The 288,358-nt window shown below is 44.1% G+C and overlaps 2 protein-coding genes and 1 long non-coding RNA gene across 11 annotated transcripts; 2 read left to right on the forward strand and 1 right to left on the reverse strand.

Moving 5' to 3' along the window:
* Window positions 1-2,978: 2,978 nt before the first annotated feature.
* On the reverse strand, window positions 2,979-109,368 carry LOC310682270. Its single transcript, XR_014513832.1, has 3 exons — window positions 109,350-109,368; window positions 24,025-24,161; window positions 2,979-3,086 (listed from the first exon to the last, which is right to left on the reverse strand). It is a non-coding gene; the product is annotated as an uncharacterized lncRNA (long non-coding RNA).
* On the forward strand, window positions 25,129-158,878 carry ASAP1 (ArfGAP with SH3 domain, ankyrin repeat and PH domain 1). Of its 6 annotated transcripts, none has more exons than XM_083450476.1 (30): window positions 25,133-25,554; window positions 50,628-50,714; window positions 79,361-79,490; window positions 98,447-98,519; window positions 100,573-100,718; window positions 102,364-102,438; window positions 102,775-102,824; window positions 104,827-104,956; window positions 105,500-105,585; window positions 106,680-106,755; window positions 107,910-107,996; window positions 114,466-114,566; window positions 115,229-115,298; window positions 124,465-124,552; window positions 124,888-124,936; window positions 129,728-129,891; window positions 130,088-130,221; window positions 130,876-130,967; window positions 132,885-133,071; window positions 133,661-133,746; window positions 135,131-135,246; window positions 136,098-136,165; window positions 136,688-136,795; window positions 139,827-140,058; window positions 143,322-143,492; window positions 148,288-148,354; window positions 149,444-149,502; window positions 150,340-150,845; window positions 154,600-154,722; window positions 156,032-158,878. In XM_083450476.1, the coding sequence occupies exons 2-30, from the start codon at window positions 50,656-50,658 to the stop codon at window positions 156,104-156,106; spliced, it is 3,408 nt and encodes a 1,135-aa protein (XP_083306602.1). In that variant the 5' UTR covers window positions 25,133-25,554; window positions 50,628-50,655; the 3' UTR covers window positions 156,107-158,878. The 6 variants fall into 6 exon arrangements, with proteins under 6 accessions (XP_083306605.1, XP_083306602.1, XP_083306606.1 ...); XM_083450477.1 differs by lacking the exon at window positions 25,133-25,554 and adding an exon at window positions 50,456-50,523; XM_083450479.1 differs by lacking the exon at window positions 143,322-143,492 and having other exon boundaries at window positions 25,129-25,554.
* A 23,419-nt stretch (window positions 158,879-182,297) lies between these two features.
* On the forward strand, window positions 182,298-238,433 carry CYRIB (CYFIP related Rac1 interactor B). 4 transcript variants are annotated; one of them, XM_083450687.1, is made up of 13 exons: window positions 182,298-182,569; window positions 214,156-214,232; window positions 217,387-217,420; window positions 228,429-228,511; window positions 230,796-230,917; window positions 232,221-232,326; window positions 232,742-232,878; window positions 233,973-234,050; window positions 234,166-234,282; window positions 234,863-234,942; window positions 236,642-236,768; window positions 237,202-237,272; window positions 237,580-238,433. In XM_083450687.1, exons 4-13 carry the CDS (start codon window positions 228,439-228,441, stop codon window positions 237,641-237,643), a joined length of 975 nt encoding a protein of 324 aa, XP_083306813.1. In that variant the 5' UTR covers window positions 182,298-182,569; window positions 214,156-214,232; window positions 217,387-217,420; window positions 228,429-228,438; the 3' UTR covers window positions 237,644-238,433. The 4 variants fall into 4 exon arrangements, with proteins under 4 accessions (XP_083306813.1, XP_083306814.1, XP_083306815.1 ...); XM_083450688.1 differs by lacking the exon at window positions 182,298-182,569 and adding an exon at window positions 182,961-183,166; XM_083450689.1 differs by lacking the exon at window positions 182,298-182,569 and adding an exon at window positions 190,652-190,766.
* The last annotated feature ends 49,925 nt before the right edge of the window (window positions 238,434-288,358 follow it).

The raw sequence follows: 288,358 nt of genomic DNA on the forward strand, positions 1-288,358 counted from the left end.
CATTTTGGCTAATCTACTTTATTTACATATGAACACACACGGAGCACTGCAACATGGCTCCCTCTCTCTCTAGCATCAGACAGCAAAGAGAAAAAGAACAAAGGACAATAGTCCCACTTCACGGAACACCGTAACATAAACATCCTGTCTCCATCACTTTCCACTCTGTGGAGTCAAAACATACACCATCATGTGGTAGACAACAATCCCATGACTGCAATCATGGAGCAGGAATTCTAACAGCTTCCAAGAGGCAGCTGTACTTGCAGACAATGGTAGCACTCCCACGAAGAACAGTTACCTCCAAGAGCCTTCCTCTGCAGCACATAACCTCAAGACATTGGCAAATGCGCAGCTTCTTTCTCCTCCTCCTCCTTTCCCACATCTCAGATGCAACTTGCTACAGAATGACAGGATTCATTGATACCTTCCCACTTGCCACTGAAAGCTGCCAAGAAAGAAGCAGCCTGTCTATGTTGCACTGGTGCTGAAGAAAAGAGTCTCCATATCAATGCAGTATAGGTCTAGACCAGGGGTCTGCAACCCGCGGCTCCAGAGCCGCATGTGGCTCTTTTACACCTTTGCCGCGGCTCCAGGGCGGATACTAGCGAGGGGAGGAGGCGCATTGTGCGCCCTCTGTGGCGGGCGCTGTACTGGCTGTGACATTGCATGGGGGCGGTGCGTGCATTAGTCACGCACCTTCCCGACGTCACCTTCCTGCCCGCCCACTACATTGTAAGGGGCATGTACGCTGGTCACTGTTTTGAAGGGGAGTGGAGAACACACACAAAAAGGTAACTTGTTAATTTAACGTTTATTTCTAAGAGGAGTAATTCTGAGGGGTCAAACAAAGAAATAATAAAAAGTGACAAAAAAGTTATTTTTATAATGACGAGTTTTGCGGCTCCCAGTTTTTCCCCCCTTCGGAAACGGGTCCAAGTGGCTCTTTTTGTCTTAAAGGTTGCAGACCCCTGGTCTAGACAAATGGGAACTTCAACAAAATGTTACGGGGTGCAAGCTGGTCACACCCTGTTCCAGGGTGTCCCATCGCATCATCAGGATTTCTGATCCACCCGGCGCCCCAGAAGACCCTTAGCTTCCTATGTCCACTGATAAGGGTTTGGTTTTAGTTCACTTTCCCCCACCCCCACCATACTTCTGCAAAGCTTAGGGTCCCCCCAAGCATATCAATGGCTCCCCCATACAGTGGGACCTCGGGTTAAGAACTTAATTCGTTCTGGAGGTCTGTTCTTAACCTGAAACTGTTCTTAACCTGAAGTACCACTTTAGCTAATGGGGCCTCCCGCTACCACCGTGCAATTTCTTTTCTGATCCTGAAGCAAAGTTCTTAACCCGAGGTACTATTTCTGGGTTGGCGGAGTCTGTAACCTGAAGCGTCTGTAACCTGGAGTGTCTGTAACCCAAGGTACCACTGTATTTCTCAGTAGCCCTGTTTTAGTTACATAGCCATTGGCACTCAGCACTTGAGTTTTCTATTAGAGGGAGTTACATATTACAAGCATATTTCTCCCCCATTCCTTTTCCTGCGTGGAGATAACTCAGATTTCCAACTGGGATCTAACCCAGCTGGAGGCAAAAAGAAAGGAATGGCAACATCAGCATCCAAAGTAGCTGCAACAGCAGACTGTTGGGTCAAAGTTCAGTTCCCAGGACCATCCTGTTGTTTGCTCTGTACAGCAAGGGATTCTGATTCTTTGAAAAATGTTTTCAAGCCCTCTGGAAACACCCGAGAGATGCTTTGTATCAACCGAACCTCCCTAGATGCGCCTTTCCTGGACTTCCTCCTTGCATATCTTCCTAATGGCTTTTAAAATATAAATGTATCGATGCGTTCACAGCCCTGCGCCTTAGATCAGTTTAGCCGAATGCCAATTCTTTGTGGCACAAAATCTCTACCGCTGTGATCCTGGGATTGCTTCCCCGCTGATCTGCAAAGGAGTAGCTAATGATGTTGGCTCTCTTCCTGGCTTGGCCTGAAGACGGAAAGAGCAGATGGGCGGGAGGAGAAAATAGCTCGATGGCAGAAGCAGACGTTGGCCACGATCCAAGGCAGACTTGAGCACGCTTAAGCCCACTGAAATCGACGGGCTTATGCGTGCTTAACTCTGCCTTGGATTGCGGCCATTGCAATTAGCCGGGAGGTGGGACTGAAACATTTGAGGTTCAACTCCTTGGAAGGCCACGGTGCCAAGCTACACATTAAGAAGGATCAGCTGATGCAATCGTCTGGGAAGTTGAGTCCTAGCTCTGGATTCGCAGTAGTTTCTTAAGGGCCTAAGAACCTAGGTGAGGCACAAAGCAAAATTAAAACCAGCCAACTCTGCCTGCAGGTATACAGTCTAAAAATACACGCAGCTCCAAGATGAAGCTTAGTTCTGCAAAGCACCTGAAAACAAGGGAATCTTGTCTCAAAACAACATAGAGACTGGCTACATTCACAGCAGAGTTTATTCCATTTCCCCTATTATGGTCTGCATTGCATTTGAGCTTTCACAGCAGGTAAAAGCCATTTCTAAAGCTATTTAGTTGCTTTAAATTGTTTTTGATGTTGCATTTCAAATTGTTTTTAATCTTGTGTTTTAATGTTGTAACACACACACACACACACCCTGGGTCCTTAGGGTGAAGGTTGGGTTCTTCATCTGACGAAGAATGCAAGTTTAGCACTCGTTTCTATGGTATTGGCTTCGGGGGGTGGGGGGAATCTTTCAAATAATGTGGAAATTGCGCTATATTCCACTGGAGTTCCATGGTATTCTACTATAGTTCCAGAAGTGGTTGTAACATGGTGCAGAAACTCGAATATAGTGTCATGAAACACCATGAAATGGAATAAACTGAAGGCAGCTTGCATTCAACGGGTACCGATAGGCAGAGCTTGTAATAAATGATGGACAGGCAAGGAGAAGAGGCAGAGCAAAACTTGGTGAACCTTGTGCCTCCTGCTCCTCCCTGCCATGACTCCAGGAAGTTGCTCCTTCTCCTCCTCCTTGCTGCTATTGGCCTGCTTGCCAGGCAGAGAGAGCCAATCAGCAAGCTGGCGGCGGGAGCTATGTTTGTTCCTTCTGTCTACTATCTCATGGCTTTCTGTTTGAGAGCAAGAAGCAGAGGAGATCAAGCAGGTTTCGATGGTGAAGAGAAGCAGATCAAGGGGCCCCTTCCAGGCTGTGTCAGTGTTTTGCAGGAGGGATTCCAGTGCATAGCAGGAAATATTAGGTTTCATGCCACAAAAGTGAATTAAATTGCTTTGTCCACCCAAGCAGAACAAATCCACTTTGAAAGAGAACCTTACTTTGTGCAGGTAGTAGAGCGACAGGAAAATGCATTGCAAATGTGAGGAATGAATGAACGGTTAATGGCAGGAAATAGACAATGAGCTTTTTAGGAAGAAAGCATTAAGAAGAGTTAAGTGAAACTTGGTGAAACTAAGAATGTTTTGGTGCACCATGTTAGGAAAGCATTCTTTAAGAAACAGATAAACGTTCCTGGAAGCTCTACCTCTCTATCAAATCAGAACCAGGGAAGGCGGTGAAGGTCCTGTGTGAGTGCCTGGAGGCGGTTGGAAGATGGATGGTGGCTAACAGATTGAGGTTGCATCCTGACAAGACAGAAGTACTGTTTTGGGGGGACAGGGGGAGGGCTGGTGTGGGGGACTTCCTGGTCCTGAATGGGGTACCTATGCCCCTGAAGGACCAGGTGCACAGCCTGGGAGTCATTTTGGACTAACAGCTGTCCATGAGGCGCAGGTTAATTCTGTGTCCAGGGGGGCTGTCTACCAGCTCCACCTGGTACGCAGGCTGAGATCTTACCTGCCCACGGACTGTCTTGCCAGAGTGGTGCATGCTCTAGTTATCTCCCGCTTGGACTACTGCAATGTGCTTTACATGGGGCTACCTTTGAAGGTGACCCAGAAACTGTAATTAATCCAGAATGCGGCAGCTAGACTGGTGCCTGGGACTGGCCGCTGGGACCACATAACCCCGGCCCTGAGAGATCTGCATTTGCTCCTAGTACATTTCCGAGCACAATTCAAAGTGTTGGTGCTGACCTTTAAAGCCCTAAACTGCCTCCGTCCTGTATACCTGAAGGAGCATCTCCAGCCCCATTGTTCAGCCCGGACACTGAGATCCAGTGCCGAGGGCCTTCTGGCGGTTCCCTCATTGCGAGAAGTGAGGTTCTAGGGAATTAGACAGAGGGCCTTCTCGGTAGTGGCGCCCGCCCTGTGGAACACCTTCCCATCAGATGTCAATGAAATAAGCAGCTATCTTATCTTTAAAAGACATCTGAAGGCAGCCCTGTTTAGGGAAGTTCTTAATATTTAATGCTGTATTGTTTTTAACACTCAGTTGGGAGCCACCCAGAGTGGCTGGGGATACTCAGCCAGATTGGGGGGGGGGGTATAAATAAATTATAAGGTTGGAAGTAAGACATTGTGTGCTGCTGATACTGTGTTTTGCTGTGTCAGGGTTGTTAATGACTGGACTGAGATTATACCGTGCTGGAGAGATGGAGAAGGAATGTAAATAGCTTGTATATAATAGTAACAGAAGTGCTTGTGCAACCAGTCAAGCAATAAAGAAGCTCTTGACTGTGAATCTGAGTATGACTCCTGTTCTTGTCCTCAGCCTCCAGGGAAAGCTCTGCTGCAAACAGTAAGGTTTTACCGACGTGCCACCACACAAGCAGAAAAGCGCAACAGAAGTGCGTGGGCAGTAACCTCTAATACACCAGTCAGAATGGGCTCAATTGGGATCACTTGTCTGGCATAAAGAACCTTAGGAGTGTGTGTAGGAAATCCATTTATTCCTTCCATTCCATCAGTAGTATCAAAACTCAACAAACACCACTGGTAGGCCCTCTCTGCTAAACCATTTTCTAGACCATCTGCTATCAACCAATCTATTTGAAAGTACTTGTTATGTACTGAGTTGAATAGGATCCAGAATGCAGCAGTCTGATTGGTCCCAGAACAATAGGATCCAGAAGGCAGCAGTCTGATTGGCCCCAGAACAATAGGATCCAGAAGGCAGCAGTCTGATTGGTCCCAGAACAATAGGATCCAGAATGCAGCAGTCTGATTGGTCCCAGAACAATAGGATCCAGAATGCAGCAGTCTGATTGGTCCACAGGAGCCACCTAATCCAACTCCAGGTGGAAGTGAATCCACAACCTGATTGGCCTACAGGAGAATCCTGGAATTAGCCAATCACGTGGGGCGCATTGTGTAAATAATGCATATAAAGCAGACGTTTCGGGGGCATTCCTCACTACTATGAGCTGAATAAAGAGCATGAAATCCACACTCAACTCCGAGTATATTTCAGTACTTACATTTGACTTAATAATAATTGCTTTTAAAAGAGTTTTGTTCTGTTGGTTGATGTTCAGCTGCCTAGAACTCCTTTGGGAGAAAGGATGGGATGTAAAAAAAAATATTTTTAAAGCATCTTTAATCAATGGAAATCTGTGCTGCAACTGCGATGGGAATATTGTGTACCATTCTGCTCACCTCACCACAAAAAGGATATTGTAGAGTTAGAAAAGAATTCAGCAAAAGGGCGAGCAAAATGACCAAGCAAGTGGATATGGCTGTATGCGCAGCATTTGGGATGTTTTAGTTTGGAGAACAGGCAAGTAACAGGCAACGTGATAAAAGTTTATAAAATATATAGAGAAAGGGGATAGAGCCTGTCAGGGAACTGCCATCAGTGTCCGAGGGAGAGAGCAAGCTCCGAAGGGATCCCAGAGAGCGTCCCGGGAGTGGGAGAGGCAGCCCATCTTCTGGGGGAGAGAATCAGCGTAGCTCCAGTGGAGAAGGGGGGGAGATGGGGGAATCGGCGAGGCGATCCCATGACTCCTTGCCGGGGACCAGCGGGGAGAGAAGGGGTCCTCCGCTGCCTACGCCCTCCTTGCGCAGAAGGCTTCCGCGCAGGGAGAGTAGGCAGAGACTGGGCATCAAAGAACTTATTTGCTGGAAGAAGTTTAAGAAACGCCCACTGACGGATTCTGCCAGCGATTGAGACAGTCACGGGAGAGTGGCTGCCCGGACAGGAAAGGTTCACTCAGGCAACGCAGCCAGACGTTGGGACAAGCTTACGCATGAGCAACCCCTAGAACCACCACAGAGCCGATAGACAAAAGTTTTTCTCCTTCGTAACTCTAAAACTCTAGAACAATGATGCTGAATGTTGGAAGATACAGGACAGGCGAAATAAAGTATTTCTTAACATGGATCATAGTTAAACTATGGAACTATGGAGGGGGAAATAAATAAATAAATAAATAAATAAATAAATTTATACCCCGCCCTTCCCGGTTCAGGAAGCCAGGCTCAGGGTGGATAACAACAAATTTAAAATACTTAATTGATGCTATTAAAAAAACAGCATAAAATACGATACAAAACATAGATAACAATAAAATCAAAAATCAATTTAGGGGGGAAATCCATCCAAAAAACATTAGATGATCACCAGGGCTAGCTGGCTAAATCAGTCCCACTTGGGCCAGTGAGGAGACCAGGGGAGAATTAGCTGTGGGATCCCAGAGTGGGTAATCTTAATAAAAAGGGGAGGGAGACGGAAGGAAGGGGAACAAAAGATCAGGCAAGGTTCAAATTGAAAGCCAGGTGGAATACCGTAGTTCTGTCTTACAGGCCCTGCAGAAGGAAGTTAAATCCTGCAGGGCCCTGGTCTCATTGCTTTTTGTTTGTTACTACGATATGTATTTTTGTGCTTTTTATATTGTAAACCAGCCTGCGATCCTCGGATGAAGAGCAGTATAGATATTTAATAAGTAATCATCATCATCACTTCCTCTCACAGTGATGGAAACCAAGCTAGGACTCAGCAAATGAAATGTTTTCACTGTGTTTTAAGTGCAATATACAATGTCACACTAGAGGGCAATGGTGAGCCTTATGGAAAATTCAATGTATTTTTTTAAAAACATTTTCAGAACCCTTTTTTATATGTGTGTGGATTTCACCCTAGATAGCTTTAAAAGAGGATTAGACAAATCCATGGAAGAGAAGGCTATATACTCTGCCTCTAGAATTGGCAGCAGCAATGCTTCTGCAGCTGCTGGAAACGGCAGGAGGGGAGAGGGGTCTTGGGTTCGAGTTCTGCAAGCTGGTTTTCCATAGGCATTTGGCTGGCCACTGTGAGAACAGGATGCTGGACTAGATGGGACACTGGCCTGATCCAGCAGGCTCTGCTTGTGTTATTAAATGTTAAATACTCATCAAATGGCACTGTGGGTTAAACCACAGAGCCTAGGACTTGCCAATCAGAAGGTCGGCGGTTCAAATCCCCACGACGGGGTGAGCTCCCGTTGCTCGGTCCCAGCTCCTGCCAACCTAGCAGTTCGAAAGCGCGTCAAAGTGCAAGTAGATAAATAGGTACCACTCTGGCGGGAAGGTAAACAGCGTTTCCGTGCGCTGCTCTGGTTCGCCAGAAGCGGCTTAGTCATGCTGGCCACATGACCAGGAAGCTGTACGCCGGCTCCCTCGGCCAATAAAGCGAGATGAGCATTGTAACCCCAGAGTCGGTCACGACTGGACCTAACAGTTAGGGGTCCCTTTACCTTTACCTTTTTACCCAAGCTTTTATCAAGCAAATCAGTATGAATGTAGGATGAATGTTCATGGCTTAATAGCTGAGGTCCAGCACGTAGGGCCTTCTGGCGGTTCCCACACTGCGAGCAGCAAAGCTACAGGGAACCAGGCAGAGGGCCTTCTCGGTAGTGGCACCCGCCCTGCGGAACGCCCTCCCATCAGATGCCAAAGAGATAAACAACTACCTGACGTTTAGAAGACATCTGAAGGCAGCCCTGTTCAGGGAGGTTTTTAATGTGTGACATTTTAATGTATTTCTAATCTTTGTTGGAAGCCACCCAGAGTGGCTGGGGAGACCCAGCCAGATGGGTGGGGTACATATAATAAATTATTATTATTATATTATAATAGGCTCCCTGCAAACAAATCAGAACAAATGCTGAGCAGAGTCAGTCCTAATCTAACTTCCGCAGCAGCTTTGTGCAAGCAAATCAGGATGGATGCTCAATAAGTAGGTCAAGATGAGGAGCCCTAGATTGCGTTACACATCATGGAGGTAAATGGAGACAAAGCTGTTCTTTTTCAGCTTTGCGTTTTTGATCAAATTTACTTCTGCTCTGAATACGTAAAGAAAACGAGAAGAAATGAAAAATCGTGCTGGAACGCAGAGCACTAGAAGCCAGTAAACAGACACCAGGCAAATGAGGAGAAATGAGAAAGAATAGAAGGAGGAGGAGGAGGATTATTTTTAAAAAAAATCTATCTTGGACAAATTTAATTTTAGAAAAAGAGCAGTCATCCTTGAAGAAATGGCAGAAAGGCACGCCGAGAGGCAGGCAATAACAGATGGAGAAAGAAGTGAGGCTCTTACAACGCAATGTTCAGGCTTCGTGGATGGGTTTCTTAATGCAGTCAGGAGAACGCCTCCATGTTGCAATATTCCGTGGGGATTAGTCATCGCTGCAAAGATGACTTTGTCAACGGGATCCGAGTCAAGTGTAATATTCTGCCCGTAGCTTCAGCAGAGAAGTGTCTCCGTCCCTGTGTAACATGAGGCATTAACGTAATCTCTTCTTTAAAGTCAATTCACAAGGTCCAAACATTCCCCTCAGTGAGGACATTAAAAACCACCTAGACCTGAGGGCACCAACATCTAACAACTCCCATCCTCCTTGGCCATCAGCCATCATGGCTGGGGGTGATGGGAATTGTAGTTCAGTTACAGCCAGAGGACACCACTTTGGCTACAACCAGAGATTATAACCATGTCTTGCTAATAAATATGCAACTGTAAAAGAGCACCCTATGGAACATTGAAACCTTTTTCTTAAAAAAAAGAAAAGAAAAGAAGAATTTAATTCTTACGGGGAATGCACAACTTCATTAAACGTAATAAATGTTTTACTATGTTTTTATGTATGTTGGAAGCCTCCCAGAGTGGTTGGGGCAACCCAGTCAGATAGTCAGGGTATAAATAACATTGTTGTTGTTGTTGTTGTTAAATAGGATGTCCCCACTTTCATCTGAGAAATGTTGGAGGGTATGGGTGATGATGAGAGGACTCCAGTAACACCTGGAAGGCAAGAGATTGCCGATCCCTGAAGAAGAAGAAGAATAAATAATAAATTTTATTTATATCCCGCCCTCCCCAGCCAAAGCCGGGCTCAGGGTGGCTAACAACACTAAAATAGTGCAACATTATAAAAACATTATAAAAATTAATTAAAATCAAACTTGATGGCAACCATAAACTAAAGTCTTGTAAAGATTGCCAAAGGAGGGAGTCAGGCTGCGCCCTGACCAAAGGCCTGATGGAACAGCTCTGTCTTGCAGGCCCTGCGGAAAGATGTCAAGTCCCGCAGGGCCCTAGTCTCTTGTGACAGAGCGTTCCACCAGATCGGAGCCGCAGCCGAAAAAGCCCTGGCTCTAGTTGAGGCCAGCCTAACCTCTCTGTGGCCTGGGACCTTCAAGATGTTTTTATTTGAAGACCGTAAGTTCCTCTGTGGGGAATACCAGGAGAGGCGGTCCTCTAGGTACGAAGAGGAAGAAGAAGAAGAAGAAGAAGAAGAAGAAGAAGAAGAAGAAGAAGAAGAGGAGGAGGAGGAGGAGGAGGAGGAGGAGGAGGAGGAGGAGGAGGAGGAGGAGTTTGGATTTGATACAGTTGTACCTCGGTTTACATATGCTTCAGGTTACAGACTCCACTAACCCAGAAACAGTACCTCGGGTTAAGAACCTTGCTTCAGGATGAGAACAGAAATAGCATGGTGGTGGCGCGGCAGCAGCGGGAGGCCCCTTTAGATAAGTGGTGCTTCAGGTTAAGAACAGTTTCAGGTTAAGAACAGAGCTCCAGAATGAATTAAGCTCTTAACCCGAGGTACCACTGTATCCCACTTTCTCACTACCCGAAGGAGTCTCAAAGCGGCTAACAATCTCCTTTCCCTTCCTCCCCCACAACAAACACTCTGTGAGGTGAGTGGGGCTGAGAGACTTCAGAGAAGTGTGACTGGCCCAAGGTCACCCAGCAGCTGCATGTGGAGGAGCAGAGACACGGACCTGGTTCACCAGATTATGAGTCTACCGCTCTTAACCACTACACCACACTGGCTCTCAATAGTATCAATTCTGACTGACTGCGGCTCTCTCAGACCTCTGGCAGAAATCTGCCCCAGTCTGGCTGCTTAAGATATTGGAGATGGTGCATTCTGAACGCAGAACCTTCTGCACCCAAACCATGAACTCTGCTATTCAGGTCCTGCTCCCTAACTGGAAAGGTGTAGCAGTGGCGTAGCGTGGGTTGTCAGCACCCGGGGCAAGGCAAGTAATTTGCGCCCCCTAACCCGTGGATTTGCGCCCCCTAACCCTAACCCCCAGATGTTGCGCTCGGTGCGGCCGGCCCCCCCTGCACCCCCCACGCTATGCCACTGAGGTGTAGCACAGAGGTCAGCAAACTTTTTCAGCAGGGGGCCGGTCCACTGCCCCTCAGACCATGTGGGGGGCGGACTATTTTTTTTGGGGGGGGGGGGAATGAACGAATTCCTATGCCCCACAAATAACCCAGAGATGCATTTTAAATAAAAGGACACATTCTACTCATGTAAAAACACGGTGATTCCCAGACCATCCGTGGGCTGGATTTAGGAGGTGATTGGACTGGATTCGTCCCTCGGGCCTTAGTTTGCCTACCCATGGTGTAGCATTTTTTGGATTAAGACTGCGATTCTGCAAGGAGTCACCCATTGGTGTTGTTATGAGTCCTCCTAAATCCATCTCCTAATCTAATAATCCTGACAAGTCCATTTTTATTATCAGTAGATCTCTAGGCACCGTTGGCTTTTTACATTCCATTAAACACAACATTTTGGGACTCAGAAGTGTTTGAAATTTGCTGATGTTTCTTCCATTTGAAGAAAAAAGTCCCCTCTTACTCTGCGTATATTGTACGTTTATGTAACCGTGCCAGAAACACATGTTTTCCATTATTTCTGCTCATCTCAACAGATTTGTCTTCAATACCAAACTTTTAAAGAACACTGCAGTTTTTAAAAACGGCAACAGCACATCTTTGCTCTGCAGACGTTGCTAGCTACCGATTCTGACATCTCTCATAGATTACAGTTCAAATAAGAAAATTGGGTCACCGTCCCCAAAACTGGAGTGTCACATCAGCCTTTGCAATACAGATGTGTCTTTTTTTTTTAAGATAAATGTAAACAGATGATCTGTGTTAAAAAAATGGAAGCATCCCCATACTCCCGCATATAATTTTCCATTTGTTGCTCTTGTGTTCCAAGCCCAGCTCATGTGAAGGAATGTCAGTGAACAAATGAAGGCCAGGATTCTGGCATCAATCCTGCCTCCCCTTGGCTCCTTGTTCTCTCTTGATACTTTTGTTTTTCAAGCCCTTTCTTCCCTGCAGGGCTCAGGACGTCTCAGGGGGAGGAAAATAGCTGGGATTTTTTACAGCACTGGGTCTTTTCCAGCAAGGCAGTCTTGCCAAAGGGGGCCAATTCTAAAGAGGCCAATTTCAGACAGGCAGTCAAAGGCAGGAGAGAAAGAGGCAACAGGACTGCATGCCCACAGAAGGAAATCAAAGAAGAACCTGCAAGGACAAGAAAGGGGAACTGACCAGGAAGCGAGGAAGTGCTTTATTGCACAGGCTGAGGTCTGGTCTACAAATACAGCAAAATGTTAAGTTGTGGGTGAACACATCAGACCACACAGCGATTCTTCAAACAGCTCTTGTTTATTCACAGGCCAGAACAGAACTGAACTGAAGGGTTCAGCCAGCCTGCTTATACAGAGCTCCACTACAACGCAACAGTAACAACTTTCAGCCAATCACTGAACGTCACTTTCAATTCCTTATTTGCATATGTGGACCTGAGTGAAAACTGTCTACAGTATCCCCCTGCTGGCCCAGGGTGAGAACTTCAGTACATAACACAAAACAAGGTGGTAAAATGCATGAGAGTCTTGATCTCCGGGTCGTGGATTTGAACCCCATGTTGGACGAAATATTCCTGCACTGCAGGGAGTTGGATGAAATGATCCTCGTGGTCCCTTACAACTGCGCAATTCTATGATTCTGATGTAGGTCCATGAATAAACATAGTTTAGAGATCCCAGGCCCTAAGGAAGTCAGATTATCCTACACCAGGGCCAGGGCTTTCTCAGTGATGGCTCCGACCAGGTGGAATGCTCTGTCCCATGAGACCAGGGCCCTGCAGGATGTAACTGTTACGATATGGATGCAATGCAGCTGCAAACTGCTAGCTTGAAAACATCACATGATGGAATGTTGGGACTGTTCTGTGGGAAACAGAGGGACAGTCATTTCACAGGGCAATGCACCGGAATTAGCTCAGAGTGTAATATGAGCTCTTCCTCTTGCTCTTGTACAGGACGTACAGGAGGTGATTGCTGTAGCTTGAAGAGAGCTGTCTGCTGGAGCTTGAAGAGAGCAGTCATGTTTTCTGTAATGCTTCAAAGACAGAAATAAAAGCATGAAAATACGTTTCTGTCTATCTCCTTTTCCCTGCCGGGAGTGCAGGAGGGAGGGGGGGTGTTCTTCCCACGCTGAGAAGAATCGTGGCTAAGCCACTTGACTTAGCCACTTCTGGTGAACCAGAGCAGCACACGGAAACACCGTTGACCTTCCCGCTGGAGTGGTACCTATTTAGCTACTTGCACTTTGACATGCTTTCAAACTGCTAGGTGGGCAGGAGCAGGGACCGAGCAATGGGAGCTCACCCCATCGCGGGGATTTGAACCACCGACCTTCTGATCAGCAAGTCCTAGACTCTGTGGTTTAACCCACAGCACCACCCGCATCCCTTTAATTTATATATTTGAGACCTTAAATTCTTATAACAATTCTATGAAAATGGACTGAACCAACACGAGCTGAAGACAAGTGTCGCATTTTTGCATGGTCCCCGATCTCCATAGGGTGGGGTACAAATCTAATTACAGTCCTACCTCTTGTTACGTTTGCTTCATGTTACGTTTTTTCAGGTTGTGTCCCATGGCAACCCGGAAGTATCAGAAAGGGTTACTTCCGGGTTTCGCTGCTTGCGCATGCACAGTAGCACCAAATCATGCTTCACACATGCACACAAGTGCCAAATCATGCTGCGCACCTGCACAGATATGGCGCTTCAGGTTGTGGGCTTTTCATGTTGCGAACAGGCCTCCTAAATGGATCCCATTTGCAACTAGAGGTACCACTGTATCGTCTAGAGGTACCACTGTATCGTCATCCTACGAAAGAGAGGACCAATGCGGAAGGCAAAGGGCCGGGCTACAGATATTTCCCTCCTGATGTCCTAGATCTCGGTTTGCAAGGTGCTTGCTTGCAACCACTACTGGGATGCCTGAGGAAAGCATCCCAGCTAGCTTGTAGGGGCTGCTGTCAAGGGATGTCCCCCAATGCAAAAAGTTCATGTCTTGTTGTTTTCGTTTAGTCATTTAGTCGTGTCCGACTCTTCGTGACTCCATGGACCAGCGCACGCCAGGCACTCCTGTCTTCCACTGCCTCCCACAGCTTGGTCAAACTCATGCTGGTAGCTTCAATAACACTGTCCAACTATCTCGTCCTCTGTCGTCCCCTTCTCCTTGTGCCCTCAATCTTTCCCAGCATCAGGATCTTTTCCAGGGAGTCTTCTCTTCTCATGAGGTGGCCAAAGTATTGGAGCCTCAGCTTCAGGATCTGTCCTTCCAGTGAGCACTCAGAGCTGATTTCCTTCAGAATGGATAGGTTTGATCTTCTTGCAGTCCATGGGACTCTCAAGAGTCTCCTCCAGCACCATAATTCAAAAGCATCAATTCTTCGGCGATCAGCCTTCTTTATGGTCCAGCTCTCACTTCCATACATCACTACTGGGAAAACCATAGCTTTTACTATACGGACCTTTGTTGGCAAGGTGATGTCTCTACTTTTTAAGATGCTGCCCTGTGAGCTACAGCAAACCAAATGATATTGAGCTTGGTGGACCAACGGTCTGATTCGGTCTAGGGCAACTGCCTGTGTTCTGCCAGACCTATGCATGGCTACCTGGGTCAAAATGCCCCAGATGACCTGAAGCTCTGGCTTTCCACGTCTGTCTGTGCCGGTGCTCCTCCTGGCTGAGTCTCCTGCTCCAGTGTCACTGCTAATTAGAAATGATGTTCCTCTCCTTCCTCCTTGCTCCAGGCATGTGCCCTGTCACGGACAGAGTTATGTCATCCTCAGCATAACACCCAGCAGTGTTTGCAACTTTCAAGGGGCACCAGCTGCTGGCATGGGCCGTGCCGCTCAGCATGACCGCGGCACCAGCTGCTGAGCAGAAGCATCTGTGCAAGATGCAGCGCAGAGACGGGGGCCACATGCTGACCCCAAACTCATTCCATTTCAGGTGGGAGGCAGACATGAGTGGAAACCTCTCAACAAACCAGAGCGCTGCATGTGCAAAAGGAGACGTAAAAAGTCATGTGCAGAAACCTCTCGAGGCAACTCCTCCGGTTCTTTCTGTTGTGATTCATTACGGTTTGTTTGTTTTTAGAGGCATTTTCCTGGTCATGCCATCTTATTGACGTATTCAGAAGTCTATAATAACTTTTCCGCTGCCTACCCGAACTGGAAAAAATCTTTTCTCTCCTTAGCTTGTTTGCATTTTGGCTCAATTCATTATCTCATTGGTTAGTACAGCGGATGCTCGGGTTGCGAACCCGATCCGTGCGGGATGCACATTCGCAACCCGCAGCATTCGCAACCCGCGTCTGCGCAGGCGTGGGTTGCGATTTGGCGCTTCTGCACAAGCACAAAGTGTGATTTGTAATTACAGTGGTGCCCCGCAAGACGAAGGCCTCGCAAGGCGGAAAACCCACTAGACGAAAGGGTTTTCCGTTTTGGAGGTTCTTCGCAGGACGAATTTCTCTATGGGCTTGCTTCGCAAGATGAAAATGTCTTGCGATTCCTGGGTTGTTGTTTTTTTCGCTCCCCACCCCCTTTTTCTAAGGCACTAAGCTGCTAATAGCCTTTTAGCAGCTAATCCGCTAATCGCTTAAGCCTTTAATAGCCGCTAATAGCCGCTAAACCGCTAATAGCGCTAATCCGCTAATAGGGTTGCTTCGCAAGACGAAAAAACCGCTAGACGAAGAGACTCGCGGAACAGATAACAAAACTGCATAGAAAAATGCATATATTTGGAGAAATTAGCACGAAAATGCCCACGAATTCCCATTTTGTTGTTTTTCCTTTTCAATTTAGGAATTCCTTTTCATTTTTAGAAATGAACTTAAGACAGGGAAAGTGAGAAATGGAGAAACTGAAAGTGGTGGATTTCTCCGTCTTTATTCCATTCTAGGGTTCCACAGAAGTGCCCAAGAGAGCTGCGAAATCGTTTGCAAATCAACAGTCCTTGCACATTGCAAATTTATCTATTACCCCCCCAAAAAATGTTTAAAGTCTGTCTCATGTTTCCAGGCTCCTCCATGAATGTCTGTTGTGTATCTTGCCAGCATTGGCTGCAGCTGCTCCCAGTTCTGGAGAGAGGGGCAGGAAGGGTGTTTCCATGCGCAGGAGCAGAGAGCCTATGGAGCGCATGAAGGCGCTGAGTCCAAAAACGGGCATGAGAGGAGCCAGGTGTCTCCTGCTGATAACAACAGCCTTCCCCCCCCCCCAGGTAATATTTAGTGGTGCAGAGTGCATGCTTTGGGTGTGCATTCCTTCCAGAACTGCAAGCAGCAAGAGGGACATTCATAATACGATGGTACCTTGTGCTAAGCTAAGTACAGTGGTACCTCGCAAGACGAAATTAATTCGTTCTGCAAGTTTTTTCGTCTTGTGAATTTTTCGTCTTGCGAAGCACAGTTTCCCATAGGAATGCATTGACAGTTTTAAGAAAAAGGCGCAAGACATTTCCATAGGGAAATTTGTCTTGCAAAGCAACTCAAAAAACGAAAAACTCTTTCGTCTTGCGAGCTTTTCGGCTTGCGAAGCATTCGTCTTGCGAGGTACCACTGTACCACTGTACAGTGGTACCTCGGGTTAAGTACTTAATTTGTCCCAGAGGTCCGTTCTTAATCTGAAACTGTTCTTAACCTGAAGCACCACTTTAGCTAATGGGACCTCCCACTGCCGCCTCGCTGCCAGAGCACGATTTCTGTTCTCATCCTGAAGCAAAGTTCTTAACCCAAGGTACTATTTCTGGGTTATCAGAGTCTGTAGCCTGAAGCATATGAAACCTGAAGTGTATGTAAGTACCACTGTAGAAAGGTTTCTTTTTAAAAAAATATTACGGGCCACTTTTCCTTGTTTTAGGTGAGGGAATCCAGAGCGCTGCAAACAAATGCAAAGTGTTGAGTACATAAAGCCAAGTTGGTTTGTTTGTTAATGCATCAATTAAGAATGCAACAGGAGCAGAATTAAATCAACCCGCTCAAAGGCTGCTAGGAAAAGATGAATTTTCAAGGGATGTCCTTTTGCTTTGTTTCTGTTCCTAAAACAGTACATCTGTTTGCAGCCTGGGGCTCCTTGTGAAGGAAGGGCAGGACAGAAATACAATAAGTAAATAAATAAATAAATTTGGGCCGCCATGCATGAGTGGGGGGGGGGCAACCTCCATGAAATCCAAATCATTTCGAGATCTTATCAGCTGGAAGGACTCGTACGTTTGCATCATTTGTAAACGATGTAGGATTCGTCTTTTCCTTGCCTGAAAACATGGCTTGCCTTGGTGCAGAATTTCTGCAGCGGGGGGGGGGGATTTAGCAGCGAGCACACAGAAGCCTGCCTCTGTGTTTTGTTTTGTTTTTACTGCGAAACGTTGCACAGGACCAGACTGCTAATCGGGTTCACAAATGCACAGTGCTGCCTTTAAAGGCACCCTTGTTAAGTGCCATTTCCGTTGTGCTTTTCTGAATGAGCCCTGGGCAGGGGGGGGAAAAACCAAACCACTGGCACATTCATTGCCCTGATACCGGAACTCCGACAGAGTTTGGTGTGTATAAGGGACCCCCCTCCCACCCTTTGCTTTCGTTCTGGGAAAAGGAGAACCAGCAGGGATAAGGCCCCCAGGAAACCTCCTTGATTGCTCATTTGGAAGAAAGTAGCGAGAAGGGGCTCAGCGCTGAAAGACAGCCTGCAAAGCGACATTGTTCGGAACCCAGCAAGGAGCCCTTAAGCCCCTTAAGTGCCGAATATTGCGACTGAAAACTCTGTTTATGCAATAACGGGGCTGTCAGTGTTTACGCTGCCTCTCCCTATGGGGTTTTTTAGTCGATTCTGTGAGAGTTTGCCAACCACCCTAGCGCGTTGTTGTGAAACCCAGCATCTAGAGTCACATGGCACATTTGGAATTTGGCTTTTCATCGCTGTGTAGGTTAGAGTGGGGGGAAGAGTGTGCAGAAATCGAGAAGCTGGTGGGAACATCTGTCAAGCGAGGGCGTCCATCTCTGCTTAGTCTCTGTGCTCCAAGGGAAGATTATGCATGCTATCTTATTGCAGTGCATAGCAATTTTCCTTTTACATGGGATTTAAATGTGTGTGTGTGTGTTAAGGATTGAGAGGGAAAAGGAGAGAGAGAAAGAGCAGGCTGAAATTGCCAGTACAAGAACATCCTGATAGAAAGTTCAGCCCTAAAATGCAGTAAACAACTAGGTCATGCTCTCTTCAGATTTTGCAACGTAAAGGCGACCTTGGTCTGGCCGTGCATCTTCATGCAGAAGCAAAGAAAGGGCAGAATTGGGTGCCAAATTCAACATCCAGAAATACTGCCCAGCATCTCTGCTTCCCAGTAGCTGACCAGATGCTCCCGGAAATACCATAAGTGGCAGGAAGGATGGAGATAGCAGTCCCCAGCATGCATGGGCCGCTGTCAAGTACGGAAGTTCCCCTCTCCCTTCTCACCAATAAGAACTAACGAGCATTTGGTAGATCTATAGCCCTTTTATTACAGCATTATGTTGCAAGCACAAACAGGCAAACCTCTGCAAGGATATCAGTTGCCTACTCTGACTCCTACCCCTGACTTCCTCAACAAGAAGTGCGCCAGCGGGAAGTCATCGTCGTCCCCCCATCTCCTTTTTTCTCTGACACACTTGGACCTCTGAGTTCAGGGGGAGGGAGGGAGTTCCCCCCCACACTCTCAACTGATGTATTGCCCAGCTGCTCCCTCCCTTCTGGTTGCTTAGCTACTATCTCATAGCTGTCTAGCTCCTCTCTCAACTGAGCAGCTTCTGTGTCTGCTTATCTCTCTGATTCTGGAAATGCTGGAAATGGGGGGGGTGGGAATACTCCCCCTCCTCTTCTGTTAGGAGCTGATCTCCCTGCGATTGCATTCCTCAGTCTTCCGATCCAGACCAGCCCCTGACAGCCTCAGAGGTATATATAGTATATAGTATAGAGGTTCCCCTTTTTTTATTTAATTGCTGTGTCCAGAGGAGGAGAATAAAGACAGAGAGGAGCCTGGAGGCTAAAACTTATGAGGAAAGAGCATGGGAACGATTGTGGAATATGAATATAAAATTTACAGAATGTTATGGTCTAAGTGAAAATGATATGAAAATGATATATCAATATCTAACATCAAGTAAATGGGCAAAACTGTATAAATCTAAATCAAATCAGTGTTGGGAATGTAAAGAGAAAGAAGGTTCTTTTTGTAATATTTGGTGGTCTTGTAGTAAGGTTAAAGCTTACTGGGAAATGATATATAATGAATTGAAAAGGATGTTTAAAATAACATTTCTTATAAAAAGCCAGAAGCTTATCTTTTGGGAATTATAGGGACAGAACTACCAAACCTGTACAGAAACTTATTCATGTATGCCAACACAGTGGCAAGAATGTTACTCGCCCCAAAATTGAAAGAAGTAGAAGTCCCAGAAAAGGAAGAATGAATACAAAAACTTACAGAATATGCAGAAATGGCAAAACTTACCGGAAGAATAAGAAATCAAGATAACAAACTTTTTATAAAAGAATAGAAATGGTTTGTTGAATATTTACAGATAAATTGTAAACAGGTAAGAACATTGGCAGGATTATTGTAATAACCTGCAGTTTCATAAGAGTGTATATTTAAAGTAGACGAATAAACGAACAAATGAAGTTTATTTGGACATGCAGAAGATATTAAAAATAAATTTACAGAACCGCAGAAAGAGGGGGAAGGAAGTCGAGTTTTGAAATGTTAAAAAGATTGTAAAATTAGTGAAATGTATAAACCTGAAAATCATAAATAAAGAATTTCCCCCAAAAACCACACAATAACTTATGAGGAAAGTTTGAGGGCATTTGTAGCCTCAGGGAAAAGGAAATAAAGAGGTGAGATGAGAGGCATCTTCAAATGTTTAAGAGACTGTCACACAGATGGGGCTGTAGTTCAGTGGCTTAACAGCTGTCCTGCATGCAGAAGGCCCAGCTTTGATCCTGGTGATGGGAGAAAGGCTTTGTACTGGCTTTCAGGCAATGGTTTGTTCCATTTGTAGCATAGCGTGGGTTGAAAGTACCCAGGGCTGTGCAGAGGAATGGGGTGGGAGGGAGGGAGGGAGTTAAACAGGCCTAACAGCATCTGTGTCACTCAGGAAACTGGAGCCACAGAGATAAGAAAAGAAGGGACATTCCATTGTCCGGAGACAAATGGCCTCGGTCCAGTATACCTGAAGGAGTGTCTCCACCTCCATCGTTCTGCCCAGACACTGAGGTCCAGCTCTGAGGGCCTTCTGGCGGTTCCATCTCTGCGAGAAGCCAAGTTACAGGGAACCAGGCAGAGGGCCTTCTCGGTAGTGGCACCCGCCCTGTGGAATGCCGTCCCACCAGATGTCAAAGAGAAAAACAACTACCAAACTTTTAGAAGACATCCCCTATTTAGGGAAGCTTTTCATGTTTAATAGGTTATTGTATTTTAGTGTTTTGTTGGAAGCTGCCCAGAGTGGCTGGGGAAACCCAGCCAGATGGGCGGGGTATAAATAATAAATTATTATAATAATTGTTAGATTATTATTATCACTTCCTGGTTCACATGGAGAAGCCATTTTCAATGGAGACCAACAATGGAAGTGCTCAGCAGTATTGGGGCAGCATCAAATGTTGAAATTTGGTGCCCCTAACAATTTTGCGCCCGGGGCAACTTCCCTTGTGGGCCCCCCATGCTACATCACTGCTCCAGCACTAGGAATCTTCAGAAAGGAGTTCTTGCATTATGTGTATTTTAATGAATTGAATCAAGTGGGAGGTTATGAGTCATGGGGTTGGGGGGAGTGTGTGCATAAACGCAACAGTGCTTCATTTATTTTCTGGTCGCTATTTTGTTAACAAAGCTAATATTGTTTTACAGATTGCTAATGCTGTTGTGCTTTGTGAATCCCACAACACGGTTGTGCTGTTTTGCTTATTTTCCTAGTCATTTTGTTAACAGTGTTTTATGGACTGCCATTGTTTTAATGGTGATCTGTTAATGTTCTGCACCATTTGTTGCATCTGTGATGCCCTGTTCTTGCTGTTTATTGTTTAGAAGATGCTTTGCGATTCGTGTGAGAGGAAAGCGGACTGTGATCCATTAAATCACATCAATCCTGGCAACTCCAGGTAAGGATAGGAGAAAACTCAGCTTGAGATTCTAGAGAGCTTCTTCCAGCAATGTAGGCTATGCTGAACTTGATTGACCAATTGTCTGACTCAATATAAAACAGCAGCCAATGTTCCTGGAAAATGATGAAGTAGATTCGTGCTGTGTTGCTTCAGAGGAGAGGACCTGAACCAGCAGGTTTAAATTACAAGAAAGGGAGTTTCGAATGAGCACGAGGGAGAACTTCCTGACGATATCTGTAATGTATGCATGATTATTTAAATAAGGGCCTTTTCAGAGAACCAGCTATGGCCTGGGCAAGCAGCTCCTGTAGAGCTTGCTCAGAGGTGTGGCCTGGCTGGAGGAGTTTGGTTTCTACTGTACACAGGCTCCAAGCAGGAAACTCTCAATCTCAGGGTCACGGGTTCGAAACCCACATTGGGCATAAAGATTCCAGCATTGCAGGGGGTTGGACTAGATGGCCCTCATGGTCCCTCTTGAACTCTACAGTTCTACAGTCGGGAACGAAGCATGATTTTCCATCAGCTCATAAGCATGTTCATACATAAACAGCAGAAGACAAGATGGTATGTGGCGTTTGCCCTCCTAGTTGTGTGTGACATCGTACTGGGTTCATAAGGAAAGGGTTAACGAATTGTAAAAGGACTAACCAATGGGAACCCAAGGGGCGGAGTTAACTGTGTACAGTGGTACCTCGGGATGTGAATGGGATCCATTCCGGAGCCCCGTTCGCATCTTGAATGGAACGTAAGACGCGACGGCACATCTGCACGTGCGCAGGTCACGTTTTGCCGCTTCTGCGCATGCACGTGACATCATTTTGAGCATCTGCACATGCACGAGTGGCGAGACCTGGAAGTAACACGCTCCGTTACTTCCGGGTTGCCACGGAGCGCAACCTGAAGGCGCTCAACCTGAAGCACATTCAGCTCAAAATATGACTGTATAAGGTTTAAGCAGAGAGGAGTTTGGGGGGGAGTTAGAGTTAGGGTGGGACGCGGGTGGCGCTGTGGGTTAAACCACAGAGCCTAGGACTTGCCAATCAGAAGTTTGGTGGTTCGAATCCCCAGGATGGGGTGAGCTCCCGTTGCTCGATCCCTGCTCCTGCCTAGCAGTTCGAAAGCACATCAAAGTGCAAGTAGATAAATAGGTACCGCTCTGGTGGGAAGGTAAACGTTGTTTCCATGCGCTGTTCTGGTTCACCAGAAGCGCCTTGGTCATGCTGGCCACATGTCCCAGAAGCTGTACACCGGCTCCCTCGGCCAATAAAGCGAGATGAGCGCCGCAACCCCAGAGTCGGCCACGACTGGACCTAATGGTCAAGGGTCCCTTTACCTTCACCTAGAGTTAGGGTGGTTGAGAAGACAGTCTGGAGTTAGAAGAGACAGAGAGGATAAGTCTGTGAGTTGGGCAAATCTGATGTGAGAGAGTGAGAGAATTTGTTAAGAGGAGTCAGTCAAACAGTTGAGATAATCAGTCAGAAGGTATTAGGAAGGTATAGTCCGGTAAAGAAACTAAAGTTAAGATACTGTCAGGAATATTATCTGAGAAACCATAAACTTGTTAATGTTTGTAAAATAAACTTGGGGGGGGGTTGTTCACTTTTAACAACTGTCTGGACTCAGTGTTTTACCAGAGAGTAACGGGTTGGTGGCAGCGGGGAAGCAAGCACAATGGTGGCACAGGGATCAATAGACCGTCAAACGTCCGGGGACCCTGTGTGATAGCCACAGTATGGAACATCTGGCTATGGGAAAAACCACCTTGGAAACTCATTCATTTGAAGTTTTTAAGCAGAGCCCTGCTTAAAACCCTATCACCAATTTTCTGCATCGGTGAGGGGTTGAGCTAGATGACCCTGAAATACTTTCAAAATTTACAGTCCTATAATAGACCTATCCATTCCACATTTCAAGTAACCTATGCTAGTGGGCAAATTTAAAAAAAGTCTGAAACTGAAACAAGAACATTAAATAAATATCAGTATGTCTCATTAACTTGTTGGCACAGGATAATAAGAAAGAATGTACACATCAGGCCAATTTAAAAACCATTAAGATTCTTAATTTTAAGATTCTCCTTCTGTGCTGAAAGCAAAGCAACATTGCGAGTGAAATCCTTGTGTATTTGTGGCTGCTAAACTTTTTGCGCGCACACACATCCCACATGAATAAAGCAGGCATCTAAATGCTTGAGGATTAGATACATTTCATTCCGAGTCACTATGTCGAAATTCCTGCTGTCTCCTTTGGCTCTCGCCTTTTCCGCTTCTGTTCCCGAACTATTATGCTGCGCTGTTCTGCACAGTTGGACAGCTGCTACAGTCTGGTGACATTGGTGAGGGCATGTGCGCCTTTGCAAAGCAGGGGAGCCTCGGAGCATGTCCTGTACGAGCCGCAGAACAAACGGCCAGTTTGTCCTCCCTTCCAAATGGCACGCAGAGCTATTTTTTTTAAGCTTGAGACAAAATACCCAAAACATAACGGCACCTTCCCACTACCCTCGCACCGGGTCTTAGTGCTCTGGATTTTAGTAGTGCAATGAACTATAAGGGGAGCCCATGGCCCTTCTGAGTCCAGCATCCTGTTCTCACAGTGGCCAGCCTGTGGGAAACCTGCAATCAGGATATGAACACAACACGCCTCTCCCCTCCTGTGGTTTCCAGCAGCTGGTATTCAGAACCATTGCTGTCTCCAGCTGCAGCAGCAGAGCAGAGCCATCACGGCTAACAGTCATCAATAGTCCTGTCCTTCGTGCATTTCGTAGAATCACAGAATTGCAGAGTTGGAAGGGACCCTGAGGGTCATCTAGTCCAACCCCCTGCAATGCAGGGATCTCGGCTAAAGCATCCAGCTCAGATGGGCATCCAACCTCTGCTTAAAAACCTCCAAGGAAGGAGAGACCACAACGCCCCAAGTGTTGACAGTTCCACTGTTTAGCAAATCTTACTGCCGAGAAAGTTTTTCCTGATGATGAGTCAGAATCTCCTTTATTAAACTGTTTTGGAAATGGTAGTAAGGGAATGGGGTCTCCTAACAACTCTCAGCACCCAACAATCTGCAGTTGGCACTGTAGTCTAAACCACAGAGCTTAGGACTTGCCGATCAGAAGGTTAGCGGTTCAAATCCCTTCGACGGAGTGAGCTTCCGTTGCTCGGTCCCTGCTCCTGCCAACCTAGCAGTTCGAAAGCACGTCAAAGTGCAAGTAGATAAATAGGTACCACTCTGGCGGGAAGGTAAACGGTGTTTCCGTGCGCTGCTCTGGTTCGCCAGAAGTGGCTTAGTCATGCTGGCCACATGACCCGGAAGCTGTACGCTGGCTTCCTGGCCAGTAAAGCAAGATGAGCGCCGCAACCCTAGAGTCGTCCTTTACCTTTACCTTTATGCCTGTTTGAAGTGCTTTTTGGTTCAGGAAATGGCCTTAGTAGGGAACAGTTAGTCAAATGTGTCAACTTCAAGGGGTCTACTCTGAGTATAACTACCACCCCGTGAGTTGCACCCAGCTAAGTTCTATACCTTGGTTCTCAAACTTAATCCATTCTGGGAGTCTGTTAGAAAATCAAGGCGCGGCTTCCAATTGGCTGCAGGAGCTTCCTGCACTCAATTGGAAGCCGTGTTGGACGTTTGTCTTCCAAAAAACGTTTGCAAACCACAACACTTACTTCCAGGTTTACAGCGTTCGGGAGCTGGTTTGCTCAACAACTAAGCCATTCAGGAACCAAGGTACCACTGTACAGAGAGGGTAGACCCATTGAAATGCATGGACCCAAGTTAGTCATGTTCATTCATTTCTGTGGGTTGGGCTCTGAGTAGAACTAACATTGGCCACAACCCAATATCTTCTTTTAAGTGATCTTTCTGTTTTCTTTATGGAATTATTGCAACCGGATCTCCCTTACCAAACACAGAGGGCCAGGAGGATAATAAAATAAATCAACAGGTGACACGCAGAAATTAACCTTTGAGAAAATGACATGTAGGAGCACGTGAAGAAGAGGAGGAATGGTGGCGGAGGGGAGCTACTCTGTGCAATGGAAACAAAGCAAAAAGGAGCCATTGGCTGGGGGGGGGGACACTTAGCTAATAAGTATCCTAGCATTCCTTTCCTGCTACAAATCAAAGCTGCATTGCAGGACTGCTTGGCTGGTGGAAAATATTAACCGGCAGAAAATCGCCACGCTTTTAACTAAAATGTTGCCAGGCACAGATTAAGGAACAATGGGGAGGAAGGAGGCTTTCTAACCCCGCCAGATGCTAGTAAATTCTGAAAGGAACGAAGAAAGGGGAGGAAAAAAAACCTAACCACCATTCTGGAGTAATGTCATACCTCAGAGACACACGCAAGCACATGGTGGAACGTTAAGAGAGATCCGGTTACAACAAAGTATGTCCAATTGAGTTTTGCATTCCGCCCAGAGCAGGGAAGGGTTAACAGGAGAGGTTGCATGTTCACTTAGCAGTGGAGATTATGGAATGTTTATCCAGCATTCAGATTTCCTGTTTAAGTGTTTGGATTTCCTGAAATCTCTTCTATCAGCCCAAGGGGTGTCCAGTGAGTGGCCTCCCCACCCCCAGCCCCTTTCAGCTCACATGGTAGACTTTCCTTCCTGCTGGCTTACCAATTGTATTTGTGTCTCCTTACCGGCCAGGACTTTTATGGATGCAAGTCAAAAACTCTTAGGCTCCCAGGAAACATCTGTGGATCCCTGGATTTTGGATTTTCTTTCAGTCTGAACCAAGAAATCAAATATTAACCCCCAATTCCTGGGAGTTATCACTGGAGCAGCGTGGACCATTTTTTCCCTGTTCAGCTGCCCGTGGGAAAATAATTTTTAACCTTTAATATGGAATGATGGCCTACATTTTGGCGGGCACTTCTGGAATGGGAGATCACTGTGGACAAGTCTTGGTGAGTTATCAACACCGTCTTTAGGGATGCTTAGTCGAGAGACGGGAGCCCAGCTCGTGTCTCTGCTCTTTATGTATGGTTGTCTTAAATTTCAAATCACAGCGAAAGTGCTTGTTTTTGCTATGTTGTTTGTCTCATGTTTTAATTGTCTGCAAATGCTTGCATTTCCTTGCGCAAAATAAATGGTGCTAAGCAATTAACTTCTGCAACGTCAGGAAGGATCACTCTGCAAATTTCTATGCTCGGCCCAGAAATCCTTACTCGCATTAACTTTTAAGAACTGCTCTTGTGAGCAAATTTTTTACGGAGCTGGGCTTGCAAAGAAGCCACATGCTCAAATCCATTGTCTTGATACTGGCAGAAAGTTAAGTTTTCACATTGAGTCTTACCCACCAGCAAAAAAAAAAACAAACCAACCCAAAAAAATCTAAAACAAAAACACACACAACCTTCTTCAAATAACTATATCATTATGGATGGATGTGATTTGCATTCCTCACAGGCCTGTTGCAAATCAACTCCAGTTCAGTTTTAAAATTTCTTCGCAGTGTGCATGCCCCATTTATTTTTGTTGTCTTTTCAAATATTTCAGCACTAAAAGGGGAGATTTGGATCAAATGTAAGAAGGGGCCACGAAGGGGCCAGAGTTAGCCACAGACATCCCTGCTGAAAAATTAGACAGTAATAAAAGTGTGAATATAAAAATTAGTTCTTTGGCTAACAGCTGAAAATTGTATCTGAATGTTCGGGTGGGAGTGCTCTTTGCATGTAGTGTGTGTGTGTTTTACTAGGATCATTATGAAAAAGATTGGATGGTCTCCCTCTGTGCTGAAAGGTGGTTCTTAGGTCCAATCCTGTGAATATATCATCTATTGTTACCTGCAACAAGATCAGACCCTAATTATGCAATATTTCACACCATAGAATTATTTTTTAAATGATATTTTCAACAGTAATCCTGGGAATAATCCTTTTTTTAATTTCTATTTTTATGGAATTTCCATTGTCTGTGGATCAAAAGGGACCATCTGGTAAAGGGTGGGTTATAAATTTTGCAAATAAATAGATGCAAAGCATGTGGTGCCAAGAATGTGCATTTGGTTTAGAGATAACTTTCTTCCACTGACTACCAAGTAATGCTCTCCAAATTAAGGCCACAATCCTAGGCAGCCTTAAGAGGGCAGATTTCACACGCGTCGCTTATAGAGTAACCATATGCATTTTTGACTCAGAAGCAAAAGGTCCAGTGAAGTTCATGGGGATTACTGCAGTCATAACTGCAGTACTTCTGTTTCTGGGGTCTCCCCTGTTTGTTGGCATGCTTCTGTGAAAGACAGAAATGTAGTTTTAGATGAGCCAGCATCAAATTTGGAAAGGGAGGCAGAGCCAAGATTGCATTTGAAAGTTGTGCTATTTGTGTGCCCTGTAAACAGATGTGTTCTTCCAGAAATACATTTCACACACATACCCACCAGTGTGAATCCTTGAGAATGATTGGGGGGGGGGTCCCTCCCTGGACAGCAGTGTGGTGAAGAAGCCCTGATCAGGGACAGTGGTTCTTATTTCCATCTCCTTCCACCATCTCAGTTTAGAGACAAAGCGATCAGCAGAGGTGGTAGTGAGACCAGAATGGGTCTAAGGTTTTGTGTGTGTGTTTTTACAGTGGTACCTCGGGTTAAGTACTTAATTCATTCCGAATGTCCATTTTTAACCTGAAACTGTTCTTAACCTGAAGCACCACTTTAGCTAATGGGGCCTCCTCCTGCCGCCACGCCGCCAGGGCACGATTTCTGTTCTCATCCTGAAGCAAAGTTCTTAACCTGAAGCACTATTTCTGGGTTAGCAGAGTCTGTAACTTGAAGCATATGTAACCCAAGGTACCACTGTAATGCCTTTTTACAACTTTTGTACACACACATCATACCATATCCTTCATTTATCCCTTTTCCTAGGACTTCCCAGTCCAACTTTCCATGGCATTCTAAGCAAACCTTGGTCAGCTGCATATCCTGATATTCCACCCGTTTTTTCTCTCAAATCTTCTTTTATTTGATATTATCTGCTGCTTAACTCCTACATGTAGGTTAAACTGAATAGTGTACCCTCTAAGATATTCTCCAAAGCACTACGTTTTCGTTTCACAGTCATAGATAACTAGTTCTGTGTATTCTTTTGTAGGTACCTCTTATCTTTCCATTTTTTCACATATACCGTTCTAGCTGCAGCTGCCGCATATAGAAAGAGTTTGAATGCCTTCTTTGAAATATTATCACTCATTATCCCTAGTGGGAAGGCTTCAGGTCTTTTGGGAAATGCAACAAATCAGGCCATTGGTCCATCTAACTCAGTATTGTTGACACTGACTGGCAACAACAGGTCTCTGGGGTTTCAGACTGGCGCTACCCAGAGATGTTGGGGATTGAACCTTCAGCAGATGCTACTAGTCATGATGGCTGGGTGCTCTCTCTGTGTGAAGGTTGAACAGAGCTTCAAAATCCCATCCTTGGCAGCAAAATTTAGGAATGAGGCTGCAAAGTCTTGTTTTGAGCAAGGCTCGTTATGAAGTTAGCTGGCTTTCCCCATCTTACCCTGCTTAACGAAGATTCAGGCAGCAACTTGGGAAGTAAGTTTAAAGATATAATTTACTTACAACCTTGCATTGGTTCGCAGCAACAGTAGCAGTTAAAAACTATGCAGGCAAAATATTTATATTTATGGTATAGCCAGAATCAGGCAGCAACTTGGGAAGTAAGTTTAAAAAATATAATCTACTTACTTACTTACGAACCTAGCAGTTCGAAAGCACATCAAAGTGCAAGTAGATAAATAGGTACCGCTCCGGCGGGAAGGTAAACGGCGTTTCCGTGCACTGCTCTGGTTCACCAGAAGTGGCTTAGTCATGCTGGCCACATGACCCTGAAGCTGTATGCCGGCTCCCTTGGCCAATAAAGTAAGATGAGCGCCGTAACCCCAGAGTCGGTCATGACTGGACCTAATGGTCAGGGGTCCCTTTACCTTTACCTTTAAAGAGATATTCAAAAAATAAGTGTTGCAATTTGAATTCGGTCGCAGCATTTGAGCAAGCTCTGTAAATAATTAAAGATATAAGGGTAAGAATAGACATATCTACACAGATGTACATTATCAGTTTATTATTAATATGTTGATAATTCAAGGCAATAGATTTATTAGAGTGAAAGGAAATTGGAAAGGACGGGAAGTCAAACTACGTAACAAACTTATGATTTGAAGACTTACATGTCTGTAATGGTTCTAGGGGTTGCTCGTGCGTAAGTTGCCGCCACTCCTGGCTAGGTTACCTGATTGGACCCTTTCTGTCTGGACAGCCTCAAGTTCCGTGGCTGCCTCAGTCGCAGGCAGAATCTGTCACTGGGCGTTTCTTAAACCTTTTCCAGCATAAAAGCTGTTTGATGCCCAGTCTTCTCCTACTCTCCCTGCGCAGAAGTCTTCTGCACAGGGAGGGTGTGGGCAGCGGAGTACCCGTACTCTCTCCGCTGGTCTCCGGCGCAGAGTCCTGGAGCCACCTCTCCGATTCCCCCATCTGCCCCCCTTCTCCACTGGTGTTACACTGATTTCCTTCCCCAGCGGATGGGCTGCCTCTCTCCCTACTGGGACCCTCTCCGGCATCCCTCTGGAGCCTTCTCTCCGCCTCCAGCTCCGATGGCAGTTCCCTGACAATTTTTTTTAATTTTATCTTGATAATTTGGATATATGGATACAGTGGATGCTTCGGTTGCGAACGCGATCCGTGCGTAATGCATATTCGCAACCCGCAGCATTCGCAACCCGCATCGGCGCATCTGCAAAGCGTGATTTAGCGCTTCTGTGCATGCGCAGCCGCCGAAACCCAGAAGTAACCCGTTCCGGTACTTCCAGGTTTCGGTGGGTGCGTAACCCGAAAAAGCGCAACCTGAAGCAGCTGTAACCCGAGGTATGACTGTAATGATTTGTCTTGGATGTATGGATGCAATTATGACAAATAAAGCATAAAGGGGGGGGGGGCACATGGCCAACTTCGCTTAGTGCAGCAGTGTAACCTGGCAGGCCTAAGCAGGCCATGGATGCTGCATGCCATATATTTGATTGAACCAGCCTGTTCCTCGGCAGAAGGTTTCTAGGGTGTGTGTGTTTTTTCCCCTGGGAGGGAGTTTACTAAGTGCTACCATCTCCATGTGTTAGCCCTGACCCCATATCGCCCACACTAATTTTTCAGGAGGGACAAGTGGATGATTCTCCGATGTCCTAAAAAAATAGCTTTAACAAAGCGGGTCATCTGAATGCGGTTGCTTGCTGTGGGTTTGGCATAATGGGAAAGCGGTGAAAAAAGAGCTTGGCTTGCAGTATAAGCTGTTTTCCTTTCCCCAAAACTTGTGACTGTGCCATTTTCGTAGCAGGAAGGGAGGAGAGAGAGCAGCCAGCACTGTAGATATGGAAAACGCAGGCTCATTTTTGAAATGGGGCTACTGGAGCATAAGCTGACACAGGGAACTTTGTTTCTGTGTTCAGCCCTGGTAAAACTCTGCAGAATGTCCATTCCTCGTGCCTCAGCAAGAGCCAATTTACACAATATGCTCCATAGCTTCTCCGGTGTAAATAGGAATGTCCTATTTAATAATAATAACAGGTAAAGGGACCCCTAACTATTAGGTCCACTCGTGGCCGACTCTGGGGTTGCGCCACTCATCTGGCTTTCAAACTGCTAGGTTGGCAGGAGCAGGGACCAAACAATGGGAGCTCGCCCTGTTGCGGGGATTCGAACCGCCGACCTTCTGATCAGCAAGTCCTAGGCTCTGTGGTTTAACCCACAGTGCCACCCACGTCCCTAATGATAATAATAGCAGTGTTTTATTCTACGGGTACTCAAGGATATGCAATATTGACACCTCTCTTTTCTTGCTGTTAAAAAGTGTGGCACTTAATGTAACAACTCCATGTTTTCTAGAGAAACACACACACTGAGTAATAGCAACTTTATTATTTGTAGTCCACTCATCGGACTGGGTTCCCCAGCCACTCTGGGCAGCTTCCAACATACACGTATAAAAACATAATAAAACATTAAACTAAAAAAAAAACCTTCCCTATACAGGGTTGCCTTCAGATACCTTCTAAAGGTTGTATAGTTACTTATCTCCTTGGCTCGCGGGTTGCATAACTCCATACCCTGCAACGTTTCTCCGATAAAAATAAGGACGTCCTACATAAGGAAGTCCTAGGCTCTGTGGTTTAACCCACAGTGCCACCCGCATCCCCGTGATATTCCTTGGACAACCATTATTTGCTAGCAAAAGATGGCCCTCTCGAGGAATCAGAGGGTCATTCTGGAGGGATGCTGAATATCTGGGGTTCTTCAGAGTCTCTTTGATCTGGAAGTCTGGCAAGAGTAGCCTTTGTACAGGGACAACGCCGAGTGCTTCTGGTTTCGATTAGGCTGAATGCACTGTGGGAATAAGCTTTCTGGTGGTATTTTGGTATTTCCTCTCCAAGTCACACCGTACGCGAGGAAATGCGGCAGAACAGAGTTTGCTCTTTTTCACCCCCCTTGTCACATTTGTGTTCTTTACTGTATGAGTGCAATGAATCCTTGCAGGTAATTCAGCGGTGGAGGTGAGATTAAGTCAGGGCTGGGCAGATATTTGAGATTTCAAGCTTGTGGAATCTCTTCTTGAGAGGCCTGCTTCAAATTTTTCAGACAGCCATCTTGCAAAGGAATGTGGATGTGGGCGGGGAGAAAATCATTAGTCTCCCGCATCAAATTTTAGGGCCATGGGAATATGCATGCCTTTGACAAGTCTCTCTGTCTCTCTCATATGAACTCAAAATGAAAACCCCAAAGTTTAAAAAGCAAACACCAAATTTGGACTAACAAACAACATTTCAGGGGATGAGTGTTGCTCGTTTTCCCTCTTCATCGTCCCCGCCCCCGCTGCTGTTTCTCTTGATTTTGCTCAGCTCTGGAGATCTAATGCCTAGTTTTGGAGATTGGCAAGGCCTTCTTTTTCTCTTTTCTGGCGTTAATTCCAGAAACAAGAGACAGGAAGCATGCATGACTCGCCCCACATAGGAAAATGCAGTGCTGATGCTGTAGCCATGAATAGTTTCCCTATGGCGAGGCCACCAGAGAAGGCTTCCCTCCAAATGTGCGTATTCATTATCATTTGTGGTCATCTCACTTTCAACACTATTTGTACCTGCAAATGTTTTGAGGATGCCGTATTTCTTCATTTTCCATTGATGCATATCCTGTAACTTCCTGATGAAATCTGCTCAGTTCTCATGCCATAAGTGTTCAGGGGGTTGTTTTGGTTCTGGTTTTGTTTTTTGTCCTGCTGTTGTCACTCGATAGCTGCTTTAGAAAGCAGTGATGTGGTAGCATTGCAGGAGCATTGCAGAAAATCTCCTAGGGAGCAACTGGAGTCGAAAGGTTGGAAGCTAAGCAGAGCCCTCCTCCCAAAAAAATCAGGCCTTTTTATTTTTCGCCTTTCACTGGACAGCTAGTTTGTTTAAAACATTTTGAAAGCACTTGATATTTTTTTAAAACCTCTAAGCAGTGTGCGACGTGAAGGCTCATGCTGAGGAGGGCAACCAAGATGATCAAGGGTCTGGAAGCCAAGCCTTATGAGGAACGGTTGAAGGAGCTGGGTATGTTTGGCCTGGAAAAGAGGAAACTGAGAGGAGATAGCCATCTCCAAATATCTCAAGGGCTGCCACATGGAAGATGGAGCTAGCTTGTTTTCTCCTACTCTGGAGGGTAGGACTCGAACCAATGACTTCAAGTTGCAAGAAAGGAGATTCCGACTAAACATCAGGAAGAACTTTCTGACAGCAAGAGCTGTTCAACAGCGGAACGGACTCCCTCCGGAGGTTGTGGACTCTCCTTCCTTGGAGGTTTTTAAGCAGAAATTGAGTCTGTCATGGGTGCTTTAGGGGGTTGGACTAGATGACCCTCAGCGCCCCTTCCAACTCTACAATTCTATGATTCTAAGGCAGCTTTCCAGGTTTCCAGGTTTTTAAACAGAGGTTGGCTGACCATCTTTCAGGGATGCTTTAGCTGAGATTCCTGCATTGCCGAGAGTTGGACTCTTGGGGTCCCTTCCATCTCCACAACTCTATGATTCTATGATCCGTGGCTCTTACCTGGATGCAGAGAGGGGTGTGTAGAAATCTCTGGCTTTTCTGTTGTCTACTGTAAAAGGTCAGACAGATATCTGTGGTTCCACCTACTTATGTCTCTGGCCTCAGTGGCATTTGTCCCAACCGCTGTAGATTTCTTATAAGGCACTGTGGCCTCCAGGAGAGCTCTTCTTACGTAAGTGACTATTTACAAGTCTTCTGTAAAGGAATGCCCTTGTTTTTCTAGGAACAGGATGCAACATAAGCTGGCTCCTCCGCCGTATTATTGGAGTGCTACCACTGGCAACTGGAAGGGGGGAAAACACATTTCTGTTGCTCTTTGCTAAAGGAGATTTATTGTAACTGCGACACATGCACATACCACCAGTAGGAATTGAATTGGGAGCTAACCGCCAGTCTTTCCCAAGATGTGGGAAAGTCACTCCCAAGAAGTTGACTTTTAAGTGTTTGCAGACTGAGCAGCTCCCTGGACAGGAAAAGCTTTTCTTTGTGTTGGCAAAATGCAGATGCAGGAAACCAAGCGCATTCCACAGCAACCTCCTGGCAAAAAGATGCTCCTCTTATATCATTTGGACCAAATCTTCAGTCTGCGCACCCGAAAAGAGCTTGGCTGTTGTTCTCGATCGCTGTGGAATCTTTGTTCGGTCCTTGGTTTGAAGAGTGGATTGAGGAATGCTAAAGAGGCTGCTAAAGAGGCAATGACAAACCTAAACAACATCTTAAAAAGCAGAGACATCACCTTGCCAACAAAGGTCCGTATAGTAAAAGCTATGGTTTTGCCAGTAGTGATGTATGGAAGTGAGAGCTGGACCATAAAGAAGGCTGATCACCAAAGAATTGATATTTTTGAATTATGGTGCTGGAGGAGACTCTTGAGAGTCCCATGGACTGCAAAAAGATCACACCTATCCATTGTGAACGAAATCAGCCCTGAGTGCTCACTGGAAGGACAGATCGTGAAGCTGAGGCTCCAATACTTTGGCCACCTCATGAGAAGAGAAGACTCCCTGGAAAAGACCCTGATGTTGGGAAAGATGGAGGGCACAAGGAGAAGGGGGCGACAGAGGACGAGATGGTTGGACAGTGTTCTCGAAGCTACCAGCATGAGTTTGACCAAACTGTGGGAGGCAGTGGAAGACAGGAGTGCCTGGCGTGCTCTGGTCCATGGGGTCACGAAGAGTCGGGCACGACTAAACGACTAAACAACAACAACAAAAAGAGGGTGGTCGAGGGACAGGGTGAATAAACAAACAGGAACAGAGGGCTTGAAAAGTCAAGGAACGTGAGTAAAGGCCCCTGGAGGCTGCTGTTGTTGTCACCTGCCTGTCTCAAGAAACAATGGAGTGTGCCTCCAGGGGTGAAGTCAAAACTGCTGCATTAGCAGCAGTGAAGTGACCTCTCCAGGGCACAAGGCTGGTGTGATGGCCTGAGACTCAGGCTCGGATCACAACCAGAGGAGTCTCAGTCTGCACCAGATCCTTTGCCTCAGACACCATCTGAACCAAGCCTGGGGCCTGATCCTGAAGAGTCCCAGTCTGCACAGGTTTCCCCTGCAACAAACACCACCTGGGCTGAGTCAGGGGCCAGATCCTGCCCTGGCTCCAGAAGCGGGGATTACCTTGCTGCCTTCAGCTGGGCCATCACTTAGAGCTGCTCCACTACCGGTTGGGTCAGGGGAGGCTGAGGCAGCCCCTGGGTCTAATAACCAACTGACATCTCCTGAGCTGCAGAGACTGAGGTCTGAGAGAAGGAGAGACCTGAGTATTCACAGGAGGAGTGCTCTCCTTTGGGCGAAACAGGGAGGTGAGTCACCGGGGGATCAGGACCGGTGGCTACCCCAACAAAGATAAAAGGCTGTCGGACCCCGCCCCAGGTTGTGGAAGCAACATTGCTGTATGCTAGAACCTGCCTAAGATCCTTTATCTGTCCTTGCCTGGTTTCCTGCCTCATGTCCTGCCTTGGACCTTTCAGACTGACTCTGGATTGTGGTCTGGTCCTGGACCGTGTTTCACAGGTTACCCCCAGGCCCAGCACACCTGGGCAGTGTGCATGGAGGTCCTGGGCTACTCAGACGACAAGACTCTCGGCCTTACTGGTGTGGTCCAAAGGAAAGCAGAGCAAGACTTTTGGCACCAGCTTGGCTGCAGGAGTTGACAGAAGGGGGCACACAAGGCACCGTCCAACTGTCTGAGATACTCTGCTCTGGATTTGTGAAGGGTTTCCTCCTTAGCCTTTTTTTCTCCCAATGATATCCCACAAGGCAGTGGAGGTTTAGGGTCAGAGTTTTCCTTCTCCTAGAATGGACTACTTTCCCTGGTTGACAAGCCACATCTGCCCCTCATGGTACGTAGAGAAACTGCCTTCTTGACCGTTGGAAACACTGTTGGTCTTGTCCGCTCAATCCACCAGAGCCTGTCTTCACATGCAAGAAAAGTTCCCTGGAGTTACGAAAATAATAATAATAATAATAATAATAATAATAATAATAATAATATAATAATAATAATAATAATAATAATAATAATAATAATAATAATAATGAATAAATTTATTATTTATACCCCACCCATCTGGCTGGGTTTCCCCAGCCACTCTGGGCGGCTCCCAACAGAATATTAAAATGCAATAACCTGTTAAACATTAAAAGCTTCCCTAAACAGGGCTGCCTTCAGACGTCTTCTAAAAGTCTGGTAGTTGTTGTTCTCTTTTACATCTGAAGGGAGGGCGTTTCACAGGGCAGGTGCCACTACCGAGAAGGCCCTCTGCCTGGTTCCCTGTAACTTGGCTTCTCGCAGTGAGGGAACCGCCAGAAGGCCCTCGGCACTGGACCTCAGTGTCCAGGAGAACGGTGGGGGTGGAGATGCTCTTTCAGGTATACTGGTCCGAGGCCTTTTAGGGCTTTAAAGGTCAGCACCAACACTTTGAATTGTGCTCGGAAACGTACTGGGAGCCAATGTAGGTTTTTCAAGACCGGTGTTATGTGGTCTCGGCAGCCGCTCCCCGTCACCAGTCTAGCTGCCACATTCTGGATTAGTTGTAGTTTCCGGGTCACTTTCAAAGGTAGCCCCACGTAGAGCACATTGCAGTAGTCCAAGCGAGAGATAACTAGAGCATGCACCACTCTGGCAAGACAGTCTGTGGGCAGGTAGGGTCTCAGCCTACGTACCAGATGGAGCTGGTAAACATAGGAAGCTCCTTATATCACAACAGGCTCCGTGTCCATCTAGGCCAGCATTGTCTACTCTGACCGGCAGCTGTTCTCCATGGTCTCAGGCAGAAACAGAGACTGTGAGAGTGGGGCGACCTTACACTCCCTCCCACCCTAATACTTATAACTGGAGATGCCAGGGATTGAATTTGCAATCTTCTGAATCTTCCGAGAGATATTATTTAAAGACAGTCACATTTTTGTGTGTATGCATTGCATGTATGGATGTGGCTTGGTTTTGTTTTCTCCCTCAGTTACTCTGGAATAACTTATTTGATGCAGAAACTCTCTTGGGGTCATAACATTCCAGCCCTTCTGCCAATCCAGCAACATGCATCCGCCCAGTGAAGAAAATTCTCCGTTCTCTTGTTGCTTGACTTCTTTACAATTTGTTAAGATATAGCATTTGGAAAGGCGCTTCAGAGTGGTCCCCACACAAAAAAATTGAGATTGACAAAATGAGCCTGAAAAATAAATGAATGAATGACACCGTAGACATCCTTCTGTTTTAAGTACAGTTGCACCTTGGATCCCGAACGTCTTGCAAGTCGAACGTTTTGGCTCCCGCACGCCGCAAACGGGAAGTGAGTGTTCCAGTTCGCAAACATTCTTTGGAACCTGAAATATACTCGGAGTCGAGAGTGGATTTCATGCTCTTTATTCAGCTCATAGTGTTGAGGAGGAATGAAAGTTCCCCCAGAATGTCTGCTTTATATACATTATTTACACAGTGGGCCCCATGTGATTGGCTAATTCCGGGATTCTCCTGTAGGCCAATCAGGTTACGGATTCACTTCCACCTGGAGCTGGATTGGGTGGCTTCTGTGGATCAATCAGACTGCTGCATTCTGGATCCTATTGTTCTAGGAACCACCAGACTGCTGCATTCTGAATCCTATTATTCTAGGACCAATCAGACTGCTGCATTCTGAATCCTATTGTTGTAGGACCAATCAGACTGTGCATTTTGGATCCTATTCAACTCAGTACATAACAGAACCCAAACGTCCGACGGGGCTTCCACACCTTCTGATTGGCTGCAGGCGCTTCCTGCAGCCAATCGGAAGCTGTGCCTTGGTTTTGAAACGTTTTGAAAGTCGAACGGATTTCCGGAACAGATTCCGTTTGACTTCTGAAGTACCACTGTACATAGGAAGTTCAGGCCGTCAAAACACAGGCAGACTGTCCAGGGGACCTGGGCAAAGGTATCACAGCCACATTTTGATTTGGTTTTTGAACTGCTTGCAAGTAGAAAACCGGTGCCTCAGCAAAAACCAAAACACCACCCCGCAATATTTTAGTCCAGCCCGATTATTCACTACGCAACTTTCCTGCTTACATAACAACACCAGCCCAAATGAGAGAGGGAATAGCCATCTGAGGAACTCCAGGGAAGCATGCCTGGCTGCACAGTTTATGAGATGCATATCTCCGTTACGTTTCCTCTCAATAATTGAATGGGTCAGCAGGTGCTCTGCTTATCTCTGCCAAAAGACGGTAACCCGATCCGCAGCGGAGCATAGCAAACACATAACTCGGACGGGGCAGTGGCGACGAATAGCAAAGGGATCTACAACCATCAGCCAACCAAGTGATTTATCATGACATATGGAGGTGATGATTAATCCTGCCCCAGGCCGAGTTATCTGGAAGTTATTTATTTGAATACCTGCACTTAACGGCAGAGTAATCAAAAGAGCGAAACATCCGGCACGGTGGCTGAGTGATAGAGCTATGAATCAGGAGGGCTTCGGGCGTAATCTTTGCCTCCGCCATGAACTTACTCAGCAAGTGGTTCTCTCTTAGCCTCTGTTTCCACATCTGTAGCATGGGGATAATTACTTATTATTATTATTATTATTATTAAAGATTTTCTTGTTTTACAGAAGTAAGTGTGTTGTCTCTCGTATTTTTTCCATGTAACATTTTTACAAATCCGTTTCATTTGTTGAGACATTAGGGGGAGGAAAAAAAAGGGGTGGAGGGAGGGAAGATGGGTGGGGGTGTGGTCAGGTGGCGATGTTTCTATTATGCTTAATGTATGTAGGGTTTGGTGTCAGCGTTGCTTGTGGTGTTCACTTGTGTTCCTTTGGTTGGGGTTGGCCTAGGGTGTGGTTGTTTGTTTGTGATTGGCTATGGTGATCTTTGTTGTCGTGTGTGAGTGGGGTGGGTGGGTGTTTTGGATCAGGTTAGCCATATTGATTTGTATGCTGTTGGTGGATTATTGTCATTGTCTTGTTGGGCTGTGTATGTGATAAAGGGGAGCCATAGCGGGGTGAAGGCGTCTTCTTCTGTTTGTCCCTGTGTCAGTTTCAGTTTATTGGTTATTTTTTCTAGTAAGTCTGTTTCCCATAATATTTGGTACCATTGGTCCATGCTTACTCCTGACAGGTCTCTCCAGTGTCTGGTTATGGTGTTGATAATTATACAGTGGTGCCCCGCAAGACGAATGCCTCGCAAGACGGAAAACCCGCTAGACGAAAGGGTTTTCCGTTTTGGAGGTGCTTCGCAGGACGAATTTCTCTATGGGCTTGCTTCGCAAGACGAAAATGTCTTGTGATTCCTGGGGGGTTTTTTTCGCTCCCCACCCCCTTTTTCTAAGGCACTAACTAAGCTGCTAATAGCCTTTCAGGTTAAGAATGGACCTCCAGAACAAATTAAGTTCTTAATCCGAGGTACTGTAAAGGTTAAGGGACCCCTGACTATTAGGTCCAGTCATGACTGACTCTGGGATTGCAGCACTCATCTCTCTCTATAGGCTGAGGGAGCTGGCGAACAGCTTCTGGGTCATGTGGCCAGCATGACTAAGCCGCTTCTGGCAAACCAAAGCAGCGCACGGAAACGCCGTTTACCTTCCCGCTGGAGCGGTACCTATTTATCTACTTGCATTTTGACGTGCTTTCGAACTGCTAGGTTGGCAGGAGCAGGGACCAAGCAACGGGAGCTCACCCCGTCGCAGGGATTTGAACCGCCGACCTTCTGATCGGCAAGTCCTAGACTCTGTGGTTTAACCCACAGCGCCGTATTACAAAAACTCCTGCAGGTCTCCACCATCTTCACCTGACAAAGAGAAACAGCCCAAACCAGCAGCCCTTGGAACTTCCTACTGCTCAGAGGAACTGGGAAGCATGAGAGAATGCATTATATATAATGCATGTTGTATATAATAAAACGTATTTTATTACAAGTATCGGATCCCTTGACAAGTTAATATAAACATATTATATATTAATATGGCAGTTAATGTAGATCAGCTGAGAACAGGATTGCCAACTTTTCCATCAGCCTCTTTAGCCGTGCATTTGAGACTATCGTTTCCTGCTAATAACTGTTGCAGATCAAGCCATGGTGTGCAGCTACAGAGGCCAGCTGAAATGTTTCCAGCCCCTAATTGAAAATAGACAGTCACAATTCCAAATGCAACAGGATATTATTATTATTATTATTATTTCTTTTCTTATTATTTTGCCACAATTAATTTTGATGAGCTGGAACATGTGCAGAGAACATGATGATCAAGCGTCTGGAAGCCAAGCCTGGTTGAAGGAGCTGGGCATGTTTGGCCTGGAAAAGAGAAAACTGAGAGGAGATATGAGAGCCATCTTCAAATATCTCAAGGGCTGCCACATGGAAGATGGAACTAGCTTGTTTTCTCCTGCTCTGGAGGGTAGGACTCGAACCCATGACTTCAAGTTGCAAGAAAGGAGATTCCGACTAAACATCAGGAAGAACTTTCTGACAGTAAGAGCTGTTCAACAGCGGAACGGACTGCCTTCCTTGGAGGTTGTGGACTCTCCTTCCTTGGAGGTTTTTAAGCAGAGATTGAATCTGTCATGGGTGCTTTAGCTGAGATTCCTGCATTGAAGGGGGTTGGACTAGATGACCCTCAGCGCCCCTTCCAACTCTACAATTCTATGATTCTAAGGCAGCTTCCCAGGTTTCCATGTAATGGAAGCTAGTGTCCAATGACATTAGGGGAGGCAATGTTCTCCTTTTCTGCCATAATAAAATGGTTGTTGTTGTTGTTTAATCGTTTAGTCGTGTCCGACTCTTCGTGACCCCATGGACCAGAACATGCCAGGCACTCCTGTCTTCCACTGCCTCCCACAATTTGGTCAAACTCATGCTGGTAGCTTCGAGAACAGTATCCAACCATCTCGTCCTCTGTCGTCCCTTCTCCTTGTGCCCTCCATCTTTCCCAACATCAGGGTCTTTTCCAGGGAGTCTTCTCTTCTCATGAGGTGGCCAAAGTCTTGGAGCCTCGGCTTCACGATCTGTCCTTCCGGTGAGGACTCAGGGCTGATTTCCTTCAGAATGGATAGGTGTGATCTTCTTGCAATCCATGGGACTCTCAAGAGTCTCCTCCAGCACCATAATTCAAAAGCATCAATTCTTCGGCGATCAGCCTTCTTTATGGTCCAGCTCTCACTTCCATACATCACTACTGGGAAAACCATAGCATGAACTATACGGACCTTTGTTGGCAAGGTGATGTCTCTGCTTGGTTAGCCAACCGAAATGTTCTCAGTAAAGATAGCCAATTAACAAACTGGCTCCCATGTTCTGCACCAGCTAAAATTTCTGACAGTTTTCCAGTGGTGAACCCACAGTGAACTCACTGCAGTAATCTAGGATGGATGCAAACCGTGGCCAATAATTATGGGATTGTAAATATTTATATATTGGCCAGACATAAAATTTCTGAGTCAATTTCTCTGCAAGGCATAACCATAAAATACAGCAAATTTGGGACTTACAGCCAGGGATGATTGTATGTTTCTTTCTTTGCATCCAGGAGGACCTGTCAAGATGAGCGAACAGCAAAGGGGTTCAAAGTTTGCTTCCCAAATTGCATGAGACAAGTGTCCTCTTTCTCTCTGTTATGCTTGTGTCAAGTAATTATTGCCAAAAGAGGGGATAACGTAATGTTGGGGGGAATAGATGTGACGCCGGAGAACTTCATATACTGCTTTGACTCAGGAAATGTGATCATCATTTTAGTCTGCATTGCGGGGTTCAAAACTGTTGTACATAATCCAAGGCAGTGCCCATTAGTGTCAGTTGCTAGGGATTTGTACAACCTGATCATCCCTGTCTCAGTAGCACACATCAGAAAGTCAATGATGATGATGATGATAATAATAATAATAATAATAATAATAATAATAATAATAATAATTTATTTATACCCCATCCCTTCTGGCTGGGTTTCCCCAGCCACTCTGGGTGGCTCCCAACAGAATATTAAAAACACAACAAAACATCAAGCATTAAAAACTTCCCTAAACAGGTTTGCCTTCAGATGTCTTCTAAAAGTCAGATAGCTGCTTATTTCCTTGACATCTGATGGGAGGGTGTTCCACACGGCAGACGCCACCACCGAGAAGGCCCTCTGCCTGGTTCCCTGTAACCTCATTTATCACAGGGAGGGAACCACCAGAAGGCCCTCGGTGCTGGATCTCAGTGTCTGGGCTGAACAACACTGGCATCATCCAAATTATTTAATTTGGGTACTAGAGGAGGAGCACAACTTATAGAGCAAGAAGATTATAAAGTGAATTCATTCCCTTCCATTCATTCTCTCTCTGTCTCAAGACTTTGAAGACTTCCCTGAAGGAATTGGCGGGCTCTTAGGGCTGCAGGAATATGCCCTCCTGCGATTTAACCCCCTTCCAGATGTACCATATTTACTCGAGTCTAAAGTGCCATCGAATCTAATGAGCACCTCAATTTTCAGAACCTTGAAATAATAAGAATAAAAGCATTTGCTGGCTAATGTAAATGTGCCATCGAATCTAATGCGCACCTTAATTTCCGCTATGTAATTTGGCCAAAAAGGGTGAGTGTTATATTCGAGTAAATACGGTACTTTTCCTTGTGCATACACAATCCGTACTGTTTGCACCTGTAAAAGTTTCAAGGTAGACAAACTGGTTCATTTCCAGCTGGTCCATGTTCCAGACACACTGACCTATTGTGCCACAATACATAAATTAATGAAGCGGACTCTCAAGGAAAAACTCTCAAGGAATATGTGGACTCTCAAGGAAAAACTCACCACTGAATGTCTCTATTACTGTGTCAATCACACGTCGCAAAATATACCTGGAGGGGTGGGAACTACCCTGAAGGGGCCCATAGCCTATATTGCCTATTCTGACTGGTAGTGCTCTCCAAGGTCTCAAGCAAAAGTTTGTCCCATTTCCTGTTATTTGGCCATTATAGGTGGAGACAGGGATAGGGAAGACATTTGATTCCGTTCACATTTAAGTGCAGATTTATCAAACTCACCCTTTCCAGAACAATATGAGAAGTGAAACTCCACCACATCCTTCAAAGTCTGCATTTCCCCCAATTTTACAATGGTTCTCCGTAATGTGTATGAAAACGCATGGATTTGTGCTTTAAAATGCATGCGCGAGTGAAAATCGCTTTGCAAAAAAATGTGTATATCTGACAAAATTGCACACAAGCCTAAGGATAAACTTGACACAAAATAAAGTCCTAAACTGATTTGGAAACGTGGAAAACTGTAGTAGTAGTAGTAATAATAATAATAATAATAATAATAATAATAATAATAATAATAATAAAATAAATAAATGATGATGATGATGATGTAGTATTTATACCCCACCCATCTGGCTGGGTTTCCCCAGCCACTCTGGGTGGCTTCCAACTGAATATTAAAAACAATACAGCACCAGACATTAAAAACTTCCCTAAATAGGGCCGCCTTCAGTTGTCTTTTAAAAGTAAAATAATTGTGTATTGCCTTGAAATCTGCTGGGAGGGCGTTCCATGGGGGGGGGCGCCACTACCGAGAAGGCCCTCTGCCTGCTTCCCTGTAACCTCACTTCTCGCAGGGAAGGAACCGCCAGAAGGCCCTCGGCGCTGGACCTCAGTGTCCGGGCTGGATGATGGGGGTGGAGATGCTTCTTCAGGTATACAGGACCGAGGCCGTTTAGGGCTTTAAATTTAAGGAGAGAGAAATGAGAAAATGGGAGAAGTTATCCCATTCCTAACTGGAGAGGACAAAGATTGAACCCAGCACATTCTGCTTGCAGATCATGTGCTATTCCTCTAAGTCGCACCTCCCCTTCCCCTTCTCCCGTTCATCTCTGGGGACCATCTTACATATTTTTTTACCACTTACCCCACCACTCAGAGCACCAGATGCTAGCCACAAATTGCATCTCCATAATTGATATTTTCTTTTCATCTCTGAAAATTCCCCACTCCTATGCTCCGACATCTTCAGAGTATAAAATGATGTTTCCACACACACCCGACAATTGTTGAAAACGGCAGTGTGCAAACCAGCCGCACTCCAACTTTTATAGACGGAATTGTTTGCTTACATAGAAAGCAGTACTGTAATTACTCGGGGCTTGCATTATATATCAAGGTCAAAACTCTGTGATTCAAGCCATTGTTTAGGGACAAAAGGGAGTTGTTTTTCTGGCACAGTGGCAGACAGTACTGTAGCAACAAAGTTAACATGGACCCGATACCGTTTTTTCTGTCTTGGCTAACTCCGGTTCAGCGTTGCCAAGAAAGCAGGCTGCTCAGTATTAGAGAGGACAGTAACGAAAGCATTTCCTCTATCTCAGATACTCAAGCTCTGAGGGCGATTGCTTACGTGGCCAAAAGCCCACTTTCTGCACACAAGAGCAAGTTTGGGGGGACCCTGGGATTTGCAGAAGTACAACTGTTTTAAAGGAAGGGGAAACTGAAAGCAGAGGACCCCCCAACAACAGCTGAATGAGGAGTGAGGCTGTGTATAATGGTTTGAAAGGCATCTAGATTGTTTGCACTCTCCTCAGTTCAGACTGAGGTTGGTTTGGAGGAAAACACATCCAAAGACATAAGGAACAATAGGATGAATACAGGCCACCATTCATTTCAAATTTTTTTTAAAAAAATCTGTAAAACACAGTTTCAATGAAACAGTAATAAGCAACATCAAAACAGGGACTGAGGGGCTCATCAACAAAGGTCTGTATAGTTAAAGCTATGGTTTTCCCAGTAGTGATGTATGGAAGTGAGAGCTGGACCATAAAGAAGGCTGATCGCCGAAGAATTGATGCTTTTGAATTATGGTGCTGGAGGAGACTCTGGAGAGTCCCATGGACTGCAAGAAGATCAAACCTCTCCATTCTTAAGGAATTCAGCCCTGAGTGCTCACTGGAAGGACATATCCTGAAGCTGAGGCTCCAAGACTTTGGCCACCTCATGAGAAGAGAAGACTCCCTGGAGAAGACCCTGATGTCGGGAAAGATGGAGGGCACAAGGAGAAGGGGACGACAGAGGATGAGATGGTTGGACAGTGTTCTCGAAGCTACCAGCATGAGTTTGACCAAACTGCGGGAGGCAGTGGAAGACAGGAGTGCCTGGCGTGCTCTGGTCCATGGGGTCACGAAGAGTCGGACGAAGAAGAGAAGAAGAGTTTGGATTTGATATCCCGCCTTTCACTCCCTTTAAGGAGTCTCAAAGCGGCTAACATTCTCCTTTCCCTTCCTCCCCCACAACAAACACTCTGTGAGGTGAGTGGGGCTGAGAGACTTCAGAGAAGTGTGACTGGCCCAAGGTCACCCAGCAGCTGCATGTGGAGGAGCAGAGACGCGAACCCGGTTCACCAGATTACGAGTCTACCGCTCTTAACCACTACACCACACTGACACGACTAAACGACTAAACAACAACAACAAACAGGGACTGGGAATTTGTGACCCTCCAAATGCTGATAGACTACAATTCCCATCATTCTCAGCATTTGGCCACGGTGGCTGGGGCTGATGGAATTTAGAGTCTTAACAACATCAGGATTGGGCATAGACTCCTTACCCCATACAGTGGTACCTCAGGTTACAGACGCTTCAGGTTACAGACGCTTCAGGTTACAGACTCTGCTAACCCAGAAATAGTACCTCAGGTTAAGAAATTTGCTTTAGGATGAGAACAGAAATCATGTGGCAGCAGCAGGAGCTAAAGTGGTACCTCAGCTTAAGAACAGTTTCAGGTTAAGAACGGACCTCCAGAACGAATTAAGTTCTTAACCCTAGATACCACTGTATCTGAGAAAGTTCATACAATCTCTGCAAATGAACCCAACAGTTAATAACACACCTGGCCCCCTCCAGGCACACTTTATATTGTTTATTCGTTATTTAAAGTGTTTGACGTTTTACTATGCTTTTTTATGTGCTGTAATGCATATGGGTGCTTAAACCCAGCCAGATGTGTGGGGTATAAATATTATTATTATTATTATTATTATTATTACTACTACTACTACTACTACTACTTAGCTCAGTTGGTTAGAGCATGGTGCTGATGACACCAATGTTGTTCAGATGTTCTGGTGTGTATGCGTGTGTCTTGCTCCCATGCTACAGTGCAAGGATGCCCCAAGGTTACTAAGTTTCTTCTCCAATAACACCCAGAAGGCAAGAGATTGCTGATCCCTGAAGAAGAAGAAGAGTTTGGACTTGATATCCCACCTTTGACTCTCCTTAAGGAGACTCAAAGCGGCCAACAATCTCCTTTTCCCTTCCTCGCCCACAGCAAACACTCTGTGAGGTGAATGAGGCTGAGAGACTTCAGAGAAGTGTGACTGGCCCAAGGTCACCCAGCAGCAGCATGTGGAGGAGTGAGGACGCGAACCCAGTTCACCAGATTACAAGTCTACTGCTCTTAACCACTACCCGCTCTTAACCACTACCCAGGAAAGCATCACAGAAGAACTAATAAGGCAGAATGATGCTTGGACGATCCAGTATAAATCCACCAAACACACAACACGCTGCACGACAAATCCACCCAAAGCCACCAGTCTAGAGGGGACCCTGAATATTCCACACAGGGACGTTGTTATGTACTGAGCTGAATAGGATCCAAACTGCAGCAGTCTGATTGGTCCTAGAACAATAGGATTCAGAATGCAGCAGTCTGATTGGTCCTAGAACAATGCAGCAGTATGATTGGTTGGCAAGAACCACCCAATCATGCTCTAGATAGAAGTGAATCCACAACCTGATTGGCTTACAGTAGAATTCCGGAATTAGACAATCATGTGCAGCCCATTGTGTAAATAATGTATATAAAGCAGATACTTTGAGGGGACATTCATTCATTCCTCCTCACCACTATGAGCTGAATAAAGAGCATGAAATCACTTTGCGACTCTGAGTATATTTCAGAAGTTTTGTCATTGTAGCTGAATGAAGAGGAATAAAACACTCGAATAAGGCCTTGGACCAGATGTCTAGGCAGTTACAGATTATGAAGATGTCAAAGAATAGGCGATTGATGCAACCAGTTCTACTTAAGATAGCAGCCTCTGAACTCATGGTAACCTCTGGTTTGCTCACATGCTCAAGGGGTGAATCAGAGGACAAGGTAATCAAAAAAAGAGTCGGCGACTTGACAGTCCTACTGTAAGGGGAAGAAAGAATTTGCCTGTTTGAGGGATGGTGTGCAGAAACCTTCACAAAAAATCCCTTCGGCATCACTCAGATTCCTTCCGGTGAGGAATTTCCTTTCTGAAGGAAGGAAAAACTGAGAGCAGAGGACCTCCAACAACAGCTGAATGAGGAGTGGAGCTGTTTATAATGGTCTGAAAGGCAGCTAGATTGTTTGCATCCTCCTCAATTCAGATTGAGGTGGGTTTGGAGGAAAATGCAGCAGTCTGATTGGCCCTAGAACAATAGGATCCAGAATGCAGCGGTCTGATTGGTCTGCAGGAGCCACCCAATCCAACTGCAGGCGGAAGTGAATCCGCAACCTGATTGGCCTACAGGAGAATCCCAGAATTAGCCAATCGCGTGGGGCCCATTGTGTAAATAATGTATATAAAGCAGACATTTCGGGGGAACTTCCATTCCTCCTCACTACTATGAGCTGAATAAAGAGCATGAAAGTCACACACGACTCCAAGTATATTTCAGAAAATTTAATTAAAATGATATATATAGAACATCCAAAGACAAGACTGGAACATGACGGGCAAGGCTACCAATAGCTGTTATATTCCTTCTATTACCAGAGCAATCTGTTGGCCAGCATAAACAGCAGCCAGGGCTGATGGGTTCTGTAGTCCAGCAACATCTGGAGGGCCCCACGTTTCCCCAGCCCTGCTACAAGTGGGTGATTCATCTAGAAGTCAGAGCTCCAGGATAACAGCCTCCGAGTTTTGATTGCGTAACTGAGCACTTAAATCATGCGCCCTATATTTTGAGAAGAAAGCTGCAAGCCAATTAAAAGCTTCTGAACTGACGGAACGCCTTGCCTGACAGCCAATTAATTGCTTACTCATCCAATTAAAATAATTATAAGAACGGCATCGATGCAGAGGATGTCTAGAGATTAGCGGATGAAGATAATGGTTTTCTCCTTTATCGGCAGAACGCAGAGAAGGCATCTGTTCGGTGGAACACCTGAGATCCATTGCCTGAACAAAGAGATGTCAGTGGATTGCTTTTAATAACAGTAATAATTCCTTTAGCACCGAACACCTTTTCCCCGGGGATTTCATTAAAACTGTGTTTTAAAATCCACATTTTACAATCTATGATTTAACCAACTAAGGCTTTTAGTGCTGAATTAAAGTGAAAGTCTCCACCCTTTCCCTTGAAACATACAATTATGATAATCAACGAAGATGCAGAAATATGTTCAAGTATCCTATTAGCACTGTAACCTTTCTGCAAAGAACTCAGCATGAGAGAACTTGACTTATCCCTTTTTATATGTACAACAACCCTGTAAAGCAAAGATTGGGAGTCTGAGGGTCTCTGTGTTCTCACATACTCCAGTTAATTCGTTGGTTCCTGGTGCGCTGCAGAAGTTTGTCATTACAACTGAACCAGAAAACTGCTGGGCTTGATTGAACGCCAGCCGCAAATATAGTTTGGAAGACTAGGGCAAACCATAGTTTCCAGTTCAGATGTACCATCAAAGCCAGAAGTAGCAAGTTCATCAGATCATGCCAGGAGAGAGTAGAACTTATTGAGTATAGGGATGACATGAGCACAGGACTCGTTCTTGTTGTACCAAATTATGGTCTCACATTATCAACTCTGTGGCTACCACTGCTTCCAATCTATCATCTGTAAACCCACTTCAAACCATAATTCCAGTTTCAGGATTGGGAAACAAAACACTGACACCAGAACTGGCAAACTGTGGTTTGCTGGTCCTCAGTCATCTATGTTTCAGTAACTTTCGGGTTAGACTACTGCAATGTACTCAACTGATCTTGGGACTGATTTTGAAGACCATCTGAAAGCTTTAATTAGTGGCACAATGCAGCTGGCAGACTTTTGACCAGAGCCAGACGATCAGATAGCATTACAGTGATTTTGTTTCCACTTTGCCGACCACTAAATTGTTTCTGGGCTTTGTTCAAGGTATTAGTTTTGGCTTCTAAATCCATTAACAGCCTGGGACAAGAGTATCTCAAAAATTGTCTTCCTTCAAAGGAGTTTTCTCTGGCAGGTTTGTTTATCATTTGAGGTCCTGCATCAGGTCCCTTCAACTTTCAGAAATATGGTGTGTCCTCAGGGCCTTTTTAGTCATGGCACCCATGCTGCGTAATAGTCTGCTAAAGGAGGCCTCCTGCTCACTGCTCACTTTGGACAGGCTGCAAAGACTGTTGTATTTTTAAGGCTACTTTCATTGCTTCCAAGGCACCAATCCTACACACCATTTCCTGGGACTAATCTCCATTGAACACAATGGGACTTACTTTTGAATAAACATACATGCGACACTTTTAGATTTGTCATTGATTTTATGGGTATCTGATTTTTAGCATTCTGCATTGACTTGTTTTTTTTCATTTTAAAGCACTTTAAAGAAAGGTGGAGTATAAATTTGTCAGGCAGAGTCAGTAAATACTGCTGCAATCATATCTGCTTACCTGGGAGTAAGGTCACTCAATAGGAACCATTGGACTCAGTAGGACTAAGTCTTCATTGAACACAGAAAGGCACGCAAAGGATTACACTGTACATCAGACATGGCCAAACTTGGCCCTCCAGCTGTTTTGGGACTACAACTCCCATCATCCCTAGCTAACAGGACCAGTGGTCAGGGATGATGGGAATTGTTGTCCCAAAACAGCTGGAGGGCCGCGTTTGGCCATTATGCTGTACATAAATGTGATTAGAAAAAAACAAAGGGAAAAAGGGAAATGACACACTTGAGAGGAGACAGAGGGAGAGAGGAATGAGAGAACCTTCCATGTGGTCCTGCTGAGTCTTTAAAACAAGGATGGAGAACCTGAGGCCCTCCAGATATTTGTTGGACTACAACTCCCATCATCCCTGACATTGGCCATGTCAGCTTTGGCTGATGGGAGTTGTAGTTCAACAAACATCTGGAAGCCCACAAAGATTATCCACCGCTGCTCTGCAACATCATGGCTTCTTTTAGAAATCCTGAGCTTCCTTTACAGAATTACAGTTCCAGGGGAGTCAGAATGAGTGTCCAACTAGGCAGTCACTAGGAGCTAAAAGCTGTGTGTACACATTTAGCAGCATAAAACTGAGCCAGGTTGTTCTTTCTCTCTGTTGAGAGTCGTAGAATCGTAGAGGTGGAAGAGACCCTGAGGATCATCTGGTCCAACTCCCTGCAAGGCAATAATCTTTTGCCCAATGTTTCTGAGCACAATTCAAAGTGTTGGTGCTGACCTTTAAAGCCCTAAACGGCCTCGGTTCAGTATACCTGAAGGAGCGTCTCCACCCCCATCTTTCTGCCCGGACACTGAAGTCCAGCACTGAGAGCCTTCTGGCGGTTCCCTCGCTGTGAGAAGTAAGGTTACAGGGAACCAGGCAGAGGGCCTTCTCGGTAGTGGCACACGCCCTGTGGAATGCCCTCCCACCAGATGTCAAAGAGAAAAACAACTACCAGACTTTTAGAAGACATCTGAAGGCAGCCCTCTTTAGGGAAGCTTTTTAATGTTTAACAGACTACTGTATTTTAATACTTTGTTGGAAGCCGCCCAGAGTGGCTGGGGAAACACAGCCAGATGGGCGGGGTATAAATAAATAAATAATAATTATTATTATTATTATTATTATTATTATTATTATTATTATGTGGGGCTCGAACCCATGACTTCGAGATTGAAAGGTGTACACACTACCAACCGACCTATCCCTCAGGGGTTGAAGGTGCTTTGACAGTGGAAGCATCAAAACATAGCATTTCATCATAAACGCCAAGGTAGATACAGGACAGATATGGATTGTGGCCAATGTCCTGGCTACCCTGTTTACCAACTCAGTGGTGGGAGCACACAGGATGCAGAATAAACAGGAGTGTGTACGCAGCTTCACTCCGTAGTAATTCCCCAACCCTCCCGCTTCTGGGCATCATTTCTCTTCATACATTCTTAAGTGTGAAGCGGTCATAATTGAAGCGATTGCTACCATGTTGAGAAGAAAATTGCTGTGTCAACTACAATAGAACAAGTCTAATTGTTTGCTTCAGAGTAACTTTTATGTCAAACTGCTTGGCAGCGATTTCTGTTGCGGTTGCATTCCTGGCGCTTTCGGTCCTGTTCCTGCTTGTTCATTTATAAAAGGGGAGATTTGACAAGGGTACGCTGTATGTGTGCTTGTTTGTTTGCTCTTCTTTATATCTTCAGTTTCCTTGTAATTACTTTGCCCCTCTTATTTTATTCCCCCCCCCCTTATTTGTGTAGGTAACGTTCTTGTGGTGACAGATGAGACATGAGATCTTCAGCCTCCCGGCTTTCCAGCTTTTCCTCTAGGGATTCATTATGGAACCGGTAAGAAAACAAGGGGGTGGGAAAAGCCAAGCTGATTCAGTTTTCTTCCTTTTTTTAACATCCCACTAGACTTGTAAAAGTGCTTTGCAGTCCTAACAAGTATCCCTAAATCACTGCAAATTTGTTAATTATCACGCCCATTTTACAGACAGCAAGCTGAGGCATAGTGACTGGCTTGCAAACACAACCCCACACCCCTATGATGTGTTTTGCAGTCCAGTATGAATGAGCCAAGGAGATAAATAACTATACAACGTTTAGAAGACATCTGAAAGCAGCCCTGTATAGGGGAGTGGTTTTTTTTAATGTTAAATGTCTTACTGTGTTTTTATATATGTTGGAAGCCACCTAGAGTGGCTGGTGCAACTCAGTCAGATGAATGGGGCATAAATATTCAAATCATTACCATCATCACCATCATCGTTATCACCAACATAATTGAATAGGACATCCCTATTTTCATCAGATAAATGTTGGAGGGCACGAGTTTAATTCGCTGGTGTAAGAATGCCCCATTCATTAAACCTTTGCAAATTGTACACATTCCTTATCCGAACACAGTCAATGTGAAACATTCTTGAGAATGTCACAAGACGGAGGTTTGTCAAGCCTGTTCCCTCCTCCCCTTCCAACCTTGGAGAATGCAGAACGGCCCACCATAGCCTTAATAAGCTTTTGTGTTCATTCTCTGAATGGCGTGTGCCCACCCTGAGTCCTAATTTAAAGTCCGTTGTGTACTTTGTGAAAGTCACTTGAGCAACAACCCGCTTAATGTGGGCGTCGCAAACTGACGCCCCCTAACAAACAAAAAAGAACTGTAGGGTTGCGATGGGACTTCCTCTGGATTCAAGAGTGAAGTTAGGATGTTTAATAATAGCATCAAAGCCACAAACCTTTAACCTGTTGCCATATGGAACGGTAAAAAGAAACAACATACCACAGAGTTAGCATACCCCCCCAACTCCCTGTTTTGACAGGACGTTCTGGAATTACAGAAGCCATCCCAGTACGTTTCCGAGCACAATTCAAAGTGTTGGCGCTGACCTTTAAAGCCCTAAATGGCCTCAGCCCAGTATACCTGAAGGAGCGTCTCCACCCCCATCATTCAGCCCGGACAGTGAGGTCCAGAGCCGAGGGCCTTCTGGCGGTTCCCTCATTGCGAGAAGCCAAGTTACAGGGAACCAGGCAGAGGGCCTTCTCAGTGGTGGCGCCCATCCTGTGGAAATCCCTCCCATCAGATATCAAGGAAATAAACAACTACCTGACTTTTAGAAGACATCTGAAAGCAGCCCTGTTTAGGGAAGTTTTTAATGTTTGATCTTTTATCGTCTTTCTAATATTCTGTTGGGAGCCGCCCAGAGTGGTTGGTGAAACCCAGCCAGATGTGCGGGGTATAAATAATAAGTTGTTGTTGTTGTTGTTGTTGTCCTGGTTTCTGATTTGATCCCAGAATGCTCCAGAATGAATCAGCACTTGCAGATGACTCTGGAGCTTGTAATGGTGTCACATGCTCACGTGAGCCAGCTGACTTGAGTGAGAGCGTGGCACTGAAAGACACACTTTTTTGGTGCTGCACTCTCGCGTCCCGATTTTCATCTGTGGAATTTTGGAAGGTATGGATTTGACTCTCTGCTGGGCTGGGCAGCCAGAGAAAAATGTACCTCTAGCCAACTCATGCTGGTAGCTTCGAGAACACTGTCCAACCATCTCATCCCCTTCTCCTTGTGCCCTCCATCTTTCCCAACATCAGGGTCTTTTCCAGGGAGTCTTCTCTTCTCATGAGGTGGCCAAAGTCTTGGAGCCTCAGCTTCACAATCTGTCCTTCCAGTGAGCACTCAGGGCTGATTTCCTTCAGAATGGAGAGGTTTGATCTTCTTGCAGTCCATGGGACTCTCAAGAGTCTCCTCCAGCACCATAATTCAAAAGCATCAATTCTTCGGTGATCGGCCTTATTTATGGTCCTGCTCTCACTTCCATACATCACTACTGGGAAAACCATTCCATTATGGTTATGATTATACACAGCCCATCTGACTGGGTTGCCCCAGGCACTCTAGGTGGCTTCGAACATATGTATATATAAAACACAATAAAACATTAAACATTGGAGGTAGGATGTATATCTGTCATGGATGCTTTATCTAAGATTCCTGCATTGCAGGAGGTTGGACTAGATGACCATTGGGTCCCTTCCATGTCTATGGTTCTATGATTCTATGATTAAAGAACTTCCTTATGCAGGGCTGCCTTCGAGTGTCTTCTAAAGGTTGTGTAGTTACTTATCTCCTTGCCTCAAGGCTCATGTAAGTCCATACCCCCCCCCCCCGACATTCTCCAGTGAAAACAGGGACGTCCTAAGGACATTCTGGGATCAAATCAGAAACTGGGATGGCTTCTGTAAATATGGGACTGTCCCTGGAAAATAGGGGCACTTGGAGGGTCTGGATGTTGAAGCAGCTCACTCTACTAATGGGAGATGTGGCCTGGCATAGCTAGCCCAAACCATGATTTGCAAACCCAGTTCATTCTATGAGTTTTATTCTGGTCCGCTAGCTGATCACAAATTCTCTTCTTTGGCAATCACTCGTAGCCGAGTCAGATTGTCTTCCATAAACACGGTTTTAACAATGAGTCTGTAAGTGACTGTAGAGGCCAATTCTGGATCCACACATCGTTCCACAGTGGGGACATTGGTTTCCGGGCGGGAGGTGATCATGGTGTGGATTTGCCAAACGTGTCTTCCTCCTAGCACGTTTCTCCCTTGTGTCCTGAGTTCGAGTGTCTTCAAAGCTCATGACACCTTTGGTAAACATTGTTCTCCTATTGGAGCACTCACAGCCCAGTTTTCCCCAGTTGTTGGTGTTTATACTACATTTTTAAAAGATTTACCTTGAGAGAGTCTTTAAACCTCTTTTGTTGACCACCAGCATTACGCTTTCCATTGTTAAGTTCGGAATAGAGTAGTTGCTTTGGAAGACGATCATCAGGCATCTGCACAACATGACCAGTCCAACGAAGTTGATGTTGAAGAATCATTGCTTCGACACTGGTGATCTTTGCTTCTTCCAGTACACTGGCATTAGTTCGACCTTCCCAAGTGATGCGTAAAATGGTCAGTCCAAATTATTGTCTATCAGTGCAGACACCCCTCCAAAAGTATCCCTTTTGTCTGAGCTAAGCCATCGCATCTGGTCTCCAAGAAGTGACTCCTCCCAGTGGCGTAGCGTGGGGGATGCAGGGGGGCCGGCCACACCGGGCGCAACATCGGGGGGGGCGCTCGCACTCGCAGCTCTCTGCCCCTACCTGGCTCACTCACTCTCTCTCACTGCAGTGCTGGCTGTGCGAATCCGATCCGAGCCGCCGGGTCGCCGCCCACTGTGGAGGGGAGGGTGCCAGGCATGCGGTGCGGTGCGGAGAGAGAGAGAGGGACTATCTGGGGGAGGGACAGTGCAGTGGGGGGGGTGCAAATTACTTGCCTTGCCCCGGGTTAGGGGGCGCAAATTACTTGCCTTGCCCCAGGTGCTGACAACCCACGCTACGCCACTGACTCCTCCCATTGAGGTCCTGAAGCAGCAATCTTTTATATCAAAGCAAACAAACAAGGCCATTAATTGGCGTTTCATTGCTTGGGGTGTATGATCTGGATACTTTCCCAGATACAGATGGGCGATAAATGAGACTGAAAATATTGAAATATTTGCAATATGGCTTGATGAGCTGTCTTGGTTGTTTTTCCTGCACAATCCGCATATACCAGCTGCTTTTCAGCCTGCCAATTATTGCAATATCCTTTGTGGCTTCGTGTGTTGAACAGTAATACATTACTAGCTCTCTCTCTCTCTCTTTAATTAAAATGAGTGAGCTGCCCAGGCTCCGGAGAATGTTACTTAAGATATTCATTAACTAATCCCCCGTGTTAACATAGGTACTCTTGATAGTTCCTCCAAAAACCTTGGTTCGGATATTCATAGAAGCAGGTATGGGGAGCCTTTTGTCTGAACTACGGCTCCCGTCATTCCTGGCCATTGGCCATACTTGCTAGGGCTGATGGGAATTGTAGTTCAGCAAACACCCGCAGGGCCAAAGGCTCCCCATACCTGGTAGAAGGAAGGAATCCATAGAATCATAGAAGGGACCCCAAGTTTTATCCAGCTCCCTGCAATGCAGGAATATGGAACTGTCCCGAATGGGGATCGAACCTGCAACCTTGGCGTTATCAGCACCACGCTCTAACCAACTGAGTTATCTCCACCATATTGCATATAGTTGCTTCGTGTGTGTGTGTGTGTTTTCTTGCATGAGCAGAATAGCAGCACTCGATGCAACCCATAATCTGGCAACACTGCCTGTTCGTCCTCCCCACTTTTCCTCTTATCAACAAGGGTTATTTTGTGCATTACAGTCTCACCATGCATCATGAAAGTTGCTATTATTGTTGCTCCCTCTATTACTGCTTATTATTATTATTATTATTATTATTATTATTATTCCCTTTCCACTGCCCAAGGCCCTTGGGGACAAGGAGCCACGATCAACGGCTGAAAACTTGCCCTGCACCGTTCCATCTTTTCCTTCCCCAAGCACATTCCCTCTCCCCCGATGTTCCGGCATTTGTTTCCGATTTGCTGTGCTCTCGGTTTCCTTTCCGGATACCGAGGTCCCAAAGAACCAGCCTTACTGCTGATTGTTCTCCCCGCAAGGCTGGCATGCCACAATGCGTTTGTCAGCGGGGCTGGCTCTGGCATGACAACATCAAAACACAAAGGCAAAACTGAATCAGCAGATCAGTCAGCTTTATCACATGCAGCTCGGAGCTTGGCTTCCTCTCCTGGATTGCTTGTTGTTGTTAGGTTTCTTGTTGCTGTTTTTTGTCGTCGGTGGAGAGCAGTCCATGGAACAACACATACTGTCAGAAATTTCTTCCTAATACAGTGGTACCTCAGGTTAAGAACTTAATTTGTTCCAGAGGTCCGTTCTTAACCTGAAACTGTTCTTAACCTGAAGCACCACTTTAGCTAATGGGGCCTCCCGCTGCCACCAGAGCACGATTTCTGTTCTCATCCTGAAGCAAAGTTCTTAACCCTATTTCTGGGTTAGCGGAGTCTGTAACCTGAAGCGTATGTAACCTGAAGCGTATGTAACCTGAGGTACCATTGTAATAATATTAAGGTAAAGGTAAAGGTACCCCTGCCCGTAATAATATTAATGTATTATTATTTATACCCCAGCCACTCTGGGCGGCTCCCAACAGAATATTAAAAACACCACAAAACATCAAACATTAAAAACTTCCCTAAATAGGGCTGCCTTCAGGTGTCTTTTAAAAGTCAGGTAGTTGTTTATTTCCTTGACATCTGATGGGAGGGCATTCCACAGGGCAGGCACCAATACCAAGAAGACCCTCTGCCTGGTTCCCTGTAACCTCACTTCTCGCAGTGAGGGAACTTGCCAGAAGGCCCTTGGAGCTGGACCTCAGTGTCTGGGCTGGATGATGGGGGTGGAGATGCTCCTTCAGGTATACTGGGCTAAGGCAGTTTAGGGCTTTAAAGGTCAGCATCAACACTTTGAATTGTGCTCAGAAATGTACTGGGAGCCAAAGTAGGTCTTTCAGGACTGGTATTATGTGGTCTTGGCGGCCACTCCCAGTCACCAGTCTAGCTGCCGCATTTTGTTGTTGTTTTTTTATAATATTTTTTATTAAGGTTTTTACATAAAAGGAAAAAACAAAGAAGAAATACAAAAATACAAAAGTACAAAAAAAACAAACAAACAAGGACATCAACACAAAAAAAACAACAAATAAAAACAATTCCATTTTCATAATATTCCTTGCGTTTACTTATTTCCCAGACTTCCCCACACCTCCCCTCACTGTATTCCAGTTAATATCGCATTCTGGATTAGTTGTAGTTTCTGGGTCACCTTCAAAGGTAGCCCCATGTACAGCGCATTGCAGTAGTCCAAGCGGGAGATAACTAGAGCATGCACCACTCTGGCAAGACAGTCTGTGGGCAGGTAAGGTCTCGGTCAGTGTACCAGATGGAGCTGATAAACAGCCGCCCTGGACACAGAATTAACTTACGCCTCCATGGACAGCTGTGAGTCCAAAATGAATCCTAGGCTGCACACCTGGTCCTTCAGGGTCACAGTTACCCCATTCAGGACCAGGGAGACCCCCACACCCGCCCATACCCTGTCCCCACAAAACAGTACTTCTGTCTTGTCAGGATTCAACCTCAATCTGTTAGATATGTAATGATGGCTCAGTCTGCCTCCTTGCACCTTTGCTCCTTGCAGACTTTGCCCTTCCTCGGCCCTCTGACTCAGAGACTTCTAGTGCCTCTGATCACCCCTAGCAGCTGTTTAGCAAGGAGTCTCCGTCCCCACCCTCAAACTGGCATTTCAAAGAGTTAGCATTAGCGAAATGTCATGTATCGTGGGGAAAAACAATGGTCTCCTTCTGCAGACCTCCTCCTTTGCGTTCACGTTAAATGGGCCTTTCATTCACGGCCCCGCTTTACGACTCGAACACTCCCAATTTGGCACTTGGCAGTTTCCGAAATAGCATGCCCGTTTCCCTGCATCTGATTGTTACGTCCCAAACCGCCCGCCCCCCCCCCCACTCCCTGTTCCACCACCTCGGCTCACCCCACCACCACCACTTCCCCGTCCCCTGCAGATCAGTGCTTTAAATATCAAATCAGCTGGTGGGTGTATCTAAAATAGGCACACGCCGAGAAAAAGAAAGTTGGGGGTGTTGTTTCTGTGGCTCATGCTAAAGCACGGCTGGAGACTATTTCTTACCAATACATGGCAGGTGCAGAGAGCGCTCAGCCAACCTCAGGGGCTGCATCACAACGGGGGTGTCATGCATTAGTGCAGGGGTGGGTCGCGTGCTGCCCAAGGGCTGTGCATGGGTTAATTTCAAGCAGTTAGGAGGGACAGGAGGAGAGAAGGAAGGGAGGAAGGTGGAAATGTTTTTTTTGGGGGGGAGGAAGCCAAAACTGGTGGAAGGGTGGAAAGATGCGTGGAGGAAAGCCCTCTGAAAGGGACCAGCTCACAGCTCTGGGCAAGAATAATCTGTCCTTTACCCCTGGCATCCCTTGGGTAGAAAAGAAGAGGAGGGGGGGGAAAGAAGAGGCTGGCTGAAAGAGCAGGGTGCCAGGGAAAAATAAAGGTAAAGGGACCCCTGACCATTAGGTCCAGTCGTGGCCGACTCTGGGGTTGTGGCGCTCATCTCGCTTAATTGGCCAAGGGAGCCGGCATACAGCTCCCAGGTCATGTGGCCGGCATGACTAAGCCGCTTCTAGTGAACCAGAGCTGCGCACGGAAACGCTGTTTACCTTCCCACCAGAGCGGTACCTACTTATCTACTTGCACTTTGACGTGCTTTCGAACTGCTAGGTTGGCAGGAGCAGGGACCAAGCAACAGGAGCTCACCCCGTCGCAGGGATTCAAACCGCTGACCTTCTGATCGGCAAGTCCTCGGCTCTGTGGTTTAACCCACAGCGCCACCCGCGTCCCGGCAGGAAAAAATACCAAGCCCTATTTGGTTTTGGATTTTTCCTGACCTACTGTCAGCATGTGTAAACCCTCCAAGTCTCCCTATTTTCCAGGGACAGTTCCCGATTTACAGAAACCGTCTTGGTTTCTGATTTGATCCCAGAATGTCCTGCTTTCTTAGGGCGCCCCTGTTTTCATCAGAGAAATGTTGGAGAGGGGGTTATGGAGTTATCCGACCCCCGAGCCACCTGAAGGCAGCCCTATACAGGGAAGTGGGGTTTTTTTAATGTATTATTATCTTTTTATATATGTTGGAAGCTGCCCAGTGTGGCTGGGGCAACCCAGTCAGATGGGCGGAGAATAATAATAATAATAATAATAATAATAATAATAATAATAATAGAATAAGATGTCCCTGTTTTCATTGGAGAAATGTTGGAGGGCACGCATGCAGCCCCTGACACACTGCCCTCAAGGAAATGTGGCCCTTGGCAGAGAAATCATTCCGGAGAAGAAGACATCACATGGCGCCAGAGGTGTAGTCTAGGGTCGTGGAGGGCCAAAGACCCATTAATTCGTTCCAGAGATCTGTTTGTAACCCAAAACCGTTCTTCACATGAGGCACGCTTTCGCTAATGGCGCCTCCTGCCGCTGCTGCACCACCGGCGCACGACTTCTGCTCGCACCCCGGGGCAAAGTTTGCAACCGGGAGCATCTACTTCCAGGTTAGCGGAGCTCGTAACCTGAAGCATTCATAAGGTACGAGGTTCCACTGTAAAGCTCTACAAATTTGAGCCACCCCCTCCCCCCCAAAAAAAAACTCAACAATTTTGGGAATATGGCAACCCTACTCTAGGATAGCAGGGACCCAATTGCATTCAGGAGAAATTGTGTTGCTAGCTCATTCCAAAATACTAGGGCCTCAATAGGATTGGCTGCTGTATCCAGAACCGGCCCTCTCATTAGACAGAGTGAGGAAATTGCCTCAGGCAGCAGCTACCAGAGGCCAGCAACCCCACCCATTTCCTCCTAAGCCCCTGACCATTCCCTGCTGCTAGAGATTAGCGCAGTGTGTGGCATGTAGCCTGCCATATACCCCTTAAACTAGGCTACCTGCTGACCTCAGGTGCAATGGAGGTATTCCATTGCCCGTGGCAAAGTAGAATTCAGCTGCCAGTCCATTTGGCTTCTGAGCACGGAATGGGGAGGAGCCATCTTGCCCTTTGCCTCAGGCAGCAAAATGTATTGGGCTGGCCCTGGCTCTATCAGCTGGAAAATTATGTTGCTGGAATCTGAATTTCAAGCAGCTGTCGATGCACTGTGTGTACGCTGCCTTGAGAGCAGCTATTTCAAGAGCTGCATTTTTTAACGTTCCATAAACAAAGAAATAAATGGGACCTCCCTGCACGCCGGCTGCTTGTCAAAATAATGGGCATTATTTAGAAGGCAAAGAAGAATCATATGAGGTGAAGAGAAAGGAGCCCTTGACTTGTCTAGAAGCCTCCTACATTTTATGCTCCAAAGGAAACGCTTGCAAAGATATCCCTAGAATACCCAAATGTCAAAAGTCTGTGCAAGAAGTCATTTTGCAACGTATTTCTTCAAAGTAAATCAACGCTGATGTCAATATTTGGTTTTGGCTTGAATAGTTAGCATTGGGTTGGCTTTTGCTCAGCAAGTAAGTTGCGGGTTTGAAAAAAGCCAACATGCTGTATTAATTTACCATTTTTTAAATTTTATTTTGGTCATTGCACAAGGCTCAGCTCATTGGACAGGCTGGCACACAGAAAGTGAAGCGTCGTATTGTTTAGGAGAGAGTAGTCTTCCACAATTCTTCAAAGGAAGGCTCAAGCAGTATGTGGACCGAGAACTCCCAGAAGTGCAAGCTGGATTTAGAAGAGGCAGAGGAACCAGAGACCAAATTGCAAACATGCGCTGGATTATGGAGAAAGCTAGAGAGTTCCAGAAAGACATCTACTTCTGCTTCATTGACTATGCAAAAGCCTTTGACTGTGTCGACCACAGCAAACTATGGCAAGTTCTTAAAGAAATGGGAGTGCCTGATCACCTCATCTGTCTCCTGAGAAATCTCTATGTGGGACAAGAAGCTACAGTTAGAACTGGCTATGGAACAACTGATTGGTTCAAAATTGGGAAAGGAGTACGACAAGGCTGTATTTTGTCTCCCTGCTTATTTAACTTATATGCAGAATTCATCATGCGAAAGGCTGGGCTGGATGAATCCCTAGCCGGAATTAAGATTGCTGGAAGAAATATCAACAACCTCAGATATGCAGATGACACAACCTTGATGGCAGAAAGTGAGGAGGAATTAAAAAACCTTTTATTGAGGGTGAAAGAGGAGAGCACAAAATATGGTCTGAAGCTCAACATCAAAAAAACGAAGATCATGGCCACTGGTCCCATCACCTCCTGGCAAATAGAAGGGGAGGAAATGGAGGCAGTGAGAGATTTTACTTTCTTGGGCTCCATGATCACTGCAGATGGTGGCAGCAGCCACGAAATTAAGAGACGTCTGCTTCTTGGGAGGAAAGCAATGGCAAACCTAGATAGCATTTTAAAAAGTAGAGACATCACCTTGCCAACAAAGGTCCGCATAGTAAAAGCTATGGTTTTCCCAGTAGTGATGTATGGAAGTGAGAGCTGGACCATAAAGAAGGCTGATCGCCGAAGAATTGACGCTTTTGAATTATGGTGCTGGAGGAGACTCTTGAGAGTCCCATGGACTGCAAGAAGATCAAACGCATCTATTCTGAAGGAAATCAGCCCTGAGTGCTCACTGGAAGGACAGATCGTGAAGCTGAGGCTCCAATACTTTGGCCACCTCATGAGAAGAGAAGACTCACTGGAAAAGACCCTGATGCTGGGAAAGATGGAGGGCACAAGGAGAAGAGGACGACAGAGGACAAGATGGTTAGACAGTGTTCTCGAAGCTACAAACATGAATCTGACCAAACTGCGGGTGGCAGTGGAAGACAGAAGTGCCTGGCGTGCTCTGGTCCATGGGGTCACGAAGAGTCGGACACGACTGAACGACTAAACAACAACAACAAGTCTTCCACATGAGCGGAACTGGCAAAGAAGTCTTTGGTAACTCACAGAGAATGTGCCTCTCCTCTTGTGTCAGGGTTCAGCCCTGCCAAGACCTGGAACCTGACGCCTCCTTAAAGGGGGAACTGAAGAAACACACAAGCTCCACTGATCTCCAAATTGCCAGGGACCCCAAAGAGCAGTTGGATCTGACTGTTGCTGATGCAGTCCGGACTGTGGTCCCCATATGAGCTGCCGGCTCAGATCTCAGACCTACGTCATCTCCCTCTGGACCACGGGATCAGAGGGTGGCCAGCCAGGCAGGAGTTTCAGGGCTGCCACTGAAGTGTCCATGATGTGGGAATGTTAAGGATTGTAGGAAAGGATATACAGTGGTACCTCAGGTTACAGAGGCTTCAGGTTACAGATGCTTCAGGTTACAGACTCCGCTAACCCAGAAATAGTACCTCAGGTTAAGAACTTTGCTTCAGGATGAGAACAGAAATCGCACGGCGGCAGTGGGAGGCCCCATTAGCTAAAGTGGTACCTTAGTTTAAGAACAGTTTCAGGTTAAGAACGGACCTCCAGAATGAATTAAGTTCTTAACCCGAGGTATCACTGTATTGAATAAATATTACCCTTTATTCACTCACGCTAGTGAGTGATGTAGCAGAACAAATTCCCCTCAAGATAGCTGGAAGCTAGTTTGCAGATTCTTTTGAATCTCTTAGTTAAGATTATTTCCTGGTGGCCCCTTTGATCCCTCTTAAAAGAATAAAGACACGAGAGGCTTTCTGAGTAAAGTAACAAAAGGTTTACTCACATTTCACGATAAGAGCCCTGAAAGGCAGGCTTTTCTTAGTAGTTACATAACAAACAGTAAAGGTAAAGGGACCCCTGACCATTAGGTTCAGTCATGGCCGACTCTGGGGTTGCGGCGCTCATCTCGCTTTATTGGCCGAGGGAGCTGGCGTACAGCTTCCAGGTCATGTGGCCAGCATGACTAAGCCACTTCTGGAGAACCAGAGCAGTGCACGGAAACGCCGTTTATCTTCCCACCAGAGCGGTACTATTTATCTACTTGCACTTTGATGTGCTTTCGAACTGCTAGGTGGGTAGGAGCAGGGACAGAGCAACAGGAACTCACCCTGTCATGGGGATTTGAACCACCAACCTTCTGATCGGCAACCCCAAGAGGCTCTGTGGTTTAGACCACAGTGCCACCCACACCCCATAGTAAACATAATAAACAGAGTGTGAGTTAATCCCATATGGAGACTGAACTCATGTGCGGCTGGCTGAGGGCCAGCAGACAGCAAAATTACATTAGATAACAAAATGGCTGCAGAAGAGCAGCATGGCAGCAAGAGAGCAGCAACAATAGAAAGACAAAACTAAACTAGACAAGAGACTGAGAAAATGGCTACGTGACTCGGCATCCCAGGTCACATGCAGGGGCAGAATGCTGCAGACCAGTGGGAAAGGAAATTACGTTGACTGGATGTCCCGCTGGCTGTGCCCACTCTAGGAAAATAAGGAATGTTGCATTTGACTGTACCAATGGATTACATACCACACATGAAACTACTCCAGAGAAGGGGAAGAGCATGGAAGCACCTCTCTGGATCAGAGCCTGGCTGAGTGCCGGAAATGAGGGGAACCTCCAACTTTTATAGACGTTCCGAATCTGAGATGCTTTGTTACTGAAGCAACAACCCTATCTCCAGTTTTCCTGAATGGGGGGCATGGACACCACGACTCGCAAAGGCAAAATCAACGAAGCCATCCAAATTTGCATGATTATGTGGGCTGAAGAACTGCAGTTCCCTGGGGCTGGATTTTTTTAATCTTTGCTAGAAACCTATTAGTCTTGCAAACGTGGGAAGGAGAGGGGGGGGGGTTGCACAGCTCAGGTGACTAGAGGAGGGAAAAGACAAAGATGAAGAGGTATATTGCAGTTCACCTTGTGTGATACCAAACATTAAGTACCCCGTTTTTCAAGACAGATCTATACCCAGTTCTTCAACAGGGCAAACGTAGCAAAGGGTTGGGGCACAGCACATTTGCATGTCAAGTATTTAGCCATGCCAGTTAAAGAAATCAACCCCTTTTTCACCTTCATTTGCAAATAAAATATTTTCATGGATTAGAGGGGCTATCTACGGGAGGAAGCCACAGCAGGACTTGATATAGTTTCATGCAGAAATTCCCTGAATCTCAGGGTCGTGGGTTCGAGACTCACATTGGTCATAAGATACCTGCATTGCAGGGGGTTGGACCAGATGATGATGATGATGATGATGATGATGATGATAATTTATTTATTTATACCCCGCCCATCTGGCTGGGTTTCCACTCTGGACGGCTCCCAACAGAATATTAAAAACACTACAAAACATCAAACATTAAAAACTTCCCTAAACAGGGCTGCCTTCAGATGTCTTCTAAAAGTCAGGTAGTTGTTCTTCTCTTTGACATCTGCTGGGAGGGCGTTCCACAGGGCAGGCGCCACTACTGAGAAGGCCCTCTGCCTAGTTCCCTGTAACTTGGCTTCTCACAGTGAGGGAACCGCCAGAAGGCCCTTGGCGCTGGACCTCAGTGTCCACGAAGAATGATGGGGGTGGCAGTGGCGTAGCGTGGGGGGTGCAGGGGGGGGGCCAGCCGCACCGGGCGCAACATCGGGGGGGGGGCTCGCACTCGCAGCTCTCTGCCCCTACCTGGCTCACTCACTCTCTCTCACTGCAGTGCTGGCTGTGCGAATCCGATCCGAGCCACCGGGTCGCCGCCCACTGTGGAGGGGGGGTGCCAGGCGTGCGGTGCGGAGAGAGAGCGAGGGACTATCTGGGGGAGGGACAGTGCAGCAGGGGGGGTGCAAATTACTTGCCTTGCCCCGGGTGCTGACAACCCACGCTACGCCACTGGGGGGTGGAGATGCTCCTTCAGATATACTGGCCGAGGCCGCTTAGGGCTTTAAAGGTCAGCACCAACACTTTGAATTGTGCTCAGAAACGTACTGGGAGCCAATGTAGGTCTTTCAAGATGACCCTTGGGGTTGCTTCCAACTCTACAATTATTCTATGATCTGCAGTTAAAGGGGACTGGACAGCAGGTAGTGGGAGAGACCTCTACCTGAGTGTTTCCCTCAGTCAGAGTTGACAACCCTGGGTTTAAAAAAACCAATGGCTTGGTATAAGGCAGGCTCCTTTGTTTCCCTGGGAGAGGAATATGGAGAGCAAAGCAATAAGGTCTCCAGTGTATAGCTGATTAATTGATTAATCAATTAAACACAGGAAACTGCATCGCACTGAATTAGACCATTACTCCATCTAGTTTTACATTGTGAACACTTGACTGGCACATGCTCTCCAGGGTTTCAGGCAGAGAGAGGACATCTGCAGCCGGACCTGGAGATGCCGGGGTTTGAATCGGAGGCTTTCTGCATTCTCCCACAGAGCTGCAGTTCTTCTTGTAGCTGATGTTCAAGATTCGCTGGATTTTCAAGCAGAATTAAAGCCTATGCATGAAAAATGGGATGGGAGGCAAATTTCGTTCACTTTGCCTATTAATCTGAACCTACGTAATTCACATTTTCTCAAACCATAGGTGGAACACAGGGGTATTTTGTTTTTTTGCAAATTCACACGTCTCTGAATTTCACAATGCAGTTCACCAACCATAATAATATGTACAAAAATGCATATATTGGTGGAAATAACATCCAAAAATGCATTATATTAAGGGAAATTGCTTGTAAATTGTGGCGGCGTGGCGGCAGTGGGAGGCCCCATTAGCTAAAGTAGTACCTCAGGTTAAGAACAGTTTCAGGTTAAGAACGGACCTCCGGAATGAATTAAGTTCTTAACCAGAGGTACCACTGTATAGCATTTAAATGCTGGTGGATTTTCAAGGCAACTTAAAATAACTAAATCACAAACTGTTACAGAAACATGGCGAACTGAATTTAAGGCTGGTAAAAATGAGAAACAGAGAGAAATTGAACCAGACAGATTCATCCATCTCTAGATGGAAGAAAAGTGCAATTACCCAAAACAGGTTTCATCTCGTCATGGCAACAGGGGAACGTCCTGCTGGGCTATTGATTGCTTGACCTGCATGAAATGAAATGGATGGTCCCAGCTGGGTCCAAATGAGCAAGTGAATTACAGTCCCTTCTCATCAGCCTAAGATTGACATTAATGAATATGACCACCTAGTGCTAATTTCTTCTGTCTTCTACTCTCAGAGTGAAGATGTGCAATAGGGTCAAACGGACATTTCAAGAAGAACTGTCCCCCAAATATATCTCAATATCTCCCACAAGCTGCTTGCCTTTTTTATTTCCATTGCATAGGACCAACCAAGAGCCCTCTAGGAGTCTGATAAGCACTCATTTTCTGAGTACATCAGGAACAGGAACTCTGGATATTGTTGGACTACAACTCCCATCAGTGTCATAGCAGGGGTGCTGCAATCTCCTGGGTGACATGGACCCCGTTATGGAGTTGAATGTAGATGTGTACTCTGTCTGTTCACCTCCGCCCCGGCCCCAGGTGCTGGCAACCCACGCTATGCCACTGAGTCTCCCATCAGCCAGCATAGCCAGTGGACAAGAATGGTGGGGAGCTGTAGTCCAGCAACATCTGAACGACCACAGGTTCCCCAACACTCTCTGGATGATAACCTTGGTTGAAAAACAGATGTATGCATGTGTGCTAGCTTTTAGTGAAGGTGCACATTGAAGCCAAGGTCTATTTTGGCCCAAGGAGGGAGGGATGGCAAAAAAAGTAATTAAAATAAGTAAAACAACAAAAACAAATCTATTAAAATACGTAGAATAAAAGCAGCAAATCACTATTAAAGCTCTTTCCTTAAAAACAAACGAAAAGTTCCCAAAGTCCTGTTGGAATAAAACAGTCTTAATCCACCAGTGGAAGGACAGCAAGGAGGGAGACAGTCTAGCTTCTTTAGAGAGGGAGTTCTAAATTCTGGGGCAGCCACCAAGAAGGCCCTCTCCTGTGTCCCTACCAAGGGTACCTGTGAGGGTGCTGGAACTGAGAGAAGAGCCTCCCTTCAAGATCTCAGATCCCAGGCAGGTTCATATGAGAGAATATGGTCCTTCAGGCAACCTGGGCCTAGAATTTAATACATCCTCTCTCACACACACAAGAAACCCCGTTGGTGGATGCAAACGCTTGCAAAATGTGTTTCTATAACTGCACACAGCAGCTTTGCTTCAAAATTCTGCCCCAGACAAAGTGCTTTGAGAGTTACTACCTGAAGCTTATGTGAGAAGGCAAATAGAGGTTTGAAAAGCAAGCATCAAAGTGAGTATCTTCTGTTACCACTCAACACAAAATTTATATGCAAATGCATGCATGCAGTCAAATACATTAGGTGTGCAGTGAATCATTTCTAGCCCACCTCACTCTAAGGGCAAGTTACAACACAGAAATAAAATGTGCAATGAAATCACTCCCTGTCCTAATTTTAGTTACTCTGAAATTAGCTCTGCTCATTTCACTGGAAGCTACTACCATGAAAGTTCCTGAGAACTATGTTTTTTTGCACAGATGATAGAGCCAGAATCTGTGGACTCCAACTCCCATCAGCTCCAGCCAGCATGGCCAATGCTTAGGGATGATGGGAGTTGTAGTCCAACAACATCTGGAGGGCAGTAGATTCCCCACATCTGGACTAAAATCAGTGACAGTCACCAAGTAACCTGCGGGATCAACAGCTGAATATTGGGAAGAAGCACAGATAAGGAGAGCTCCTCAGGTCACGTGCAGCGTCATAAGCTGAGAATTTGGTAGAATGCTAAGAGGTTAGAGGAGATAGATTTGTTCCCCTCTGCAGGCTCTGCATTTTGGCCAGGAGCCTGATTGCCTACCTGCCGTACACCTGATGTCCTATATGAAGTCAGGTGTAAGACAGGTAAAGACACGACTAGAATGAAGTGGTTTTTGCAGGCACCACTGACCTGCTGACCCGTCCTGTATACATTGCGACCATCAGCTGATTGTTGGGGCTTGCAACGTGTGATAAGCTGATATTCAGGACTCCTAACTGTTCAAAAGTCAGTGGGTGGGTGTGCATGACTAGAGAGATTTCACAGACACTAAGAACACATGGTTTGAGTGACTAATCTCTGAAATATTTTGAACGTGGCCACCCATGACTTATCTGCAGTATTGCACAACTGAAATAGTTGAACCTCCTAAAGTCTTTTCCATTGGTCGACGCTATTTCTTGTTTCCTAGAAAACATTAATGAGAGCCTTTGGCTTCCCTAAATTGCCAAAGTACACTCCAGAGTTACTTAGAAAAATAATTAGGAACTATGTTGTTTCCTAAGAACTTCTGAAGACGGTTGCTAGATTTGACCAAATGCCTGTCTAGTCTAGAATCCTGGTTTTCACACCAGCTGGCCAGATGTCTATGGGATGTCTCAAAGCTCTCTTATACTGTTGTTCCCCAGCATAAGGTATTTAGTGTCCCGTCTGAAAATCCTCTATATCTGTGTATGTACTCCCATATATTCTGCAACCAGTGGGGAGCAACAAGCCATGTCTATCTGGTCATTTCTTGTGAAAGACTGGGTTTTCCCCAAACCAGCTTCAATCCAAAATAAGGAATAGAACACCCTAGCTGTGTTTAAGTTGGAAATGTGCAAACAGCCTGTGTGTGATGTAGTTGTTGGGGAAATATAGTAGCGGACAACTCTGCAGGTTGAACTAGTGAAAGGACACGGGTGGCGCTGTGGTCTAAACCACTGAGCCTCTTGGGCTTGCCAATCGGAAGATCGGCTGTTCAAATCCCTGCAACAGGGTGAGCTCTGTCCCAGCTCCTGACACCTAGCAGTTTGAAAGCACGCCAGTGCAAGTAGACAAATAGGTACCACTGTGGCAGGAAGGTAAATGGCGTTTCCATGCACTCTGGTTTCCATCACGGTGTTCCGTTGCACCAGAAGCAGTTTAGTCCTTCTGGCCGCATGACCTGGAAAGCTGTATGTGGACAAACGCTGGCTCCCTCGGCCTGAAAGCGAGATGAGCGCTGCAACCCCATAGTCACCTTTGACTGGACTTAACTGTCCGGGGTCCTTTGCCTTTTACCTTTACTTAGGTTGGGCTAGTATTGTAAGTCAGAGCATCAGGATAATTTTTCCAGAAGATTTAAATAGAATCTAGGTGAGAGGATTTTAAGCTTCTTGACTTACTGGTCCCCAACAGCACAAAAGAGCCTGCGGGACTTGCAACTTCATGAAACTCTTAATCTTAGGATTGTGGGTTCTAGCCCAACGGTGCGCAAAAAAGATTCCTGCATTTCAGAGGGTTGGACTAGCTGACTGTTGTGGTCCCTTGCAACTTCTCAGCTCTATGACTCTGTGTATTGTATGTCTTTCAGGTATATAGGAACCATATACCTTTCAGGTATATGGGAACCAAAGATTGGCATGAACGTCAAGTGTGTTCCATGCACAGTCTTCCTCCTGCAGCTTCATCCTGTGCACTTAGCACCACCCACAGAATTTTAGCTGAAACTCTGCTCTCCCACCTCCCGCAGCTGACTTTTATGTCCAGTATCAGAATCCCACCCTTCCAGAAGTCAGGGAGGAAATACAGGTGTTTTTGGGTCCTAGCTTCCTCCCTATTTTCTAACTTCCACAAGGTGGATTCTTCTTGCTGTCTCTCTCTCTCTCTTTCTGTCCATCAGCTTTATATCCCACATTTCTTCCAAGGAGCTCAAGGTACCAAACATGGTTCTCTTCCTCTCCATTTTATCCACACAACAACAACCCTGTGAGGTAGGTTAAGCTGAGAGGCTATCACTGGCTCAAGGTCATGGCTGTGCAGGGATTTGAACTCTGGTCTCCCAGGTCCTAAGGGACGTGGGTGGCGCTGTGGGTTAAACCACAAAGCCTAGGACTTGCCAATCAGAAGGTCGGCGGTTTGAATCCCTGTGATGGGGTGAGCTCCCGTTGCTCAGACCCTGCTCCTGCCAACCTAGCAGTTCGAAAGCACGTCAAAGTGCAAGTAGATAAATAGGTACCACTCCGGCGGGAAGGGAAACGGCGTTTCCGTGTGCTGCTCTGGATTGCCAGAAGCGGCTTAGTCATGCTGGCCACATGACCCGGAAGCTGTACGCCAGCTCCCTTGGCCAGTAAAGCGAGATGAGCGCCGCAACCCCAGAGTCAGCCATGACTGGACCTAATGGTCAGGGGTCCCTTTACCTTTACCTTTACCTTTACCTTTACTCCCAGGTCCTAGCCTAGCTCTCTCCCCAATATGCCACACAGGTTCTTCTGAACTAGTCGCTAGAAGAACCAGTAAGAAGCAGTGCCTTGCGGAAGTACTTAATGTGGATAACTGAAATGGAAGCTTCCACACACCCCTCTATTTTCTTTAAGTTGCAAAAATACGGTGGACAGAATGCAAAGCCCCATTCCTTTGCGTGTTGACTATTTATTGAGCTCCTTTTACAGCCGTGTGTTTCTGCCGGCTGCTGCTGGCACTTACAATGCGTGGAAAACCTCTCTTCAGTTATCACACTTGATTCCCACCCTATGTTTAGGTCCATTTAAACCAATGGGGGAAATGAAATGAGATCGAAATCTTTACTGCTCTGCTCAGGGAGGCCAAGAAACAATGATATATATTTGCATTCATGTGTGCGAGACCTATCAGGCACATCTGAAGCTTGCATCTGAAATACAGAATGCTAACAAAGGCTCAGCCTGCATCGTATTTAGCAGGCATTGTTGCGCTGAGTTCTTGCAACTCGGAGGAAGCTGTGGTGAGAGGGCAGTAGTGATTTCTGTAGCATCTAACTGGTTCAAAAATAAATGTGTCACTTTCTGTTTTTTTGATGGAAAGTTAATAAATGATGTCAGCACTACCCCACAGCAGGTTTCAGAGCTTGTCCTGGTGACTGTGTCGCATTTTGCATTTTAAAAGTTCAAAGGACTTGGCGTGCATTTATATCAATAGCTCTCTTTCATTCCTTATGATATAACCCCGCAAGGTAAAGGTAAAGGGACCCCTGACCATTAGGTCCAGTTGTGGCTGACTCTGGGGTTGCTGTCCTCATCTTGCTTTATTGGCCGAGGGAGCCAGCATATAGCTTCCGGGTCATGTGGCCAGCATGACTAAGCCGCTTCTGGCAAACCAGAGCAGCGCATGGAAACGCCATTCACCTTCCCGCGGTACCTATTTATCTACTTGCACTTTGAGGTCCTTTCGAACTGCTAGGTTGGCAGGAGCTGGGACCGAACAACAGGAGCTCACCCTGTCACGGGGATTCGAACCGCTAACCTTCTGATCGGCAAGTCCTAGGCTCTGTGGTTTAACCCACAGCGCCACCCGCATAACCCAGCAAGGTAGGGCAGTATTATCACCACTGGATTGAAGACTGGGAGAAGATAGGGTGGGATTCTGGCCACATCCGCATCAGAGTTGGCCCTTCCATAAGGCAGAGTAAGGCAGCTGCCTCAGGCGGCACATTCTTAGGGGCAGGCAATGGCTAGAAATGTGTGCTATGCACTCTGCCCTGCAGCCCCTAAGCTAGCTTGCTGCACCTGGGTGCAGTGGAGAACTCTGTTCCACCACAAGCATGGAAGCATGATTGAACTACCAGTCTAGCCAGATTTTGTGCAGAAAACAGGCTTGTCCTTTGCCTCAGGCACCAAATTGGCTCAGGACACTCCTGATCAACCCTCGTAAGTACTCTGATACCACTTTAACAGTCTTGGCTTCCCCCAGAGAATCCTGGGAACTGTAGTTTGTTAAGCATGATGACCTCACAGCCCCAGGAGACTCCATGGTTGTTAAAGTGGAATAAGAGTGCCTTAAGTTTATGGTGTGGCTGCAACCTGAGAGAGAACGGCTTATGATGGGATGATGGGAACTTATTTATTACATTTATAACCCACCTTTTGCCTCCGAGGAGCTGAAGGTGACATACATACTTCTCCTCCTCATTTTATGCACACAGCAACCTTATGATGTAGGTTGGGCAGAGTGAGGATTTGAATCCTCTTCTAGTAAATGAAATTCTTCTAGGAAACCCTTTTTTTTGTACGTGGTCTTGAGAAATGTATGAAATTTTTTTTGCAGGCAATGTCCCCTACTAGAATGCATTTTTGTAGGTTTTGTTGTTGTTTAGTTTAGTCGTTTACTCGTGCCCGACTCTTCGTGACCCCATGGACCAGAGCACGTCAGGCCCTCCTGTCTTCCACTCCTCCCACAGTTTGGTCAAACTCATGTTCGTAGCTTCGAGAACACTGTCCAGCCATCTCGTCCTCTGTTGTCCCCTTCTCCTTGTGCCTTCCATCTTTCCCAACATTAAGGTCTTTTCCAGGGAGACTTCTCTTCTCATGAGGTGGCCCAAGTATTGGAGCCTCAGCTTCATGATCTGTCCTTCCATTGAGCACTCAGGGCTGATTTCCTTCAGAATGGATAGGTTTTATCTTCTTGCAGTCCATGGGACTCTCAAGAGTCTCCTCCAGCACCCTAATTCAAAAGCATCAATTCTTCGGTGATCAGCCTTCTTTATGGTCCCACTCTCACTTCCATACATCGCTACTGGGAAAACCATAGCATCCTATTCCTTCCATCTCTACCTGTGGCCCTCCTGATGTTGCTGGACTCCAACTCCCATCAGCCAGATCCTGCAGAGCCAGTGTGGTCATGGATGATGGCAGCTGGACTCCAACTGCATTTGGAGGGCAGCAGTTTTGCCATCCCTATATTAGAGGGGAGTGACGCTGCCTTGGTTTTATGTGAGAAAGTCAAGGTACAAACTAGTAAACATATCGCAGGATATATGCTGTGTGTTCCCAAAGGCAAAGGACAGGAGCAGGTTGAAACAGGAAGAACAGAAGGGAAAGAAGCCTTGGGAACTAGACTGTTCACAACCACACTGTGCATTGAAAGTACATTGGGGGAAGCCATGTGCATTCAGCACATGGTATATATGCAGCCAGAATCCTGAGTTAGGTAGGGCACTGAGAATTTTAGGTTAAACTACACTTCCCATGATTCTTTGGAGGAAGTCACGTACTCTAAATTGGTTTTAAATGTATGGTGTGAATGTGAAACTCTCAATATTTAAGGAATTCCAAACCCATTTTTAGCAAACCCATGGGCCCAGCCCACCAAACACTGCTGCTATGTGCTCTCGCGTCATGACTTGTGCTTTGACATCTGCTAAACATCTGTGCTGCTTGCAATGCGAACGTCATACTCCGTGACACTGTGCTGGCAAAACGATGACTATGATCCATCCCTAAATATTTACTTGCCGAAGTGGAAATGTTTAGGATTGGACCAGGAAAGAGGTTGGAAGACATTTCTTAGGGTGCAAAGGGAACTGCCCTTGTATTGAGTTCAGCACTGTCTACACAAAGTGGCCATGGCTCTCCAGGCAGGGCCGGCCCACCTGTGAGACAAGGTTGGGCAACAGCCTTGGGGACATCAGATCCGGCCTCTGAGGAAGACGTTGCCTGCTGCAGCTACTTCTGTGGTGGCAGCAACAGCTGCAGCCAGGTCTGCCTCTTCCTTGGCAGCCCCATTCCATGTGGCCTCTTAGCGAATAGGAAGTGCTGCTGGTCTCCTTTCACTCTTGTTCCTGTTGTAGCTCTTATCTTTCTTTGCTCCTGATCTTCACTCACCCCTTCTTCCCTGATCGGTGGGAGGAGCTATTGTGTGGTTTGCTTCAGATGTCAAAAAGTATTGGGCCAGTTCTGTCTCCAGGATTTCAGACAGCAATCTTCTTCTCCATGCTTACAAGGATATGCAAGGGACCTTCTTCATGAAACGCAGGTTCTCTGCCACTGAACAAGGCAAATAAGGATAGCTGGTGAGCCTTGTTGTTGTTGTTTAGTCGTGTCCGACTCTTCGTTACCCCATGGACCAGAGCATGCCAGGCACTCCTGTCTTCCACTGCCTCCCGCAGTTTGGTCAAACTCATGCTGGTAGCTTCAAGAACACTGTCCAACCACTTCGTCCTCTGTCGTTCCCTTCTCCTTGTGCCCTCCATCTTTCCCAACACCAGGGTCTTTTCCAGGGAGTCTTCTCTTCTCATGAGGTGGCCAAAGTACTGGAGCCTCAGCTTCACGATCTGTCCTTCCAGTGAGCACTCAGGGCTGATTTCCTTAAGAATGGATCGGTTTGATCTTCTTGCAGTCCATGAGAAGAGAAGACTCCCTGGAAAAGACCCTGATGTTGGGAAAGATGGAGGGCACAAGGAGAAGGGGACACAGAGGACGACATGGTTGGACAGTGTTCTTGAAGCTACCAGCATGAGTCTGACCAAACTGCGGGAGGCAGTGGAAGACAGGAGTGCCTGGCGTGCTCTGGTCCATGGGGTCAAGAAGAGTCAGACACGACTAAATGACTAAACAACAAAAAATCTGCCTCTTACGGAGCAGAAATGTACTGGGGTTTCCTCCCTCCTTGGTTTATTCAGTCTGGAACAGGTGAGGCATACAGAAATTGCACATAACAAAAGGCAATATTTAACTGGCCCGTTGAAGAAGAAGAAAAACACCTGAGGCCTTTTAAGGATGTACTGTGGGTGGAAGGACTGAAGGATAAAGGCACCCCTATCCCATTTCCATTCTGCCACTGCATTATCTCCTAAGGTAAATCTGTGAATTGACTGTGAAGAAGGGAATGGGGAAAAGGAGAAAGCCTCTTTAGCAGGGGCAACTTATAATGCTATAAAATGGCAGGCAGGCAAAGGGTTAAATACCCTTCCCCTCCTCTGCCGCTTCTAGTTGCCTCCTCCTGGTGCTGTTTTTCCTGTTTCAAAGGGTCATGAGGCGACTGTTGCACATGCTTGCATACATGATATGCTCTGACCCTAACGTACCGTGAACAGGGAACAAAAGGCAAAACTGGGTGTTGCAGATTTATTAATTATTTCCTCCTCGTGTTATTTGTTTGCGGCATTTGTACCCCACCCTTTCACCAAAAAAAAAAACCAAAGGCAAGGCTCTCAGGGCAGCTTACGAAGATCACCTGCAAGGCAGGCCCTGTCCTTAGGATTCACAATCTGGAAAAGGCATGACATGGGGGGGGGGCAGAAAGGGTGGGAGGAGAACAAGGTCAGTCACAAATCCTTAAAGTTACAGGGGTACGTTGGGTTACAGACGCTTCAGGTTACAGATGCTCCAGGTTACAGACACTTCAGGTTACAGACTCCGCTAACCCAGAAATATTACCTTGGGTTAAGAACTTTGCTTCAGGATGAGAACAGAAATCACACAGCAGCGGCGCAGCGGCAGCTGGAGGCCCCAATAGCTAAAGTGGTACCTCAGGTTAAGAACAGTTTCAGGTTAAGAACAGACCTCCAGAACGAATTAAGTTCTTAACCCGAGGTACCACTGTACAATCAATATTGATGGTGGTTTTGGATGTCCTGCCCTCCAGAAGAGCAGTCTCTCCCCTGAAATACTCTCCCATCCCTGAGATCAGATCCAGGAGCACAGCTGATGACAACATCCAGGGCTGGAGAACAGGGCAGTTCTATTTGCAGTGGAGTTCTGTTCCTCATGCAGCTTCCTTCCTTCCTATATAGCATTTGCTGCTGAAAACGGCAGTGTCTAGTTTCCCCTGCTCTACTCTCTGCAGCGAATCATGAAACTTGCAACATACCGTGAAACTGGCCAGGTGATATGATATCATCACCTCGCCTTACTAGCAGCAGCCAGTGACGTGGACGGGAGTGCAGAGAAACTCGCAGTGCGGTGATGTCACTTTCCAGAAGGTGACTTACACTAGATGCTATGTGGGATCAGCGAAATGGAATAGGGAGGAGAGATCGTGGTTTCTGCAGAAGCCACGTGTCTGCTGCAACACCTGCATGTCTCCCGCTAGGGATGGGTGACTCTGTCGATTTTAGTTTCTCATTTTCCCAATCTGAAATTCTCAGTTACCCATGTTTTCACATCTGTCTGCTTTAAAAGAATGAAAAGAGGCCATCACAAAAATACACTAGTATTTTAGTGTGACTTTCTCTGAACACACAAGTTTGAATGCAATTTTGCCCCATCAACACAATTTTGTAGATCAGCGTTCCCCAATACAAAATGTTGCATCCCTTAATATGTGCATTGTTCTGCACACTTTAGGATATGCTTTCTGCACACGTTGCAAAATTTGGAGAATTGTGAACTTTTAAAGTTTAAGTTTGCATATTGTTTCGAAAGGGCAAATTAGGTAGAGGGGAACCTTTAAATGTAAACTGACTTGGGTTTTTCACCTTCCCTTTCCGCCTACTGCCTGTGAATCAGCCTAGATCCAGTATGGGGAACCTGTGGGGTGTCTGATGTTGTTAGACTCTTGCTCCCATCAATCCCAGCCAGGATGGTCCTGCTGTTGTGCAGGAATGTCTGGAGGGCATGCAAGGCTGTGATGCTGGAGCCATAAATGCACGTCTTGGCACCTCATCGGGCAACCGGTGGACACTTCCTTCTTTTCAAACTGGTGCACCAGCAACATTGCACCTAATGACATCCTCAGATTTTCTCAGGTTGGATTGCACAGGCTTGGGGGCACCATAAAAAGCTTCCCAGTCAGCACTTCCCCACAGCAAAGAGCTACTGCAGCCGAGGCTTATCTTGGCTTGATTTTCTTTTTACCCAGATCCTTTAAATCCTTGTTGTTCGGCTTAGCGAGGCTGGGTGCCTTCAGACCCCGCCCCCCAACAATAAGGGATTGGAACAAATCTGCAAAGCAAATGTGGGTCAACCTGCTTAAAAAAAAAGTCTGGTGTGACAAAGGAAAAGGAAACCTCTTGGCATTTCATGATATGCCAGTGGTTGCTTTGACATTGGACCGATATGGCTGTTACACACACGAAAAGTGTGTACACGCACACACTGTGAGTGCTGGCGTTTCTTCTCTGCTTTCTCTTTTAAAAATATTCAATCAAGATTAAGGCAAGTAATCAGCACTTTCACAAAGGCTACCTTCTCTGGTAGCAGCAAAACAAGTCACAAGGAGATACTTCAAACAGCAACAGCAAGTTCTTACCTCCTCTTTCTGACTTCTGACCCTTAAGGGGGATTCCAGGCCTTGTTTCACCTCAGATGTTTCCTCCCCTCCCATTTAAGTACCTGCATATTTAAAGGATATGCATTTAAGCATGCACCTAACGTGTGGACAGGGGTCAGGTGCACGTAGTCATCTGCTCCCAGACGACACTGGAATTCCCTCCATGGAGATGTCAAACTGGCTCCCTCCTTGTTGTCCCTCCGTTGGCAGGTGAATACCTTCTTGTCCCAACAAGGCTTTGGTGGAACTGGGTGCTTTTAATAAAAGGGTTGGTGCCATGCTGTTTTCAATGATTATATGTACGGTTTTAACAGTTTATCTGTTTCATAGATTTATATAGCAATAGATTTTATACACGTGCCCATTCAGCCGCTCCCATGGGTGGAACTGGGACTCCCGCAGGTGCCGAGCATTTGCAAGAACTCAACCGTTTAGCGTGGAAGCAGCTACACTTTGGAACTCCCTGCCTGTTGAGGTCCGTCAGGCTCCTTCACTTCAGTTTTCGGCACCTGTGAAAAACATCCCCGTTTTTAGGCGAGCGTCCCCAGGCACTTAGAAAGCTGGGGTTAACTTTAATCTGCTTTAGTGGTTGTTGTTTTTTAAGTGTGTTTTTAAAGTACGGTTGTGAATGTTTCTCGATGTCATCGCCTTATCCTTTTGTAAACGGCTTGGAGGCAATTTTTTAATTTTTTTTTTTAAAAACACACCAATCAGGCAGTGTATAATTTGATAAAATATAGAGAAAGAGTTTCGACTCCATCAAAGTTTAATTGCTTTTTCCCTATGTTTTTAGCAATTTTCATTTTTATCCGTAAGCCGCTTTGATCCCCTGTCAGGGTAGAAAGTCGGGCTAAATAAATAACTTTATTATTATTATTATTATTATTAGAGGCTGCCTGCGTGTCTCTGCATGGAACATTAGCCTCCGCCGCAAGCTGCCTCAGCTGCGCGCGCTCACCCCACGGAAAGGCGCGCGCGTGCATGCGCGCGAAAGAGAGAGAGAGAGGAGAGCCATTGCGTACGCCTAGGCGCGTGCGCAGGGCTACTTCCTTGTTTTCCTCACGTGACAAGCCTCCTCTTGAGAGAGAGAGAGAGAGAGAGAGAGAGAGAGAGAGTGAGAGAGAGGCGGGTGGTTGGTGGTAGGCGGAGCAAGCGCGGGAGGCGAGAGGCGGGAGAAGGGGGGGGAGCAGCGTAAAGGGCGATTGGTCCGTTCGACGTGTGATTGAAAAGCGGGCTGCGGTGGGTCGGACCGGTCGGGCGAGCGGCGCGTGCCTCTTTTCCCCCTCCCTCCCTCCCTCTCACACACTCACAACCGTCAGGCGCGAGGGCGTGTGCGCGCGCACTCTCCCCTCCTCCTCCTCCTCCTCCTCCTCCGTCCTTCCTTCACTCCCTCCTTCTCTCGCGCGCGCTCCCGCCCCGGGAGGAGGAGGAGGAGGGAGGAGGCGGCTGCAGGAGCCTGCGCGAGAGCGAGCTGCGAGGAGGGAGGAGGAGGAGGAGGACGCGCGTCCAGCAGGCAGGCAGGCAGTCCAGGCTGGCGGGCGGAGAGCGGCTCGGCTCCCTCCTCTCGTCTCGTCTTCCCGGGGACTTGGACCTGGACCCCCTCAGCCGCCGCTGCCCTCCGCCTTCCTCCTCCTCATCGCCGCCGCCGCCTCTCCTCCGCCTCCCCGCGCCGACCCTTCCCTCCTCCTCCCGCCCCCCAACTCCGGCTTGGGGAGGGGGGGCTCTCCGCCGAGAAGGGAGGGGGCCGCCTGCGCAAGTTAGTAGCCCTCTGAGGAGAAATGTGGGGGGGGGGCTGAGGGAGGAGGAGGAAGGGGTTTTCCTCCTCTCTTTTTATCATTAGTATATTTTTTGGCGGGGAATGACCTTCCCCCCCTCCACTCACGCCACAACCCCCCCCCCCACTTCACTCTTGAGGGGAAGCTTTGTGGTTGTGGGTTTTTGTGTTTGTGCGTTAGGTTCACTGAAGGCGCTTTTCTGCCCACTTTCCATCTATTTTGGGGTGTGTGTGGTGGGGGTTTTTTTGGGGGGGAGGGAAATCAGACCTGGGATGAGGGAACAGCCCCTTTTTTTCCTGAGGGAGATGTCAAGAGGATGGCTCTACCCCACCCCACCCCCTACACCAAAAAAGAGAGAAGATGATAATGAATAGGGACTTGGGGAGAAGCTTTCCTGGGGTGGGTGGTGGTTGCTTTTTTTAATGGGGGGGGGGACTGTGCTTTCCCTCACCGGCTTTCCTGCTAGGAAAAAGAAAGATCTGGTCAGGAATTTCGATTTCTGAAAGGCAGTAAGAAGAAGAGAGGGTGTTACAACAGAGAAGGCTCGGATGCTGTGGTTCAAAAGGCTCTCTGAGGTTCCAGAAGATGCACCCTCTTATTTATATTTTAAAAAAGGAATGGGCAAAACAGTTGAAGAGGATCCCTTATGAAGTGTAACAAGAGTACGCCGGTGTTTGCAGCTTGGAAGCCCACTCTTTTGGGATCTGGTATGGAGATGGTTGGTGGTCTAACCTTGGGATCGCCAGTCTGCACCCCTCTCCTCCCTCACCCCCAAGCGGGCACTAATGTAGCCTTTAGGATAATCTTGAGGATGAGTCAACTGGATACCCTGTTTTCTTAAGTGGGAGAATCGAAGGAAGACTCAAACTGCGGAGGAAAAGAAGAGGAACCAAGGAGATGGGATCTGTGAGGCAGGGTTCCCCATGGAAATGCTCTGTAAGGAACTGAGGTGGAGGGACACCCATCCTTTCTTCCTTCAAAATAAGACATCTTCGAAAGAAGTGAGCCTACTGATGATGGGGGCAGAGACAGTCTGATGAAGGCATCTCCTGTCTTCCCCCTCTACAGAAGCAGGCTGTGAACTCTATTCCCAAAAGGGTGCCGTGCAGTCAGAAGAGACACTAGGTGCAGAAAGGGGTGGTGGTGCGGATTACTTACACGCCTCCCTCAGCTAAAGCTTCTTTGCCTTGTCTTGTGTTTAATACTCAGTCTCTCCTTGTCTCTTCTTTCCTTGTCTGTGTTCATCTGTTTCTGCTGGGCAGGATCATGCCGGACCAGATCACTGTGTCGGAGTTTATTGCTGAGACCACAGAGGATTACAATTCCCCAACCACATCCAGCTTTACTACCCGGCTACAGAACTGCAGGAATACTGTCACGCTGCTGGAAGAGGTAAATAAACACTTGTCACCTTTGCTTTCTGTGTATGGTTGCATGGGGAAGCCAGTTGACATGCATACCGCCCTGCTTTCTTCATGACTATAGCGTGGATGCTCTTGGGTGATGATTGCACACAGTGCTCATGTCTATGAATTCCAAGGGTTTCGGTGTTAAATGAGGTTGAATATTGTCTCTTCTGCGTCTTGTTATCCCGTGTTGCTTTCCTGATGTCAATAGTGTTGACTGCAGCAGGATTGTTTGATGACATGATTTATGCAGAGCAAACGGTTAGACAGAATGAATGAAGCTTGATGTGTCTTTGGCACAGATGAAGCAATGGATAATTGGTGGCAAGGACAAGCTGTAGAGGAGATCTCTTTGAAATGGGAGATTGGTGACAAACATTTTGGGCTATGGTGTTGAAAGGGGAGGAATGGAATGCAAAATGATGCAGTGATGCCGTCTCTTGGATGGTAGAGCAGCTCTGCACAGCCTGATTCATGTCATCCATCTCAATATTAGCAGTTGCATGTCATTTTCAGTCTAAATCAGACAACATACCTATATAGTTCCTAATATTTTTGAATATTGTACTTGATGTGGGATGCATCGTTATTTAAAAATCTGACATTGAATTTTGTTTGCGTGGTGATTAAAAAGCTTGTGGAGATCACAGCAAGGTTAAAATTTGATTTTCCTACCATGGTCCACATGGCATCTTAAACTAAGTCTTGAGTTTCCAGTTACTTTATTTTTCAAAAGGTGTTGTTCACATTCTAATGGTTTTGTGCATATTGTAACAGGCAAGATAAACTAGCTTTATTGAAATTGCAGAAGAGCTTTCTTTCACACATGCACAATAAAATTGTACTGATCAAGTTTGTGCTCTGGGGGACCCAAAATGCCATTCCAAAAGATTAGTTATAATTACTTCCTTGTTGAAAGTAATCTTGTATATTAACAGCCTGAGTGCTACTAAGTAATTGGATAATAGAATTGGAGGATAAGACCAGTTGTTTGTGAATATCTTGTTTTTGAAGTGACATTGATTCAAGCTTGCAGATTTGCCACACTGTTGGTTTGTAGTTGCCCCTGCAAGAGTACTCTCAAGTAAAATTTCTCCCAGTGCTGTATGTAGTTAGTCAGACATTGCTGTCAGCTGTTCATGTGACTTCAGAGAGCACTGAGATGGGATGCTACTGCATCTGGTTGTGGAAACAATGGTGACCTCTTCTGTCTAAAGTGTTGCTGGCCCTTGGAGGAAGTCAGAAAGCTATCTATAAGCTCATATGGCAGTGCCTAGTGCTAGGCAGTTTAGGACTGTCTGCTTTCATATCAGACTGTGTGCCTATACTTCAGGCTTTCTTGTTCTTTAAAGAGTTGATAAACATATAGACAGAAGGAAGTCAGAGTTTTGCTTGCAGCCTGACAATCACTGCTGGTATCTCCCTCTGGCTTTCAGATCCAAGAAAGGGACAGGGAAATGTGGTATGTGCAACTCACAAATAAGCACAAAAAATATATTTTCAGGGTCCAGGTGAAGAGATGGGAGGGATCTTGACAACTGAGTGCTGTGCTGAGCAGTCACTAATTTCACTTTGGCGTTCATTTTGAACAGACATATAACTTTGAAATACTAGTACTGGAGCTTCTAAAACAATATGTTGGTAAAAGAAAACTGGCAATACAGTCTCTCTGTGTTATATGTAGTCTGACTGCATAAACTGGTAATCCGTTGAAAACTTGTGTTCAGTTTAAGTTTTTCCTAGGCCATTATGCTGAGTGGAGGAAGCAGGCCTCTTCTGTCTAAAGTGTTGCTGGCCCTTGGAGGAAGTCAGAAAGCTATCTATAAGCTCATATGTGTCAGAATGTGGTTCAAAAATATGTATTTTTTTCAGTGCTGCAGTCCTTAACACACTTAGTGAGGAACAAGTTGGGTCCACTATGCCCAGCATGTATTCAGATGTTGGAGAATTTTCAAAACAATGAATCCAGGGAAGTGTTTTTAGTGGGGAAACTGCTGTAAGTGAGAATGTTCAAAAAGGCTGTTAATCCACAGTAGGAGGACTAGGCCAGTAGGGATCAGCCTGTTTTTGTTCGGTACCCTTCCAAAAGTAATTTAATCCCTTTCCTTTCTTTAGTAAGTCATTGAATCAGTGAGAATGTGACAAAATATCATTTTTATTTTGTTTCCACATTCCTTTATTCTGGCCAACAAGACATCACAGAGATGAATTCCTCATTTTCATGTCATAACAAATGGAACAAATTCATGAGGGGGAAAGGAAGTGATGGAATTCATTGGCTTTATTGATTATAGTTTCCTCCTCTTTTTCCAAGTAGCAAGCCAGATTGCTGATTATTCAGGCTCTATGCTCGCTTCCTTATGACTTTATATAATGCTAAGTATAATGCATCTTGCCTTGCTGGAGGAAGCAATCCTTGGAATGGTCTTTTAAAGACTTTATTCAGTGAAAAGGCTGGACAATATATTTCTGTCAAATGGCTGCAGCAGTCGAAATCCCCCCTGGCAGGTTTTTAGAAGAGAGCCTGTTAATAAAGTACTAGCATCTTTCAGAAAAGAAACATCAGAGATCGAGTTCCTGAAGAGCTCTTGTATAGCCAACTGGAAGCATACTTGAAAAAGCCTGAATCCAGTGTTCAGTCTTTTTATAAAGCGGAAAGAAAGTAACACACAATCAGGTCAGGAAAAGGTCAAATTTGTAGAATAATCAGAGGTATTTTTTTGTCATTGCTCATATCATCAACTTTTTATTTTATGGAATGCTGATGAGCTGTGAATGCTTATGGGTATAGCATAAAGTAAATACAGTATAAAATAGTAAAGGGAGGTAATTTTGCAAACGTGTCTACCTTCTGCTTATCAAAGAGGAAGAACAGCCATTAACTGGTATTCTGTTGCACTGTTGGAGTATCAAATACCTGCTCCAGAAGGAATGGAGAACCTCAGCCTTGGGGACCAATGAGCCCTTGGAGCATCTCTGTCTACCCCTTGGAACACTCTCTGAGCCATACCTCTCACTGGCCCTGCTTTGCCCCCTCTGGAATATGTCCCTGAACTGTGATAATGTTTCATGCTTTCCTGGAAGGAGGGTAGAGAGGGAAATGTGAATGTGAACAACTTTTTTTACTGTACCAAAGGTAAAATTCCTATTTATTGCTCTGCTTATTTATTACCTCTGTTGTGCGATCCGAGGAAGGAAGTGTGACCGTTGGGCTGAAAAAGATTCCCTACCTCTGTGCTGCAGTTTTTGAATAGAAGTAATTTTAAGTCTGGATGGCAGGGAAATGTTTTATTACGTGGAAGTTTTGCCTTCAAGATTTGATCCCATCATCTTAAATAGTTAATAGAGTATAATGTTTGAACAAATGGCAGTTCTATTGGCATGACAGTGTAGTTCTGGGATGAATGTCAGCATAGACAGTTCTCAAATGAGAATCTGTATGCCGTTTCTCCAGGTTCTTCCTTGAATTACTTTGTCAGTACTGGCTGGTTGAAGGACTCCTCTGCTACTATGGATATGCAGTTAATTGTGCAAGGATTGTTAAAGTTATGAACTGATTTCCAGCAAAGTGGTTTTATAGTCTATTTTCCCTTGATGCTCAAGCCTGAGGGTTGTCTTTCTGTGTGCACATCTGCTGATAAAACAGACGTCCAAGGACTGCTCCTTACTAACCAGAATATATTGCACATAAGACCACTAATAGAGGATAGACTATTTGGGGGAACTTTTTTTGTGTGTGAAGGGAAAATCACCTGACTGAACTTAGATGTGGGGTAGGGCAGATCCATCAGGAGTTCATTTAGAAAGGATAAAAGGAATTGCAATTTAAGTTGACTTTGGGAAGGTAACTACGTACTATTAGCTTGGATAAAATAAAAGCCTACTCCACGCAGTATCTAATCACAGCTGTTCGACAGTGGAATATACTCCCAAAAGAGGTGGTGGACTCTCCTTCCTTGGAGGTTTTTAAGCAGCGGTTGGATGGCCATCTGTCATGGATGCTCTAGCTGAGATTCCTGCATTGCAGCGGGTTGGACTAGATGACCCTTGGGTCCCTTCCAACTCTTAAGATTCTGTGAAAGCCTCTATGAAACCTGTATTTATTCTAAGTGCACTTTCAACACATAGGGAAGTTCATACAGGATAAGTCATTCTTTGAGAAATGAGTCCAAGCCATTTAATACTTTAAAGAGTATAATTGGAACCTTGAATTGAGCCTGGGAGCCAAGGCAGACACTACAGTTGAGCTGGGATCACTGAAATGTGCTTCCTGTAGTTAGTCAGTAGGGCTTGACAAGCATCTGCATTTTATACCAGCTGAATCTCCTCCAGGGGCAGCCTCATGTAGAGTTTAGGAAAATAATCCATTCCAAGGTGTGTCCCATGTATGAATGGTGGTAGACTGATCCTGATAGTTGAGGAGATGCAGTAGACAATTTATCAAATGTAAGTGATAAAAAATATTCCTTGCTGCTGCAGGCTGAATTTCTGACTGTGGAAAAGCTTAACCCCATCAAATTTAGGTTATTTTCTTCATCTTTAGAGATCCCCTTTTTTCCACTGAGTGCATTTTCTGTTGCATTTTCTAACTTATATATGCTTCTTTAATAGGTGCAGAAATACTTTAAAAAAACAACAACCTGTAGAATCTTACTAAATTTGCAAATGTCTAAGGCAAGCTGCAGGCAGTATTAATCTACCTGGGTTCTATTATTTTTACCAATAAAGGAAGGTTACATGATAATCTTTACTAAAGCTAAAATAATAAGATTATTTCTGTATTTTATGTCCTTGCTGATTTGTTTCAGTAATATTCAACAAAGGTTTTATTGATCTTCTTGTATTGCATTTTTTTCTTGCTTAAAATATATTTTGGAATTTGATAGAGGCACACAGCCACACTCTACACATTAGTTCTCTTCTGTTCATTCATCTAGTTTAATTATTTTGCTACAAGCCTATACCACTCAAAACATAAAATGTAATGGCCCCTTTATTTTTCACTTACCACTAGATACAGTGGTACCTTGGGTTACATACGCTTCAGGTTACATACGCTTCAGGTTACAGACTCCGCTAACCCAGAAATAGTGCTTCAGGTTAAGAACTTTGCTTCAGGATGAGAACAGAAATTGTGCTCCGGCGGCAGCAGGAGGCCCCATTAGCTAAAGTGGTGCTTCAGGTTAAGAACAGTTTCAGGTTAAGAACGGACCTCCGGAACGAATTAAGTACTTAACCCGAGGTACCACTGTATACATTTATGATTTGTAAGTGTCTGTAAAGTGCACTACTGCAGTCAGTGAAATAGAATAAGAGAGTTCTAGTTAAAACAGCTCTGAGCATATTGTTCTTCCTAGCAATCTATTATCAGATTATTTAATTTGACAGTTATAAAATATTCTGGCTATTGCTTCTAGAGCACACCAAAACCTAGTTAGTCCATTATTTCACACAGTGGCCAGCCAGGTGCCTCTGGAAAGTCTGCTTATAGGTCTAAGGGCTGTAGCCCTCTTCTGCTATTGTTCCATAGCCACTCTGTTCTTCTGCCAGTCCGCTTCATCGAATGGCTGTGGGTTCCAATACAGGGAGAAATGCAGGGTTCTAATAGAGGGAGAAAAACATTTTGCTAAACCATTTTGTTGCCTGTTCTCCCAGCTGAGATATATATTTATGGAGCTATTCACAATCCCCATTAACCACCTTAAATATTTGGATGTTATCATCAAGCTTGAGCACCTCACTTTTCATGCCTAACTGTACATTAATTAAGAACAAACTAAACAGCACTGGTCCCAGTACAACTAATTGGTGGGCTCCACTGATCCTATCTGTGCCAAGTGTTGTTCCATCAGCACAACATCCAAAGGATAATATATAGTTTATATGTGTAAGATCTTCAGCATGTTTTAAAGCACAAAGGCAGGAATAGGCCTGGAAACAATGCCTTATGAGGATCGGCTAAGGGAGCTGGGCATGTTTAGCCTGGAGAAGAGGAGGTTAAGGGGTGATATGATAGCCATGTTCAAATATATTAAAGGATGTCACATAGAGGAGGGAGAAAGGTTGTTTTCTGCTGCTCCAGAGAAGCTGACACGGAGCAATGGATACAAACTACAAGAAAGAAGATTCCACCTAAACATTAGGAAGAACTTCCTGACAGTAAGAGCTGTTCGACAGTGGAATTTGCTGCCAAGGAGTGTGGTGGAGTCTCCTTCTTTGGAGGTCTTTAAGCAGAGGCTTGACAACCATATGTCAGGAGTGCTCTGATGGTGTTTCCTGCTTGGCAGGGGGTTGGACTCGATGACCCTTGTGGTCTCTTCCAACTCTATGATTCTATGATTCTATGATTCTATGAATATTGCTTCTTTGTATCTTCTATAATAGCTGAGTGCATAACATTTAAGCGTTTTGGTAAAGGAAATCCTATCTCTGAATTTCTGCATGTCCTTTAAGCAGCAAGGTGGGACAAAAGAATGCAAAGGGGACATTTCCTACACAACAGCTGACTTTTAGAAACTGATATAGGGAGCAATCCTATGCATGTGAAGCTGCTATAAAGCAACCTGGTGTAAAGTTACACCAGATGCAAACTCTGTTCTGCAGCAAGGCTACTGCTCTGCTGAAGCCTAACAGAAGGAAAACAAGCCTGTAAAATAGTATTCTGCGCCGGGTTGCCAGGTCACATGACCAAGCTGAATGGACTTGGGATCTAGCCAAGTCCCCCTCTCTGATCACGCACCTGCTGCCGCTGCCACCCCTTTAAGGGAGCATACACCAGCCTCTGTTCAGCCAGGATAAGCAAGATACTGTATGCTGGTGTATCTTTGGCTGAGCCAAGGTTGGGGACTTAACATTGGCTGAGCCACAGAACTTTCAGCTGAATTGGGAGTTCTGCTGCATTCTTACCTTTGTAGAAGCTGTGTTGGGTCATCTTCAGCTAGGCTTGTTCATCTATATGTATCATAACATTGTATTTAATAACACTTTCCACCAATTAGCCAGGAAGTGACATTAAGCTAACTGGCTTGTATTTCTCTGGATCCCTTGTTAAATTGGCTGCTTTCCAGTTCCTTGGAGACTGATGTTAGAAGATCAGTAATTTCATATTTCAGTTCTTTAAACTCTTGGGTGGATACCATCTGGCTCTAGTGACTTGTTAACTGTCATTTTGTTGATAGGTCCTGGAATTTCCAATCTCTGTCACCACAATTTGTCTCAGTTGTTCAGAATCTGTTCTTCAATATGTCCTGTTGGGCACAGGTATAAAGTATATGTGTAGAATTATATATATTACCTTTCTCTATAACACCGTGCAGGTAAGTCAGTCCTTCTGTTCAGTAGAGAGAGTACAGGGTGGCTTTCCTTAAAAGACTTTCACCACACTAGAGGTAAGCCCAGGAACATAGGTTTAAATATTCACCATGTTCTGCAGCAAACTGCTGGCATGAACTTAATACAGTATGCAGTGTGGAGTGCTGAGGGAGTAGGAAACACAGATGCAAGCTCTTAGTTACAATTTCATCTAATGACATGAGTAAAAAAAGTTACCAAAAGTTGCGGGGCTCTGCTGTGTTAATGGAGTGGTCCTGTGTCTCATTTCTTTGATTCAGCTGGATAGAGCAGCTGTTGCCAGGTTGATGAATGGAGGTGCTTGGCTTCTTGACAGAGCTGTTGCTGGATGTATTTTAAAAATAGTTACGTTAAGAGGAAGATCAACTTTTGAAACAACAGTGTTAAGCCAATGTAATGTAGTGGTTAGAGCATTGGGCTAAGGCCTGGGAGGTTGGGGTCGGTCACTGTCTGTTAGCCTAACCCTAACCTATGGTACAGGGTTGTTGTGAGGATAAGTAGGGGAGAAGGAGAACTATGTCTACCATCTTGAGCTTGTGAAAAGATAGGTGAGATATAAATGTAATAGGTTTATAACAAAACATGGTTTACCAAACCTTATACCACAATTTAAAGTACATTTGAATGTAGATTAACTTGCAGTCCATTGGAGTTCATTAAAATACAGTGAGTTTAGAACAAAAACTGTTGTGATGCAGTGTGTGGGGTTGGCCTTGAAAAGAGTCGGGAAACTCTTACTGGCCCAAAATGTCATTGTCATGGTTGACAGGAGCTGGCAAAACTCCAGTTTTGCACTATCTCCTTTGGTTGTCTTTCTGGGCCCAGTTTATTGAAGTGTGTGTTCTTAACTTTTAAGCTTCAAATGGCCTGAGGCCTTGGGGGCTTGAAAATCGCATTCTCCTCTGTGTTCTCTCCTGTAGGCATTGTTCAGTATCTGCGGCCCTGCTCCATGTTCCCTTGCTTGCTGGAGCTCAGCCACTGGCAGCAAGAGATGGAGTTGTTTCAGTCTTCCCATAGGGGCCTAAGAAAATGTGGAAATTTCAGAAGGCTTTTGGTGGTGGATAAGTGTTGATTCAGATTTTTGCTGGTTTCTTGTTTTTTCTTTCATCTGCTCTGGACATGGTTTATTGCTCTTATGTTTGGATTTTTTTGGAATGTTTCAGTTATATGATTAGTTGCCTTTTGTTTCTTACAAAAGGAAAGTGGGGTTATTAACTCAAGTATATTTCAGAACAGAGCCCTTGATTAGTAAATATATTGAGGGCTACAGTTAAGAAGAAAATGCTTATAGGGATAAAAATATTTTCAAAATCATTTATTGAGCATTTGACAGCATTCATTTCATGGTATTCAATTTAAAGTTTTTCATTTTGCTTCTGTGGATTACCTAGTGCCAACTGAAAAGTGAAAGAAAGGGGAAGAGTTAAACTGCTTATGCATGCTTGAGAATTCAGTGTCAGTATAATGCCTCCCCAAACTTACTTTGTATTTATGATACAACAATCTCTGCATTCCATATTCTAACATAGGGAAGCATTTTTCTTTGTTGGACTGCGTGCAAGCTGTGGAGTCAAAATTGGGATCCCCCCCCCCACTCCTTCCTTGCTCAGTGGGCTGTCAGGAAAGGAGATTACTCTCACCAGATACTTAAACTGATTGGTGGCAGAAGGCTTTCCTCATTGGAGACTGCTGCTCCCTCCATTGATCCATCTATGTTGGCTGCCCCTCCTGCCCCCACACCTGCAAGACATTAAGTCGAGGGCCAACATGTAACCCACCCCATTCTAAAAAGTGACATCTTCTGCAATCATAGCAATAAAATAAACGCTCGGTAGTGAGTTGAATGAATATTTTTATGGCAATGAACAAGGTTGTTAGATTTAAGAGTAATGCATTGTGTGTGTACTAGAACATGTGCAGTAAGGTTAATGCAATACCACTGGAGTGCTTCAGCACAAGTTACTCAGGTGTAATTAATGCTTTTGAATATATATCAGTAGTAAGTGTCATTGTGTTGTACGCATTGAAACTAAATGCAGAATAAGAATATGAACGTCAATACTTCATAGGTTTAGTGATTTTTTTCAGGGGGTTTCCCCCCTGCTAATGGATGTGTTAATGTTGGAGACCTATTGTGCAGTAAGGTAAAGGTAAAGGACCCCTGGATGATTAAGTCCAGTCAAAGGCAACTATGGGGTGTGGTGCTCGTCTTGCTTCAGGCCAAGGGAGCCAGTGTTTGTCCACAGACAGCTTTCTGAGTCATGTGTCCAGCATGACTAAACTGCTTCTGGCACAACAAAACACTGTGACGGAAACCAGAGCGCATGAAAATGCCATTTATCTGCCTGCCGCAGTGGTACCTATTTATCTACTTGTACTGGTGTGCTTTCAAACTGCTAGGTTGGCAGAAGCTGCGACAGAGCAATGGGAGCTCACCCCATCGTGCGGATTCAAACCGCTGACCTTCCAATCATCAAGCTCCCATTCTTAGTAATCTGAGTGAATAGCAAAACTGACACAATTTGATTGGGAGAAAGCAGTAAAACAATAGTCTGCCTGTAATTAGAGATGGACTGAGCAGCCAAATTCATCCCTGTTTAAATTTGGTAGTGCTCAGTCATAGGCCCATCACATATTGTGTGGACTTTTTTGAAAGAGTGCTCCCTCACCAAACCTGCATTTAAATTGTGCACATTTAGTATGTAAAAGACAAACAAAACAAAAAAAAAAATTGTGAATGTTTACATAAACTATTTTTTTTTATGTACATTTTTCTACACAGTGAGAATGCATCACAGAATCTAGATAAGCATGTAATCCGATTGGGAGTGGTGTTCTAGTCTGCAGGCAAGTTCAGCAGCATTAGATTGGGTCAGTCTTCTGAAAAAAAGCAGGCTAAATGAATTCCTCTTCCATTTGAATCTGTAATCAGTGTTGTGAAAGTGGACAGTCTTCTGGTGTCATTTGTAAGAGATGCTGGCAGAATAAAGGTATTAGAAGCCTGTCCCAGGCCCTCAGATGTTCCAACTGCCACTCTGCTGATTAATTATGCTGTGGTCTTGGAAACAAGATAGAGAATCCAACAAGGATGGATTTCCAGCACTGCTGCTGTACATTGATTTTGAGGATCATTCTGGATTAAGATTCTCTTTGATTTTTGCTTCTTACAATAATCTAGTTTATGTTTGACTCCTCATAGTAATTCCATGATGGTTATGTAGCACAGGGCATGTTGTGTTATTTCACAAGATGGAAACTCCACATTGATCTTACTCAAGAATAATAGCATTCGTGATTATTCAGTGACTGACTCTATAGTGCTATTCCTGTAGATAGAGCTTGCTTTATAGCAGACCCATAGTAGAAATGGCTATTTTTATACTGAAGAATCACTGATCCTTAAATACAACTTATTACATTCAGTTATTTATTTTTCTGATTATAACTTCTGGTTTCAAAAACTAATAACCAGAAAGTTGTATTTTGGGAATCAGTTTGATGTGAGGTGGCTTTTTTTAAAGTCTGTAGATGTAGAAGAGAAAGTAAGCAACACCTGAATATATCTCTTTCAATATAGCTCTCCAGCCCAAACCTCTAATGTTTCCATCTGGTTGAGCCAGTGATTTGAGGTAACGGGAACATAAAGAAACTAGCGTATGAATTGCATGAAACTCAGCTAGAGTTTGCATCTTCTACTACTGTACTCTCCCAGTAGCAGCCTTTCATTATTCCACCGCTTGTGGTCAAGTATGAGCTGAACAGTCAGCTACTGTTGGAGAGGGAAAAGACCTTGTTTCAAAATGAAGTTGAGTTTAACTGCACTTTTAAAGGAAAGTGATTCATAAGGGCAACAAATAGATAGAAGGGGGAAATGCTAAGTCATGTTATAGTTAAAAATAAATCCCAGAGGATGCTTGAACTTCCATTTTCAAGCTGAATACATTGCCACATGCCAAGTAATCCGTTTCACTAAAGTACAAACCCCAGATGACCTTTTTTGAGAACAACTCCTGTTTTCACCCACGCCACCCACATCTGGAATTTTACTGTCCTTTTGAGTCTGGGTTCCACCCAAACTGCTTTAGTAAGCTTTCCCACGCTAAACTTGCAATCTTACACACACTTACCTGGGACTGTATTGAGTAAATTTACTTAAGATCAGGCTGTATAGTTCTTTTAAGAACATTGAAGGTGATGTCACGAATGGATCATATTTATTTATTTATTTTGGTCCTGGTGTTACTTCTGGTCAAACAAATATTGTAAAAACCTGTTAATTGGAGACAAAAATAAATTGATTTTTAATTCATTTCATTTCAAGAGGAATTATGCTTTCGTCATACTACACAACAGTTGCGGTTCTGAGGGGAAAGACTAATTTTTCTCCGTGTTGCCTGCCTTTTTAGGCTGATGCAGACTTAATGTGGTAGATCTCTTAAAAATGGTTATGGGGTTATGGAATCATGTGCACATTTACCAATTGCTTCTCTGTTAAGCATGGACTCCTACTACTACCAGACTCTACAGCTGTTACACAACCAGCACTAACCAATGTTTATCTTAACCAGCATTTGAAACTGGGGTGCTGTCTTCAGGAGTTTTAAATAGTTACAGCTAGTGGGTGAAGACTTCATAGCTTTATTTTGTTTATTAGTCTCTGCCTTGTTTTGAATGTTTTGTGCTTTGTATACAAGCATGCTCCTCCCTTCCCTTCATCAGTGTGACCACAAGAAGGAAATTGGGCCTTCTTTTTCTATCTGCAAGGAAGCATCTATTAATATTTTCAGCCAACAACAGATAGTTTTGTTTAAACAAGAACGAATGGTGGTTGGTTTAAGTTATGGTTTGTCCAAGTAAGAAACAACATTCTGGCTTGTTTGGGCAAGTGTTTGTCATTTCATCCAAAGTGGGACATACTGCATTTGAAAACGAAAGCAAATGCTTCCATTCTCCTTGCAAGCACACTGGAGGAGGAGGAGGAGGAGAGAAGGCTCCTCATAAATGTTGATGGCTAAAATATTTTGTTTTAACCCAAATAAGCAATACTCTTACCTCATATTGGAAAAGTTGTGAATTTTTGAACATTTGAAATTACTTCATGTACTGGACCCAGGAGTGCAGTCTGTGAGTTTGCTGAACAAATTGTTCCTATGCATTTTGCTTGGCTCAGAATCTTCCAATCCAGTATCGAGTGAAATAAACTGATGAATGTTTTAACAATGTAAGTGTACAATGAAGAAATAAACTATCTCATAAATAAATTGAGAAACTTGTTTCAGTATAGGCAGCTGGCAGTGGGGTACAACATTGCAGGGGGTTGGACTAAATGACCCTTGTGGTCTCTTCCAACTGTGATTCTATGAACATAGCTATTGTGGTTGGTATTCATTGATAGCCTTATTAATAAGGACTGTTGCTGCCATGTGATTCCAGAGTTGCAAGAGATGTGGTAATGGGGGGAAGAATCATACTCTTCCCACACCAATAACTCGTGGAAGCTCTACCTATGAACAAGGTAGTAGGGGGGGAAGTAGCAAGTATGGACAGTTTATTTCCCCCTTTCCCCTCTTATTTCAACTTAATGGTAATAACTTCACAGTAACTGGCCCCCACACACGAGGTTAATGAGTGAAGAAAGAAGAGCAGGGAAGACTTGGGCAGCCCACAATATTTCGACATACACCACCACATCTTCTAAGTTCCTGCTTCTCTCTAATGAGGCAGCAAGTGGCTTGAGCCCAACCATACACGGAGCTTATACTTGGCATGAATGGCTAGCATAAGCAGATGCATAAGCAGATCGTGAGTCACTGCCCTAGGGGAGTAGCAGAAAGTCCAGAATTAATATGCCTGTGGTCTGTTGTGGTGCTATGCACATGAAACAATAGCTGCTGTACCTGCATCAGTGTGCAATAAGAATAATTGCATTAAAAAACATAAGTGGACCTATAACCGGTATATTATTGTTAATTTTTGAATTACATTGACGTTTTAATGAAATGTGATGCTGTATATTTGAATTGTCAAGATTAATATATGCTAATGTCGGCATGAGTTAATGGAGAATAACCTGATTTTAGATTCTCAAATAGGCATTTAAAGAGAATTAAGAGAAGTTGCCCTTTAAAACTTGATAATTCCTTTTGTAACAGGTAGCAATAAGTTTTCCTTCTTTTTATTCACAATTGCAAAGAAAATGATTCATTTAGTTCTGTGATTATCAAAAATCCATAGGCAAAATGCAGCTGAAAGCATTTTCATGTGTTTGGGGGTGGGAGTTGGGGAGTAATCTACTATTTTTGGTGTACTTTGGTGTACTGTTATGTGTTTTCTTACACTGTTAGGTACTATTCCTTAGCTGCAAACACACTTCTTTGCTTTTTGGCTAAAAGTTTTATACTTCAAATTCTGGATATTCCATATGATGTTGAATTTGAAGCCTGCTGCAGTGGCCATGTACGGACATCATGTTGACCATAGTTATAATTAGGGAAATCAGCCTGTGAATGGACTGTGCGCTGGTGTACACAGCTCATGTCGTTCCTGTTTCACTTCTCCTTTGCTAGAGTGGGGAAGCAAGCAGTGAAGTGGCTGGCTAAGTGTTGCATGTGAACCACTGCTTGTGCTCCCCCCCCCCCACCAACCACACTGTGAGGGGTAAGCAGAGAACAAACTTTAGCTGCTCTGTGCTACGTAGCTGATGTTTAGAAATACGTATTAAACCAGGGTTTAGTAATTTCTATGTGAGCAGTGCAAAACCTTAGCCCTGAGATAAAAGGGGGGGATTAATTCCACTTGCTGCTTCTATCTGGCCATTAACTCCATCTTCTTATTCTCTTTGGCTCTATGTTGTGTTCAGTTTGCTAGATAAGGTTGTAACTAAGAAAAGTGATGCTTTGTTCTAGAGCGAAGGAAATCAGCCATTCTTGCAGAGACAGTGGTAATCATGTATTTAAAATCAGTGGTTTGGGGGAAATAAAACTTTTAATTACTAAGTACTCTGCTATTACAGAAAATGTGATTGATGCAAGCTAAAGGGAGACTAATCCATCAAATGTTTGCATAGGATTTTTATTTGCAAATATAACACAGAAAGTGAGGGGGAAACCCACATCCCCAGCTGACATTAACAATAAAAACGTTATTTCAGTAATAAGATAAGCAGTCCATATGTCCAAATAGGTATCTAAACAAGACTGCTGTTTATAAGTCATGTGTACAAATGTAGAAAGGGCAGTGAGAACTTCAGACCACTGGCTACTAGATGGTGAATGTTTGTCATTCCAGCCTTGCAATATCTTCTTCTTTGGCGATCACTCGTAGCCGAGTAAGATTGTCTTCCATAAACACAGTTTTAACAATGAGTCCGTAAGTGATTGTGGTGGAGGCCACAACGTTCTTCCACAGTGGATCCAAACGTTCTTCCACAGTGGAAGGGCAGAAGTTGATCGTGGTGTGGATTTGCCAAGCGTGCCTTCCTCTTAGCACTTTTCTCCCTTGTGTCCTGAGTTTGAGTGTCTTCAAAGCCCATGACACCTTTGGTAAAGGCTGTTCTCCAACTGGAACACTCGCAGGCCAGTGTTTCTCAGTTGTCAGTGTTTATGCTACATTTTTTTAGATTTGCCTTGAGAAAGTCTTTAAACCTCTTTTGTTGGCCACCAGCATTACACTTTCCATTTTTAAGTTCGGAATAGAGTAGTCGCTTTGAAAGACTATCATCAGGCATCCGCACAACATGACCAGTCCAACAAAGTTGATGTTGAAGAGTCATTGCTTCAACACTGGTGATCTTTGCTTCTTCCATTACACTGATATTAGTTCGCCTATCTTCCCAAATGATGTGTAAAAATTTTCAGAGACACTGTTAATGGAATATTTCGAGGAGTTGGAGATGGTGTTTATAAGTGCTCCATGTTTCACAAGCATATAGTAAGGTTGGTAGTACAATAGTTTTGTAAACAAGCATTTTGGTTTCCCTGCGAATGTCCCAGTCCTCGAACACTCTGCGCTTCAATTGGGAGAAAGCAGCACTCGCAGAGCTCAGGCGATGCTGGATTTTGGCATCAATGTTGGGACTTGTGTAAAGATAACTGCAACAAGACAAGATATCTGTCTTAAGGGGATTGAATATAGCCAGAATCTTCCTGCCATTGTGTTTTTAGGGTCTCTTTCAGAAATTACTAGGACTTGAACCCAAATATCAATAGTACTCTTGCTATAGCTACTTCACCAGCTCCTAGTAAATACTTTTAGAAATAGATTATAGTTTGTTCTCTTTCTGTCTTTGCTGCATATATATGCATATGTAGTGATAGACAGGAGAGAGCATATCAATCATTTCTGTTTCATATTTTGCTGAGGTACTTTTGGGCTTGAGATGTAGAGATTGTCACCTGAGCGCCTGATGTCATTTGACACACACACATTGGCTTGTATTCAGTGTTAGTCATTCTCGGAATAAACCCATACATATTAATGGACATGACCAACTTTGGTCCATTAGATTTAATATGCCTACTCTGAGTAAAATATAGGTGGATACAGCACAATCTCTATGCCACTTCTGCATTGTTCATCCGTAATCCTCTTCCATCACAGTTCTGTATTTTTCATGTGGATTAAAAAAAAGAAGGAAAGAATATTTGTATTTATATACATACTTTAATATTTATTTTATAATGCATTTCCCCTCAAAATAAGCATTTAAAAAGTATTTATACAGTTCCTGAGCTGTACTGTCAGAACATTTGAGAAGTGTAAGAGCTGGTGGATGGATACACACATTGGTTAGAAGGGGCAGATCAGGTCAGCTTTTTATCAGAATTCACAAATATCAAATTCCTCAAACATCCTACCCTACTTTAGTCACACAGTACAATCTGTGCTAACCCTTACAACGATGTATAATGGGATTATCTTCCACAGGAATGGTATCTCCTCATGTGGTGAACAGGGAAAAAATGATTTGCTGTATACCAGCTGAGACACAACTCTCTATAAAAAGGAAAATGTGCTTCAAAAAGAAATCAAAGCTTCCTTCTGGGTCCTGGAAATTCCCCTATGTTGTCAGTTTAACAAACCTCATTGCTAAATCAGTTGTTTCAGGCATCTTGTAGAGCCATCTTTTTTTTTACCCAGACTCTCCCTGACCCATAAAGTCAGGCTCTGTTTTTATTTGTTTGAATGCCTGTTTTTTATGTACTTTTAGACAACTGGTTTTTACATTATTATTTTTTTAAAAAATAAAAATCACTAACAAGGAAAGTTTTCAGTTTTTCTTGTGGAAATGATGTAGTCAGGCTTTTTTTTTTTTTTTTAGTTTAGTTTATTTTTCTGCCAGTTCACAAGTTTATTGTTCTAGCCAAAGGCCATGACAAACTTGTAGCAATAATATCAATAAAATAACACAGAAATGAGAGTCAGAAATGGTTTAAATGGTGGTATGACTGATGCTTTTAAAATGTTTTAAGGAGTGAAACCGGGTTGCATTCTGGCTCCCACTCCTTTTAACTTTTATATTGATGATTTGGTGCCAATGCAAACTCCCCCTCCCTAGTAATTAGGAACAGAAAGATCTTAATTTAGATGTATGCAGATGATTTAATGCAACTCTCTCTTTCCCAGTTGAGCCTCAAAAATCTCTTGGGAGTTTAATTTAAAATGCAATACAGTGGTACCTTGGTTTACAACCAGAATCCGTTCTGGAGGTCCGGTTGTAAACCAAAACAGGTTGTAACCCAAGGCAAGCTTTCATCAATGAGGCCTCTCCCCAAAAATGGGTTGTAATCCAAAAAAAAGGACACACACTTCCGGATTTGATGTGGTTGTAATCCAAAGCAGTTGCAAACCAAGGTACCACTGTACATTTCACTGCACAGCAGTTTCCATATTGAAAACCACATTTTGGGGTGCATGGTGAGTGCAAAGCAAAATGGTTACATGAACGCACAGCTCTCATCTAAGCCTCCAGAAAATCCCTACATGTTTCTCTTTCGCCCCCATACCAACCCAAGAATTGCATGGCCACCAGAACAGGGAATGCCCAAGATCGAGTGTTGACCTTTATCAGACCAAAGGGCCCCTTGCAGGTGGTAATGACAAGCAATCTCTCTCCTCTGTCTCTCTGTCTGTCTCCCTCTCTCTCTGTTGTCAGTATTTCAGACTTAAACTCAATAAAGAAATATGTGAAAGAAGGAAGGAAAACACATTTTGGCAATTTTCATTAGTATATTTTAGTTTTTCTTCCTGAGGGAGGGGAGGCAGATAATTTCAGGCACCTTTTATAAATCTAATTACTGATATGGTTAATTCTGATTGTAATTGTTTTGTATTTTTAATATATAATTTTAGCAGTGTGTGTTAACACTGCCCTGGGATCCTTCAGAATGAAGGGCATTTTAAAAGTCAAACAAACAAACAACCAAGTTGGCAGACCTCATTTAATTTCCATTCTATAAGTATCGAGTGCACAATCATAATCCATATCTATGGTCAGTAACATTCAGCCACCATTAAGATGCCTTTTTCATTCTTGCTTACTTTTACCACTGGTAGAAATGAACTGAAAGTGTTAAGTCACTTCACCTCAGACACCAGACACCCAGCAGATGGTAACATTTGTGAATTGTTGTTGATCTGAGCAGGATTAGTTTGGTGACCCTAGGGGTGAAAGGCTGTCTATCCCATTACTATATCCTAAGACATCAGATACCCTATTTTGTTTCAAGAACCAGCAAAAATGGAAGAATCCTTGAGAGAAACCAAAGCTACTTTGATAAATACCTGTTCTATATTGTTTTGTATGCATTGATACTCTTCCATAAATAATAATTTTGCTTTCTGTCTTTCATGCTGCTAAATTGTGATTTTAAAAACAGATTATTTATCATTCATAGGGCTTTACGAAATAGATGCCATAATTTATTTGCCACTTAATATTTTTAAACTTATTATATGTACATTTTTTCTAGTACGTATTGGAATTTAGTGTTTTATATTTGTTTATCCTATGCTAAAGCTGCACATTTCTCCCAAGCACATTTACTATGGTGTAAATCCCACAGAACACGGTGGTGTTTACTTCCAGGTAGACATGCCTAGTATTCTGTAGGATGAAATACAGAAGAAAAATATTTATGTATGACCTGACCCTTACGTTTGTTTTGCTTGTTACTCTGCTTTTGTAGAGCTACCTTTTAGTAGCTGAAGTCCCAGAAATGCATGACACTTAAAATATGACACTTAAATCTGTGGAATTTCAACTGAGATAATAGTGAAACTACTATAAACTTCAGTATATTTGTTTGATTTCAAGCTGACCATATAGCACTACTCCCTAGGTCTGCCAAACTATTTTCAAGATGCTTTTTGCCTCAGGAGCTCTTTAGTTCAGAGTTCTTTAATTGACTTGAAGTGACTGAGTGACTGAAGACCTCCCTAGAGGGTAATAACAATGCCTCTACTGTACAGTGCTGGCAGCTCCTGACATTACTCGGTATTTGCTTACAAGAGCCTCATGTTCAGGTTTTCAGATGTACAATTCAAAATAGAAGTACCTTGCCTTTGACATGGTCTTTCTTTTTCTGTCTCTAGGCGTTAGATCAGGATCGAACTGCACTACAAAAAGTTAAAAAATCTGTAAAATCTATATATAATTCTGGGCAAGGTAAGCTTCATTTTTCTTAATCATAATAAAGAGTTACTCAACAGTGTTAATATTTCTTGCCATTTTGCTCTTTTTAAGAGTCAAGATATGGCTGTCAAATGCCTATGGATAAAAAATCCTAGCGATTTAAAGGAGCTTTATATATATTTATATATATATTCTGAACTAGAGTTTCCCAGTTCCATTTAACACAGCTTTAATTGTTTTGCAGGTTGAAGTAACAACGCACGTTGGTATATATAATTTTTTGTGAGATTTCAAAAAACACAAACACCCCAAAACAACATAATCTGTTGCTCAGAACAATATTTGGCTTTCAAAACAAACACAGTGTCATAAAGATTATTCTGTTTCCTCTTGGCTGTATTGTGATTGATATTTCTTAGTTCATTGGCGGACTGTTGAGTTTTGTATTTTGAGAGTACTTTTTCTTTCTGTACTCGTGATTTTAGACTTCCGTCACTTCCTGTCTGCCCCCCCCTTACTTTTTCCTGTCCTAAAAAATGCCTGTGAATGAGGCGAGTGTGATTTATGATTCCATTAATCAGTTGAGCATTATTTATTTTGACTAGGTCCTTGTCAGTGCAAAGTGAATGGGAAATAGATGACTTTCCTAGAATATATTTAATAAAAGTATGACCTGCAAACAAAATAACTGCTAAATGAAGTATTTATATCAAGTGGTCTCTTTTAAACGTAATGTGTGCCTATGCCATCTTCACATATTTTGGTCTATAGCAGGGGTCAGTAAACTTACCGCGCCTCAGGCCGGTGTCTCCAGCGCTGATTGTGCAGCAGACCGGAGGGCGGTGGAGCTCTTGCCCATACGGGTGCGCACATGCTATTTCCGGTGCACTTCCGGGTCAGAGAAGGACAGGAAATAGCTTGTGCGCATGTGCACGGGCCTCCTCCGACCCAGGTGTGCACCGGAAATAACTTGTGCATGCGCAAATAATGCTTGCACATGCGCACAAGCTATTTCCGGTGCTCCTCCGACCTGGAAGTTGGCAGCTGCGCAGCGCAGCGCCAGTAAGAGCGGGCAGCAGGAGTTGCCACAGGCCGGATAAACAAGTCCCTTGGGACTTATCCAGCCCGCGGGCTTTAGTTTGAGGATCCCTGGTCTATAGTCATCTTAAAAAAGAAAGAAAGAAAGTTCACAACATTCTGATGTGTCTCAGTTGCTGTTCCTTTTCCTCATGACTCAGAATTTTAATGAGCAAATTGAGCGTGTGTATTTGGAACACCAGAAATTAAAATTAAAAATTAAATACTATAAAAACTACAAGAGTGGGGCAATATGTGTACATCCCACCAAGCCCACCCTTTTTTCTCTGATAAGTAATGGTGCTGCCACTATGACACACTTGTGCCATTATCAGTATGTTAAGAGCTTAAAGAAGTGCCTACCCATCACCGTGTGTTACAGTTTAATTGCCACTTATGACAGTCCAAAGGCGGATTTGATTGGTGTTTTTGTGTTTATGTTTTGTATCTTAAAGTCATGCTGTCAACTGTTCCAGGCATAGCCAAGAAGCTCACCACTCTTCCTGTTAACCATCAGTCACTGGCCACAAATACCAAACTTCCGCCACATTCTGGCTAAAGCCATTTAGCCACAGGGGGGTGTTCACATTTTTATTGTGGTATCAAAACACAGTAGTTGCAGACATCTTTGGGTGACCTGACTATATAAATACACTGTGTTGGTTAGTCCAGTCACATTAAAACCATTATGACAAGCAATTCCTGTGGTTGTAGCAGTGGTGTGGCTTTTACACGAAATTCTTACTTCTTAGCCGTTTTTCAAATTCTTGTTCTGAAATTATCTAGGTGGACACTAGCACTTGTTTCAGGACCAAAGGACTGACTAACAGGAAAATAAGCATCTCTCTCACTGAAATATTATTCAGAGTGGTAATCTTGCTATCCAAACTTTAATAATGCTACAAGCAAGAGGCCAATTCAAAGTTGTTCTTCTTAATGCTATTGTTAGTATTAATATTGTTTCTCATTTGTAGGAAAAAAACACATTTCTGTATTTTTTCCCTCTCAGAACATGTTCAAAATGAAGAGAACTATGCACAAGTACTAGATAAATTTGGGAGTAATTTCTTAAGTAGAGATAATCCAGATCTGGGCACTGCTTTTGTAAAGTTTTCTACATTGACTAAAGAATTATCAACACTCCTGAAAAATCTGGTAAGGAGTTTCTAATGTTTTGTTTCTTCATAATATTTACATTTTAAACAAGTATTTGCTTTGCTTTCATTTATGTAACAAATTGTCCGCTCTAGAAAAACTTTTCAAATTTTCTGTAGGCAGCAGCATGTGTTTGGTTCTAGCTGCAGATAAAGACAGGGAGAATATCTCATTTAATTGATACTACACCATATTTTTGAATTATGGTGAATTATGGTGCTGGAGGAGACTCTTGAGAGTCCCACGGACTGCAAGAAGATCAAACCTATCCATTTTGAAGGAAATCAGCCCTGAGTGTTCGCTGGAAGGACAGAGCCTGAAGCTGAGGCTCCAATACTTTGGCCACCTCATGAGAAGAGAAGACTCCCTGGAAAAAACCCTGATGTTGGGAAAGATGGAGGGCACAAGGAGAAGGGGACGACAGAGGACCAGATGGTTGGACAGTGTTCTTGAAGCTACCAACATGAGTTTGACCAAACTGCGGGAGGCAGTGGAAGACAGGAGTGCCTGGCATGCTCTGGTCCATGGGGTCATGAAGAGTCGGACATGACTAAATGACTAAACAACAACAACAACGCACCATATTTTTAGGCGTAAGATTTTCCTAGCTCTGCAAATGACAAGGAAGGTTTTAAACGTTTGCTGCAGGGGTGGCATTCAGTGCAGTCTGTGCTTGAACGGAACAGTAAAGGAGCTACTTAATTAAACCATTAAGAGCTCATAGAGCAATACAATGTCGTCATTGTATGTTTCTGATTTATTCAAACTGCTTTGTAACACTAAAGAAATAGTCAGAAACCTTAAAAGGTCTTACTTCATTTTTAGTGCTTTTTAAAAACACATTTAACAGGGAATTATTTACAATATTAGAGTGGATTGTGATGATTGCTCATGGAACAGAGCTCAGCTGCCTCCCCTCCACCCCCAAAAAAGCTGTTCCTGCTTATTGGAGAAATGTTTGAGAATCACATGGGCTATTGAATAGAAGCTATGGCTTGAGTGTAGAGTTGACAGAAATCATGGACATGCCTATGGTTCTAGCCCATTGTAAATGATTTTTAAAGGACACCTCAGTATGCTATTTTTTTGGGAGCATATTGCAGAATGGAGAGCTGAAAGGTGTCTTGTGTTTTGTTTCTCTTTTTTTGTCTTTGCAAAGCTTAGATCTGTTCACACTTTACTCTCCTAATGAGAGAACAATATGGTTTATGCTTCATCATTAGCCAAGCCTCAGGCTTATGTGCTTTATACCTCTTCTTCAAGAATAACCTTTAAATAGATCTGTTTGGATGGTACCTGACATTCCTTCCAACCCGCAGTGTAAAAAGAGAACCTGTTCTTCCTCTAAAAAGGAAAACTTTCTTGTTCTAAAAGAGAGAGAACAAGAAAGAGAGAGAGAGCTGTAAAGCTCAAAACGCTTTGAGCCATTTTCAAGATTTTTTCCCTGGTTTCATGCATTGGTATAGTTTCCCTTTGAGGACCCTGATGATACGAAGCTTGATAAAGGGCTTATTTCAAACAATAATCTAAATTTTTGCAATAGGTGTAAATGCCACATTAGTAGAAACAAGACATTAATGGATATTTGTAGCTCACTTTAAGCTCATACTTTAAAAAATTGAATAACACTGCTTTTTCTTCTTAGCTTCAAGGATTGAGCCACAATGTCATCTTCACATTGGATTCCCTCTTAAAAGGAGATTTGAAAGGTGTCAAAGGGGTAAGTTTTTTACTTGAGAACTATAATAGTATTGCTGACTTTGTTGCATGGGCTTTTGCTGCTTTCCCATCAGTGTTCTTGTGGTGACATCATATCTGCATAAAATTCTGTAGAATCAGCTGTAATTGCATGCTTTACATTTCATGCTCCTTCTTCGAAGCTTGAGATATATGTGCCTTAAGATCCATGGGAAAGAAATTCTTAAAGTTATAAAAAGAGAAGCCTTTCTTTCTTTTAAAAAAAGTAAATTATAATCTTGAAAGAATATCTTAAGTATATACATTTTAACATAGCAGTGTCATAAACTTATTTTAAGTGCATTTTCTCTTTCCTAAGGATCTTAAAAAGCCTTTTGACAAAGCCTGGAAGGATTATGAGACCAAATTGTAAGTATTGTTCACTCTGGGTAAACATTTGCTTTAAGTGTGTGACCTAATAATTTCTTTCAAGCCGTCAGCTTTTCTGGGGATGTCTGTCACTTTCTTCACTGTCAGTGGATGATATTGAATTATTTAATAGCTACATAGTAAACTTACACATTTCAGTGATACTCGGGAATATGTTCTTGTGGACTGACAAACCTGGTTTAGTATAGTTTATTCTTCGTTTAGTGAATATGCATGCGATAACAAATACTACAAGAATGCCACTGGCCTCATTCACACTATGGCTTAGCATTATGTGTGCGCCACACCTCTCTCTTCTTCTTGTAGTGTAAGCATAAGGAAATAGGATGAATTTGCTTCTGCTTTCAGCTTACAATGATTTGTTATGCCTGAATCAGGAAAACTGCACTTTAAGCTATGGCTTGTCCATACCAGCAAGGTTTGTAAACTATCGTTTGAAGCTGGCTTATTCAGGCAAGCCTTAGTTAAAGCTTTGGTTCATCCATAAAGACAAACTGCAGTTAGTTGAAAAAGGAAGGATGTCCCTTCCTTCCTTCCTTCCTTCCTTCCTTCCTTTTTCAATTATTTTGCTGCACTGGAGTAGTGTGGGGAACTGCTAAGCGTGAGATTCATTCAGATAGCATTATGTCAGAATTCAGCCACTTGTAGATGAAAGTGCCTTTTTAAGGGGGCCCATTTGTTAGCAAGGACAGGAGTGATACCTTACCCAGTAGGGATAGGGGCAAGCAGATCACCCACTGGCAATTTGGTATAAATGCAGTCCTCTCTAAACACAACTTCAAGTGATCCTTGGTGGGAAATACCATTGCCACATTCATTGAATGTTGAGTTAAGACTAGGGAGACCCAAACTCAAAATTCTTGTTCTGTTACAAAAATGCTTAGATGATGCTAGGCCAGACACACACACACTCAAGCTATCCTATTTCACAGGATTATTGTGATGATTTGTAATTTTCTTTGGAGGGGAGGAATTAAATATGGTGTCAACTCTTTATGGGAACATAAATATGTAATCAAATAAATCCAACAATAGATATATAATTTTATTTGTAATTAGCATAATTGTTAACAGATTTGATATTTCATGCCCTATGCTACTGCCTGAAAAGATTACGATGGAAGATTATAGTCAGGAACTTCATATAACCCAGTTTCATTTGGTTTTGGTGGATTTCAGTTGGACTCCAATATATGTTTTGTGCATTTGCTTTGTGTATTTGTAATACTTGGAAAAGAAATGATACAGCAGCAATCTCTAGTTCTGAGGAACAATTCATAAATTTGCAAAAGTAGCAGCTGATCTAACAACTTACACTTGAAGGAATTCAGCAATGCAGAGACTTGTAGGTCTTTGATAGACTTTGGTGAGTTGCTGGCTGCATCCATGCAGTATTGCTGTAAAACTGGAGAAATGGATCAATATGTTGAACAAAATTCTATGTTTGAAACTGAGTGCTAAACATATAAAGGTGGAATGTGGATAGAAATAAACTATAAAGAATAGCAGAAGTAGTTGAAGGAGGATGTTATGGCAAAGTTTGGTCTCAGTTTTTCACTTTCTGGTTCATTCTGTATGCTTCTTGTTTACTTTGGTTCCCATCCCATGACTCATGTAACAGAAATAATAATGAAGCAAAAAGAAAATGAAAAAGATGTGTTTGTTAACACTTTTGAAAGGTGGAGTCATATACAGAGGTATAAGAAAATAGGATTTGCAGCCATTCAAGATCACCTCTATAATATTAGTGACAGTTGTGCTAAGTGAATTGAACACTGGTTAAATTTCCTTTCTACATGCTTCAGACAGCTGTCTGATTTATTTTTGTTTTTTAAAGTGCAGCATGTACTTCATCCGTTTTGAGTGTTAATTCCTGCCTCTCACTTTTTGAAAAAAGAAAAGAGTATTTAAAAATTGAAAGACTGTTCAGGAAAAATAAGAAGTGGCAATGTTTATTGAATGTATGCTTTTGAAATTTCAGCACAAAAATCGAAAAGGAAAAAAGAGAACATGCAAAACAGCATGGGATGATACGAACTGAGATAACTGGAGCTGAGATAGCAGAAGAAATGGAGAAAGAAAGAAGGCTATTTCAGCTCCAGATGTGTGAAGTAAGTAACAAATTGTTTGAAATGTTTTTATCCAAATTTCTACTGAAATATTCTAAAAGTCCTGTTACAAAATGTTGCTTGGTAAGAAATAGTACATTGGACAACTCAGTGGCATAGCAAATTTTCTTTTCCTATTAATCTGAATGTCACATAAAGCTTCATCTAGCCAATTCTATGTTGACTTTCAGGGCTAATTCACACTTAAGGCACTATTCAGTTTTAAGAATGGGTTAGAAATTGTGGAAAGGAAGAGGGAACCAACAGCTTCAAACAATTTGGGGGGTGGGGACCATCTGTTTCTCATGGTGTTTGTTTTTAATTACTTCTAAATAAATTTTAAGTTTCCTATGCCATACTGATCTACTTTGTATACACTAAAATCTTAATCACTGTATTGGTGGAGTGGTTTCAGATGTCAACTGCAAGGCAACCTCCAAGATAATTGCTGAATTTGTTAAACAGATCTGAAATAGTACTGTATTTGAGCACAGCTGAAGCCCCAATATATAATTATCTACTGAGCTTTGGTTTTTGTTTCTACAGTATCTCATTAAGGTTAATGAAATCAAGACAAAAAAAGGTGTGGACCTTCTACAGAATCTTATTAAGTATTATCACGCACAGTGCAAGTAAGTATAATTATTTAGCTAAAACTGATCTTGCTTTTCTGACTTGCTTTGGTATTTTCTGCTGCTATTTTATAGTAGATTTGCAAGATTTTATTTTTCTCCTTAATAAATAAAATTATTTCTACTGCAGTTCAAGCCACCCTTTGTAATAAGTGTGCTCAGTTCTTACTATTACCACGTGGAAGTCCAAATTTTATTACCCTTTCAACTGGGATATAAATTAGTTTTTAAATTTGGCCTGTCAGCAGAACATTTGGCATCTCTGTGCATGGAATTTTTCCAGAAAGAGGGAAAGGGCAGCTTAGGAAAAAGTCTGGCTTTGTAACAGGGTGTGTGTGTGTGTGTGTGTGTGTGTGTGTGTGTTTTACCTCTTTTGGCATTTAGAAACCAATATTCGTTACAACCTGACTTTCAGAAGGTTGTGAGCTGACGCGTAGAACTATCTGAGGTCTTTTCAGTGGATGTTTTGCCTCAAGATTCCAGTCCTTTGACATGTGTTTACTCCCATGTGGTGATGGGAGCAACAGAGCTTTGCATGAATGCAGAAGCCCTCAAGTTCCTCAGTTGATTGCTGATTTTTAAAGGGCTGAAAATTGGCCAGTAGGTGAAACTATTCAGCAAGATTCAATCTTTGTTGTATTCCTGCGTGAACATATTTACAGTAGGTTGTATCGAATGCTGCATATGTTCTGCTTGTGCAATGCGACTGCCCCTTTCCTCTAAAATACCTGCCTCAAAATCTGTTTCAGAGGTTCCTCCAACCCCAGAACAGATTTTTTTTTTTTGGGGGGGGGGGCTGCAGAGGAGAGGAGGAAGTTTCATTGTGCAAATAGAAGTCTACATGAGTGGAACAGCAGTGTTGAATACAGTCCAGTGGGCTCACACATCTGTTATGCTTCTTAATGACCAAAATCAGTGCATCCCTGAATAAAGTGTCTGCTTATATTTGTGAGAAGACTGTAAATGTCAAGTTCTGAAGGAATTCATTATTACAGCTAAATGATATGCAGATGGGGAGAAATGGTCAATAGACGTCAGAAGGGCAGTGGGAAAAGTACTGATTTGCTGATAATCATAAGCATTTTCCATTGTAGTTTCTTCCAGGATGGCTTGAAGACGGCTGATAAACTAAAACAATATATTGAAAAACTGGCTGCTGATTTATATAATGTAAGTCATTCATAAGACAGGAATGTTGCCTGTTTGGATTACTGTTTTTTAAATATTTTTGCTAAAGAAATGGAAAAGCATTTCAGTTTTAGGCACCTTAGTATACAAAATAGTTTTTACAAATCTAGTTTGAGGCAGCAACCTTTCAAACATTTAAATTAGGCTAGTTATTATGTACCCTAATTAGAGTTTTGTGATTATGCAATCTATATTTTTTCCTAATAAAAACTATGTAATAAATTGGTTAATGATTTCAGTATGAAGTCCAGTAAAATAATTTCCCCTTTGTACCATTATGAGCCAATTCTCACAATATTTGAAAAATAATATTCTGACTAATGGTTTGAAAAAGCACCATCTTCTAGTAGCTTGGCTCAGTAAGTTTCAATATAGTATAGAAATGAATAAATCTTAACACATGCATATAGGCAAGAGCAATGCAAACACAGACTTTTACTTGGAATTTAAAATAGAGTGTCTTGAACCTTTCCCAAAAAGCTGGACTAGGATATATTAATATGTATAATAGGCATATTATATATGCTATTCTAGTATAGTGTCCAGATCAAGGGAAGTAATAGTCCCACTGTATTTTGCCTTAGTCAGACCACACTTGGAATACTGTGTCCAATTCTGGGCACCGCAGTTTAAGAAGGATGTTGACAAACTGGAACATGTGCAGAAGAGGGCAACCAAAATGATCATAGGTATGAAAACTAAGCCTAATGAGGAGTGCATGAAGGAGTTTGGTGTGTTTAACCTGGAAAAGAAGAGACTGAGAGGAGATATTATAGCCATCTTCAAATATATTAAGGGCTGTCACATGAAGGAGGGAGCAAGCTTGTTTTCTCCTTCTCTGGAGGGTAGGACTTGAACCAATGGCTTCAGGTTGCAAGAAAGGAGATTCCGACTAAACATTCAGAAAAGCTTTCTGACAGTAAGGGCTGTTTGGCAGTGGCACAGACTCCTACGAGAGATGGTGGACTCTCCTTCCTTGGCGGTTTCTAAGCAGAGGTTGGATGGCCATCTGTCATGGATGCTTTAGCTAAGATTCCTGCATTGCAGGGGGTTGGACTAGATGACCCTTGGGGTCCCTTCCAACTCTACAATCCTATTTTAAAAAAATGAAGTGGTGTTTGGTCATTTTACTCTAGATAAAGCAGACACAAGATGAAGAGAAGAAACAGCTCACTGCACTCAGAGACTTGATAAAATCTTCGTTACAGCTTGACCAGAAGGAGGTAAGGATCTTAAGCAAACTATTAGTTATGGGCTGAACTTATCTGAGTTTATTAAAAGTGCACAGTTACATGTACATTAAAGTACATAATGCCAGTGTTTGGATGTCCAAACTAACACTCGCTCTTTGTTTAGCCAAGTAATACATGAATGAGCTTAGCTTCCTCCTGGGCTCATGTGCCTTCCCTCCTTTTCTCCTCCCAATCATGCAAGCAAAGGTGTTCAAAAGCTTTTGCTTTTTATTAAGCCCTGTTTGTTTCATCTACATAAGGGGAAATGGTCTATTGCTATAGCTTTTTTTAAAACAAGAAGAAAAGGGGAAGGAAAACCTTACTTATAGTAGGTCCCATACCTTTCAGAAAAATTATTGTAGACCCAAAAGCTTTCAGAAAATTATACTTTCGGGGCATGGGGTTTTTTATAAACAGTTCTCACATCCAAGCAAAACTGGTGATAATTGTTTCTAAAATGTGCCCTTGAAGACTTTTTTACAAAGCATGTTGAGCCTACAATACCTGGAGTGCTCATCCCCTCCCCTCACAACATTTTTATTGCCTGATCAATTGTGCTGTCTCAGTTTTGTGGTGGTTTCAAAGCAAGCCAATTTTAACCCATGTTTTATGATGCTGGCTAACTATGCTTCATGTTAAAAACTTAATCCCTGGTTTGGATGAAATTCAAGCTGAGTTAGCCAAAGTGAAAGCTTCCAAAGTAGTCCTTCTTGGCTGCAGAGGAGGAGAGGGAGGAATGTGTGGGCCCAAAAAGAGGATTAGACTCATTCACATAGCACTAAATTACTCAGCACTGAATGCAGCTAATGTTCTCTCTCAATAAGTGCATGTAGTTCACAGTTGGTATGATGTGGATTTATGATAAGGATCTGCCATGTCTGTTACCCAGTGGATCTTTTTCTGTGTCTGGTGCTTGCTTTGCTTATTAAGTACTGCTCAAAAATAATGTTCAATTCGGTGGAGATTCAGTTTTCAGTAGTGGCACTGTTTCAGATACTTAATATTCAGAACACATACTTAATACTCAGAAGCCAGAAATACCCACTGATGAAATCATACAGATTAACTAGTCCAGGAACTTTAGAAAGGCTGTTTCATACAAGAGGCCAGTGGTTCCCCAACTTTCACACAGACCCCCGCCCCCTCGGACTACTTGAAAATTGCTGAGGGTCTTGGTAGACCACTCAATGATTTTCTGTCTGTTGTAGCACTTGTAGTGCACTATCCTGGATGCTGTATACTTTTTAAAATTGTAATCTATTGCTTCTTTTACTACTTATATATTGTATTTTCTTGTATTACAATGTAAGAACTAAAAGAAGCCAGCAAAATTTAATACAATACAGTGGTACCTTGGTTCTCGAACTGAATGCATTCCAAAAGTCCTTTCGACTTCTAAAAACATTCAAAAACCAAGGCGCAACTTCCAATTGGCTTCAGGAGTTTCTTGCACTCAAGTGGAAGCCGCAGAAGCAGCGTCAGATGTTCAGCTTCCCAAAAAAGTTCGCAAATCGGAACACTCACGTCCAGGCTTGCGGCGTTCAGGAGCCAAAATGTTTGAGTCACAAGCCGTTTGAGAACCAAGGTATGAATGTAGTTGCGCCGTCTTTCATCTTCAACTACAAATCGCCAGATACACTGCAAACTACATGATGAAGCTTGCAGACCAGTGGTGAACCATAGACTCCAGTTTGGGAACTCCTATACTAGGCCATATGACCAAGATGTTCAGAAGTGTACCACCAGCTTTGTTAACCAGAAAATCATCCTACACAAATGCCATTTTTAACTGCACATTTTAAAGGCAGCCAAAATGTATTTTGGGTTCTATGCACAAAAAAGTATACTAATTATTCTTGAAGCAGATGGTCTGTTTAATTAACCATAAAGATTACATCTTTGTGAGAAGTTAACAAATGTCCACCTCTCATGTTGAGAAAACTTAAACTTGTATACTTGACATTGCAATTTCATTTTCTCTTATTCTTACCATGTAAAGGAACCTCTGTCCCACAGGCTCATCTCAGGGGGTCCAATTTGACTCTCAAGGTTGTTTTCCCCAAACCACACCCACCTGCCCTTAGCTGACATCAGTCATGTCATCAGTTGGTGGGCATGAGGATGGAGTTAAAATTCTGCATTGGCTGAACTGGGATCACATGCATGCATCTAAGGGACGCGGGTGGCACTGTGGTCTAAATCACTGAGCCTAGGGCTTGCCAATCAGAAGGTCAGCGGTTCGAATCCCCGTAACTGGGTGAACTCCCATTGTTCAGTCCAGCTCCTGCCCACCTAGCAATTCGAAAGCCTGCCAAAGTGCAAGTAGATAAATAGGTACCGCTCCTGCAGGAAGGTAAACGACGTTTCCATGCACTGCTCTGGTTCGCCAGAAGCAGCTTAGTCATGCTGGCCACATGACCCGGAAGCTGTCTGTGGACAAACTCCCTCGGCCTATAGAGCGAGATGAGCACGCAACCCCAGAGTCCATGTCTGGACCTAACGGTCAGGGGTCCCTTTACCTTTACCTAAGGTATCAAGATTTAACCCCGCTCATAAACTGATGATCAAGGATTAAATCTTGTTCAGTTTCCAGGATTTTATGCAAACATTTTGCAGATTCAGGAAAGGGTTTACATGGAAACCCCTGCTAAAAGGAAGGTTTATTCCTTTTGTTTAAGCAGGGGGTTCCAACGCACACCCCTTTCTTATTCAGGAGGGTATTTGCATTGGAATCGTGCTTAAAATGTGAAGAGTTGTCAAATGGCTCTGTTTGGAACAGACATGTGCAGCCCAAACAAATATTTAACCTCCCTCTTGACAGCTGCCAAGCAGGGGTTAAATTCTGTTAAATTCTTCAGGAGGATGGGAGAAAGCTGTGCTTTGCCAACCCTATGATTGGTGCTTCCAGATGGCTCTTTGGGTGCATTGAAACCCAGCATGTGGGATTTTGACAACTGAGTGGTTCTGGTTATCTTCAAATTTGGACTATGAGGCTGAGCCTGATGAGGATCTGGCCCATAGAACTAAATAGTTTCCCCATCCTAACACGGACTGAACTAAGTAAATAACTGTTAGTTTAAGTTGATTAATAGTCCACAGACCTTTAAATGACAAAACAAAACCTTCACAGATATTTGATTCCATACATTTGAGTGGAAACAACCCCTAAAATACAGAAAGACCTTCCAACAGAATGATTAAAAGTTAAATATTATGATGGGAAGTAGTCCATCGATATCTGGAGGGCCTCAGGTCCCTATCCTTCCCCTAGGCACGTACTATAGCGTTGGCAGCTTTATTGTGAATCCTAGTAACATGTATACACACTTTAAAGAACACTAAATTTATTTAGTTCATAGTTAATTAAAATTAGCAACATAAGGGTGAGATTGTGAACCTGTTCGTTGCTAGGATTATACACCAGATACTACAGTAGTGTTACAAGTGACCTGTAATAATTGATTGGCATCTGTATGTCAGGCAGATTCTTAAAGTATACTTAAACTGGCTTATTTCTTCATAAAAGAGCAGTTAAATGAATAATTGAAAAGAATTATAAATGAATATAATGGATACATTCACATCTGTATTCTGAGTTTCTTAGTAGGATGAATAGGAGGGGTAACCTCAAGATTTTGCTCTGTTTTGTGTGCGTAATTAAAATCTGTTTAGATTTTCAGCAGTGGTTGCAACTTTCATGAGAACAAATCTCAGTAAGATATACTTGTTTATAAAAGTATATCATTAGAATGCAGCTATAAAATAAAAAACCAATCTTGTGATATTTTGTTCAGTGACAGCATTATTGATTGTGCTTCTAAATTATTAGCATCATTCTACATTTAATTCTATGTGCTTTCTGCAAACAAAAGAGCAAAATATCAAGCTGGTGAAATATACAAAACATTTCTTGGAAGTATGTTTTCCACACGTATAATTCTCTCTAATTTCATATTAAAATTTGGCATTTAAAAACTATAAAACAATGGCTTAGTTGGAACCTTGTAATCACATTCAAGTACATTTGGAGCCCAGGGAGAAATTTTAATGTAATGCTTTGGGGCAGAGGAGTTGGGCTTCTCTGTAGAAACACAAACAGTAAGGGCCATGTTAAAGGAAGTAGGAAAATTGTAGAAGAAAGACTTTATGTAACCTTAGGGACACTTCACAGTACACTGATGTGTGTGATTCCTAATTGACGTGTCTCAAAATGGAAAGCCTTTTAGTGAGCAAGAAAATTCTGAGTTATAAAATGGCTCACATGAAAAAGGTTCCTCAGCCTAGGTGTCTCTTTCTCTCACAGTAGTATTCTGCTGTTTTTCGTTTATTTGTTGTTTTTAAAAAAGTCAGGGCTTCATAACAAACATTTGTGTGTATTTTGCCCCTTAATTATTCTTTAAGTAGTCAACAAAATGACTTTACTCGTGAGATGTTTGTAAAAAATACCCAGTAATACTGAGGCCAGATTTTGCGGAAACTTGGAGAGGCAGTGATCAATTTTAAAGAAACATTTGTTTATCATTTAGCTAGCATTCTTATTTTTTTTAGTGATTAAAGGTGTGCATTTTTAAGGACAGACCTTGTTGGGTGTTTTTCCCTTAAAAATGAATATTTTTTTTTATAGACAGTGTTCCATTATGGCTTTGAAATTATGGCATTTATACAGTAATCAGAATAATGGATATTGTCCTGTCAATTTGTAAAGAGTTAATTTTGATGCCGGTATTAGGTATGGTCTTTTTTAAAAAGAAAAAGAAACCCCCAAAGCTTTAATCCTAGATTTCTAGTGGATCTTCCTTTGTTGCTTTGCCAGAGTTGTTCATGCCCCTTTTGTAAAAACTCTTTCATCCTATCCCATAAAGCTATTCTTTTCCACCATAAGGACAAAACTGCTATATACGTTATATTACCCTTTGGAGATTGCATGCCAGCAGTGGGTGTGGCCACCCCACATCCTCACATGCACGCACAGACACATCTCAACTGCACCATGGAATCCTGGTTATATGATTGGCGCAAGGTCACCCAGTGAACTCCGTGGCCGAGTAGGGATTTGAAAATCTCCCAGGTCCTAGTCTCTAATCACTATACTGGTTCTCAAACATGTGGCCCCCTGGAACTGAACTTCCATCATCCCTGATCATTGACCATGCTGGATGGAGCTGATGGGAGTTGGAATTCAGCAACATCTATTCAGATCCATTTTTAGGTTTGTTTGGTGTTTTTTAAAAAAAAGCTTTTGGTTGTATGAACAGGTTGCCTTCTGAGACCACCTCAACCCAGTATTGCTCAGTTTTTATAGAAGGCCATAACTGCCCATAAGGAGAACATCAACTGATTGGTAATTCACTTGCAAGCTATATTTTAGAACCTAGTTGTTCACCAAAAGTAAGAATTTGTAAATTAATTCAGATGCTACTTTCCGCTTGATATTAAGGAGCTTAACCCAGGAAGAGCATGGCATATTAATATCAATCAAAACTTGAAGATGTGGAACCTCTTCGGCTTTGAGCCTTGCTCTGCTAATGGAATTGCAGGTATTAAAACTTGAGGAAGAGAGGTGGTAAAATATAGGCTGAATATTAGTAGAAATAATCTTTGTTTCAGATTTACCAGCAGCTTTATAAAAATGCTTTAGCTGCAGAATGGTTATCCTCCGTTGCTTACCAAGCCAGTCCTTTTTCCTTTTTTGTGAGGAGCTGTGAAACATTTGTCCATTACCCAGCAAGCATTAGCTATGAAACATCTAAACACAGCTATTTCTTACAGATGCCTATCTGTGCCTTTTCTACAGACTGAAATGTTGGAATAAAGAGACTACAAAATGCACATGAATATACTCCTTTTAACAAATGCTGTCTTAAAATATTCTACTTTTTTCTTCCTATGTTGCCTTTGCCTTTCCTGATCGAAGTCTAGGAGAGTAAGTCAACGCTTTAATGAATCATTGCTTATTGTAGTGAATTTGTACAGCTTTTAGTAGCTGCATTCATTCATCAGCGGCATATGTATATCTATATATGCATACAGGCATGCACACACTTGTATACATTGGATTTCATTCCACCCCTTCTAAACCATCAGCTAAACCAATTAATATAATTTGGTAAAGCAAGTTAAATAATGAAAATATCTGTATTGCAAATACACTTTGGGTATATAACTTACTTGATTCTTCTATGTGCAATGTTTTGCTAAACATTTTTATTTTTCTGCAAAAACCTTCTGGATTTATTTTTTTAAGTAACACCTTCATCACCTTGTGAAAACATACCATTATCCTTTACATGCTAAAGAAACTGTCTGTGTAAAAAGTTGGGACTGTTGTTCAAAGCAAGATAACTGCGTTTTTGTATAGTGGTTCTATAAATGGAGGGATTGAAATGGTATTAAGAAAAGAGGGCTTGAAAACTAATAAGGAAAAGGAGAAGTATTATTTGTTCCTTTATGTTCTCTCTAGGATTCACAGAGTAGGCAAGGAGGATATAGTATGCATCAGCTTCAGGGAAATAAGGAATACGGCAGTGAGAAGAAGGGTTATCTTTTAAAGAAGAGTGATGGGTAAGTACTTAAGAGCACAGTATTTGATAAGTGGAATCAGCCAGTGCTGTAAAATGCATGGTGAGTTCTTGCATGAAAAAGGCCCCTGCTGCACAGGCATAAGCCTTCTATTTTAGCTTATGATATTGTGAAACATTACATTATAATAATACCTCCGCGAACATCCGCCTCGTCTAGCATCCATTCCGGCGAACATCCACGGCAAACCCGGAAGTACCAGAACGGGTTACTTCCGGGTTTGCCGCATGCGCAGAAGCGCTAAATCGTGCTTTGCGCATGCACAGACGCTGCACTTTGCTCTGTGTCCTTTTCGGCTAGCAGCCGGGGCTCCAGAACATCCCGGCCGCAAAACAAGGTACGACTGTACTGGAAAACTGGCTTAAGCTGACATCTTCTGAAGTGCCCGAAAGTCTTATAATTGTCCAGGGAATGACCTATTAATTCATTTACCATTCATAAAGGAATGGAACTGGGTGATCTTCACAATATTTTGCATACCATATCCGTGCTGCTGCTATCATGTGAAAATTATTGATGTTGTTTTTGTCTTAAGGTACTAGGAAAATTAAAGGATCAAGCTTTAAATACAACCAGTAGTTGCAATAATATTCCTAAACCTTTTTTTTCCCTTTTTTCCTATGCCACATTCCTTCCATATTTAGCCTACGGAAAGTTTGGCAAAGAAGAAAATGCACTGTCAAAAATGGTATTCTGACCATATCGCATGCAACCGTAAGTAGTCTTTTATACTGCACCTTTTATATTCAATTATACCCCAACTGCATTCTGCTCCAGTTAATGTAACTTTGATATAGTTACAGATCGTGTGTGTGTGTGTGTGTGTGTGTGTGTGTTTGTTTGTTTGTTTGTATTAAACACACATAAAAAGGCTTGCACATAGATCTAAACTATGGTCTTGTATAGTTTAGTCCCTAAAATGTAATTAGCATTACATTGAAATTTACACAAATTTTAAATTGAATATTCCACTCTGTTGGGTCTCTCTCAAAACCGCTAAAAACACACAAAGTAATGAGACATTTTTATTTTGTTGTACTTTTTACGTTAAGGATGGTGTTTTTAAGTTTCCCAGCCTTCTATGAGCTGGTAGCTTGCCTCTCATTGAGTACACCTTGAAATTATATACTTTTGGTAAGTCTGCTCTCTAGTTTTGGTAAAACTCTTGAAACAGCTGCTTCTTTTATGTCACTTTTCTCAAGTTAAAGAGGGTTTTATACTACCCAAATTCTGTCCTCCAATCTAAGTAATTAAAGGTTTGGAGTGAAGCTTCTCCCTTACTCAAATAGCATGGATCTTAACGGTGGTGGATTTTCTTCTTCATGTTGCTTTTCGCTGACAAATAGGAACTTTTTGATCAGTCATCTGTACCTCTTGCCATTTAATTAGTGGTTACCCTCCACCACTCATGCTACTATTTCATTCTGCATCTTTAGTTTTGGTATAGCTTTGTGCATTAATAGCAAATGTGAAGCTCCATCTGAATGTACGCCTGAGTCCATTACTGATGGTACCATATCTGGTTAAACACTGTGGCCTTTTAATTAGCTGTAGTCAGACACAGGTGGCTACAGATGAGCAAGTTTCTCATGATGGCTGCTTAATTGGAAATGCTGACTTCACAGGGTGAGCTGTTAGTCTGGTTGAATTTGCAACATAGTAAAGTCTAGTGTAACCACATCACTGATCACCCACCTTAAATGTGCTGAGGCAGTGCTTTGGCGATAGCAGATGAAATGAACAGCTCGTTCTGGCAGATGATAATGAACAGCTCATTATGTGACAGAAGACATCCCATGGAATTTTTTTTAATTCCCATCACAGGGTTGTTACTCATCTTTATCCATAATAAATAAATAAGCCAGCTTTTCTTCAAGGAGCCTTTTCCTTTATGGTACAGTGTTCAATAAGAAAAGTGATTTCTTTATATGCCTTGCCTTAAATGGGTTCTAGTCATTGTACCAAATGTCAAATGCGAACATGGTTGTTTTCACAACATGTTCATACAGCAGCAGATTTTTTTAAGTCTACAAATCAAGTATGTAGAATTTGTACACGCACGTCCCGCTTTATGAACTCTCACTATGCAGAAATTCACTTATCAGAACACAAGGAATTGGTACCCAAACCTCACTATATCCTATGCACATTCAGATATCCAAATAGAAAGCATTTTTCCTTGTTTGCCTTTTTCTGGTTATCCGAGGGATGGAGGGGGAGGAATCGAACAGCATTTTTTCAGGGGTTTCTGGGTTTTTTGTGTGTTTTGGGGTCAAAGTTCCATGGTCAGAAACACATTAGAACTTTTCCCATAGGAATTAATGGAAATCATTGACTCATAATGTGAATGCTCACCCATTGAATGATTTCCAGGGAACACACGGTGCTTGTAAAGCGGGATCTGTATGTACATTTGACTTAACATGATTTTATTTTGCTGATGGGATTACATGACAAATTTGCAGAACTTTCAAACTGATAGGAAAATATAAAATATATAATTAATTTAAAATTTTGCTTTGCTCCAAAGAGATGTTTACTTTCACCAGAGTTAGATTGTGGCTTGATTCAGGTTTAATGCCAAACCATGACTTGTTATTACAAGAATGAGCCTTATCCTCTTACGTTGCCCCTCACCTCACACGCTTCACTTTTCATCAACCCCTTGGAGAAACCATAGTTTGTCATTGAATCCAAACTGGCAAACAATTGTTTGTGCGAGTTCTGCGAACCAAGTTGGAAAACCAAATTGTAGTTCACTAATCCAGAGGTTAGTTGGATACTAGTAAGTTAATAATAAAGTTAGTAACCTAGCAGGTGCATTTTATGCTAGAAAGTTTTGGTTTGTCATTGCTTCTGAACAAGCCCTTGGTCTTTTTAAATCTCTGAGATCATGTTTTACATTTGTTAGCAAGATAACTGGCAGATGATTTTTGGTTGAATCATCCTTTGCCTCCCCCATTTTTTTCTTTCGAATAGAGAAATCTAAGTGGCCTTTGGAATTAGAAAAGATATTCAGAAGTAAGTTTTTTTGTTGTTCGTTTTTATATTCCTTGAGTAGTCATGTTTCATGATCATGGAAATTAAGATTTTATAAACTTAAAGGCTGTATAATATAGCCATGGATGAGAGATCAAGTGCACCCCTCAGGCACACATTCTGTTCTTCCGCTCACTCAAATTCCCCTCCCTTTTTCAGTGCTAACTATGGTTGTGTCTGCATTCCTGGATGCCAAGCAGAGTTAATTTTCAGCCAGAGTTCGTAGTTCTGCAACAACACGTGAAAGCGGCTTTTAAACGTAAAATTCAAGTTATCTGTGCGTAGCATTAAACTTGATGCATATCTAACACTTGTCATAATTAGCACTGAAAAAGGAAAGTGGGAAATGTGAGCAGGAGATGGAAGGATCGATATACATTTGTGAGTGGAGGAGATAAAAGTTATAGATGTTTTTTAAGAGAGTGGGTCATCTGTAGTGATTTCTGAGGTATTGGCCCTTCTTCCAGAATCAGCTGTAAGATGTGGCTTTTACCATCTTGGAGTTAGACCCAAAGGGTTGGATCCAGACACACTCAGAAGAATTCCACTCTTCCTGGAGGAAGAAGTGGCAACTTTTCCCAATTCCTCTTTTCTCTTGAAGCCCCTGGTGCCCTCAGGAAAGCTGCTGAGAGGGCCGTAGAAATATTATTGAGCTCAGCCTTACTGTCATTTAAACGTGCTCCCAGCAGCATGACTCAATAAATTTCTATATTGCCTGTAAGTGGTATATCAATCAGGATATATCAAGGCAAAAGTTTGGATTTTTATTGATTGATTGATCAGTGATGGACTCTTGCTGGCTAGGCATAGGGGTGTGAGAAGTCCAGAACCTGTAAATGCCTGTCTCTTCCTAATTAAGTAATACAGGGCACACTCTTATTTGGTCTACTTTATGATTCCCCATGCTCTACATCAAGCCCTGACACACCTCTGTATCTCAGGTTGCCATGCATGAGTAGAAGTTTGGATACTTTAATAATGCTTTACAGTATTTTCATACATGAGACATCTCTTGTCTTACTTTACACTTGGTTGTTATTAATACATCAGAGAGGCATTCATTATGCAGATGAAGATCTTTGTTAATGTAGTCTTGACATTGTTAGAACTGTTGTAATAAAAACTCTTTTTTAAAGTGGTCATTTATGAAACAGGCTTCTCGGGTGTTTGCCCAGTGCAGGACTGGATGTTTTGGTGTAGACGTCTGTAAATGAAATTTTGGACAGTGCCGTATTTATTTTAAAATTCTTGAAAATAGGGTTATTGGTAGCCTGAAGTGGAAAGGTTTTCTGATAATTTTCCAGTAAACAGTACAACACATTCCTTGTTTCTCTTCCCCTCCTGCTGCCTTTAAATATCACTTAGATGACTACTTTATCCTATCTTTTTCTCTGTGCTTATGAGATGAATGCCAATATCTCATCCCTCTAGTCTTACATAACTTGACTTTCATGATTTGAATTCAAAGGGTAAGGGGGAAAGATGTTAAATATTATAAAGCCTGGCAGATTAGAGGCCATGAAAAGGGAGGTAAAATTGTAGTGGGCAGATTTTTCTGGCAAATATAAAAATAGCAAGTGGTCATTTAAATACCAAAGATAAACATTCTATTCTTTTCCCATAGCAATAATTGTTTTCTTTGCCATTTAAACTCACTGATGATATTGCTTTTAAGATTTTAAAACCAAACAATAAAGCACAATATTCATAGTTGCCAGCTATTTAAATTTTGGTTTCATACTTGCCAGGAGATGAAATTGAAGTGACATATGTCTGTTTTGCTCTTTTCTAGCACAACTAAGCATTGAAATAACTTTCTGGTAGTTAGTCTTTTTGGGAGTAAGTGACCAAACAATGACTTTTCATGAATGAAAGTGATGGTTAGTATCTCAGTACCTGTGGGGTGTGTGTGTGTGTACACATACATACATACATATCCATTGGATGGTGAAGTATGCTCTGATAGAGAAAGCTTATGCTGTAATGCATTTGTTGGTAGTTTAAGTTATCATGGGTTTACTTTGTCATTGTTAGATACAGAGCTAGATGCTAGGTGTAGAGCTGCTTAAGAAAACCTAACATTGTAAGTAGCTTGAACCACCCAAGACAATACATTTAACTCAGTTTTAAACTATGCCCTGGCTTACATCCAGTGACTCTAGCTGTTGTTGGTTTGGATAGCTTCTGAAGCTACCTATGGAGAGCTGCTTCCTCCTTAACTCACTCACCCTTTGCCGTCTCGTATTCCTAGAAGTAGAGGAAGTGATTCTTCTATTTAGATCTCCTCTGTGAACAGTTTATGGCACCAGGACCTCCTGATGGCAAGAGAAAGAAAACGTTTTAACCTGTTTTTCACATAGTATAACCTTTCACAATTTCCAACATAGAAATAGCTTACAGCTGTTCAAATATGAGCAGTGGGTGGTAATCAGTAAAGTTTTGCTTAACATAGACCCATTGAAATAAATGAACTAGGCTTATTAATGGTCATTAATTTCAGTGGGTCTGCTCTGAACAAAACTTAGTTGACTACCACACAGTATATTTTGGTGTTTTTACAGATCGGAGGTATTAGAATTTTTCATTTTCTTCTGATCATGCGTGTCATACAACCCCAGCTTCTCCGGGCCCTGTGCTGTGGTGCAGGCGAGGGAGTTCCTAGCCAAGGTTGAGTGTATTCCTCTGCTCACCCACTGCTCCCTTTAGACCAAGGTGTCCCAACTTTTCCCAGCTCTGTAAGTGTAATGTTTGTATGACACTTCTTGATGCTCTTTTCCATGCAGTGTGTCTCCTTTTTCTGAGAAGATGGCACCTTGAGTGGAAAGCCAAAAGCAAGTCCACATAGCATGGGCTATGTCAAGTGCGATCAACAAATTCAAGGAAGTTAAGGGGGTTTAATCCCTATATACCAGGCACGTCCAACTTTAACCTGAACCCAAAAAAAGGGGGTAGATCACTGCCAGTTTATAACTCTGTGAGTAGATTGCAGTGTCTTGGGAGTTGGCCACCCCTGCTATATACAGGTAGAGCCTACTTTCAAACCATCTGGTCTTCAGTGAATTAACCACCATCCAATCCGAGTCCTCGACACATCCAGTTTAACAAGTTAATCCCGCCAGAAGTATCCAAAGCAGCTTACAAACAGAAGATAAAAATTCCTTATAAAACAAAAACAACATTAAAAAAATAGATAACGGATGATAATAATATAGTGCTGTGATATGGATTTCCACAAAATAATATGTGTAAAGCACCCAGGGAGATATTCTCCTTGAAAGGCTGAATTAAGTGTCATGATTTTTAAGCCTGTCTGGTTAAAGCATAATTTATTTTATTGTTTGCTTTTGTTGGTTTTCTTCAGCAATTCATTTTTCATTTTTGTAAATTGAGGCTGTTGTAAATTTTATATTCGTATAGGAGGGGTAAAATAGAAACCAGCATAGGCTTTGTTAGGAACTTGACTGTACTATACCACCCTAATTTTCTTCGTTGACAAGGTCTTATATCTGTTGACATCACTGAGGCTACAATCCTATACTCAGCTTCGGAATAAGTCCCACTGAAAACGGCATGAACTTCTGCGCTGCCGTGTATAAGATGGTGCTACAAGCTGGTCCAACGTGATATTTTCTTTTAAAAGCCCAGAGCAATACCATAAAGAAAAAATGCTATTTGTACAAATCTTTCCGACCGTGTTTATATGTAACATTTTTTGCTTTGAAACAGCAGTGTCCTTTCTCCCCAGCTGCATATATCCATTATTTCCATTTTCTTTGGACTTGTCTGCTGGCAGTAATTCATTGAAACATCTGTGGAAAATACCCTCTGCAGACTTGACAAGAAAGCATTTGAACATACATTGTTCAAGAGCCAGAGGACAGTAAACTGAAGAGGAAATAACGTCCATGCAGTTCTGCGTGCAGATACCTGAGTCCTGAGATAAACCTACACACACAGCTAGTGAGGGTGGACGTTAGCATGTGTAAGGTTTCGTACATCTACGTTAAGAAGAAGGGGACTTTGGATATGTCTTTGACTATTCTATTCATACAGACTGTTTGCATGGATGTATTTCACAACTACTCTCCAGGCAGAATCTCTTATTCTGTCACACGCAAGAGATCTGTGCCTGGTCAGAACAGCATTGAGAAATATCTAGATCCACAGCCCTTCATCACCTTGCGCAGGGAGGTCTCTGAGAACCTCAGAATTTTTTCCTTATCTATACCCTGAAATGGGACGCGAGTGGCACTGTGGGTTAAACCACAGAGCCTAGGACTTACCGAACAGAAGGTCGGCAGTTCGAATCCCCGCTACGGGGTGAGCTCCCATTGCTTGGTCCCTGCTCCTGCCAACCTAGCAGTTCGAAAGCACGTCAAAGTGCAAGTAGATAAATAGGTACCACTCCGGCAGGAAGGTAAACAGCGTTTCCGTGCACTGCTCTGGTTCACCAGAAGCAGCTTAGTCATGCTGGCCACATGACCCGGAAGCTGTTCGCCGGCTCCCTCGGCCAATAAAGCGAGATGGGCACCGCAACCCCAGAGTCGGTCACGACTGGACCTAATGGTCAGGGGTCCCTTTACCATTTACCTTTATGCCCTGAAATAATATCTCTCATATCCCATGGTAGATCCTCCATTCTCCCAAGCATCTCCATTATGTGATTAGCCATACTTCTGCATGCTTCAGCCCTCTGATTTTACACCATCAAATTCCCGTTCCAGACAGATCAGTCCCTATAAAGATCAGGCAAATTTTTGGGGCTGTGTTTTTTTATATTAGTAATATTTATAAGCCGTGAAAGATCACAAAATACCAGTGTCATACAACATTTCTATTTTCAATAAATAAATAAATAAATCTTAAATCAGATGCTACCCACGAGTTAAACTCATCCTTCTGGCATCCAGTGAAATTTGTTACATCGTTGGAGCCTGCCTTAACTTCAGTGGGTGGTGTAATCAGCAGGATAGGTGGTACTGTTCTGAAGGACCCAGTCTAAGTTACCATGGAGTGAACCTCCGTCAAACGTGGCACAACATAGAGGGCTTTTGCAGAAGATTACAGGCAATGACTAGATGACATGCAACTCTATGCATCGCGCCAGACCCGGAAGTTACTTTTAAAATGGCATAAATGGCCCTGGAAAAGCCCAGAAAGTGGGGGGGGGGGGGGAGGCACTCAAACTGCACCTAATGGTCCCGCAAACCTTTGCAAGTGCAGTTAGTTGCAGGAACCCTTGCACTAGCCTTTGAGACCTACGGAGAGTTAGAGCAATGAGGTTTGGAGGGAGCAATTGTGATGTTTGCAGACTTTCCCAGTCATCTTTCAAACATACACAGTTTCACTGACGCTCGCGGTGGCTCAGAGCATAACCCCCGCATCAGTGGGGAGTTGCCTGTATAGCGAATGGGCAGATACAGAGAGAGGACTCCTCCGATATCTTAGTCCCAAATTGTATAGGGCTTTGTGCACTAACGATAAAACCATAAATTTGGCCCATGGCATATTAGCAGTGAGTGTGGTTCCCTCAGCACTGGTGATAACATGTTGAAGGAAGGAAGCCTTAGCCGCAAGTCAGATAACGCTTTGCAGTAACTGCAGCTTCTGGACCAAACATTACAGTTCCATGTGGTCACGTTCCAGTAACCCTAATTGTGAGATTGCACATGCGTGGACCACTGCAGCTATTAATATTTCTGTCCAGGAAAGGCTGAAGCTGATATTCTTACGTTAGGACAGAACAAAGAGAGAAAATGAGTGTCCTGTTAATCCCCAAATATTTAGGCATCACCCAGAGACTTTGACCTAGCCTGTGAAATGCTTCCAGTCAAAAGCATTTTTAAAAGGTTATTTTTGTGTTGATCAGTGTTGCATTATGTAATAGAAACTTTATATTCAGAGGGTCTAGAATCTGCACAGTCACACAAGTCTGTATTTGGGAACACCAGCTGCCATTGTAGATATTTTTTTAAAAAACACCCTAAAACTGCATGAATTTGAGATAGAAATTATCATATTTTTGATCAAGTATGGGAAAGTAGAGAAGGAGTGAAAAGAAGGCATATAAATTGCTCCAGGGAAACATTTGCTGGGCATGTGAGACAGGATTGCAGTAGTTGTATTCCTTCGGATTTACAAATCTTTGCTAGACATTGCCCCCTTGTGTTCGAACTTGCTTGCCAAACCAGTAGATGCATATAGTGTAGCTTCTGAATTCGGTTCTAAAAACAGAATTGAAGAACTGTTTGATCACTGCATTGATGCTTGATGGTAGATGTTTCTCCTATACAGTCTTAAACAAAATACGTCATATGCACTACTTTGTATACTACATGCTGCATGCAAATGTGTTTTGCAGAATTTCTAGGGCTCCCTTTTCATCCCCAGGGAGGCAGCAGTTTGGAGAAAAGGGGCTCTTCTCTTTCCCTGCCCATCTCTTTTGCACTCCAAACAACCTTTCCCGAGGCAGGTTTTTTTTAGGGCTGGGGGAGGCTACCAGCACTTGATTACACTTATTTGCATGTCACATGATAGTTAGGTACAAGCTGAATGAGACTGAAAACTAAAGCATTCCATAAGGGATTAACATAGCCAGAAAGTCATAACAAATTGATTACTCGGAGTTTTGAATCAAAATAGGTTTTCTTCTGATAAATTTTCTTTTAAAGAAGTTTGAATGAGATGGTAAATATTCAGTTCTTCAGTTCCATAATATGCTTATATTTCAGCATGTAGATGAGTTGCTGCACACAAGGAACATAAAAATGCATGGAAGAAAATGGAACATCTGTATATTGTCTCTGAATCAAGAATGCTATAAATAACTTTTCTTTTTCAGTCAAACAGGCAACCTGCTAAATTGAATTTGCTAACCTGCCAGGTGAAACCAAATGCAGAGGACAAGAAATCATTTGACCTGATATCACGTATGTTATCTGTAAAGTTAATTAGCCTATGTATTGTAGATTTATATGAATTGGGTTCTCATGCATAGTTATTCTAAGTTGCATATTTGCTTCAAAATCAGCCCCTCCAGATACTTCGTATAAATGAGCTAACTTGTATATTTCTTAATGTGATCAAAACACTGTCTTTTGAAGTAGATATTTTTAAGGGCTGACGATTCATTTCAGCGTATGTCCTTGGTTGCGAAATAGGCTTGGCTAACTTAAGGCATGAAAGCTTCGATAATCTAATGTAAAGCCCAATGTAAAATTCATTTCATATGTTCATTAATTTTCTTTACCTGTTTGTGTTCCAGATAACAGAACATACCATTTTCAGGCAGAGGACGAGCAAGACTATGTTGCGTAAGAATATTTTTGTTCCTTGAGTCAGTGCAAAATGTTTGCTTGCAAAACTGGTTTTAAACTGGACGTAATTGCTTACTACGTTCACCTCTCCCAGCAGAAAACCAATGGGAACTGCTTGCCAACCACATTTGCCATTTTCCTTTTACGCCTTGTACCAAAGGAAGCTAAGGACCCAGCCCATTGCATCACACTCAATTTCCAGTTCTACCAGAACTGGTTTCCAGGGGAGAGTTGCCACTGACACCTGCCAATCCCCTTAAGAATATATTGTATTGAATTTTATAGCCCTTTCCCCTCAGGTGATTCTACTGATGCTTTCCTGCATAGCCCGATAGTATTAAATCGTATTATTGCTTGTGCATAATTTTAATGATTTTTTTTATAAAGAAAATGATGTTCAAGGCTCTCTGTTAATTGCCTTGTGCTTCTACCAAGCCCTTCGTGACCATTTCAGTTATTTATATAAATTAAATAAATAAATAAAAGTAAATACAGTTGTAGAACATACTATTCCGTTTATTGCCAATAGTACCAGCGATGAAATCGTTGGTGGAAAGATTTGTCTAAGTCCCGTTCCCTCCCTTTCTGAGCTGTTCTCTTGGGTGGAATCTACACACATATAAAAAAAGTTTTGAAAATGCTTTTTTTTTTAATAAAAAAAAAAGGTTTTTAAAAATGCATTGAATTTTCCATAAGGCTCACCATTGCCATCTAGAGTCACATTGTATATTGCGCTTAAAACACACTTAAAATGTTTTATTTGCACCTGTATAGCTAAGTCCCTAGTCTTTGTTCTAGCTCTTCAGATTGTTGCTTATCTCATGCCATTGATCCAGCACCAGTGCTTGCAGAAGCCAGTTTTTAGGATGCTGATTTGCAGCCAGTGTGTGTGTGGGTTATAGACTGCTATAAACTGGCTGACGTCATTGCCCTTCAGAGTTTAGCACTTGGTATCCGTACTGTCAAAGGGAACTTTTCCTCTCATTCTTTATAGCCTACTATGTTGGCAAAAACCTGAATTTCATTACTGAGGCGCACACATTTATTCTCCTGTTACTCTGGCAGTTATATATACTCCATAAAGGATGAATCATATAATTTAAAAATACTTTCAGTAGATCGGTTTTTTGTATATTTCATAAGGGGGGTGGGAAATCATATTCTTCCCCAGCCCAATGTGAAATGAGTCATGCCCCTCCTGTGGCCTGCAGACATGATTTGATTCATTGGCAGTTCACTTCTGGGAGGAGAATCTGTCCATTTTTATCCCTGCTTTCCTTCCTTGTATCATGGGCAGTTGTTACTGTTTAGTCGTTTAGTTGTGTCCGACTCTTCGTGACCCCATGGACCAGAGCACGCCAGGGACTCCTGTCTTCCACTGCCTCCCGCAGTTTGGTCAGACTCATGTTGGTAGCTTCAAGAACACTGTCCAACCATCTTGTCCTCTGTCGTCCCCTTCTCCTTGTGCCCTCCATCAGGGTCTTTTCCAGGGAGTCTTCTCTTCTCATGAGGTGGCCAAAGTATTGGAGCCCCAGCTTCATGATCTCTCCTTCCAGTGAGCACTCAGGGCTGATTTCCTTGAGAATGGATAGGTTTGTTATTCTTGCAGTCCATGGGACTCTCAAGAGTCTCCTCCAGCACCATAATTCAAAAGCATCAATTCTTTGGCGATCAGCCTTCTTTATGGTCCAGCTCTCACTTCTATACATCACTCCTGGGAAAACCATGGCTTTAACTATACGGACCTTTCTTGGTGACATCATGGGCAGTAGAACCTTCCAAAGCAGGTACTTACAGGAGCAGTGTTGAGTTAACGCTTTGCCTTTACTGTTACCTGCTTTCCCCCCCAGGCTAGAACTAGTAAAAGGGACTTCATAAGGTGTAAATCCACCATGTGGTTCCTATTCTCTGCCATCTGTCATGTTGGGTTGCTGCAACAGACAGCCTGGGCCTGAAACAGCTTTCTTCTAGTCATACAGAGAGAAAATGCCATAGCTTGTGCTTGCCTGAGCCCGCCTACCCTTTGTCCATATATAGTTTTGCATGGAAACAGTTTTTTGTGTTATGTGGTCCCTCTGAAACAGGAAGCTTGGGCTACACTTCCTCTTTCCATACTTCTAGGCTAATGTGCAGGGGAGGGGGAGGACGCTGCAGGGAGGAGGTACGGGGCATAACCTGCTAGTTAGAATTTGCATCAAGGAAGAAGCAGAAAAAGATTGTTCAGCTCCCCATGAAAACTCAAGCTAGTGTAATTTCACATTAGCTATAACACAATCCAACAGAACAAAGTACAGTGGTGCCTTGCAAGACGAAAAGAATCCGTTCCGTGAGTCTCTTCGTCTAGCGGTTTTTTCGTCTTGCGAAGCAAGCCCATTAGCGGATTAGCGCTATTAGCAGTTTAGCGGCTATTAGCGGCTATTAAAGGCTTAAGGGATTAGCGGATTAGCTACTAAAAGGCTATTAGCAGCTTAGTGCCTTAGAAAAAGGGGGTGGGGAGCGGGAAAAAATCGCAGCAACTCGCAAGACATTTTCGTCTTGCGAAGCAAGCCCATAGGAAATTCGTTTTGCGAAGCACCTCCAAAACGGAAAACCCTTTCGTCTAGCGGGATTTCCGTCTTGCGAGGCATTCGTCTTGCGGGGCACCACTGTAATGGCCATTCGACTGCAGCTGCTGTGGACGTTTGCCGCTCAGAACAGTGTTTAACACTTCCGATGCTACATTGGCTGTTTTAGACTTGCCAAATAAAATGAAGGTGCATGGTGAATTTAACAGCAATAAATGAATGAAAACTAATCACACGTTTCTGTCTCAGATATTTAACACATTACAGAGAATTGCAGTGCTGTTTGTTCAGCTCTGTTTTGTTCCAGACAATTACTTATAAATGAAACCAAACGGCATCATGTACCTTTTGTGAGATTTTGTTTATCTGGTTTGCAATATGCTTGATTATTATTTGGAAATGAGTTGTTCAGTTTTTTAAACATTTCATGATATACCTCATAAATATGGCAGCTAAAATGTGCCTATTAAAACAAGGTTAGATTTGTAATTTGGGGATGGACTGGTTACTGACCAGGGGTCAGCAAACTTTTTCAGCAGGGGGCCTGTCCACTGTCCCTCAGACCTCATGGGGGGCTGGACTATATTTTGGAAAGGAAAAAAAAAATGAACGGATTCCTATGCCCCACAAATAACACAGAGATGCATTTAAATAAAAGCACACATTCTACTCATGTAAAAATACAAGGCAAGCCCCACAAATAATCCAGAGATGCATTTTAAATAAAAGGACACATTATATTCATTTAAAAACACACTGATTCCCAGGCCGGATTTAGAAGGCGATTGGGCTGGATCCGGCCCCCAGGCCTTAGTTTGACTACCCATGGGTTACTCAGTTGGAGAAATGTGGCAAGTCTGTTTTAGCAGACTTTGCTAAGGTCGGTGTCCACTAATTCTTGCTTGCTCTTCTTAAGTATGTTTCAAATTTTGTACACTTTTGTTTAGTACTCCTTTTCATGTATCCCAGTACGTTAGTTCTTTCTGTTTCCTATTCTTTCCCATTTCAACAGTTCTTTCTGGCAGTCTCTTGTCCTAGCCTGGCCCAAGCCCAGATGTCTCTGGCAAATGTACTTTTCTATTAAGCTAGCAGATCCCACCTATATAAGTACAGTGGTGCCTCGCAAGACGAAAAGAATCCGTTCCGCGAGTCTTTTCGTCTTGCGGTTTTTTCATCTTGCGAAGCAAGCCCATTGACGGATTAGCGCTATTAGCGCTATTGGCACTTTAAGGGCTAAAAACGGCTTTTTAAGCCGTGGGGGATTAGCGGTTTTGCTGCTAAAATGCTTTTAGCAGCTTAGCGATTCAGAAAAAGGGGTTTTGGAGCAAAAAAAACCCTCAAAATTTTTCGTCAATTTTCGTCTTGCGAAGCAAACCCATAGGGAAATTCGTCTTGCGAAGCGCCTCTGCAGACGGAAAACCCTTTCGTCTTGCGGGTTTTCCGTCTTGCAAGGCATTCGTCTTGCGGGGCACCACTGTTAATATATTTATTCATAGTAATTAAAATATAACACCGTTAAGTATGGTTGCTTACCATGCAATCCAAACCCTGATCCACTGTGCTTGATGGGGCACCTTAGCACACCTGCACAGGTGGGGGGAGGCAAAAGCTTCTGGTTATAGCCAAAAGAACCCCCCAAAAGGGGCATGGGTTGGCAAAGGATCTACTGGATCCTGAGCCGGCCCTTCTGCCAATAACATGATGGTCTGATCTGGGCTTCCCTGCTGCACCAGCCTCAGAGCTGGCACAGTTTAATTAACATTAAAGTTAGCTATCTCTTTAACCTTAACAAGTTAATGAACTGATTTATTCCCAACGACTGTTATTTGGATCATAAAATCTTAGTTACAAGCATTCCTGCTACTTCAAGATTGCGTCTCCTGACACACCATATGCTTAGCAACCGGAAGATCTGAGTTTTTAACATATTCCATAACTGCAGTACTTTAGTGGTTAATATTCTGCTGCACAATGTTGTCAGGCTTCTTATTTAGTCCTTACTAAATATATATCCCCCACATTTTCTACTACTTTTCCTACATGTTTTATTTCTAACCTGTTCCATTTATTGTGTTGTCCTTTTCTACTGTTCAGATTACTGTTTAACATCAGCATGTGCTATAACCTTTCTGTTCTTTCCTGCCTTGTCTTTTAAAGTTGTCTTTTAAAGATTTTTACATTGGGAAAAGACTTTAAAAAACAACCTCTTTGTATTTTAAATTAGATGGATATCAGTATTGACCAACAGCAAAGAAGAAGCTTTAAATATGGCATTCCGTGGAGAACAAAGTGCAGGGGAAAATAGTTTAGAGGATCTTACAAAAGCCATTATTGATGACATACAGAGATTTCCTGGAAATGATGTCTGCTGTGATTGTGGATCGCCAGGTATTTTTTACGTGCATTAAATATATTTTTCCTAATGTGGAAACTGTCTGCCCAAATGTTTTATTTCTAGGGATTTATTCGTCACCCAGATTCAAAGTTTAACAGATGTATAAAATATCAATAGCTGTCCTGCTGTTATAAGAAGAAAAACACTTTTTAAAATGCTGTTTGTTTTTTCTTCTGTTTTTTTGTTCAGATCCAACATGGCTTTCAACGAACCTGGGTATTTTAACCTGTATAGAGTGCTCTGGAATACATAGAGAAATGGGTGTTCATATTTCTCGAATCCAGTCTATAGAGCTAGACAAATTAGGAACATCTGAACTCTTGGTAAGCAACATAAAATTCACCAGGCTTAGAATTAACGTATCTGGGCAGTTACTGCTAAGCATAATGTTACAAAGATGTGGAAATGGCAGCGTGCATGTTTTGCACACAGAAGGTCCCTGGCATCTCCAGGCAGGACTGGGAAAGACTTCTATCTGAAACCAGATGGATCAGTGGCCTGGCTTGATATGTGTTTTATACAGTCAAGACAAGACAGTTCCCACCTACAGGTTTACAGCCTGAAACAGGCATAGGCAAACTCGGCCCTTCAGATGTTTTGAGACTACAACTCCCATGATACCTAGCTAACAGGACCAGTCGTCAGGGATGATGGGAATTGTAGTCCCAAAGCATCTGGAGGGCCGATGAAGTGAGCTCTGCTTCTCAGTTCTCCCACTGCAAGGCAGCAGAGTACTACTATGTTATTTTTCTTTCAGGGTGCTCAGTTCTGGTGGGTATCTTGATTTTTGTACTATTTGCTTGAGTGCCAAATGTTTGGTAACAGCAGACTTCAGTTTCTAAGGGGAAGGTTTCTCAGAAGACCTATGCTGTTCTGCGGGGAGGGTTATCTGGCTGTGTCTTTGAAAACGCGGTATACTTCTAATACTACACATTAAAAGTCTTTAGATGAATACTCTTGTTCTCTATCTTCCACAGCTGGCCAAGAACATTGGAAACAATAGTTTTAATGAAATTATGGAGGGGAATTTACCAAGTCCTTCTCCAAAACCTACTCCATCAAGTGATATGTAAGTCATGGGGGAAAGTATTGCATGCGGACAAAATTAATATACGTCTTGTTTCATGGACCTAGAGAGACTGATAAAGCAAAGCCAATACATTAATTTTCTTAACAAGCAGCAAATGTTGAGCAACTTTTCAGATGGCGTTTTTCACAAAATTGTCTCCTCCCCCTCAGCTGATATTCATGTTGCTTACTTTAATAATAATAAAAAAGCATAATAGGCAGAAGCAGCATGTGTTTGGTGTTCATACTTGCATAAGGCATTTTTAATTTGGAAAGACAGGATTAAGTCTTGTAATAAATACCAATGGTAACATGAAAGAAAAACATCAGTGGTAATGTGAAAGAATTGGTGGGGAAAACCTGTGGATTGCCTCTTGTACCTCGCCTTGTTTGGACCACAAAAATTATAGTGAAAAAAAAACAAAGTTCAGAGCCAGGGCAGAGATTACTTTTCCCACAGTAAAATTTTGTCCCATTTCTGCAAGCACACTGAAAATAAAAGACTATTTTTTATTCTAAGCTTGATAATAGAGGTGCAGTTTTCACATGTCTGACAGACCTTTTTGCTACCAGTTGAGACATTGCAAGTTTGCAAGCAAATGGTTGAATTTGCTCTTAGATGCTTTAAGCTAATGCTTTTATTGTCCTTTAGTGCATCTACTTCAGGCAAAGGCAAACTTGACCCTCCAAATGTTATGGGACTAGAATTCCCATCATCCCATCATTCTGAACCGGGAAGGGCAGGGTATACATAAAGAATTATTATTATTATTATTATTATTATTATCATCATCATCATCATCATCCCTGGCTAACAGGACCTGTGGTCAGGAATAATAGGAATTGTAGTCTCAAAACATCTGGAGGGCTGAGTTTGCTTATGCCCGATCTAGTTCTATCTCTTAATAGTTTAATGCATTTTTCTCGACAAATTGCAGTGAACTTCTAAAGTTTTGTTCATGTTCCCAACCCAGTGGTTCTGGGGAAAAATTGTTGCACAGCTAGTCTTCTTGTTGTTTGATTATTTTGAGTGATTTGTGAAAAGAAAAGAAAAGCTCAAACTTTCATGCAAGATTTACAAGCGTGACTTTAGCCTGCTGGTAAAAATCTGATAATACACACTTTCTGAATGATGTCTTATGATGACAAAATGCAGCGAATAACGTCACTTTTTGTTTACTTCCTGAGCTGCATTTCTGCCTACAGCACCACTCCAGTCCCATCTAATTAGATTTTTTTAAAAAAAGAGTGTCATTGTGTGGCTGCCTCCTATTCTCCCGCCACTCAGTTAACCAAGTCTGATCCTCTTCTGCCCTTAATGATTCCATGCTCTCTTTCATTCTTTAGTATTACTTCCCTCTTTCATCTTTTTGCTCATTCCCTCCTGCAGTTTCAAGCTATCACTTTCTGTTTGGCGTTTGGACAATTACATATGCTTATCTGCTATAATCTGATCTTGAAAGAGGAATGTTACATGGATTTAGGAGTACCTGTGGACCAGTCACATTTGCCTCACTGGCTCAATTTATGAAATGTTGCCTAGGACACTCCATGCAATCGTCTTAAGATGTTCTTCATAGTTTTGAGGGTTTGAAAATCTCAGAATTTTAACACATAGCCTGCTTACACAAAAAATACTTTTAGTTAGCATTTCTAGACCGAACTGGAATTGGACATTTATAATACATAGGATTTGGTGCGGAGGGGCAATTTTTGATTTAGAGGGCTTTATGGTAAAAGCATCGAGCAAACTATAGTCTCTATAGAGAATAATAGGCGAACAAGTTACTGTTAAATTGTTCAGATAAGGAATATCTTTAAAATGAATTTGTGGCCTTAAATACAAAATTAAATTATTTTTTAAAAAGCATTCTTCTAATTCCTATGGGACTTCTAGTAATATTTCCCCCATTTTCAGGACTGCACGTAAAGAATTTATTACTGCTAAGTATGTGGATCATAAGTTCTCCAGAAAGACTTGTGCATCTGCAGCAGCTAAACTGAATAAACTACTTGAGGCTGTTAAATCCAGGGATTTACTTGCACTAATCCAAGTCTATGCAGAAGGGGTCGAACTAATGGAGCCACTGCTGGAGACTGGACAGGTAAGATACTAGTCGAATTATGAAAGGTACGAGCATTATAACAACACACAACACTATACAGTGGTACCTTGGTTTGCATACGTTCTGGATTACAGACACATCAAACCCGGAAGTGCGTGTCCTGGTTTGCAACCTTTTTTTGGATCACAGCCCATTTTGGGGGGATTACGAACAAATTTTTTTTGGAAGCCCCATTGGCGAAAGCGCGCCTTGGGTTGCAACCTGTTTTGGTTTACAAACGGACCTCCGGAACAGATTACAGTTGTAAACCAAGGTACCACTGTAAATAGATAACGTGCAGCAGAACAATAGCTGATAAGGATCAGCTATGCAACTCACCTTGGCACATGTTTCTATTATATTGTGTATTATTTTGTCCAGAGGAAAATTTACATTAAATTTTAACAAATGCTTGTGCACACATGAGATTAGTAGCTCGTTGTATCTACTCCACTTTAGATGTAGTAATTCTGTGAATGGCTTTAATGTGTTCTGGCTGGGAGAAATAACTTGTGTCATAACATTTTTACCCAGTTGGAATGAACCTGAGAATCTTTAATCCTGCAACCATTTTCCCCCCTATCCTTAGGAGCCGGGTGAAACAGCCCTTCATTTAGCAGTCCGGACTGCTGACCAGACCTCACTCCACCTGGTTGACTTCCTGGTACAAAACTGGTAAAGGCCACCTACTTGCCTCTTAGCTGCAAACATAAACTTCAGTTTCCACCAGACTTTGAAAATCCAATTACGCCTGATACTCCAGTTAAGAAAAGTTGTGCAGCTATCAAACCAAGGGTTAACTACTCTTAAAACAGCAACTTGCTTTTTCTTCTTTTTCCAAAAAGCAGCCATACAGGGGCCCATCTTCCCAACATTGTTTCCCTGCCATAAAACACCCCAAGCTGCCCCCCAAAGCTATTTTCAGTCAACAGAAATGCCAGCATTTTGGGGGGTTCTGGTGGGAAAATAGCATGGAAAGGACCAGGCCAGCCCAGTTTCCTTGTGCTGCAGTTGCGCTCCATGCATTTGTGGTTTTTTGTTGGGCTTGTGTGTGAGAGAGAGGGAGAGGGAGAATGAAATGAATGTTGCCAGTATTTTAAATTTGACCCCCTATTCGATATTTTAATGGAGCTATCTAGAACAGCTCCAAAACGAACTGTTCACCACCAGTTCAGAATGTATCAATGTAAAGTTGGAATTTATTTCCTTTTGCTCCATCATGCATCACACATTCTGCCACATGCACTCGTCACCACCTCTCTCTCTCTCTCTTTTGGGCTCTGACATGGCCTCAAATCTCCACCTTCCTGCTCTTGTAACAATTTCTGAATACAGTCATACCTTGTATGTCTTGGTTCTTGTATGTCTTGGTACGCGTACGTTCTGGCTCCCGAACACCGAAAACCCGGAAGTAAGTGTTCAGGTTTTCAAACATTCTTTGGAAGCTGAATTTCCAAAGCAGCTGACGCAGCTTCTGATTGAGTGCAGGAAGCTCCTGCAGCCAATCAGAAGCTGCGACTTGTTTTTCGAATGGTTCCGGGAGTCGAACGGACTCTCGGAACAGATTAAGTTTGACAACCAAGGTACCATTGCATGAGGAACCTTGACTGCTTATCCTGCCACCGCAAGCTTTAGCTTAATCTTGTTCTAGCAGTTGCCACAAGTTTTTTTTTTTGTATTTGTGGAGGGGAATAGCAATATACCCAAGTCTGTCAAATTTGAGGCAGGGTGTGGGGGCAAAAAGATTGCTTACCATGGTATTTTACATTATAGAAAGCTTGCATGCTAGAGATATATTACAGATGAGATGGGGGAACAGGACGGCTTCTATTATTGAAGTACCTCAATATTGGAGTACCTTTGAGTACCCTCAAAAGGTACTCCAAGTACTGAAAGGGTCCGAAAATCTATCACTATTCCCCCCCCCTTGTTAAATGCTTTTGTCAATATAGAATAATATACATTGATGTGTGTGCACTTGCATGCATAGCACACAACAAACACAATATGAATTATTTGTTATAAAGCACTAATGTTGTTTTTTCCCTTTGTTTTTTAGTGGAAACCTGGATAAACAGACAGCATTGGGGAATACGGTTCTGCACTACTGCAGTATATATAATAAGCCTGAATGTTTGAAATTGCTTTTGAAGGGGAAGCCAACTATAGATATAGGTGAGCAAGTCTGTAACTTCAGAATATTTTCAATATTCCATACAGAAAGGTTTTAAAGGATGAAATCTTTAAACAGGGATGTGAAGAGTTCATTAACCAAGAAAAAGTGTAGCTGATGAAGAAGGAAATTGTTTAACTTAGACACAGACTTGAAGTAATTAAAAATCTTCCTCAAGTAATTTTTAAAAAAGCCCTTGGTGCAAATCCCTTGGTGGTTCCTGATTTGCATTTTTCTCATATTTCAAATGCACCTTTGATCATTTGACTCAGTTATATTGCCTTTGATGTTAACTTGTTAAAATTAGATACTACTTTGCTCCTGCTTTCCCAGATAGTGAAAATTCAGAGTAACATTTACAATGTCAGCTTCCGTTTTTTAAAATGTTCCTTCTGAGCCTTTGGACTCTGAAGATTCATAACTATACAGCTTTACAATTGAGAAGTAATAGTTGGGGTGTCATTGTAGTACTCCCAAAATAAAGAGCTGTTCCAGGATCCAGCAAGAATAGAGCACTTTAGGCTCCCCATATCATTCTTTTGCTTCTAGTACCTAGCTCTCAGCTGCTAACCACTGCACATCAACATTGCTTGCAGAAGAAAAGCAATAAATCCCCTTTCATTCTGTACAACATTCTAGCTAAAACTGAATTCCTTAGTTCTGAACTGTGGTAATTTCATAAGCTTGAATTGTTCCCATTGTTCAGTGGGTTCTGCTGTTCTCCAAGATCATTCTTGTTGTGCATATCAATAGCTTGGTTTTCATATTCTATTTTTTAAATATAGAGTCCTGGAATTTATTATATTTTTTGCAGCACGGTTTGACTATTTAATATCATATTTAAATTTTCTAGTAAACCAAACTGGAGAGACTGCTCTGGACACAGCAAAGAGATTGAAATCTATCCAGTGTGAAGACTTGGTAAGGGGCAGGGGGGAATGCTATGTTACACAAATGGAAATGAGAGGGGAAAGGGCCTGAAAATTCCTCTAATTGTTCAGTAGAATGGTTCCGTAGTTCCTATTAGTGAAGTTCTGCTCATGAGAGAGCAGGGTGGTTTTCACCAGTTCCTCCGGTACACGCCCCATCTGCTACAGTGAGTTGGAGAACTCTCTGTACAGCATGGGAGGAAATGGGGATGTCAACAAAAGTACCTCCTTGTCTTCCTTTAGTGAGTGGCAGCCTCTGCTGGCCTCTCAGACCAACTCCACTTGCAGAAGGGTGACTGTAACCAAGCCTGTAGGCCTAGTCCAAATCACAGGGTTCTGGGTCTTTTATTTTTCAAAGCGGACTCTGAAAACAAGAATTTAGGGTTTTCTGCTTGCTGTTGATAGTCTAGAGCTTGTATAAGTCAAGCTATGGTAAAATTGCCCCTGGAAAGGACACAATTAGTTTTTCTTTAAAGAGGTAAGTTTAACATTTCCAAAATGCATGTCTTTTCAGCTTTCTCAGGCCAAAGCAGGAAAGCTAAATCCACATGTACACGTAGAGTATGAGTGGAATCTTCGGCAGGAAGAAATGGATGAAAGCGATGATGACTTGGATGACAAGGTAAGGAATAGTCTTGGATCAAATTATTACACATTGAATTTTGGGGGTGACTGCACTCTTAGTGCACCCATCATTCCTCCATGGTCTCTGAAGTCTGAAGCTCAGTAAGAGCTGTTGCTTTGATCTAATAATTTCTCTCCGTATATTGTTTTTAAGAGGAGTTCTACTTGTTCCTCTTCTACTTTCATTAATATTGAATCACTGTTCTAATCAATTGTTCTTTACATATATAAGTAGACTGCACGTAGGCAGTTGTATGAGAGTCTTAATGTGCTTGTCTGGGAATAGATGGTTCGTGCTGCATGGAGGAGTGCAGAAGGAGGAAGTTTAGAAGCCAAGTTTGAGTCCGAAAACGTTGCTGAAGGAATGCTAAGCTTATCCAGGAGCTGTGGAGAACAATCAACACATTAGAAAAGAGTAGCTATAATTGCATTAAACCACTGTTATGTAGTCCATGGATTAGTAACTGATCTTAATCTCACAAATAGATATTTTCAATAATTTGTAAATCAGTGGTGGGGAACCTCCAGCCTGCCAGGCTTCTCTATTTGAGCTACAGCATGGTGTGACCCAAACTATGCTCACCTCTTCCATTGCATGACATCATATTGTCAAGGAAGAATTGAGAGTACATTCTAAGGCTGCTCCTGATTCTTCCTTTGCAAGCCGCAGGTTCAAAGTTGAACAACCTGACATCACACAACATCAGGTGCTAGTTTGGCCATAAAGAAGCTTTTAACTAGTGGGCCATGGAAGGTTTCAGACCTACAATTGTTGTTGTTGTTGTTATTATTATTATTATTATTAATTTATTTATACCCTGCCCATCTGCCTGAGTTTCCCCAGCCACTCTGTTTAATTCATTTATAAGAACATTTATATACCACCATCTGATTAAGAAAAATATCAAGACAGCGTACAATAAAATCATTAAGCCATCACAAAATCATAAAATATAGAACAAATGACTAACACAAAATGGGGAAATTCTCAAGCACTTGAGAAGGTCTATAGACATATTGAAGATATCAGAGATCTAAGGACTGGAAGAGACTAAAACATTTACCTGGCATTCAACGAATCATATAAAATTTGTTCTCAAATACGGAATAACTATTTAACTAAAACTGTCGACAAGTTACTGGGACTTAGAAGCAAGCTACACAATGTGCAGACATACATAATAGAATCCTGCTGTACACTTTCCCTTTTTTATTTCTTTTTTGAAATAATGGAATGAACAAACTTTGGATCCAACCCTCAGAGCAGAGAAGTGGGAGGGGAGTGCTTAACCCTCCTTGTACTTGTAAATTTTCTCCTTCCAATTGCTCCCTCTCCTCATGAGGATCTAAACCTACAATTTGAAACCTGCAATAGTGGTACACAATTTGGAGTAGAAACAGCATCTCCCCCATAGGGTTCAAAATACACATTTTCCTATGGACGTTAAGCACTATATCTCTGACAAATTCCTCCACCAAAACCTTCCTCCACCAAAAGCTCTTTCTCGTCTTTTAAAAAATGTTCATGCTCCATTATATATGTTGCAAAGCTATGTACAAACAAACAGAACTGCATAGTTAATAAACAGCTATATTTTGTCCAAGTTTGAACATTATGCTACAACTTGTTTCGCCAAGTGGTTTTAGAGAATTTCTTTTCTGCTGTTGGGAGCAGGTTTGCTCACATAATGGAAAGTATACTGCAAAGCTGTGTGTGTGCATTTAACACTATCATTCTTAAGTACACAGGAGATCAATTTATATCGTGGTACCTCGGGTTGCATACGCTTCAGGTTACATACGCTTCAGGTTACATATGCTTCAGGTTACAGACTCCGCTAATCCAGAAATAGTACCTCGGGTTAAGAACTTTGCTTCAGGATGAGAACAGAAATCGTGCTCCGGCAGCGTGGCAGCAGCAGGAGGCCCCATTAGCTAAAGTGGTGCTTCAGGTTAAGAACAGTTTCAGCTTAAGAACGGACCTCCGGAACGAATTAAGTACTTAACCCGAGGTGCCACTGTATATCGTTGGGTTGCATGAACTTTTTTCAATTTCTTCTTGGCAACTTTTTGCATCTATGTTAACAGTACAGTGGTACCTCTGGTTACAAACTTAATTCGTTCCACAGGTCCATTCTTAACCTGAAACCGTTCTTAACCTGAGGTACCACTTTAGCTAATGGGGCCTCCCGCTGCCACTGGTACGCGATTTCTGTTCTCATCCTGAGGTAAAATTCTTAACCCAAGGTACTACTTCCGGGTTAGCGGAGTCTGTAACCTGAGGTGTTTGTAACCCGAGGTACTGCTGTATTCATATATTTCTAAAACAGACAAACAAAGAGGGAACCATATTGGTCCTTATGAAAAAAACCCCAAATCCACATTAGGGACCAACCAAAATGACATAAAATAATGAGCAGGCTTTCTGGCACTCCAGAATTCTTCGTCAGGTTGGATTTTACAAAAAGCAGGAGGTGGGAAGATGAGTGCGGGGGTACCCAGAAGTATAAAAAGTACAAAATAAGGCTGAATGTTGTGACCATGAGGTCTGCATTTAGTCACCTAATTGAGATTGGGAACTGATTGAATTAATCTCTGCTAGGTGCCGAAGGTATCAGGTTACACCTAATATTCTGGGATAAAGAAGCAGTGGCAGATCCCCCTTTCTTCTTTTTTCTTTTTGAACAGATCACCATTTTTGAAAACATAAAGGCCTACTGTTACCCACATCTGTCTCAGGCCTTAAGCGAAAGACAGTTTCCTGGTTAGACAGAAAGCCCGAAGTAAAGAGAAACATGGCAGTCCGTATATTAGTGAAGCTGGAGATTGATTTTGGGTTGTCTGCTAGGTAAGAGTCAACTGAAGCCAAATTGTATAGTGCTGCCTACTGGTCAGAGGGATCGCAAAGTCTGAGAAGCACAAATATATGTTTGTGTAATAGTTCTTTCTCTTTCATCAGCATTACCCTTTAAAAAAAACAACAACTGGATGGTGCACAATTATAATGAGTCTATTAAATTTTCCCACAGCCTAGTCCGATAAAGAAGGAGCGTTCCCCAAGACCCCAGAGCTTTTGTCACTCCTCCAGTACTTCTCCCCAAGACAAAATGGCTCTTCCTGGTCTTAGCACTCCAAGGGACAAACAGCGACTCTCCTATGGAGCCTTCCCCAATCAGATTTTTGTCTCCGCAAGCATAGACTCCGCAACTTCTCCAACAGGAGTAGATGCCCCTCCACTCCCTCCCAGAAATGCTGGTAAAGGTATGTTATTAAATACCAAACACTTGTTGTAAAACTTTTGTGGTTAACTGGGATTTTCCTTTTTTGAAATGTTTTCAGGGCTCAAACAGAAGGTTTATAATTTTCTTTCATAAATGGACAATAATAGTTTGAAGGCTATTAGAAACCTCTTTTGTTAAAGCACCAAGTATCCAACAGTACTCAGGTGCTTGCTTCACTTTTAAGAAACAGTTGCTTGAGTAAGGTTTGGTTAATGCTCATTCTGCCCACAGTTCTAATGCTAAATTGACCTAAGTCTTGACGAGATAAGTACATCAGACTCTCCATCAGAGCACCCCACCTAATCCAGACCATGGTGGAAACAATCAAGTAAAATATTCTATTTCTAGTAGAGCAATGATGAGCAGGTAACCAGGTGATTCTCCAGAAAGTTAGAACAAAACTAGGACTGAACTAAAAGGGAGAAGGTGACTTTTTGCAAACTGCTTTAGCTAAATTAAAGCTTTCCTTGCCCATGGCGCTCAGTCACTACATTCTGGTGATTTTTCAGTGCTTTGAAGGGGGGTGGGGTATGCAGGAATTAACCTATTTCAGGATTGCCTCCAATGACATCAGTGGATATTCAAATCTCCTTGGCTATGTAGTATTGAGGCATCATTCTTTTTACTACATAACCCTCAGTTGGCTGGGATCAGCCACGTGACTGATTCGGAGCACACTTTTGCATAGCAAAGAGTTTCTTCACTAGCTATTTTCCTGAGTCTGGAGAAATATCAGCCACTGGAGCCTGTATCTACCAAAGCAGATGCTTTGCTGCTTTAAGTTGTCAAAGATCTTTGGAGCTATGGCACCAAACCAGTTGGCATGGTTTGACTAAAGCTGCAATCCTATACACAGTTAACTTGAAGGGAGCCCCATTAATCTCTGTTGGGCTTCATCCAGTGTCATTTTGCATAGAAGTATTACAGGGCATGTAAGAAGGTTTATATGAATTATTGTTGCAATCTTCATCCACCTCTACTTGTGTAGACATTTGATTCTATGCTGTTTTGTGTGTTGCGCTATTTATTCAAGCTAAATTTGACTTCAGTGTTCCCTTAATTGAAATTTTTATCTGCTGTGGTACCCATGCTGTGCACTTGCCTCCTAAATGTGTATGCAGCTGTTTAGATTGCAGTGCAACTTAATGAGCAGCTTGTGTTTGCAATAAATATTAGGTTTGTCTAACTGTACTTGCACCTGTTTTCTCTGGATAATGATAGACCCTTAGACTGTTATAATAGATTTCTCCATTCTTTCTGAGGTAGTGCAACTTTTAAAACGAATATTTGCCCATTTTCACTCTTTAACCAGGTAGATAATGAGATAAACAATAATATAAGCAATACAGAATCAGAACAATGACTAACATAATATACCTTTGCAATGATAACCCCTGACCTTATGCAGGATGTCACAGTGCAGTGGAACCTCGGTTTTCGAACGTTATCAGTTCCGGAAGACCGTTCAACTTCCGAAATGTTTGAAAATCGAGGATCAATGGGCAGTCAGCAAAATCCATTTAAAAAAATGAAAAAACACATAGCGGAAGCCGTTCAACTTCCAAGGCGCGTTTGAAAACGGAAGCAATTACTTCCAGGTTTTTGGCGTTCGGGTTCCAAATCTTTCAGCTTCCAAGACGCTCAGAAACCAAGGTTCCACTGTGTTGTTACATAGTCAAGTGTCTGCATCTTGTTTGTTTTGATTCAAAACAAGCTAAAACATGGTGTACTTTTAATGAAAGCCATCTTCTAATTTCTTCTAAGATTCAGTGCACTTATTTGTATCATCTACTTTGTATTCAAAGGTATGTTTTGTAGTAGTAATAATAGTATGTATTTCACTTTATTTACCAATGAGAATTTTTAATCAACCAAAGCGATTTTTGTATCTCAGAATTTCAGCATCTTTTACGGCTAATCTGTCATTAGAGCATAACATCCACTTCATTACTTATATGGCATTGATCTTATATGACAGTATAACAAGGCAGTAGATTCTCTCTCTTTTTAACATTTTAATGACAAATTGCATTTATGTAATGTTAAGCACTTCACAGTGTTATTGTAATCTATAAAACAATCTAGTACATTTGCTATTCTCCGTATTATCACCAAATTGGTCTTTTAGCTATGTTTCTTATTTATTTGTTATGGTGTCTATATAGGACACCCAATAAAACTTACGTTTAACATGCTTTTAAGGTTTAAATGTTAAAATAGATGGAAGCAAAATTATTGTAATTTAGATACGCACGTTTGAACCGTGATCTCTTTTATGTATGAATGGCTAAACACACAATGCATTAGCAATGGTAGGATCTGCTGTACAGAAAGCCACCAAAGATAGTACAGCAAGCCTGCAACTTACGCACATTTAACTTGTGTGCATTCAGCTTTATATGCATGGCAAAAGAAATAAAAAAAAGATTAAAAAGGGGCAGAAAGTAGGCCGAGTTCCTCTTCAACCAGGCCTTTGGTTTGTTAATATTCTACGACCTTTTAAATGTATTGGGTGGGGGCTTATTGTTTTGTTCAGTTTTAACCATTTATTTTGTTCTTTTATACTGTATTTTTATCTTGTAAACTGCCCTCAGATCCTCGGATGAAGGGCAGTATATAAATTTAATTTTTTAAAATGAATAAAATTACTTTGGCAAGCCCACCCGCCATTGAACCTAGTGAGTATTAACTATACACAATTTTGGCTTTAGGCTCAATCCCTGGAATGTACCCCTTGCCTAGGTTGTTGGCTTTCTGTATCTGCTTTCAGTGGTGCATGCTTTAGCAGAAAGTAGCTTCCAATCCACATCTGTTCTTTTCCTCCCTCATTTATTTTAAAATAGATAATAATTTAAAATAGAGAATAGATTTATTTTAAAATAGATAATAATTTAAAATAGATAATAGATTTATTTAAAAATAGATAATAATTAAGTAATTTAAGCACTGTCTGCTGTGATTAAATATTAAACTGAAATTCCTTTAGGGTGCCTTGTCTCTGATATGCCAAGTGTGTTTGTGTATACGTGTACTGTTCCAGTCAACATTACTTACACAGCCAGAAAGGCTTAGAGTGTAATAAGAGTGTTGTTAAAGTTTGGAATTGCTTGTTGTTGCTTTTCAGTCCTTTGCTTTAATGTGGTCTGGTGTTTGTTTTGTTTTTTGTTTTGGTAATTCCTTTTGTACTGCTTTGGTGCTAACCCTTCTGTGTGTTGGTAAAAGGCTGTTTGTTTGATTTTGCAGGTCCGCCTGGCCCTCCTTCAACCCTTCCTTTAAGCACTCAAACCACTAGTGGCAGCTCCACTCTGTCTAAGAAGAGGCCCCCTCCCCCACCCCCTGGACACAAAAGAACCCTCTCTGACCCACCAAGCCCACTACCTCATGGACCCCAGAATAAGGGCCAAATTCCTTGGGGTGAGTTTTAAAACACTTAAGACAACACTCAGGTGAGAGGGAGATGCTCACAGTGGCTCAGTTCAGACATCACACTAAACCTTGGTTCAGGAAGGCTATCCAAGATTCAGTGGAATGTTCGAATTGGGGGGGAAAACATAATTTACAATTGGCTGGCAAAATTGGTTCCTACAGGGTTAGTGCAAAACCATGGCTGAGTGTGATGCATGAATTGAACCAGTCGCTGCTAATTATAAATGAATCTCTCCAGCTGATAAGCTTTCTGTGACTTTTCCTGTGACCTTCCGAAGGCTCATAGCTACCTTAAAAAGGTAAAGGTAAAGGGACCCCTGACCATTAGGTCCAGTCGTGGCCGACTCTGGGGTTGCGGCGCTCATCTCACTTTATTGGCCGAGGGAGCCAGCGTACAGCTTCTGGGTCATGTGGCCAGCAGGACTAAGCCGCTTCTGGCGAACCAGAGCAGCGCATGGAAACGCCATTTACCTTCCTGCCAGAGTGGTACCTATTTATCTACTTGCACTTTGACGTGCTTTTGAACTGCTAGGTTGGCAGGAGCAGGGACCGAGCAACGGGAGCTCACCCTGTCGCGGGGATTCGAACCGCCAATGTTCTGATCGGCAAGTCCTAGGCTCTGTGGTTTAACCCACAGCGCCACCCACATCCCCATAGCTACCTTGGTTATTTCTATTGGCGACAACCTGCAGAAGTAGCTAACACAGTTACCAAACATGTTGAGCTGGGTTCAGCTAAACTGTTGGGAACCCACTCAACAAGTCTCACTAGCTCATTGGGGCTTATCCCCCCCCCCCCCCGGGTGCCCCTACAGAATTGCCACTATGGATCAGGAGATACCCACCCACCCACCAACCATGAATTGCATGTCGGGGGGATAGAGGGAAGATAATTCCATCTGGCATCCGCTGATGGAACATTCATAATAGGGCAGTTAATTATTTCCAATATCTGTTAGCACAGTTCTGTTTAGATTGATAGGAAGGTCCTCTGGGGCAGAAAGTGGGAAATCAAACCAATTTATGCAGAGCTTAAGGTGTTTGCTTGAAACTACAAAAACACACCCTTCATAAGACTTGAAAGTTGCTGCTGTCCCTAGGCTACCATGTTGCCTTGTCCTCTGCTGAAAACATTCTAGCCTCCATAGTCTGTACTTTACACTGCTAAAGTGCAATAACTAAAGCAGAATTTTTTTCTGTGTCTGGCCAAGTAAATTTCAGATTTTTGTAAGATTCTCCTTTACTATCGTGCAGTCCTGTACATGTCTACTCAAAAGTAAGTCCCATTGAGTGCTTGCTCCCAGGTAAGTGTGTATAGGATTGCAGCCTAAATTACTTTGCCACTGGCTTTGTTTGCACATCATAGTAAGCCACAGTAAGTAGCTTACTGTGAGCATACAGATGGCTCATGCTTTACTCCTCCCCTAGTGGGACCAACAAACCACAATCCCTAACTTGGCATTGTGCTTTATTTTGCACCAGATAAACAACAGTGTGAAGCCAATGCTACATTTTAGCTTGCTAGTTGTGGTTCTGGTGTAATGCTATGTCAGGGATCATGGGTTGTTGCTTCCCTAGGGAAAGAGCGAAGCAAGAGTAGTTTCATTTTCCTGGCAAACCATTAACTATGGTTTACCATGATGCACAAACTGGTCTTGTGTGACATTTCTATACATCAGGTTTGCCCGACAAGTCTTTTTTCAAAGCCCTCGACTTCAGTTCTGAAAGTGTTCTAAGGAATTACTTGACCTATATTTTCAAATATGATGATGGGTTTTGACTGCAATGGCAAAAAGCTTTAACCTGAAAAAGTCTACAATTTGATTTGTACTCAGCCTTTAGGAAAAAATATGAGATTTGTACGGTTTTCTTTGGGACTTGATTTATGCCCCCCCAAAAAAAACCCCAATCCAAGAACAGTTGAATAAGCGGGAAATAGGTGTGTCAGTTTATAGATCAAAATTCCCTTCAACTGTAAGTGGGTGAGCATTGTTACAGGGTTGTTACAAGTCACAGTGACTTGTCATTTTAGGAAGTGAAACTTTATTTTTGCAAATTTCTTCAGTGAGGAGGTTTTTCTATGCAATTTTACATGCAATTGACTTACCCAGCTAAACTAAACTACATTAATTTAATCTTTTTAGCTCCCCTGATTTTTGGAATTTGAAAGTCGAAAAATTCAGCAGGCCCTGCCACATCCATGTAAATAAGTGAAATTCAGGAATAGGTGGAAATGTTTCTGGCCATACAAAATAGCATTTTGTAAAGGTGTCCATACAGTGCTTTTCCTCAGACAAACTATAAGCTGTAACAAGCTTTGTGCGATGGTTTGTCTGGAGAAAGCTAAACCATGAGCCCAGACGATCCTTCAGTTCAGCACAGTAGCAGAACAACTGGTGAGGAGCAAGGCAGCTGTGATCTCCTCTTTGGGAGTCCACATGCTTGTTCACTCTAAGCCGCAGTTTGGCTTAGTGTTACATGCAAACAAGGACTGTGGCAGAGCTAACAACAAATGTATTATTCTCTGGGGCTCCCTTTCTAGCTGGCATAGCCAGTAATGGATTGTGCACTTGTTTTTTGTGTTGAAAAGTTAATTAGCTGTTGCATGACAATGGGAAGGCCTATGCTCAGTTAACGGCCCTTTATTCACTAAATTTATTTATGTGTTTGCATCCATGTGCTGCTTGTAACTATAAATCTTTGGCTTGCATCTCTGGCTTGTGTCACCTCCAGACTGAGACAACAGAGATTCCTGTGACACCTTAAATACTAACAAATTTATTGTGGCAGAAAACCATCCTGATTTCGTTTAAGTGGTTTTGTTGTTGTTGTTGCAACGGTCTATAACATTCTCTGAAATTTCTAAATAAAACAGAGATGGCAACTGTTGATTAAACTATAACAGAACTATAATTGTTGGGAAATAACTGGGCAACACATAACTTGGCAACAGATGAGCCGAGTAAGTGAGGTGGTGGTGGGCTTTGAGAATGAAGTGCGAGGGCTCTGACAGGGTCCTATATTCCTCTCGCCTCCTTTCCAAAGCCTAGCTAGTGCTTTCCCGGTTGTGGAAGGGAGGTAGGAGGACTCTAGGACCTGCCACAACCTCACACCTCCTTCCCCAAGCCTGGTGCCTTGCTTATCTTGGCCTACCTGCCCCCACCCCAGCGACAAGGCAGTCTGCGGTCCACAGGTTCCCTGTCGAAGTACACTTGCAGGCCCACCTGGTATGAAAGTTAGGCCGCCTTGATCTAGAACAGGCATAGGCAAACTCTTCCATCCAGATGTTTTGGGACTGCAATTCCCATCATCCCTGGTCCTGCTAGCTAGGGATCGTGGGAGTTGTTGGCCAAAAACATCTGGAGGGCTGAGTTTGCCTATGCCTGATCTAGAACAATAAGAACCCTTCTAGCAATAAAAAGCCTTGGGGTTGACTGCACTCCCAGTAGTGTCCTTTAGAGGGTAGACAAGAACAGGATAATCAAAACAAGGCTTCTTAAACTGGAGGGGATGGGTGGGGACAAAGGAACAAGAGTTACTTCTAAGTGAGGACCTTGCCCCACTTATTGCAACATACCCTTATCCTCTCCATGGGGCACAGAGAGGCTCGTACCTTCCTCTTGAATCTCCAGATTTCCAGAACTTTTGGCTTTTCTCCTTGCTTGGATGGCCACTAAAGGTGGTCTGTTGTCTTCTGCTCCTCCTCACTGTGAAGCAAACCGCATGCTAAATCACATTTTGGCTGCCCCCATCCAAACTTTGCTTACTGTTCTGGCCAAAGGTTTTGATTTCTCAGCTAGGAAGAGTGTTGTCTCAAAGAAGAGTTCTTTCCTTGGGCTGCCTGAGGCAAGAGGGCATCTCGAATGAGGCACATTTCAGGCAGCAACTCATTCACCCATCATACCACCCCTTTTCTTTGCCCAGAATGTGGTTTCCTTTTATACTGTCAATTTAACTCTCTGAGGACCAGTTCACACACAAACTCTGTGCCTCCATTCTAAGCGATTGCCATTTGTGTGAATATGGCCTTAAACGTATTAAATTCTTCACTTGGGTTCTTAGGGCTGAATTGCACACATCTTCAGAAAGGTTATTTGCATTTCTTCATTCGCATCACTAGATTAATTGTTATCAACAAATTCAACCTCTCTGGGAGAAATTAATTTCCAGTTTGTGGTGAAAGAAGGTGATAAAATTAAAAGTTCTCATAGAAACAGGATGTGTTTTTAGTATCAGAATGTGAAACCTCAGCAATATAGCTAGTGCCCTACAATAGTAAATTAGAGTTCTACCTTCAGCTTCCTAGCACATTTTGGTGTAAACAGTTGGGTGAGTTTTTAAAAAAAAACCAAATATTACAGAAATAGAAAGTTCTATATAAGGACTGAAGTGTTAACAATTTTTCAAAAGAGAAAATTCCTCAGATCACGAAGTTTTAACTCTTGCCTAACTTCTTTCATAGCACCTTGGCCACAAACACATGCATAACGCACAAACACAGACCAATGCACTTCCTGTACAAACATGCTATTATGGTATAATTCTTTTAAATACTTTCCCTTACTAGCAGACGGACTTAAATTGCTTAAAATTAACATTGCATAGGAGGCCATATTCTAGATTATAAATGCATTTTCTGGCCTTAAATCACTATGCATAAAAAAGGTAGCGGTGAGATCCTATAGCTTCTACTTGAAAAGTCTTTACATTATTTATGATATCTGCTACTTCATCCAATTTAAAATTAAAAAAAAAAAAAACTTATTTAACATTTTAATCCATAGGTAATGATTTGGGTCCTCCAGCCACAAAGACTGCAAACAAGTTTGAGGGGATGTCTCAACAATCAGGGTAAGATTTTTTTATATTTCCTGTTCGTTCACTGAGGCCAAACAATGATATTAATCCAGATTTTTGTGAGTCAGTAGAAAATTGTTCCTTTAAAAAAACAAACATATTTATAGTTGAACTCAACTTGTTTACATTTCACCTTCTCTCTTCTTTTTAATAGCTTTTGCTAAGCATACCGTCAGGGTTTGTAATGTAAAAGTCAGTATCATGTTTTCTTCAGACAAATCTGTGATACAGCCCCACGTGCATTGCAGTTCTAGCCACTCTTATCTAAAAGAAGAAGAAGAGGATGTTAGCAGAGCTAGAAAAGCTGTCAATAGAAGGAGGCCTGATTTCAGAAAGGACCCTGTCGACATCACGAAAAGCCTTTTCTGGCACACGTTTACACGGCTTTCCTGACCCATGATATAAAATTCTAAAGCACCAGTGAACTTGGAGGTTTTCAGCTTTAAAAAAATCTTTTTTAAAAAGCTATTGCAGCACTAGCTTTGAGGAAACAGGCTATGCAGACATCCCCTCTCCACTCCAGAAAAAGGCAATGCAGTGCTTCCATGTGCTTAAACTAGCACTGTTTCAAAACCTTTGGAGCAAATTTCAAATGTCCCATTTAGTAGGAAATAAGTCCTGGAAATGTGGCAATCAGTGCAAATCTTCAAACATGTCAGGTACAAGAGATCATAATGTGGCATATATATATTCTTAGTTTTTAATAATATCCTTGAGTTGATCATCCAGTGCTGAAATAATTCAGAATTCAAAGAACCAACATCTCCCCTGCCCCAGTTCATGATCCTTTTTCAGTTCTGTTTTGACTTCTGATTTCTGTTCCAGTGGTGTCCGATCTGAACAGGTCAATATCCATACTCTTTCAGTAGCCTATTTCAAAAACAAGCTTAGAATAATAGAATTCCTATATACAAAAATTGTTATATTTGAGTAAAGGAAGCCCACAGTCAACACCCCTGTGAGGTTTTGAGTCTGTTCTATGGAAAGTGTTTGTGCTGCTGATGTTGATGCCTGGTACTCTAAAAAGGAGGCATTTGGGTATTTCATTATAGAGATGTAAACCATTATGTGTTTGTTCATCAGCACTGGGACTGCTAAGACTGCACTGGGTCCAAGAGTTCTTCCAAAACTACCTCAAAAAGGTAAGTATATCTCTGAGCATGAATGCATACAAAGCTATGTTGTACTAAATCAGATCATTGAACCACTACTGTTCTGGTCTACTGTTGACTGGCTGGGGGTCTCTGAAATCTCAAGTATAGATTTTCCCCAAGTCGGTCTCTTCCTCTCTTGCCTTACTCACAGCACGTTTGTAGTAATATTGTGAAGAGTTGTTTGAACAAGATAAAGTTTCAGTATAAGAAACCTGTCTAATCCTGGGATGCTTTGTAGGTTTCAAGACATAGGAGTGGCAAGAACTAAGAATATAGTTGCTGCAGTACATTGTTCTACAAATGTCTCTTAGACTATAACAGGGATGGGGAATTTCAGGATCAGGGCCAAGTGCACACTTCCGCATCTCTCTGTTTTATTTATTTAATTCCCTTTATGAATCCCCACAAAATGTCTCAAAGCAATTTCATGGTAAAAACAACAACAAAGATAATGAAAAATAAATGCATATATGCAAATGGAAACTCTTTCATATGTGAAAACAGTTTGAATGCAGACTGGGATCAATATATCCACTTAAGAGGCTGGTTGAAAAAGGAAGGTCTTCAATAGGTGCCAGAAAGGCAATAGAGATCGTGCCTGTCTGATAAGCAGAGCGAGGCATTTCCAAAGGGTTAGTGCTAAAGTTCCTATATTGTGCAGAATCAGATGTTCTCCTCAGGAAGCTTTCTCCTGTTGAGCACTGTGATTGCGTATAAAAGTATAGGACCTTGTACACCGGAGCGTGTGGGACTTTTATCTGTTGCAAATGGAGAAACACCAACCCATTCTGAAATTAATTCCATTGTGTTTCCTTTCTGTTTCAGTGGCACTAAGAAAAATAGAGACGATTCACCTTCCTTCAATAGACAAGCCCAGTCCACAATCGGAAACCTTTCAGAAGTCCATTTCACTTTGTATTGATCTGCCGCAGAAACCACAACCTGGAGATTTGCCCCCAAAGCCTCAACCCATGGAACTACCCCAGAAACCTCAGATTGGAGATTTGCCCCCCAAGCCAGGAGAATTACCCCCCAAGCCCCAGTTAGGAGACCTGCCACCAAAACCACAGCTCTCAGACTTGCCTCCAAAGCCGCAAATGAAGGACCTTCCTCCCAAGCCTCAGCTAGGAGATGCTTTGGCTAAAACTCCTGTGGGAGAAATGTCAGCGAAGCCTCAGCCCTCGGAGGCAAATCAAAAGTCTCATTCTGTGGATCTTTCTCCAAAGGTACAATCGAAAGAGGCCGTCCAAAAGCAAGCATCTGAAGACTCCAATGATGTAACCCATGCACTGCCAGAGACCCCAGTGCCACTTCCTAGAAAAATCAACGTGGTGAGTAGATAGATGGTTTGTTCTCTTATAAGGCAGCGAGGGTTTGTTGATTCTGCCAACCCTGCTTTGGGGTGTGCAGAGTTCTGTGCAGAAAATAACGCCAGGGGAATTCGAGGTACACAGCAAAGCTGCTTGAAGGAAACAGCTTTCCTGGTGCATTTTGTGCCCCATGCCAATACCTTTCTGTTGCTTCTTGGCTGACTTTAATCACTTGCTGCACAGTCACAGTCATTTCAAAATAGCCTAGCTGATAAACTATGACTAACACAGGCAATTTGAGGACAAAAAATTGCTCTCTTCTCATGATTACTTGAATGCCATTGTTGGGACATGTGCAAATGAGGTGTCCGGTGCCCCATCAAATCCTGTTTTGTGGGATCAGCCTGATTATGTGGACAAGGTGCTTGCAGTAATTTAACCACGTGCTCTTTTTCCTTGCCCATCAAGGCTGCTTCAAGCTAGCCAAGGGGATTTGACTGAGCATGGTCCAGGCTATGATCAGTGTGTCGCAGAGCAAGCAAGTGGCACTTACTGCCCTTAAAGGGATGATAAGTGTGTCCCTTCCTTGACCTTGAGGTTTACAGTAGCTGCCACTCAGTCGCAGATACTTGGAGAGTATCAGAAGGCACCATTGGAGGTTAACAGTTGTCTAAACTAGGGGAAGGGTACCTTTTTCAGTTTGAAGGCTGCAGTACTTATATGCAACCTTCTGGAGAATACATAGCATACATAGCAGCATGGGCGGGGTCAGAGGCAAAAGCAGATGGAGCATTGAATGTAAAATTGACCCTTGTACAGTAAGCTGGTATCTGCATACAGTGGTGCCTCGCAAGACGAAATTAATTCGTTCCGCGAGTTTTTTCGTAGAGCGAGTTTTTTCGTCTTGCGAAGCACCACGGTGGGGAGGGGTGGGGAGAAGCAGGGCAGCTGCCGCAGCCGGTCCTTGCACTCACCCGCGCCTTGTGGACGCCGCGCGACACGGCTGCTGGAGGGCGGCGGGGCTCAGGAGCGCGACTCCAGCTGCAACGCTGGCCGCTGGCGGCAACGGCTCCTGAGGGGAGCGCGCGAGGGCGGTGGGCAGTGGCGCGAGGCAGCCGGAAGGTCGGCCGGAAGGTGGGAGGGAGCCGAAGGAGCCGTCAGCAGGAAGGTGGGAGGGAGCCGGAGGAGCGGGGAAGCGAGCCTGCGACCGTCGCCATGACAGGAGAGGCAGGGCTGTTTCGTCTAGCGAAGCAAGCCCTTTGGAAAATCCGTCTTGCGGAGCACCTCAGAAAACGAAAAACCCTTTCGTCTAGCGGGTTTTTCATCTTCCGAGGCATTCGTCTTGCGGGGTACCACTGTATACTCACACAACCCTCTATCTCCCATCTTAAAATCAGAGTGCAGGGAGATGTACCAACCTGACAAAACAGTCAGGAAGGGTGTAAGTAAAGCTGGAGAGTCACAGCAATATTATTACGTTGTTGTTGTTGTTTATACCCTGCCCATCTGGGGGGGTTTCCCCAGCCACTCTGGGCAGCTTCCAACAAAAGATTAAAAATACATTAAAACATCAGTCATTAAAAACTTCCCTAAACAGGGCTGCCTTCAGATGTCTTCTAAATGTCAAATAGTTGTTTATTTCTTTGACATCTGATAGGAGACCACTACTGAGAAGGCCCTCTGCCTGGTTCCCTGTAACCTCACTTATCGCAGGGAGGGAACCACCAGAAGGCCCTCGGAGCTGGATCTCAGTGTCCAGGCTGAACAATGGGGGTAGAGACACTCCTTCAGGTATACTGGGCTGAGGCCGTTTAGGGCTTTAAAGGTCAGCACCAACACTTTGGATTGTTCTCAGAAACGTACTGTGAGCCAATGTAAGTCTTTCAAGACTGGTGTTATGTGGTCTCGGCGGCCACCCCCAGTCACCAGTCTAGCTGCCGCGTTCTGGATTAGTAGCCAGGCAGAAAGGTTGGAGGACTGTGAAAATTGAAAAATAAATTTCATCTAAGTTTCCAAAGTGTAAAGAAAGTACTGGGAGATAAACCTGGCTCCTTTATCCCTATAAAAATGCAACGCAGGCGGTTACCATTTTTGGTGCGTCCAGTTGATGCGCAACTGCCAATGTGCAGGTCCTTTTGGAGCCAGAAGAGGGAGGAGTGGGGGCAGGACAGGGGGCGGGGCAGATTTTTGCATGCTCCACCAATGCGTGCTTTGACCAGAAATGCAACCCCCATAGAAACGGGGAGCTGCCTGTCTAGAAGAACATGGACTAATATTGCAATTGAGCCACTTTCACAAAGGCAAACTCTCAAGTGCCAAGGTTGCCTGGTAAATTGTCTTTATATAACTGCCAGTGGCAAAGCATTGAAAATGTTCCCTTCTATCTAGGAATATAGAATGCTGCTAGATACATTTTGTTGCCCTTACTATGTTCTGGCTTTCTGGGGCTATTTTTTTGCGTGTCTTGAGATGTGTTAGTTTTTATTTAGGGTGAGATCCAATGAGCACCAACGGGTGTCTGTTTCTGCAATAGGGCTTCTTCTTCCTCTCCTGCCCATATATGGAGCAGATTTTGTGGGGTGTGTGGGAGGCTGGAGGGCAGAGAAAAGAATCCCCCAGTTCCATTGTGCAAGTGGATTTTCTGTTGTGCAGAAAAGTGGTTATCATTGGATTTGGCAGGAGTTTAATGGTTGGGCTGTTGTGAGTGAGGGTTGTTCCTTTTGTTTTTCCCCAAATCATTCATGATTCGTGAGCAGATCAGTTGAAGGGAGAAAGTGGGATAGAAATTTCAGTGTAAATAAAATCTATATATGCAACTGGGTTGGCCAACCTCTTCAGCCTGGCAGCCCTCTGCTTGCTGCCACAACATTATGATAGTGAGCTACTCAGCCAGAAAATAAGAAATTGGTCCTAAATCTCTTAATAGGCTCCCTGGATAATGGCCATAAAGGTTTTAGTTGATATTTATTATAGACTCTCTATCCTCTTGCTCTGACAACTGCAAGGGTAATGTATCTACACATCTTGGTGAGCTGCACATGTCAGGAATGGGACATTAGGAATAAATACTGTTGGCTGGGATCCAAGTGGCATGGCACCAGATCCTCTTTTCCATTTGTTTTCTGTCTTTTAGAACGTAAGTCTGCTGGCACAGGCTGCCACCTTTGTTCTTACGTAAGCTGTTCTGGGAGCCTTTTCAGGTGAAGAGTAGGGTATAAAAATACCCCCCAAAAATATAACAAAAAATAACCCCACCCAATCACATATGTATGCATTGTGCATCCCATGGATGTTGCTGGAGCACACCTTCCATCGCCCCTGATCACTGACTATGCTGGCTGAGGCTGACTGGAGTTTGAGACCAGCAACACCTGGAGCGTCACAAGTTCTCCATCCCTTCGGAAACACCTGGGGAAATAAAAATGCATTCACCTAGTGCCTCCAAGAGAAATGATGTATCCCTGCTGCAGCCTTGCTGGGTACACCTGTATCTTCTTCTGTAATTCACTGTACATCAGGACCTTTGTTTCTTAAATGTTCTGCGGGTAGTTTTCAAAATCCAGTGTGTTAGATTTTAAAAAAAATAAAAATTGAAAACATTAAATTACTCAACACATACATGAAAATTTTTGAGGGCTTTAGGCCTCTGTTGGTTTAAAGTATTTGAAATGTTTAAACGTATTGTAGCATTCAGTTTTTTTTGCTGTTACGTTAAAATTTTGTTCTGTAGTTGGTATTTTCCTGCCTTTTAGCTATAATGTGATTTACGTTTTAGGGAAAGAACAAAGTTAGGCGAGTGAAGACAATCTATGATTGCCAGGCAGATAATGATGATGAGCTTACATTTGTTGAAGGAGAAGTTATCATTGTGACAGGTGAAGAGGACCAAGAGTGGTGGGTATGTACCTTCCTGCTTTGAAAAACTGAATCCAGTTTTATTAAGTGGTTACAGGTCTGTGAAAAGCAAAATAACACCCAAGATCATATTGTTTCTAACATTAAATTAATCTTCCACCACACAACTCAGGCATTGCCTAACACTTTTTTTAATGGTGCAGCAATATAGTTTTAGCATGCATTGTGTTACTAATTGCATTTTAAAGCTTGCTAGTCTTTTTCTGTAATTAAAGTATCAAGTGCAGTTCCATTAAAGACGAGTGCACATTTTGCCACAGGTTTAAGTGGCGAATGGACTGAACCCAAGTGATCTGCTCCTCCACAAGCTGCATAAGTCAGAAAGTGGGCTAGGCTCAGGTACAAGATTCCTTGCAGCAGAGCAGCTGCCTAGGTCATGGTGTTATCCTACTAGCACGGGGGTAGCCAACATGGTGCCCTCCTGATGTTGTTGGACTGCAGCTCCCATCAATCCCCAGCAGAGTGACCAATGGCCATGGATGATGGAAGTTGTGGTTAAACAACATCTGGAGGGCACAAGGTTGGCCACCCCCGTCTCGCTGCAGCAGACCATTGCATCAGAGCTGCGGTTGATGACTGCGAGAACAAAAGAGGCCTTGCGCAGAAAAAAGATATTAACCCTATCGCTATCTTAACAGCTAGGAGCCTGCTGTGTATCTGCAGACCTGCACATTTAGGCCAAACTAAAAAGACAACAACCAATTTCATCACCCACTGGTGCTTTTGGGTGTGCATTCCTAGCATGGCAAGTCTGCTTGGCCAACTGGGTTTTGAAACTCAGCAGAAACCTTTAGTGAGGGAGGTTGTTGTTTAGTCGTGTCCGACTCTTCGTGACCACATGGACCAGAGCACGCCAGGCACTCCTGACTTCCACTGCCTCCCGCAGTTTGGTCAAACTCATGGTGGTAGCTTCGAGAGTGCTGTCCAACCATCTCATCCTCTGTCGTCCCCTTCTTGTGCCTGCCATCTTTCCGAACATCAGGGTCTTTTCCAGGGAAGTGAGGGAGGACCCCCCCCCCCCAAAAAAAAAACACACCATGTAACCGCATATCTGTTACCCACATAAGGATCATGGCTGAAGTATTTGCTGTTTCCCAGATTTCAGGTATCTATTAATTAGACTTGCTTCCATATAAAAGTGGCCAAGTTCAGAGTGAGGATATCAAAGCATAAAACTACCGACTATCAAGCACATAATACACATTATTGCTGCATATGGGATAGCAAATGTGGAGGTTTGGGGGCAGGGGACCAATGCCTTCTGAGCCAACATTGTTTGTTCTTCTCTGCAGATTGGCCACATTGAAGGCAAGCCAGAGAGAAAAGGGGTCTTCCCAGTATCCTTCGTCCATATTTTGTCAGACTGAGTCGAATCGGAAACTTGAGCATTGCACATCCTTCCTGCAAGACGGGCTTTTAGCACGAAGCAAACAGCTGCTCCCTCCCTGTAATTCTGTGCACAACTGTGGATATATATGTATATATAACTGCTGTTACAGAACAAGAACTCATTTACGGCTCACCCAGCGAGGTGACTTATACTTGTATTGTACATAACGGTGTTACTCTGCCTTTGCCAGTATTACGGTAGCCTTGGGACCTGGCATGCCTTATTGGGTTTGCTCAAGCCATCCTTGGCATCAAGCACTTACATCTCTTTGTCTGTGTGTATGAACTACCAGCTCCCTAAATGTGGTTGGTCTCATCCGGTCCTGTTTAACTACAGAAATTACCATCTCTAATAAATCAGTATTCCTAAAATAGATAACTAGCAGAGAGTTAGATTCAGTTTTCGAAATGAACTGCTTTGGCTCATTTACAGCCCTGTTTACAGCTACCAATGTACACTCTTTACAGCTTGCGAAATCTACTTCCTTGTTATTGTCAAAGAAAGTGTTCAATGTACACATCAAACAAAAGAAATATTCACTGATGCTACAGATTAACCAGTAGTCTTTTGTGGTGTGTTTGTGTGAACAGGCATTTCATGTTTGTATTATGTCGTTGGTGTTTCTCCCTCTGATATTTACCTCACCTAACACCATCCGAAAGTCTTCAGTTAAAATTGCCTGTGTCTAATGAAGGAACACTTATGGGACTTTTGGCTGGAGGTTTCCTTTCACGGCACCAGGGTCTTAAAAGAAAAGCAGCCCATTCCCATCTGCTTATTAGCATATACCACTCCCTACAACCTCTGTTTATGCAGAAAGGTTACAAGTCTCTATCACTCCTGTTACAATCAGTGCACTCCTGTTACAATCTGGTTGCCACACAGACTTGAAAGATGAGTTTACTTGAGCACTAGGGTGTGCTAACTAATTGGCTCATTTAAAAGACACCTTTGCTGTTGGGGGATTTGAGCCTTCGACCCACTGGAGTTATTAAGTCATAATGCTCTCTTAGTTCTGTCGCCTGGAGAAATAATAATTAAAAAACAAGACCCTGCTATCAAAACGAGTGAAAGATGACCTTTCATGCAAATTATCACCTGTTAAATAATGGCGCCAGACTGTAACATCTGGAATTAAATTTGCTTTTGTGGAATCCTAATTATGGCCCAAGGTTGAACTTTCAGAATCTGCCAACAATTCTGAAACCACTGAGCTGAACTTAGGAAGGATATGTTTTGATCTGAGATGGCTTTGGAGTTTCCACCCTCCATTACTTGCATCTAAAACACATTCTTTATTCTGATCAATGTATTAAGGATATATGGTCATTTCAGATATGGTGTTTCATTTATTTATTTGTTGATCTTTGTTATAATATGCAAAGGGGAATGTTCTTGTTTTGCTTATGATTCACGGAAGGTTTTACAGTGTGACTCCATGTGGTTTCCGGGGTTCGCCTGGCTTAAAGCAGGGCTGGCTAACCTGTGTCTGCCCCGATGTTGCTAGGCTACAGTCATCCCTGATCACTGGCTATGCTGGCTGGAGCCAATTCGAGCTGGAGATAGACGAATCTGCAAAGCCACTAGTTAGCCACCCCAGCTTTAAACAACTGCTTTTGCAACAGCCCAATTTTCTTTTTCCTTCACAGCAGATTCTCGTGACTCCCTGTCAAAAGGTTTCCATTTCACGAAAAGCACAAGTTCACATTAATGACTCCCGAGGCTTTCGCTTTTGATGTTTTACAAACCTGTAGTCAGTGAATATTTATTTTTATTTAAATGGTTAACATACAGAACATAATCAACTTAAGAAATCTTGCATGAAGAAGAGCAAAATATTTATCAGCTATTATTGGAAAGTGGTTTTTAAACTATTGCTTCATCTGTGTCATGACACATTCTGTTAAAAAAGATATAAGCTTTCAAGTGAGTGAGTGAGCCTACTGGCATCGACTCTGCAGTGTTACCGATTTCAGTGTTTTCTCAGACTCATGCTGTTTATATGAAAGCCAGAACAAAAAATGACTTTGCATTCCATATTGCTCATCAATGCAGTGTGCTTCAGATGCATTAAAGAACAAAACTGATCTACCTTTTTTGTCAAGTATATTTTAAAATGATCTCGAAATCCACTGGTTGAAAGAGAGAGAGAGAGAGAGAGAGAGAGAAAGCGCAACCCATATAAAGGAGATCCAGATGTGTAAAATGATGTAGAGTCAAAATGTCTATTATTTTGTATGCTTTTTTGAAGTAGTATAATAATGAATTTTTTAAAAAATAAAATGAGTTCCATCAGGAACAAGAGTTGACTATTCTGGGTGATTTGAGAGTCCATAGGAGAATTAAAATACCATGTATGATATATAGGTTGAGTTTTAAGTACAATAATGTATTTAAACTCAGAGCCACTATCTGCAATTTTGTACATGACATATTTGGGAAGTCTTGTTTGTTTGGGGTTTTTTCCCCCCCTGGGGAGAGGGAAGTATGTTCTGCGAATGGTGTGTTATTTTACTGTTGAACAGCAATTGCTATTTATTTTTTTATGACATAGTGCATCAACATGTATAGAAAGCAGATCTGGTTAGAGCCACTAGTTGGAAACTGAAGTCTCATTTGAATGTTACAATCATAATACATCAGTACACTTGTCTCCTCACGTGTTTAATGTGACAGTTTGAGTACTGTATGTGTTAATTTCTACTTTTTTAATATTTAAAATTGCTTTGAAATAAATGTATTCAGTTGATCCCAGGCATCTGAATGTCCTTTTATCAACTGGAGTCTGCTATAGGAGGAAAAAGTAGATCTCATTCACATACAATTATAGAGCATGTGTTTTTTTCCTGATTCTCATGTTCAGTTTCTATTCAGATAAGCGCACCAGATAAACATATACATTCATTCTGGTGTTCATACAGATTTGCACACAGATTTTTTCGGGGTGGGGGTGGGATCTGGATGCACTGAAATGCTTCTCTTTTGGTCTCTTACTACGTTGTTTGCAGGTAAAGGTAAAGGGACCCCTGACCATTAGGTCCAGTCGTGACCAACTCTGGGGTTGCGACGCTCATCTCGCTTTATTGGCCGAGGGAGCCAGCATACAGCTTCCAGGTCATGTGGCCAGCATGACTAAGCCGCTTCTGGTGAGCCAGAGCAGCGCACGGAAACGCCCTTTACCTTCCCGCCGGAGCGGTACCTATTTATCTACTTGCACTTGCACGTGCTTTCGAACTGCTAGGTTGGCAGGAGCAGGGACCGAGCAACGGGCGCTCACCCCATCGCGGGGATTCGAACCGCCGACCTTCTGATCGGCAAGCCCTAGGTTATGTGGTTTAACCCACAGCACCACCCGTGTCCCAGGTAGTTTATATACTAAACAGTCTCTCTTCTGGTCCTAATATGCAGCTGCCAAGTGTTAAATGCTAAGACTTCATTGCTAGTACAAAAAGCCTTGCTTTTCAGTAGCATCTTTACCTTTTCCACCTGTGTGACATGCCATGAGGTAGAGAATTGGGGGTGGCTAGATCTGTGGTCACCTTCATTAGTCCTTTTATTTCCACTCTGTTCAACCCTCATTTTTAAAAGATTTCTGTGCAATTGCAGCTTTACGCTTTAAGGTTGAGCAGCTGCCAGATTTGTCTGCATATTGCCTTTATTGTACAAGCTGCCCAACTCTTAAACAGAGGTAGGCTACTTTGGTGGATAGGGACGCGGGTGGCGCTGTGGGTAAAAGCCTCAGTGCCTAGGGCTTGCCGATCGTAAGGTTGGCGGTTCGAATCCCCGCGGCGGGGTGCGCTCCCGTTGTTCGGTCCCAGCGCCTGCCAACCTAGCAGTTCGAAAGCACTCCCGGGTGCAAGTAGATAAATAGGGACCGCTTACTAGAGGGAAGGTAAACGGCGTTTCCGTGTGCGGCTCTGACTCGCCAGAGCAGCAATGTCACGCTGGCCACGTAACCCGGAAGTGTCTCCGGACAGCTCTGGCCCCCGGCCTCTTGAGTGAGATGGGCGCACAACCCTAGGGTCTGTCAAGACTGGCCTGTACGGGCAGGGGTACCTTTACCTTTTTACTTTGGTGGAAGAGGCTCAAGGGCCACAGAGTCCCTTCAGGAAGTCATAGAGAGCCACATCCCAAAGATAATGGGCAGGACTAAAGCAAAATGTGGGGAGGGACACACACGAGTTCTCCCGTATATTTACACACACTCATTCACTAATCCATTCATTTTCCATGGGAGGGGGGGGGGTCCTGTACAGAAGAAGCTCGCCTGTGAACATGCTATGGCTCTGGCATATCAGGCCTGCCCCTCAATTATCTAATCCTGCCTCATGTTCCCTTATTACATTTAAATAATAGATGGTAACCTCACCCCATTAGTTTCTTAGCTAGGCATACACCAAATGTCTGGATTTCCCTTTATACCAAGCAGGGTTTCTATTTAGGGACGCATCCTTGGAAGTGTCTTTTAAAGTGAGCAGCTTAGAGCAGTGATGACAGGATAAACATTGCCTACTTTTCAGGTGCATTTTTGCATCTGCTTATTTTCATAGGCTAAGGGTTTTCTTGATTTGTTCATTTGCTGCATCCTACATTTGGCCTGGAAATCATCCCAGACATTTTCTTAGGAAACCTACAGCTATTAACCTATACCATTCAACCTCAGTGATGTCAAAGAACCAAAGGAGCAGGCATTGCACTGAATTCTTAGATTCAGACGACAAAAATCGCAGGTGTTAAGTGCTTTGTTACGCAGATGGCAATTTTTCAAAGAAAAGTTTTACAGGACTCTGGTTTTTAGTTTGCACTGTTTGTTCACTGCCTTATGTCCTCATGGGCTAGATTTTCAGTAAAGCCAGGGAAACCATAGCATTTTCACTATAACCCCCGGGTTGCAGAATGGACAGGAATCTCTGTGATGACTGCTCTCCATGTGCCAAGAGCTTGTAAACACACAAAGCCATTTTTAACTGCTCCTATGGTTTGCGCACTTACAGCTCCTTGACTGTGCATTTCTACACTGAGTTGGATTTGTGTGCATGCGCAACCCAGCACCACTTCTGGATCTCACACGTCTTGGATCTCAAACCTTTAGGCTCCCTGCTCTGCTCTCCTGCCTCACTCAAGTTCTCTAGCCTACAACCTTCTCTCTTCCTGGTCTATCCATTGGCTCTGTTACACCATGCCACTGCTGCCATGTTGCAGCCAGGATCTTGCTCAGAAAGATGTGGGCGCCCTGCATGCATGACCTGCTGCATTTGACTTACAAAGTCTGCCTTGTTGACCAACACAATGAAATCCCTTCTTCAAAATTGGGTACTGGCTGTACCCTTTCATAGGAGACCTCAGCCTCAGATTCTCCAGCAACGCTTGAAAGCCACAGACCTACTATGATGTACCAGCAAGTTTCAAGGACACGAAGGTGGGCGTGGCCTCCCTTTTTGGGCTTCCAATGTCCATCAGTCCCAGCCGTCATGGCCAATGGACGAGGTCTAGTTCAGCAACATCTGGAAGACCGCAGGATAGCCAATCCTGCATTAAGAACCAGGCATCTTAATAAAAGCTTGCTCCCTACCTTTCTAAAAAAGATTGTGTACCCACCAACCTTGGGCATCAATAATGAAGTATGTTCCAACAGAAGAGTTAAAGTTACAAGTTGGAAACACACACAGGCTAAGGAGATCCTTTGCTGTCTTGCTTCCTTGAGAAGGAGACATCATAATAATAATTTATTATTTATACCCCACCCATCTGGTTGCGTCTCCCCAGCCACTCTGGGCGGCTCCCAATCGAGTGTTAAAAACAATACAGCATTAAATATTAAAAACTACCCTAAACAGGGCTGCCTTCAGATGTCTTTTAAAGATAGGTTAGCTGCTTATTTCCTTCACATCTGAAGGGAGGGCGTTCCACAGGGCAGGTGCCACTACCGAAAAGGCCCTGTCTGGTTCCCTGTAATCTCACTTCTTGCAATGAGGGAACCGCCAGAAGGCCCTCGGTGCTGGAACTCAGTGTCCAGGCTGAACAATGGGGGTGGAGACGCTCCTTCAGGTATACAGGACCAAGGCCGTTTAGGGCTTTAGAGGTCAGCACCAACAATGAATTGTGCTTGGAAACGTACTGGGAGCCAATGCAGATCTCTCAGGACCGGTGTTATGTGGTCTTGGCAGCCACTCCCAGTCACCAGTCTAGCTGCCACATTCGGGATAAATTGCAGTTTCCGGGTCACCTTCAAAGGTAGCCCCAGGTAGAGCACATTGCAGTAGTCCAAGCAGGAGATAACTAGAGCATGCACCACTCTGGCAAGACAGTCTGCGGGCAGGTAGGGTCTTAGCCTGCGTACCCGGTGGAACTGGTAGACAGCCGCCCTGGACACAGAATTAACCTGTGCCTCCATGGACAGCTGTGAGTCCAAAATGACTCCCAGGCTACGCACCTGGGCCCACTAGGCTGTCTCACCTAGACACCTCCTAATATGCCCTGCCTTATCTAGTTGCTCAAATTATATCCCTCCCTCCCCTCTCAAAGGAGCCCAGCGGGGTCTTAAACCCACTAAGGCTATTCACAGCAGAGGAAGCTCTCTAGCCACCAGTTGTGAAGTAAGATTCAGCTGCAGCTTTTGCAAGTTAGCCACAACGCTTGACATCATTGCGCTTCCATCTTACGTGACTCTCAATGGCAAGCAACCCTTGCAAAGGAAGTGCCGTTTCTCAGTTCTGCTTCCTCACTACACCCTGTCAGATGGAAAACAACTCAAGTCAGTGCTACGACTTGCTAGAGGTTACATCCCGTGTGTGTGTGTTTGTGTGTTTTCACTCAATCTAGGGTTTCCCAAACTTGAGTTTCAAGCTGCTTTCGGACTACAACTCCCATCACCCCTAGCTAGAAGGATGATGGGAATTGTAGTCCAAAAACTGCTGGAAACCCAAGCTTGACTTAATCAGAGCTACTCAGCCTTTAACTGCTCCAAGTCAAGTAAAAATTGGTTAAGCTTGTATTGGCCCGGGGACGGGGGGGGGATGATGATAAGAAAAAGCTTCACCACCTGTCTTTCAACCTGCTGACAGCTATGAAAAGCATCCTAAACTGTAGAAAGGGGCAACTCTATCCTGCTTGTCTTCAAGGCAGCAAGATCCTGGCCCATAGCCAGTGCCAGATTTAGGTAAAGGTAAAGGGACCCCTGACCATTAGGTCCAGTCATGGCCAACTCTGGGGTTGCAGCGCCCATCTTGCTTTATTGGCTGAGGGAGCCGGCGTACAGATTCCGGGTCATGTGGCCAGCATGACTAAGCCACTTCTGGCGAACCAGAGCAGCGCACAGAAACGCCGTTTACCTTCCCGCCAGAGCGGTACCTATTTATCTACTTGCACTTGATGTGCTTTCAAAATGCTAGGTTGGCAGGAGCAGGGACTGAGCAACGGGAGCTCACCTCATTGCGGGGATTCGAACCGCCGACCTTCTAATCGGCAAGTCCTAGGCTCTGTGGTTTAACCCACAGCAGCACCGCATCCCAGTGCCGGATTTACGTATAAGCTAAACAAGCTATAGCTCAGGGCCCCACTCTCTTGGGGGCCCCATAAAAAGTTAAAGAAAAAAAATGATGTACATTTCCAAAATACAAGATAAAAAACAAATAAAATGAAACCTACTTACAGCAACAGTGTTTTGTGTTGTCTAGGCTCCTATGATGTAAGTAATGGGGCCCGCCTGCTAGCCTGCTCCCTAAAATATCACTGGTTTGCTCATTTCTAGATATAGGGTGCCTACATTCTGTATGTGCAAATGGCTTTAGATACCCATTAGGTCTATAAATTACCATATAGCATATATTCAACACAAAAAACAGTGGCAATTTGTTGCTGACAAAGGACAGCTGTACATATAAACGGCCCCATTACCTTCAGTAGCTTAGGGCCTCATCAAACCTAAATCCAGCCCTGCCCATAGCTCTGGACCTCAGTGTGACGCCACATGTACATTAGCATTTGGGGTAATTTAGACCTAAGTCTAAAGTTGCTTGGGGACGCGGGTGGCGCTGTGGGTTAAACCACAGAGCCTAGGACTTGCTGATCAGAAGGTCGAGTTTCGAATCCCTGTGATGGGGTGAGCTCCCATTGCTCGATCCCTGCTCCTGCCAACCTAGCAGTTCGAAAGCACATCAAAGTGCAAGTAGATAAATAGGTACCGCTCCAGCGGGAAGGTAAACGGCAATTCCGTGCGCTGCTCTGGTTCGCCAGAAGCGTCTTAGTCATGCTGGCCACATGACCGGGAAGCTGTACGCCGGCTCCCTCGGCCAATAAAGCGATATGAGTGGCGCAACCCCAGAGTCGGTTACGACTGAACCTAATGGTCAGGGGTCCATTTACCTTTACCTTTAAGGAGTCTCTATGGGAGTATATTGTATTTAATTATGGGGTATCAGAGTTTTTAGGGGGTTAACCAGGCTGAGACAACTGGGATAGCAGGCTTGTTGGTTTTTGAATGTCTGATGTAGATTTTTTTCAATTTCGTTGTTCTGTACGGGACAACGACAATAAAGATTATCATATTGTATCATATAATTTCTCAGATGAAAATAGGGACGTTCTATTCTGCATCAAGGGACGCGGGTGGCGCTGTGGGTAAAACCACAGAGCCTAGGACTTGCTGATCAGAAGGTCGGCGGTTCGAATCCCTGCGGCGGGGTGCGCTCCCGTTGCTCGGTCCCAGCGCCTGCCAACCTAGCAGTTCGAAAGCACCCCCGGGTGCAAGTAGATAAATAGGGACCGCTTACCAGCGGGAAGGTAAATGGCGTTCCGTGTGCTGCGCTGGCTCGCCAGATGCAGCTTGTCACACTGGCCATGTGACCCGGAAGTGTCTTTGGACAGCGCTGGCCCCCGGCCTCTTAAGCGAGATGGGCGCGCAACCCTAGAGTCTGGCAAGACTGGCCCGTACGGGCAGGGGTACCTTTACCTTTATTCTGCATCAGGAAGCTGCTCTTGCGTTTGGTCTCGCTGCACACACATATGTCAAATACATATATACGTCAGTCACTTTGAGCCAATTGCAACCTTTCCGCAGAACCTACCTCACAGGGTTGTTGCAAAGAAAAAATGTGCAAGGAAAGGGATCCTGTTCCTTCCACAGGTAAATGGAACGAAATTAAATGATAGCTGTAAGCTCCATTTACAATAAAGGAATAAACACTCCTAAGAAATGGCTGGCTGCTGAAGTATTTAAAGAATTTAAAGAGGATTTGTGACCTTTTCCTTCAAAATCATAGGAAGGGCTTCCTTCATTCGCTGCAGGTATTTTATTTTCAGTATAAACACACACACACACACACCCTTTTAACTGTTCTCCGAGAAAAATGGAAAACCGGACATCTCGGGGGTCAAATCAGAAACCGGGATGGCTTCTGTAACTCAGGTCTTTCCCTGGGAAATCGGGATGCTGGGAGCGTATGAGGGGCTGTCAATGGCTACTACTAGCCATGACGGCTTATGTTTATGTTCACAGTTGAAGGCTTCTGAAAACCAGCTCCTGGAAACATCAGGAGGGGGAGAGGAGGGCTCTTGTGGTCGAATCCTGCTTGAAGGTTTCCCACAGGTATCTGGATGGCCCCTGTGAAGCCCCTGGCCTGATCCTGCAGGGCTGTTTTTACGCAGATCCTCCCTCCCTTTCCAAACGCATGGCACAAAGCTAGGAAAAGCTTTGCTCGCGTTCTGCCGACTGTGTGTCCAAAATCAACCTTTACTCCCAGGTAGATGCTTTCAGGATCGGGGCACGGATCGAGCATCCTGGAGGTAAACAGGGCTCCCCCCTCCTGCTTCCCCCTGACGGGTCCCTTCCTTTTATAGCTATCTTTTTTGTCTCCCGCACGCAGCTTGCCGCCTCCTCTTCCTTGCAAACCTGTAGCAGTGACGTTGAGACTGACCAACCCGGAAGCTCCATTGCCTTTTTGCAAAAGAGGCTGCAGAAATCTGGTTCCTTCTCCTGGCCGCCACCCGTTGCAATTCGGCGGATCGCTTTGCACCCACCCCGCTCCCTCGGATCCGCGCGCGGCGGAAACGGTGAGTGTGACCTGGTTATTCATATCATTATTCTTTTTGCATGATCATTGATTTGGCATTGCATTGATTTGCAACACCGTCGCGCCTTCCCGTCGCTTCCTCGCCCCTCTCTCCGTCTTTTAAGTCATTCAAACCGGTTTCAGCGCAAAGCGGTGGAGCATCGCTATGGGGAAAGGGATCGAGGGATCGGGTGGGGAGCAGCGGAGCGTTGCGGCTTCCAGGCTGCCTCATTTACAAGGGGGAAGCAAAATGGGGAACGGGGGAGCCATCTCTTCCAATGAATGGGGGGTGGCAAAGCAACGCAGCTCCCCCCCCCCCCTTATTGGCAAGGCCTTTCTCAGGCCCCGATCCCCACGCTGATGTGCGGTCGTCGGGGCCCGATCCTCCACGTGCGGATTCCTCGGCAGGAAGTGCCGCTCAGTGGGTGCCCTTTACTCCCGCGGAAGCCTGCGTGGGGTAGTGGCCTCGATCCTTGGCGTTGTGTGAAGGGGGTGGAAACTGCGTGCATGCTTTTGTGGGGCCCGATCCTCTGCCTGGTGACTCCGGGAGGATGCATTTATGGAAGCGAGTGCAGCGGTTGCAGCCGCGCTCCTTGCGTACGTGCGACCCGATCCTCCGCGGTGTGGCTCAATGGGGGGTTGACACCGTGGGTGCAACTCCTGACAGCGTAGATCTACTCGGAAGTAAGCCCTGTTGACTTCAGTGGGGCTTACTTCCAGGTAAGGGGGGTTCGGATTGCATCCTTGCTTGCCTTGCAGGGTGCAGAATTCGATCGGTTTGCATAGGTAGCCTTTTCTTGATTACCTCCTAGCAGGGGCAGAATAGAGGAAGAGGAAAATATTATGGCTCTTTCTTCTTCTTCCTCTTTTGACGCTGGTGGAGGCGGGGAGAGGGAAGTTGAGATCCGTGTTGGAGCATCTGCTTGGCTGCTAGAAGGCCCCCAGATGCGGTCCTTGGCATCTCCAGGTGAGGCTCCTACCTGAAACTCCGGAGAGCTGCTGCCAACCCGTGTAGGCAATATTGAGCTGGATGGATCAACGGCCTGCTCAGTATTGTAGGGGGGCGATAGCTAAATGGCAAGGCATCTGCACTGCATGCAGAAGGACCAGGGTTCAATCCAAGGCATCTCCAGATGAGGCTCCTACCTGAAACTCTGGAGAGCTGCTGCCAACCCGTGTAGGCAATATTGAACTGGATGGATCAAGGGCCTGCTCAGTATTGTAGGGGGACGATAGCTAAATGGCAAGGCACCTGCACTGCATGCAGAAGGACCAGTGTTCAATCCAAGGCATCTCCAGGTGAGGCTCCTACCTAAAACTCTGGAGAGCTGCTGCCAACCCGTGTAGGCAATATTGAGCCTGATGGATCAATGGCCTGCTCAGTATTATAGGGGGACGATAGCTAAATGGCAAGGCATCTGCACTGCATGCAGAAGGACCAGGGTTCAATCCAAGACATCTCCAGAAGGGGAATTCTGGAGAGCCACTGCCAGCCTGTGTAGGCAATACTGGGGTACATGAACCTAGTGGTCTGACTCTGTATAAGATAACCCCCTTAGGCCAGTTTCAAATGTGGCTCAGAAGATGCAAACTGTCCCAGATTTGTAGGAGGATGTAAATGCAGCTGCTCTTTTCGTCCCTTGGTGGTGTATTGGCTAGAGTATTGGGCTAGGACCCAGCAGAGCAGGGTTCGAATCCCCACTCAGCCACAAAGCTCGCTGGGTGGCCTTGGGCGAGTCACCATCTCTCTGTCAAACCTACCTCACAAGGTTGTTGTAAGGATGGAATTGGAGAGAACTGTGTATAGCACCTTAAGCTCCTTCAAAGATAAAGAGAGTATATAAATGCAACAAATAAGTAAATTATTCATCAGGATCTTGATTTTAGAAGACATCTGAAGGCAGCTCTGTACAGTGTAGGGAAGTTTTTAATGTTTAATTCTGTTTTTGTATATTCTGGAAACGGCCCAGAGTGGCTAGGGCAACCCAGTCAGATGGGCGGATGCCAATAATAATAATAATAATAATAATAATAATAATAATAGAAAAGGGAAACCGTTTATTTGAATTATTATGAGTTTGTATTGAACTGCACTAACTGCTCATTTAAATATTTGGCATTATGGTTTGATTACATTAATGGAAATGTTTGAGTTCCTAAATGCATTATTGCTTTCATTTTATGGATCAATGGCCTCGTTAGATTGTAACATTCATGTTAGATTGCTGTTTTAGGGGTTGTTTTTAAAAGTCTGGAATGGATTAATCCATTTTGCATTGCTTTTTGTGGGAAACGCTTTGGTTTTGGAACAGACTTCCAGAACGGATTAAGTTTGAGAACCAAGGTCCCACTGTACAGTTAGCTGCTCAGTGTGGAGCTCACTTTTGTCGGGAAAGCACCACACAAAGATTAGATCAATTATTTTAACGACACTTTAAACTCCACACAGTTATCGCTACAATCACTGAATTGCAGAGTTCGAAGGGACCACGAGGGTCATCAAGACCAACCCCCTGCAATGCAGGAATCTTTTGCCCAACACGGGACTCTAGCTCACGCCCCAAGATTAAGAATCTCATGCTCTCCTAGTAGCTTGCATTGCTCAGGAACTCCCAAGGAGCCAAAAGTTCAGAGCGCTTTTGAAATCAGCAGTGAAAACTGTTGGGAGCTTGGAAAATGGTACCCAAAAAGAGATTGAGACCTGCTCCTCAATTTCACGCGAACAATCTGTTAAGTGCTGTTCATATGTACAGGGAACAAAAAACTTTCCAAAGCACAAAGCAGTTTATGCGTACAGTGGTACCTTGGTTCTCAAACGCCTTGGTACTCAAATGCCTTGGTTCTCAAACACCGAAAACCCGGAAGTAAGTGTTCCGGTTTCCGAATGTTTTTTGGAAGCTGAATGTCTGCTGTGGCTGTCTGCTATTGTTTCCGGGGCACCTGCACCAATTGGAAGCTGCGCTTTGGTTTTCGAACATTTCGTAAGTCAAATGGACTTCCGGAACGGATTAAGTTTGGTGCTTTTGTTTTTGCCGTTTATTTTGCATTTTTGTTTTTGAGGCTTTTTTGGTTAGTTTGTTTTTGTGACTGTGTGGAACCTAGTTCAGCTACTGATTGATTGATTGATTGATTGAATGATTGATTGTGTGACCGTGGCAATGGATCAGAGGCCGCCCCCCCCAAACAATAACTATCATATGTGCAAGTAAGAAAAAAATAATAATTTTAATCATCTACAATACTGTCTTATTTATTTTACAGTACAGTACAGTACATTGATTATTGCTTTCATTTTAGTGGTCTCGTTAGATAGTAAAATCCATGTTAAATTGCCATTTTAGGTGTTGTTTTTAAGTCTGGAACGGATTAATCCGTTTTGCATTAGTTTCTGTGGGAAAGCGCACCTTGGTTTTGGAACGCTTTGGTTTTGGAACGGACTTCCGGAACAGATTAAGTTTGAGAACCAAGGTATCACTGTATTGGATGCTGTAGGGCTTTCAATGTGTGTGTGTCTAAAGGAGGAAAGCAACCATCACAAATGCTTTTGAATCGCACTGTTTTTGTTAGGGTTATGTGCTAAGTGGAGCTGCAACCCCACAGCCGGATCCTAGTAGCCACCCCTATTTTAATTGCAGCTTTGTCCCCTATACCATGCAAAGTGTGCATGAGATTGCGGGCCGTTAAGAGCAGAAGCTTGGGCCCGTTTTGCATTCCTAGGAGACGGGGAGGGGAGGATAATAGGAATAAAGGGAAAGGGTGTTGGCAGTTTGATAGATGCCCCTTCCTGATTTATAGGGCCTCGGTTTTCAGCCTTGGGAAACTGGTGAGGATTCCCAGCTGGGAGCGGGAGGACTGGAAAGAGGAGGCGAGATGGTGAAGTGGCTTCAAAAAAGTCTACAAGGCATCTCAGTGGGATGTGAGTCTCTTCCACCGCTTCCTTTGGGAAGGGATGCCTTGTTCTCTAACTTGAAAAAACATGTAAACGTAATAGGCTGCATGATAACAATTGCAAAGTTATTTACTAGAAACTTGGTCGAAACCACGGAGCCTAGGGCTTGCCTTTCGGAAGGTCAGCGGTTTGAATCCCCATGATGGGGTGAGCTCCCGTTGCTCGGTCCCTCTCCTGCCCACCTAGCAGTTCGTAAGCACGTCAAAGTGCAAGTAGATAAAATAGGTACCACTCTGGCAGGAAGGTAAATGGTGTTTCCGTGAGCTGCTCTGATTCGCCAGAAGCGACTATAACTGGGGAATGCAAACAGGCATTTCCACGTTGCAAGGCAGACAGAACCTGAAATCTGTTTTGAGATCCACTGGGGACAAACACGCCCGAAACCTAGCAGATGCATTCAGGACTAAGAAGTGCTGAGCACATGGGAGTTAAACCACTGGCGGAGACAGAACTGGCCAGCCACCACCCATCCCCCTAAATGGATATGATTCAGAACTCAGAAAACTATTACGGTACAGAATGTGCCCACAGTAGCATGGCTCCAGCATGACTCAGGGAAGTGAAGGAGCCTTGGGATGGGCACTGGAAAGGAGATCTGGTTGAGATCTTGCCTTGGGACCATGGAAAGTGAGCTGCTTTGCGTTGAAACACATTGGGTGTGACCCATTTCAGCTGGGATCTGATGCCTAACTCTTGGAAAAACTGAGGCTTCTTTTGCATTGGGGATCTCCCCCCCCCCGGTTGTTGGAAATGGGGTGAAATTAGCCACACCTTCTGCCAAATGTCAGATAAGTAGGTTCAGGGGCTTCTGTGCTTTGTGCCTGTAAAACTTGCTGCTTCTTCTTCCTTGTTGTTGTTTAGTCGTGTCTGACTCTTCGTGACCCCATGGACCAGAGCACGCCAGGCACTCCTGTCTTCCACTGCCTCCCGTAGTTTGGTCAAACTCATGTTGGTAGCTTCGAGAACACTGTCTCATCCTCTGTCGTCCCCTTCTCCTTGTGCCCTCCATCTTTTCCAACATCAGAGTCTTTTCCAGGGAGTCTTCTCTTCTCATGAGGTGGTCAAAGTGCTGGAGCCTCAGCTTCACGATCTGTCCTTCCAGTGAGCACTCAGGGCTGATTTCCTTAAGAATGGATAGGTTAGATCTTCTTGCAGCCCATGGGACTCTCAAGAGTCTCCTCCAGCACCATAATTCAAAAGCATCAATTCTTCGGCGATCAGCCTTCTTTATGGTCCAGCTCTCAGTTCCATACATCACTACTGGGAAAACCATGGCTTTAACTATACGGACCTTTGTTGGCAAAGGTCCTTTGTCCTAGGCCTGGCTAATTTCAAACACTGCCTAGGAGGCAATGGAAGCTGTGCTGGTGCCTGCGGATAGAAATGAGTTTTCTCATTTCTTTGCAGAAGTGGATGAAATTTGCAAGCAACCACTTTCGCTTTTTTGTTGATAGTCAGTGGGGCCAAATGAAGAGTTAGATTTCCCGGGGTGAGATGAGGCTTTGGGTCTGAGTTGAAGCAGGATGAGCCTAAGGGGATGAACTGAGATCTGTGCTGGATTTTAATTTTGATGTGACAGTTTATAGCCAAGTCACTAGTCCTCATCCTCGCTTCACGTCCTGTGTGATATGAGAATAACAGTGTGGTCCAGTTTGAAGGGAACATCAAATAACGGGGGGGGGGGGGACATCCAAATGTGTCTATCCATTTGCACAACAGGACTTTCCCCTTTTCCCATCCCCTTGCATGCCTCCACTCCTGAGTAGATTTGGGTAACTGCAGGAAGTGAGGGGAAATCCTAGTCTTGCAATGTTGGGTTTTCATGCAAACTTTAGAAAGTGCTTTTCAAATTTAAAAGCCCCATAGAAACCAGGAGCGCTAGCTAACAGTTGTTCCTCTTTTTATAGGTGGAAGCCCGAAAATAATTATGTGGCTGCCCTGGGGATTTTAATCTAAATCTGCCGGGTCTCCCATAATAGCTGGTTATGTGCCACACTAACTCTTCATGATACACAACACCCCAGGTTATATCAGCTACTAAACTGTGTTAAGCTGTGTGTAGTTGTTTCACAGTGGCTGTAGGTTTGCAGCCCAAACACTGATCCCCCTCTCTCTTTTTAATGTGTTTCTGGTTGTAATTATCCATGTGTTAGCATCCACCACATGCTAGGCTACTTATCGTAGGTTGAGCTGGTTAGATTTCATTTGGACAAAAGCAGATTATCGCCTTATGTCACAGCAGATGCTGGGCCCCAAGACTTTCCAGTCTTCCCTGTTTGCATTTCCAGATTCCTACATCTGTTGCCGAGATCCAAAAGCCTTGGTTCTTTGTTCAGCATGGGTCAGGCTAGCCTGCAAGGGGACATGGACTTGGGCTTTAGAGCAGGGTTAGAAACTCAGATATATAAGCTAATCGCCAAAGGAACACCCTAACCCTCATAGAATCCTAGAGTTGGAAGGGACCCAAGGTTCATCTAGTCCAACCCCCTGCAATACAACCTCCGTTGCAGTCGCCGCAACGGGAATACAGTCATACCTCGGGTTAAAGTCACTTCAGGTTGAGCGTTTTCAGGTTGCACTCCGCGGCCACCCGGAAGTAACGGAACGGGTTACTTCTGGGTTTCGCCACTTGCGCATGCGCTCAGAATGATGTCACATGCAGAAGCGTCAAATCGCGATGTGGGAACCATGTGTGAAAACAGTAAAGATCTAAGGATCCCCAGGTAATCATCTTCCACAACTCTGATGCTCGCCCTTTTTGGTAACCTGTCTTTAGGTTCCCATGTTGCTGCATCAAAATAGTCTCCCCATCAGACTGAAACTCTTGAGAACCCTCTCATGGCTTTTGCACCAACCATTTTCAAGGTGGTCAACACCATTGCAGTAAGTTCCCTTTGTGGTGTGGTGTGTAGCCTAGCAAGAATTCAGCTTCATTTCCCCTCTCTTGGGTGTAGTTTTCTGGTGGTTGTGTCATAAAACCAGAAGTGGAATATTGACAGTTTGGACACCAGTTATTCCTTCCTCTTGGGCCTTTCCACTTTATCCTTACAACAGCCCTGTGGTGTAGGGCAGTGTTAAAAATTACCCATGTGCCAGGCACATTTTGCAACTGGCGCAGGTCCATCAGATGTCAAGGAAATAAACAACTATCTGACTTTTAGAAGACACCTGGAGGCATGTCTAGGGAAGTTTTTAAATGTTTGATGTTTTATTGTGTTTTTCATATTCTGTTGGGAGCCACCCAGAGTGGCTGGGGAAACCCAGCCAGATGGGCGGGGTATAAACAACAACAACAACAACAAAAACAACAACATGAGATCTCGTACCTACGGGACCGCCTCTCCTGGTATGCCCCACAGAGAAACCTACGCTCGTCAAATAAAAACATCCTGAAGGTCCCAGGCCTCAGAGAGGTTAGGCTGGCCTCAACTAGAGCCAGGGCTTTCTCGGCTGCGGCTCCAATCTGGTGGAACGCTCTGTCACAAGAGACTAGGGCCCTGCGGGACCTGACATCTTTCCGCAGAGCCTGCAAGACAGAGTTGTTCCACCAGGCCTTTGGTCAGGTCCCAGCCTGACTCCCTCCTCTGGCAACCTGCACAGAATTTTGCTCAACGGTTGCCATTAATTTGACTTTAATTAATTTTATAATGGAATGTTTTTAGAATGTTTGATTATTTGATTGTTTGATTATTTAATTGTTGTTAGCCGCCCTGAGCCCGGCTTCGGCTGGGGAGGGCGGGATATAAATAAAATTTATTATTATTATTATTATTATTATCTCTGGATGCCAGATGGCAACTGGGGAAAGCAAAATGTCCCTTAGAGAATGATCTACAATATTTTCCTTGAAGCTTGAATTTGTTTTATTCTGGATGCTTTTATCTGATGTTTTAATGTGTTGCCAACCGCTTTGAGGGTTGTTCTTTAAAATATAAATCGGCACAGAAATGAAAATACCGTATTTTTTGCTCTATATGACTCACTTTTTCCCTCCTAAAAGGTAAGGGGAAATGTGTGTGCGCCTTATGGAGCGAATGCAGGCTGCACAGCTATCACAGAAGCCAGAACAGCAAGAGGGATTGCTGCTTTCGCTGTGCAGTGATCCCTCTTGCTGTTCTGGCTTCTGAGATTCAGAATATTTTTTTTCTTGTTTTCCTCCTCCAAAAACTAGGTGCGTCTTATGGTCTGGTGCGTCTTATAGAGCAAAAAATATGGTAATAATAATGACAACAGCAGCAAGCTTCAGTGAGGAAAAAATGGCGACAATTGTGGTGGCAATAAACTAGGTTTAAAGTGCCGTTTGGCGATTATATTATATCAATCAAGATCTTTTATTAGGCATAGCAAACAACACATTATCAAACAGACACCGTATACAAACTGTGCAAAATATGAACTCAACATAACAAGGTTTGTCCCAGTCATATCTTTGACTCCAGAGAAAATCAGTTTGGATTATATCTGAGTTTCTAACACTGGACTGTAAGGTCAGCGGGTGAGTTTCACGGCCAAGTGAGCTAGGTTAAGAGCTTTGAGAATTTAAAGGAGAAAAGTCTAGGGACACATATATATTGACCCATTCTGACATTCATAACGTGAGAATATTTTTCACAACGGTGAGCAAGGCAGCCAGGTAGGGTAAGTGAAGACAAGCAACAACAATAAACTATAACGTTGTTCACCACTCCTGCTCAGGCTGCTCAGAAAATGCATTTTGGTTCCTGAAATTCATTCCAATTGTGCGGATGAAGTAGAATGGATAGAATTCCACACGATGGGGCATAAGTGCGTGGAAAGAGTTCAGATCCAAGGATCCCAGGCATGTACCTCCAGATGGTGCTGATGCGGCACTCATCTCGTTTTATTGGCCGAGGCAGCCGGCATACAGCTTCCGGGTCATGTGGCTAGCATGACTAAGCCGCTTCTGGCGGACCAGAGCCTTGCACGGAAACGCCGTTTACCTTCCCGCCAGAGTGGTACCTATTTATCTACTTGCACTTTGACATGCTTTCAAACTGCTAGATTGGCAGGAGCAGGGACCGAGCAACGGGAGCTCACCCCATCGTGGGGATTCGAACTGCTGACCTTCTAACTGGCAAGTCCTTGTTGTTGTTTAGTCATTTAGTCGTGTCCGACTCTTCGTGACCCCATGGACCAGAGCACGCCAGGCACTCCTGTCTTCCACTGCCTCCCGCAGTTTGGTCAGACTCATGTTTGTAGCTTCGAGAACGCTGTCCAACCATCTCGTCCTCTGTCGTCCCCTTCTCCTTGTGCCCTCCATCTTTCCCAACATCAGGATCTTTTCCAGGGAGTCTTCTCTTCTCATGAGGTGGCCAAAGTATTGGAGCCTCAGCTTCAGGATCTGTCCTTCCAGTGAGCACTCAGGGCTGATTTCCTTCAGAATGGATAGGTCTGATCTTCTTGCAGTCCATGGGACTCTCAAGAGTCTTCTCCAGCACCATAATTCAAAAGCATCAATTCTTTGGCGATCAGCCTTCTTTATAGTCCAGCTCTCACTTCCATACATTGCTACTGGGAAAACCATAGCTTTAACTATACGGACTTTGTTGGCAATCAATTCTTCGGCGATCAGCCTTCTTTATGGTCCAGCTCTCACTTCCATACATCACTACTGGGAAAAACATGGCTTTAACTATACGGACCTTTGTTGGCAAAGGTCCTTTGTCCTAGGTCTGGCTAATTTCAAACACTGCCTAGGAGGCAATGGAAGCTGTGCTGGTGCCTGCAGATAGCAGGTGTTGGCAACCCCTGTGCTAAAGGAGCAGGAGCCATTGGGGAACAGGCAAGCCTGAGTTCCGAGTTTCTGACGCAACAGGTGCAATGTTCATGCAGTTTGGTACTTGTGCAAATGTAAACCAGGTAAATATAGCAGCAGCATTGCATTTTCCCACCCCATGCAAATAGCTGCAGGAGGGGGGGCACCTGGATCAAGACTCGGGCAGCACTGGCAGAGGAAGAGGGGTGTGGGGGGAGTGCACTGCCCTAGCAGTGTGATCCCAGCAGAGTGCCGTAGCAGCGGCCCCCTCCCCCATGCTGAGCACCCCACCCCCAGGACACACACCAGCCCCACCCCCGCCTGCTCTGCGCCCCCCCCCCTGTGCCGGAGCATGAAACTTCACCACTGTCTGGCACATCTGAAGTAATAATAATAATAATAATAATAATAATAATTTATTATTTATACCCCGCCCATCTGGCTGGGTTTCCCCAGCCACTCTGGGTGGCTTCCAACAAAACACTAAAATACAATAACCTATTAAACATTAAAAGCTTCCCTAAACAGGGCTGCCTTCAGATGTCTTCTAAAAGTTTGGTAGTTATTTTTCTCTTTGACATCTGGTGGGAGGGCGTTCCACAGGGCGGGTGCCACCACCAAGAAGGCCTTCTGCCTGGTTCCCTGTAGCTTGGCTTCTCGCAGCCAGAAAACTGCCAGAAGGCCCTTGGCACTGGACCTCAGTGTCTGGGCAGAACGATGGAGGTGGAGATGCTCCTTCAGGTATACAGGACCAAGGCCGTTTAGGGCTTTAATGTTCAGCACCAACACTTTGAATTGTGCTCGGAAACATACTGAGAGCCAGTGTAGGTCTTTCAAGACCGGGGTTATATGGTTTTGGCGGCCACTCCCAGTCACCAGTCTGGGTGAAAGCCTACCCTTCTACGTAGAGCTTCTTATCTGGATTTGCAGTGCGTGTGCCACGGCTGCTATTTTCTTAAAAAGGAATGCGGCCATTAGCATTTGCATGAGTAACGTTGCTTCTCTGACCCCTGGTATAGAGTTGGAAGGGACCACAGGGGTCATCTAGTCCAACCCCCAGCAATGCAGGAATCTTTTGCCCAGCATGGGATTTGAACCCACAACCCAACTGCTCTACCAACTGAGCTATCCCAGGCCCTGGCTTGGAGTAAAGGGCAGGAACTTGTGGGCTGCAGATTGTTCTAGGCTTGGGCTTTTGGTAGACCTGCCATTCTTTTAAGTTCTGAACCTGTCAAGCGTTGGGTGCCCTGGAAGTATTCTGGGTTCCTCCAGTCAATCGGAGATGGCAATCCGTTTTGCTTTCCAGCAAGGCAATAGATTAGCATGTTGCTCTTGAGCCAAGTGAAGCTAAAAGAGAGTTATTCATGCAGAGATGAATGCCTAGAGCACCCAAATGGCAGCAATACAGACACACTGGCAGAAACAGAAGCCACTGGGGGGGGGGCAGGGAAAGCGAAAATAAAACCCCGATTGCTTTGTGTGGGAGGTGAGGAGGGGAGGTCACAGTCTGGATGGCGAGACCCTGCGGGTGACACATTCCCCCCAGCCTAGTCCTGAAGGATTGTGCAACAAAACCACTCATATATTTACTAAGGTAATGTTGCCTTAAGTCTGGGCAAAAGGCCTGTGAATAAAATAAATGATATGGCAATTATGCTTTGTGATGTAGTACAGCTGGGAGCTGCGTTCAAATTAAACGCTGCTGAGCCGTGAATTTCACTGAGGGACCTTGGGCCAACATCTCTTCGCTTATCCTTCCTCACAGGGATGTTGTGAGGACAGGTGGAGGGGCTTCGTGAAGGACGGACGGGGCACCTGTGTGATTAATTCTACAAACTTGCTTTTTCCTTCAAACTGTTATTTACAGAGAAGACCCCTTTTTCCTGAATGCACAGGAAGCTGTCGCCTGCGGAGTCTTTAGCCCATCTAGCTCAGTAATGTCCACACGGACCGGTAGTGACTCTCCGGGGTTTGGGGCAAGGGCGTTTCTGAGCAATGCCAGGGATGGAACTGTGGACCTTTGCTTTAGCATGCAACACAGCCCTTCCCCAAAGCACAGCTTACACCGAAGGAGGAGGAAACAGCGACAGGAAAGGAGTGCAGACAAAACAACTCTGCCAAGGTCAAAATGAGCTCACATCTAGCTGGGTATCTCTCGGGTTTTTCTTGATAACTGTGGTGCCAAAGAACTGAGAACAGCAAAGGGGTCCAGTGCTGAAGTCAGATTTACTCCAAAGGGCCCTTCAATGTAACTCTTTCCTCCTGTGGTTTCCAGAAGCAAACTGCCTTGTGGGAGAAGAAAAGGCTAACTCTACACAAACTTGGAGTGGAGACGGTTGGATGGCGCCTTGTTATGCCTCCTTCCTGCAACTCCTGCAGCCAAGCTGGTGCCAAACGTCTTGTTCTGCTTTTCTTTGGAGCACATCAGTGAGGCCGAGAGGGGGGTCTTGTTGTCTGGGCAGCCCAGGACCTCCAGGCACACTGCCCAGGCTTGCTGACTTCACCCCAGGAGGCACACTCCATTGTCGCTCGAGACAGATGGATGCCAACAAAATTGGAACATATCCATCGGGTTTCGTAGCCACTCATAGCCTGGTCCTCCTTGAATCTGCCCAGTCTTCTTTGAAAGCCGTCCAAGGTGGCGCCGCTGCATCTTGTGGGATTAAATCCCATAGTTTTATTTGGAAGTGCTTCCTTTTCTCTGGCTTGTATCTCCTACTACAGTCACAAAAGGTAAAGGGACCCCTGGCCATTAGGTCCAGTTGTGGCTGACTCTGGGGTTGTGGCGCTCATCACTCTTTATTGGCCGAGGGAGCCGGCTTACAGCTTCCAGGTCATGTGGCCAGCATGACTAAGCCACTTCTGGCGAACCAGAGCAGCGCACGGAAACGCCGTTTACCTTACCGCTGGAGCGGTACCTATTCATCTACTTGCACTCTGACGTGTTTTCAAACTGCTAGGTTGGCAGGGGCAGGGACCGAGCAACGGGAACTCACCCTGTCGCGGGGATTCGAACCGCCAACCTTCTAATCGGCAAGTCCTAGGTTCTGTGGTTTAATCCACAGTGCCACCCGCATCCCTATACTACAGTCATACCTTGGGTTAAATATGCTTCGGGATGAATATTTTCGGGTTGCGCTCTGTGGCAACCCAGAAGCTGGTTGCGGGTTGCGTTCGCTTCAGGATGTGAACAGGGCTCCAGAACGGATCTCATTCGCATCCAGAGGTACTATGTATTTTTCTTCATTGGATAACCTCGGGTTGTACTATTATCCGAGACAGGGAAATGTCCATCTTACCATTTTTTTAAAAAACCAAACAAACAAGAAAGTCACCCAAACTTTCCTTTTAAGGGACTTGATCCAGCCTTGATCGTTTTGGTTGCCCACTTTTGAGATATATACTACAACCCTCGTTGTCCCAGACCATTGCGCATGCTGACCGGGGCGGAGGCTGATGAGAGTTGGAGCTCAATGACACCTGGAGGGCCACAGGTCACCCACACCTGGTTTAGAAATGTCCTCGGATTGTGCCACGCCACTGGCAAGCTGCACAGTCTGGTTTCCGGACGCCGTTGGATGGGTTTCATCATCGTGACCTAGTTGTAGCTTCTGCAAACTGGCTGTACATGGAGAGTAAGGGCTGAGGGGACCAAGGCTTGGCCTTGAGGGCATCTTGCAAGTTCATGGCTGGGGTGAAATTTGAAGGGGGGTGGTGGTGGAGAGGGATTCCATGCCCCTGCAGTTAGCATCTCTGCAGCACCAGCTCTCTCATTAAGTGCAGAAAAGCTCCAGAAGGCAGCCCAAGCCCCAATGGGACTACTTTCCTAATGCCATATATGTCGGAGACAAGAGCGAACTTACAGAGATCAAAGAGACTGACTAATCAAACCTTGGAGGTATCCAAAAATAAAATGAAATGAAATAATGCTGAGCCTGTCAGCTGCTTCTGCATAGTAGGTTTGCTTTCTTTCTTTCTAGAACAGGTTGCGTTTCCTCACTTTTAAGTTCTTGCAATCATAAAGCTCAATTTTCCTCTCTGTCTCTCCCTTTTATAACAGCCAGTAATGTTTATAACAGCCAACAAGTTTCCTCTGTTCCTTTTTACTTAGGCATTGGGGACGATGGGAGGGTCCCCATTAACCACTGTCCAGGCACAACAATATGCCAGATTTGCAATTGCTCTGTAATAATAATAATAATAATAATTTATTATTTATACCCCCCCCATCTGGCTGAGTTTCCCCAACCACTCTGGGCAGCTCCCAATCGAGTGTTAAAAACAATACAGCATTGAATATTAAAAACTTCCCTAAACAGGGCTGCCTTCAGATGTCTTTTGAAGATAAGGTAGCTGCTTATTTCCTTCACATCCGAAGGGAGGACGTTCCACAGGGCGGGCGCCACTACCGAGAAGGCCCTCTGTCTGGTTCCCTGTAACCTCACTTCTTGTAATGAGGGAACCGCCAGAAGACCCTCGGCTCTGGACCTCAGTGTCCAGGCTGAACGATGGGGGTGGAGACGCTCCTTCAGGTATACAGGACCAAGGCCGTTTAGGGCTTTAAAGGTCAGCACCAACACTTTGAGTTGTGCTCGGAAATGTACTGGGAGCCAACGCAGATCTCTCAGGACCGGCGGCTCTGTAGAAAATATGGATCAGCCTCCCTCATGCGCACACATAATACCGTCCTTATGCCGTGTTTATTTTTGCGGTGCTCCTGGTTGCTGTTTCCTTAAGCCAGTGGTACGAAGCCTGTGGCTGTCCAGATATTATTGGACTACAGTTCTCATCATGCCTGGTCTTTTGACATGCTGGTTGGGGCTGATGGGAATTAGAATCTAACCTTTGGAGGGTCACAAGGTCCCTGCCTGTGCCTTTTAACTGCTTTTCAGTTGGGGGGGGGGTTTACAGTGATGCATCGCAATTTGTGCCTGGTCCTCCTCTCTCTCTGACCCCGTTTCCAAGTACCGTTGGTGAAATCAGGTCGGAAATATCAAATATGCAGTTTGAGCCGGGGGCATCTTTCTGATTGAAAATTGTAGAACTACAAGCTTTCTTGGTGCTGAGAAATCTCCCCGTCTGAAGATAATGAGGTTGCTGGGTCAGTGAAACTATTATCGCCTGCCACTGGTGCGATACCAACCATTTGGGATTTGCAAGTTATTAACTGCAGGAGATACAAACCTAGACAGCATCTTAAAAAGCAGAGACATCACCTTGCCAACAAAGGTCCGTATAGTTAAAGCTATGGTTTTCCCAGTAGTGATGTATGGAAGTGAGAGCAGACCATAAAGAAGGCTGATCGCTGAAGAATTGATGCTTTTGAATTATGGTGCTGGAGGAGACTCTTGAGAGTCCCATGGACTGCAAGAAGATCAAACCTCTCCTTTCTGAAGGAAATCAGCCCTGAGTGCTCACTGGAAGGACAGATCGTGAAGCTGAGGCTCCAGTACTTTGGCCACCTCATGAGAAGAGAAGACTCCCTGGAAAAGACCCTGATCTTGGGAAAGATTGAGGGCACCAGATGTCAAAGGGAACAACTACCAGACTTTTAGAAGACATCTGAAGACAGCCCTGTTTAGGGAAGCTTTTAATGTTAGATGCATTGCTATATTTTAATATTTTGTTGGAAGCCGCCCAGAGTGGCTGGGGGAAACTCAGCCACATGGGCAGGGTATAAATAATAAATTATTATTATTATTACTTGTTGGGGTTAGTCTTGTGACTTCAGGTGGCAAAAGGAGCAATGCATCTTCAAGCGGATGGGTGGCTGCCCAGAAGAAGCAGGCGAGGGGTCTAGCTGGGGAAGTTTGCCTGGCATGTCAATATCCTCAGGGAGTGAGGTTTTTTGTTTTGTTTTTCCATGTTACCTCCTTTTCCAAAACTAAACCAATCATGGCTAGCACTTCTCCTCGGAACATGCCATGAAGGAGGTTCGAGGCTGGAAGATGCTGGCAACCCAGGAGACTATGCCAGCTTTTGCCATGTGCTCTCTGCACAGGCACAGGAACACACGTGCGTCTTCTCCAAACCATTTGGAAAGAGGGAAAATTGAAGCTATAAATGCAAGATCTAGATACAAAGATTTACCCACGCGCACAGTTTTAATTATATTAATGTTTCAATGGATTTTTTAAAATGATTTTTTAAAAAAATTAGCTGTTCTTTAGGCAGTGCATAAATATTAATTTTAACCATATCGTTCAAATCCTCTCCGTTTTAATAAGGTGTTGGAGGGGGTGTGTGGAAAGCCCCTTGCGATTCCCTCCCGAAATCATCCCGAGATTTAACCGCTTTTAAGAGAAAACGGATTAGAGGGACTAATCCCGCCCGCCCGAGCCGAGAAACATAAAGATCACCTGCGGGCGCGTTTCTTTTTTATGTTTTAGGTTGCCGCGCCGAGCGAGCATGCGCAGTAGCGTCGGCTGCCGCCGGCGACCCGTTGCCGCCGCCGCTTCCACAGCGAGCCCGCCCTGCCTAGCCCGGTACATCCGGGTCACTGCGCGGAGTGGGCGGGGGGGGCCGCGCGCACGCGCGTGACGCACGCCCGGCGGCGGTTGTCGTCTCCTCAGCCGCCTCCTCAGCCTGGTCCCTGCGGGCGCTGCCGCTGCTGCCGCCGCCCCACATCGGTCCCTCCCCTCAGCTTCGGGGGAGGGGGGCAGTGCGGTGAGTATTATCCGTTAAACGTGGGAAGGGGGGAGAGGGGAGGAAAGGGGGGGGAAACCCTTCCCTCACAACCGCCCCCCCCCGCCGCGCGCGCAACCAACCGCCACCCCCCCTCAGTGTGTGAGCTGCGCTCGCTCCTGATTGGCTCGCTTCTCAGGGAACGCTGCGTCCCGCCCCCTCGGCACATGGGCTGGCCCCGCCCACCTTCCCTCCCTGCGCTGATCGCGCGCCTCTTCCTCTGTCTCCATGGAAACCTCCTCCTCGCCCCTCTCCTGCCCTCTCGCTTTCCACGTGGGTCTGTTTCGGATTCCCCCCCCCCCCCGCCTCGTGGCTCCGCTCCTCTTCCTTTTCCTCCCCCCCCTCCAATCCCTGATTTTCTCCTACGCGCTTTCTGCGTTACTACATCCCTTGGCGGGCGGGGGGCATTTCTCAAGCGTACTTGTTCATAGGTTTCCCTTCTAATGGAGGATACTGGAATAAGTTAGTAGAACCTCTGCAAAAGAAAGAGAGTCTTGGAAGCCCAGCCTTCTCCCCCGATGGCTTTTTAAAAATGATGGTTACCTGGGTTTGTGTCAGAGGATCTGAAAGGTAAAGGAGGCAAGTGCATAACTGGAATGTGACATCCAACGCTCTTTTAAAATGTGGGGTTTTTTTGGGGGGGGTGTTATTGGGTTTTCATTTTCCTTTTGATTATGTATTTAGTGTTTCTATATCATGATTTCCTCCTGTGAACCCCCCTGAGACCTGCAGGTATTGGGCAGTATACAAATAGATAATAATAATAATGTAATGATAATAACAGCCTGCCCATTCCCTAACTTTGGACAGAACCCTTCCTCCTAGTCTTCTTATCTTATCTATTTAGGATAACTGCATAGATCCCCCACCCTCTCATTTTCCTAAGGTCCCTATACACTTCCTCCTTCTCCATATCATTTCTCCTCCTCTCCTCCTGTTACTATTAGGATGTAACCCCTTATCAGTTTACTAGCAAACAAGTCCCATTGAATAAATTGGAGATTACCGTATTTTTTGCTCTATAAGACTCACTTTTTCCCTCCTAAAAAGTAAGGGGAAATGTGTGTGCGTCTTATGGAGCGAATGCAGGCTGCGCAGCTATCCCACAAGCCAGAACAGCAAGAGGGATTGCTGCTTTCACTGCATCGTGATCCCTCTTGCTGTTCTGGCTTCTGAAATTCAGAATATTTTGTTCTTGTTTTCCTCCTCCAAAAACTAGGTGCGTCTTGTGGTCTGGTGCGTCTTATAGAGCGAAAAATACGGAACTTCAAAGTAGACATGCTTTGACTGCATGCTCCCTCCCTCCAGGTAGATCTGATCCCATTTGCCCTCTGCATTCTCCCTATTTTCCAATGCAAAACAATTTCTTACGTCCCTCTAAAACCCCACACACTCCTTTGCATAGATTAAGGCTACAGTATGTACTTTTCCCTCCCAAAATTCAAGTTGTTTCTCTTTCTTTCCCTGTCTCTTGTAGTTGTGTGGCCTGTCGGTATTTCATTTGATTTCCTTCCCTTCCTCCGATAACTGTAGGTGGATCTGACTTTCAACCCCTCTCCTCCTTGTACCCTGCCACACCTGTCATGAAGAGAAATAAGCCAGAAACGATAAAGCATTTTGCATACTGGAATGTGTTGTTAGAAATCAATGGTCCCAATACATCTGTCTTCACCCCAGTACTTTAACCCCAGTTTAATGCCAGCAGTTGGCTGTTCAGTGTTGTTAAGAATCTAGGACTCTGAAATGCCTCACCTTGTGCCCTCTATTAATTGCCACATGATTTTATGACTACTAGCTTAGAAGGCTATTAAAGAAGAAGATTAGATAGCTTTACCAGCAGCTATTAGGGGTTGTATAATTCTGTCAGAGGATGAGTGCAAACAGGGAGCGGCTCTTTCCACATCCTTGGGAGAGGCAGCTGGTAGACTTATTGAGAGTGGTAGACTTGATAGACTTCTTGTCTGATCCAGAAAGGATATTCCTATGCTCTTACATAGGCACTACTTGTATAATAAAAGTAATGCACTAATTATATTGTAAAAAGAGCTCAGAAAAACCTGGGTGCACAGCTTGAGCACATAGAAGTATCTAAAAATTGAATGCCAGTAATATTGATCCCCCCAATGTAGTTGTTGTTTAGTTGTTTAGTTGTGTCCGACTCTTTGTGACCCAATGGACCAGAGCACGCCAGGACATCCCGCATTTGGTCAAACTCATGTTAGTAGCCCCCATGTAGTACAAGCATCTAACTTTGTACTGTATTACCATTTTAAATGATAACTTTAAAATAGAAATTCAAGTTGTCACTTACATCTAGACTTCTGTAATGCTTTCTGGGTCTGCTTGTTATGTCTGTTAAGCTTTTCTGTTGTTTTGTCTAGAGGCCTTTCCTGAAACTTAACTCTTTCCTATCCACTTAGGATTCTGTGTCTCCTACCTGTGGCTTCTGAATTCATTCTCTTCTTTTGGGGCCAAATTCCCACAAACAGAATTGAGTAAATGCATTGCTTTCTTCCCATATGAACTACTTCAGTTTTCTAATTACTTTTTGCTCTTTCCGCGTTCAACCTCTTGTGGCCACTCTGAAGAAATATTTCACAGAAAAGAATAAATATATGGTTAACTGTCTTGATAACAGAAAAGTCCAGATTTCCTTTTGCCAACAGTGAAGAACTAATACGAATTCATTACTTCTGTACTGTTTTGAAAGAAGCTAATAAGATATGTGGAGTCACAGGACAGAGAGGATCTGAAAGTCATGCAACTCAGCCTCCTGCCCTTGAAAGGGTTTCCCATATCTTAGTCCCATGGCAGATTAACTTTCATCATTTTAAGACTGCTAGGAGTCCAAGCTTTGCAAGGAAGGGTGGGTTCCATGTTTCAAAATAGATGGCCTGAAAGAAGTAGAATCCCCTACCCCCAATATCTATTCTGATATACAAAGGTAATGTTTATTTAGCGCAGTCAGTCAGACGAATGGCAGTTTTCAAACCTGATTCCTTCTTAACTTCATGAAGCTGGTGAGACTTGGGCAGAGGGCCTTCTTCAATTGCAAAACCTTGCATATGGTTTCAACGTATTATCTGATTGGTTTTAATTGTGGTGTATTCTTTCTTACCAATTTTTAATTTTCTTAGGAGTTGTGAATAGGTGGCATACAGAGACTATTAAAAAGTTGCTTTTAGCACAAAAACACAACTTTGTAACAGTAAGCCTTCCTAGGAGTGGTTTTCCTATGTCCTGACTAGTGCAGCAGCTCTACAGACCACCTGATCAGACAGTCCATGGTGCTTTGGGGAAAGTATTTAGTTCCCCTATTGCTTTTTGATGTGTACCAGAGGTAGCTGTTAATTTTGTGTTCTGTATCTGATCTCTGTCCAGAGAGCAGGAGAGGATAAAGTGAGGCAAGGGGTGGTGAACTGGTAGGAGGGAGACTTTGCAGACATAGTAAGGATATTTATTTGAAGGTAGAAAAGCCAGTGTGTTGCCAGATGCAGGAGGAGAACATAGCACAAAGGCAGGTGTGAGAGGGTAGGACACAGTATGAGGGCTAATTGGTTGGCAAGGTGGAGAAAGTGAATTAGGCAGAGGTGAAGATTTGGAGATCTAGGAGTTTGAAGTTTTACAAGAAAACCAATGAAGAACTAGCATGGGTATTAAAAGAGGGACCCATTACTAGTTAAAACGAACTCTTCTGCAGTTCTTTCAGCTTACATTGATATGTTAAGTTGCTGTGTTTTCTGGTGAAAACTCAACTTCGCTTCATGAAGTTGTGTTAGTGTCATGAAGTCAGTGAATCACAAATGGCTATTTACATGTCTTCTCTACACAAAAATAATCTTTTCTAGCACCGAAATCATGAGTTGTCCACTTCTGTTCAAAGACATTTAATAGAGGGTTTCTAAAAACCTGGCTTTAATATTTTAATTCTATATGCAAACTCCTGGTACCTTTCTGTTCCCCTCTCTGACTGTCCCACCCTCCCTTTGGTCTTGTCCTCTTTGTATTGGTTTGGACCATTCCCTTGTTTCAACAACCTTTCCTAGGAACCTCCATAGCCTACATTTTTCTAATTCCTGCCTTTTCCATTCCTAGGCTTAGTCTGTCTTTGTTGTGTCCTGACTGCCTATGCTATTAAGGTTTATTATCTGAGCACCTAAGCAGGATCACAGCAGCTGATCCAGTAGCAACCCAGAAGCCCCTCTGACTGCCCAACCACAGCTAATCAATCCCCCTATGCTTCATCATAATGAATGCCACATTAAAATGTTAGTACATTATTGTATATTTTTATCTTCTGGACACTTTGTTTTTTCAACATTGGGCTTCTACCTGTGAGACCTGGGAACAGATCCCTGCTGAATCATTAACGCAGGATTGATTTGCCAGCAAATAATTCAATTTTGCCCTCATTTCCCTTCCATTGCTGAAATGGGGATATGATTAGGGAGGAGCAAAAATTGTGAAGAATATAAGAGGGACGGTGAAAATGTAAATGATGATAACTAGTTAGCAGCAGAACTTGAGTAAGCTGTTCATTTTATTTTATCACATATTTATGTTGCTTGCTGCTCTGGAGACCACAGTCATATTGGAGGTAATTCAGATGGCTTTTATACCTCACTCTTAAGGCCAATTCAGTCTCCAGGAGCTTTTTTGCAGTAGCCCTCGGTCTTTAAATGGATACTGCTTACAAATTCCACTGCGGATGAGGATGATCTGTTCAGCCCTAAAAATGTATGGATGTTCTCAGCAGTTTAACTCTATTGCAAGACAAGATGGCATGTAATTGCATACTCCATTAAAGATGCAAAGGAACCTGACTCCACTGCTGCTCAGGAACTGCTCTCCTTAGCTTGAAGTGTTAGTTAACTTAATTCCTCAAGCAGAGTGTGCTATTTCTGCTGCAAGCTGCTAAAACTTCTGCATCAGGGTCTTTAATTTTTTTTGTCAGTGTTACAGCACTGTGTTGTCTATACCTGCAGAGAGTAAAAGGACCTGATTGCACCGAGTATAATTTTACCTATTCTGTAAATGTAAATTCACCTGGTTGTCTATGGCATGTAAGAATCTCCTACATCTCTTAGCCCAGAGATGGAAGGAAGACAAAATCCCTGCCAGAGAAGAATGGCAGACTAAGCTGACAGACTATGCAGAGATGGCGAAAATGACTGGGAAAATCAGAAACTGGGAGGACCAAAATTTCAATAAAGAATGAGGGAAATTTATAGTTTATCTAGGAGACCACTGTAAGCAGTTGAACTCTTTCGCAGGTTTTTAAAAACACTTGTAATGTAACAAGAACGATGGATATAGTGGAGTATTTAAAAAAATGGAGTGACTTAAAATATGCAGAGGAAAAGGATTAGTAACGGAACCCATGGAGAGGTGGAGGGAAGTCCAAAGATTTGGGGGAATCTTTGTGTATTTCTCTTTATTTCTGGTTATGAATGTAAATTTTAATTTGTAAAATCAAATAAATAAATTATATATAAAAAAGACATAATAGCAGCTGGGGGGGGGGGGGAACGGGACCTCCAAGTGACCATGCTTGTCAGTGTGCATGCTAGGTGTTCGGATTCTTCTGTCTAGTAGGTAGTCCAAATTCCCAGTCACAAGCGACAGCCCAGTGAAGATTGTCTACCTTACTGACATGGTTTGCTAGAAATGTGACTTGCCTTGTATTATTATTATTATTATTATCATCATCATCATCATCATCATTTATTTGTAGCCTGCCCATCTGACTGGGTTGCTTCTATGTGCAATAAAGCTTTTTGCTAAGGCATGTTGTTGCTGGTTCCAGAAGAAACAATTTGGTTGTCCCTTGCATAGCCCCGTGGCCCTTCTGTAGCCCAAGTATTTGGAAGTGAGATCTACCAAAACAAGTGAGACATATTCCCAATGTAAACATGATACGCTTCAGGACAGAAGTCCATCTTGAACTTTCATTTATTAACTGCCCTGATTTGAGCTGTTGGTGATTTGGTTTGTAGGGCCATGCGGTTATCTTGCAGCAAAACCCGTCAGTCTCCAAATTGTAATCTCTTAGGTAAACAGCGGGTTATTCAGAATCCACAATAAATTAAAGGCAAAACCCATTGATGATTAAGGGATTTTATTAATCTGATTCTACTGTGTGGATAGACCAGTCCTGAATAATTATCACTGTCAACAGTGAAAACATATCCACATAACGTTGTTGGCGTTCACTTATTTTGTTTTTACTGGCTGCACAAAGGGGATTTGAAAGTGAAATTACTTTTACTTCCTTCATTTAAGTCGCAGTTCTGCCTCCCTTGCTTGCTCCGGATACAGCGATAAAACATATTAGTGTCCCACTAGTGTCCCACTTCACAAATGAGGAAACACTTATTCCTCACAAACACACTTCAGGATATCAGCAGAAAGTTTCTGATATCCTCCCCCACCACCTGCTCAGTCATCTCCTGATGTAATGTACTTCTGTGTCTTTTTTTTTAAAAAAAGTTGCTGATACCATCATGTTTGTGCCTCTCTGTTTTTCTAGATTTCACACACCCCCTTTCCTCATATAAAGCAGCAGGGCTGTGGGTGGTGCTGTGGTCTAAACCACTGAGCCTCTTGGGCTTGCCAATCAGAAGGTTGGCAGTTTGAATCTGCGGTATGGGCTAAGCTCCCATTGCTTTGTCCCAGCTCCTGCCAGTCTAGCAGTTTGAAAGCATACCAGCATGAGTAGATAAATCGGTACTGCTGCGGCGGGAAGGTAAATGGTGTTTCCGTGCTCTCTGGCACTCGTGACAGCCCTGTTGCTCCAGAATCAGTTTAGTCATGCTGGCCACATGACCTGGAAAGCTGTCTGGGGACAAACTCTGGCTCCCTTGGCCTGAAAAGCGAGATGAGCGCCACACCCCATAGTCACCTTTGACTGGATTTAACCATCCAGGGGTCCTTTACCTTTTGTTGTTGTTGTTTAGTCGTGTCCGACTCTTCGTGACCCCATGGACCAGAGCACGCCAGGCACTCCTGTCTTCCACTGCCTCCCGCAGTTTGGTCAAACTCATGCTGGTAGCTTTGAGAACACTGTCCAACCATCTCGTCCTCTGTCATCCCCTTCTCCTTGTACCCTCAATCTTTCCCAACATCAGGGTCTTTTCCAGGGAGTCTTCTCTTCTCATGAGGTGGCCAAAGTATTGGAGCCTCAGCTTCAGGATCTGTCCTTCCAGTGAGCACTCAGGGCTGATTTCCTTCAGAATGGAGAGGTTTGATCTTCTTGCAGTCCATGGGACTCTCAAGAATCTCTTCCAAGACCTTTACCTTTACCTTTTATATAAAGTAGCGTGGACAAGTTAAGTTTTACCTTTACATCTTAACAGATTTTTATTTTTGCATAGTGTGATGCTTATGAAGCCAAAAATGCATGACTAAGCAGTCTCCAGAATTTTCATTTCCTTAAGGCCGAAATCTTTAGAAAATGATTACTAGCAGAAACATCAGAGTTTTGTGGTGCCTTAAAGATTTGGAACTCTCTTGTAATAAAAAGTTCTTGGGGCTCAAGCCCCTTTAATCAGATGCATTGTCACTGTTTGCCAAGTTGTCCTCAAGTGTAAATTAAGGTGATCATTTTCACTAGTATAGTAACTTTGCTTTTTTGTATCCATTCTAGTTGTTTTTATGATTTCTAGTATCCTTTCCCCCCCTTTTTTCTTTTTTTTACAACAAGTGGACTTTCGGTCAAGTTCTTTTTTTTCTTCGTTAATTATGTTGTCCTAGCAGTTGAATGGAATAACTTCACAATCTAACAACAGTTTTACTCATGTCATTTTATAAATAGCCTTCAAAACATTTAAAGAACTTACTTCAACAAAGGCTCTTCCACCTTAGGCGTGTAAAATTGGCCCCATGGGATCAAAACATTTCCAGCAATTATTAAATGAGCCCTGAAGATTTTATTTCTCCTTATCAACCATGAAATACCACAGGATGTTCTCTTGTAGTCAAAGTCTGTTTAAATATGCTGTGGCCTGCACTGTGAAAGCACAGTCCAACTTCCCTTTTGTTCTCCTTGTGCATGTGGCAGAAGCTACATCACAGCTCCTCATCCCAGCCTGGTTACTATCAGTGTGAGAGCGGCTCTTTCCAGAGTGCCAGCCATCTGAAACAACCTACCTTCTTTGCATGTCTGTGCTTCATCAACGTGGTTAGTGTTGAAATATTTGAATTTATGCGGAGTGGCTCATATTTAAACATAAACAAGCCTCGTACATTGCAGCATTCTCTGAATCAGTTTCTGATGGCTGCTTGGCTTGGCCATGAGCACTTAATTTGACTCCTTAGCCCAGGCATGTCCAAAGTCTGTTTCGGAGGCCTAATCTGGCCCGCTGGTCAGTTTAATCCGGCCCCTGTGGCAGTTTATTTCCTAGGGTAAAATCCCCCCAAACCCTTGACAACTTCAACCCTAAAAGAAGAGCAAGCAAAAGGTCAACTTTGGCCGGCCCTCCACTTCATCAAATCTGGCCCTCTGAAAATTTTGGACACCACTGGCTAGCCTAATAAAACAACAAAAAACCTAGGTTGTAAATTGAACTTCAGTTGCTCTGGCAATGAGTAACGTGTCCAGAAAACTGACATAGAAATTTGCAGATACAAATCTGGCGAGTTTCATGGGATGGGTTAGGTTGCCTTAGACAATCATCCTGCTCCCAGGCAACAGTTTGGGATAATAATGCTCACCCAGCTTAAGGGTTGGAGTGGGTTTCTAAGGGTTACTGAAGTTGTTTTGTGTGGGAAACACGTCGTACTTTCTAAAGTACTATACAAATCGTAGCTACAAAAGTTGTGGGTAACAGGTGACTATGCACTTTTATTCTGATGCCTAGGAATTGGAATTTTCCAGTCCTGTTGGTAATGTCTGTGATCTTTAGTCTGAAGCCTCAGTGCTGAGCTGGTTATGGCATAGCAGTTCGTCATTCAGGTCAGACATAAGGGCACATTAGTGTGCTGAGTGAAGAGATGCTCAGCGTGTTGCTTCTGTTTGAGAAGAGCAGTTTGCTTGCTGCTAGCAAGAACAGATAATTTTAAAGAAAGGGTGGACCTCAGTCTCATGGAAAGCTACTGTGAGCTATAAGGCAACAAACCCTTCACATTTCTCTGTATCTCTCTCTCTCTCTCTTAATGTGGATAACAGTTACAGTAAAAAGGTTGGCTATCAAACTGCTGTTGCAGCAGAGACCATGCCTTGTCAGCTGCATCTTGCAGCCAGCTGGAGTCACCCAGAGGCAAAGCTTAGTATGCCTTGTCTCATTCTTTAAAATGGCACCGAGTCTTTCAAACAAACCACTGCCCTCTTTATTTTTAATCTTAAAAATGCTAGTAAAATTCTGGCAAAAGCAAGGCTACTTTCCTTGATTCTACCTGCATCCATCTCACTTGGTTGTGTTCATCAAGTGAGTCCAATGATTTATTGGGGGGTGGCGAAACAACCTTCAGTACATGAGATGTATCACCATCATCATGAGCCTGGTCCAGAAACCTGGTTCAGTATGGAATTTCTGGAGAACAAGTACCGTAATTTAGGAATTTGCAAATTCTTTGCTTGGTCATACCTAATCTAGTCAGGGCCAATCACAAACCTCTGAGAGCTCAGAAGCAGAACATAAAGTAGAGGGAGATTTCCCCTGTTGTCTGTCCCTTACTACCTGGTATTCAGCAGAATACTGCCCAAGTATATGGAAGTTCCATATATCTATCATGGCAAATAATTACTGATAGTAATTTGTCCATGAGTTTGTCTGATGCTTTTAAAAAAAATGTCATGCAAGCTAAACGGCAACCCTTCTTTGTTCCAAGGTCCAGTCCCTGGCATATCCAGGCAGGACTGGGAAAGATGCCAACCTGAAACCCTGGAGAGATATTGCCAGTCAGTGGCATGGTTTTCACGTAATACTAAGTCTTGGTTTGTTTAGTCTAACTATGATTTATTTGAATCAAGCCTGCACACTACCCATGGTTTGCTTTCTGTCAACAAACTACAGTGTGAAGCCTCTGTTTGTTTGCTTGTCTGTGAACTGACTTGTGATTTGTTGAAGAAACCATGGTTAAAAACAAACCATAACTTAATGAACGCAGCCAATATAGACATTACTAAGCTAGATGGACCAATGATACAACCTGATCTAAAGCTGCTTCCTTTGTCCTTTTTCTCTCTCTTTCTGTCAGCAGCCTATCAGTGCTTGGATTAAGTTCCAGAGATGCTACTGCTTTTGTGGGATCATCTGTATGTAGGGACCTCTTAGATCAGAGTGAAGTTACTCTTGTTATGTAAATATCCTTTTATTAAATCATTTGAAAGCTGCTGGTGGTGTACAGTATTATTTCCCCCTCTTAAAATTGAAGTTTAAACTCTACAGCAAATGCTGGCAAGACTCCCACACTCTTTGGCAAAGGTTTCCCTCCCACAATGATTCCAGGCAGATTTTATAACTTCATAGCCTTGCTGTGTTGGAAGGCACACCGAAGGCACACTGAAGTAACAGCAGGGACTTCGTTCTGAAAGATTTGCCCTCCCTTCTGTGGGTTTTAAGCAGGTGTAGGCAATTGGTGTTTGGAAACCAGCATTAAGGCTAAATTTGTGCAGCATGGCCTTGTGGATATGATTAGCAGGGCGAGCATCCTAAATATAGGAGTATTTCCAGTGAGCAAGAATTGTATTTATAAAAGATTCCATTTATACAGTAAATTGCAAAGGAACACAGTGGATTTTGACATATTTCAATTTTTGATCAAGAGTCAGAAAACAGGATTATTTGTTCTCATTTAACAAATGTAATTGAATGGATTAAAACTGATAGTGATTATCATACAGTGCAAAGAGAGAACAAGCTTGGCAACTTGGTTGTTTGGTATAGCTAACATTTAAAATGCCATAAACAAGCTTTTGATGCGTCTGCAAAATTGTCAGGCTGATATCTACCTAGCCATGAGGGCTGGCTTTTGACACCAGGAAGTTAGTAAAGCTCAACATCAATTCTGAAATCAAATTATTAGATAACTGGCCCAGAAGAGGGTAGAAATCTAAGTGATGAATCAAGGTAGTTCTGGCCTTTGAAGTTTCCCGGGTAGGAGTCTGCATTACAACCTATGTAAACTGCTGTGTGCTTCCTTTTAGAGAGCTCAGCGTTACATGCAATGGAATCGCCACTGGAACTGGAGAAAATGCTGCTTTTTTCCAAATTGCAGAAGGTATTGATGGTGCTTAAAATGGCCTTGCTGAATTGGACCAAAGTCCATCAATACCAGCATTCTTTTTGCAGCAGTGGCCAGTTTCTGGGAGCTCACAAGCAGCACAGTTGAGTGGCATCCAACATCCAAGTACGCTCTGAACATGTAAGTTCTATTTAGCTCTGAACATGTAAGTTCTATTTAGCTGCCATGGCTAATAAGTCTATTCTTCAATGGAAATACCTATTTTCAAACCCATGTCTGCTGGTGATGGTTGCCACATCTTTTGGTTGTGGATTCCAAAACTGCTTGTGTGAAGAAGACCCTCTTCTTCCTGTTATTGGACAGCCTCATGTGGACTGGGAATCTGTAGAAGTTGAGTAGTTCCTCAGGTGCCATTCTTTTAAAGTGTTGTGTTTAGATTCTTGGTGAGGGTTCTGTGCAACTTCCACTTCTTTGATACTTTGGGTGAATTTTCTTTGGGTTTTTTTTAAATATACAATGCAAGGAAAGGTAGTATAACCTGTTTGAGAGGGGGATTAAAATGTGCATGTTAAAACACCACTCTGGGCACAAGGTGGGTGTAGTTGGCATTAGGAGTAAAAGAGAAGCCTGTCACGCTTAAACAAATTTATTTCCCTTTGAATTCTGTAGAAACAGTAGACTTCTGAAAGGGGCTATGGGGCTTTACCATCCTTTTTGTCAGCCGCAGCCCCACCTGACAGTGATTCTCATGCCAGGTCTTGAACAGAAAAATACCGTATCTTTTGCTCTATAAGACTCACTTTTTCCCTCCTAAAAAGTAAGGGGAAATGTGTGTGCGTCTTATGGAGCGAATGCAGGCTGCGCAGCTATCCCAGAAGCCAGAACAGCAAGAGGGATTGCTGCTTTCACTGCACAGCGATCCCTCTTGCTGTTCTGGCTTCTGAGATTCAGAATATATTTTTTTCTTGTTTTCCTCCTCGAAAAACTAGGTGCGTCTTGTGGTCTGGTGCGTCTTATAGAGCGAAAAATACGGTAAATGAATCTCTGTTACTTAGTATTTCTGTAGGGCTTCTATAGAATGCTTGGAGTAGCAATGTGCCGCATATAACATTTGCACAGTTACAGTCTTAAGACATGGAAAGAAAGGGAGTAGAAAGGAAATGGCAGGTGAGTTTGGGAATTCCAAAACTAAGAGATGGTTTCTTAAACAGGCATTTCAACAGGCCATTGGACTCTTGGAGGGGTAAGAGTTCCATGTCACTGCGTTTCATTCTTGTTCTTTTTGCTGGGAAGCCAAAATGGACGCATAACCATGCCTAATGAATCTCCACCTGGCTTCCCCTATTTCCTTTGTTGGAAGGAAGCAAAATAAAAGCATTCCTTCCAGTAGCACCTTAAGGACCAACTAAGTTTGTTATTGGTATGAGCTTTTGTGTGCATGCACACTTCTTGAGATACACAGGAAGCAGTTCACATATACAGAGGAATACTTCTTTGGAATGGACGCTCCGTTGAGGTGGATGGGGCATCTCTTACAAGCATGAGTGATATAGATGGGACTCTCCATCCTGTCAACTGTATCCAGAGTAACTCGCTTTTTTCTTTCTGTTCGTTAATGCATTGTCTTCATCCAATTCAAGGAGCTTCCATGAATAGTAGAGGCTGAATTGCTAAGGCCAGTTTCATTTTCACAACAAAAGAATATATACTATGGAAGGGTGTGCAGTCATTCATCATGAATTCTATACTAAATCTATGCGGTTTCATTAAATTCACAGTTGGAGTTGCATTTCTTTCAGCATGGCGGAAGGTGGGTTCGTAATTCTGACCCAAGTAGTTTATATGCTGTTACTTCTTCTTGGCCCAGCCTTCCCAGGAAGCAGATACAGAATGCCTTTCGTTCAGCCGCCTTGCCAAATTGCAAGCTGTCATCGCCTTTCATATGGGATTGGACTGTGCACAGGCATGCATGTGTATCTCTGTGCTGAACTGTTACTCTGTGGGAGCACTGAAAAAGCACAAAATAGAATATGTGCAGAATTCAGTTCGCAGATAACCCCCACTAAAAACCACATGTCTGCCCATTTGGACTGCAAACGATATGCTTAAAAGTTTGCAGGCAATTTGTATCAAAATCTTACAAACGGGGAACTAGCTTGATTCCCAGTGGTCTGGAATGGGGCTTTTATGCCCTGCATAGTTCTTTGTCTCTCTCACATAACTAACAACAGCAGAATAATGTATGCAAAATGAGAAATTATGCACAATTGCTGAAGGTACATATTTTGTACAAGGTGCAGTATTCAGGGTGCTTTTTGGAGCAAATCTTGATCATCACCATTATTTTGTAGTGAAGAGTATACACGGCACTGTCTACGGATTGTGGATTCAGCGCCTACTTAGGATTTTTTTCCACCATCGTTTGAGAAAGCTGAGTATTTGTACAAAGAGTTTGGCAGGCGAAGCAAATTGCTTTCCCATTATTGGGGTCAGAATTGTAAGCAGTGTGCCAAGAACCAGAAAAGGGGGAGGAGCAGGTGAAGGGGCAAATTGAATGAATGAATTTTGTGAGCCCAGCAGGGCAGCCTTCGGTATTTTCTAGTGATACAGAAAAAAAATGGAAGAGCATGGTGCTCCCAGGAGCATCCTTGTGGGAGGGGCGCCTCTTTGGGGTGGCATTTTCTTTGAAGCTGAATGGAAGTGACCTCTCTTATCCCCTTTCAAATTTAACCATTTGAACCCCAAGGATGGATGGCATGTTGGCTGGGTTCCCAGTACACCTGTAATCCTCCCCAGGCCCACATCTAGTTCCGGCCTCCCCCTCTAGGATAGCAGACTTGAGTACCTTCCAGCTGCCTACCCTGTTCAATGATGACTGAGCTTGCTTACTATTCAAATTCTTGTATGAACAAAATTCCCCCGTTCTTTCTTTAACGGGAAGTACAAAGATGAATATGATCAGAATGCCGGTTTGCTTCCCAATTATACTCTTCTAAAAATGGAACATTTAATATAGCACTTCATAGAAGAGTGTCTGAGTATAGCCCTTAAAAATAGGATTTGTTTGAAGAAATGAGCACACAATTCTCACTTCCTCATACAAAGCACACTAATAAAAAACCAGTTTGGCTTAAAAAATACTGTTGCAAAGTCCTTTAAAATGATCATTTGTGTCGATGCTGTGTTTTCTCTAATGCTGGGTAATCCTGATTATCATAATTTACATTTCTGTGCAAAGCTGTGTGGTAACTTAAGTTAAAATTGTAGCTGTGACTGTCTCCCCACCCCCACTGCACTTCTTAGCAATGCAGGAAGACATTACAGAAGGCTCCAATGTTCAATGGGGGACTCTTTTGGGATATGTGTAGAAACTTTATCCTCCGCTGTAAGCTTCTAGTCATGTTCTCCTATGCCAGCCTTTCCCAACCTGGTGCCCGTCTGATGTTTTGTACTGCAACTCCCCTCAGTCCCAGAAAGCATGGCCAGTGGTCAGGGCAACATTTAGTTAAACCCACTGAATCAGGAATGGGCTTTTTCTCTCCTGGGAGTTTTTTTTAGCATGCCTGGGGCAACAATAGTTAGCGGCAGTCTGGAAACCCGTTGTAGGACACTGATAAAGAGCATGAGCTGTGTGCCGGAAGGTGCAGTTCAAATTTCAGTCATGAAATCAAGATTTCTCGATTACAGGGATGATAATAATACGAGTCTTGTCTTTTGGGATAGTGCATTGATAGTTGTGGTAACATACATGAAGCAGCGAGGAAGCGGCCATCTCCCATATAAATGTATGCAGAATTGCAGCCCTTGCCTCTTAACATAGCCTAGTTTCTTTTAAAAAAGGGAAACAAACTGGAGGATGTGACTCAACCCAGTAGAAGGAAGGAAACATTAACTGAATGCAGGCAGAACTTGTGACAAGCCTATTGCGGTGTGCAGTTGCTTCTGAACATAGCTTGTTGCTTACAGGACCAAAATCTTTCACTTGCCAGCAGTGTTCAAGATGGTTGTTTAGTGCAGCGGTAGGTAACCTTTCCCAGCCCTGCAAGCCATATTGAAAATACCTTACGAGCTGCTCTTGTAGCCAACTTGGTTCTTTCAGTTGTGTGACTGGCCTAGCTTGTAACTGATAAGAACACACTTTCAGGGTGTTCTTATTCTAGAAAGGTTAGCCTCAATACAACACACGAGGCAGAGCCTGGGAGATCTTGGAATCTTGATTTGTACATTGTAACGGTTGCAAACTAGTTAAGTGGAGTTTTATTTCCTCTTTGTGCTTGATCCGTTAGTATTTGTAGCATCCTACTTTTAATCCTCTGTGCAACATGAAGTTTAGAAACGTGCACATGTGTGCTTTCGTCTCAAAATTTACATGAAGCGGCAACCATCAAACGCTTTGGATCATAGAATCTTAGAGTTGGAAGGGACCCCAAGAGTCATTGTATATATTGTAAAGATGTGTCTTTTCCCTCAGGCTGTCCCTTGACCCTTGTGGTTGGTCCTTGCTTTATTTGCTTGAGTTTTCTGAATTTTTATTTGCTTTTATATTCTTTCCCACACTTTTATATTACTGTGCTGCTGTTTTTAGGTTTCTATTTGTTTTAATGTTACTGCTTGTTTTTTTCATATGCTGTTTAGATATTTTTTAAAATATTAAGTTGTTTATAAATGCCTTTCAATATATAAATGAAATGGGGAATTTTGGAATGATAATGCTTACCTGTAATCCTAAGCAAATTAGCCTTGGGCTTCACTTTTCATTGCTCTTTGAGTCCTTTGTTTTGTGTTGTTGTTTGCATGTTTTGGTTCTTAAGCATGTGGACTTGTCACCAAAGAACCTATTATCCAGAGATGCGGTCAAACAAAGTGCAAGCTGCAGTTGCTGTTGTTTAATGAACTGTGAGACTGTATGTATGGTGAGTGCACTCTTAAAAATGCTGGGATATGCTGACGCTGAAGGGTAGTATCTTTTTCCATGCCGACTAGTTTTCTACTACGTAGAACAGCATGGTTTTGCTATGCTTAGCTTTTCACAGTTGACTGGAGGCAATGTATGTGCATGAGAGAAAGAAAGGATAGTGTGTTCTTAACATTTCAAGATCCATCTCAGTTTGTGATTCATACTGGTATTTCTATATAATTTTCCATTGCTCACCATATTTATGATGTTCTCTTGTGGGTCTTGGATAGAATGAAATCACGAGGCCCTGTCCTATGATCATTATTAGTCCAGTATCATGACGGATTATATTATTATTTTTCATACTGTGATTTCATCTCATTGCTGTTATTATTTACCTGAGTGCACCACAGACTATTGCTTGCCTTTCTCCATAGCTGGCTTTTTACCTAGCGATGGCCCCTGGAAGCAAATCTACAAAGCAATAGTTTAGTAAGAGGAATATGTCTGTTGCCTGCTGTCCATCAATAGTAGGTAGCTTAAACCAATCACATGAAGCCATCTGGGATCCAGATAGCTGCACACTATGCCACTTCCTACCACAGCCTTTGTGTCTCTCAAAAGCCAGCATCTCAAAGTTAGAGACCTGCCAGAAGGGCATTTGATGCAGCACAAGGCATTCTAGTCAGAAGAGGAAACCGCAGAGATTTCTGTGCACATATGAATGCATGCATGGAAATTTAAATACTGCTGTTCTGAGATATGGGGCTGGCTCATTAGGTGCACCAAACCTTGTCTTCCAGGCCCGACATAGAATATATTGGCTGTTGAAGCTTGTCATATTCTGTTGAGCTATCTGTTTCCTTGTCTTAGCCTAGGATTTGCCAGCATCTGGTTTGTGTGGCTTGTCATGTCATCCAAACCAAGAATCTCCAAGCAAACCACAAGCAATTACCAAGGTTTGGTGATACTAAACCATGAGCCTGGATTTGGAGAAAACTGCATGCCAGACACACTGGGTGACAAGTACCAGGGGTTTGTAGTTTCAGGCACAACCAGTCAGTGGCAATAAAAATATAAAGTGGGTTTCCATTACTTTTTATCAGTGTGCTATTAATTGGTAGAAATATAGAATTGTTGAAATATTGACTGTTATATTCAAAAGTGGGAAAGGAATCTTAGTACACCATTGTTACTTTGCAGCAAAATGGAAACCTGATCAAACAAAGCTTACAGTAGAAGGTATTGGGGGCGGGATGCACTTTCAGTGAGAGTGTTAGTCTAAAATTGGAACAAGCTAGGGAGGAGGTAGAGTATTTGCAGTGGCATTCAGGAATGTGGTTGCAGAATATAAGGCTGCATTTACTCTGTGTATTCTTCCTGCCTGCCTCCAAAATTTCCATCTCTCATCGATGGCTGTATAAAGGGAAAACTCCACACCCTTGCATTCCACCGCATGTGTGGCCAGGCTTGCTCTTTGAGGAGAGTTGGTAGCTATTATAAGGCAGGCAGCAGTTTGCTAGAAAAAAACGTGTTTCATTTTTAGGAAATGGGATGTCTTGGATTACACATACTACAAATCTCAGTTTTTTCCTCCCTTATGAAGGGTGTCCTGACAATTTTGATACCTCTGTGGGTCAGCCAGTCAGGGGGACTCAAACATTATTACGTAAAATGTATATTTTTGTTTGTGATGGCTAGTATATTTTAACTTTGAAAATTGAAAGATAAATGGATGTGAGGTGGAAAATAAGGGTTGTGTAAACAAAGTCCCCATACCATTTCCTTGTGTGATTCTTTTCTTCTGTAGTTGATCATGCACGAAGCTGTGAGTCTTAACACATCCTTCATCAACTTTCCCAGGGCAGCATCTGTGGTTTTCTAAATATGACAGGGTTTACTTTGATTGAGAGGCCTCTCATTTTCCTATCTTAATATTTCTTGCTTGAGTTGTCCAAGACCAAATTCTACTTGGAAAGCATTTTTAGTGCTCCTTTAAAGTTCTGATGCTGACTCAGTATTCAGACTATAGGAAAGAGCTCTTACATTTTGCAGGTGTGCCAAAGAGCAATTGAACTGGTTTGCAGTTAAGCAATACAGCAAGTCTTGCACATAATCCACTGCAGTGGTTTCATTTACTTTCCTTGCTACTTCCTCTAATTTTTTTAGGTTCCTTTAAAGTACTCATCTGTGTACAAAAAAAAGTTTTATCTTTGTGTCCTTCTGAAAGTGAGTTATTTCTTGCAGTAGTATGGATTTCTGCAAATGTGGCTGCTGTTGGTGATCATTAACTTCTTCTGGCAGCCATCAACTTGATTCCATTATGACAAGATGCCTCCCCGTGCCTAATTTGTCAGGCACAATTCTACGGGAGCAATCTTCTATTTTGTACTAAGTGGGAGAGTGACACCTCACCCTTCGTGATCTCATGCATACAAAGAGGAAGAAAACTTTTTAATACTAGCTGCTGGGAATCGCAAAAGGGGAGAACACTGTTGCATTTAGATCCTGCCTTGGGGCTTCCCATAGACATCGCATTGGCCACTGTGAAAACAGGATTCTGAACCAGATGGGCCTTTGGGCTAGCTAATCCAGCAGATCTTCTCTTGTGTTCTTGTGATGGAGTGGCGTCTGGGGTGGGTGTGTGTGTCCCCTTTTCATTTGGCATCCAAGCTTTTCTGGGGGGTTTTTATGACAGCAACACCCACTCACAGTATCTGATTCTAATTGCCTTCAAAATTTGGTGTGAATTAATTGAGTTCTTGTGCTCAACTCTTTGAAGGCATTATTAGAGTGTGCGTAGAATGGGAAACTGACCTCTCCCCTCCCCCAAGTCCTTTATGTGTGCTGGAGAATTTGGAAGGGGGCAGACTTGTGACCAGCTACGAATAATGATTGACTACAGAGGTCAATCAATATTTGTGGGCTCCTGGTCATTTGCATCAATCTTATTCCAAGGAACTCAAGAGTTGTCAACATATGGTTCCTGGTTAGTTTTCCATCCAGGTAACGTACAAGACCAATCTTGCTTAACTTCAAGTAATAGAATGACATCAAGTGTGACTATAGACCATTTTGCTGATCTGCAAAGCGGTTAGGCGAATTTACTAGTTAGGGAAAAATCTCGTCTCCGTAATGGGGTGCTAAAGAAAAATGATTTGTGAGCCAGTGAGTTTCTGTGGTGTTGATTGTTCTTTGATTTAAAATGCATTCATTGCTAACATACCTGTGCAGTGCTCTCCTAGGACATTCCATCTTGTATGGAGTTTCCAGACAGCTGGCAACAAAATCAATTTTCAGAAAGCGCATGTTGCACCAAGCCATCTTTGAAACTGCCACACATTTCAAGTTTGATGAGAAAACTGATTAATGTGAGGGGGTTTTTTTCTTCCTATTTTTGCAGCCATCTACAAAAGCACATCATGATGTTAGTAATGTGTTGTGGGAGGAGCCTGCTGGGAAATAGCCATTGCCCAGGCAGTGTTGTAATGTTTTGAAGCTAAGGCATGAAACTAAAATCTCAAGGACCGCCACTCCCCATATGAACTGACCCTGTGATCATCATCTGAGGCCCTTCTTCATGCGCCCCTTTCATGAGAGGTCCAGAGGGTGACTACACAATAACGGGCCTTTTCTCCAGTGTAGGGCTGGGTGGTGTATCAATATGATTTGTTGCGAATCACGATGTCCACGCGCACTATGTTGAAAATCACGATGTGGGGAAAACCATGAAGCCAGCCACTGCTTCTCTCGCGATTCCTGCCGCCTCTCAGCTCTCCCCTTGTAGGGGTCAGTGAACCACAAGAGCAGATGCTGAAGAAAGCAATCTATCTGGGAACTTTCCTAAGTAATACAGACACCCACAAGCTCCTGGTTTTAAATGCAGGCACCAGGCTGGTTGGTGGCTGAGAGAGATGCTAGTCTGAATTTCTTGCTAGGAGCATCTTTCCCCCTTCGTTCTCTTTGGCCTCTCTCTGCTGGCAGGGCCCTCCCATGGGTGCCTCCTGATACCCCAGCTCCTCCTGAGAGACCCAAACCCCACCAGGGCCCCCTCAAGACCAGAAAGCCCTTCCCACCTTGCCTACCAAAAGCCCCATGTTGCTGCCCTGTTGTTTAAAAAAAAATCTTTCCCTGTTGTTTAAACCTCTTTCCTCCCTTCTCCTTTCTTTTTTTCCTTCAAATTTTTTTATTGATTTTCCACATTTATAACAGATATAACATACAAAACACACAAAGAAAAAGACATTACAATACTAAAAAAGAAACAAAAATATAAACACATATTACTTCTAAGACCCCCTTTAATTTTCATTGTTCACTGACTTCTTCAAATCCCCCCAACTGAGTTTCATTGAATCACCTTGTAACAGTTCTCCAATATCTTCTTTCTAATAAAATTAACTCCATCACTTTACTATCTTCTTCTCTTTTCATAATAATCTAAATCCATAATGTTTTACAGTTCATTCTTTCCTCCCTTCTCCTCTCTCTCTCTCTCTCTCTGTGTGTGTGTGTGTCCGTGTCTCCCTCATTTCTATGTCTCCCTTCTTGCTTCTCTCCTTCTCTGTGTTTGTGTCTCTGTGCTGTTTCTACGGAGCCAACTACCGGGCCAACTCCATTAAAAGAAAAAGGGTTGGCCAAAAAAAAAAGATGATTTAGAGAGGAAGAAGAGGGCCCGGCAGGTGATGGATTAGCACCATTTTCTGTACTGAAAGCAGGAGGAGAGCTACTTCCCTGTGATAACCTCAGCTGAATGGCGGTATAGAAATTTAATTAATAATAATAATAATAATAATAATAATGATGATGATGATGATGATGATGATGTAGTACTGGGACAGACCAACCTCCTCCTCCTCTCCTTCAAGACATAATGATTTGGGATGGGAAGGGCCTTGGCATCTCTTGTGCCCAGTGCCCATGCCTCTAAAAGAAATCTGCTTTTCAAGCATTCCCAGGTTGATTACAGAGAAATAAATATAGAAAATTGGTAATGTGATATCCTTCTGTGGAAGGATCATGTTCCCTCGGTGCAAGACAATGCAAATTGTCAGTTTATACAAAGCTCTTCATGCAGGAGAACAGAATGTCAGTAGACGTCAGATCTGAAATGTCAACATGCTTGATGGAGTCACTAAGCAGTTATTCTGTGGTTTCCTGGGATAGAGGGCGAAAATACAGTTCACTTCCTTGTTCATTTCAGACATTCAAAGTAGTGCTAGTTTGAATGTCTGTATCAAGGCTCTGATGGCCTCCCACCCCTTTATTTTGCATTATTCATCTTTAATGAGGAACAGGGATTTCTTGATTGTGACTCTGGGGCTGCAGAATAACTTCAAGTGGTGTGTACCTCAGTCATGGCCTTTTGGGCAGCTAAATAAGACCCATTTGCCCAGGGAGGCCTTTGGGCAATAAATGATGAAGACTTTTTCTGAACTGCTTATGATCTAGAATTTGCTTTATGACTATTTTAACGTACTGCAGATACTGTTTTAGTTGGCTTTATTGTTGTTCTTGGGATACTTTAAAAAAAACCCCACAACCTATGGAAACTGAGTTTTCCAATTGTGGTGATGGGGTGCGGGGCTTTGGTTGTTGAATTTCAGTATAGGATTGAGTTGGGGCTAGGAAGTCCATCCTAGAAACTGTGCAGAGATCAGACCCACCTCTGACCAGAGTCAGCTGATATCAAAAGTCTGCTGCTGAATCTTTAGCAGACGGGTTCAAACTTTAGTTCCGTTGGCGAAAAGGGTAATTAAGTTCCAGTTGATGTAGTTGCTGTTTTCCCTTGGGGTAACCCCAGAAATCTCTGTTAATAACTGGCTGATGTGATTACAGGACTGCTACACATGGCAATGTACATTCTACCTGTGTTGATTTTGGTTTGACTGGTACCTGTTTGTTTCTTTCAAGCCAAGCATTACTAAAGTAGCATAAAAATTTACTGATTATGGGAGAAGCTTTTGTGGACTATACTTTTTAAGGTGCCTCAAGACTCTTTACTGATATACAGTGATATACAATGTATATCCAGTGGTACCTCTGGATGCGAACGGGATCTGTTCCGAAGCCCTGTTCGCATCCTGAAGCGAACGCAACCCACGTCTGTGAGGGCGCGGGTCGCGATTTGCCGCTTCTGCACATGTGCTTGACGTCATTTTGAGCGTCTGCGCATGCACGAGCGGCGAAACCCGGAAGTAACGTGTTCTGTTACTTCTGGGTTTCCGCGGAGCGTAACTCGAAAATGCTCAACCTGAAGCATATTTAACCAAAGGTATAACTGTACTGATATACAATGTTAGTCATACTGGCAGTATGTAAGATCTATTGGCATCAGTTGACTTGACCCATTGAAATGAATGGGCCTACTCTGTGACTTAGTTGGTTATCACCCTTTGTTGCTTTGCTGTAAGAGACTAACATAGAAACCATGCAACCTGACTTCCAGGCTTTCTTATAAGATTGGTGCCATCTTCTTGTAGGAACTGCAAAGGATGGTGCATGGGTGCTTGGGCACTACTTACAAAATTCAAAGAGGAGTGTCCCCAATTTAATCTTTTTTATATCTTACAGCTTGATCCCCCACCTCTGGTCCTATACAAATTAAACTATATTCAGACTTCGTCTACAACTCCAGATTTGCTCGGCCTCCAGAGGCTGAATTAAATGCTTTTCTAGGTCATGCCTGGCTCATGTATCTGTACTTGGCCATCCTTGTGTTGTAAGCAAGTTAAGTAATCTTGGGACAGGTGGGCTGTCCTCATGAATCAAATAGTAGGTAGTTAATTTCTCCTGTTACTCTGTTACCTTTTGATGTTTTGTGCCCTTTTCTCTCTCATTTGCACACTGCTTTTTGAATAAATAAACTGATGGCCATGATTTTTATAATATGTTAAGGAACTCCCTGGCCTTACTTTTTAAAAACCAGAGTAGAGAAACTATGATCTAATATGGATGGGCCCATTATGGGTACAGTAGAGCAACATATTTTAATTACTCATTTTTTCCTGATCATAAAACAGATAAACTAGCACATGGTGTGTTTAATCTCCGCTGGTTGTGGGAATTGTACTCTGTGTTTGTGTATCTATTTAAATTTGGGATATCCAACATCACATTAAGACTTCTCCTCTCAATCTCCCTGGGACCCCATCTGCTGTGGAGGGTTCCCTAACACTGCAAAACAGATTTTGGGAAGGGGAAATCTGTTGTGCAAGAGGTCTGACAATGCTTTATGTCACCCATATATTTCAATATTTTATTAGATTTGGTCACCTGGAATTGGTTATACTTACTTCTCTGAGTGACAAATACCAGTATGTTTTAGGCTGGGTTGTCTAGCTTTTCATATGTTCTATTCTTTCATCTTTTCAGGTTTCACAGATAAGCTGCTACGCCTGCCTTTTACGGAGTGAGAGTCTACAGAAGTTTCAAGACAATATTGTCACCTGGTAAGCGTTTGTTAGATGTTCTTGCCTATAAATATCTTTTTCCCACTCTTTGTGAGAGACTTTGATTTTTACTGTTCAAAGCTACACATAAGCTTGCTACCTTACTTGCAACCATTCCTTCTATGTGGGGGCTGGATTACTGTTTCCTAAAAGGGAAAAAAGCATGATATATCTTATGCCTAGAATTTAAAGGTATATCTGCCTTCATGCCAATTTAAGAAGCAGGGATTCTTACAAAGAATTCTGGGAAATTAAGGTTGGTGATAAAGTTGTATCAGAAGCTGTATGTGCGGACTTCTGCATATGCAAGAGGACTTTCCTCTTGTCTCCCTGCATGCCCCCAAAATCTTCTCCAGGGGGTTCTTAAGACTAGATTTTTAGGATATGTTGAAGGAGAGAAGGGGGGTGTTCTGTAGCATGAATAGAAGTATTGTGCTAGCGGAATGACTAATGTTGGATACAACACTTTATTTCCAGGGTTCCTTGGTGAGAGGATGGACTATTAATTTAGCAATCCTGTTTTGACAGTAGATACAAACCATGGTTTGCTCTGTTCGGATGTAATGACAAACTGGTTTCTGTGAAACAGATTACCTACTGGTGAGCTTTCAGACCACCCTCTGGAATCGTGATACAGCCCAAAGACCATTTTGTAAAATAGCCAAACTGTGGCAAGTAGCCTTGCCTGTGGCAAGTTAAGATTCCCTTTGAGCAGCTGAGCAAGAAAGCTCTTGAAAAAATGGAAGAATACACTTTCTTTTTTTCCCCAGGCTATTGGTAATGCCACAGATTACCAACATAGGTTTGTTTGGGCATGCAGACTAGTCATATTCTTATGGGCTAGGGATTTTTGTAGACCTGTTTGTCAAGTGTGATGAAGAATGGGCACACTCATTCCTCCAAATGTTACAGTTTCCAAACATATTTCCTGGTGATTTGGGAGGTTGGTTTTTTACTCTCAAGTTTCAGCTGCTCAGGTAAGCAGGCCAGCTCCCAGCTTGTGCAGGATTAGCCGTCTCTTTGCCCAGAAAGCAAAGCAGTAGCTGTCCAAGGAAACCTGGGCAGTCTTTGGGTTTTCTGGCACAGCAAAACTGCCCCCTGCCAGTCTTTCCACAGATGAAATGAGAAAACACTGAAATACATGATGTGTTAGAACATGGTCATCTTCTGTGGTTTAGCATTCACAGTGGCTGTTCTCAAGAAATACTAATGATGGCAATTCTTTACAGTTGACATGTCCAAATTGTTGGTGCTTTTCTGACTAATGATGGGTTTCTGATTGGGCCCACATCACTGAAGGGTGATGAACTGTGAGGTTGTCTTTTCCCCCCTTGCATGTTCAGTTACTTGTGATAAGGTATTTGTTACCTTGTAATACTGAATTTTATGTTAAAACCTCACAAGCTAAGATGAAGCATCAGATATGTCAGTCCCTTAGTCAACAAATTACTTGTAATAGGGCCTCTGATTCCAATTAAGAGGACTTGGAGGCTTGGTAACATTGGCTCCACCTGCTGACTCACACAAGGTGCTGTTAGGCGGCTCCTGTTAACATATTCTCTCTCTCTCTCTCTCTCTCTCTCTCTCTCACACACACACACACACACACACACACACACACCCCACTATCTGAATAGCAACTGTGGCGTTAGCAGAATTCTTGCCATATGCATTGCAGCTGCTCCCACTTGTTGCATATGTGTTTTGGATTCCACCCAGGAGCGAGCAGCTGAAGTGCATAGTAAGGAGAGAACTCCGTTGGAGCCTCTGTTGCAGTTCATTTTGGAAGGGACAGGGTCAATGAGCCCATCGCCTATAGGTTGTTTCTGTGCGATCAAGCACTTCATATGCACAAAGCCCTCACCTCCTTGGGACCTGGGACTTTGATCCTCTGGGGTCTGAATTTGGCTACCAGGCCCCACATTTCTTATGCTTATTTGGTGTGTAAGAGAGATAATCAGAAAGTGTTCAGGGGCATTAAGGTTGTTCTCTGCTCTTTACTCGGGAGCATTTAGTCACTGGGAAGTGTTTGATTAGGAACTGGTTATATTGATACTTTCAAACTATTTTTCCCCCTTAATTTTTTAAAATAAAGAGATGTGGATACTACTGAAAATAGGCTGGTATTTAAGCAGGGGCTTAAATACACTACAGTGGTACCTCAGGTTACAGGCGCTTCAGGTTACAGACGCTTTAGGTTACAGACTCCACTAACCCACAAATAGTACCTCGGGTTAAGAACTTTGCTTCAGGATGAGAACAGAAAACGCACGGTGGCAGCGCAGCAGCAGCGGGAGGCCCCATTAGCTAAAGTGGTAATAATAATAATAATAATAATTAATAATAATTTATTATTTATACCCCGCCCATCTGGCTGGGTTTCCCCAGCCACTCTGGGTGGCTTCCAAAAGAATATTAAAATACTGTGATACATCAAACATTAAAAGCTTCCCTAAACAGGGCTGCCTTCAGATGTCTTCTAAAAGTCTGGTAGTTCTCTTTGACATCTGGTGGGAGGGCGTTCCACAGGGAGGGTGCCACTACCGAGAAGGCCCTCTGCCTGGTTCCCTGTAACTTGGCTTCTCGCAGTGAGGGAACCGCCAGAAGGCCCTCGGTGCTAGACCTCAGTGTCCGGGTAGAACGATGGGGGTGGAGACGCTCCTTCAGGTATACTGGACCGAGGCTGTTTAGGTTACCTCAGGTTAAGAGCAGTTTCAGGTTTAGAACGGATCTCTGGAATGAATTAAGTTCTTAACCTGAGGCACCACTGTACTTGCTTTCTTTAAGAGCTCTTAAGGATCTTCAATGCACAATTCAGTATTGTAGTAGCCTCTTCGACCTCTCAGTGGCTTTTGATACCATTGACCATGGTATCCTTCTGGAGTGGCTGTTGAAGTTAAGGGTAGGTGCCACTACTTTGTGGTGGTTCCGGTCTTGCTTGGATGGTTATTTCTGGAGGGTGACGCTGGAGGTGTCTTCTTCAGCTCTGTGGAACCTTCAAGGTGCTGTTTCTTCAGATCTTCTCCCTTTTTCTTTAGAGGTGCTTGCATGGGTCTATTCCCCCCCCCCCCCCAAAGTTGAGAGAGAAGATGCATGAACTGTGATGTGAAATTTTACTGGAGATGGTTTCACATGTTCTTCTTTTATGTTTTTAGATTGGGAACAAAAACAGAGAAGCACTGGCTATAGGTGAGAATTTCATTTTCTCTCTCTCTCTGTGTGTGTGTGTGTGTCGCACCCAGGTTTTGGCTAAGGCAGCCTTCTCCATCAGGGCGCCCTTCGAATGTTGTTGGGCTACAACATCTGTGACCATTGACCGACCATGCTAACTGGGGGCTGGTGACAGTTGTCATCCCAAACATGGAGGGCCCCAGGTCCCAAGACTGGCCTAAGGGAACTAAATCACTGTGTATGTTGTTCACAAGTCACTGCTATGCATAATGCTAACACACATCAGAAATCCTTTGGATAGAAAGGCAGGATATAAGCACTGCCCTGCTCCTTTTCAGGAGTATTGGCAAAGGTGTTCACGTTTTAGTGCTTCGAAGGTATCATCTTAATATTTGGTCTGCACAAAAATATTGTCTTCCTAAATATTGATACAAGTTTCACATGAGCTGCAGTCATCTGTGTGTGCAAGTGTCCGCTTTTTGTTATAGTTTTCTAATGAAGTTTATCACCTAAGAAACCATCTTGGTTTTGGTAGTACCCATAAACTGGTATGAGAGAACTTTATAGGATGTCCCTAGTGAAAGAAAGTTTTTTCCCCCCTGAGATACTAGACAAGAATACTAAAATGCTCTCATTTATTTCATGTCCTTTTCTTCTTTTTCTGTAACGTGCTTTTGAATAACAAAAGTGACCACCCCAATGTAATAGGTCTTACCCTTCATTAGTTGTGTATAGGATTATTCTGTTCATCAGTCACATACTTTATAAGACAAGCAGTCTAAATACTGGGTTCAATAAATATCCCGATGCTGCAGTTATTGCTGAAGCTAAGTGACTGTGGGGTGTAATCAGTTACCTGGATTGGAGACCCTGGGGAGACCCAGAAAAAATGGGTTAGGAGTATAGTAATATTTAGTGTCTATTTAAATACAGTTTAGATCAGAGCTTTCCAAACTTTTCATGTTGGTGACACACTTTTTAGGCATGCATCATTTTGAGACAGAGTAATTCAGTTTTACAGTGGTACCTCGGGTTACAAACACTGCAGGTTACAGATTCCGCTAACCCGGAAGTAGTACCTCGGGTTAAGAACTTTACCTCGGGATGAGAACAGAAATTGCATGGCGGCGGCGGGAGGCCCCATTAGCTAAAGTGGTACCTCAGGTTAAGAATGGTTTCATGTTAAGAACGGACCTCCGGAACGAATTAAGTTCGTAACCCGAGGTACCACTGTACTTGCAAACTGGGGGTTAAACTAGCCCCTTTCCAGTCCCAGAAGGAGTGCAGGCAATGTTCCTGCGACACACCTACACACCGCAACAGACACAATAACATGTTGCAATACAGACACCCACAAGCTCCTGGTTTTAAATGCAGGCACCAGGCTGGTTGGTGGCTGAGAGAGATGCTAGTCTGAATTTCTTGCTAGGAGCATCTTTCCCCCTTCGTTCTCTTTGGCCTCTCTCTGCTGGCAGGGCCCTCCCATGGGTGCCTCCTGATACCCCAGCTCCTCCTGAGAGACCCAAACCCCACCAGGGCCCCCTCAAGACCAGAAAGCCCTTCCCACCTTGCCTACCAAAAGCCCCATGTTGCTGCCCTGTTGTTTAAAAAAAAATCTTTCCCTGTTGTTTAAACCTCTTTCCTCCCTTCTCCTTTCTTTTTTTCCTTCAAATTTTTTTATTGATTTTCCACATTTATAACAGATATAACATACAAAACACACAAAGAAAAAGACATTACAATACTAAAAAAGAAACAAAAATATAAACACATATTACTTCTAAGACCCCCTTTAATTTTCATTGTTCACTGACTTCTTCAAATCCCCCCAACTGAGTTTCATTGAATCACCTTGTAACAGTTCTCCAATATCTTCTTTCTAATAAAATTAACTCCATCACTTTACTATCTTCTTCTCTTTTCATAATAATCTAAATCCATAATGTTTTACAGTTCATTCTTTCCTCCCTTCTCCTCTCTCTCTCTCTCTCTCTGTGTGTGTGTGTGTCCGTGTCTCCCTCATTTCTATGTCTCCCTTCTTGCTTCTCTCCTTCTCTGTGTTTGTGTCTCTGTGCTGTTTCTACGGAGCCAACTACCGGGCCAACTCCATTAAAAGAAAAAGGGTTGGCCAAAAAAAAAAGATGATTTAGAGAGGAAGAAGAGGGCCCGGCAGGTGATGGATTAGCACCATTTTCTGTACTGAAAGCAGGAGGAGAGCTACTTCCCTGTGATAACCTCAGCTGAATGGCGGTATAGAAATTTAATTAATAATAATAATAATAATAATAATAATGATGATGATGATGATGATGATGATGTAGTACTGGGACAGACCAACCTCCTCCTCCTCTCCTTCAAGACATAATGATTTGGGATGGGAAGGGCCTTGGCATCTCTTGTGCCCAGTGCCCATGCCTCTAAAAGAAATCTGCTTTTCAAGCATTCCCAGGTTGATTACAGAGAAATAAATATAGAAAATTGGTAATGTGATATCCTTCTGTGGAAGGATCATGTTCCCTCGGTGCAAGACAATGCAAATTGTCAGTTTATACAAAGCTCTTCATGCAGGAGAACAGAATGTCAGTAGACGTCAGATCTGAAATGTCAACATGCTTGATGGAGTCACTAAGCAGTTATTCTGTGGTTTCCTGGGATAGAGGGCGAAAATACAGTTCACTTCCTTGTTCATTTCAGACATTCAAAGTAGTGCTAGTTTGAATGTCTGTATCAAGGCTCTGATGGCCTCCCACCCCTTTATTTTGCATTATTCATCTTTAATGAGGAACAGGGATTTCTTGATTGTGACTCTGGGGCTGCAGAATAACTTCAAGTGGTGTGTACCTCAGTCATGGCCTTTTGGGCAGCTAAATAAGACCCATTTGCCCAGGGAGGCCTTTGGGCAATAAATGATGAAGACTTTTTCTGAACTGCTTATGATCTAGAATTTGCTTTATGACTATTTTAACGTACTGCAGATACTGTTTTAGTTGGCTTTATTGTTGTTCTTGGGATACTTTAAAAAAAACCCCACAACCTATGGAAACTGAGTTTTCCAATTGTGGTGATGGGGTGCGGGGCTTTGGTTGTTGAATTTCAGTATAGGATTGAGTTGGGGCTAGGAAGTCCATCCTAGAAACTGTGCAGAGATCAGACCCACCTCTGACCAGAGTCAGCTGATATCAAAAGTCTGCTGCTGAATCTTTAGCAGACGGGTTCAAACTTTAGTTCCGTTGGCGAAAAGGGTAATTAAGTTCCAGTTGATGTAGTTGCTGTTTTCCCTTGGGGTAACCCCAGAAATCTCTGTTAATAACTGGCTGATGTGATTACAGGACTGCTACACATGGCAATGTACATTCTACCTGTGTTGATTTTGGTTTGACTGGTACCTGTTTGTTTCTTTCAAGCCAAGCATTACTAAAGTAGCATAAAAATTTACTGATTATGGGAGAAGCTTTTGTGGACTATACTTTTTAAGGTGCCTCAAGACTCTTTACTGATATACAGTGATATACAATGTATATCCAGTGGTACCTCTGGATGCGAACGGGATCTGTTCCGAAGCCCTGTTCGCATCCTGAAGCGAACGCAACCCACGTCTGTGAGGGCGCGGGTCGCGATTTGCCGCTTCTGCACATGTGCTTGACGTCATTTTGAGCGTCTGCGCATGCACGAGCGGCGAAACCCGGAAGTAACGTGTTCTGTTACTTCTGGGTTTCCGCGGAGCGTAACTCGAAAATGCTCAACCTGAAGCATATTTAACCAAAGGTATAACTGTACTGATATACAATGTTAGTCATACTGGCAGTATGTAAGATCTATTGGCATCAGTTGACTTGACCCATTGAAATGAATGGGCCTACTCTGTGACTTAGTTGGTTATCACCCTTTGTTGCTTTGCTGTAAGAGACTAACATAGAAACCATGCAACCTGACTTCCAGGCTTTCTTATAAGATTGGTGCCATCTTCTTGTAGGAACTGCAAAGGATGGTGCATGGGTGCTTGGGCACTACTTACAAAATTCAAAGAGGAGTGTCCCCAATTTAATCTTTTTTATATCTTACAGCTTGATCCCCCACCTCTGGTCCTATACAAATTAAACTATATTCAGACTTCGTCTACAACTCCAGATTTGCTCGGCCTCCAGAGGCTGAATTAAATGCTTTTCTAGGTCATGCCTGGCTCATGTATCTGTACTTGGCCATCCTTGTGTTGTAAGCAAGTTAAGTAATCTTGGGACAGGTGGGCTGTCCTCATGAATCAAATAGTAGGTAGTTAATTTCTCCTGTTACTCTGTTACCTTTTGATGTTTTGTGCCCTTTTCTCTCTCATTTGCACACTGCTTTTTGAATAAATAAACTGATGGCCATGATTTTTATAATATGTTAAGGAACTCCCTGGCCTTACTTTTTAAAAACCAGAGTAGAGAAACTATGATCTAATATGGATGGGCCCATTATGGGTACAGTAGAGCAACATATTTTAATTACTCATTTTTTCCTGATCATAAAACAGATAAACTAGCACATGGTGTGTTTAATCTCCGCTGGTTGTGGGAATTGTACTCTGTGTTTGTGTATCTATTTAAATTTGGGATATCCAACATCACATTAAGACTTCTCCTCTCAATCTCCCTGGGACCCCATCTGCTGTGGAGGGTTCCCTAACACTGCAAAACAGATTTTGGGAAGGGGAAATCTGTTGTGCAAGAGGTCTGACAATGCTTTATGTCACCCATATATTTCAATATTTTATTAGATTTGGTCACCTGGAATTGGTTATACTTACTTCTCTGAGTGACAAATACCAGTATGTTTTAGGCTGGGTTGTCTAGCTTTTCATATGTTCTATTCTTTCATCTTTTCAGGTTTCACAGATAAGCTGCTACGCCTGCCTTTTACGGAGTGAGAGTCTACAGAAGTTTCAAGACAATATTGTCACCTGGTAAGCGTTTGTTAGATGTTCTTGCCTATAAATATCTTTTTCCCACTCTTTGTGAGAGACTTTGATTTTTACTGTTCAAAGCTACACATAAGCTTGCTACCTTACTTGCAACCATTCCTTCTATGTGGGGGCTGGATTACTGTTTCCTAAAAGGGAAAAAAGCATGATATATCTTATGCCTAGAATTTAAAGGTATATCTGCCTTCATGCCAATTTAAGAAGCAGGGATTCTTACAAAGAATTCTGGGAAATTAAGGTTGGTGATAAAGTTGTATCAGAAGCTGTATGTGCGGACTTCTGCATATGCAAGAGGACTTTCCTCTTGTCTCCCTGCATGCCCCCAAAATCTTCTCCAGGGGGTTCTTAAGACTAGATTTTTAGGATATGTTGAAGGAGAGAAGGGGGGTGTTCTGTAGCATGAATAGAAGTATTGTGCTAGCGGAATGACTAATGTTGGATACAACACTTTATTTCCAGGGTTCCTTGGTGAGAGGATGGACTATTAATTTAGCAATCCTGTTTTGACAGTAGATACAAACCATGGTTTGCTCTGTTCGGATGTAATGACAAACTGGTTTCTGTGAAACAGATTACCTACTGGTGAGCTTTCAGACCACCCTCTGGAATCGTGATACAGCCCAAAGACCATTTTGTAAAATAGCCAAACTGTGGCAAGTAGCCTTGCCTGTGGCAAGTTAAGATTCCCTTTGAGCAGCTGAGCAAGAAAGCTCTTGAAAAAATGGAAGAATACACTTTCTTTTTTTCCCCAGGCTATTGGTAATGCCACAGATTACCAACATAGGTTTGTTTGGGCATGCAGACTAGTCATATTCTTATGGGCTAGGGATTTTTGTAGACCTGTTTGTCAAGTGTGATGAAGAATGGGCACACTCATTCCTCCAAATGTTACAGTTTCCAAACATATTTCCTGGTGATTTGGGAGGTTGGTTTTTTACTCTCAAGTTTCAGCTGCTCAGGTAAGCAGGCCAGCTCCCAGCTTGTGCAGGATTAGCCGTCTCTTTGCCCAGAAAGCAAAGCAGTAGCTGTCCAAGGAAACCTGGGCAGTCTTTGGGTTTTCTGGCACAGCAAAACTGCCCCCTGCCAGTCTTTCCACAGATGAAATGAGAAAACACTGAAATACATGATGTGTTAGAACATGGTCATCTTCTGTGGTTTAGCATTCACAGTGGCTGTTCTCAAGAAATACTAATGATGGCAATTCTTTACAGTTGACATGTCCAAATTGTTGGTGCTTTTCTGACTAATGATGGGTTTCTGATTGGGCCCACATCACTGAAGGGTGATGAACTGTGAGGTTGTCTTTTCCCCCCTTGCATGTTCAGTTACTTGTGATAAGGTATTTGTTACCTTGTAATACTGAATTTTATGTTAAAACCTCACAAGCTAAGATGAAGCATCAGATATGTCAGTCCCTTAGTCAACAAATTACTTGTAATAGGGCCTCTGATTCCAATTAAGAGGACTTGGAGGCTTGGTAACATTGGCTCCACCTGCTGACTCACACAAGGTGCTGTTAGGCGGCTCCTGTTAACATATTCTCTCTCTCTCTCTCTCTCTCTCTCTCTCTCACACACACACACACACACACACACACACACACCCCACTATCTGAATAGCAACTGTGGCGTTAGCAGAATTCTTGCCATATGCATTGCAGCTGCTCCCACTTGTTGCATATGTGTTTTGGATTCCACCCAGGAGCGAGCAGCTGAAGTGCATAGTAAGGAGAGAACTCCGTTGGAGCCTCTGTTGCAGTTCATTTTGGAAGGGACAGGGTCAATGAGCCCATCGCCTATAGGTTGTTTCTGTGCGATCAAGCACTTCATATGCACAAAGCCCTCACCTCCTTGGGACCTGGGACTTTGATCCTCTGGGGTCTGAATTTGGCTACCAGGCCCCACATTTCTTATGCTTATTTGGTGTGTAAGAGAGATAATCAGAAAGTGTTCAGGGGCATTAAGGTTGTTCTCTGCTCTTTACTCGGGAGCATTTAGTCACTGGGAAGTGTTTGATTAGGAACTGGTTATATTGATACTTTCAAACTATTTTTCCCCCTTAATTTTTTAAAATAAAGAGATGTGGATACTACTGAAAATAGGCTGGTATTTAAGCAGGGGCTTAAATACACTACAGTGGTACCTCAGGTTACAGGCGCTTCAGGTTACAGACGCTTTAGGTTACAGACTCCACTAACCCACAAATAGTACCTCGGGTTAAGAACTTTGCTTCAGGATGAGAACAGAAAACGCACGGTGGCAGCGCAGCAGCAGCGGGAGGCCCCATTAGCTAAAGTGGTAATAATAATAATAATAATAATTAATAATAATTTATTATTTATACCCCGCCCATCTGGCTGGGTTTCCCCAGCCACTCTGGGTGGCTTCCAAAAGAATATTAAAATACTGTGATACATCAAACATTAAAAGCTTCCCTAAACAGGGCTGCCTTCAGATGTCTTCTAAAAGTCTGGTAGTTCTCTTTGACATCTGGTGGGAGGGCGTTCCACAGGGAGGGTGCCACTACCGAGAAGGCCCTCTGCCTGGTTCCCTGTAACTTGGCTTCTCGCAGTGAGGGAACCGCCAGAAGGCCCTCGGTGCTAGACCTCAGTGTCCGGGTAGAACGATGGGGGTGGAGACGCTCCTTCAGGTATACTGGACCGAGGCTGTTTAGGTTACCTCAGGTTAAGAGCAGTTTCAGGTTTAGAACGGATCTCTGGAATGAATTAAGTTCTTAACCTGAGGCACCACTGTACTTGCTTTCTTTAAGAGCTCTTAAGGATCTTCAATGCACAATTCAGTATTGTAGTAGCCTCTTCGACCTCTCAGTGGCTTTTGATACCATTGACCATGGTATCCTTCTGGAGTGGCTGTTGAAGTTAAGGGTAGGTGCCACTACTTTGTGGTGGTTCCGGTCTTGCTTGGATGGTTATTTCTGGAGGGTGACGCTGGAGGTGTCTTCTTCAGCTCTGTGGAACCTTCAAGGTGCTGTTTCTTCAGATCTTCTCCCTTTTTCTTTAGAGGTGCTTGCATGGGTCTATTCCCCCCCCCCCCCAAAGTTGAGAGAGAAGATGCATGAACTGTGATGTGAAATTTTACTGGAGATGGTTTCACATGTTCTTCTTTTATGTTTTTAGATTGGGAACAAAAACAGAGAAGCACTGGCTATAGGTGAGAATTTCATTTTCTCTCTCTCTCTGTGTGTGTGTGTGTGTCGCACCCAGGTTTTGGCTAAGGCAGCCTTCTCCATCAGGGCGCCCTTCGAATGTTGTTGGGCTACAACATCTGTGACCATTGACCGACCATGCTAACTGGGGGCTGGTGACAGTTGTCATCCCAAACATGGAGGGCCCCAGGTCCCAAGACTGGCCTAAGGGAACTAAATCACTGTGTATGTTGTTCACAAGTCACTGCTATGCATAATGCTAACACACATCAGAAATCCTTTGGATAGAAAGGCAGGATATAAGCACTGCCCTGCTCCTTTTCAGGAGTATTGGCAAAGGTGTTCACGTTTTAGTGCTTCGAAGGTATCATCTTAATATTTGGTCTGCACAAAAATATTGTCTTCCTAAATATTGATACAAGTTTCACATGAGCTGCAGTCATCTGTGTGTGCAAGTGTCCGCTTTTTGTTATAGTTTTCTAATGAAGTTTATCACCTAAGAAACCATCTTGGTTTTGGTAGTACCCATAAACTGGTATGAGAGAACTTTATAGGATGTCCCTAGTGAAAGAAAGTTTTTTCCCCCCTGAGATACTAGACAAGAATACTAAAATGCTCTCATTTATTTCATGTCCTTTTCTTCTTTTTCTGTAACGTGCTTTTGAATAACAAAAGTGACCACCCCAATGTAATAGGTCTTACCCTTCATTAGTTGTGTATAGGATTATTCTGTTCATCAGTCACATACTTTATAAGACAAGCAGTCTAAATACTGGGTTCAATAAATATCCCGATGCTGCAGTTATTGCTGAAGCTAAGTGACTGTGGGGTGTAATCAGTTACCTGGATTGGAGACCCTGGGGAGACCCAGAAAAAATGGGTTAGGAGTATAGTAATATTTAGTGTCTATTTAAATACAGTTTAGATCAGAGCTTTCCAAACTTTTCATGTTGGTGACACACTTTTTAGGCATGCATCATTTTGAGACAGAGTAATTCAGTTTTACAGTGGTACCTCGGGTTACAAACACTGCAGGTTACAGATTCCGCTAACCCGGAAGTAGTACCTCGGGTTAAGAACTTTACCTCGGGATGAGAACAGAAATTGCATGGCGGCGGCGGGAGGCCCCATTAGCTAAAGTGGTACCTCAGGTTAAGAATGGTTTCATGTTAAGAACGGACCTCCGGAACGAATTAAGTTCGTAACCCGAGGTACCACTGTACTTGCAAACTGGGGGTTAAACTAGCCCCTTTCCAGTCCCAGAAGGAGTGCAGGCAATGTTCCTGCGACACACCTACACACCGCAACAGACACAATAACATGTTGCAATACACAATTTGGAAAGCTCTGGCTTGTATACCCATAAGCCTTTTCCCTGCTTAGTTTTGCCTTGAGTGCCCCCCCCCCCGCTGCTTTCATTATTATAAATATTGCACAACATGTTGATATCAATTTCTCCTCACTGTGAAGAGTTTCTAAAACGCATTCACTTTTGACAGCTTTTCAGAGAGAACCATTAAGAAGTATTATTCTATTTGCAGCCTGACCTCTTAAATTATGTATTACTTTGGGCAACATGAGCTGGCATACTTAAAATCGACCACTAGATGTCAGCAGTACAAAAGAGAATGCTGAATGATGGGGTAGGAATGGCAAACATGACTCGGAAGAAAATTCATAAAATATTTTTTCATGCTCACAATAAATGTATAATTACGGCAGTCACGTTCTTTCCAGTCTTGTACGTGTGTAGAAGTTAATTTCAGTATCTCCTAAAATCTGTTTCTTATGTCATCTCTGGTTACGTTGACTTTAGAAAAGAGAATCTCAGTCTCCTGAATAAAAGTGTATCTCTAAGATTTTGCATTGCCAAAGCAGAGGGTTGGATTAGATTATCCTCATGGCCCCTTCCAACTAAATGATCCTATGAAAAGATCTCCTTTATCAATATGCATTAATAGATAGTCGTACCTCTGCTTATGTATTACTCTGGATATGTAAACTTCGGGATGCAAACGTGGCAAATCCGGAAGTATTTTTCTGGGTTTCGCCCCATGCGCATGTGCAAAAGCACTAAGCTGCACCATGCGCAGAAGCGGTCCTCTGGTTGCGAATTCCTCGGGATGTGGCCGGACCTCCGGAATGGATCCCGTTCGCAACTGGAGGTGTTACTGTATATGGAGATTGCTAAACTCAGCTCTATGAATAGGAAAGGGAAAGGAAAACAGGTTATCTTCAGGTGTCCAGTCTTTTCTGCTGTTACATAATGCTCAATGCCAGAGAAGCTTCTGGGAAGGGAGGAGGCAAACAGTGGTTTGGTCCCAGCAAGGCTCCTGTAGGAGGCCTCACTGTCGCAAAGAGCTCTAGTGGAATGGTGGCTGATAGAGTTGTATGTTATGGCTTGAGTAGACCTCTCCAGAGCCAAGCTGTTGCATGCCCCTTAGTTTAGCAGAGGCAAAACAGCAGTAGACTAGAATCGGATGTTATTAACTAATGTGACCCAAAATTTGAAGCATGAGGAGAGAAAGGCAATGCAATTCTAGAACCAGCATGGCATAATGGTTGTAGTATCCGACTGGGACCAGAGACACACAATTTTAAGTCTCCACTCAGCGATGACGCTCTCTAGGTGACAGTAACTAACTCTCTGGTGAACCTATTTCAAAGTGTGACTGTAAAGATTATTATAACTATTATTACCGTATTTTTCGCTCTATAACACACACCAGACCATAACACGCATGTAGTTTTTAGAGGAGGAAAACAAGAAAAAAATATTCTAAACGAAACAGTGGATGTATGATTTTTGTGGTTCATGCTGTGGCCACAGACATGTGATCTGACGGTGAGTTTGGGGTAGCCCAATGCAAAAATCCTAAGGATCCATGTGGATCCATGCTAAAGTCGCCTAAAGTCGCAAGGGCGCTGGAAGTCTCAGGGGCGCTGGGGGAGTGAACGGGAAGCAAGAGAAGGAGAACGATCCCCCCCCCCCACAGAGTATCAATCCTAAAGTCGCAGGAGAGTGCAGGGGCGTTGGGAGAGTGAATGGAAAGCAAGAGAAGGAGAACGATGACACACACACACACACACAGTCAATCCTAAAGTTGCAGGAGAGCGCAGGGGCGCTGGGAGAGTGAACGGGAAGCAGGAGGAGGAGAACGATAGCTCAAGCACACACACACACACACACACACACACACACACACACAGTGGCTAATCCAAAATCGGACAGCAAAAATCTGCAGGCAGGGACAGAGAGCACGGGGTTGTTTTAAAGCAGCGAACCCTGCTCTGCTTCTCTCCCTCTTCCCTGGCTCGGCTCGCTGACAGGAGCCGCTTACACCCGCTTTGCTGTTTCAAAGCGAGCCACGGTGTGTAATGAAGATGCTAGGTGAACTTCCCTGGGGAGAGCATTCCACAGACGGGGAGCCACTGCAGAAAAGGCCCTTTCTCAAGTTGCCACCCTCCGGACCTCTCGAGGAGGAAGCACGTGAAGAAGGGCCTCAGAAGATGATCTCGGGGTCTGGGAAGGTTCATAAGGAGAGAGGTGGTCCTGGGCCGTTTAAGGCTTTATAGGTCAAAGCCAGCACTTAGAATTGGGCCCAGAAACTATTTGGTAGCCAGTGCAGTCGGACCAGGATTGGTGTAAAATGCTTAAACCAAGTGAGCAACCTCCAGTGAGCAACCTGGCCGCTGAATTCTGTACTAGCTGAAGTTTCTGAACCATCTTCAGAGGCAGCCCTACGTATAACGCATTGCAGTAATCTAACCTTGAGGTTACCAGAGCATAGACACTAGTAGTTAGGCTATCCCTGCCCAGATAGGGGTGTAGCTGGGCCACCATCCGAAGCTGATGGAAGGCACTTGAATGTACAGGAGGAGAACCATGTGCGCAGACTTGGGAACCTTTGGAGGAAAGGTGGCATTAAAATAAAATAATTGTGGTGCATTCTTTGGATTTGATTTAAGACACAGTAGTGAAAAGGAAAACCAAAGCCGTGTCACCACTGACTACTGTGGCCCCTGATTCATAACATTTTCAGGCATTAATCCAACTACAGTACTTACCAGTCAGCATAATAAAATAATGCTCACACTAAGGATCAAACCAGATGTGACAGGGCCATAGTGATGTATCTTCCCTATTTGCTTATTATTATTAATGGATGTTTATCTTGTTCTCCCTCCTGAAGGAGCCTAGGGCAGCCATACAACATCTCCGTTTTAATTTCTTTTAAAATTGTCTCTCTGTGTGTGTTTCAATCTGCTTTCTTTATCTGAAAGAAGCATTGGGTGCGAGAACAAACCTCCATTGCCATCTCCTATTGCACTCTGCTGCTTTTTAAGCTCATTTTCTCCAGCCCATTTCCAGTACTGAGTTGAGGAAGCGAAAAATGACTTAAAAGTTTATTTCCCTCCCCTCCCTTGTGCCCTCCATTTTATGTAAAGAGTACACCCTCCCCCTTTTTGTATAGGCGTGGAGCAGGCATTGTATAAAAATCCACATGGCTTGCCCTATCACATCCAGTTTGGCCTGGAGATGATGTTTTAGTGTGTTTGGAAGTAATTGTGAGTTTTTATATTCTCTTTGGTATTAGATTCCGCTTCAGCCTCCCCAAATGATTTTTTTTTTATCCGGATCTCTTGCTGGAAAAGGAGAGCACTAGTAGCTCACTTTGCAAGACTGCTTTCTATGCATTGCTTTCATAAGTAGCATGCTTGGATATATAAAGAGAAGCAGTTAGCTGCTCAGTTTAGGATGTTGCCTGTTGCTAATCTTATCCGTGTTAAGAATCTCTTCTTAGCCTGCAGCTCAGAGTTGTGGCATGCTAAGAGAGGATGTTACCAAATCCTGTTCCCCTTAGATGCTCGGCAATTAGTCCTTTTTATTTCAGTATTCAGATTGACCTGCTTGTCTAATTTCCTGGACCTTTCAATGTCATGCAGCCAGCGCCTTGGAATTTTGTGCTAAAAATATGCATATTTTAAGGAATGCATTATGCAAGTCAAGCAGGTTTGCGCAAATTAAGTTTGCACGCAGTCACTGCCATGTTGTTTCCAGTAGGAGTAAATACTAATCAGTTAATTATTTAGAACTGGAAAAACTTAGTGATAATTGTCGTATGTTTGAAGTTATATATCACCATTCTAACTTGACAGAGCTGTGCAGCTTGAAAGCTACAGAACTCTGTAGCTGTGGAACGCCCTCCCAGCAGATGTCAAAGCGATAAATAACTACCTGACATTCAGAAGACATCTTAAGGCAGCCCTGTTCAGGGAAGTTTTTAATCTGTGATATTTTATTGTATTTTTTGTTTCTATGGAGGCCGCCCAGAGTGGCTGGGGGGACCCAGCCAGATGGGCGGGGTACAAATAATAAATTATTATTATTATTATTATTATTATTGTTAGAACAGAGCCTTATTCCATTTTCACAGATTGTAATATCATAGAATTATAAAGTTGGAAGGGTCACAGTGGTCATCTAGTCCAGCCCCTGCAATGCAGGAATCTTTTGTCCGCTGGTACTCAAACCCATAGCCCTGAGATTAAGAGTCCCATGCTCTATCGACTGAAAGGAAGAGGAAACCACAATAGTGGTGTGTTACCTACGGCCGAACAGTTTTATGCCGCTTTAAAAAAAAATACTCAAAACAGCTAATACAAGTGGCAATAAAAAACATGACAAATGACTAAAAATAACTTTAAAGCTCCTTGCAACCAAAGCACATCAGTTTAACAAACAACCTCAAACTACTTTTATTAAAACACAGTGTTAGGTGCAAATGGTTGGGTCCATAACTCTCTCATGATGAGAACTGGATCAGGGCCTTAGTTGCTTTTTTGCAGGGAGGGGAGAATTTCTGTGTGATTCCAGTTTATTCTGTACAAGTTTTAATAGGATTATCTCCAAACAGACATCTGCTGGCCCAGTGGGAGTTCACCTCCCTCTCCCCGCCTTGCAACCCCCACAAGCCTCCAAACTCTGCGCTGGAGGTTGGGGTACCAACAGACAAATACCGGGGGGCTGCAGTGGGAGGAGCGAAAGGGGAAATCTGCTTTCATAGCATTGGATTTCACTCTTTAGCTTAAGTCTCTTGAAACTCTGCTCCTTTGAGAATTAATAGGAAAAAGGCACATTGTAGAAGTCATGCCTCCTTCTGTGGTTAGAGAATTAGCTCTAAAATCATGCTATCTTTTCCGGTCTGATTTATCGGGATGTTCTTTTATTGACTTTGATCTTCTGCATTGTTTTTTTTCCAAGCGAAAAAGCACAATGCCCCCCCCCCCCCCAAAAAAACTCGTCAGTTCTTGGCGTGAGGAATTCTGTATCTCTGCTTATTCCTCCATAAATATTGAAAACGAGGGAGCGAGGTTACCACTCAGTGAGCCACGAGTCTTGTTCACCAGTTGGGAACAAAATAGTTATTAACCTACTCTTACCCCTGAGGGGAGTCATCTCTGGTTCTTGTGAATTTCTATTACATCCCGTAATTCTCTTTCGTTTTATCTCGACGGAGCCCAAGCTGAAATGTGCCTGGGATGTTTTCAGAATGAAGGCCATGCGTGCCAGTGTTGTTTTGAAAATATGCCTGGGCTTTCCGCCTGTCTGAATTTGACACGGCACTCTGCATCAGACAACCCCATAAGGCTGTAATGGGCAGAGTCATTGTAATCAGATGTGGCATCCCGTATGTCTTATTCTGTGAAAGTAGGTCAAGTTGGAAGCAGCCTTTCTCTGCGATTCCCACAACCTGGTTCCACAGGGCCTGAGAGAGCTGTTTGCTGATACCATAGAAACCGCTGGGAGGCATTAGGAGACGCTAAGCAAGGGCAGTCAAGAGTCTTTAGTACACAACCACTAGAAACCGAAGCTGGCAAAAAGCATTTAAATTTGATGCATTATTTTTAGGCCCTGGAAGGGATCCTCGGTGTAATAATCTGCTCTGACTAGTGGTGTGGCTTCACACGGCTGCAGGCGTTAAATGGGCTGCAGTTCCTCTATAGAATAGCATCAGATACTGAAAGTGAGCCCAAAGAAATAGACAAAAGCTAAGGATTAAAGTTAAGTAGAGACATGTGTTTTGAGCTTGGGGGGGGGGAGAGAATAAGCAAGCCTTTTTTGATTTTTTTACAAACAGGAATTATTTACAATCCTTAGAAACTATTCTTTAATATGTGGCGTTCATATATTTCCCCCCTCTGTTACTGAACATCAGCAAAGGACTGTTCAACTTGATGAGATATGAAAAGATGTCTCTGCTCATTCTAATTGATTTCTCAAGTGGCATCAAAAAAGGATGATACAGTTCATTGCCATTATTTGTACCAGTGCACTGTTTGGTTCCCGCGGTTGCTTGCTTTGTGTGTTTGTATGTCTTATGGCCAGAACAAATTGACTTGATAAGCAGAGCAATCCAAGCCCCCTTCTCCTGGCTCTCCTGGCTGAGCTGACCTGGGACCCGCTAGATTCCAAAACGGTGTTACAGTGGTGCCTCGCAAGAAGAAATTAATTCGTTCTGCAAGTTTTTTCGTCTTGTGAATTTTTCATCTTGCGAAGCATGGTTTCCCATAGGAAATGCATTGACGGTTTCCCATAGGAATGCATTGACGAATGCGCAAGACGTTTTCGTCTTGCGAAGCAAGCCCATAGGGAAATTCGTCTTGCAAAGCAACTCAAAAAACAAAAAACTCTTTCGTCTTGCGAGGCATTCGTCTTGCGAGGCATTCGTCTTGCGAGGTACCACTGGACTGCCATTGCGCACCATCATCTGGGTGGTACTAGCAGCAATAATGACAGAAACGATCATAAAACAATAGAATCTCAGGTCACATAGCAAGAATTGCTGGTTTTTCAAATGCAATATGACAGGTACATTGAATAGCTTTTTAAACTCTTAAGAAGCCACCAGACACAACAACACATCCCCTTCCTCTCCTGCTTTTGCAGCCCACCATGCCTGTCCCCACTCCCCGAAATCTGGAAATTCATTCTGCAAGGCAGCTGACCTCATTGGATGTTATTCAAGAGCATTTGCTGGCAGGAGATGAAGTGACTGGTATATTATGTTAGTGAGGCTCTTCCCTGCTTTCCCTTCCCCCATGTCAAATAAAGCAGTATTCTTAGGTAGACTGCATCACATCTAATAGACATCAGCTGAACTTTAATTTTTCTTCCAAGGAGAACTCATGGGAAGCGGGCTTAGAAAGTGAAATTCTTATAGCTGGATACGAAAATGAATTAAATTGTCACTGCCAGGTTATTTTATTTATTAAATTTATATGCCACCCTTCATCTGAAGATCTCAGGATGATTCACAGCATAAAAATACAGGATAAAAGCACAAAATGCATCCTAAAAGCAAAATGAAGAAGAGAACAAACCAGTAACCCCTCTCCCCTCCCAGACAATTCAGGTGTGGACTTTAAACATTAGGAAGAACTTCCTGACAGTAAGAGCTGTTCGACAGTGGAATTTGCTGCCAAGGAGTGTGGTGGAGTCTCCTTCTTTGGAGGTCTTTCAGCAGAGGCTTGACAACCATATGTCAGGAGTGCTCTGATGGTGTTTCCTGCTTGGCAGGGGGTTGGACTCGATGGCCCTTGTGGTCTCTTCCAACTCTATGATTCTATGACTGTTGAATTAGTGGAGGGAAAAAATTGGTGATGCTGTGATGTATTTGGGGAATAAATCTATCTCGGTATGGTATGGCAGTCTTTGTATTGCAGGGCCTTCTGAAATACAAACTTCTGCTGTAAAAACACCCAAGCTTACAGCCTTGCCAGTTTTATTGAGGGCCAAGTACTTTATCCTTCACACACCAGTAATTGCTTTTTGAACAGACGATTTCATGCACCGTTCAAGCTACACTCTGCTGGCTTTCCAAGAATATCTTTCTTTTCAACGTGATACCTTGGAGCACAGACTTGACATCTTGTTAAACTGTCAGCACTTGAGATTCTTAGATCTAAAACGAGGCGTTTCTGCGGTGCCATCCATCTTAATGGACCTGTAGCCCTTTTCAAAATGTAATAACATGCTTGCACAAAAATGGCCGCCGACCGTTGCGTGGTTGAAGCAGAGCAATTTTTGTAGTGAAGTGTCCAGACTTGATACAGCAGAAAACTATGTTTTATCCCATATGTCTCAGGAAATATGAATAAACCCCTAGTGTTTAGTTTCCTACATGGAAGGAATCCTTTGTCAAAAGAAGAGTTTGGTCACGTGGAGCTCGACTTGCATTGTGAAGAGGTGCAATCTAGATATGTGTTTATTCCCTCAGTGAGAACTAGGCCTGGGTTTTGTGCTGCCATGAATGACCGGAACTTTTGCAATTCTGCTCTTGGTATATTGTTGTGCTGCGGAGTTCATATGTCTGTGTGGCAGTTACTTTGTGTTCATTGGTTTGCATTCTGCCTCTGCGTTTCAAACCACTCAGCTACATTAGGACTACCAACTGTCGCCCTCAAGAAACATTTTATTGGCTATAATAAAAGCACAAACAATCAAATAACAATAGACATGACCCACCTTTCCCTACCTAGCACAATTTTTCTTAGGTGGGGGAGGGAGTTCTAGGGAAGTAGAACAGGTAGACCGCCTCTCCTGGTATGCCCCACGGAGAGCCTCAAGGTCCATAAATAGCAACACCCTAGTGGTCCCAGGCCCTAAGGAAGTTAGATTGGCTTCAACCAGAGCCAGGGCCTTTTCAACACTGGCTCCGGCCTGGTGGAACGCTCTGTCTCATGAGACCAGGGCCCTGCAGGATCTGATTTCTTTCTTCAGGGCCTGTAAGACAGAGTTGTTCCGCCTGGCCTTTGGCTTGGAGCCAATTTGATTCCCTCCCTCCCTCTCTTTCTTTTTTCTTTTCCTTCTCCTCCTGCGATGAGGCTACATTTTTATATTTTAATGTTCCATTATTTTAATGTTGAATTTTATTTTTGTTTTTAAGTTGTAATCATTCATCTTGTTTTTATTATTGCTTGTAAGCCGCTCTGAGCACGGCCTTGGCTGGGGAGGGCGGGGTATAAATAATATTTTATTATTATTATTATTATTATTATTATTATTATATACCAGGGTTTGGCAAGGCTTACTGGGCATGGGCCTGGTCACTCCCGTGGAGATCCACCGTGGGCATGTCCACAGCGCCGAAAATCGCTTCTGCGCATGCCCAGACACTGAAAATAACACCTGTGCAGAAGCGATTTCCTGCGTCTGGCCATGCGCAAAAGCGATTTCCGGAGCCGCGGAAGAGAGGTGCCGCGCTGCGTTGCGCCGGTTTAGCGCAGCGTGCGGGGACTCGCTGAGCGGGCGGCTCGGTTCAAGGATGGCTTATGGGCCTTAGGTTGCCAACTCTGGCATATACCAAGAGAAGAGAAGACTGAGTATAGAAGAGAAACGGAAAATGCTTTTAAGGTATTGCTGGGTATCTGAAATGTTCTTATAGAAATGGGGAACCTGCAGCTTTCAGATGTCTCTGAACTACAACTCACACAATTGCTGACCATTGGCCATGCTGGCAGACTGGAGTCCAACAATGTCTGAATGGCCGCAGGTACCTCACTCCCATTTCAGACTTGGAGTTTTGAATCCATTAAAATGAAGCAGAAAAGGCTGTCAAACTTTGCTATCATCCATAGATATTCTGAAGTGAAACAGTGTGAGAAGAGGGTGCCTGCGAAATACAGTCATCCACTACAGAATTGGATATTTTGAAATTCTAATTTATGAACAGCGTATTATGGGCATCTGACTTCTATGAGTACAATTGGGGAGCCACATGGTGTGAGATTTTCTCTTGCTTTCTGATGGATGTTCTTCTGTCTGCTATTGGATAGCCCACTTTTCAGCTGTTGGATGTGTTGGGAAGTTGGAAACAATACTTCATTGCTTGGATCATACCAAGAATTGAAAATACAGGAGTACCTGGAAAGTTAATGCATTTCCCCCCTGTTAATCTCCTATTCTTTTTAAAAAGAAATATTCTTTGTCTTTTCTCATTGTCTCAACAGGTACCTTAGCATGGGGAACCTTCTTAAAGTTTTGACGTGCACAGACCTTGAGCAGGGACCAAATTTTTTCCTTGACTTTGAAAGTGAGAACATTTAAAAAGATATTTATCTTTTATCTTGTGCCCTAAGTAGTCCAAAGAGAGCCTACCAGTTAGACTCACTTTTGCATGTACTTTTATTTGTGTGCATGTTGCTGCCTCTTTGTAAACACAGCACCAAGTTTGGGAGCAACTGCAGAGGTAGCATGTGAATGAAGGGGGTCCAAGTAGTTGTTTTTATAATTTACAATGTTTAATATCAATTTATACTTACTGCTGTGAAAATCAGATGCTGCTTTGCTTCTGGGCCTCCTTTGATGAAGTCATAAAAGAATCTGCCTGTTGCCTTATGCCTTTTGCATCTTAACACCCAGTTCAGAAGTTCATATCTCATCTGAATCCAAGGGATGCACAAGCCTTTTGTCTCAGATGTAGCTCCTTCATGGCACACCTGGGGGAGCCAGAAAGTCTACAATTAACCACAGTTTCCCTTTTCATCTGAGTGGGGAAACTATGGCTAGCAGCTTCAGAACAAGCCCAAGGTCTTAAACCACAGTTTAAACTTTGTTTAAGACTCTGACTTGCCCCCAAGCTACTTCCGAGTTCAGATGAAATTGGAAACGGTGATGATTTATAAGGGGGTGTTTGAACGGTCCGTGGGTTCAGGCAAAAGGCCTGTGAATATCAATGGAAATTAAACGAAGCGGCAAACGTTTGATTGCAGTCTGTGAGTTTCTAGCTCACACTCAGTTGCATGTAGCTTCAACATTGCTTATTTTAAATGGTGATTAAGATCTGTTTAGAATCGCCTTTCCTTAAAGGAGGTATCCTAATGCCACATGTATTCAATGATGGAACTGTTTTAAAATGGTATCCAACTTAAGTCAGGACTCTGAGCTAGATCCACTGAAGCTAACTTAATTTGATTTCATATGCATTTTATTTCATGATTACATGAGCTATCTTGTTAGGGCTATGCCCTAAGAAATGGCCTTTTTATAAGGATGCAATAACAGCAACAACAGCTTTTCCCACCGAAAGCATCTCCCTTGCGGTAGAAAGTATAATTTTGCTGTTAAACAGAGAAATTTTCTAGAATGGCATGTGAATTCCAGATCTTAAATAAGAGTTGGTATTCAACTAGATTTTACTCAAGAGTAGACTCACTGAAATTAAAATTAGCTGAACCCAAGGGTCTTGTAAAACTTAGCTGAATGCCACCCAAGGAATTTTTAATAGAACAGATGCTGTACCAACATGGATTTGAACAGTATTAGTATCTGATTTTGTATTCTACTCCTAAATGCCGCTCATGACATCTGACCAAAGGTCTGTGTGCGGCTTTTATCCAGCTAGGCACCTTCTCTTTTTCACCTGGAGCACTGATAAATAGCCCAGTGCCCAGGACTCAAGCCCTGTACACAAATGCCACACAGTCCACATACCTGTTGGTATTATTTCATAGGTGCAAATGAGCCTACCTTCTGCTGAGCTAGGCCTTTGTTCAATCTAGCCGAGTATTCTGTACCCTGACTGACAGCTGCTCTCCAGCATCTAAGGGTCTTTCCCATCACCTGGGATCCTTTTAATGGAAGATGCCAGAGATTAAACATCAGGCCTTTTTGCGCAAAGCATTTGCTCTGATCTGTGGCGCTTCCCTTCTGGTGTGTTGCACGACAAGGCTGATTAAAATTGTAGATGCCTATTTATTGATTTTGGATATTTAAAAAGATTACTCGGCTTACTGATTCTTCGCCTCATGTTTTAACACAAAACCAGTATACAGCTGATAAGGAGGTTCCTCACTTGCCCACAGCTGTGATATTACTATCCACATTCTGTGAGCTCTTGCTTCATTTCCACCTCTTCCCAAAGCTAGTAAGCCTATGGTAAGGTTGCCATATTTCAAAAACTGAAAATCCGGACACAAAAGTTTCAGGAAATCAACACTTCTGGCATGGGTTGCCATACACCCGGGTTTTCCCAGACATTTCACCAATTTTCGGAAATTCTGCCCAGACTCTATTTTCAATGGGCAAATCCCGGATATGTCAGCCCTAACCTATGTGTTTCTCTAACCAGAAGGCTTTTACTATGTGGATTGTGAAAGGCTGAACTGACCAAAGCTGTTTTGACAAACAAGGCTTCTAGATATTCCAGTTGCATTTAGACATAATGCACAGATTGCAAGTATATTTTGATAGGAAAAATAAACCCAAACCATGTATATACATTTAAACACTACTTTCAGGAGTATATTCAAGCATGTTCAAGATGTTGAAAATTGTGTAACTACAAATATGATTTAATATGCTGTCGTGTTGTTTAGATGCTCAACCTACAGAATCAGAAAAAGAGATTTATAATCAGGTAAATGTAGTGTTAAAGGATGCAGAAGGAATCCTGGAAGACTTGCAGTCATACAGAGGAGCCGGTCATGAAATACGAGAGGTAAAAAGCATAATTGGATGGAGTATTTTGTAATCAATTTAGTGATGCTATGTATCATACTTTGCATTAGTGATTATGACCTTAATAAAGGTAAAGGGACCCCCCCCCCGACCATTAGGTCCAGTCATAAGCAACTCTGGGGTTGTGGCGCTCATCTTACTTTATTGGCCAAGGGAGCCGACATACAGCTTCTGGGTCATGTGGCCAGCATGACTAAGCCGCTTCTGGTGAACCAGAGCAGCGCACTGAAACACCGTTTACCTTCCCGCCGGAGTGGTACCTATTTATCTACTTGCACTTTGACATGCTTTCGAACTGCTAAGTTGGCAGGAGCAGGGACCGAACAATGGGAGATCACCCCGTTGCGGGGATTCGAACCGCCGACCTTCTGATCGGCAAGGCCTAGGCTCTGTGGTTTAACCCACAGCACCACCGTCCCATATGACCTTAATACGGATCAGTTAAAGGTTCAGTTTCTGCCAGAGTCTCTATAACTTTTAAATAACAGTTTGTGCACTACCAATAGCATGCTCTATGTGCAAGTAATTTTTACTATCATGTTTTAACTGTGCTCTCGGCAGCCCTGAAACAGGTCATTTTGGACCCTTTCCAGATAATCAGATTTATATTGCAAACATGCAGCGTGAGTGTTTCTCACTTGTTGCACCAACACCCACATTTTCTTTCCTTGGCGCCACAATTCTATTTCAGGGTATCTCATTTCCCCTACCTTTTAACCACCTGTAATATTTAGTTGCTGGGGGAATCCGTCACCCAGATAGTGCCTGACATTCTTCTGATATTGTTGCATGACATGTAGTTGTGCAGGTAGCTTGGGCTGCACCATTGCTCAGCAGTGGAACATGATGACTGCATACAGAAGGCTCCAGATTCAACCCTTGGCATCTCATGTTAAAAGGAGACCTCTGCCCTGAGACCTTGGGGAGCAGCTGCCAGTTGGTGGAATAATGATCTGACAATAGTATGAGTCTCATTAATCAGCAGTGCAATTTCCCTTCTTCCCCCCGCTCTTTCCTTTGCAATGAGGTGATCCTCGTTCTCCACGCTGCAGGCTATTGACACGAGAGTGAGACTTGTGTACTGTGAGAGCTTCATCTAGGCTTTTTTTTCTCCCCGAGCTCCTCTAGGGATTGTGCATGGTCACACAGAACAATGTCTCTGTTTTGTGGTCTTATGACTTGGTTGTCCCATGCTTTTATATGATTTAAATGTAGAGAAAACTATACTGTAAAGCAAACATTATTATAAAGCAAACATCCTTGCTCATGTTTAATTGTTCCAGGCAATACAGCATCCCACTGATGAGAGGCTCCAGGAGAAGGCATGGGGTGCGGTTGTCCCTCTAGTGGGCAAACTAAAGAAATTCTATGAATTTTCTCAAAGACTTGGTAAGTGTCAGTAGTAACTGTTTGATTGATTTGCTCTATAATATTGTATGATCTACCATGTAATTAAGGCCAGGATCCCACGGTGTTAAATATTTTAGCATGGTAGAATTTGTTGATATTACTGCTAATGACTTGTATTGCTAACTTACTACCTACACAGAAATGTTGACATTTACTGCTAATTTGGTGGGTTTGGTTTTTGTTGTTTGTAATTTCTAGTCTAATGTATCTTGGAAGCAATATAAACTGCTTTTGAGGAAGGTTGAAGGACTCTCCTTTTTTTAGGGCAGATCACTGGCACCTAGGATTTTATAACACCTCGATTGTGGCCTGCTTTTGTAATCATCCTGAACGACAGGACATTCAACACATTCACACTGTTTTACATAACTGTCCTCCTTGTTCTTGCGTACAGAAGCTGCATTACGAGGTCTTCTTGGGGCTCTGACAAGCACTCCATATTCTCCCACGCAGCACCTGGAGCGAGAGCAGGCTCTTGCCAAACAGTTTGCGGAAATCCTTCATTTCACACTCCGTTTTGATGAGCTGAAGGTAAGTCCAGAATTATCCCCGCATAGCGCTTGTCCAAACTGGACGGTCGCAAAGCAGCTCTGATCCGTGTTACAGCGTTGCACAGTGCTTGTTTGTCCATTGATCCAATGTTGCTGTAAACAAATAGAATCATAGAATCATAGAGTTGGAAGAGACCACAAGGGCCATCGAGTGCAACCCCCTGCCAAGCAGGAAACACCATCAGAGCACTCCTGACATATGGTTGTCAAGCCTCTGCTTAAAGACCTCCAAAGAAGGAGACTCCACCACACTCCTTGGCAGCAAATTCCACTGTCAAACAGCTCTTACTGTCAGGAAGTTCTTCCTAATGTTTAGGTGGAATCTTCTTTCTTGTAGTTTGGATCCATTGCTCCGTGTCCGCTTCTTTGGAGCAGCAGAAAACAACCTTTCTCCCTCCTCTATGTGACATCCTTTTATATATTTGAACATGGCTATCATATCACCCCTTAACCTCCTCTTCTCCAGGCTAAACATGCCCAGCTCCCTTAGCCGTTCCTCATAAGGCATCGTTTCCAGGCCTTTGGAAATCTCTTTCCATTTCTGCTCCTGGATGGCAGCCAAGGACTGTTAACCCTGATCTTACTAATTGTTCAAGCTTGTCACATCACTAAGGACATAAGAAGAACCCTGCTGGACCGGAACAGAGGAGCATCTTAGTCCAATTTCCCATTCCTCATACTGGCACAAAATGCTGGAGGTTCTCCATGCAAGGACAGTACGGCCGTACCTATAAGCATCCAGGCAGAGCTATCTGTCCTGCTAACAGCAGTGACTAATGCTTGCCCGATTCAGCTGCTGCCTATTCCATATTATGGTATTAGGCAACACACACGAAATCACATTATGTCTTCTGTAGTATTCTGGATATTTAATAGCCTAGTTATGCAGGATTCTGCCTTGACAAAGTAATATTTAGGATCCTATCCTAGACCACCGCTTCAGTGCAGGACCTCAAGATGCTAGCCTCATTTCCCAGGTCTTCACAGAACTGAAATCCCTGGCCCCTTCAGAATGGGTTAAGGTATGATGTGCACTTGTCACCAATACATCCTCTCCCCCCCCCCCTTTTCTAGATGACGAATCCCGCAATTCAGAATGACTTCAGCTACTACAGAAGAACCTTGAGTCGTATGAGGATCAATAATGTTCCAGTAAGTACCCTTCTGTAGAAGTGAAGAAGGTATTTCTTTGTGACCCTTGTACCACTTACTCTGTTTATTCAAAACCAGTGAAGATTGTGATTTTTAAAATTTTATACTTTGGTAGGCAGAAGGAGAAAATGAAGTAAATAACGAATTGGCCAACAGAATGTCTTTATTTTATGCCGAAGCAACGCCAATGTTGAAAACCTTAAGCGATGCCACGACAAAATTCGTTTCAGAGGTATGTGCGTGAATAGACCTCCTTGTTAGGAAAACTGTGGAAAACACAAGTGTGTTGCGTAAAACTGGCTTGTGCTACTGACAAGACTCTGTGTTACAGACTTTTGGGTGCATCTTAATGTTGAATTTCACATGTCAGCTTATAGAAGAGAGGTTTCGGAATTCAGTAAATCTTGTGACTCGTCATAGATGGCAGCATCTCAGCGCAACTCAGTAATGCGCAGCTAAAGTTTGCTCCCTCCCTACCCCACAACAACTTGTCTGCCTTTTGCACTTGGCTCCTAAAACTTGTCACTGAAGCTTCTTCACCAAGGGGAAGAATATTACTCTCAACATGATCAGTGTTTCTCAAGCTTGGGTCTCCAGCTGTTGTTGGACTACAACTCCCATCATCCCTACCTAGCAGGACCAGTGGCCAGGGATGATGGGAGTTGTAGTCCAGCAAGTTTGAGAAACACTGGTCTATGCCAGTAGGTAGCAGTTCTCCAGGGTTCTGAACAGGAGACATTCTCAGTCCTACTTGGAAAAATGGGTTGCTTGCTTGTATTACAGTAACTATGTATTTCTTATGCCAATTACAGAACAAAAATTTGCCTATAGAGAACACCACAGACTGCTTAAGCACCATGGCCAGCGTTTGCCGAGTTATGCTGGAAACCCCGTAAGTACAGAGGCTACTTCAGAAATAACTTTTGATCAAAACACCATTTTATTTATTTGACAAACATGGGCATCTCCCTAAGCATAGCCTCTTTGTTTTTTACTGAGAAGTTTCAAACACCAAGAAGAAATCATACTCTGATCACGATAAGCCATAGATAGTAAATCACAAATTCAGAGTTAATTTGCCGAAGGTATAAACAATTGGAGGAAAACCAGAACCTAGAATTAAGGAAGAATAAGATAAGAACCTGGTAGTTCCTTTCTGTTATGTACCCAAGTGCAGGACTGCAGTCGTCTTGAACTAGTAAGAAACTTTTGTAATGTGGCAGATAGAGGAGGGAAGGGGCTGGAGAGTCTTGGTCATTGTAGACCGTGCATTATACAGAGCAAGGAGTGGAGCCAAGCCTGTTTTCCTGAATTGGACCATGCCATTTTCCTGACTGAACACATCTGACCCAGATGTTCGGGTCAGGGAAGGAGCCTGTGCCCCACAGGGTGGGCTGTGGAGAAGCGATTCCTGCCATAACAGTCTCCCAAGTGCATTTTACTTTCTTCCACAGAAGTGGCTGCTACTGATAGTGCTCCTTGGAGATGACAGATAGGGTGCTCTCTCTGAGAGGTCTCGACACTTCCAGTTTTGTAGCGCCTTTTTCAGATTAAGCTGGACATGCGCCAGATTGCTAGTTCTTGCGGGAACAGTTCTTTTTAATATTTCAACACCGGAATGTATCGGAAGGCATCTGTACACTTTGGGAAATGGTTTGATCTCATGCATAAATCAGGAAGATATAAGAACCTGGAGCGTACTTTGCCTTCATCTTGAGCCTCTTTTCCAGGGTTGACCCCCAGTGCTTGATCACCCTAACCTGCCACAAATGGTTATTGTGCAGCCAGGTATGGTGGGTGGTTTTAGCAAGGCATGTTGCGCTGTTAGGGAAAGGTAGGAACGAAACCTCAGCACCAGGCTTCAGGATTTGCAGTTGGGAAGGAAGAAACTTTACCCTGAGAAGGCTGTTACTTTTGGGGATGACATTCAGCTGAGACACTTGCTCTAGTTATCTCTTGCTTGGACTACTGCAATGCACTCTATGTGGGGCTACCTTTGAAGGTGACCCGGAAACTACAACTAATCCAGAATGCGGCAGCTAGACTGGTGACTGGGGGTGGCCGCCAAGACCACGTAACACCGATCCAGAAAGACCTACACTGGCTCCCAGTATGTTTCCGAGCACAATTCAAAGTGTTGGTGCTGACCTTTAAAGCCCTAAACGGCCGTGGCCCAGTTTACCTGAAGGAGCGTCTCCACCTCCATCGTTCTGCCTGGACACTGAGGTCCAGTGCCGAGGGCCTTCTGGCGGCTCCCTCACTGTGAGAAGTGAGGTTACAGGGAACCAGGCAGAGGGCCTTCTCAGTAGTGGCGCCTGCCCTGTGGAACGCCCTCCCACCAGATGTCAAAGAGATGAGCAACTACCTGACATTCAGAAGACATCTGAAGGCAGCCCTGTTTAGGGAAGCCTTTAACGTTTAATAGGTTATTGTATTTTAATGTTTTGTTGGAAATCGCACAGAGTGGCTGGGGAAACCCAGCCAAACGGGCAGGGTATAAATAATAAATTATTATTATTATTATTATTATTATTATTAAGAATTCAGCTTTGGATAATCAAGTTTACTGCCGTGTCTTGTTAAAATCCCAGAGAATACAGAAGCAGGTTCACCAACGAGCAAACGGTATCGTTCTGTCTGAGGGTGATGGTGGGCGTCATCATTCTCTATGACCACGTGCATCCAGTAGGCGCGTTTGCTAAAACGTCAAAAATTGATGTAAGTTCTGGGGCTGAGTGAATTACCCTTCCTCGTGGTGGGCCAGCTGGGTGGGGTGGAGGCAAGAAGGAAACACAGAAGATAATTCATTTTTAAAATATGTATTTTTTAGCACATCTGCCTGTCAATAAAAATGATGCTGATGATTCAGTGCAAGTTCCCATATTATGCCAGCTAGGCTGCACTTGTGTGAAAATGCTATTTATATGAATCATGGGGAGTGTATCTATGGCTGCCTTGGCTTCCTTCGAGGGCTGTTGTTTTAAAAGTTATTGCCGCCCCACTGATTGAGCTAATCGTATTGACATGAGGGGCTGGATCCTTTCTGAAAAGTGAAATTGCAGGTTGTGTCATGGTTACGTCCAACGCCGGTTTGTTGTGAATTAACGTGTGTGTCCTGTCCCCCCCCCAACCCTTTTGCATTGATTTCCAGATGAAAGGATGCATCAAAGTTCTCAAAGACCAGCCTCCAAACAGTGTAGAAGGCCTTCTAAATGCTCTCAGGTATCTAGCTTTTGAACGTGGAATCACTGTAAGTGCCAACTCTTCTTTCTTGGAAAACAGTGGTTAGCACTGGTAAATAAGGACTACTGGTACAGTGTGAAGGCAGGTACAGCATTTTAGAATTTTTCAAACGCCTACGTACACGGGGATTCAGCAGGAAACACCCAGCCCAAAGCTTCCCTCAACTGCACTGCCCCAGGAATGCGCTCTTGTTTCCAAAATAGTCTTTTTTAAGGATCAGACTGTCAGAGATGTACAAGGCCATAGAATCATGTGGTTTTTACACACTTTTATTTTTCCTTTTTAGGTACACAACAAAACATTTGAATGATGAGACTACCTCGAAGCAAATTAAATCTATGTTGCAATAACAGTTACCTGGAAATTATGCTCTGCTGTAAACAGTATTCTGCAATGACGGAGATGCACAGATCTTTTTTCTTTTTTTTAAGTGATTGCAACTACTATCTTGTTCAGTCTTGCTTTTGATTTTTCTCCTCTTCTTGTCTTCTCCATTTAAAAAAAAAAAATCACGTTCTTGTTCTTGAGTAAGCTGATAACTTCTTTTCTGTGCCAAAATCATCGAAAATTTTATCAACCCTGGGAGGTGATTTTTTTATTTTATTTTTTATTTTGCCTTTCAGAATGGCCATTCTGTGGCAGCTAATTCTGCATTGCGTTTTGGATTTCTCTGGACTGGAGAAAGTTCTGTGACTTGAACTAAATATTTTTAAACGTGGTTTTTTTTTCTTTTTTTGAAAAACTAATATTTAATATTGCTTCTTGTGCATGGCGAAACTGCCTATTTCTGCTATTTAAAAAGAAAGAAAGAAACTCTCAGTGACTTCATTTTGTATTGCAGCTTTTTTATGTGCAACCATGAGGAAACTTAAGAGCAGATTTGTTTAAATTAACTGTGTTTGTACAAATGGTACCCAACACACAAAGGTTTTTTTAAAGAAAATAAATAAATAAATGAGTAAAACTGTTTGTTTTAAAAAGTTAAGTTTGCATTTTGACTCATTTTTGTAAGGATGTCTGTTGTATGTTTAATAACTAACGTTTAAAAAGAAAAGTGGTGTGTGCGTAGCCAAATTACGTATGCATGTTCGTGTCAAATGATTGGCTGTGGAGACAACAATAAAAAACGGCTTTCATTTTTCTAAGTGTGATTTGTTTTACCAGTGTTGTTGAGAGGCCTGTGGTCAGTAGCCTTTTGCTAGGTCCCTGAGTTTTAAAAATGAACCCCCATGGAACTGGGTCCTGTGTGTGTTTTCTCAGAAATAAGTGTTGATGTATTGGGTGCTGCTTACTCCCAGGTAAGCATAGGATTGCAGCCTTAATGTGCGCTGCTCTGTTCCAGAGAAAGTTAGTCATAACAAAGTCCCCTTGAAACCAAAGCAGCACATTAGACGTTCCTAATTGCTTTCTTTGGAACTTAGCTCATCTGGTTAGAGCGTGGTGCTGATAACATCAAGCTTGCAGGTTCGATCCCTGCAAGGGACAGCTGCATATTCTTGCATTTCAGGTGGTTGGACTGGATGATCCTCAGGGTCCTTTCCAACTCATATGATCCTATGATTACCACCTTTAATAAACCTTTGTGCCTGGGCTTATTTCACTGTATAAATTACCTTGAGGTTTTCATCCTTGATATGACAATGAGATTTCCTATCCACTTGATTGCAAAGCTTCGAAAAGCTGTTTGCAAACATTTATACCTTGGATGGTTAGCAAAGGTTGCTTCAGTATGTTGGGGAATCCATCCTTCAGCTGGTCAGCTCCTAAACTTCTATCTGAACACCTTATCTCTTTCTTTTTCTCTCTCTTAAAAAGGTATTTTCTTTCCTAAACTTAGTCTCCTATAACTTTGCCAGCCTACCATAAGGTAAAAGGAAAAGGTGAAGGACCCTTGGACAGTTAAGTCCAGTCAAAGTCAAAGGGTTGTGGCGCTCATCTCACTTTCAGGCCGAGGGAGCTGGCATTTGTCCACAGACAGCTTTCCAGATCATGTTGCCAGCATGACCAAACCGCTTCTGGTGCAACAGGACACCGTGATGGAAGCCAGAGTGCGCGGAAACACTGTTTACCTTCCCGCCGCAGTGGTACCTATTTATCTACCTACTTGTACTGGCATACTTTTGAACTGTTAGGTTGGCAGGAGCTGGGACAGAGCAACGGGAGCTCACTCCATCGTGGGGATTTGAACCGCCAACCTTCCAATCAGCAAGCCCCAAAGGGACAGTGGTTTAGACCAAGGGTCAGCAAGGTTTATCTTGCCTGGGCCGGATCGGTCCCACGGAGATCCCTCCGTGGGCTTGATTGTGATTTTCGGCACCGCGGAAGCGAGTCCCTGTGCCGCTCTGAACCACTTTTAGCGCAGCGCATGAGTGGGCAGCTTGGTTGGTGGCTCGTGGGCTGGTCAAATGACCTCCGCAGGCCGCTTCTGGCCCATGGGCCTTAGGTTGCTGACCCCTGGTTTAGACCACAGCGCCACCCATGTCCCTGTTCAGCCTATCATAGGGAGCCTGTGGCTCCCATACGCCATTGGACTCCAGCTCCCATCATCCTTGACTGTTGGTCATGCTGGCTGGGGGTGATGGGCAGTGGACGTCAGCAACATCTAGGGAGCCCATGGTTCTCTATCCCTGCCCTAAGTGGTTTGCAAGTTTGCATCTCTATAGTTGGACCACCCCTCTTTGTACAGCAACTGATAGTCTCTGTTATGAGAGGGTGTGTTTCTTCCTGGAGCCGTCCTGGGCCTGGCTTCTTGTAACTGGTGCTCTGTAGGCTTGCCCTGGAGTTGAACTCTGTTAAACTACCCCACGGAAAGAATTGTCTTCCTTCAGACCCATTGTTTCAGCCAAAGATAATTCCCCCATAGTCATGCAGCTCTTTGAAAGGCAATAATCTTTGCAAGACAGAAGGGGCCATCCAATTTTTATTCGGGGCTGTTGCTGAGTCAAGGTTGTTTGCTCCCCGCGTCTCGTGTGTTCTCGTGTCTTTGGAAGGAGCAGGGCTCTTAAGCCATTGACAGCTTCTCATTGACTGCAGCTTTGTAGGATGGTTCTAGCGACAACTTTTCGGGTGGCTACATGGATGTGCCATATTCCGGGGCAGTAAACACCTGAATATCGATTGCTGGTGGGCACCCATATCTGAGCGCTGTGGAGGGCAAGGTATGGTGTATCTTTTGGCTGAATCGGGGTTAGGTACCGACTGCTGGCTAAGCCAGGAAATTGCTGAGTGGGCCTGAGATGCATTGCATCCTAAGCTGCTTATCCCGGTGGATTGCTTCCTGACACACTAAACTATAACAACACAGCAGACAAAAGCACCAAGAGCAGAGACTAAAATGCCTGGGTAAATAAAAATATTTTTGTCTGGTTCCGATGGCACGTTTGGCCGGCTTGTGGCAATGACAGGAGTTCATAATGAAAATAATAGCGTGTTGGAGAGCTCAGCCTCCAAGAAGACCTGTGTATGCTTGTCTGGATTTTAATTTGCTGCTCGGCACACAAAGACTCCTTCTACTGCCACCTGGTTTGTCATCCTTTGCACTTGGGATAACTGGCCAGCTTCCATATTGCTGCACATGTCGAAGTTATCCGTTCAGGACTGCAAGCAAAACTGCCTGCAAAGCACTGGAAGAAACTCCCGGCCTCTCTTTGGGATATTCTCTCTCCTGAGCAAACGGTTGCTTATCACAGTGTCGAGCCAGCAATGCTGATAGAAGACCCTTTACTCCTTTCTCTGAAAATGCCTACGCAAAATGCCTGTTAGGGCCACACCTTCCTCCCCAGCGTGCCTGTTCTGTGAATTAACCACTCGGCTGAGTTATCTCCTTCAGCCCAGAAGAGTCCTGGGCTGAAGGAAACGGGGCTGACAAGCAGGGCTGTGGCTGGGCAGCAGAGCATCAGCTGTGCATGTGGAAAGCCGCAGGTTCAATTCCCGGCACCTGGTAAGGTGGGGAATTTGTCCTACCTGAAACCCTGGAGAGCTGCTGTCAGTCGCTGTAGATTATACAGATATGGCGTCCAAGGTGGCTTCCAGGTGGTGTGAGGGCTGATAGCGCTGTGCAAAATATTTGAGCACAAGATGAACCCTGTTGGATCAAACTTAAGGATTCATACACACTATACATTTTTGGTAATGTTGTTGTTTAGTCGTGTCTGACTCCTTGTGACCCCATGGACCAGAGCACTCCAGGCACTCCTGTCTTCCATTGCCTCCCACAGCTTGGTCAAACTCATGTTTGTAGCTTCGAGAACACTGTCCAACCATCTCCTCTGTCGTCCCCTTCTCCTTGTGCCCTCAATCTTTCCCAACATCAGTCTTTTCCAGGGAGTTTTCTCTTCTCATGAGGTGGCCAGAGTATTGGAGCCTCAGCTTCAGGATCTGTCCTTCCAGTGAGCACTCAGGGCTGATTTCCTTAAGAATAGATCTTGCAGTTCATGGGACTCTCTTGAGTAACATTGGGTAACATTAAAGGTAAAGGGACCCCTGACCATTAGGTCTAGGCATGACCGACTCTGGGGTTGCGGCGCTCATCTCGCTTTACTGGCCGAGGGAACCGGTGTACAGCTTCCGGGTCATGTGGCCAGCATGACTAAGCCGCTTCTGGCGAACCAGAGCAGCGCACGGAAACGTTTACCATCCCACCGGAGTGGTACCTATTTATCTACTTGCACTTTGATGTGCTTTCGAACTGCTAGGTTGCCAGGAGCAGGGACCGAGCAACGGGAGCTCACCCCGTCGCATGGATTTGAACCGCTGACCTTCTGATTGGCAAGTCCTAGGCTCTGCAGTTTAACCCACAGCGCCACCCGCGTCACACCACTCTAAACCATTGTGGCTTCCCAAGGTAACTGTTTCAACTGGCCAGCTAAATGAGGTAAAAGGTAGCCGCCAATGGGTCTCAAAACCTAGGTGAGTTAGGGACTTCCTCTGCATGCAGACAGGCCCTGGGGAATTGAGTGGATGAGACCAATAGTGGGTCCAACGACCCAGAAGGCAGTTCATGCACTTGCTGTGGGGCAAGTGGGGCTCATCCACCTGGAAAGGCAGCCCAAATAGGAGAAGGAAAACTCTGGTTCTAAACCTCCGATGGCTCTTCGGAAGAAGAAAAGGCTAAGGAGTAAAACCTACACAAATCCAGGGTGGGGACCCAAAGATGACTGGATGATGCCTCTGAGTTGTAGTTTGCAAAGGATGCCGAGAGTTGGTAAAGGTAAAGGGACCCCTGACCATTAGGTCCAGTCGTGGCCGACTCTGGGGTTGCGGTGCTCATCTCGCTTTATTGGCCAAGGGAGCCGGCGTACAGCTTCCGGGTCATGTGGCCAGCATGACTAAGCTGCTTCTGGCGAACCAGAGCAGTGCACGGAAACAGGGACGCGAGAGGCGCTGTGGGTTAAACCACAGAGCCTAAGGCTTGCCGATCAGAAGGTTGGCGGTTCAAATCCCCGCGACGGGGTGAGCTCCCGTTGCTCGGTCCCTGCTCCTGCCAACCTAGCAGTTTGAAAGCACGTCAAAGTGCAAGTAGATAAATAGGTACCGCTCCTGCGGGAAGGTAAACGGCCGAGAGTTGGTAGGAGACCCCTTATTTCTCTTGCAGAGCTGCAACACAGAGAATCCCCTGGGAAGAGTAATTGCTTGCAAAACCACTCTTGCGAGAGCAAATATTTCGTTCCCGCTCCCATACCAACTTGTTTTCGGTCAAGGCCATTCTTCATGCGAAGAAAGTCTAGGTTTGAATCCCCTGCTCTTCCGTGAAACTCACTGGGTGACCTTGGGCAGTTCACAGTCTTTCGGGCTCGCCTTCCTCACAGGGTTGTGTTGAGGATAAAATTGGGAGGGAGAGGAACATGCATGAGCTCCTTGGAGGCAAGGGGAGGTGGCAAGGTAATGAATAAACGGCTTGATTGATCTTTTAAAATGAAGGGAAACAATACGAAATAGCTCGGCCAATAAAGCGAGATGAGCGCCGCAACCCCAGAGTCGGCCACGACTGGACCAAATGGTCAGGGGTCCCTTTACCTTTACTAACTGAATGAGTAGGCGACACGATGCACACAACAAAATTAGTAGATGGGTCCCCCCCCCCCCCCATAAACGAATGTTTCAGCAGTTTTTTCTTTATCCTTTGCTCTCACATTCTGCAGCCCCAGCTTTGCCAGGTTTCAATAGCATGGAAACAAACATTTATTCTTCCTTGGGCACATGGTTCCACCTCCCTGGGAGATTTCTTAAAATAAAAAAAAATCCACAGGCATTTGGGTTTCAGAGGGCACTTGCAAGAGGCTGGAATGCCAAATCTGCTGGGAGCCAGCCCTAACTTTTATAGGCTCCTCCTCTCCGTGACTAATTCCACCTTCCTGTGATGTGATCAGCTTGCTGAAAGGGATTGTGGAGCTCCTATGGGGTTTTAAATTCTATACTGTTTAGGGCAGAATTCACACGACCTCAGAAGAGGAATAAGAGCCGGGGATGGAGATGGTGGGAACAAGATGCAAGCTGGGACCCAGGTGCAGAAGAGGACATGCAAAGAGTGTTGCGGAGAGTGTGTCGGTATTTTAGGGGTGCTGCAACAATAATGCAGAGACGAGCACCTAAGACCCTTTGCAATGCTGCAGGCATTTCTGGCTCCTGACTTTAGGGTCATATATAGCAAGCAATAGGTGAATACAGTGGTACCTCGGGTTAAGTACTTAACTCGTTCCGGAGGTCCGTTCTTAACCTGAAACTGTTCTTAACCTGAAGCACCACTTTAGCTATTGGGGTCTCCTCCTGCTGCTATGCTGCCGCTGCACGATTTCTGTCCTCATCCTGAAGCAAAGTTCTTAACCCGAGGTACTATTTCTGGGTTAGCGGAGTCTGTAACCTGAAGCGTATGTAACCTGAAGCGTATGTAACCCAACGTGCCACTGTATGTCCAATTCAGTTTATCATTTTTCTAATACTGGCTCATGACACTAGATGGCGAACACGTGACGGTTTTGGGCTGCATTCCGACAGAACTTCGTTCAATTTTCCTGACGTTTATTTGTCTGACATTTCCCACGTTGTAGGTGATCTTTCATGCAGCGTAAAAAGACACTTTCTGGGAGAGCAGTTCAGCTTCAGAGCCAATTGCTCAAAGAGGTGCTGGGCTTCCTTTTGCTTGAGGTCGTCTTGCTGAACTTGGACAGTGATTTGCTGGGAATGCTGGAGTGGTAGGTCTTTTGCACCGAGTGGGTTGGTGGTGGTGGGGTTTGAATGGGACTGAGTGCCCCAGAACTCTATAGCTGTATTATTCTAAAGATGGACCATCCACATTAAATAAAGACAGTGATTGCAAGTTTACTGTGCATTCTGAGTGGCTGAAATCTTCATACTCGGTTCAAGTTTGCGGCCAAGGAAAACTTGTCTCAATCACACTGAGACTTATCAAGTCAAAGGCCTGGAAACGATGCCTTATGAGGAACGGCTAAGGGAGCTGGGCATGTTTAGCCTGGAGAAGAGGAGGTTAAGGGGTGATATGATAGCCATGTTCAAATATATAAAAGGATGTCACATAGAGGAGGGAGAAAGGTTGTTTTCTGCTGCTCCAGAGAAGCGGACACGGAGCAATGGATCCAAACTACAAGAAAGAAGATTCCACCTAAACATTAGGAAGAACTTCCAGACAGTAAGAGCTGTTTGACAGTGGAATTTGCTGCCAAGGAGTGTGGTGGAGTCTCCTTCTTTGGAGGTCTTTAAGCAGAGGCTTGACAACCATATGTCAGGAGTGCTCTGATGGTGTTTCCTGCTTGCCAGGGGGTTGGACTCGATGGCCCTTGTGGTCTCTTCCAACTCTATGATTCCATGATTCTATGATTCTAAGTCCAAGGCAGGAATCTCAGCAAAAGCATCCATGACAGATGGCCATCCAACCTCTGCTTAAAAACCTCCACGGAAGGAGAGTCCGCAACTTGCCGAGGGAGACGGTTCCACTATCAAACAGCTCTTACTGCCAAAAAGTTCTTGCCGATGTTTAGTCAGAATCTCCTTTTGTGTAACTTGGAGCCATTGGTTCGAGTCCTACCCTCCAGAGCAGGAGAAAACAAGCTTGCCCCATTTTCCATTTGCCAGCTCTTGAGATATTTGAAGATGGCTTGGCCCGTGATTAAAGAATGGCTGGTTATTATTTGGAAAGCTGCAGAAATGCATACAGTTACAGAACCAGTTTTGATTGCTCCTACTGATTGCACGTATGAAAAACAGATAATATGGGTGCCGGCAAATATACTGTGGACGCTCGGGTTGCGAATGTGATTCGTGCAGGATGTATGTTTGCAACCCGCAGCAGCACGTCTGTGCACGCATGGGTTGCGATCCAGCGCTTCTGCACACGCGCAAAGTGTGATTTAGCTCTTCTACACATGCGCGACCGCCAAAACTTGGAAGTAACCCGTTCCGGTACTTCTGGGTTTCAGCGGTCCGTAACCCCAAAAAATGCAACCTGAAGCGTCTGTAACCTGAGGTATGACTAATAGCTTCTCTGCGTGGTAAGGCTGTGAGAATTGCAATGATTATTGATTGTGAGCACTCACAATTTATTTACGCCCTGCCTATTGACACCAGGGTGGCTCTTTCAATGTATTATTTCCAGGGTTTCTCAAGGCCTATTCCGACACCTCTGATCACTGCACCATGCCGACTCACATACATGTACAAAATTGTTTTATATGACTTGCTTTTGACTAGCATTTACTCAGTGCAAACTCACTGAAACTGATGTCCTAAGTCAGCGGTTCTCAAACTTTTTTCTCTGAGCCACACATTCAGAATAAAAATTGGTTTGTGCCGCACCAAATTTTTCTTCAATGTGAAATACAGAGGGAAACATGGGCTGTTGGGGGGGAGGTTCTTTCCTCCACAAGTCAATTTGGATGGGCAGGGAGGGTTATGAGCAGGGAGGAAAGTGGGGGAAAGCCCCATCATTGCACTAGCAAAAATCCTTCGTGGACTTCTTCTAGTAGGACCTGTTAGCTGAATCCTGTCCTACATGGTTGAAATTGCTTTGAGAAGTCTCATACAAGGTGATTGCTAAATTCATATTTATAGTAATCTATACACATAGTGAAATTCAGTATTAATATCCATTGATTTTTTTTTTTTTTTTATAATAATATTTATTAATTTTCCAAGTGTACAAAAAAGAGAAAAGCTAGAAATAATAATAAAAAAGAGGTACATACAATAAGATAAAAAAAAAAAAAAAAAAAAGAGGGGAAGAGAAAGCAGGGGGGAAAAAGCAAAGCCAAAATATACCCAAACAAGAATCCCACACCCTCCCTCCACCCTTCCCTTCAAAACATACAAAAAGAACATCAAAAAACAAAAAACAAAAAACAACAACAACAACAACAAAAAAGAATAAATCTCCATCATTCCACATCTATTTTCAAATAACTTATTTCCTTGGCCTCCTCCCCTCTCCCCTTCTGCATTCCAGTTATTAATCAGATCAGCAAATTCTTTCCGTCTTTTACTGCTTACTCACTTATTTACTTAATCCATTTATATCTTATTATCTTCCCAGTTCAAGTAAGCGCCTAAAAACAAATTTAACTAAACTCCAATTCCCTAGTTAAAAAGAAGATACAAAAAACAACCACAATAAAAACCTTAAAACTTATACTTTTAACTCATATACCTTTAAATCTTATTCCCTCATTTCCTTATGTTGTTTCCACAAAAGCCGAATGAAATCATTCCACCATCTCCCATTTGTTCTTAATTATACCATATTATTTAAATACTGTTTTTTATTTTCCCAATTTTCCCCACCGTCTCATCTCCCTGGTATCAGGTACTGCCAGTCTTTTTTACCAGTTTTGTCAATCTTATCAGTCAAAATTAATTTCCTAACCCGGTTCCCTTATGTCCGAGGCCCTCAAATCATCTCCCTGTACTGCCTGCAAGTTTCTTCTCTGGCCTAAAGTTAAGTCCCAAAGAGCTTTTCTCTCAACGTCTTCTTTAATTTTCTTCAGCACGCTCGCCCAAACTTCATAATTCAGTTCGTAAACCAGTAAGTATTCCAAGGCGTGCTCCACAGTTTCTTTGGGGTAACAATCGTCCATCCTTTCAGACTTTCTCGCAGTGTCCCCGTCCAGCGTGTTTATCATCCATCTTGCGTCACTCAATCCATGAGGGACACTGCTCTGTCTTTCAACCTCAGTGTCCTCAAAGTCAGATTTGTCTCCATCAGTTTGGGACTCTGCTCCTAAGGCTTCCCCTTGCAAAATCAAGGCCGGTTTTAATTGCTTCCTCGTCTTTTCCAGTGCTTGACTTTGTGAATTTGGTTCCTTTTCTCGAGCCTCAGTTATTAATTTGTTCCCATTCTGTACCAAGGTCATTACATTCTTCCTCAGATCAGAAACACTCTGTTCAAAAATATTCACTTTATTTAAAATGTCATTCAGTAGAGCTGTTATTCTCTGAGCCATATCTTCCAGCTTGTTTTCCCAGTATTGTCTGCTGCCTCTCAAGGTCACTTCAGAACTTCTTGTCTACCATCTGGTCAAAATTTTCCATCTGCTATAACTATGTAACAGTCCCATTATCCAAGCAGGCAACATTTAGAAACTTTTGGCAACAACTTACTCTTCACTTCAGTTGTAAAAATCTGCCTTTCCACTCCTTTTTTCTTTCAAAACCTGCGAGTCGGTGCCAAAAAGTATATGTCTCTGATCCTCTTTCTCATTAAGATATAGTCCATTCCACCATTATTGTTGTTTTTAAATTATACAGGCTGACAGCCCGGTCCCAGGTTCTGAGACGGCGATAATCCAGGTCAGGTTTTCTGTCCTGCAGGGCTCAAAAGATAAAGATCTCCCCCTCTTCCCCTGCTTCCGAGGGAGGGTCGGCAAGCTTAGATGGTAAAATTCCTCGCTTTAAAAGACACCTTTCCCAAGCTCCGGATTCTAGCGTCTTTGCTTTAGTCTTTATGCAGAACGGAAGGTGAGCTTCCTGTTTATACCTTCACGTTCAAATGCCAAATTCAAATAATTTATCGTCCAATTCTGTTACTTACGAGGTCTTTTCGAGTCCAAATGTTCACAGGAAAAGTCGGCGCTTTCTGGCAACAGCTGTGCGGCTTCACTCCCTGAAAACAGCGATTGATCCGATGTGCCGTGCCTACTCACCCCACGTCGCTCCGGAGCCCCGAAACCGGGGTCTCCCCACGAGTAGGGGGGGCACTGAAGGCACCTACCGAACCCCAAGTCCACGGTCTTCCTCCGACCGTGGTTTTTAGCGGGTCTCCGCCTCGCCGTGGCGGTCAGACCCTTCTTTTCAGGGAGCAGTCTCCTCCGCAGCGGAGGAAATCCGCCATTAGCCAGCGCGTCGACTCGGAAGCCTCCATTGATTTTTTTTTAAGTACAGTGGTACCTCGGGTTAATAACTTATTTCATTCTGGAGGTCCATTCTTAACCTGAAAATGTTCTTAACCTGAGGTACCACATTTGCTAATGGGGCCTCCCGCTGCCGCTGTACCGCTGCCGTGCGATTTCTGTTCTCATCCTGAAGCAAAGTTCTTAACCCGAGGTACTATTTCTGGGTTAGCAGAGTCTGTAACCTGAAGCGTCTGTAACCCGAGGTACCACTGTACAGTAGAACCTCGGTTCTCAAACGTCTCCATTGATGAACATTTCGGAACCCAAATGCTGAAAACTTGGAAGTAAATGCTTCCATTTTTTAACATGCCTCAGAAGTAAAATGGCTTCCACTGTGTTTTTCAATTTTCTCTATTAATTTGCTGACTGCGCATTGGGTCTCGGTTTTTGAACGTTTCGGAAGTTGAATGGTCTTTCAGAACAGACTATGTTTGAAGACTGAGGTTCCACTGTATACAGAATGTTAAACGTAAAGGGACCCCTGACCATTAGGTCCAGTCGCGGACGACTCTGGGGTTGCGGCGCTCATCTTGCTTTATTGGCCGAGTGAGCTTCCAGGTCATGTGGCCGGCATGACTAAGCCACTTCTGGCAAACCGGAGCAGTGCACGGAAATGCTGTTTACATTCCCGCCGGAGTGGTACCTATTTATCTACTTGCACTTTGACGTGCTTTCGAACTGCTAGGTTGGCAGGAGCAGGGACCGAGCAACAGGAGCTCACCCCATCGTAGGGATCCGAACCACCGACCTTCTGATCGGCAAGTCCTAGGCTCTGCGGTTTAACCCACAGCGCCATGGACTTACTATTTGATGTTTTGAAATTATGATAAATATACTTTGTTTTGTTTTGGGGTTGTTGTTTTTGGTTTGTTTAAAGAAGGTCACTGCTAAAGGTCATTGTTGAAACATCTCCATCATTCATGGAGGAGTGGACTATTGATGGCTACTAGCCATGTTGGCTGTACTCTGACCCCACAGCTACAGGCAGCCATGCTTTCTTATGTTCTTAACTCTTCTGCTTTGCCCATGGCGGGATCTGCTTCCGTCCCACACATTCCATCAGCCAGAGCGGACATGATTTCCCCGAGAAGCCGGAGAGGCGGTAGATGGCAGCAGAGGCCCATGAATCTGGGTGGCCTGGAAGAGCTAAGCTGATCTCATCCTCTTGCCTTTCTGGGACAAGCTACACACTGGGAACAGCTCCAGTCTCCGAGCAAAGCAGCTGCTGTTGCCTGATGAGGCCTCAGGGGAGGTTAAGTTTAAGGAAGCTCCGTGCATTTGTTTGTGTGAAAGAAGCGGCTGCAGTGACTCCGACTTTGCTTCTCAGGGAATCGCATGGCGGGATATTAGAATTGAGGAGGGGAGCAGACAGACTACATCGCTAGCAGGTGTGCACCTAGTCTGTAACTTTTAAAAATAAAATCCAATCGAATATCACAAACACAATGCCAAGAGGAGGTTAATTTTGCAGTCTGTGTACATTATGCAATTAAGGAAAAACTCATGCATTTGATCATATATTCCATGGAGAGGAGTAAAGAGATAGTGAATAGGAAATCTTGGTTGCATGCTTTCCCCACAATCTTACTTAGACTGAAGCATGTTTAAGTTCAGTGAAATCAATCAGCTTAAGTGCACCTCGCTCTGAATTGAACTCATCAGAGACATGATATTTAGGAAACTTTATTTCTTTAAAACAACAGCAACTATAAACGTGCAATTTTAAGAATGCTGAATTCTGCAATACCTATCATATTCCGTGCTGATATGACACCGCTGAAGCTTTAACTTTAGATTGCACACTGGATTGTATGGATTCTGCATGCTCAGAATTACACTTGGGCAAATGTTCTCCCCCATCCCCAGCCACCTTCATAGAAATATATGTATTTTCCAGCCAAAAGGACTAGAAACTTATTTACTAGCCCCAATGGCTGCAAATGTGCTCTTGAAGAAAATACACACCGGTAAATTCTTGGGGGAAAGACTTGTTAAAAGATGCATCTGCTCTTCGGCTCTGAATCAGCTGCAGCTGCTTAATAAATTGATTTGAAGGTTTATAGCAGAAACCTCCATGCAGATTCAAGGAGGGGAACCAGAACACCAGAAAGCTTGTTTTCGGCTGCTCTGGAGGGTAGGTCCCCAACCAATGGATTACAAAATAAAAAATGGAGATTCCAACTTCACATTAGGAATAACTTTCTGCCAGAAAGAGCTATTCGACAGTGGAATGGCTTGTTTCAGAAGGTGGTGGAGGTATTTACACAGAGGTTGGACTGTCATTTGTCTGGGATGCTTTCGCTGTGATTCCTGCATTGCAGGAGGTTGGACTTTGGGCCTCTTCCAACTTTACAACTCTATGATTCTCTAAGCTGACTGGGCACATTTTTTTAATGTCAGCAGTAGTGACGCACATCTTAAAACTGGCCAACAGGTCTAAAAATAAGTCAACTGAACTTTATTCACCCTCTTTTCTTGGAAAGCATACTTTCTGCATTTCTTTTTACACCTTTTAAATCTCTCTCTCTCTCTCTCTCTCTCATATCTATGTCTATATCTATCTATCTATCTATCTATCTATCTATCTATCTATCTATCATCTATCTATCTATATCTATCTATCATCTATCTATCTATCTATCTATCTATCTATCTATCTATCTATCTATCTATCTATCTATCTATCTATCATCATCTATCATCTATCTATCTATCTATCTATCTATCTATCTATCTATCTAATCTATCTATCATCTATCTATCTATCTATCTATCTATCTATCTATCTATCTATATCTATCAATCATCATCTATCATCTATCTATATCTATCTACACTGGTGCCTCGCAAGACGAAATTAATTCGTTCCACGAGTCTCTTCGTCTAGCGGTTTTTTCGTCTTGCGAAGCAACCCTATTAGCCGCTTAGCGGCTTAGCGGTTTAGCGGCTATTAGCGGCTATTAAAGGCTTAAGGGATTAGCGGATTAGCTGCTAAAAGGCTATTAGCGGCTTAGCGCCTTAGAAAAAGGGGCTGGGGAGTGAAAAAAACCTCAAGACTCGCAAGACATTTTCGTCTTGCAAAGCAAGCCCATGGGGAAATTCGTCCTGCGAAGCGCATAGAAAAACGGAAAACCCTTTCGTCTAGCGGGTTTTCCGTCTTGCAAGGCATTTGTCTTGCGGGGTACCACTCTATCATCTATCTATCTATCTATCTATCTATCTATCTATCTATCTATCTATCTATCTAATCTGTTTTGGTTTAGTTGTTTTGCCATGTACCACAGCCCTTGCATTGCACCCTCATTGAGTGTTTTAGCTGAGTCCTTGAACTCTGATCCTGGATGCAGGGCAGAGAGGGGGTGTCTCAAAGTGTGTAGAAACTAGCCAAGTAGCAACCTTTTGGAAATGTTAAAATATTGTACGTGCAGGAATTGGCAAGTGGATAGCTGGTGGTTAAGGATAATACATGGAAAGCAACAAAGAATTATTATAATATGAGGTTAATTGCAAGGATGGAATGTGAATTAGAAATACAGTTCGTACCTTGGATCTCAAACACCCTGGAACTCGGACATTTTGGCTCCTGAACACCATAAACCCAGAAGTGATTGTTCCGGTTTGCAAACGTTCTTTTGGAACCCACCATCCGATGGAGCTTCTCTGGCTTCTGATTGGCTGCAGGAGCTTCCTGCAGCCAATCGGAAGCCGCGCCTTGGTTTTCGAGCATTTTGGAAGTCGAACAAACTTCTGGAATGGATTTCGTTTGACTTCCAAGGTAGCTGGGAAAAGAATGCAGCAACGAGAGGAAACTATGGACACATGGAGGGCATAGGGCGGGAAGCCAATTTTTGGAAAAGATTGCATTAAATTTGCTTTAATATGTGGTTGACCTGTTAAAATTTGGAAAACCAACGAAAATGATTTGGGCAAAGAGAGAAAGAAAGGGAAAAAGAAACCAGCCAAGTAGTCAAAGGCAAATTTTTACATTTCTTGCTCTGCCTGCTTTTGCCACCTACGACAGTGGCGCCCTGGGCGAACATGGTTTGGACATTCTTGCACTAGGGTTCCCGTAAGCAGGTTTAGCAGTGATACCGTTCCGGGTGCAAAAGGAGCGAGCTGCTGTTTCAACGGACTGGGTGAAAGGTGAAGGAGCAAGTGTGTGTTATTGGCAATGAAGCCCAAAAGGAGCAAAGAGGAAAGAGAGAGAGAGACATAAATTCTCCTGTCAGAGTTGCATCCTCCTGTGGCTTGGTCGTTGGTCACTTCCAAAACAATGTGTTCATTATATAATGCCTTAATGTGGAAAGTGGGCGGAAAGAGGGGCTTCCTATTACATAACTGCTGGTGTGCGCCTGGCAGATCTCTGGATCTTGGGAGGAACAGAAAGTGCTGCAGCAACTCTTGCGGCCGCAGCCAACGCTTCTCAGTAAACTCAGGGTGGGTATTTATTTCATCATTACACAACCCCAATAAACTGGCACCCTGACCCCCTTCCTGCGAAGGAGGACACAGGCAGAGCAGCCCTAATGAGGAAGCCCAAGGACATTGCCAATTTGCTTCACTTTCCCGGGTGCTCTCCCTGTTGACTTTTGTGACCTGTTTGTGACCCAGGCCAGTGGCCCAGCTATATCCCTTGCAACTGTCCGCTTTTAAGCAATACATAAAGGTAAAGATAAAGGGACCCCTGACCATTAGGTGCAGTCATTCCTGACTCTGGGGTTGCGGCGCTCATCTCGCTTTATTGGCCAAGGGAGCTTGCCCTGCAAATATGTCTGAACATTATTCATGGACTGTATTTACAGTGGTGCCCCGCAAGACGAATGCCTCGCAAGACGGAAAACCCGCTAGACGAAAGGGTTTTCCGTTTTTCAATGCGCTTCGCAGGACAAATTTCCCTATGGACTTGCTTCGCAAGACGAAATTGTCTTGCGAGTCTTGAGATATTTTTTCCGCTCCCCACCCCCTTTTTCTAAGCCGCTAAACCGCTAATAGCCTTTTAGCAGCTAATCCGCTAATCCGCTAAGCCTTTAATAGCCTTTAATAGCCTTTAATAGCCGCTAATCCGCTAATAGGGTTGCTTTGCAAAACGAAAAAACCGCTAGACAAAGAGACTCGCAGAACGAATTAATTTCATCTTGCGAGGCACCACTGTATATGCCACCTCCAAGGAGTTCAAGATGCTGTCCATGGTTCTCCCTCTCCTCACAACAACCCTGTGAGGTAGGTTAGGCTGAGAGGCAGTGAGTGACCCCATGTCACTCAGTGACCTTCATGTCCAAGTGGGGATTTGAACCCTTGTCTCCCAAGTCTTAGTCCAACACTCTAACCATTACACCACACCAGCTCTCATGTTACATTTCAGCCTTCTTCACCCTGGTGCCTTTCAGATTTCTTTTTGGGACTACAACACCCATCATCTCTGACCAGGGCTGATGGGAGTTGCAGTCCCAAATATCTGGCAATGTTGTATTGTATCCCTTTGCATTGAAATGTGTGCTGGTCCCGGGGGTTACCCGAGAGACGAGGTCCAGGTCCGGTCCGTGGTCAAAGGTACAAGATGGAGGCAGTCCGTAGTAGCTGAAGCTGGGTGCAGGGGAGGGAGTCTGGTGAAGTCAGGAACAGGCTTGCAAGCAGGGAGCCAGGGTGGTTCAGGCAGGAACAAGCAACCAACAATGTTGCTCCCACAGCTTGGGACTGGGGCTGGCTGGCTTTTAACTGCCCCAAGGCATAGGGCGGCCCTGATCCTTTGGTGACTTGCCTCTCCTGGCCTGGAACACTCCTCTTGCGGGAACCTAGTTCCCTCCGCCTCTCTGCCCTGAGCCTCTGCAGCTCAGGAGAGGCTACCGGACCTAGAGGCAACCTCCTCTTCCCCTGACGGGGCTGAGAGTGGAACACCTGCAGGCAATGGGTCCTCCATCACCTCAGGAGCCAGAGCAGACTCTGCTGGTGCCTGCACCTGAGGATCCAGCACAGGTGAGGACCCTTCAGGCTCAAGCCCCAGCCCCGGCTTAGCTGGTTCTGGAGGCGGGGAATCCTGTGCAGGCTGGGATCCCTCAGGTTCAGCATCTGAGTCCGAATCCCAGGCCTTCACAGGATGTGAGCGGGCCTCTCTGCTTCTTTTCCTTCTTCTCTGGCTCTGTGGACCAGCATTGTGTCCCTTCTCTCTGCTGGTTTAAAGAGCGGAAGGCTGTTTTCTTAGGTTCCCACCCAAAGCATTTGTGGAATGCCAAATATCACCATGAAATAGAGATGCTAGAAGCTGTGGAACCCAAACTGGCAGAAACAAGCGCATCTTTGGTTTCTAAGCCCCATGTCCCCCCCCCCCTGGATTTGCACATTCTCCCACAGTCCCAAGACAAAAAAAAAAAAAAGGACTTTGGGCAGCCCACAAGGGCTATGTCTCACTGTATCGGGTTCATAGTTGCCAGCTGGACAACTGTAAAGGCAGATATGCTTATTGCCTTATTGAGAACGGCTAGCCTTTTCAACCTTTTGTGCTTTCTTTTATATATGGCAGGAAAATGCTTGGGGTCATGTTTCTGCGGGAGTGGATTTGATGAAGGAAATCTCGCATGGTAGATTTCTAGCATTCTGCACTCTGCATGGGAATGTTCCTAACCATCGTTCCTATGGGAGCTCAGTTGGTTAGAGCGTGGTGCTGATAATGCCAAGGTTGCAGGTTTGATCCCTGTATGGGGCAGCTGCATATTCCTGCCTTGCAGGGGGGTTAGACTAGATGATCCTCAGGGTCCCTTCCAACTCTGCAATTCTATGATTCTATGAAAGGGGAGAGGAGAGAGAGAGAGAGAGAGAGAGAGAGAGAGAGAGAGAGAGAGGCATTTGGTCAAGAAGGCTTCCACTTGTCCCCTAGTCCACTTGGCAGAGACGATTCCACCACAAAGTAATGTGTGGCAGTAATAATAATATTATAATAATTTATTTCTTATACCCCACCCATCAGACTGGGATGCCCCAGCTACTCTGGGCTGCTTCCAACAAAATACAGAGGAAGGGGAAAAACATGCCAAACATGTAAAGCTTCCCAAAACAGGGCCATCTTTAGAAAAGACGTACAGTTATTTAACTCGTTGACATCTGATGGGAAGGCAAGTAGTTCAATTGCAAAATTCTCTGCACCAGGTGTTGGGAATCCAGCAGCAAGGGATCATTCAGTTTGCATCTTAAGGGTTAATTCTGTTCTCAACTAGCCAAGAGGGGAACAGGTGGAGGTGTTGCTTAGTAACCAGGCAGAGTGGTGTGTTCTTTGCGAGGTATCGCATGCTCTGATTGGCTGTGTTGTTCTGCGGGAGTTTTTCCTCTGTATGTTTGGTTGAATGTCTCCCTGCAATGTTATGCCTGGGCTAAGAATGACAAAACCTCTTTGTTCATTTCCCCTCAAATTATGTTCTGTTGTCGTTCTTTTTCCCACAGTAAAGTGTTATCAGGACTTATTTTCTCTCTGGAAACAGCAAAGACACTTAAGTAACACGGGCAAGTGCCATGAAGGACCAAACCAGACACTGTACATCCCATGATGCTGTGCTAAACTGATGGACAGATATGCTGCGCTATTTCAGTGTTTCTTCATTATATAGCACTACAAAGCCCATGATCCTGTGTGAGTTTGATATGGACAACAAAAGACACTCATGTAAGAGAATGAATGTGGCAGTTTCTGATGTGTGTTGCAGAGGAACCCCATGCTTCGGTCCCAGAAACTTGTGACAGATTTACTTGGGGCAATGTGGAACATTGCCTTATTTCTGCTACAACCTAGAAAAAGTAGGAACACAACATCTTTTTGAATTTAACAAGCTCTCCATGAATTCCATCTGTGATTATTCAATCAATGTCTGTGTGGGTAGCAAAGTGTATTTTATTACCGCAACGATTGTTTGCGTTCTTTGGAAGATGCACAAACCAGAAACGTTTTGTCTTCCCCATGTGATGAATCCACATTCAGTCATCGAGCAAAATCTCTCCAAGCCGGCTTGAGGATGTTTAATTCATTAGATGATATAATGCAACATCGTGAAAGAATCAAAAACCATTTTTTCCTGGAATGTTGGGTGATTAGGGGGGAAAGAAATCTCTTTGCGTTCAGAAACCATTTTAAAGACAAGCACGGGGAAACTGGGGGACCCCCTGCCAAATGTTGATGGACTACAACTCCCATCGTCCCTGGCCAGTGGCCATGCTGGCGGGAGCTGATGGGAGCTGGAGTCTTACCAACATCTGACTGGCCTCCCTGCTGCTCCAGATTCACCTCACAAAAGTCTTATGCAAACACCCAAATTTGCAGAACAGCCCTAAATGCACTTCAGCTGTGATGTCATAGCTCAAATATTCAGGGCCAAGGCCCCATCGGAGCAATGGACTCGCAGCTCTCTGCCCCTCCCTGGCTCACTCACTCTCTCTCACTGCAGTGCTGGCTGTGCAAATCCGATCCGAGCCGCCGGGTCGCCGCCCACTGTGGAGGGGGGGGGGTGCCAGACATGCGGTGCAGTGCGGAGAGAGAGAGAGGGACTATCTGGGGGAGGGACAGTGCAGCGGGGGGGGGGGGCGCAAATTACTTGCCTTGCCCCGGGTGCTGACAACCCACGCTACGCCACTGCAAGGCAGGCAAGGTGAGAGGCAGTGACGGGCCCAAGGTCACCCACTGAGCTTAAGGGCCGGAGTGGGGATTTGAACCCAGGCCTACCAGGTCCTGGTCCAACTTTCTAACCACTACACCACACAGGCTCTCTCCAAATTCCCTGTTGTGGAATTTCTAAGACTGGCTCCCTCTTGGTTCTTCTTGTACTGGCAGGCTAAGACCTTGGGAAACTATTGGAAATCAGCAACCCTTACCTCCAATTAAGCATGTATAGGATTGGGTTATTGGATTGTGGCTTGTTGTTGTTCTTATTAAAGTCTAAAAAAACCTTAAACAGCTCAGGGCCGCAATACCTCCAGGACCACCCTCTCTCTTAACTTTTGGCTCCTCCTAAACTCAAATCCCACCGGTTTACTTTCCCTAGTACTTCAAGAATCCCATAAAAGTGCCTGGCTGAAAACCGTCTATCAAAAACTTCACTCTTGTTTGCCTATCCCCACAACACCTACTCACTATGGGCCCTACTAAAGTAAACAGTCTAACTGGTCAACGTCTAAAAGACATTGAGCATCAGAACAACCTGGCCACTATAAGGAAATTCTGCCCTTGGTATGTTCATTTTCCACCTCTCCATTTTGATTCTCTGGCCCCATATCTGCCCCAACCTATCATCCCAAAATACAGACGTGCTTTTACGCTTGCAAGACTGGATGTTTTGCCATCTGCGGTACTTGAGGGCCAATTCCAGAAGATCCCACCTGAGAAACGTCTTTGCCCCTGTGGAGATGGTAGCACCGAAACAGCGGCACACGTCCTCCTGTCCTGTACTCTCTACAAAGACCTGAGGAATGAGATCATCACCCCACTCGTACTAACCATCCCAGGGCGCTCAACCACTGCCACAATGTCCTTTCTTCTATCAGATCAAAATGAGCAGATAACAGCAAAGGTTGCTAGGTTCATAGCAGGGGCAATCAGAATAAGGGCCACTAACTGACTGCAGATTCAGGACTTTAAATTGTGCTCTTATGTCAAATTTCCTTTTCTGCATATACTGTAATGTTTTACTGTGGCTATGGCCATTGGCTAATGCAAATAAAGTTTTATCTTATCTATCTATCTCTCCATATAAACTGGCCTGGAGCCTGAGATCATCTTCCAAGGCCCATCTTAGTGTCCCTCTTCCCCCAGACATCCAGAGGGTGGCAACATGAGGAAGGGCCTTTTCTGCAGTGGCTCCCAGTTTGTGGAATGCTCTCCCCAGGGAGGTTCGCCTGGCGCCTTCATTGCATATTTCTAGGCTCCAGGCGAAAACGTCCCTCTTCAACCAGGCCTTGGGTTGATCGACATCCGATGCCCCTTTAAATGATTACCTTAGGGGCTGGGTTGGTTCATATGGAGATAGGCGTTCATTGACGTATTATGGAAGGGGGTGGGTGGGTTATTGGTTTGTTTTTGCTCTTATTCTTTTTATATATTTTGTGTTTTTCATATTGTAATTTTATGTTGTGGCCCACCCTGAGATCTATGGTTATAGGATGGTATAAAGGTAAAGGTAAAGGTATCCCTGACCATTAGGTCCAGTCGTGGCCAACTCTGGGGTTGCGGCACTCATCTCGCTTTATTGGCTTCCGGGTCATGTGGCCAGCATGACTAAGCCACTTCTGGCGAACCAGAGCAGCGCACGGAAACGCCGTTTACCGTCCCGCCAGAGCGGTACCTATTTAACTACTTGGACTTTGACGTGCTTTCGAACTGCTAGGTTGGCAGGAGCAGGGAGCTCACCCTATCGCGGGGATTCGAACTGCTGACCTTCTGATCGGCAAGTCCTAGGCTCTGTGGTTTAACCCACAGCGCCACCAGCTTCCACAGGATGGTATACAAATGTAATAAATAACAAAAACTGAAGAGTATTATGCTGCCTCTGAAATACGAAGTACAGGAAAAATAGTCTACTGAATGCAAGATCAGATTAAAAGCAATAAAATCCTTAAATGGAAAATAATACTATAATTATGTATTTTGTGTTTGTTGCATTTTTTTTTGGTTTTTTTATCTTGCAACGTTATGTTGTGAACCACTCTGGGATATACAACTTTAATAAAAATTTGTATGAAGAAAATAGTAAGGCGTACAGATTTGTGCCTTATAAAAAGAAGCAGATGGGAAGAAATGAATGAAGCGATCCCAGAATATGAATGAAGGGGTCCTAATATGAACAAAGGGTTCCTAATTTTTAGGGGAGGAGGAAGGGAAAGCCCGATTTGCACCAGTCCTGTTGAGGAGAAACTCGAACAACAAAGCCAGTGTATCTTGGAGGAAATAAAAATACTCGGATTACCTTTCTGGCTTGAGCGCGGATGCCTGGGCTGAGGGGTGTGTTAAAAGGGGAGGGGGGGGAGAGAAATACGACATGATGGATTTCTGCGCTGGACGAAATACCAGACACAGCTGTTCATTTGCGATGCTTACCAGAGAGAGAGACAGAGGAAGCCGGACAGATGTTGCTCATTTCCTCTGTTGCTGTGTGGCCAACTCTTTGTTGTGCCGGAGGAAGAGGAGAGCGCCCCTCTCACTAAATTATACAACGCGATTCCAGTGTGGGAATGCCAGGCGAAGGAGGAATGCGAGGCTAGCTTAAAGGGACGTACATAATACTGAGAGATGCTGTGGTGTGTCGTTTCTTCCATGCTCCCCAGCCTGAATCAGCAGCTTACACATAGCATTCGCGGGGCAACTGGTGTGAGGTTTGCACCAAGGACTGCCAGCTTCAGAAATTAGGGACGGGCCAAACCCGTCGGTTTCCCCTTTTCTTTTTCATTATTTTTCATTTTTTCTTTTGTTTTATGTGCGGACAAACAGACGTAACACACAGACATACATTATATGACAAATGAAAATGGAAAAATAAATAGAAAAGACAGAAAAGAAATAACAATATTTTAAAAAAGAACCATAACAAAAATAAAAGCGTACCTAAAAAAATACTCTAATGGATGGTATATTTTAACCAAATTTCAGATCCATCTTCTTTGATGACTTCCTTCATCCTCTACGCAGGTCTGTTGTCAACCATAATAATCTGCTTCCTTTTATCTTCTTATGAACTCTCTTTATATCTCTATTTAAATATTTTATTCTAACCATAAATCCATTTGCGAAAGTTAATTAAAACAAGTCGAAGTAGTAATTTGCGGACATTGCTTTTTCTGGCAATCGCTATATTTCTTCCAGCCTTTCTGAATTTTTTTTATTATTTTTTTGCTATAACCTCTGATCGCATCTGTCAATCTTGCTAATTCAACATAACTAAACAATTTATCTTGCCATTCTTGTTTTGTTGGAATTATTTCTTTTTTCCAATTTTTCACAAAGCCATCGATTTTTCAGCCCCCCTGCCCAGATTCCTCATTTTTCCAGCCCGAAATTCAGTTCTCCTCTGAATCTTGCGATTTTTTTTACCCTTTAGACCCCCCCCAGCCATGAAAATACATATAAGCATGTTGCTGTGCATTTCTCCCGAAACATTTTTGGTATGCAACTCTGAGAAATGTGCACATTTTTTGCAAGCACTTTCCCCCAGCGGAAGGCCTTTTCGTAAGCCGTTTTCACTAATGTGTATGTTTTGCGCACTCTCGCTCTTTCTCTGCATTGGTTGGAGGACCACATCATGAAAACCGGAGAAGTGAGAATATTGAAGAGCAAGGGGCATGATCTGCTGGAATGAGCAACTTAAGGTGAGGCACATCTGTGGCTCAGCCAGCATTAAGTCAGCCAAAGATATAATAATAATAATAATAATAATAATAATAATAATAATAATAATAATTTTTATTTATACCCCGCCCTCCCTGATTCAAAAACCGGGCACAGGGCGGCTAACGACAAATTGAAAACACTTTAAAACACTTAATTATAAAAGCAGCATAAAATAAAGTAGAAAAACATGAAGAACAATAAAATTCAATTAGATAATCCCCAGGGCTAGCTGGCTGAATTGGTCCTACTTGGGCCAGCGAGGAGGCCCGGGGAGAATTAGCTGTGGGGTCTCAGAGCGGGTAATCTTCATAAAAAGGGGAGGGGGAGGGAAGGAAGGAAGGGGAATAAAAGAAAACCAAGTGGAAGAGCTTTGTCTTACAGGCCCGACGGAAGAAGGTTAAATCCTACAGGGTCCTGGTCTCATGGGACAGAGCATTCCACCAGGTCGGAGCCATCACTGAGAAGGCCCTGGACCTGGTGGAGGATAGCCTGACTTCCTTAGGGCCTGGGACAGTTTGTGGGACAGTTTCGATATGCTAGTGCAAGTCCCTCAGAAGGAGCGTTCCAGGGACAGGGGACCAGAGAGGGTGGACTTAGGCTGGATCCTAAGCCTGTTCAGCTTGTTGTTGTTGTTTAGTCGTTTAGTCCAACTCTTCGTGACCCCCATGGACCAGAGCACAGCAGGCACTCTTGTCTTCCACTGCCTCCCGCAGTTGGGTCAAACTCATGCTGGTAGCTTCGAGAACACTGTCCAACCATCTCGTCCTCTGTCGTCCCCTTCTCCTTGTGCCCTCCATCTTTCCCAACATCAGGGTCTTTTCCAGGGAGCCTTCTCTTCCCATGAGGTGGCCAAAGTATTGGAGCCTCAAGAGTCTCCTCCTCCTGTTCAGCTTAGGATCACATAATATGGCAACCTGACATGGAACACTGCTTTAAAGCGGGTGGAAATAGGACATAACCCGCAACACACCGAGGCAAAAAACTGGGACACACGTCTTCTGGGGTCGTGCACGAGAGCATATCACCCAAAAAGTGTGTTTCGGGGTGCTGTGCGAGATTGATATGAAGAACCACTGTAGAGTTGTTGGCTAGCCTGCTCATTCTTTTTTTAAAAAAAGGTCTCACAAGGCTTTGAGGTGCGGGCCCTGCATATGCAAATACCGTGGCTCTTTATTATTAATAGCTGTGGGATTTGCAGCTAGGCAGGAATCCCCAGAGACTCCCGTTTTGCACATGGAGGAAAAGAAGAAAATGGAAGAGCTTCCTTCCTTTCTGTTCTACGATTGTCGTAACTGGGTGGGCCCGCCCCCCCCCAACAGAGTGATAGAAGCCGCCTTTTCTTGTCCTTTAATACAAAATGTGAAAAATGCAAGCTTGTTTGCAAGAGATAGTTCTATCCAAGTGCACTCAGAATACACCGCTCAAGGAAGCAAACAAATAAAATTCCCAAGGAATACAGTGGTACCCCGCAAGACGAATGCCTCGCAAGACGGAAAACCCGCTAGACGAAAGGGTTTTCCGTTTTACGATGCGCTTCGCAGGACGAATTTCCCTATGGGCTTGCTTCGCAAGACGAAAATGTCTTGCGAGTCTTGAGATTTTTTTTCCACTCCCCACCCCCTTTTTCTAAGCCGCTAAACCACTAATAGCCTTTTAGCAGCTAATCCGCTAATCCCTTAAGCCTTTAATAGCCGCTAATAGCCGCTAAACCGCTAATAGCGCTAATCCGCTAATAGGGTTGCTTCGCAAGACGAAAAAACCGCTAGACGAAGAGACTCGCGGAACGAATTAATTTCGTCTTGCGAGGCACCACTGTACACCAGTCCTCCATAAGCGCCATGACCCAAAGACACTCCAAGTGTCCCTATTTTCCAGGGACAGTCCCTGATTTAGAGAAGCCATACCGGTTTCTGATTTGATCCTGGAATGTTCCGCTTTCCGTTAGGACGTCCGTTTTCATTACAGAAACGTTGATGGGTAAGGAGTTATGCGACCCCCCTAAACCAAGGAACCAAACCTTTAGAAGATATGTGAAGGCAGCCTTGTATGGGGAAGTTAAAAAATGTTTTATTGTGTTTTTATATATGTTGGAAGCTGCCCAGAGTGGTTGGGGCAACCCAGTCAGAAGAGTGGGGAATAAAAAATGAAGAGAAGGAATCTCCCACCTCAGCCTGAGATCTGCTGGATCCTATGCTGCTCATGTTCACAGATCTTGCTACAGGATTCTGCCCTCTGTAGATTCCTCAGATATTCTAGATGGACGAGGGCTGAATGATTGAGCCTGAGCTGGGCCCTGGGCTCTCCCAGAACAAGCTGGCTATAGAGGAGGGTTGGACAAATTCATGGAGGAGAGGACTATAGAAGGCTGCTGGCCACGATGGCAGGCATCTGGTTGGCCACAGTGAGAATAGGATGCTGGAAAGCAAATATGCTGAGCAGGCTGAAAGCAAAGAATAAGGTTACCGTAACTTCCGTCATAGAGCTTGAGTATGCTGATGACAGCATAGTGTGTGCACACTCAGGGGATGACTTCCAAACCACCATAAATATCTTCGCAGAAGCTTACAAAAAGCTTGGCCTATCGCTCAACAAAGGTCCGTATAGTTAAAGCCATGGTTTTCCTAGTAGTGATGTATGGAAGTGAGAGCTGGACCATAAAGAAGGCTGATCGCCAAAGAACTGATGCTTTTGAATTATGGTGCTGGAGGAGACTCTTGAGAGTCCCATGGACTGCAAGAAGATCAAACCGATCCATTCTTAAGGAAATCATCCCTTAGTGCTCACTGGAAGGACAGATCCTGAAGCTGAGACTCCAATACTTTGGCCACCTCATGAGAAGAGAAGACTCCCTGGAAAAGACCCTGATGTTAGGAAAGATGGAGGGCACAAGAAGAAGGGGATGACAGAGGATGAGATGGTTGGACAGTGTTCTCGAAGCTACAAACATGAGTCTGACCAAACTGCGGGAGGCAGTGGAAGACAGGAGGGCCTGGCGTGCTCTGGTCCATGGGGTCATGAAGAGTCGGACACGACTAAATGACTAAACAACAACATCGCTCAACATCCCAAAAACCAAAGTGCTGCCCCAACAAGCACAAAACAACCCCTTTGCAGCGCCACAATTCCAACTCAACGGTGCAACGTTGCAAAATGTCGATCGCTTCTCCTACCTGGGCACTGCAGTTATCTTTCCACAAGGGCCGACAAAGATGTCTCCACTGTGGAAGGACGTGTGGATCCAGAATTGGCCTCCACAGTCACTTATGGACTCATTGTTAAAACCGTGTTTATGGAAGACAATCTTACTTGGCTACGAGTGATCGCCAAAGAAGAAAGCAACTGGGCAGGCCGTGAGCCTGATCCACCAGAGCTTTTCTTACAGTACATAAATCTGTACACTGGACAGTTTTCCCTAAACTATGGGAACGTGCGGGAGGTGATATGCTCAATCGACCTGGATTACAGAGATAAGACTTGCTGCCTTGTCACTTGCAATGCCACCCACAACTCTCTCTCTCTCTCTCTCTCTCTCTCTCTCTCTCTCTCTCTCCCTCCCTCCCTCCCTCCCTCTCTCTCTCAGCACCTGTTTCATCAAAGACCCCAAAGTGGGAAGTCTTCTCACGGTGCCCAATTTTTAGCAGACTCCTCATTGCCATTGCGGCGTCCGGGAGAATGAGGCGTAGTTTGAGGTTACAGTTAAGAGATTACAAAGGCTGTGTGTGTGTGTGTAAAAGGATGTGTGCAGCAGCCACACTCTGGACAAAAAGTGGGTTCTGCGGATGTGAAACCCAAGAGAAACTTGCATAAGAGACCTGCTCGGCTGTGGAGCGTTGGTTGGTTAGGTCCATGAGGCAGCTGCGTAAAAGTGCCGGGTGGGGTGGGGGCATTTTCTTCTTCGCTCCCCCCCATCTTATTTCTGTAATGGCCTTCTGGAACCCCATGCTTGGGGAATTGCAGCTGTGGGCTCCCGAGGGCCCTGGTGGGTTTGCGTCTCAATTTGCGCAATCTATCTTTAGAGAATTGCATGTTCATTTCTGAGAAGGGGTATCGGTGCTCAACCGGGGGCTGCCAAACCACTTCCTGCGAGCGTTAACTGAACTGGGAGGACATCGCCCCCCCGCCCTTCCTCGCTCCGAGCGCCCTCCTATTCCTCTCCACCATCACCCTCCCAAGCTTGGCATCATAAGAACAAACTGGGACAGGCTGCAAGGCCAAACGAGAACTATAGAATCATAGAAAGTTGGAAGGGGACCCTTACAGTCATCTAGTCCAACCCCCTGCAATGCAGGAATCTCAACTAAAGCATCCATGACATATGGCCATCCAACATCTACTTAACAACCTCCAAGGAAGGAGAGGCTTCCATTTCCCGAGGGACCCCGTTCCACAGTCGAACAGCTCTTACTGTCAGAAAGTTCTTCCCCATATTTAGTCCGAATCTCCTTTCTTGCAACTTGAAGCCATCGATTCGAGTCCTACCCTCGAGAGCTGGTCAGACCTCACCTGGAGTACTGTGTCCAGTTCTGAGCACCACAGTTCAAGAAGGACTCTGACAAACTGGAACGTGTCCAGAGGAGGGCAAGCAAAATGGTCAAAGGCCTGGAAACGATGCCTTATGAGGAATGGCTAAGGGAGCTGGGCATGTTTAGCCTGGAGAAGAGGAGGTTAAGGGGTGATATGATAGCCATGTTCAAATATATAAAAGGATGTCACATAGAGGAGGGAGAAAGGTTGTTTTCTGCTGCTCCAGAGAAGCGGACACGGAGCAATGGATCCAAACTACAAGAAAGAAGATTCCACCTAAACATTAGGAAGAACTTCCTGACAGTAAGAGCTGTTTGACAGTGGAATTTGCTGCCAAGGAGTGTGGTGGAGTCTCCTTCTTTGGAGGTCTTTAAGCAGAGGCTTGACAACCATATGTCAGGAGTTTCACAATTGCAGGGGATGCACTGGGGCGACCGCGGAGGTGCAAAGGCAGTGGCGGCAGTGGGCGGATTCCCTGGGGCCATGGCTGGCAGCGCGAGAGAAAACTTCCCCGGCGTCCGGAGCTGGGCCTGCGATTTGTCTTTATATGCAGATACAGTTCAAGCTTGAAATAAAATTATTTGTCAGCATAACTTTTGTGAAAATTATTTATATACTTACTTATTTATAACACTTCAGTTATCCCCAGGGTAAAAAAAAAGGGGGCGCCCCACATTATCTACCTGACCCGGGCCTCTGCCTGGCTCTGCAAGGCCCTGGGTGGGTAGGCCTCTCTAGGATACAACATGATTCTGAATACCAGTTGCTAGAAACCGGGGCGGTGGCATCCTGCTTTCGGGCTTCCCACAGGGTCACTGTGACTAAAGGATGCTGGATGAGCCTTATCCAGCAGGCTCTTCTTCGAAACACCATGGAGTGTGCCTACGGGGGCAAAGCCAAACCACATTGTTTAGCAGCACCAATGGGCACAAGCCTGGGCAGTGTGTCTAGAGGCCCTGGGCTTGCTCCCCAGATGGCAAGACCCAATCTTGGCCTCTCTGATGTGGTCTAAAGGAAAGCAGAGCACGATGTTCAGCTCTAGCTTGGCTGCAGGAGCATAGCTGTCAAGGTTTCCCTTTTTTAAGGGGAATTCCCTTATTCCAAATAGGATTCCTCGCAAGAAAAGGGAAAAGTTGAAAGCTATGTGCAGGAGTTGCCAGAAGCAGGTGCACAAGGCACCATCCAACCATCATAGGGACTCCACTCTGGATTTGTGTAGGGTTTCCCCCTTAGCCTTTTCTGCTCCTGAAGATATTCCCACGGTGCAGTGGAGGTTCAGGGTCAAAGTTTTCATTCTCCTAGATGGGCTACATTCCCAGGTTGATGAGCCCCATCAGCTCCACACAGCCTCTTCTTCGGTTCTTAATAACTGACTCACCACTACCGTGAGATTATTTCTATTCAAATCCTAGCAATTATTCCTAAATTTGAATCTCCATGTATTAACTAGCATATGAACTTCTTACGCAGTTGTATGCGAACTGCTGCTGACATTTGTCTTGTGATAAGTTTCCTCTTGCAGGAGAATGTCTCCATTCTTGTTCGGAGGTGGTGTTGTACCCCTACAAAACTCTGCCTGCTGATCTGAACTAGGAGTGGAAATTGGTGGCACCCATGGGAAGGACGTGGGACGCGGGTGGCGCTGTGGGTAAAACCTCAGCGCCTAGGACTTGTTGATCGCATGGTCGGCGGTTCGAATCCCCGCGGCGGGGTGCGCTCCTGTCGTTCAGTCCCAACGCCTGCCAACCTAGCAGTTCGAAAGCACCCTCGGGTGCAAGTAGATAAATAGGGACCGCTTACCAGCGGGAAGGTAAACGGCGTTTCCGTGTGCGGCTCTGGCTTGCCAGATGCAGCTTGTCACGCTGGCCACGTGACCCGGAAGTGTCTTCGGACAGCGCTGGCCCCTGGCCTATAGAGTGAGATGAGCGCACAACCCTAGAGTCTGGCAAGACTGGCCTGTACGGGCAGGGGTACCTTTACCTTTACCTATGGGAAGGAAAGTCTTGTGTCTTTATCTCATGTCATGGTCCACACAAGGACCCCTTCATAGTAGAGAGCTTCAGGACAACCAGGAGCCTGAAACCCACAAGCTTTAAGCTAAAGGTATCTCATCTGTCCCGTACTCATAACGACTAGACCTTGAAAGTTGGTCCATTCCAGGCTTGGCGATTTTCCTCTGTGGGCCCCGTTGTTTACTGAAATGAGCCAACTGTTTGCCCAAGTACACCACAAACCTCCCACCCTCCAGCTATCTGTGGTCCCAGAGCAAATAAACATTGAGTTTCAGAGGAGGACACGGGATAAGATCCCTTGGTGTGATGCACAACATCGCTGGTAGGAGCCGGCACTCGTCCCCCACTCCCTTATCTGTTTTGTCCACTCCAGAAAAGACTCCCTGCCTCCTTTTATTATGCAGACCCTCCTCTCCTAATCTTCCCAGCCCAGATGGTATCAGGGATAATGGGGGTCTCTCTGGGAGGCTGGCCTATAGCTGCTTCTTAGGTTAGAAGAAAATACATTTGTTTCTCAGGAAAGCTCACTTCCCAAACATTGGGTTGGGCGAGTGAACAGAAAGTCTCTTCTGATAATGTTTTGCACGGTATGTGGGCTGCGGTACTCTATACAACCCACTCACATGGGAGAAAGACCCGTTGAATTCAGTATCTGCCAAATTCTGGGCAGATCTAAGAAAGTAAGAACAGCCTGTTCTCATAGAGGCCAAGTGGATGGCCTAAACTTAAAGGGAAGCCTGCAAGAATGATGCAAGAAAAAAAGCACACCAAGAACTCAGGCCAAAGTTTCAAAAGTGGGAGTGGTCCCTACTTGCAAATCAATAGTCAATTTTAACAAAGACTGATTCATTCAAAAGTATGCATTCTGACAAGAATTGTACATACTTTTGAATGGATCAGTCTTTGTTAAAATTGACTACTGATTTGTGAGTAGGGACCACTCCCACTATTGAAACTTTGGCCTGAGTTCTTGGTGTGCTTTTTTCTTGGTATATTTAATAACAAGAACTCCAACTTATTTAATGCAAGAAGGATGCAAGCACAACAGCAATCTCCGCACAGTCATACCTCGGGTTAAAGTAGCTTCAGGATGAGTTTTTTGGGTTGTGCGCTGCAGCGACCTGGAAGTAACAGAGCGAGTTACTTCCAGGTTTCGCCGCTCGTGCATGCACAGATGGTCAAAATGACGACCCACGCACATGCAGACGCAGTTTGCATTCGCTTCAGGATGCGAACAGGGCTCCGGAACGGATCCCGTTCACATCCAGAAGTACCACTGTACTTGTGACTCAGTCAGTATGAGGCTCTTAATCTCCGTGATGTGAGTTCGAGCCCCATGTTGGACAAAAGATTGCTGCATTGCAGGAGGTTGGACTAGATAACCCTCAATGTCCCTTCCAACTCTACAATTCTTTGAAGACTCCCCGCTACTGGTATTCAGAAGAATATTGACTCTGACAGTGGAGGAACAGTAGCTGTCGATAAGTCTCATCCTCCGTGAATTTGTCTAATCCTCTTTGAAAGCCACCTGAGCTGACAAGCTGCAGTTGAGCAAGCCCTGTCCCACATTCCAGACAAACGCAGCCCAGTCTTGAGAGCTATTTATCGACCTCCAATATTGGAGGCAGCACATCTCTAAGCCATCCTAGTTGCTGGGGAGCAGAAGTGGGGAGAAAGTCATTGAGGGCATTGGGAGCTTCCCATAGGTCAGGTTTTTTGGGAGACAAGAAGCTGGACTAGAGGAGACCTTTGGCTTTACCTAGCAGGGCACTTCCTACCTTGTGGAGGGATGAAAGGGGGAACCTCTCTGGGACATCCTAGTGTGTGGACAGGCTCACATGGGAGAAGATGGTCCTTGTGTCTTCTTGCTCCCGAGCAGTTCCTCGGTGGACATAACTAGCAGGGCAGGGATGCGGGTGGCACTGTGGTCTAAACCACTGAGCCTCTTGGGCTTGCCGATCATAAGGTTGGTGGTTCAAATCCCTGCAACGGAGTGAGCTCCTGTTGCTCTGTCCCTGCTCCTGCCAACCTAGCAGTTCGAAAACACGACAGTGCAAGTAGATAAATAGGTGATAAATAGGTACCACTGTGGCGGGAAGGTAAACGGCATTTCTGTGTGCTCTGGCTTCTGTCATGGTGTCCTGTTGCACCAGAAGGCGTTTAGTCATGCTGGCCACATGACCTGGAAAGTTGTCTGTGGACAAACTCCGGCTCCCTCAGCCTGAAAGTGAGATGAGCACCGCAACCCCACAGTCACCTTTGACTGGACTTAACCATCCAGGGGTCCTTTACTTTACCTATAACTATGAATCTGAATTGGACCCAGAAGCAGAAGGGCAAACAGTGAAGCCATTGCAATGCTCCAAATAACATCTCCAGTCGACAGCTAGGTGCATTTTGGCACCAGAGACAAGAGTCCCAAATGCTGCCTCTACATCTTCCCCACCAGGGAAGAAGCGGGCCAGGGATGATCTCTATCAGGAGCAAAGGGGAGAAAGATTGACAATGGGATCTGATGGATCCTGCTGCCTGAGGCGGTCGTCTCACCTCACCTCACCAGAGCTGGCTGGCCCTGGCTAGGCTGCAGCATTCTGGACCAGCTGAAGCTTCTGAGCATTTTCCAAAAACAGCCCCATGCAGAGTGCACAGTGGCAGCCCAGCATTGAGGCAACTGGCCCTTGGTTTCTTAAGCATGGGGTAGGGACATGGGTGGCGCTCTGGGTTAAACCACAGAGCCTAGGACTTGCCGATCAGAAGGTCGGCGGTTTGAATCCCCGCAACGGGGTGAGCTCCCGTTGCTCGGTCCCTGCTCCTTCCAACCTAGCAGTTCGAAAGCACGTCGAAGTGCAAGTAGATAAATAGGTACCACTCTGGCGGGATAAATAGGTACCACTCCGCGACTGGACCTAATGGTCAGGGGTCCCTTTACCTTTACCATGGCCAACTCTGTCCTTTAGCAACACACATACAGGATGAAGTAGTTCAAGAACATCCCTGGGAGATGAGCTCCCTGCTCAAAAACTTCCCTCTGATGCATACAGCAGATTAGGTCCAGATTCCCACCCCCATGTTTACCAGGCTCCTCTAGCTATGATAGATTGTTCTAGCAGATGCTTCCCTGTAACCGATACACTGACAGAGATGGATTGTCGCCTTGCTTGTTGTCAAGTAATTCAGGGCCGGTTGTTACTGAGCGCATCCCTCTCCTGTACACCTTCACCATAAACATGCTCATTGCACATGGGCATGCGGTAGTTTAATTACATGCACAGGGATGCTGGGGCAGGCGGAGGACGGTCATGCTTCTGGAAAGGTTCAGAAAAAGGCCACCGAAATTATCAAGGGGGATGAAGTGGCCCCTCTACGAAGACAGCCTGCAGCGTTTGGGACTTCTTAGCTTAGAGAAAAGGCAAGGGAGAGGTGCCAGGAGTTTATAAAATCACTATCTGATCCCTTAGGGGGATCTAGATTGGTGACTGGGAGTGGCCGCAGACACCGCATAACACCAGTCCTGAAAGACCTTCATTGGCTCCCAGTACGTTTCTGAGCACGATACAAAGTGTTGGTGATGATATTTGGTCTTGGCCCAGTACAGTCATACCTCGGGTTAAATATGCTTCTGGATGAATATTTTCGGGTTGCACTCCACGGCGACCCGGAAGTAACGGAGTGCGTTACTTCTGGGTTTCGACACTCGCGCATGCGCAGACACTCAAAATGACGTCATGCACATACGCAGAAGGGGCGGATCGCGACCCGCGCACATGCAGATGCACGGATGCCGGTTGCGTTTGCTTCAGGATGTGAACGGGGCTCCAGAATGGTACCACTATATACCTGAAGGAGTGTCTCCACCCCCATCGTTCAGCTCAGACACTGAGGTCCAGCTCTGATGGCCTTCTGGCGGTTCCCTCACTGCGAGAAGCGAAGTTACAGGGAACCAGGCAGAGAGCCTTCTCAGTAGTGACACCCGCCCTGTGGAACGTCCTCCCACCAGATGTCAAGGAAATAAACAACTATCTGACTTTTAGAAGACATCTGAAGGCAGCCCTGTTTAGGGAAGTTTATAATGTTTGATGTTTTATTTCGTTGTTGTTGTTGCTGTTGTTGTTTATTGGGAGCCACCTAGAGTGGCTGGGGAAACCCAGCCAGATGGACGAGGTAAAATAAATAAATAAATAAATAAATAAATAAATAAATAAGGCAGGCTCTTATGTGGGAACAAAGGAACTCAGAAAGGTACTTATCCTGAGTCAGTCAGTATTGCCTACACGGACTGGCAGCAGCTCTCCTGAGTTTCAAACCAGGAACCCTGCCTGGATCTGCCAAGGGTTGAACCTAGGATCTTCTGCTTTCAAAGCAGATTCTCTCCCCCTGAGCTCAGGCCCAAATCTGAATTTTCATGTTGTGTCCTCTAGCCTGAACATTTTGGCCTAGCTATTTTATTATTACATTTGTCCACCATCTTTGTTCTCCAAGGATCTCAGTGTAGTGCACATGGTTCTGCTCCTGCCCGTCTCAGCCTCATGACAACCCTGTGAGGTAGGTTAGGCTGAGACACTGGCCCAAGGTCACCTAGTGAACTTCATGGCTGACTTGAACCCGGCTCTCCCAGGTCCTAGTCCAACACTCAAACTGTTACATCACACTTAGGCTGCAATCCTGATCCGTTTACCTGGGAGTGAGCCCCCACTGAATTCAATAGGACTTACTTCTGAGTAGTCAGCAGGACTTTCCCTCCCCACGAAATGAAACTGAAGGCTAGCAGCACGATCCTACACAAGTCTATGGAAAAGTAGGTGCCATTGAGTTCAAGGGGGATTGCCCCCAGGTAAGTGAGCACAAAATTGCAGCCTAAGGGAAATCAACGAAACGATTCCAAATAGCAAATGTTGCAGAATAAACTAATGCACAAAATTAGACGGATGAATCCTGTAATTTATACAAGTGGCAGAACGCACGTTTACAATGGCACAATATTTTCGTTTCATTTGGCACAGAGTACAAAAGAGCCCCGACTGCAGCCTGGAAGAGGGGAGCCGAGCTGGGGAGATTGATCTGACTAATATTACGAAGAGAATCGCAAGATCTTGGAAAAGACGCAAATGAGCCAGAGGTTTTGGGTCAGAGTTTTCTTTCTCCTAGATGGGCTTCCTTCCCAGGCTGGTGAGCCCCACCTGCCCCCCTCCCCAGGCACATGCCCCCAACGCTTGGCAATATCCAAGAGTCTTGTGGCAAAAAAATTATTTGGGATTCTTCAGCAGACAGGTTGGTGGGGAAAGAGTTTTGAGAAGGTAGGGTTTGAAAACCACTCTTCTTTATCAGTTGGGTCTGGATGTGTGGCAAACCAGGGAGAAAGGGTGTTCTGCTCACCCCCTATTACACACACAAACACACACCCCTCTTTTTCTAGGAATCACTAACAAAAAGGCCTCAGAGAAAGTCCTGTGGTTACCAACGGAAAGAAACAAGTTCCTTCCAATCTCTCAGTGCACCTTGTGCATTGTGGTGAGAATTACTGTAAGAGGTTTATCCAAGGAGCTCAGCAACCACAAGCTTACACACAGCAGTTTTGTGAATGGAAGATCGAGAGAGAGGCACGCCGGGTAGCATTTTTTTTAAAACAATAATTACGTTTCGTAAGCTGGCTTGTGTAATCCTTATGGGAAATTGCACAGGTATGTTCTCAGGCGAAAATGAGTCAGATACGGAAAAGTCTGCCTGGGCAAAGTCATGGCCATTCTGTGAGGATGTAAAAGGAAGTTCTTCAGTACAGCCATACCTCATGTTACGTTTGCTTCAGGTTGCACATTTCCAGGTTGCATCCTGCGGCGACCCAGAAGTATCGGAAAGGGTTACTTCTGGGCTTTGCCGCTCGCGCATGCGCAAAATGACGTCACACGCATGTGCAGAAACGACGAATCGGGACCCGTGCAGACGCACAGACACAGGTTGCATTCTTTTCAGGTTGTGAACGGGCCTCTGGAACGGATCCCATTCGCAACCAGAGGTACCACTGTACTATTAGAGCATCACCACGAAGTCTTTCATCCACTGAAAAAGAAAAGTCCATTCACAATATCATCATCAAGTTGTTCTTATCGCCACAACTTTCATCATTATCTCCATCATCCTACATTTTTCAATAACCAAAAAGGGGGCTTAATTTTTTAATTAAAAACTGCACCCAAAACATACAATTCCCCTGTTCCACCCTGGCAAGATACAAACACAGTCCAGAAACAATGCAAACAAATAATTCCAGGACAAAAAGAATCCCAGGGTCGAAAGCAGAGAAGAGGAGGAGGCTGAAATTCTGCACACCAACTTCCATCAACCCAAGACAGTATAGTCAGGGGTCAGGGATGATTGGAGCCGGAGACTAACAACATCTGCGGGATCAAATGTTACTCTCCTTACTCTGCTGTAACTAAACCTAAGGATGAACAACCATCACCAGTGGCCTTGCACATCTTCGAAATTTGCGATGCACCCGTCCTGCCCAATAACGTGTACAAAAATGTTCCATATGCAAGGGGAAACTTGTGTAAAAATGCACATGTTAATAAAAATCAAACAGGAAAATGCATTAGTCCAGGGGAAACGGTTTGCCAAAATTGCGTATAGTAGTAGAAATGTGTGCTAATTTGCTGGTGAATTTCCACAAGGACAGGTTTGAAAACGTGCTCAGGTGGCTTCAGTGGCCCAGAGTGCCTTCCATCAGCTTCTGCTGGTGGCCCAGCTATGCCCCTATCTGGACAGAGATAGCCTAACGACTGTTGTCTATGCTCTGGTAACCACTGGGTTAGATTACTGCAATGCGTTATACATAGGGCTGCCTTTGAAAATGTTTCGGAAACTGCCAATGGTGCAAAATTCAGTGGCCGCATTGCTCACGGGAGCAAGATGGTGTGAGCATATTACACTGATCCGACTGAATCAACTGCCAAATAGTTTCTGGGTCCAATTCAAAGTGCTGGTTTTGAGCTATACATCCTTAAATGGCTCTGGACTACAATACCTCAAGGACTGCCTCTCATCCATATGAACTGACCTGGACTCTGGGATCATCATTTGAGGCCCTTCTCCAGGAGAGGTCTGGAGGGTGGCAAAACAAGAACTGGCCTTTTCTACTGTGGCTCCCCGTTTGTGGAATGCTCCCCCCATGGATGCTTGCCTGACGCCTTCATTACATGTCTTGAGGTACCAGTCAAAAACATTCCTCTTCTAGGCCTTTCAAACTTCGTGTGTGAGATAGTATTGTTTTGTTTGCCATTGTTAGGCATTTTCATTTTGTTTTTATATTGTTCAACTGCCCCCTGTGATTCTTGGAAGAAGGGTGGATGTAGAAATTTAATAAACAATACAGAACACTTATCATGGGATGCGGGTGGCACTGAGGGTTAAACCACAGAGCCTAGGACTTGCCGATTAGAAGTTCAGCGGTTCGAATCCCCGCGACGGGGTGAGCTCCCTTTGCTTGGTCCCTGCTCCTGCCAACCTAGCAGTTCAAAAGCACGTCAAAGTGCAAGTAGATAAATAGGTACCACTCCGGCGGGAAGGTAAACGGCGTTTCCGTGCCCTGCTCTGGTTCGCCAGAAGCGGCTTAGTCATGCTGGCCACATGACCCAGAAGCTGTACACCGGCTCCCTCGGCCAATAAAGCGAGATGAGCGCCGCAACCCCAGAGTTGGCCACGACTGGACCTAATGGTCAGGGGTCCCTTTACCTTTACCTAACACTTATCATCTAAGATTGGGAAAATGAGAAACCCAAATGGACATATATGTTGTTCCCTAACAGTGTGCTGCTCTGTTTGTAAGTGGGATTTGTGCAAACCGCTATTTTGAATAATGCTTTTTTTGTAGGGGAGTGGGCACTGGGGACAAAGATCGTGGAACCAATGGGGATGGGTGGTCCAGAAAAGGTTTGGGAATCACTGATTTGCACCTTGAAAGCAAGCTTGTGCCAGGGGATACCTCAATTGCTGCAGAGGTATCCTCCAGCTGCAGAAATTCAGCCTGCCATTTGCTGAATGGGCTGACCCTGCCCTGCAATCTGTCTTGGTTTCCTTTACACGCTTGCCCCTTTGTTTACTCCCACATTCCTCCTTCCCCACTTGAAGGCTGGCTCCTTGCTCTCAGAGGCCCGAAGCCTTTGATACTCCAATCATCGCAGCCGGGGGTCTTCCTTGCAGTGCCATTTGATAAGGCAGGTTTGAGTTTCACCGCAGCGTTGAAACAATCCAAGGCATTTGTTCTCAGGGGCAGCAGAAACTCTTGGGGACTTGCCTGAATCAGGGGTTTCCTTGGCTCCTGGGCTGATTCTCATCCACCCTCAGCTAGGAGTGGATGAAGTGTCCCAGGAAAGGAAGGCAGCAGTGCTCTCCTCTTGATGCACTATTGCAAAGTACATGGTAAGAAGGACCTCCATGAATACGAACATGAGAAATACCTACTGGATGAGGCCCAGCTTGTCTCTATTTTCATGGTGCTCAACTGGATGCCCCCGCAAGGAGAACGTGAGCACAACTGACACCCTCCCCACATGTGATTTCCAGCATTAGTTTATATTCTACTATGTGGGTCAGAATAGGGACACGGGTGGCGCTGTGGGTAAAACCTCAGCGCCTAGGACTTGCCGATCACATAGTCGGCGGTTCGAATCCCCGTGGTGGGGTGCGCTCCCCTTGCTCGGTCCCAGCGCCTGCCAACCTAGCAGTTCGAAAGCACCCCTGGGTGCAAGTAGATAAATAGGGACTGCTTACTAGCGGGAAGGTAAACAGCGTTTCCGTGTGTGGCTCTGGCTCGCCAGAGTAGCTTCATCACGCTGGCCACGTGACCCGGAAGTGTCTGCGGACAGCGCTGGCCCCCGGCCTCTAGAGTGAGATGAGAGCACAACCCTAGAGTCTGTCAAGACTGGCCCGTACGGGCAGGGGTACCTTCACCTTATGTGGGTCAGACAGAACCAATATGGTCCAATATGCCTTCAGCTATGAGGCACCAACCCAGTCCAATGTGTGGCTAAATTCTGGGGGAGAATATGATGTTTGTTTGTTTGTTTAATATACTGCCTTTCTCCCAAGGATCACAGGGTGGTTCACAATATAAAAACACAAAGTTACAGAACATAGTAAAAAAATTACCCCATTTAAAAGGCCATAGTGGTGGTGGTGGTGTTTTTTAAAAAAATAAATATCGATAAAATAAATATAATAAATATCTATAAAAATAAATATCGATTAAAAATAAAATAAAAATATTTTTTTTTTCCAGAAATGTACCCAGCGTTTACTGCACAAAATCATGCAGATGAGAATTTATCATGAAATCGATGGTCAGCAAACTTTTTCAGCAGGGGGCCAGTCCACTATCCCTCAGACCTTGTGGGGGACCGGAATATATGTGTGTGTGTGTGTGTGTGTGTGTGTGTGTGAATGAATTCCTATGCCCCACAAATAACCCAGAGATGCACTTTAAATAAAAGCACACATTCTACTCATGTAAAAACATGCTGATTCCCGGACCATCCACGGGCCGGATTTAGAAGGCTATTGGGCCGGATCTGGCCCCCGGGCCTTAGTTTGCCTACCCACGGTCTTCACCTATAGTCTCCTCCCGCCTCCCAGTGTCCCTACAACATTGTTGTCATCAAAACAGCAGCCCATATTTTTGCCCCAGTTAGTCCTGGGTGTGTGGGATTTCTTTGCCGAGAATGTCAATTTGGGGTTGTCTGGTAGAAACCGAAACTTTGACAGAAACTGCAGGGGTCAGTCTTGTTCAAGGGAAGCTTCTATCTTCAGATTTGGTCCGGTTTTCCATTAGGGCTTGAAATGTGCCAGCCTGGGAGGTATCAGGGCTTCTTGGTAAGCCTGATGTTTCTTAGTTAGATTTCAGCTGGTGATGTGGCACCAGGCAGGAGTTTTATGCAAACCTCTCTCTCTCTCTCTCCCCTACCCAGGCCTCCACCCTGAGACCGAGATAACATTTTTGAAAAACAAAGTTTTGAAAGAGGAATATAACAAGAGATCAGTTAATCAAGCATCTCTCTCTCTTGTTGCTGCTGTGATATTTCTTTGTATTAAGTGTCAGTTTTAAAACAAGCTTCTCTCCCTGCAAGCTAGAATTTGTGTCCCTGTGTTTGTCAAGAAGAGGGAAATTGCATGGTTTCATGTCTATGTTATGCACGCAAGGCCTCCTTCCTCTGCAAAATCCCTTAATTTAGATCTGCACGCCCAATGCAAACAATTCCAAGGATTATTAGAGGTGTTGTGGTCCCAGATCTACCTAGGAGTCAGGTTGAAAGGTAGGAGAGGGCCGACTGAACACAGCAGAACCACCGAGGGATAAGGCAAGCAATCTTGCCTTGTGGCAAGTTGATTCGAATCTCTTCTGCAATATATGCTAACTCCTGCAGACTTTTTGTGGTGAGTGAAGTGAGAGGGAACTGTACTGGGACATGTGAGGCAACACTTGCTTGAGCCAGAAAGATAACATCTCTGCAAAATAATTGAGAATGAATGTTCCAACAAATGGCCGACATTGCCTAACGTCCCCGCAAACCTTCCAATTCTATAATTCTATGATCCGTGCAAAACGATCGGGATGAATGATTCTGTGATTCTGTGAATGGTCAGTGAACAGGGGTCAGATCTACACTCATGGTTTATAACGTTAAGGAAGGGTTAAGGAATGGTTTTCATAGCATAGATGGATGCGTGGTGTCCTAGTGTTAACGTTCATAATGCGTTATTAAAATGTGACAGACGGTGCTGCAGAGCAACTGGCAACCGGTAGCAGGGAAGCAGCGTTTTGACAATTTACAAGTGCAGACCCTCCAAGTGCCCCTATTTTCCGGAGACATCCCCAATGCTGGATTTACGTATAAGCTAAACAAGCTGTAGCTTAGGGGCCCACTCTCTTGCCCCCCCCCCAAAAAAATTGAATGAAAATAAAAACTGGATGTATATTTCCAAAATATAAGATTAAAACAAATAAAATAAAACCTACATACAGCAACAGTGTTTTGTGTTGTGTAGGCTCCTATGATGTAAGTAATGGGCCCCGCCTGCTAGCCTGCTCCCTAAAATATCACTGGTTTGCTCATTTCTAGATATAGGGTGCCTACATTCTGTATGGATTGGTTGCATGGCAACATGGGCAAATGGCTTGAGATACCTATTAGGTCCATAAATTACCATATAGGATATATTCAACACAAAAAACAACGACAATTTGTTGATGACAAAGGACAGCTGGACATATAAAGGGCCCCATTACCTTAGGGCCTCATCAAACCTAAATCTGGCCCTGACATCCCTAACTTAGAAAAGCTGTTCTGGTTTCTGATTTGATCCCGGAATGTCCCACTTTTCCTTAGGATGTCCCTATTTTCATTGGGGAAATCTTGCATGGCATGGAGTTATCTGACCCCTGAGCTGTCTGAAGGCAACCCTGTACAGGGAAGTGTTTATTTTTATGTTTAATGTTTTATAATGTGTTTTATATATGTTGGAAGACGCCCAGAATGGCTGGGGCAACCCAGTAAGATGTGTGGAATATACTGTAAATAGTAAAACTATCATTATGGAATGGGACGTCCCTATTTTCATGGGAGTAATGTTGGAGAATATGAAGTGTGGCCTGTGATGTTTTAGAATTATATATCTAATATCGTTCTAATGTTAAACAGGTCAGTGTAGATCCAGCCGGGGTGTCTGGAAGTGACCAGGGAGAGCAAACCAGCAACTACTACAGAGGCAGAAGATTTAAAGTTCCATGTCAGAGTGCCCCCTTTTCCTTTTCCTTTTGCTCCATAGCTTTCCCCATGAAAACCCACTCTCTGAAGCCCATTCGGAACAAACAGCACTACGTGGAAAACCCAAACTGACATTTGCTCTGATTGAGCGGTTGGACAGAGAGTATGAAAGCACATACCTCTGTCTGGAGAGAGCAGGGAAAAAGTTAAGTGTGGATAAGCTCTCACCTGAAGGAGGTGGCATGCAAAAATTGACCCCACCCCCACCCCCAGAGGAACACCATCTGTGGTGCAATGAAAGGTTACAGCATTTGGGGCTTCTTAGTTTGGAGAAAAGGTCAGGGGCGCAGGGTGGGGAGGGCTGGGGGGCCATAGCCCCAGGCACATGATTTTGAAGGGCTGCGAGCCAGGTGGCCCCGCCCTGCCTACCACCAGGGTCTCTGAGCCCTGGAACCTGGCCTGGCCTTGCCACTGCATCACCAGCCCTCTTGTTGAATAGCTGCCTGGCCAGAATTGGGGGATGCACTCACCAAGGGCATGCCGGCTGGCCGGGCACCCCCTTGTGTGGATGGGTAGGCAGGCTGGCGGTGTGGCACAGTGTGGCCCCAGGAGCCCTCCATGTTCCACAGCTGCCCAGCAGCGGCGGAGGAGGCTGGGCTGGCATGGCAGGTTTTGTTTACTCTCTGCGCCCAGCCCCTGGTCCCGCCTGGACCCTGGGCGCCAGGAAAGGACGTAACACATTCTCCAGAGAATCTGAGGAACTGTAGTTTTCCCTTCACAGGGTTACAATTCCCAGCACCCTTAAAAACTACAGTTCCCATGATTCTTTGAAGGAAAACCATGCGCTTTAAATATGCATGGAGCACGTTTTAAATGTATGGTGTGGGTCTGCAATATGATGCTCTCTTCTGTGAAGAGGAGCTAAAGGCTTCTAAAACAGGCACCCTCAGCAAACTACGATTCCCAAGATTCACTGGGGGAAGGCACAGTAGTTGCAATGGTATTCAACCAATCTGTGTTCATAGTGCAGATTATGCCCTGGCTGTCAGAGTTCTGCCACCGGGTGAGATCCACAGGACCCTCTCGCCATTCATTATGCCGATGGTGCTTAACTTACACAGGGCTTTGGCCCACAAGCAAAAGGGGTAGGTCACTGCCCCAAGGAACTTGCAGTCAACAACGCTTGACCATGTCGGCAAAAACCGAGAGAACAGAAAAGCAACGGTATGAAGAGATAGATGCAAGCGAGCGTAATTACACAGACTCTGCTGGGCTAAGTAAAGGCTTCGTGGTAGAAGTAAGTTTTGAGGAAGGATTTCAAAGGAAACAGAAAGTGCCGTCTTTGCATGTAGACCCAGGCCCTGTAATTGCCACCTTCACTCTGAAAAGGGCAAGAGGGCATTGCCTGGGAGTTACCATACAGGAAAAGATCTTTTGTTCTCCTGTTTTTGTAACTCAGGACAAATACTCAAAACAGGGAGGCAAACTGAGGCAAATCAGCCTCCTCCAGAAATTTCACCAGAGGCAGGAAAACGAAAGTGGTGGGCTGTAAGGGAATTAATTCTAGCAGTTGTTCCTTTTTGTCAGAGGAGAAGGGAGCTAGAGCTGTGATAGTTGCATTGAAGCGGGTTGGACTAGATGACCCTCAGGGTCCCTTCCAACTCTACGATATGCTAGATTTCGATCTCGATTCTGGGCCTGGCTGCTAAAAAAGAAAACGAAACGCTGACGGCTCAATGAGTTGCAGTGTCCTTTAATTATTGCAGGAAATGTAAAAGCAACAAACACTGAATGATCCCCTCACTCATCTTCTCAACCGGCGCATCTTCCCCTCCCGCTGCCCCAATCTGTTTTGTCTTGCTCATGTAAATCAGCTCAAACATCCATGGAACATTTTTGCAATCCATCTGAATTCTCTGGAGAAAGGCTTCATTCCCAGAGGATGCCCAGGAGTCTTGATTCAAACAAATAAAGAGCAGCCGTTTGCTAATAATCATATTAACTGCCATAACCACATTCTGGAAGATTGGAGAAATTTGCTCCGCTTCAGGGAAAAGAAAAGAAAAAACCCAGATTCGGCATCCATCCTCAGAACAGAATTCTTCCTATTTGAAGCCCCCAGATCCTGAAAGGCCCAGGCAAGCGATGTATGTCTGTCATTAGGACTGGTAGGGCTGTACCTGAGGTTGTGCCTTTTTAGCAGGGCCGGCCCAGGAGAATTTGGCACCTGAGGAGGACCCCAAAATGGCAGCCACCCTTCCCCTCCAGGATCAAGGGGTGGAGAAAGATTGACATCAAGATCTGCTGCTCCGGAGAATCGTGCTGCCTCTGAGGTGGTTGTCTCGCTTTGCCTCATGAGTGGGGTAGGCCAGCCCTGAATGAAGATTGACATCAGGGTCTGTTGCCCCTGTGGTTCCTGCCACCTGAGGCAGTCGCCTCGCCATGCCTCATGGGTGGGCTGGCCCTGAATAAAGCTAATAACAACAACAACAACAACAACAACAACAACAACAATAATAATAATAATTTTATTTATACCCCTCCCTTCCCGGTTCAAAAACTGGGTTCAGGGCGGCCAACAACAAATTTAAAATACTTTAAAACACTTAATTATAATTCTTCAGGATCTCTTGCCTCTGTGGTTCTTGCCACCTGAGGCAGTCGCCTCACTATGCCTCATGGGTGGGCTGGCTCTGGATAAAGCTTTTCTTCAGGATCTCTTGCCTCTGTGGTCCTTGCCACCTGAGGCAGTCGCCTCACTATGCCTCATGGGTGGGCTGGCCCTGGATAAAGCTCTTCTTCAGGATCTGTTGCCCCAGTGGTTCCTGCCGCCTGAGGCAGTTGCCTCGCCATGCCTCATGGTTGGGCCGGCTCTGAATAAAGATCAAGATTGTGAATTGTTGACTCTGTGGATTCTGCCGCCTGAGGTCATCACCACGCCTTACTTCATGGGTGGACTGCCCCTAGCCTTCTGAGAATCATACAGCTGCAGGGGCCTTATCTATTCCACATGTGGGGACACGTTGGCCCTCCAGACTTTGCTGAACTACAACTCCCATGACCCCTAGACAGTGAATAGGCTTGCTGGGCTGCTGGGAGCTGCAATTCAGCAACATCTGGGCAGGTGTGTTTGTGGCACAGGTTCCCCAGTCCTGATCTAGTCCAACACCCAGCTGGTTTCTGGCCAACGGAGATATCCAAGAGGATATCCAGATACAAGCTAGCAAATAATAATAATAATAAAAATTTTTATTTATATCCCGCCCTCCCCAGCCGAAGCCGGGCTCAGGGCGGCTAACAACAATAAAACAGTACAAAAGTACAGCACAAACAACACTCTAAAATCATTCATTATGAAATTAATTAATTCAAGCCACTGGCAACCATTGGGCCAGAGCTCCGCGAAGATTGCCGAGGGAGGGAGTCAGGCTGTGCCCTGGCCAAAGGCCTGGTGGAACAGCTCTGTCTTGCAGGCCCTGTGGAAAGATGTCAAGTCCCGCAGGGCCCTGGTCTCTTGTGACAGAGTGTTCCACCAGATCGGAGCCACATCCGAAAAAGCCCTGGCTCTAGTTGAGGCCAGCCTAACTTCTCTGTGGCCTGGGACCTTCAAGATGTTTTTATTTGAAGACCGTAAGTTTCTCTGTGGGGCATACCAGGAGAGGCGGTCCCGTAGGTGCATGGCCCCCCTTCTAGGGAACTGTGAGCACATGCATATAAAAAGCAGCGGTTTCATTCTGAGAAGACCGTTTCTGTTTCTGACTCACAGTGTGTGTGTGTGTGCATGGCTGCGAAGTAACCTTCACACGCAGTGGGGAAGGCTTCAAGTCATCTTGAAATAAAGCGCTCCACCAGCCTCCCACCAAGCCATAAGCCGCTGAATGACAGGCACCCCATCATCTGTTTCTTTTCCTCAATGAAAACGAGAAGATGAATGAAAACCATAAGCCAACGATAGCCATCCATTCATACATTCATTCATTCATTCCGTTGCTGTTGTAACACAATAAGACAACAGCGTTTCTGCAGCGGCAACCTCTAGGATCTGGGAAGTTTGTGATGCACGGAAACACGTCAGTGGCTGAGTTAATCTCCAGAGTGTTGCTGCTATTTCAGCATTCCACAAATTCCCATTACTGGAGTCTCGACATGTGTGAAGCTTGCCACAGGAATTCTGTTTTTGGTTGTATCTCCCTAAGCCACAGATGAAGATCTCTATATAGAACACCCATCCGTCTATGTGAATTTCAGTTGGTTCTTTCCTCTCTGCCGTTCCTTCCATTTTCCTTCATAGGGTCAAGCTGAGCTGTGTGTGGTTCACTCGCCAACACAGGCCATCATGTGTTTTGTGGTCTTAAGGCTGAATGAGGTGCAGTTATTTGGTGCATTTTGCAGGCAAACGGCTCTCACATACAGTGGTGCCCCACAAGACGAATGCCTCACAAGACGGAAAACCCGCTAGATGAAAGGGTTTTCTGTTTTGGAGGTGCTTCGCAGGACGAATTTCTCTATGGGCTTGCTTCGCAAGACGAAAATGTCTTGCGATTCCTGGGGTTTTTCCCCCGCTCCCCACCCCCTTTTTCTAAGGCACTAAGCTGCTAATAGCCTTTTAGCAGCTAATCAGCTAATCCCTTAAGCCTTTAATAGCCGCTAATAGCCGCTAAACCGCTAATAGCGCTAATCCACTAATGGGCTTGCTTCGCAAGACGAAAAAACCGCTAGACGAAGAGACTCACGGAACGGATTCTTTTCGTCTTGCGAGGCACCACTGTACAAGTGTTTTGCTGACAATGCACCTGAGAATCGGAGTACGTAACCCAGGTTTCACTCTGAATTATCAGAATTCTCCTCAGCTCGGTTTCCTCCAGTTCAAGCTACCCCTCCACTTTGTGGTGGACAGATATCCAATGCGTGTTAAGTTCACATGGCCAAACAGTATCCTCCAACACATCCTCCAACACATTGAAGCCAAAATCTGGGATGGCATCATCCTGGGTGTCCCATTTTTTTTTATCACAAGAGCATGGCAGCTATTTTCATTGCCATGATTTTGTGCGATTTCGCGATGCAGTTCTTCCCCAAAAACCGCGCTGCGAAATCGCGTGAGATCACGGCAACCAAAATGGCCGCCGGCCTCTCACTGTAAAAAATTGGATGCCCACCATTTTATATTCCCCATGCTGCCTTTGGGAATCCATAGAAGTAAAATTAAAAGGGAAACGAAATATAGTCTGCATGTATTAATGATAACAACATCTTGGGGTTTTTAAAGGAAAAAGAAACAAATGATTCTAAGACACCTTGATTTAAAATAAATATTGTTTAACAGAAAATGGAGAAGATGGATGTTTGCCTGGACCGAAGCTTTTAAATAATCATATTTTCTTTTTCTATGTAACTGGCAGATGAAAAATCAGAAGTTCCTTTTTTATATCTTGGAAGACATCTGAAGACAGGGCCCTATTTAGGGAAGTTTTTAATGTTTGATGTTTTATTGTATTTTTAATATTTTGTTGGAAACTGCCCAGAGTGGCTAGGGAAACCCAGCCAGATGGGCAGGGTATAAATGATAAATCGTTGTTGTTGCTGCTGTTTCTCTTTGCTTTCCTTATTTTATTCCCTCTTTCTCTTTCCCCTTTACTTCTGTTGTCCCTTTCTTCCCCTTTTCTGTTTCTCTGCTTTGCTTTTTTCCCTTTTGTACTTGCAATTTTACTGTATTTTGAGAAAAAAGCATAATAATAATAAAAAAAACCTTACACTGAAACCTTCACAACTTGGGCATGTGACCTGGCAACCTTAGCACAGAACACAGCTGGAGGCTGGAGGCTTCTGAATACCAGATGCTGGAAAAACCACAGGAGGGGAGAGGGCTCATGAGTTCGAATCCTGCTTGCAGGTTTTCCCCAGGCATCTGGTTGGCCACTGTGAGAACAGGATGCTGGACTCAATGGACCACTGGCCTGATCCTGCAGGCTTTCCTTGCATTCTTAAAGGCTTGTTTTTCCTCTGCCAAGCTTAGGCAGATCAGCGGCAGTAGCCCTGGTGCTGAATGAGGTTTGGATGCGGCTTCACTTTACGCCGGCTTCATTTATACTTGCGTGCTTTATGCCAGCTTCTTGTGCCTGGGATTTCTCTCTTGCAAAGGCCAGTTTTAATCATTGACGTGGGCTTTCAAAATAAAGGTACCCTGGTTTAAGTGTGTGGGGTTTTGTTTTGTGTTTTTTTTGGCTCTGGCGTGTTGCTGTAACAGCAAGAAAAGGAGCTGTTTAATACTTCACTTCGAACAACAAGCTAAAAGTTTTGTTTATTACAAAAACAACAACAATCTTTATTATGGTCCAGAGACCCAACAAATCGTTACAAAGCAATACACAATTCATACAGCCTACCTCCAGGTTAAACAAGCATTTTGTTCAGAATATAGGGATCATTGATTCTTGCAACCCCCAATAAAAACTTTGCCACTGCTAATGTTCTAGCATTTGTCCGGTCTTCCAATAGGAACCTGACATAGTGAACCTCTGATTTTCCCGGGAAAGGTACCAGCAAGGGTAATATCAGATCAGCCCTGGCTTGCTCATATTTTGCACAGTGCAACAAAATATGTTTTATGGAATCGATGTCTTGAGCACAAGAGCAAAGTCTGCCCTGGTAGGGAACTCCTCTTAACCTGCCATCCAACACTGCAGAAGGAAAGACGTTTAGTCTGGCTTTGGTGAAAAGCCTTCGATAGTTTATTAAATCGCACCCTATCGAACACCTCCTTCGAAGCTGCACCTATATCGAGGTGTCGGCAGCATGTAAGTGCATTTGAACAGAAGCAGGGAATTTATTAGCCAACTCAAAAGGCTCTCCCTGGTTTGACAGCCTTGCAGGAAGGTGGTGACAGGCAGCTTGAAAGACGTTTCCGGCGTAAAACCAAACCGTGTTTTCTTTCATTGCCCCTCGCCCCACTTCAATTTGTCACGGCTCCTAGTTTTTCTAAGGATGTCTGTGGCAGGTAAGAACATAGGAAGCACTTATAGGCAGATAACAGACTTGGCAGCCATTAGGGTTTGTCAAGTATGAAGGACAAGCACACACTGCCCTTTGCAGAAGTGCAACGTTGACCATCCGTGAGCCACACGGGCCGATGGCTGTTTGCACAACTTTTTGTGTGTGTGAATAAACTGCCCCCCCTTTTTTGAATGAATTAAGTTTGCAGAGAGGGCCAGACAGAAAGGGAAGCTGCAACTTGGCTTTATGAGTTGATCTTCCTCCTAGGGTGAAGGTTTCAGTTGCTGAGCTGATTTTTTTAAAAAAAATGCAACTTGGAAGAGGGTTCAAGCCACCATTGGCGGATGTTTCAGTCTCACGGGAAATCACAAAAGCTGAACAGAAAGTATATTCTGGAAGTTTCATTTTAAAACAAAAAAAACTAGCACGTCCCCAAACGACAGGAAACCCACATGAGAGAATGAGTATGAATGAATGAGAGCAGGACTTTTCTTGAAGCTATTTCAAAAACATTTTTTTCCACTTTCCTGATCTAATGACTGATCGTTTCCTTTGGAACTGCATGTACCGGAAAGAGAGACCATCTATCAACAGTTATTATTGGCTTTTCATATTGATATTTTATAAACTTACAGTAAAGAAATTCAAAATAACCAGCGCGCATCAGACCAGTTTTACCACTCCTCTTGTTCAAACACACAGTTTCCCTGATACCTCTGGGTCATGGCTGTCAACGTTTTCCTTTTTTTAAGGGAAATTCCCTTATTCCAAATAGGATTCCTCGCAAGAAAAGGGAAAAGTTGACAGCTATGCTCTGGGTACACCGGCAGTCACACCCTGGACAGCAGTGTGAGCAGGAATTCCATGCAGGTCAAATCTTCCCACGTTGATGAGATCACTTGCCCAGGCTTTCCTGACCTATAAGATCGGATCCTGTTTAATACGTCTGAATTCCCAGAATCCCAGTTTCACTTGGAATACAGTTGTAGAACTGGAAGGGACCACAAGGATCATCTAGTCCAACCCTCTGCCTTTCGCCCAACCCAAGACCTTGAGATTATGAGTCTCATGCTCTACTGACTGAGCTATACCAGCTGTTTTTATATGTTTCAAATATGCTTCTACACTGCTGTTTTATTGATTTTATATTGCATATTTGGTTTAATGATATTGCCTCTTTCGATATTGCTCAGCTTGAGATTCTTTAAATATTCAAAATAATTACAGTAATTATATCTCATCTATACATATAAAATTAGCATGGGCAAATTTTAAGCAAATCACTGTCCTTTTTCTTTATTTGTGATGTGTTTCCTCTTTGGGGGTGATGTGTAAGGGGGTTTTATCCTTGTATTTTTTTGTTGTGCATGCACACGAAAGCTCATACCAATAACAAACTTAGTTGGTCTCTAAGGTGCTACTGGAAGGAATTTGTTTGTTTGTTTGTTTCGACTACGGCAGACCAACACGGCTACCTACCTGTAGATAGATGAAGGGCATTATACAAATTTAATTCCTCTTCTGGTTTCCCCAGTAGTGATGTATGGAAGTGAAAGCTGGACCATAAAGAAGGCTGATCGCCGAAGAATTGATGCTTTGGAATTCTGGTGCTGGAGGAGACTCTTGAGAGTCCCATGGACTGTAAGAAGATCAAACCTCTCCATTCTGAAGGAAATCAGCCCTGAGTGCTCACTGGAAGGACAGATCCTGAAGCTGAGGCTCCAGTACTTTGGCCACCTCATGAGAAGAGAAGACTCCCTGGAAAAGACCCTGATGTTGGGAAAGATGGAGGGCACAAGGAGAAGGGGACGACAGAGGACGAGATGTTTGGACAGTGTTCTCGAAGCTACCAGCATGCGTTTGACTAAACTGCGGGAGGCAGTGGAAGACAGGAAGGCCTGGCGTGCTCTGGTCCATGGGGTCACGAAGAGTCGGACACGACTAAACGACTAAACAACAACAATTCATCATCATCATCATCATCACCAGCAGCAACCTTTGTGCTGTTGCTGCTGCTTCAATGTCTTCT

Source organism: Podarcis tiliguerta (assembly GCF_965153285.1).
Source record: "Podarcis tiliguerta genome assembly, chromosome: 7".
In the NCBI taxonomy this organism is placed as follows: Eukaryota; Metazoa; Chordata; class Lepidosauria; order Squamata; family Lacertidae; genus Podarcis; species Podarcis tiliguerta.

Excerpts from the sequence above, each read along its gene's own strand:
- ASAP1 (XM_083450476.1), top strand. The coding sequence starts at position 50,656 with ATGAGATCTTCAGCCTCCCGGCTTTCCAGCTTTTCCTCTAGGGATTCA. Across the intron at positions 50,715-79,360 it reads AGGGATTCATTATGGAACCG|GATCATGCCGGACCAGATCA; the intron begins GTAAGAAAACAA and ends TCTGCTGGGCAG. Across the intron at positions 130,222-130,875 it reads TAGGAACATCTGAACTCTTG|CTGGCCAAGAACATTGGAAA; the intron begins GTAAGCAACATA and ends TATCTTCCACAG.
- CYRIB (XM_083450687.1), top strand. The coding sequence starts at position 228,439 with ATGGGGAACCTTCTTAAAGTTTTGACGTGCACAGACCTTGAGCAGGGA. Across the intron at positions 230,918-232,220 it reads CCGGTCATGAAATACGAGAG|GCAATACAGCATCCCACTGA; the intron begins GTAAAAAGCATA and ends TAATTGTTCCAG. Across the intron at positions 234,283-234,862 it reads CGACAAAATTCGTTTCAGAG|AACAAAAATTTGCCTATAGA; the intron begins GTATGTGCGTGA and ends TGCCAATTACAG.